A 286,472-nucleotide genomic window follows, 5' to 3' on the forward strand; every position below is an offset into this window, starting at 1 on the left:
AAAAACAGGAGCTGATGGAGCCGGGCATGGTGGCGCACACCTTTAATCCCAGCGCTCGTGAGGCAGAGGCAGGCAGATAGCTGTGAGTTCGAGGCCAGCCTGGTCTACAAAGGCAGTCCAGGACAGCCAAGGTTACACAGAGAAACCTTGTCTCGAAAAAAAAAAAAACAAATAAACAAAAGCAAAAATCGATATCTGTGTCACACAGCTGCCCTTAGAAATCAGGAGTGATGGCACAAGAGTGAAAATCCCAGGGAGCGGGCCTGGGGCAGACTGCTTGCCTGGCCCGGATGCCCCGCATTGTCACCCCAGCCCCAAGACCTCTGCCAGTCTGGAGAAGTGTCTAGTTTTGAATGCAGTGGAGGGACTTTTAATTCAGGAAAATGCCTGCTGCCCCCTTGGGCTACTGAAAGTGAGCACCGTTCAGCCCCAGGGCTACACAAAGAGAGTGTTTGGAGTTGAGCGCCTCTGGGAGATCTTGTATTGCACTGTCCAGAAATGCGGGAAGAATCTTCAGTTCACAGAGACGGACCTAGAGCATGTGGCTGAGGGGCATGGAAGAAAGGGGGAACAGTGGGAGGAAGGAACGGATCCAGCTGGGCTAGCCTGAGGTCAGTGAGCAGACCCAGCCAGAAGCTCTCCAAGGCAGGAAGTCCTGAACGGCTTCACTGAAGCCGGGGACGACTGCAAGCGACGTCTTCCGGGCTTTGTCAGTCCTGCCACTCACAGCTGCTCTGGGCACTGGCTTTGGGAAAGTACAGTGCTGGCCACAGGGTGAAAAGCCCAGGAAGACGCAAAGGGTAAAGAGCAACTCCCCACTGGGCGTGGCGGGGCAGGGTAGTGCACACAGGCTTTTAATCCCAGTGCTTGGGGGGTAGAGGGAGGTGGATGTCTGAGTTGGAGGCCAGCCTGATCTATAGAGTAAGTTCTAGGACAGCCAGGGCCACACAGAGAGACCCTGTCTCAAACAATCAAACAAAATCCCCCACGGCTAAGGATACACCAGTCACATCTGAGTCACATAGTGAGGAGGACATGACACAGGTTCTGGAAGAGACCAGGTCCCGTGTGAGAGGAAGAGGAAGTGGTGGAAGAGGTCATATCGTGAGTAGCCTGTCTTTGGAGGTGCCGGAGGGCCTGAAGTTGGCAGCTAAACAGGTATCACTGTCTCTAGAGATGGTGGAGAAGTAGGAAGGAAGCCCAGGAGGATCTCTGTGGCCTCAGCAGCAGGCTCTCACCCTTTGGAAACACTCTTCCTGTGTGTAGAAACCTCAAGCCTGGGACCTATAGGGGCTGTTTGTTTTGTTTTGAGGCAGGGTCTCTGTAGCTTTGGCTGGCCTTGAACTCACGGAGCTCCACCTGCCTCGGGCTCCCAGTATAGGGATCAGAGGTGTGCAGCACCACACCCAGCCAAGGTCCTGCTTTTATGGTTATGTTCCCTCAGCATGCCCACCTCTGTCGAACATAATATTCAAAAAGTTGAGGAATTGTTAAAGAAAAAAGTGGTATGCCGGGGGTGATGGTGCACGCCTTTAATCCCAGCACTAGGGAGGCAGAGGCAGGCGGATCGCTGTGAGTTCAAGGCCAGCCTGGTCTACAAAGCGAGTCCAGGACACCCAAGGCTAACACAGAGAGACCCTGTCTCCAAAAAACCAAAATTAAATTTAAAAATAAAAAAATAAAAATAAAGTGATAAATAAGTTTAGTTTCAAGGTCGGGATTGCTTTAATTTCTGATTCTAGAATCAGCAACACTCTGTTTAAGGTGAGCAAAGGCAGAATCACAGAACAAGTAGTTGATTGGTCAGTCCAAAGTCACTTTCCTCACAAAGCCAAAGTAGGGAGCCAGGGCAGGCAGAAGGACATCAGTATCGCACAGTTTGGGAAACATATATCTGCCATATGATTTCTTTGGAGGAGAGATAACAGTTTAGTGATGGTAACTTTAGCATGAGTGACTCCATTTTGATTTTTAAGTCTTGTCTGGTGGGGCAGGAGCTGACTCTAAAACAATGTCGTGCTGTAATCTGTGTTTACTATGACTGTCTTACAAACATACAGTGAGCCCTTGGAAACCAGGTTGATTGTAATGCCAACCCAGAGAACAGCCTGAAGGGGGAACAGTGCACAGAGGAATGCTGGGAGGGGGCTGACATAGAAAGAGAACAGGTCAGTGTATATCCATGGCAATCGAAATAACCTTACCAAACTTTTACAGGTTACACCCAGCTTTACAGAGCCCCCGCAGCTAACAGGGCAAATGCAGATATACTCCTTCAAATGCAGGCAGGGGTACCAGTGCAATGACTTCAGCCAGTGAAGGCCCTTGACCTTCTGAGTATACAACTGAGTTTCACTAGATGGCAAAGAACTGAATACATAGTGTTACCCTTTGACCTCTATGTGCACACGTGCCTGAGTGCATGTGCACAAACACACACACACACACACACACACACGCTAAACAAAGACATGTAAAATACACATATTTTTAATCCAAGGGTTGGAGAAATGGTTCAGTGGTTAGAGCACTGTTGCTCTTGCCGAAGCCGTAAGTTCAATTCCCAGCGCCCACGTGGTCATTTTGGAACCATTGGTAACTCCAGTTCCAGAGCCTCTCACGGCCTCTTCTGATCCTTGTGGGCAGGTACCAACCCCACACACGGTGTACACACATGCACGCAGGCAAAACACTCAAACACAAAATAAAATGAATGAATGCTTTTAAAAAAGAAAGAAAGAAAGAAAAGAAAAGCATGAGGGTGCGGGGTTTCCGTGAGGTGGCTCGTGGGTGACGGTGCCCGCATGAGGGTGCGGGGTTTCCGTGAGGTGGCTCGTGGGTAACGGTGCCCGCATGAGGGTGCGGGGTTTCAGTGAGGTGGCTCGGTGGGTGAAGAAGGCGCCTGCAGAACTTGAGTTCAACCCAAACTGACCCCGCATGATGGAAGCAGAGCACTGATTCCTGCAAAGTGTCCCCTAATCTCCAGATGCTGGCACAGACAAAGAAAATTAAAATGCAAAGAAATTAAAATGTAACAGAAACATGCTCTGGTTTTTGTTTTGTTTTAAAGCTGACAGGTTGTTACATACGATTGACTCAGGAAACTCTGAAAGGCCATATATAATCTTTTTGCTACATTGCTAATTTGGGTTTCTTGGTTTTTTGTTTTCGGTTTTCTCTCTTAAGCAGGGGTGAGGGGCTAGATTACTGTCTGGGAGAACTGAAAGAGCAAGTCTGGGAGCTTCTGAGACTGTCCTTACTGGTGGCTGTCTCCTCTGAACTTGTCCTTTCTGCTAGTGATCTTGCATCTAGCAATGTCCTGTGCGCCACCACCCAGGGACCCCTGAGCTAACACTAGATTCCAAACACCATGGGAGACCCAAACACAGACCCATCAGTGGGAATGAAAGGATTAAATGCTAAAGCCTTGTTGAGGAGGACAAACTGGAAATGTCTAACATTGTAGTAAAATACCACTTGGCCACATTTAAGCATCCAGCCGGCAGTACGAAGTGTGTCCCTGTCGTACGTCATCCCAGACGTCTGCCTCTACACTTTCGTCTCTCCAAACTTAAATGCGGACAGGAATTCCGTATTCCCCTTTCTCCCCGTCACCACTCTACCATGTCTTTGAAAGCTCACTCTCCTGGGGAGCTCAGATCAGTAAAGCTGCAAACCTGTCCCTTTGCATTTGGCTTACTTCATGTGGCGTGTCCCCCACATCCACTGCGGCATATGCCAGGAGCTCCCTTAATATCTGGTCCAGGTGTGTGCTCGCCTTGTTTATGCAGTCATCCGCCAATGTGGCTACCCATCTTTTTTGGGGTTTTTTTTTTTTTTTTTTTTTTTTTTTGGTCTTTCGAGACAGGGTTTCTCTGTGTTAGCCTTGGCTGTCCTAGACTCGCTTTGTAGACCAGGCTGGCCTTGAACTCACAGCGATCCACCTGGCCCCTGCCTCCTGAGTGCTGGGATTAAAGGCGTGCGCCACCACGCCCAGAGTGGCTTGCCATCTTGAGTGAACATGCTCTGTGACTTGTGCCTCCGGAGTCCATTTGGAAGACTTTGTGTCCACTTGCATAAACAGATATAATAGGGTATTTGCAGCCAGCAAGATGGCTGATCAGGTAAAGGTCCTGGCTGTTCTGCATGAGGACCTGAGTTCCATCCCTGAGACTTACTTGGTAGGAGGTGAGACCTCTGCTCTGACCTCTGCGTGTGCAGCATGGCCTGTGTGCTGCCCGCCTGCCACACAAATGAAATAGAGAAATAAAAGTATATAAATAAATGGTAAGTTTAAAGAAGGAGGGTATATGTGGAAGGACCCTCAGGGTCACTATCCTGGAGTTTTTTCTTTTTTCTTACTGATAGGACTTGGGTTACTTGACTAGAGGACAATTTGGCCAAATCTACATGAATATGTATATTATAAGATTTTTTAAGCTGGGACCATAGTTTATTTTGCATTTTGGCATGCTGGAGAGCCAGCTAGGCAAGTCCTCTTTCGCTGAACTCACTCCCAGCCCCATGGTCTATTTAGCTGAGCATCCCCCATCTGTCCCCACTTGCCGGCTACGATGAGATTGCTGTGCTCTTCTTGGCCCCACCCCCTTGCCATAGCTGTCCCGGCTAGGAAGAGCAGCACAGAGCATATCTGTGGCTGTTAATGAGGTCACATTTGGTTTGGGAAGCCACTTGCTCCCTTTTTCTTCTCTATACGGTCATGCCTCCTTAACTCCGCACGAAGGAACACACTCCCAGACTCCTTGGGCAGCTTGAAACCCATCACAAATGAAAACCGTGAATGTGGAAATACTCGTCTTAGAAACTCAGACATCGGCATTAGGGTGACTTTACCTTCCCGGAGCACCCCTTTCTCAGCCTGGCATGCCACAGGAGGACATGGAACTTTCTAACCCAACAGCACCAACTCCACCTATTGAACAAGGTCAGGCTCTTATGGTAAGAGTGAGGACCGTCTCGGGAGAGTGTTGCCTGTCCTTTCCTGTGCCATACGCTGGCTAAAGGGACATTGACACAGCGCAATCTGTGATGCTAAAATTCCTTCCCTGGAGGAGAACAGTGACAGCAAATCAAGGCATGATGTTACCAGCACCCACTCTGGGTAACCAGTGGGCTTTTTAGCCCTACTTACAGAGTGCAGAGGGTGAGGGCAGAGCTCTCGGAAGGCAACACACTCCCGAGCACGGGGTCGCTTCTCTCTGCACCTGCCAGCCCTCGAGTCTGCAGCATGTCAAAGATGGCCACAGCTGCTCCCATTTCAGCGCTAGGAGCTCAGAGCTCTTTTAAACAGACCTTGGTCTCAGGTTGTTCTGGAAAATGGCCAACTGCACCAGTAAAAAATAATCTGTTTTGGTAGTCTAGAGGAAAAGAAATGGCGGTCACAGTTAAAAGAAATGCCATTGTTTTTCTGAACATTCTGTTGTTTCCAGTTCCTGAGAGTCATGCTTTATTAAAACTGGTTTCTGGGGCTGGAGAGATGGCTTAGCAGTTAAGAGCACTGGCTGCTCTTCCAAAGGTCCTGAGTTCAATTCCCAGCAACCACATGGTGGCTCACAACCATCTATACCGAGATCTGGTGCCCTCTTCTAGTGTGTAGGAGTACATGCAGGCAGAATACAATATATGTAATAAATAAAGAAATCTTTAGGAAGAAAGAAAGAAAGGAAAGAAAAGAAACAGGTTTGCAACAAGAGTCACCCAGGTGGAGTTTTTGGGGGGTAGTGTGGGGGGGCCTCTTGCCTAGGCAGATACTTCAGGGCAGGAGGGTCTCAGTGGGTTTTGTTGTTGTTTTTGTTTTGTTGTTTGTGGCTTGTTTTCATTGGAGGTTGTTTTCAATTTTTTAAAAGTTTTAAATTTTATTTCACATATATGATTATTTTGCACGAATATCTGTCTGTACACCACGTGCATGCCTGGTGCCTGAGGAGGCTATCAAATCTTCCTGAAACTGGAGTGGCAGCCAGTTGTGAACCAACCACCATGTGGGTGTTGGGAGTTGAAACCAGGTCCTCTGCAAAAGCAGCCAGGGCTCTGATCTACCCACTGTGCCACCTCTCCAGCCTCTTGGTGTTCTCTTACATGTAGAGGATGCTTCTGCGAACTCAATTTTGGCCAGTTAAAAGGAGTGAGTTTCTGCGCGCTTGCTAGACAGAAGCATCTAACACGTGCACAGCTAATGCACCCTACGCAATAGAAGGGAGATTCTAAAAATCCCACAAGACAGGCATGGTCCCATTTCTTAAGAGTGGTGGTGGGGAGGGGGGTCAGTGTAAGACAACCATGGGTTTAAACCCTGCTGCTGCCAGCACAGCTTTAAAGACCTTGGAGACTCGGATTTTTTCATCCCTGAGCTCCCTCCCGGAACACTGTGAAGAGTACATCACAACACAATAAACAGATGTAACATCCTTTAAACAGCAAACGGCTCGGTACATAACAAAATAATTCCAACAGGTGACTGATAATGAACAGGTGCTAAGTGGTGGCAGAACGGGGGGGGGGGGGGGAAGACCCCTGTGGGGTGGAGAAGCAGGCGGGAGTGGGGGGGGGGGGCGCGCGAGAGGCTTGTAGAAAATGTAAAGTGGCTCATACGCCGTGAATAAAAAGGAGGACAGTAAAAAAAACATGCTCGGAAATCAGACGAGAATGTGGCACCACTTTCTGTCTACAGATAAGCTAAATTGTAAACTAGTAAGAATGCTGTACCAAGGGAGGTGTGGGGGCTGGGCTCCCCAATCCTCTGGTTGAGCAGGTAAACCGCAGGATCACTGGGGACAATGTGACAAATTTGTTATTTCTTGTAAGTTCAGAAGTCCTCCTTGCAAGTCCCCAGAGGGAAGGTAAGCAAGGGGGGATGGTCATGGGCATGTTTCTGAGAAGGGTAAACAGCCTGAGAAGCTTGCAGTTGTCAAGTGACTAATAGTTAAAATGGGCAGCAGTATGTGAGCAGCCGCAACACAGACAGACAGAGCCACGGTTATCTACATGGGATGATATTCTTACACTTTTGAAACAGAGGCCTAGAGAAAGGGTTTGGAGGTCAAGAGTACCGGCTGCTCTTCCAGAGGACTCACGTTTGGTTCCCAGCACCCACACGGGGCAGCTCACAACCATCTAGAACATCACCTCCATGGGATCTTTTTCTGGCCTCAAAGGGCACCCACCCACCCACACAGCTATGTTATTAAATGTATTAAGTTATTAAAGTTAAACACAGGCTAAAGAGATGGCTCTGAAGTTAAGAACATTCACTGCTCTTGCAGATGACCTGGGTTTGGTTTTTAGGACTTACATGGTGACAGACATCCATTTGTAACTGTGAAGGAATGCCTTGAGTGGATGTAACAACTATCAATAAAGCGCTTTAGCCAATCAGCTGGGCAGAAGGACAGGAAGTGGAAGGCAGGACTTCCTGGAGAAAGGGGAGGGCAAAGATTGACAGTTGAGGGGGGAAGACAGTGGAGGAGGATGGGGGAAAGAAACGACCCAAGGGTCATAATGGCAAGTGCTTGGGATATGTGTATGTTATGAAGTTTAGACTAGTTTGTTTAGTTTAGGAGTAGATTAGAATCTGTTTAGATTCCAACCTGTGGTAGTACTGGCAGCTTTGTAGGCCAAACGGATACTTTTTTTGGGGGAAGGGGGGTTCGAGACAGGGTTTCTCTATGTAGTCTTGGCTGTCTGAACTCCCTTTGTAGACCAGGCTGGCCTCGAACTCACAGCAATCCACCTGCCTCTGCCTCCTGAGTGCTGAGATTAAAGGCGTGCGCCACCACGCCCGGAGATACAAATTATTGTAACATGTAACTCCAGTTTCAGGGGACCAACACCTTTCCTGACTTCTGAGGGCACTACACAAATGCAGTGTACATACATACACTCAAGTCTTTAATCCCAGCACTCGGGAAGCAGAGGCAGGCAGATCTCTGTGAGTTCAAGGCCAGCCTGGTCTACAAAGTGAGTCTAGGAGAGCCAAAGCTACACAGGGAAGCCTTGTCCTGCAAAATCAAAATCAAAAAAAGAAAACAAGGGCACCTATTAATGTTATACAGACCTAGGAAGGAAGCTGTTGTGGTTTGACTATTTTCCCTAAAGTTCACTTTAGACACTTAATCCCCAATTCAAAAGTGCGAAGATCTTCTCCCATCAATGAGTTAAGTCATAAGTGGTTCTGTCAACTTTCTGTTGCCGTAGACAATACCTGGGAGAAATCAGCTTAACAGCAGGAAAGGTCTGTGTTGGCTCATAGCTTCAGAGGACTCAGTCCATGATCAGTGAGACCCTGTCTCAAGCAAGTAAGCAAACAAACAAACAAAAAACACCCCAAATCTGTAATGAAACAACTTAAATGCGAACCATCTGAAGGAGAAACAACCAAAGGCTGCGTATGCACGCATTGGGGTGCTGGATAAAAGTAAGGAAGGTCTGACGCTCACTACAATGAGAGGATCACTGTTGAATACGTGAAACCAAGCCAGCCAGACACAAGTGGTCACACACTGCGAAACTCTGTTTACCTCATGCCCAGAGCAGGCTAGTTTATAGAGAAAGGATGTAGGGTAATGAATGGTGACCAGGGACTAAGGAGAGATGCACCTGCTAATGGATATTCAGGCCCTTTCTTCTAGGATGAAAACACTCTGCAATAAGGTGTGTTGTGGTGACAGTGCGCAACTCTGAGTATCTGAACATCCTGCACTATACATTTTTTTAAGATTTATTTTTTTATTATTATTATGTATTTTGAGGTAGGGTTTCCTGTAGTTGAGACTGGCCTTGCACTCTGGCCTGCCTCTGCTGCCTCTGCCCTCCCAGGTGTTGAGATGGCAGGCTTGTTTGACATGAAGCATTCCCAGCTGTTCTCTATGGTTTTTTAAAATTATCTATATTACCTGTATTATTAGTATTATCAGTAGACCCAACTAGCGATCAATTAAGACATAGACACTTGAAAAAAAAAAAAAAGAGAGAGAGAGACATTTGTTATATTTTAAAATAGCCTTAGTTAACCTGGGGCAGGGCAGGTGTCAATCCTCTAAACTACCTCCTACAGTGAGGCAGGTGTGGGATCCCTGTCTCAATCCCATGCCATTTGTGTTTAATATCTTTTATCAAGCTACTTTCCATTTATAATCTTAAATACTTGCTCATGTTCTTCATCTGGGCTGGACTCTCCATCCACGCCGGCCATGTGCTTCTCCTCCAGCTAACCCGTGGCGGCCTTCCTCTCTTCCCTTCAGGTCTCTCTTTTTTTTTCTTCCCAGGATTCCTCTCTCCTAGCCCCACCTATCTCCTTTGCCCTGCCCAGGTGAGACGGTTTTTTATTAAACAAAAGTTAAGTCACAGAGACAACAAACAGTAATTAACATAAAAATACATCAGACCATCCCCCCCCCCCAACAGTTCTCCACAGCAGAGGCCTTCACCAGTGAAGTACACTCCTTATCTACCACCTCCTTACACTGGGGCTGGCTCCCCCTTTCCCCCTTTCCCCCCCACTTCCATCTATACACTGGATGTTGTTGTTGTTGTTGTTGATGTACATCCATGTTTTGCCTGCATGTATGTCTGGATGAGGGAGTCAGATTCCCTGGAGCAGGAGTTACAAGACAGTTGTGAGCTGACAAGCCGGTGCTCGGAGTTGGGTCTGGGTTCTCTGAAAGAGCAGCCAGTGCTCTTAACCACTGAGCCATATCTCCAGGCCCTGCACTGTGGTTTTGATCTGTATTTTCTTAAGTACTAATTATGCCAAGTACTTTTCATGAGCTCTCTGGTCATTTATTGACCTTTGGAATGTGTGTGTGTGTGTGTGTGTGTGTGTGTGTGTGTGTGTGTGTGTGTGTGTGTGTTGTGTGTGTGTGTGTGGTGTGTTTGGCTTGGTTTTATTTAACTACATTTAATTTTTTTTTTTTTTTAATTTGTGTGGGGACGGCTCATTTGTGCCACAGCATGAATGTAAAGGTCAGGGGACAACTTCTGGGAGACAGGTCTCTTCTTCCTCACTGAGCCCTACTCTAATTCTTTACCGGTCCATGGAGCTTTGTCTTTTTCTTGTTTTTCCACATTTCTGATATGAACACAAGAGATGCTTGCAAAACAACTTAGAAAAGACCAGAATAAGGTGGACATAGCAGTGCACACTTGTAATACCAGAACTTGGGAGGAGGAGGAAGCAGAAAGAGAAGTTCAAAGCCATCCTCAGCTTCATAGTGAATTTGAGGCCGGCCTGGGCTACACGAGACTGTCTCAATCCAACTCCACCGTCAACACCCACAAAAGATAAAAATAAAGAGCCAGATAGAGTTGGGTATGGCTTCTCAGTGGCCTCCCCTGGGGCCCTTCAACAGCAAATACATTAGCTCAGCCCCCCCCCCACCCCTCCCCCAGGAACGCACACAAGGCACACACCCATTCAGCTGCCGTTCCTTTCCTGGCAAAGTGTGGGCCCTTCCGGCTGTGACTCAGGAAGTGTTAGGAGAAGGAGGAACAAAACTATTAGAGGTGGATCCTGATTACAGTAAAAGTCTCTGACAGAGAGACCGAGAGCAGTGTTAGACCTAATCTAGTGTGTCAGTGGCTGGGTGGTAACCCAGGAGGAGGAGGAGGAGGAGGTTGCCTAAGGTACACAGTCCTGTCCCAGCCTGCAGAGTTTCCCCTCAGTGTCAGCCAGATTCAGGTCATAATCACCTAAACAGGGAAGGTGGGGTTTTTTTATTTTTTGTTTTTTTCTTTTTTCTTTAAGGCAACTCTGCAATATCTCTATTCATTTTTGCCTACGATAGTTTTCTTCCTTCCCTTTTGATGTGAGCTGACCTTAGCTCATTTGACTATTTGGCAACCCTGAGATGTGAAATCCACCAAGGGTCATGTTAACATCCTCCCAAGCTATTGCTCCACCGACAGCGAGTCTGAGGTCAAAGTCCATCAAACACACACAGCCGCTGTCCAGTAAACAGGCAAAAAGGGCCACAGCCTCTTTGTCTGACCCTCTGCCTGAAAACCTCAGCCAGGGACAGTGTCCCCTCTGAAGTGGCTGTCACACTCTCTTGACCTCTTGACCCCAGAGCCAGCTCACCTCATGGAGTAAGACCACAGGTTCCCTAGTGAAATAGTGAGTGCAGACCCAGCAAGGCTTAGTGCTCAGACAGAGCCAGGCATCACGGGCCCATGGAAGGTTTATGAGAGCTCTCTGTGTGGCCTGCGCTGCTTCTCAGCAGATATGAGGTCATTCTGAAGCAAACCCTACCTTCAAAATGAACAGTAATGACAAAAACTGTGTAAAAGCTTCATAGAAGACATGAGACTAGCCGGGCGGTGGTGGTGCACGCCTTTAATCCCAGCACTCGGGAGGCAGAGGCAGGCGGATCGCTGTGAGTTCGAGGCCAGCCTGGTCTACAAAGCGAGTCCAGGACAGCCAAGGCTAACACAGAGAGACTCTGTCTCGAAAAACCAAAAAAAAAAAAAAAGGAAGACACGAGACTGTCACATCAAAATAAGCATATTAAAAGGGGCTCACCAGCGATGATATGGATTATGATTAATAATTAAGACAGGAAGATATAAGGTAATAAATAAGGTATAATAAGGTAATAAGGTACCAGATGCCAGATATTATGTTATATGAGGTTTATTAAATGAGCATGGGGAGAGAAAGAAATGGGGGAAGAGTATCCCAGAAAAAGAGAGACAGACTGACAGAGAGACAGAAAGAAAGAGGAAGAGAAAGGGGGGGGATAAAGGGAGAGCAGAGAGAGGGAGTAGAGTAGAGAGGAAGTAGAGAGAGAGAGAGGGAGGGAGGAGAGAGAGAGAGAGAGAGGAAGTAGAGAGAAGGGGCCTCAGTTTGTCCTTTTATATGGCCCTGGGCAGGGCCACGCCCCTGTGGCAGGTAAACAATGACATCATAGGTAGGCGGACTAAAGCAGAATCCTAACAATAGGAGTTGAGTGTCCTACCAAGTTGACGAACAGAAATCCTTGGAGCTAAAACTGTGTATCAGTGGTTAAGAGCACTTGCTGTTCTTTCAGAGGACCCAAGTTCAGTTTCCAGCACCCACAGGGCTGCTTACAACATCTGTAACTCCACCACCCTCTTCTGGCTTCTGTTGGCCCTAGGCTTGATGTGGGGCACAAATTCAAGAGCCTAATACACATAAAATAAAAAAAAATAAAAAATAAAAAAAAAGAAAGAAAGAAAGAAAGAAAAGAAACAAAGCCATCTCTTTGGGCAAAGGAAACTCAAGCTCCCAGGACTTAGCTTTGATTTTCCATAAGGAGGACAGGTGCTTTCTGATGATTCAAATAAAAATGGCCCCTGTAGGCAGGTTCATAGGAAGTGGCCTTTTTGGAGGAAGTGTGTCATTGGGCGTGGGCTTTGAGGTTTCAGATGCTCAAGCCAGGCCCTGTGTCACTCTCTCTTCCTGTTGTCTGCCAATCCAGATATAGAACTCCAGCACCACGCCTGCCTGCTTCCTACCATGATGAAAGTGGACTAAACCTCTCGTCCTGTAAGCCAGCCCCAATTAAATGTTTTGTTTTGTTCTGTTTTTTTATAAGTGTTGTCATGGTCATGGCATCTATTCACAACAACAAAACCCTAACTAACACATGCTTTATTTTGTCATTATGAATACAACCCGGAAGACAAAGGTACAATTAGCTTCTTAGCCTGCTTACTGTATCAGACTGAGGAGACTAATAAGAAAGGCAGGGCACGCCCCCCCCAGGTGTGAGATGACCTCAAAGGGTTATTAATAGCTGTCAGTTCAGTGTAGTGGCCTCATAAGGGTAGGGCCAGTGGCAGGGAGCCGTCAGCTTCTTAAATAGATGACATGACTGTCACTCGATGTCCCGGTGTCCTGGGTGTGCCGAGCCTATCCGAAGCCAACTTGGGGTCAGCTAAAACAAGTGATTGCAGAAGACAGGACTGGATGACCCAGCTGGTGACTCAAGTGTGAGCTCAGAGAAACCCTGGCTTCGGGGCATCTGAGAAAAAGAAATGGCAGCCCAAGAATCAGAGAGTCAGCTCTTTCCCAAAAGCAACGAGGGCAGGAACTGAGAACCCAGCCTCTGAGGGCAGAGCGTGTGTCTCATGGGTAGCCACACCCCCACAGGAGTTCTCAGAAACACTTGGCCTGCATCTAGCGGTTCTCCTGGGGGCCGGATATAGAATAATCTAGGCACCTTAACTTGAAAATGCAAAAATCATCCTTCGCAGTTGCTTCCTGATTTTTTTTTTCTTTCTTCCTGGGCCAGAAGGATGTAGAGGGAGAGAGCAGTTCTGAAATCAAACGGAAAGTGCTGGTCTGTGGAGGCTGGGAGAGGGGGCGGAGGTCAAAGAGCCGAGCGTTGCCTTCCTAAGGAGCAGCCGTGCCATGAGCCGCTTCATAATTCAGAGCCCTGACTGAGCTGACAAGGAACAAAAGTGGAGGATCCATGCCCTTCTTTCTTAGCCAGTCTGAAAATGTCCTGATTGACCCCCCCCCCCCATGGGAAGAAATAGCCAGTGGCATGGAGCTCACTCCTTCATCACTCAATAAAGTCCCTGTGACTGCTTAACGCATGCCACGCAGGCAGCACCCAGTGCCCGGGTCGCACACGGGGATGAGGCCGTGGACCTCAGAGTCTGCTCCGGTTCTCAAAGGGTAAGAAGCCCAGCACCCTGTGTCCTGTGCCCCAGGACCACAGCTGGAGGACTGCGGGGGGGGGGGGGGGGAGGCAGGGGGGAGCTAAGTCTCGTCCTGACATAATGTGGTTTGCTGGAGGAAATGGAGCCTGGTGCGTGTTGCTGCCAGGCTGCACTGAGCCAGCCCGGCTCTACCCAGTGAAGGGAGTCAGCATCTTACTGCACAGACATTCCTAGGGAGACTTCACAGAGGGGGGTGGGGCGCATGTGAGGGCCAGTGGAGACCTGGCTCCATCCCATTAGGATAGGGAACCTCCCTCTGGGAACCCCTTGCGGTGTAGAGGAATTTTAATCCAGCAACACGTCAGCTCCGATCACATCCGAAGACCTTCTCGGTCTGTGTGATCCTGCTGGACTGCAGACAGGTCCTTAGTACACACCTTTAATCCCAAACAATGACGTCTAATTGAGGGGTAGACACAGTGAGAAGTCAGAGAAAAAATCTGACAGAATGAGTCAGAGATAGGGTTCACCCAACTCTCAGGAGAAAACTATTTAAGAGCAGTGGGGGGAGGGGCGGAGTCAGTCGAGTGAACAGTGAGTTGGGAGTTTGCGCAGTGAGTTCAGTTTGGAGAGCTGATTTTGGGGCAGTTCACTTGCGTTGAGTTTGTTCATGTGTTCATGCAGAGGCGGAGGATAAGGAGCCCAGAGGTTAGAACAAATGGCCAGAAGTCAGTTTGAGGCCAAGCAGAGCAATTCAGTGAGAAGCCTAAAGATGCCAGAGTGAATCCGTCAGCTTGGAGAGGAGTTTGAGCCAGAACAGCTTAGTTGAACCAGCCAGCCAGAGCTCAGAAAGAACTAGAAAGGGTGAACTTAATCAGCAGGAAGCCTCCGAGATGACAATTACTTGAGGCAAATAAAAGGTCCTTTTACAGTGAGGAACCTGCCTGACTCCATTTTGAATTAGCACTTCCCCCATCGTAGTAATCTCCTTAAGGGACCACAGGTACAATGAGGCCTTTTGAAAAGCTGGCCTAAGGTTGTTCAAAGGATGGAGTTCTGCCTGGGGGCGAAAGACAGCACAGCAATCCTCCAGGCTCGCTCGCTCGCTCTTTCTTCTTCTTCTTCTTCTTCTTCTTCTTCTTCTTCTTCTTCTTCTTCTTCTTCTTCTTCTCCTTTGAATTTTTCAAGACAGGGTTTCTCTGTGTAACAACCCTGACTGTCCTGGACTTGCTTTGTAGACCAGGCTGGCCTCGAACTCAGAGATCCGCCTTCCTCTGCCTCCCAAGTGCTGGGACTAAAGGCGTGCGCCACCACACCCGGCTTCCAGGCTCTTTCTTGCTGAAGAAGTTCAGGGATTTTTCAGCCATTTTGAGATGGCACCTGTCACCAGGAAATGGGGCTCTTCCTGAGACCTCTGTCTCCTCCTCAGCAGGCCCTGATCCTGCCTGGTGTGTCTCCAGATTTCTCAAAAGCCCTGCAGTTCCTTACCACCTGTACCTTGCTCTCACCTGCTGCAGTGACTCAGGAATACTGGGTATCTTTGTCAACTAAGCAGTTCTGACAGGGAGCTAGAGTCCCGGGGTCTATATGGCTACCAAATTTTCTCCAAAACCTACCCAGTGAAGTGTGAACCCAGCCTGGGGTGAGGAGTGGCTCCGGAGAACCAGAGCTGTGGGGACACGACCCACACCCACGTCAGATAAAGGCCGAAAGGTCTGTCAAGTGGGTAGGGGGAGAGGAGGCTGTCCTTAGCAGCACCCTTGAGCTCAGGGTGTGGGGAGAAAGCCTGGAAACAAGGCACAGTTCTCAGGCTTAGGAAGGCCCTGGGCCCAGTAGGCTGAGAGGCTTGAATTATTAAGCCTGTGAGAGAAACTGCCTTTTCGTGAACGCCAAGGAGGACAGATCTGCCCCTCCCTGCTCTGCTCACAGTCAGCCTGTAGGAGAAATTTCAGCTGCAACATTGTGACAGCCCGGTAAACAGGGAGGGTGCCGCCTCCCCCCCCCCATCCCCCCCCAGCAAGACTAGGACAGCCACATCTGGCCCCGCCCCTACCCTCACCCCCACCCCCACCCCCACCTGCCTCTTAGATTCTCAGGGCTTTTTACAAGCTCGGGCTCACTTCCATCTCCTTGGGCTGAGTTTTGTCACACATTTTTAGCATTCTCCTTCCAGTAAAGTAGCTCCGTATCTCATGTCTCTCATCTCGTGTCCGGTCATGTCGCCCCACCACTCCCCAAGGAAAACGTGCAGTACCCACCACCACCACCACCACCCTGCCCCCGTCCACAAGGAAACCTTTCAGTTGAGGACCAGCAGATTCTAGGGCCGGCTACAGAAGTCCCTCCTGCAAGCTGGAGATGCTCCATGGATGTCAACACACCGATTCTTCTCTGCACTTACTCCTTTGGCTCCTCTGCACACACAGGGTTAATGAGACTTTATAAAGGTCTCATTCCAATGTCTGGGAAAGGAGAACAGGAGAACCCACCTGAAACTCACAGCGATCCCCCTGCCTCTGCGTCCCGAGTGCTGAGATTAAAGGCGTGTGCCACCACCGCTCAGCCAGAGTGCTGGGTGTGTGTGTGTGTGTGTGTGTGTGTGTGTGTGTGTGTGTGTATGTGCACCACCACACCACGTTAGCAGTGTTGGTGTGGTGTGTGTGTACATGGGTGCACACACGTATGTGAGGACCAGAGGTCAGCCTTAACCTTCAGTGCCATTTTTCAGGTGCCACCCACATTGTCTTTGGCTGGAGCTCACCAAATAGGCTAGGTTAGCTACTGAGGCCCAGGGGTCCATCCTCAACACATGGGCTTTTAAACGAGTTCTGATGATTGTTAGGTTCCCATGTTTTCGAGCTCTGGACTTGTTATTTAATGTGCTAATTCTGGGTAGCTTTTCACAAGGCTTTGCACCTCACTCTCCACACTGATTTCCTGCCTCGCTGTTCTGAAGACAACACAGCTCCCTGGGGGGGCACAGCACAGCTCACTGGGGCACACAGCGCAGCTCACTGAGGCGCACAGCACAGCTCACTAGAGTGCACAGCACAGCACAGCTCACTGGGGTGCACACCACAGCACAGCTCACTGGGGCGCACAGCACAGCTCACTGGGACACACAACACAGCTCACTGGGGTGCACAGCACAGCACAGTTCACTGGGGCGCACAGAACAGCTCGCTGGGGCGCACAGCACAGCTCACTGGGGCGCACAGCACAGCTCACTGGGGCGCACAGCACAGCTCGCTGGGGCGCACAGCACAGCTCGCTGGGGCGCACAGCACAGCTCGCTGGGGCGCACAGCACAGCTCGCTGGGGCGCACAGCACAGCTCGCTGGGGCGCACAGCACAGCTCACTGGGGCGCACAGCACAGCTCACTGGGGCGCACAGCACAGTTCACTGGGGCGCACAGCACAGCTCACTGGGGCGCACAGCACAGCTCGCTGGGGCGCACAGCACAGCTCACTGGGGCACACAGCACAGCTCGCTGGGGCGCACAGCACAGTTCACTGGGGCGCACAGCACAGCTCACTGGGGCACACAGCACAGCTCACTGGGGTGCACAGCACAGCTCACTGGGGTGCACAGCACAGCTCACTGGGGTGCACAGCACAGCTCGCTGGGGTGCACAGCACAGCACAGCTCACTGGGGCGCACAGCACAGCTCACTGGGGTGCACAGCACAGCACAGTTCACTGGGGCGCACAGAACAGCTCGCTGGGGCGCACAGCACAGCTCACTGGGGCGCACAGCACAGCTCACTGGGGCGCACAGCACAGCTCACTGGGGCGCACAGCACAGCTCACTGGGGCGCACAGCACAGCTCACTGGGGCGCACAGCACAGCTCATGGGGGGTGCACAGCACAGCTCACTGGGGTGCACAGCACAGCACAGCTCGCTGGGGCGCACAGCACAGCTCGCTGGGGCGCACAGCCCAGGCCTTCTAGTTCTATGGTGTGGCTCACTTGTTTGCTCATGGGCACAGTTCAGACTCTATAATTCACATTTCCTTTGATCTGGACAGACAGGAAAAATTGCCCAAGACTTGAGAGTGGAACAGAGCTTTTAGAACACCCTTTGAGTCGCGCTGGGTTTGGGCACTGGCTCACAGGCCTGCACCAGGGAATCATCTAATTTTCCAAGGAGTGCAACTTCTTTTTAACTTGCTACCAATTATTAATCAGGGTATTTTGCTAACAATTATTAATCAGGGTATTTTACAAAATAAAAAAAATTTTTTATAGCTCAGGTAATCCTTGAACCCAGCACACTCCTGCCTCAGCCTCCAGTGGTAGAATTACAGACATGAACCAGTTTTCCCTCTTACTGGCTCTCATATTCATTAAATATGTTTCTGATGTATGTTCACTTGTATGAAATAAAAATGACACATCAAACCTGACTTTTTCACATAGTTGTATGACTTCTAACCCACCCATGCTCACATAACACTACCGTAGGAAGAACACAGAACAGGCCTACCAGCTACAACTCTCCCTGCTCTCTCGCCATCCATCCCTCCTAAACCATGCTTTTCACCTCTTGAAAACTATCCTGTGACAGGACGCAGATGGATGTGGATGACTGGGATGCTGTGGGTGTGCCTGCATTTGTGGACCTTCCAGCTAGGCCTGTGGAATTCCCAAGTTGTCCCTTCAGTCATCAGCCCAAGGTAAGAGACTGGGCTTTCAGAAATCAGCTCTGTCCTACTGTCCTGTGCCTTTCCCTCCCCGACAAAGGTTCCAGGAGCCACTGAACTAAACAAGAGAACACGCATAAAAAAAATCCTTAAACACGGTGTGATCCAGAGATATCTCTAGGTGGAGGTGACAGGTTAGCCACAGGAAGGCTAACTAGTAGTTGAACTGAACCTGTCTTAGTTAAGGTTTCTATTGGTGTGACGAGACACCATGACCACAGCAACTCTTATAAAGGAAAAGGCTTAACTGGGGCTGGTTTACAGTTTAGAGGCTTCATCCATTATCATCATGGTGGGAAGCATGGCATGGGGAAGGCAGGTATGGTGCGGGAGAGGGAGCTGAGATAGGCAGACAGCAGGAAGAGTGAGCCTCTAGGCCTGGCTAGAGCTTCTGAAACCTCAACGCTGCACCAGTGACACATCTCCTCCAGCAAGGCCACACCTCCTCCAGCGAGGCCACACCTCCTCCTGCAAGGCCACACCTCCTCCTGCAAGGCCACACCTCCTCCTGCAAGGCCCACTCCTCCTGCAAGGCCACACCTCCTCCTGCAAGGCCACACCTCCAATATGCCACTCCCTATGATCCTAGAGCAGGCATTTCCACTCAAACCACCACAATACCCAAGCTGGATGTCACATTGTTCTCTTCTAGCCCTTAAACCTCTGCCTCCCTCATCGAGATGGCATTTCAGATTGGTGCAAAGGAGAAAGGGATGGCAGAGGGACCTTGCTGGTAAGGCTTCTTGGGACCTACGGACAGTGATGCTGCTCTTGATGTGCTGCAGACAAAAGCAGTGACAAAAGAGCCTCAGCCATGAGGACCAGGAATGTGGCGCTGTGGTGGGGGTGGCCAGGGGGAGGCTGTGGCAGGAGGAATGCCTATATCTTCTAAACTGTGTGTGTGTGTGTACGCATGTGTATCACATTACTCCTCCTGAGGAAATGTGAAGGAATGTCTATTCACCGCTGCTAGGGCACCGATTAACCAAGAAACAATCATTGGTGAGCCAATGAGCTAATCAAGCTTACCGGAGCATGAGTGGAGATTCTCTAAAGGGAGTGTAAGTGACCCAAAGACAGTCATTGCAGTGGCCCACCCTGTCATGAGGTTGCCCCTTCAGCTAACCTTCAGCATCTTGCATACTCTACCAGGGGTATCCAACTGTTCAACATTGTCACATGATGCTGTTATCCACAAATGTGTTGGGCTGCGTTCAGGACCCAGGCTATAAGCTGGGCACACCTGCACTTTCCAAGCAGATAGGCGACAGTAATGGGGAGAACCCCAGCTGAGAGTTTCATCGCCAGCCTCTTCTACTACAGAGTGCTAATAGCCATTTGCCGGTACCACAGACCATGTATGGCATGAGACTTAGGGCCTATGGTCCCAACAAGCCAGGTGTGGTCACCTGTCCTCGGTTAGACAATGAAAGGAGCCAAATCATTAGTGAAAAGCAGAAGGAAAAAAAAAAGATTTACTCAATGTGGCCACACTGAAAAGAGAGTTAAAGATATACATTGACTCTCCCAAGTCTGTCTTTGGGGGGTCCTAACATGAGGTAGGATTTAAATAGAAAGAAAGCAAAGAGTTGGGGGTGGGGGGCTTATAGGCATGCTCATGGTGAGGGGGCACAGACACCCGGAAGAGGGATTCTTTCTTTCTACCATGAGGTAGCTGGGGTCAGACTCGGGTCATCAGGCCTACCCACAAGCACCTGCTCCACTGAGCCATATAGACAGCTGGGATCTTCTAAACTCATCTCTCGACTTCATGGGGGGAGGGGAGCGCTAACATCCTATGCTAGGATAGCCCCAGTTTCTCTTTCCTTGATACTTTCCCGCCTTATGCTTAAGGTTGTACTATTTTCTATGCTTTTGACTTTTTTAGACAAAAGAAAAAGTGAATTTTGGGGGCTAGGTGTGGTGGTACTTGGGAGGCAGGGATAGGTGGACCTCTTAGAGTTTGAGGCCAGCCTGGTCTACATAGTGAGTTCCAGGGTAGCTAGAGCTATGTAGAGACAAGAAAGAAAGAAAGAAAGAAAGAAAGAAAGAAAGAAAGAAAGAAAGAAAGAAAGAAAGAAAGAAGAGGGTGGGAGGGAGGGAAGAAGAGAGAGAGGGAGGGAGGAAGGAAAGAAGGACAGAATCAAAAGAAAAAGAAGAAAAAAAGAAAAGGTGAATTTTTGATAACTTTATGTTGTGCTGGGTAGAAGGTGTGACCTGGCCACTTGTCACAGACACTCCTCACCAGAGCCAAGGAACCAAAGGGCTCCTGCTGTGGCAGCCTGCTCTCAGACCACAGACTCCCTAGACTCAGGTCTGGTTCTCCATTTGTAAAATGATGCTTCGTACACCAGCGTCAAGACATACGCTAAAACCTCACACCTCTAGAGTGAAATTCCCCTTCCTTCCTTCCTTCCTTCCTTCCTTCCTTCCTTCCTGCCTGCAGGTTAGGTGGTGTTTCCTTTCCTAGAACTACTGAAAGTTCTGGCGGGGGAGGCAGCTTCATATCAACTCCAAAGAGCCCAGCGTGATTCTGTTTCTATAGTCCAAGGGGCTGAAGACTTACTTGCTCTCCTCCACCAGGCCTTAGACAGAGCGGGTTATCTTCCCACCTGGAGGGGTCACATCAGAGGGGCAGGTCTGCACACGTTGCCTCACACCATCCATGAGCCAAACAGCAGCCTAAACCCCAACCTGAGAAACATCTTAGAACACATGTCCTCCTTTTCGGTGGCAGCTCTGTTGGGACACTTGCTAATGTTTGTGACCGGCACCCACCCCTCTCTCCGGAACCACCCTTGGGGGGGGGCTTCCTTATGTACAGTGGTGTTTACACCTCATATCTGGCTTTGAGTTTCATCTGACACGCTCCAACACAAGCACATGAAGGATGGCACACAGGGAAGGGTTTCAAAGTCAGTGCCCACAATCCCAGCACTCAGGGAGGCAGAGGCAGGCGGATCTCTGTGAGTTCGAGGCCAGCCTGGTCTACAAGTTGAGTTCTGGACAGGCAAGGCTACACAGAGAAACCTTGTCTCAACAAAAAAAAAAAAAAACAAAGTCAGTGCCTGAGATAAGGCTGGGTCTGGGGGCTGCTCTGCAGAGAGGAACTCTCACTTCCACCCACCAGTTAACTGAGAAGCCTGGAGCACCAGGCCTCCCCTCCCTGGGGAGCTTTGGTGAGCTCTGCCTCAAACTGAAGCGCAGCCCTCCTAGTGAGCTGGCTCTTTGTGCTTATAGCCATTCTAATTACATAGAAAGGCAGCCGGCAAACAGGCGTCCCAGCCCGTGAGTCCAGCTGGGCTACAATAGGTGGGAGGGACCACAGCAAAGAGACTTTCTGTTCCTGCCTGGGAGAGGCTTTGCTGACCTCCATGCAGGGCTGAGATGGAGAGCAAAGCTGTGTTGAGTGCTGCGGGCCACCTCAGAAAAGCCTGAGAGAAAGTTGTGGTGTCCTCTGGGGAGACAGGATTGGAAACATCCTCATGTGGCCAGAAAAGCTGCCATTACAGAGAGGGACCTGAAACTGCCTTGGGGCCTAAAGCTTCTATGTTCTTTCCTTTCTTGTGCGGTTGGGGTGCTCTCTCTGAGGAAGGTGGCTGAGCTCATTAGCTCAGGCAGCAAAGGAAGGGGCAGACTTTCCAGATGCACTCGTTCAGCGAGGGGCCAGGGGTGGAGTGGGCTTCTGCAGAGCAGCCACCGGAGCCAACCACATCTCCAGCATAGCCTACGGAGCCCCGTCCCAGGAGCCAACCGCTGCGCACCCAATTCTCACAACCGCTGTGACCTTTACTTAACAGAACCCGGGGAAAGCCAGAGCTTACGTTCCCACTTTGAAATGTACATGACATGGCTAGCCCACTGCTACTTCAATCATTTTTTTCCAGATGTGGTGAGAGAGAAGGCAACCAGGAGTGTTGTGGGGGAAAGCCCTAGATTCGATTGTCAGTCAGAGGCAGGCTAGTCACACAGGCTGCAGTTGCTGGTGGTCCTGCCTGCTCATAGAGCCTTCTCCTCTGGGATGGACGCAATTGGCAGCAAGAAGGTAACAGTCCAGGCCTGGCAGTTTGCCCAGAAAATGCATGCATTCTTTTTTTTGTTTGTTTTTGTTTTTGTTTTGTTTTGTTTTTCGAGACAGGGTTTCTCTGTGTAGCCTTGGCTGTCCTAGACTCACTTTGTAGACCAGGCTGGCCTCGAACTCACAGCAATCCGCGTGCCTCTGCCTCCCAAGTGCTGGGGATGCATGCATTCTTAAGGCATGAGAGCACATAGGATTACAAACAAAACAAAACAAGGCTGGGTGTGGTGGCGCACTACTTTGATCCCAGCACTTGGGAGGCAGAGGCAGGCGGATCATTGAGTTCAAGGCCAGCCTGGTCTACAAAACAAGTACAGGATAGGCAAGATTAACACAGAGAAACCCTGTCTTGGAAAAAAAAAAAAGAAAATAAATAAATAAATAAACAAACAAGCCAGGCGGTGGTGGCACACGCCTTTAATCCCAGCACTTGGGAGGCAGAGGCAGGTGGGTCGCTGTGAGTTCAAGGCCAGCCTGATTACAGAGTGAGTCCAGGACAGTCAAGGATACACAGAGAAACCCTATCTCGATAAAAACCAAAAAACAAACAAACAAACAAACAATCAAAAACTTTTCAGAGCTAGAGTCTAACTGTATACCCCAGGCTGGACTCAAACTTGCAATCCTCCTGCCCTACCCTCCCAAGTGTTAAAATTACAGATAGAGACTACACATTGACTGTGAGAACACAGCCTATGTCATTGGTTTGGTGGCGAGCTGTAGAGGGAGTGTACAATCCTCTTCCTCCTCCCTTTTTCTTTCTTTCTTTTTTTTTTTTTTTTTTTTTTTTTTTAGTTTTTCGAGACAGTTTCTCTGTGTAGCCTTGGCTGTCCTGATCTTGCTTTGTAGACCAGGCTGGCCTTGAACTCACAGCAATCCACCTGCCTCTGCCTCCCAGAATGCCCACCATGTGCCCAGGCTGGTCATGAAATCACAGAGATCTGTTGGCCTCTACCCATGAACTGTGTCTTCGTCCTACGTCTGAGCAAGTTAGGTAATGATGCCTCTGGGCCTCAGGTCCCACACACATCAAACAAGCGTAACCACCAGTCTTAGCTACTTTTCCTGTTGGTATGATCAAATACTTGACAAAAGCAACTTGAAGGAAAGGCTGGGGAGATGGCTCAGCTTTGAGAGCATTGGCTGTTCTTCCAGAGGATGTGGGTTCAATTCCCAGCTCCTACATGGGGAAGTTCACAACTGTCTCTAATTCCAGTTCCAGAGATTGTCTCCTTGGGCACTGTATGCACAGGGCACAGCCCTACATAAAGGCAAACATTTGAACACATGAATTCATTTACAAAGAAAGGAAAGAGGGAAGAAAGTTTAAAAAAAAAAAAAAAAGAATGGGTGGAAAGGGTTTGGTTCACAGGCTGAGGGCTCATGGTCTGAAGGCTCACAGCCTGAGGGCTCACAGGCTGAGGGCTCATGGTCTGAAGGCTCTCAGCCTGAGGGTTCATGATCTGAATGCTCACAGCCTGAGGGTTCATGGCCTGAAGGCTCTCAGCCTGAGGGCTCACAGCCTGAAGGCTCACAGCCTAAGGGCTCATGGTCTGAAGGCTCACAGCTTGAGGGCTCATGGTCTGAAGGCTCACATCCTGAGGGCTCACTGTTTGAAGGCTCACAGTCTGAAGGCTCATGGTCTGAGGGCTCACAGGCTGAGGGCTCACTGTTTGAAGGCTCACAGTCTGAAGGCTCATGGTCTGAAGGCTCATGGTCTGAGGGCTCACAGCCTGAGGGCTCACAGTCTGAAGGCTCACGGTCTGAAGGTTCATGGTCTGAGGGCTCACGGCCTGAAGGCTCACAGCCCAAGGGCTCACAATCTGAGGGCTCATAGCCTGAGGGCTCACAGCCTGAGGGCTCATGGTCTGAGGGTACATCCCATCACTGTGGGAAGGCATGGCAAGCAGGAGCTTCAGGCAGCTGGTTATGAGGGTTCTGCCTGCATGTTCATCTGTGTACCACACTTGTGCATGGTACCTGAGGAAACCAGAAGAGGTCCTTGGATTCCCTATAACTGGAGTTACGCATGGACGTGTGGCACCATGTGGGTGCTGAGAACGGAACCCAGGTCCTCTTCAAGAGCAGCAAGCATTCTTAATCATCTTGGCCAACCCTTCAGTTTCTCCTTTTTATACAGTCCCGGGTCCCAATCCATGGAACAGTGGAACCCACATAAGTCTTTCCACCTCAACAAACCAGATCAAAGAACTCTTCCACAGGCATGCCTAGAGGCCCCTCTCGTGGATCATTCTAGATCTCATCAAGTTGACATCTGAAATCGAGCATCATTAGCCTCCTCTTTCCTACTGAGATGCAGAGTAAATGAGATGGGAGTCCATGAGAGTGCTGAGGGGACGCGTCATCACGTTTCCCGTGGGAGTGCTGAGGGGCTGTGCCATCACATGTTTTTTTTGGGTGCTTCTCTGAGCTGGCAGCCTCCAGGTCTGCCTGGTCTGCCCAAGGCCTAGCCTCCTTCAAGGAAAAAGCAGCTGGTTGTACTGGAAACCCGCTCTGAACAGTTCTTGCAGGGACCTGACTGCCCTGCACAGCTGTTTCCCTTCTCAGCCTGGCCAGATGTACAGTGGCCATACACAGTTTTCTGAGGCAGGGACACTCTGCAGCGCACCACGCCCACTGGCACCGCTGCCACGCCCCCTGCTTTGTGGTAGAGGGAAGAGACCATTAGTCATACATCACACTGGCTTTCTCCTTATGATTCACGTCTGTGAGTGTTTCAGGATAGCACACGACGGACACTTCTTGATTCAGTTTTCTTCTCTCTGCCAGGCTGACGGCTCTTCTTTCTATGCCAAGACTACTCTTCCCAGGATAGAAAGAACAAGGCCAGGTCACCTGAGATCACCAGATGGCTGTCCTGTCCCTTGGGGGTAGGTTTCAGCACCTCACTCACTGCTGTCCCCTAGGAGTAGCAGAAGCTGAATTTATCCTGCCCTTCAAAAGAGGGCCTCAGCTGAGATCACTCCCCTGGTGGCCCCAGCCTCGGTGGCCAACTTCAGCCACGTTCTAGGAGTTGCCCTAGTCTTTGAGAATAAGACTTGGGCTCCCAGAGGGTTAGGGCCAACCTGAGCAGTGTCTCATCTCTCACCACTCTGGCTACTCAGACCACTTCCTAATTCTTTTCCTAGGTATGAATTGTGGCACAACAGCAACAAACGGTCCATGTGCTTATCCGGGGGCTTTGAACCTGAGCTGAGCCACTTGGTTGGCGAAGGCTTCTGTGGGGTAGGGCAGTGGGGAAAGAAGGCAGACCTAGCCCTGCAAGGTGCCTTGAGGTCTGGACTGAAGGACTGGCCTGCACGGGGGTGGTCCTTGATCTGTGGCATCCAAGAAATGAGGGAGGGCGGAGGACAGTTGCCAAGGTACATAGTTCTAGAGGACGGACCTAAGATTAGTTTGAGAGGTCCTCAATCGAAGGGCTGGAGAGCCCAGGAATTAAAATGTGAAGGTGTGCAGCAGCCATGATGGCTCTCCTATCTGGCACGTCACATTGAGCCAGGCAGGGAGGTGGCACTGACATAGACCCCTCATTTTATAGGTCGGGGGACCAAGCAGTTTACAATGTGCATCAGACACCCCAGACTCAAGTGACTGCAAGTATGCTACAGGCCGGGCCCCCTGCTTGGCAGGCACTTTCCCAGGTACTGTCTATTTCCCATAGTCCTTAGGCTGTGCCCCCGCCTTGGACTGGTGAGGCCTGAGAAGGTGACCAAAGCTGTGAAGACAAAAGTCTAATCTCCGTGTACATTAAAAACCAAACAAAATCCCAGCACTCGGGTGGCAGAGGCAGGTGGATCCCTGGGAGTTCGAGGACACCCTGGTCTACAACGCGAGTCCAGGACAGCCAAGGCTACACAGAGAAAGCCTGTCTCAAAAAAAAAACCCAACCAACCAACCAACCAACAAACAAGCAAAAAACCACCATCTCTCTGATGCCGTAGCTCACTGGTTCGGTTAGGCCAACTGGCCCACAAGCCCCAGGCATCTCCCGGTTCCCACCCTCCGGCACTGGCATTACAGTTTCCATTCGCGCTCTGGGCATGTAAACTGGGGTGGCGATTCCTACACAGCCACAGCCACGCCCCTGTACCTTTCTACCTTGGCAGCAGAGCTGAGTCAGCCCTGCCCTTCAGCTGATCAGAACGGAAGTTAGCAATTCACCTTGTAGTCCCTAGGAGCATCCCAGATCCTGCTGGAGGGTTGGTGACCCCTCCTGGATGGCTCTGCCACCTTCTGACCCCTAAACAAAACTCAGCAACAGGAAGGAAGAGGGAACAGCCAGGCCTGGAAGGGACCTGGGCCCACTCTCTGTAGCAGTGTTCTCCCCTGCTGCGTTTATTGTGAGGGCGGGTAAGAGTGGCCGGGACAGACCAGAGGTGAACTCACCACCTGCTATGTTTTCTGCTCTGTTCTGTTTGTGGGGGTGGGATTGCTCAGTGCTCTGTTAACAGGCCAGAAGCTGAGTCTGGAGAGGTACTGATTGTGCTTGTCACACAGTGAGAGGTGACAGGGCAAGGATTCAAATCCCGACCGTGGGACTCCAATGCTCAGGAGATTTCCTCCCAGTCGTTTTTACCTGAGTCTGGCATTATGCCTCATGCCTGTAATCCCAGAGCATAGGGAGGCTGAGGCAGAGGGATCCACTGCAAGTTCAAGGTCAGCCTTGGCTCTATATTGAGTTCCAGGCCAAAATAGAGTGTCTCAACCCCAACTGAAAAAGGAAAGGGAAAGAAAAAAAAAAAGCTGGATGTAGCAGCCCATACAGTTTCTTTTCTGTTACTGTGATAAAACCTCTTTGAGGCAACTTACGAAAGAGAACGTTTAACTGAGCTTCCTGTTCCAGAAGGCAGCGGCTGAAACAGCAGCTGACAGCATAAATCTACATCCACAAATACAAAGTAGAGAGCACACTGGGAGCAGTGGGCGGCTTCTGAGGCCTCAAAGCCTGCCCCTGTGACACACCTCTTTCCACAAGGCCATTCTTCTTAATCCCTCCTAAACAGCTCCACCAACTAAGGCTCAAGTGTTCAAACGTTATGATCTATGGGTGACCGTTTACCCCAATCCCAGCACTGGGAGGCAGAGGCAGGTCATGGGCAGCCGCACTAAGCCTCTGAGACCAGCTTGGGCTACAGAGAGAAAGAAGCCAAAGGGTTCTCCTACAAAGGACTCAGCCCTCTTCCTCACAGGCTTGGAGGAAGTGTTTTTGAACAGTTTGGCACACAGGAAATGCTGAGTCCCAGGCCACCACTATTATGACTGTCTTGCTTACCTCTTTTATACTGAGAGAAAGGGAGCTTAGGTACAGTTGGGTGACAAAACAACAACAACAAAAAAAAAACAAAACAGAATAAAGAACATGTGGCAATGTGGAATTAAAATCAGGGCTGTATACCATGTCACTAAAATCATGTGCTAAACGAATTTATTTAAGATTTATTTTGTAGTAATTTGTGTGTGTGTGTGTGTATGTGTGTGTGTGTGTGTGTATGCACACATGTATGCAGTTGCCTGTAGGGGCCAGTAGAAGGCATCATCTCCCCTGGGGCTGGAGTAGGCAGCTGTGATGCTCCCCTCATGGGTGCTGAGAACCTGTCTTCTGCAAGCACAGAGAGTAATCTTAACTGAGGGGCCATCTCTCCAACCCCTGTTTTTATAAAAATAGCCTTTGAGTTATGAAAACAATACAAAGTGCCCACATAGCATACACAGTTTCCTCTTAGCAACATATTACAGCCGTAGGTTATCCTAACTAATCACCAGTGGTGTTACAGATGACCGAGAGTCTGAAGGCACCTGACAAGGTTTCTCTGTTCTTATGTCCTAGAAAGGGAGGTTGGGCGGGGACATGAAGTTTTATTCTGGCACCAAGCATCTCTATGATGCCCACGCTGGTCTCAGGTGACCTTCCCACCTTTTTTTTTTTAGATAGGGTCTCACTGTATGTCCCTGGGTAACCTGGAAATTATGATGTAGAGGGCATGAGAAGGAAAAGGAAACCTTCATCCGAGTCCAGATGAAGTCTTTCACCATGCAAACAGCAGGAGCTCTGGTACAGTTAGCATCGGTTAGCTAGGATAGTCCTTTCATATGTTAGGCCTAAGGTCTGAACGGATTTAACCTTAAGTAGTGACTCATTTTTCTACCAGACACTTCCTTGGAATATCAACCAAAAGTGTTGCGTTTGCTTACATACAGATCCCTAGCCTCTGGCATCCAGGGGACCTACAGTGTTGTCAATGGCTATCCTATGAGGTGGCGCTCAGGGACCCCCTGTCATCCTTAGACACCCTTTGAAGTGAACAGCTTCAAGCTCTCAAAAGTCCTACAGACACCAAGGTGCATGGCTGCTCTCTGAGTACCTCTTTCTATAGTGCAGTCTTTTTGTTAAACCCGCTCTCCTTCATGCTGGCTAGTCCTTTTCTGAGCCAAAGTCACAAATCTCCCCTGAGCTACCGTGTGACCTAAGGAAGGCCTCCTGGCACACCACCTGGGCAGCGACGTGTGTGCGCAGAGCAATGCAGCTGCCAGCCAGGTCTGTGGTAATGCGACTGTTAACACCCCTGGATAGAAAGGCCGATCCTGACTGGGGAATCCGGTCACATCCCTTCCCTGCCCTGCGTGCACGTGATCCTTGTGGGGCCTGAGCATGCAGGAGGCGGACAGTTGACAGCGAGTGGAGACAGTGGTACACAGCCACACTGGGACTGGGACGTGCTGATGGTGCAGCTGCCGGTGACGCACCTTTGCCCTGTAATTATTGCCAATAAACTCATTGGTGTGCCATGCTGGATTGAGCCCTCTGTTTGGCCTGTCAGTAGCCTTTTTATCTAGAACAAATAGATGTCTCTTCACAGGACAGGTTGCTTAATGGCAAACCTTACTTCACTTGCCAAGGTCTAAAAGCTTAAGTATTGCTAGGCATGGTGACACACACTTTAATTCCGGTGCTCAGGAGGGATCTGTGTGTTTGCAGCCGGCCTGATCTACACACTGAGTTCCAGGCCAGTCAGGGCTACATATGAGACCCAGTCTGGAAAACAGAACAAAACAGCTCAGACATTTTATAATTCAGTCAGAGCCGGGAGTCTTGGGGTGATGTGCGGTCCATGCATCCTAGAATAATGCCATTTTCTTTCCTTGAGTAGAGGGTGAGACATCCACACCAAGCACGAGTCCCTCACTTGAATGCAGAGCTCACCACCAATTCACTGCCAAGAGTGCTTGCACTCTTTCTTCTCGGATGTTTTAGAGAGGTCTTTCAGCTTAACAGCTTGGCGCTGGTAATGTTACGCCTGTTTGTTTTTTGTTTTTTGTTTTTGTTTTTGTTTTTCAAATCTGGAGACACTATCAATTTCCTCTGAACTAGGAGCCGTGCATCCTTTGGGCTTTTGAGCATCCAGTGGCTTGCCACTTTCACAGCATCCCGCTCATCCGCTTTGCTGTTAATAGTCCACTGTGGCTTTTATGTTAAGTTTTATGCCATGTCCATGTCGCCCAGAAAGACAGATATACCTTAGTGAGTATCTCTACAGATGTGGGAGAAGCCTTCCAGGTAAGGGAGAGGTAAACACAGTTCAGCCCCACAAAAGGCATAGACGTGATGGCGTGGTGACAAGCCTGAGCATCAGGCCAGGAGTGACAATAAGGGACAAGCTGTGGGGTGGTGGCCGAGGGCAGATATTCACACGGCTGTGTATAAAGGGGTGATCACTCCGACTACGGGAAGGTAACCTGGTCTACAGCTGGGTTACAGCTAGCACGGAGTGAACGTGTCAGGCACGAACCTGACAGAGAGTCTAACTCTGAGGAGCCTGGCAGCAGCCTCTTCACCTGGGTTTACCCAGCAGACCCTATTTGCATTTCTTGAGACCTCTGAAACTCCTAGAACTCTGCTGTAGGCTCTTAACCCTCTGCAGTCTGTCACCTACATATATACATGTACTGAGATATATGCACTGTGTGGTATGTGTTAATATCAGTAATTAAGATGGGGATAAGAAGGGGCCTTGTGCTCCTTGACCAGGGCTACTAAGACAAGCAGGACTCTCTGGAACACTGCTGCCCAAGAAGCTACCGTACTTTGTCTTGTGAACTTATTGTTAAATAACGTTTGATATTGTAGAAAGGCAACAGGGTTGGTCTATGTTTCTGAGAGAGCGCAGCCCCAGCGGGCTCCAGAAACAAGCTGGGCTGTACGCTTGTTTCAGTTCCCCTCATCTGGCAGAAGGACAAACGCCAGACCGGAATCCAGTGGCTCCTGGTGAGAGTCACAAAATACAGGGCGGGTTCCTAAGCAAAGAGTGGAGGCAGCTTGATGTTGGAATCCAGGAGAAAAAGTGCCTCGCAGAAGCGCCTGAGGGAAGGGACTGGTGTCCACAGCTAGTCAACCAGCACTCCTCTGTAAATGATGCTACGCTTGTTCAGTCTGCTGTGACTTCCAACTGAACCGATCATGGGTTGATCACTTGCAAGACACAGTTTCCTTGCCCCATGGAACTTTCTACCATCATCACATAAAAACTGGGGAGAATGGTCGGACGCCTGTAGTCCCAGCTACTCAGGAGGCTGAGACAGGAGGATCGCCAGAGTCCAGGAGTTCTGGGTTTTAGTGAGCTATACCAACCGGGTGTCCGCACTAAGTTGAGCACCAATATGGTAGCCTTCCGGGAGCGTGGGACCATCAGGTTGCCTAGGAAGGAGTGATCCAGCCCAGATCAGAAACGGAGCAGGTCAAAACTCCCATGCTGCGCAAAACCTGGGGAGAACAAACTAAACTCAAAATCAGTCCATCAGGTTCTTACATAATATTGTGAAAAACAGCTTGAGAACACTGGACTGTTGGACTAGGAAGCTACTATGCCCAGGAAATTACCATCTTTCATCCTAAACAGCATCCCTGGCTCCAAGCAACCATCTAATGAGCAGGCAGGGGGTCATGGTGTCCTGGAATCAGAATGCTGCCATTTTAGTATCAGAGGAGCTCTTGCCTACCCCACCCACCCCCACTTCTTCCTCTTTCTTCTTTTCCTTCCTTCCTTTCTCTCTTCCTTCCTTCCTTTCTAAGATTTTATTTATATGCATGTGTGGGGTTCCATGAGTTCATGTGCACCATGGGTGCAGTGCCCACAGAGACCAGAAGGTGGCATCAGACCTCCTGAAGGAAGACTTACAGGCAGTAGTGAAGTGCCATATGGGGTGCTAGGAACTGAACCCAGATCCCCTGAAAGAATGGTAAGTACTCTCAACCACCTTCCCAGCCCTATGAGCAGGTTTTCTCCTTTTTTTTTTTCCTTTTAGTTTATCTACAATCCCGACCTACAAAATAGTGCCACCCGCCACCCGCCGCCCCAAATGGTAACCTCTGGAAACACCTCATGGTCACGACCAGCACATCTGCTTTATGGACCTCCAAGGCCTTTCTCAACCCATTAATCACCCCAAGTCCTCTCCTCAAACTGTGACACCTGGCTCCAGTGCCCACACAGACCTGTCTTCACTTTTCATAGTTTAAAAAGGTCAAGCATCATTCAAAATCACAGTGTCCTCTGAGACTCAGGGCAAACTCTTACCTGAATGTCTGGAGAAATTAAAGGCCACTTAACATATTTTTCAAGATATACAACGTGAACTTTCCCACCCCAAAATGGAGAATAGAATTCCAAGGAAGGCTGAGACCAAAGCAAACTCAGATGGGACCTCAGTTATGCCCCATACCTGTATCCAGCCCCCAGGGTACATGGGCGACTCCAACTCTTACAGCCCTGCCATTTGTACCCTACATGGCTGCCCTCTTGAGCTGTGGCATCTACTTGATGCCTGTGGTGTTTTTCTCGGCCAGCTGTTCTACAATCCTGGCATCTAGGAGTTTCTTTGCTCTCACAGCTTTCCCACATCGTCCTCTCAGGGGATCCCCACAGGGATTCCGACCTGCTGCGCCCTCGCAGGCTTTCCCCTGACACCAGAAGCGAGGCCTCAGAGGCTCTGGAACTCTCCTGCATTCTGGCTGTAAAGCCACCACCGTGAGGAGGACACGTCATCGGGAACCCGGTGAGAAGCTGGCTCTTCTCACCCAGGAGTGTTCGAGCCTGCCCTGCGCAACCCTGACGACGGCAGAAGGCCATCCCCACGGCTTCCTACAGCCCGCCACTTAACGTTCTTTGCTTTAAGACAGGCGCGTCTGAGCCCCTTTCCCTACTGGGAGCAGGGACACGGAGCTGGCCTGACTGTGGGCGTCTTGGGGTAAGAATCTGAGACACCTGGGCTGGAGAGATGGCTCAGTGGTTAAGAGCACTGTCTGTTCTTCCAGAGGTCCTGAGTTCAATTCCCAGCACCCACATGGCAGCTCACAACTGTCTATAAATCCAATTCCAGGGGATACGAGCCCTCTCACAGACATACATGCAGGCAAAACACCAACACAAATAAAATACATAAATAAATAAGGAAGTCAAAAGTTCAAAGTCATTTTAAAGCTGGGCGTGGTGGCGCATGCCTATAATCCCAGCACTCGGGAGGCAGAGACAGGTGGATTGCTATGAGTTCCAGGCGGTCCAGGACAGCCAAGGCTACACAGAGAAACCCTGTCTCGGAAAAAAAAAAAAAAAAGAATCTGAGACACCTGCAACTGGATTCAACCTAGAACTCAGGGAAGGAATTGGGCCGGCACAGCACAGTAAAAAAGCATTCACTTCCAGCTACTCAAGCCAAAATAAGGAAAGGGAAACCGGCATGGCTGGAAGGCCAGGAGCGCAAAGGCTCCCCTGTGCCTTTCCGCCTCCCCACTACCCCTCCCCAGCCCCCCCCCCACCCCGCCGCCCCCAGTTGCACAGCCCTTAGTCTCACCTTCTTAAGCTTCCTTAAGGTCCTCAGAGAGATGCCAACAACTCCATTATCCCCGTTTCATCACGCCAAAGAAGAGCAGCTTTCCCATGGCAGGCCCTGGGCAAGTCAGGCAGGGGCACCTGTCCTTCCTCCCGTGGCCCCACCCCCACGGCTAGGCACATCTGTATCCAGGCGAAGGATGGAAGGCTGCTGCCTGGCGGGCCAAAGCAGCAGCCACAACAATCCTCTCCATGGCAGCTATTTTCAAACATGAGAAGCATTCCCATCTCTCGGTAAAAATAGAGCCAAACTCTCCAAAGTAGAAGAGTCTGGGATGTGGAGAAAGCTGCCAAGAACAGCCATCCTGTAAATAAAGTTGTGTGCTGGCACAGACAGTGCCTCCCTGGGAGCAGTCGTGGCTGCTGTTGTTGCTTGCTTGCCGGCTGGCTGAGACAGCAGATGGACTCAGCTCTGAGACTCACTGAGAGGAGGCCAGGACTGCCTTGCTGAGGAAGGGCCAGCTTCCCACAGGCTTTGGGGCTCTCGCCATCTAACCTGGCCCTCCTCCTAAGGGTTACTCTGGCAGCAACTCTGCCCTAGCTCATCGGGGGTTCACTCCTGCCTCAAGGGGTTCAACGATGTGGGTCGTCTCTCCATCTTGTCCAGCAGGGTCTTGTCCAGACCTCCAGCAAGAGAGATGTGGTCCAGCACCACACCCTACCCAGGAGGCAAGAGGTTGCTAAAGTGGACATACCCAGTGCAGAGGAATCATCTGCCACTCACGCTCTGCATTGAGCTCCTGTGTGTCTTGTTGTTGGTTGGTTGGTTGGTTGGTTGGTTGGTTGGTTTCAGTGATGGGGTCTTTCTATACAGTCTTGCCTAGCTGGTCCTGACCTGGCAAGCAGTCTTCCTGCCTCTGCCTCCTGAGTGCCATGATTACAGGCATCTGTCGCCACGCCCAGCCTTTCTGTGCCTTTCTCAAGGCTTTTACCCTTAATAGCCACAGATATTTGGAATGAGACAGCCAGTGGCTGTTGGGGTGGGTCAGTGTGAGGATAGGACAACAGGCAGCGACAGTATCAAACAGCAGAGAAGCAGAAGTGGTCAGAGGCGACGCTGAGCAGTCGCTGCACGCCAGGCTCTGGACACCACACACACTAATGCCTTTATCTGTACATTTCAAATGGACAAATGTCCCTCGTGATATTTCTTTCTTCCTTCCTTCCTTTCTTTTCTGAGACACGGTCTCTCTAAGTAGCTTTGGCTGTTCCTGCACTGGCTTTGTAAACCAGGCTGGCCTTGCACTCACAGAGATCCACCTGCCTCTGCCTCCTGAGTGCTGGGATTAAAGGCATGCACCACCACGCCCAGATCTCATAATATTTCTTTTTCTTTTTTCTTTTCTTTTTCTTTTCTTTCTTTTTCTTTTTTTCTTTCTTTCTTTTTTTTTTCTTTTTTTGAGACAGGGTTTCTCTATGTTATCTTAGCCATCCTGGACTCACTTTGTAGACCAGGCTGGCCTTGAACTCACAGAGATCCACCTGCCTCTGCCTCCCAAGTGCTGGGATTACAGGCATGCACTACCACGCCCAGCTCTCACAATACTTCTTAAAATACAAATAGAAAGACCATATCTAACTGTGGCAAAACTCAGCACGTACTGTCAGTAATGGGGACATATGACATCGTGAACCCCAATATGATGCATTGGCTCTGTGGTGTTCTTGTCCACAACACCCAAGCCACTCTAATCATAAGAAGACAACAGACAAGCCCACACTGAAGAACATTCTATGAATAACCAACACAGGCCAAAAACATCAGTCATGAAAGACAAGGAAAGATAGAGAAACGGATAGGAGCCCAAGGAAGAAACACAATTTAATGTGATGTGGGGCTTAAATAAGGTGCCAAGGCAACAAACAGCAAAAGGACCTTAGAGAGAAACAGTCAAAATCCAGCCACGCCTGTGGTCCAAGCAATGGAGCCATAGCCGCCGTGCTGATTTTGATAATTAGCACACAGCTAAAGTTAAGGAAAGCTGGACAAAGGTACACAGGTGCTCTGTACTATTTTGACAACTTCTCTGTGTCAAAAAAAAATAATAATTTAAAATAAAAAAGAATTAGGGGCAGCTGGAGAGATGGCTTGGTAGTTAAGAGCCTTAGTGCTCCTGCAGAGGTCAGAGGTCAGTTGGCTCCCAATTGTAACTCCAGCTCAGGGGATCTGGCTTCTTCTGACCTACTTGGGCTCATACACACTCAAGCAAGTGTGGGTGTGCATGTGTGTGTGTGCGCGCGCGCACGTGTGTGCATAGATAACTCAGCAATTATGAGCACCTGCTGCTCAGGCTAGAGAGAAAACTGACAGGTTAAGAATGTTTGCTGCTTTTGCAGAGGGCCTGACTTCAATCTCACATCCGAACGGTAGCTCACAACTAACTGACTCCAGTGCCAGGAGAGCCAACGCCCTCTTCTGACCTTTGTGGACTCCAGGCGTGCACGTGGTGTGAAAACATACATGAAAGCAAAACACTCATACACGCCAGATAATAAGATAAATATATATATATTTTAAAGAGCACTTGCACACTTGCAGAGGACCAGTTTGAGCCCCAGAACCCAGGTTGGGTTGCTCCTAACAGCCTTTAACTCCAGCTTTAGGTGTGTCACCCCCCTCTGGCCTCTCTGTAGGCACTTACACACACGACACATACACACAGAGTGACACACATGGGTATAAATGCAAATAAGATGAAATTTTACATTTTAAAAGGTTTTCTAAATGAAGTCACTCAACAAGTCACTCACTGAGGACATGAAAACGGGCCCTGGAGGAAAACAGAACATACTTTTAACTTTTATGACACATTACTTAAAATACGCCACTGGGAGTGGAGTTTTGTTATGCTGAAACAGGCTCACTCTGGGTAGCTCCGGCTGGTCTCACAACATCTGCCAAAACATCCACCTCGGCTGCTGTTGCCTGTTTTGTTTTCACCCATGATCATCCCTGTTAGCTAAGTTTGAACTCCGCTGCAGGGCAGGCAGCTTAAGCACTTATTTAAGTGCCTCCCCCCACCTCTGGGGTATGAGTTGTAGAGAGCCCCTCCCAGGCTGAAAGCCAACTGAGAGCCAGTGGGCTCCCCCAAGGGACTGCTTTGCATCCTGTTTATTTCGTGGGTCCAGCAGGTCTCTGTGAATTAAAAAAAAAAAAAGTTCTCTAGGCTTCTAGACAGCACAGCAGCCGCCATCCTCCCTTCATTCCTTCCATGGTGACTCACTCGAAGTTTTTGCAATCCGATAAATAAGGGCCTTTCCCACCCAATAATGTCCCCTCTACTGCCTACCACTCGCTTCTCATTTCCCACAAAAAAAAAAGCAAAAAAACAAAAAACAAAACAAAACAAAACAACAAGACCGTGAGACCGTTGCTATGTGAGCAGCTCACGTGTGCCCACATCTGATTACTGTCTTTGTTCCTGTGTGCCCGGGCTCCCCTAGCTCCCCAGCCAGGAGGAGGACACTGCCGCCAGAGAGTCTGAGCTCTGGCCTCCGCCGCAGCCTGGAATGCAGGCTGCCCGAGAGCCAAAACAAGGCAGGACTTGTGGCTTGTCCTGTGCCGGGGCGGGCGGGCGCTGTCCAGGTAGGAGGCTTCTTACAGTTTCCCGTTTGCTGGCTGGGTGCTCGGCGGCCAGCACGGCTCAACACGTTAAGCTTCCGTTTTCTCCCCAGTGGAGCGCAGACAGGTCTTCTACACGCCACGTTTTGCAGTGGGGACAAAGGCATTCTGACACTAGCTGCCTCGCGCTCTTGAATGAGAGGGAGAAATACAGAGGATCACTAAAGGGACACAAGATGTGGCGTTTCCTCTAGGGTCCCAGGAGCCATAGGGAGCCTAGCCACTCCTACCTGCCCCAGTAAGGAGCTGTTGACCGGGCTTGGGTAGCTGTGATTGACCCCTGGAGCCTCCTTCTCGGAGCCAGCCCCAGCTAGAGGGCTCTGTGCATGAGGCGGACACAGGAAGAAAGCTCTGCTGCTGGACCTTCCGGTCAACTCAGTGGCCATCAACGGGGTAACAGACAAACAGAAAGGCATCACTGCATGAGAGGCAGGGGGCAGGGGCGGGGCAACTTCCACTGTAGAGGAAGGCCCACCACGAACAGACAGGCACCAACATGTCAAGAAAGAAGTCTGATCAAGGGACACACGTGCTAACCTTAGAGAACAGTTTCTTGCCTTGATCTGAGGTGACAACCCACAGCTACAGAATAGAAAGCTACGGTATGCAGCGCGTTCCCTGCCTACCCACGAGGTAGGGACACTCAAGGTAAGGGCCGGGAGGGCTCAGAGCATGACTTCATTGTAGAATGCCTGCCATGGCATCCTCGAGGATCCGCAGGCTTGAAGGAAAATAAGGGGAAAGAGGAGGAGGAAATGATGGTGATGATGATGATGATGGAGAAGGAGGAGGAGGAGAAGAAAGACAAGTTATTTTAAATCAGAAAACAGATCCTTCCCTTTTCATACTAAGTGCTCCTTGTTTACAGAGAACTGGAAAGAGCTCGCTGGCCAGCACAGAGATGGGCCAGAGGCCACTGCTAGGCTCCATACCAGAAAGACCACATGGGAGACACGAGGGGCCCCCTCAGCCCCACTGCATTTCAGGAAGAAAACATTCTGCAGAGGTTCACCACCAAGGGGTACTGGGGACAAGAGGGGTCACTGCTGGGCAGGGATGTGGAGAGAAGTGCTTGCGGAAGGGTTCCCATTGGCTTAAAGGGCCAACAACAGCCCCTCAGAAAGGAAGCCTAACCAGTGAGACTGCCTCAGAAAGGTAACACACAATGTTTTTTAAAAACGATTTTCTAAACATTTTTACATGTAATGTGTCCAGACACAACCTCAAGGATCAAAGGGGACATGAGATATCTCAGGATGAGGCCGTCAGCCAGGATGAAGAAGCCAATGGCAGCAACAAAGATCCCAGATGTTGGGTGCTACGTCACCAAGTGGGCGTTTCCAGGTGGGGCAGTTCATGTTGTGAACCACCACAGAGGTCAGCAACAACAGGATGGCATGCAAGTGCTCTCAGCTGTGGAAGGTAGTTGGAGAGTTTGCCTCCCCTCAATAAAGTCACCATGGACAAAAGTAAAAAGATCCTAGGACCCGTGGTGCAGGCCAGCAATGGAGATGGTACCTGTTATTATTAAAAATGAGATGCCACATAACCAGTGTGATGTGCTTTATAGTAGAAGCATGTGGGAGAGAAAGTATGGGGGGGGGGGGGAATGACAGCCCAGAGGGCAGAAAGGACAGAGAAAGTGTGTGTGTGTGTGTGTGTGTGTGAGAGAGAGAGAGAGAGAGAGAGAGAGAGAGAGAGAGAGAGAGAGAGAGAGAGAAGGTAGCCGGTTGGCCCCTTTATAGCCTGGCAGACACTTGGTGGGGGCAGGCAATGACATCATAGGTTGCTAAAGCACCTATTTCTCACAATTTCTCAAAGTTGGAATTCTATCAGTAGACAAATGGAAGGGAGAACACTGGCCAGAAGATGTGGAGCCACCTTCCCAGGACTGGTGTGGAGGCAGCGGGGGTGACAAACTACAAGATCCCTGGAGCCACGTGTGCATACAGTAGCTGGGCCACGTTCAAGCTCAACTGCTTTCCTCGCTAAACTGAGCTCAGTCCCAGTCCGTAGGGCTGAAGGAAACACGGAGGTGTAGGGCCAAGAGTTACCACCCTGCTTAATCCATGAAAGTAAAGGGAAGCACACACACACACACACACACACACACACACACACACACACACACACACACTCACTGGGCCTCAATGACACATGTCTTTAACCCCAGCCCTTTGCAGGCAGAGGAAGGTGGATCTCTGAGTTCGAGGCCAGCCTGGTCTATAGAGCAAATCCCAGGACAGCCAGGACTACTCGAAAAGCAAAAGAGAGGAAGGCACACGGAATGAGCTCCACCTGCAGCCTCTGATCATGGAAGCTGAACTTGGGGTACACATCCCGAGGGGCTGACAGGACCACTTGGTGGATAAAGGGGCTTGCCTTGCAAGCCTGGAACCCCGAGTTCAATCCTGGAAGCCACATAGTGGTGAAAGGGAAAAAAAAAACCCACAAAGTTGTCTTCTGGCACCACAGCACATGTGTGCTCACATACACACCATACATAACATTTTTAAAACTTCTTATGCATTTTTACACAACTGAGTTCTTTGGGTTTTGTTTTTGTTTTTGTTTTTTGAGACAGGGTTTCTCTGTGTAGCGTTGGCTGTCCTGGACTTGCTTTGTAGACCAGGCTGGTCTTGAACTCACAGCGATCCGCCTGCCTCTGCCTCCCAGGTGCTGGGATTAAAGGCGTGCGCCACCACGCCCGGCCCTGAGTTCTTCATATAAAATGCAGAGCCCACTTAGTATTCTCTTTCATGAAAGTAAGAGCAACACAACTTGGCATGACTCTTAAATACCATCAAGTCTAACCCATGTTTGCATGAGCTCATAAACATCAGACTCCCGTGGAATGAGCAATCGGACGAGAAGCCGTCACTGTGGTTTTTTGTGGAGGTGAACAGGGCAGGCTCTCACGCAGCCTAGACTACCATCCAGCTTCCTATGTAACCCAAGAATGTGCTTGCAATGATATTCTTGTCTCTACCGCTGAGGATGCTGGGACACACAAGTCTGAGCTACCCCACCCCACCCCAAGTCTATGTGGTCCTAGGGTGTTTCCAGGGCTCTGTGCATGATGGGCAAGCTCTCTACCAAACCAACTACACCCCACTTCCTGGAAAGTTTGCTTTTGTTTTTGAGACAGGGTTTCTCTATGTAGCCCTGGCTGTCCTAGACTTGTTTCGTAGACTAGGGTGGCCTTGAACTCACAGAGATTCTCCTGCCTCTCCCCCTGAGTTCTGGGAGTAAAAGTGTGCGCCACCACATGTGGCCCCGAGAAGTGTTTTAAAAAGCAAAAACAGCAGAAGAAAAACGTCTACGGCCACACATGGTGCCACAAACTTGTAACCTGAGTATTTGAGAAACTGAGGCAGGCCATTAACAGCTTAAGGTTACCTTAAGCCACTTAGTAAGACCATCAGTTAAATAAAAGCCCTATAGGCAGCTACATTTGCCATGGTTCAGCCAAGTTTCCTTTGTAGTGGATTTGTAGTAAGAGTAGCTTCCTTAGGCTTTGGATACAGACCATGGGGTCCACTTGGCACCCCCTCCAGGGTTCTGAGATCTCCAGTCCCAGAAGGCAGCTGCCACCTTCCTACCCATCCATGCCCAAACAATACATGCACTAGAGGCCTCACCTTAAATCGTGCTTCTGAAAGAGCCCGAAGCAAGGACAGGGTCTGAAATTTTATTCTGTATACCTCTTGGGTGGTTTTTAAAGAGGTGACTGAAGTGGGTGCTCCGGAGCAGGGTTATTCATGTCAAGTCAGTAAAATGGCTCAGGGACCCTCAGAGAGGACTTAGGTGAGGGTGTGAAGTGCGCATCAGCGGACAGGTTGAGAAAGAAAGCGCGAGCACCGCGTGGGAATGCCTGGGTCCTTCTTAGAGACACTCAGGACACGAGGGCCTCGGATGTTTACAGCTGAAGTGCACGCCTCTAATCCCATCACTCTGGAGGCAGAGGGAGGAGGAAGTGGATGAGCTCCGGGCTAGCCTGGTCAACTCCAGGACAGCCAGGACTCTATAGAGACCCCCTCAAAAACAAACAGACAAAAGCGTGTCGGCCGGGACTGGACAGCTGCCAGGAAGACACAAACAGCGCGGGTCTATGTCTCAAGTAGGAAGCACTTTTGATGCAGTGATGGCCAGCCCGCAGAGACAGACTGGTAGTTAATTAACATAATGGTTACTGCAATGGTTTCTGGGAAAGACTGCCTAGCAAGGATGTAAGAAAAGACAGGAAACAAGACCAGAAAGATGATTACTTATTACACATGGTGATTAAAAAATACAGTCACTTTATTTCCACTTTTTCCCCCAGTCCCCAGTAGCACAGATGAGAACCATCTAAAACACAAAAATATTTCCAGAGAGCGTGGTACAGGACAGAGGCCATGAGTAGTAATTTGGCAGAACTTCATCCGTCCTAGCAGTTCACACACACCCCCATCCAGATTTTAAAATTAAAAAATAACAGTTAACTTTATTTAACGTATATTACAGCTGAACATTTAAAACATCATGCTGGGGGGGTGGGCTGGATCTGGGAGGAGGTGAACGTAATCAAAACACATTGTATGAAATTCTCAAAGAGCTAATTTAAAAAATGAGGAAAAAAAATAAAATAAAATCTCATGCTCTAGTTAAATATTTCACCAACAACACTGTATACAAATAAAATATTACACAAAATATTTTTTTAAGAAAATGTTTTGGTCTTTGATCTGAACAATAAATAAAAACACAGGCACTTCTACACAGAGACGGGGAAGCGTCAACTACCCAGAGGAACGTTATCTAAGCAACACGTGACAATATGGCAAGAACAGGATCCAGGAGTTCGAAACCGACAAGCCGCTTACGAAAATGCCTGCAAAGTCTATCTTCTCGTTTTAAGTTCAAAAGCCGCAAGTGATTCCCTGGCTGAATATCCACAAGCCATCCCGCTCATGGTTTCAAAATACTAAAATTAGGTTAACTACCATGATGCCACCCGGGAAGCCAAACACAAGGAAGAGAAAATCCAGATGGGATGAACTGTGCGTGCTGCATGGCTTTCCTTGTGTAAAGTAACGGGTCCTAGTAACAAGGCCAATACTGTTGGGGTGACAAGGGAGGTCTGACGTCAGTCCACTTTCTAGACAGCTTCTAAAAACCCATCAGAATCTTATGAAAATAAATATAATTCCATCTCGCAAAAAAGCCAGGTCATGTCCTACAAAAAAATCTTAAAAAGCCAATAGGTTTATAAACACCTGGTGTATGGGGGGGGCCATCATTGTAATGGGTACAGGAGTAGACCGAGTACAAAGAGGGGGGGGAAAAAAAAAGACCTTCAAGGTCACATGATTTTGGAGGAGCAGGAAAACAAATTGGAAACTGAGGACCGGCAGCCAGAGGAAGGACGGAAGGACAGAACCAGCCATCCTGCCACAGTGGTCTATGTTCAGCTATCCCTCCGCGCAAGCTGTGGGGCTGAGGGCTTGGAGGCCCCGGGGCGACCTACTCAGGAAGGCTGAGGGCCTTTTCACCTACCGTGAAAGCGCGACGTGGGAACTAGCCGGGCCAGGCCCTCTGTGAAATGTAGCGCACTATAGATTTCAGCATTTTAAATTAGGGCTTTGCAACTGAGACCAGATATCAATCATCTCCTGAGGTTTCCTGCTATGCACTAACATTAGGTCTACATATGAACAAATATTCTTTTTATTCTTCTCTTCGATATCGAATGTCCTGAAGCCTTTGTGTTTCTCTGGAACAAGGCCCAGTTTCTGAAGGCACATGCCAGTATAAACATCATCGATGGGGTAGAGGTGGACCCGGTCGGTCACGCCGTACAGCCGCAGGGCCAGGGGGCCGGAATACAGGAACCCCCCGCCCCCCGCATACGGCGGGTAGACCCCCGTGTAGAAGACTTCCGGGATGTAGTACTTGAGTTTCTTATCCCGATGGGGCCCGGCGTTGTGGATCACATCACCTATAAACAGATCTTTGGCTTTGCTCTTGGATAAGCTGTTCAAGTAATTCAGGATGTGATGGGTGTTCACAAACACATCGTCGTCGCCCTTGAAGACGAACTCCGCATCGGGACAGGAAGTGCTCACCCACCTGAGGAAGAGCACTTCCTTCAGAGACAGGTTGAAGAACGTGTCCCTGTAGTTCCACATGAGGATGTCCCGGTGCTTCTCGCTCTCAAACTTGAGCATGTCTGAAAGGTCAGGGTGGTTGTCCTCGGGGGGTGTCTTGCCCAACAGGAAGACTCTCACCACGGTCTGGTTCCCCACGTTGGTTTCTCTGCCCCAAGACTCCCGAATCGCTTGCCTCCTGGCGAAGTGAGGGATGAGGGATTTAATCGCCAGCAGCAGGAAGGGCTTCTTCGCGCATTTCTTCGGCTGATCTATAAGCAGCGAGTAGTTCCGGCATCTCAAATACAAGAGGAAGTCTTTAAATCTGTCCGGCAGACTATTAAAATCGGCCACGGCTGTCATGACCGCAGAGTCCGGTTCGCAGTAGTTGAGATGGCTCGCGTTGGGAGCGGCGTCCAGGTCGCCCGTCTGGTTGGCCAGCCTGTTGAGGATGGGGTTGTACCACCTGTTCAGCTTCCCCTGCTCCCTGTTCCAGTAGGCCCGCGGCGGGCTGGAGAGCTTCCAGAACTTCTCTTTGGGGATTATCACTCCCCCCTTGCCATTTTTTTCTTGACTACTGTTTTTGGAGACTTCCACAAGTAAATAAATGAAGACATTTACCATCATCAGGACCCCCAACAACTTTACTCTTCGACGTCCAACACTCATGTCTCATATCTGGAATGGAAGGGGGAGGAAAGCATATCAGTTAGCTATGGATTTCATTCCCACGTACACTTTAGGCCGTTTTTTATTTTTAATCTTTCCTGAGCGTGGTGAAGCATGCCTTTATTTCTAAAACTACGCGGCGAGACCCGTTCTTTATTATTTTTTTAATCTTCTTGTGAAGAATGTTTTAGAATAAGGACTACCGGCTCACCCATTCTGGCTCAAATTAAATCTCCAGTTCTCCATCTACAGAATAGTTGTACAAAATGTGGAATTTTTATATACAAAGCTTTTGAAATCGTGCCTGGCCCACTGCACTCACCATGTAAGCAATGGTTATTTTGGACACTGGGAGTGCAGAAGCAAGCATCACTAAATAAACAATCTTGTGATTGCACAACCGCTTTGCTGAAGATACATACAAATCAGTGCTGTGCAAACTACCTCGCCTATAACTCACAATGGATTTTAACCCTGTGATCCAATATGCACCCGTACATATAACATCGCTCTACATTACACATTACACTATGTACAGTGTCGTGTCGCTCTCTCTGAATTTGTCATTTCTCTAAAAATGCAGACTCAACTTTTCCTAACCTAACAATGTAAATAAAATAAAAACTAGTGGATTGTTTTAGGTTCATTAGCTTCTAGCAGAGTCCCAACGTGAAAAAGGGATCTGTCGTGCTGAGACCGCTGGAAAGCGTCCACTGTGGCCAGTTCAGGTCACAGGGACTCAAGGCCACTTTGCATCTCCGGTAACTATCTAGAAGTTTGTACTGACAACTGTCAGACACAGCGAAGTCCTCCATAACCACAGAGCCAAGACACAAGAGAGGCTAGAGACTGCTGGGCAGTTAACAGCCCTTGCTGCTCCTGAAGAGGCCCCAAGTTTAGCTCCTAGCCCCCACGTGTCAGCTCACAACCATCATAATTACAGGTCTGAGTGAGCTCAAGCCATTTTCGCACCTTCTCAGGCACTAAGCACCCACATGGTATGCATGCATGCAGATCAAGATGCACGTGTGCGTACACACACACACACACACCAAAAAATAAAAATAAAAATATAAAACAAGCCTGCCTGTACCAAGCAAACACTGCAGACTTGCTCCTCTGCCATACTTTCTTAATGCAGCACAACACAACTACTATTGCATAGTGTCTACAGCGACGGGCGCCTTGTAAGTAAAGGAGGGATATCAGCGCACACCAGCGGAAGCCTGGAGCAGTGGTGTGCACCTCTATTCCAGTACTTAGAGGGTAAGCAAGGAGCCTGGGAGTTCAAAGTCAGCCTTGGCTACCTGGTAAGTTAAAAGCCAGCCTGAGCTACAAAAGACTCTCAAACAACAAACCAACATGTACCTCTGAGGGAATGTGCTGGATTATATGCAAATGCATCATTTCAAAGGACTTGAGCATCTGTGACTTCTGGTATCAGTGGGGATCCTGGAACCCAAAACCTCCACAGACACCAAGGGGAACTCAATAAGCCACAGGGTTTTGTCTTGGGTAGTTTGTTTTTAGGAGGCAGGGTCTTGCCACACTGTTTGGGCCCCAATCCCAGAGCTCAAGGGCATGAGATCCTTGCTGAGTGTTTGGGCCTTTTCATTTTAAATCATTTTGTTTTAACCTCGCATTCCCCCTAAGCCACTGCACATCTAAGAGGGTGCTGCATGTGAGAAAGTGACATGCTTTAACTAGGCAGCCTGCCCTATCTCTGTACACATTTTCCAGATCCCAACCTGAGCCAGCAGGAAGGGACACTGCCCTGTCACAGCCTGAACACTAACTGCTCATAGCCTTCTCAGGCCAACTGCGTTGGTTAAGTAAATCTTACAAAATCTTGCCAGTATCTGATCCAGATGACAAATTAATCATTTAATTTAAAAAATTACAGGTACTTTAAAGTTTGACTGTTTTTTAGAAATAAGGTTATACGTATCTAAAACTGGCTTCAACCTTACTGTGTAACCAAATACAACCTTTAATTTCCAGTCTTGCTGTCTCCACCTCCCAAGGGCGGGGGTCACAGAGATGTGCCACCAAACCCAACTCAGTCCTTTCAAACGATACTTTTAAAAAGTAAATGGTTCCCATTCGTTTTGTAGGCATAAGGCTATTGTGTAATTTAAATTCTGAATTTCTGTCTAAATGTTGTGCAAACTCTGCTCCACAATTGTCTTTCTGTTATGTCAATAAAGCAGTTTACAGCCAAAGGGGGAAAGAATAGGGCTGGACTTCCTGCCAGGGGGCAGGGGGGCACTTAGGGAAGAATCAACAGAGAGAGGGAGAAGGTGAGGAAAGTTCAGGAGAGAGCTGGAGCCGGAGAAAAGCTACAAAGTGCAAATATGCCTGGGCTGTTTGCTGAGAGTAAGACAAAATAGCACAAAGGGTTAAGAACAGCCTGAAACTGCTCAGATTGTGCTGTGAAGCCTTGTATTAGAGTCTCAATCATTTGCGTGGTAGCCGCTGGGTTAAGAAATAAGCTAAGAGAAACAAACACAGTTATGTAAAAATTAAACTCAACATCCTTTACTCTTATTTTACATGTGTGAGTGCTTGCCTATGTGTATTCATGGTGCCCAGGGAGCTGTCATGTGGGTTACCCTACCCCCTGGCCAAGCTCACGGGATGCCATTTTAGGAGTGAAAAACTAGGTATGGGTGCTGAATATTCCCAAGAGTCCCGCGGAGCTACCCTAGAGTGGGGCTCTCTGAACGTATTCTTTTCTCAACTTGTACAGCCTCATCCCGACCCAGGTCCCTAGTGGCCTGGTTTTTGGGGGGCTGGCTCAAGAATGAAAAGGTTGGAGGCCTGGAGTCCAGTGTACACATATCTGTGGCCCAGAGCCTTCAAAGAAAGGGAAACAGGAGAGCTGAAAAAGCTCCTTTCCGGTCCCTTCAGGAAATGCCAGCCTTCCTCAGAAGACCCTAAGTCCCCAAAGGCTTGGAGGAACCCTTCCTAAGTCACCTGAGCAGAGCGATGAGAAACCCTGGACTCCCAGCTGCACTTCCCCCCCGGGGTCAGAGGTCATCTCTCACTCGTGACCTTGACACTGACTCTTGTATGAGAACTTTGCTTTGAGACCCTGACAGGAAGTGAAGCTCACAGAAGGGAATAAGGCAAAAATCCCATAAAAAAAACAAACAAACCAACAAAAAACAGTGGGGAAAGCTTCTTAAGCAGTTAAGTAATCCCCACTAAAGACATAAAGCCCTGTTTTTTTGTGGTTTCCTGCGCCCCCTCCCCGCCTTCAGGAAGTTACACTGCTTAAAAAGAATGTAAGAAATCCTTACACCAAGGCTAGAAAAGATGGCATAACCCCACACTACGAGGCCCAGAATTTTAAAGAAAACTCCTATATGCAAACACCAACTTCTTAATTTTTTTCATCTCTTCCCATAGGGACGGGCACTTTTCAGATTCCCACACAGGTTTCTCTGTGTAGTCTTGAAACTCTCCGTATAGACCAGGCTGGCCTTGAACTCTGCCTCCAAGTGCTCGGATTAAAGGTGTGCACCACCACCACCCTGCTAAGAAACAGACACTTTTCAGACTTCTACAACACTGCAGCTGACTTTAAAAAAACAAAACAACAACAACAACAACAACAACCCAAACAAAAACAAAAACAAAAAAAAATATCCTTATTTATTTTGCAACTAAAATATTTCGAAAGGCGATCCTGGGGCAAGAAAGCGATTACCAAACAATATTCGCTCTGCTTAAGCTATGTGAACACTCAAAAGATAATTACAAAACTCTAAAGCTAACGGCTTCTGGGACAGGAACACCCACCGCAAGACTGAGGAAGGTGCCTTACTGCCGCCCTTCTGCCATTCTTATCCGGTGACCACAGGGAGCCCCGAAGCTTGGCTCCCACCCACCCTAGAGCCCGTCCCCACCGCCTCCCAAGGCTCCGCCCACATCCCAACCAGGCTGGGACCCAGGTTGGTTACACCTAGCTCCAAGTGCCGTGCCGCTTTTTAGAAAGGCTCTCAAACACAGAAGTAAAGTATGACGACGGCCGTTGGCACCTGGAGCTGGCAATCCTACCCAGCTACGCTAAATGCTCTTCCCCTCGCCTGCCACGAGCACCCTGAGCACCGGAAGTGACTAGGCCCGCCCAAGATCACGCAGCTGCTGAATGGCTGAGCTGGGATTCCATGTAAGTGGGTGAAGGGTCACTGATGAAAGGACTTAAGGAGCACCGGTCTTGTTTTCAGTGGCCAATCTTCTTAGAATAACTTTCAACTATTTCACCTCATTATTAACATTAAGTATTTAATTATTTAAAAAATTAGACTTAAAACATTTTGACCCACAAAAGTTCCATAAGCTAAAAAAAAATCCGATGCAAGAGGCAGGTAGGAATAGTAACATTTATTGGATTATTCTGGTAAAATGTATCGTAGGCTGGCCATCTCTCATAAATGACAGAAGTTTCCCCAGTTCTTGGCTAAGGTTGAGTCAGGATTTGAGCAAGGGCAGACTTGCCCTGGAGATCCGGGGAGGGTTACCACATCATGAGGCCACTAGCATCGCCCTCAGCTTTCTCCGGGACCTCAGAGACCCAGCCACTGGGGCTCAGTTCCTCTGTTTCTTTCTTGACTTTGATTCTTAGTTTCTTTTTCCCACACACCACAAAACAGGGTTGTCAAAAGTCACCAGTTTTAGCCTTTTCCTGATGTACTTACTAACCAGCAGCTGTGCAATCCTGGCCTACAGCCTCCCCGCCTCACAGGAGACCTGCACACTACCACACCCAGTCAGTTTAATTGCAGCCAGGAGCAAAGAAAAGGCTCTGCAGCTACACACACACAGGCCACCCAGACCCCGTCCTTCAAGGCTGACAGGACACTGGAAGCCACTGAAGTGTGTTGCTGCTAAGAGGTCTCTTCCAGTTCTGAAAAGACTTAAGCAAGCTACTGGCCAGCAGACACTTGACAGCGACCAGGGGGACCATGAAACCTGCCCTCGCTGAGCCATGACCTTCTTTCAAGGATCTCAGCCATAGTAGGTAGATACCCAACAACAGCCAACCAGGGACAGCACTAGCAACACATCCAAGTCAAACCTGCCGGCATCAGGATGTGCTGCCCCTAGTACCAAGGTGCTATGGGGCTTGGGCCTTAAATGCCCGGCAAAGGCCTGGTCCCTGCCCCTGACACTCCCACAGAGATGCCCTAGTGGAAGGAAGCTGGGAAACTGAGGCCCAATCTATTCCTTTCTTCAACTCACTTCCTCACTGTCACTCGGTGACTAGTTCCCTCAGCTGCATGCCCCACCAGGAGGTGTTGGGCCACCACAGGCCCAAATGCAATGTGACAAAATGACCATGGACCAGAAGCATGGGACAAATAAATCTCTTCCACTTTCAAGTCCACTTAGCACACAATTTGCCACAGCAACAGAAACCTTGGCGACACACTTTAGAAGTAAAAGAAAGGTGTGACCTTTCTAATAAAATAAAGGTGACCAGACAACCCAACTCAATCTCACTAAGGCAAGGCTAGAAGCCAAGCTTACAGCTGTAAACGGGAGAGTGAGTTAGAGGCCTCTAAATGGAGCCTGGCTCACTGCTGCTCAAATCCAACCAATCTCAGAGAACAGGAGAGAAGCAAGGCCACCCCTGCTGCCCTAGCCTAACAGTAGGCACTGCATGCTCCTGTGCCCCACTGTGCTGGGAACCTGCTTTCCTAACACCTTCACCTCCCAAGCTCCCCTCTGCAGCCTGCTCCTTGCCCGCCTTTCCTAGGTCTTGTGTGTGTGTGTGTGCGCGCACACACACACACACACACACACACACACACACACACACACACACCCCTTGCAGCTAAGCGGTTCTATGAGGAGGAACAGCTTCCAGCAAAATAGCAGATGGCAGATTACCAGGGCGGGCGATCAGCGGGACCAGACGGTCTGGGCCATTCCTGGCTAGGTTCTTGCCAAGGCTGGGCAGGGGAACCCTAAGAGTCCCCTTGGCACCAGGTCAGGGAAGCGCGGCTGCCAGTGCTTTCTGTCGACCAGCCATGGAGCAACGACAGGCTGAGTCTAAGGAGCTGGGTCCCCTAGTTACTAGTTTTCCCCTCCTTGTCCAAACTTAAAAGGGAAGAGCGTTTCCAGTGAAGTCTGCCACATGTCCCCACAGGCAGAAGTACAGATCAAAGTGTCTGGCGGGCCATGTTCTGATCCTCACATACCCTCCTCTAGAGCCCATTATGGCTAATTGGCGCAAATGGAATTTATCATTGAAATAAAATTAGTCACAGGGCTAAGCTAGGATCTATCTTGTGCAGAGCATCTTGCCCAGCATTCGAGAGGCCCTGAGTTCCATCTTCAGCACCAGGAACAAAACATCAATCCACCTCTGTATGCATCCTTCAAATAAATGTATGCAGGCCATTCAGAAAAGGAGAAAAACAAACAGCAGAGGTCACCTGCCCAGGCTTTAATGAAGCTGGAGAAAATTGTACAGTCCTCAGTGGAAAGGTTATGTAATTTAAAAACGGGGCTCGTGCCAATAGGTTGTGGCGCACACCTTTAAACCCAGCACTCAGGAGGCAGATGCTGGCAGTTAGCTGAATTTGAGGTCAGCCTGGTCTACAGAATGAGTTTCAGGACAGCCAGGGCTACACTGAGAAACCTTGTCTCAAAAACAAAAATACTCCCATGCCCACCCCCCCTCCCAAAAAGGGAAAACAAAAACATAAAACCAGGGCTAACAGATAGAAACCGTCTAGACCTTCAATCAGGCCGAAAACCAGTCTGATGTCTTCCGTCGGATAATCAAAGCTAACCTACTATTTACTTGACCTCTCAAGCCCCGTTTCCTCATGTGCACATGGGACTGATACAATCTACCTGCCAGCTTACTCTCTGTCACGCATGTCATCCAACAGCCCTCCTCCATGGCTCCTGCTTCTGGCACCAAATTGTTCTTCACTGACTAATACATTTTCATCCACCCACTGAACCCTCCAAAAGGAGGACACATGGTTTATCACTTCTAACTCCTGAAACTAGCTTTGGATAGTTTCAAAATGTCTAACAGACAGTTTCTCTGGTTCTGGGCACCAGGGGAAAACCCCAGAATTATTTCTTTCTCTGCTTCTTTTCCCTCTCTCTCTCTCTCTCTCTCTGTGTGTGTGTGTGTGTGTGTGTGTGTGTGTGTGTGTGTGTCTCTATCTCTCTGTCTCTCTCTCTCCCTCTCTCTCTCTTTCCCTCTCCCTCTCTCTGTGTGTGTCTCTCTCTCTTTCCCTCTCTCTCTGTCTCTCTTTCTCTCTCTCTCTCTGTCTCTCTCTCTCTCTCTCTCTCTCTCTCTCTCTCTCTCTCTCTCTCTCTCTCCAAGCCCAAGTCACGTCCTGGGTTCCTCCCTCCATTTTGTCATTTGTTCTCGCTGTCATCTCATCTCCTTTCAGCTGAGCCCTGCACCCATACGCACCCCCAAGAACCCAAAGCTCACTACTTGCTCCAATGCCCAGCTCCCAAGCTGATGGGTCCCCTACAGGTGCCACAAGGTTAAGGCATGACTCCAGTCCCCGCCCTCCTGAGCTGGAGCTCAGGACTCCCACCTAAATAACACCAGCTCCCCTTCCTCTCCTGGTCAGGGTGGCCTACACACAGACAGACATCTGCTCCAGGCAAGGGCTCCGTTGCCATATTACACACCAAGACGCTGCCTCAGAGGCACCGTGGTTCAGCCTCCGACAAGGTCACAGAAACAGTGACTATAAAGTAGAAACTGGACCGATTCAATACATACGACCTTGTCTGAAGAAGGTACTGGAAAAGTCACTTACACATGGGCTGGTGAGTTCCACGAAGTCTGTACATTTCATAAATCTGCCTCTAGTATTATGCACTGAGGAGCAACAGGAAGCAAAGACTTACGGAGTTAGGGGATCTGGGCTTCAGAAATAGTGGTCAGTGTCAGGTTTGAGAGGAAATCTCACAGCGTTCCCCGAAGAGGCCTTTCTTCTTCCAGAGACTGCTAAGTCACTACAGGTGACCAGGCCAGCGCAGTATGGCTCTGGGCCAAGCTTTCCTGGCTATCTCACTAGACAGGCAGCCCCACAGGGCCCAGGTGTGTGCACATGCAGGCTGAGGGTTGGGTGCAGACTTGTAAGCTTCACTATGCTACCACAGTAAGAACAACCCACTGCCAGGTTCTGAGGGAAACGGTGCCCTGGCACCAGGGAAGGTGAGAGAAGCAACCCATATTCTAGAAAGAGAACCACACACTCGCCACTCACAGACAAGAGCCCAGGAAAGAAAACCTCTCCACCTTACCAGCCAACGAGAACCATCAACTAATAAACTTATAACTAACGGGCCCAGGTCCGTTTGCAGAGGTCAGACAACAGCAGGTTCATGTGCAGCAGAGAAGCAGTAAGTAACCAATGAACCAGTACTAGCTCACAGTCTCTGTACCATCAACCCAGAGGCATCGCTAACAATACCCTTCGTTCCTTGAACCTGCAGTTCGGGGGAGGCCACCGAACAAGAGTCCGGGCACAGTGAATTAGCAGAGTGGATAAATACCACAGCTTTAACTGGCAGCAGGGGGTTGTATAGCAAGGCTACTTTAGAAGCATTGGGGGGCGGGGCAGGGGGAAGGGTGGACAAGAACTGGGGTGGGAACACAAAGCACCTGGGGACAGCCGGACTCTGGAGCCACTAGGTCAGAGTGGGTAGGAGCTGGTGGCTCCATGCATAGGCTCTCCTCGTTAGACCTGCTGCTGCTGCTGCTGCTGGTTAACCTGACAGATGCTTCGGCTGGGCTGCCAGACAGATTACAGGACCATGTTTTCTTTCACACCTCTGCTTAAAAATGAAAGCTGATCGGCTGCATCACATACAACGTGAGGTAAAGAGAAAACAAAGGCCTCCAACTAGAAGGTCTATGGTGAATACAGACGCAGTTGGCTTTGGGGTTCGCTGAGGCACAGGTGGTTTAAAGTGTCCGCCCAGCTCCGCACACACCTGCCTAGAGACACAGTTCCTCTGTCTCACCAGCTGCTTACCAACAGCATGGCATGGGCTCTTCGGATGCCCCCCTAACTGGAAAAGTGACAACGAGCCACTTATCTTTTGCCATATTTCAGGAAAATGGCAAGAGGACACATACTTCTGAAGTCATTTAGCGAGGGAGGTAGTGTGGCCACACCCACCAGGGGGAGGTCACACTGACCTCGGTCACTGTACACCCAAGCACACAAGGTCACCCACTGATTTTGAACACTGTCCTTAATGTCACTAGACACGACCAGGTCTCTGTTTTTTTTTCACTTACCATCTTCTGGGGTGGGGCTGGTTTCTTTCCTAAGTTCCCTACTCTGTCCTTGGCCCATTGTTCTATCGGGATGTTCACGTGTGATTTCGTTTTCAAAGCCAGCTCCCAAATGTGAAGCAATCAGGTTGAGGACAGAGAGCTAGTCCCAGTGGAGTTGAACTTTGACCTTTGAACCCAACCCAGAGTCTGTGCTCCTGTACTGTCTACTACCGGCAACATCAAAGAGGGCAAGATTCTCTCATGAAAAGCAGCTTTTAATCACGGCATTTGTTGATATTTGAAAAGGATAAACAACTCTAAAAAAAAAAACAAAAAAAAAAAACAAAAAAAACAAAAAACAAAACCAATCCAAGGACTGAGACGTCTGTGTAAAAAAAAAAAAAAAAAATCAAGTTAAAAACAACATAACATCTAGCAAAAAGCCAACTGGGTATCAATCGCTGGACTGAGGTCAGGTAACAGGCATCACTCATGTCATGGTGGAATCCCCGTTGGTGTTTTATGACTCATGAGTTACTGTTGGTTAGTTACTTATTCACACTAAAGAATGAAAGATTGGCAAAGGCCTAAGCTAGCCCAGCCACGAACATGTTCCTGCAAACCTTCTGCAGAACGTTCAGCCTCCAGCTCCCTCCAGCAGCAGAGCCAGACATGAGGGAACCCGTGTGGCCACAACCCAGTCTCCCCTGCCCTGAGAGCAACCGGCCCGTGACAAAAGGCAACGAGAAACAGGACCGGGCACAACTGCATTCACTTGGTTTTCCAATAACACACAGAAGCGGGCATTCCCGCAGGTTCACAGCCCAGCTGCAAAGAGAAACGAATTTCTAGTCCAGGAAATCATACAGACTTCCTTACAGACCTTTATAGATTATCATCTCATTTATATAAGAGGACCAAAGTCCTGAGAGACAAAAGCCTCAGGGTGCTGACATCACCCACAGGAAGGACCAACACATCACTGTCAACCTGCAGTGAGATGAAGTCTTTTTCCAGTCTACAAGTTTTAGCTCATTAACAAAACTCTCAAAGATCCCTTGTCTTGAACCTCTCTCTCTCTCTCTCTCTCTCTCTCTCTCTCTCTCTCTCTCTCTCTCTCTCTCTCTCTCTCTCTCACACACACACACACACACACACACACACACAACTTTCAGATGGCTTTTTATTACTTCTTCCTCTGGCATCTCCTGCACATTTATCTGACTTATCACTCTGTGATAACAAGTCTGAATAGACACCAGGACTCTTATCTCTTGTCAGTCTGCACTCCACAGACAACAAATGTGAGGACGAGGACAAGAAACACATCAGGCTCTAGAGGTGGGGCGGGGCTGGAGCAGGGGGCGGGGCAGGGGGCGGGGCAGGGGGCGTAGCGTGGGGGAGGAGGCAATGGTAGGGCATAAAAGGAAAACTTTTCTGTTGTCACTCAGATTGGGTCGGAAACCAGGGTGGCCTTGAATTCCCTACACCTGGGGAATGACCTTGGGCTCCTTGTCCTCGGGGTTGCACCTCTCAGGTGTGCTGAGGTAACCAGCAGATACAGCCACCCTCTCACAGCTTTACGGGGAAGCGCACTCTTTCTGACCAAGTCTCTGACACAGCCTGAGCCAATCATCCTTGGATAGTTTCACACGGGCCACAATTTCCCTCCTAGTCCTTGGCTGGCTACTTGCCAGTCCCCCGTCACACTTCTCCAGTAAGGTCTAATGCCTTTTCCCCTTAACGCTTCACTTACTATTACTAGGACCACGTTACCCAGAGCCACCCTCAAAACAGTAGAGGTACCTGAAAACACCTCTCAGGACCCAGTCACAATTAAATTGGTCTATAAACAAACACAGGCCAGAGAGACGGGGGGGAATTAAAAATTAATTTTAAAATCGCACAAGCATAGATTACAGTACTGGACTAGAAACAGAATTCCATTATATAAAGTGAGTAATTGCTTCTGGCAATCAACAGCACACTGGTCTTGGCTTGGTAATCTTGGTAGCTGGTAACTGGGGGTTGGCAATCCCATTTCCATAGATTCATCCACTAAAAAGCAAGTAAAAGCAGCCAGGGTCAAAAGTGTAAGTAAACTGTTAGACCAGCTCCTAGGGGCAAATGTGCAGGCATGCACTTTTAAATAAATCTTCTAGACATTTTCCAAATCAGGGACAGAGAGGTGGCTCAGTGGTTATGAACACCCGCCGTTCTTCCAAGAACCCAGGTTCAGTTCCCAGCACCTACACAGAGAGGCTCGAACCACCTGTAACTCCGGCTCCAGGGAATCCAAAGCCTTCTGGCCTCAATGGGCACACGCATGGACGGACACACACACACACACACACACACACACACAGAGAGAGATTAAGTAAAAAATAAAAATAAAACTTTCAATTACGTAAGGCTAGACATGATGTCACACTCCTGCATGTCCGTCCATCACTTGGGGAGTTGGAAGGACAAGTGAAGACATGTGAGTCACCCAGTGAGACTCTGCCTCAGAACAACAAACAAACAACACAAATTTAACGTGTCCTCAGCAGATCCTCTACGGGCAAACTATCTTCCTCAATCCTGCCGAATTATATTTGGTAATTCCTGTGCTCTGTGAAATATAGTTTGAGAACATCTCCATAACTTTTCTACAAATACAAAGGCTTATTGCCTTCCCTTCCAAAATAAAAGCCATAACCTCTAAGTCAGAGGGCACTGTGAGCACACTGTAAGTTGGGACTGCACTGAGCACGTTAATAATTATCCTATTTTTTAAAAATATTTATTTATTTATTATTTATACAGTATTCTGCCAGCATGTAGGCCTGCAGGCCAGACGTGGGAACCAGATCTCACTATAGATGGTTGTGAGCCACCATGTGGTTGCTGGGAAATCGAACTCAGGACCTTTGGAAGAGCAGTCACTGCTCTTGACCACTGAGCCATCTCTCCAGTCCCATAATTATCCTCTTTTGTAACGTCAGTAAACATTTAAACTTAAACCAATGACATCCGTTGTGTATATGTTAAGTAACCTAATAAATTGCTTTGGGAAGTCTCAACTTCTCCGCTGTTAGGACGAAGGCTTGTAGTGACACATTTTCCCAAAAGAGAACGTGTCCTTGGTTACTGTGAAGAAGACACCAAGGGAAACAAGAGACCACAGTCTGAGACTCCAGGGCTCCTGCACTTACTGCGTCACGGTCTTTTAGAGGACAGCAACCGGACTCTTCTAAAACCATGTGCAAGAACTGCGGGTGTGGCTCGGCTTGATCGGAGCCTGTCTGGGCTGCCAGAAGCCCTGGATTTGATCCTCGGCAACACACACCCCAGCTGTCCGTGGTGCACACCTATGATCCCAGTAGGAACAGAAAGTGCATGGAAACCACAGCAGAGCCTGGGGATGCAGCGGAGAGGCAGAGCACTGGGCTAGCATGCCCCAGACCTTGGGTTTCATTCTTAGCCAGGCAAAACAAACAAACAAACAAACAAACAAACAGTGATGGTGGAACGCATTACTTGGTATATTATATATTAACTTTAGTCCTTGTTTGCTCTAAGTAGGGAAATTTAAACTAGTTGCACACTTGAGTCCTCAGGCGCTGTCAGAGTGATCCTCCTAGCCTGCAGTATACCAAGGGCCCACAGAACACATTAGCCAGGAGAACCATTACAATGCCTCCCTCCTCACTGTAGGGAGAAGCTGGCCCCTAAGATCTGAAACTTGGCTGAGGTTCCCCTGTGAGAAGCGGGAGGCATCAGGTACTAGATATCTAAATGCTGTCTGCCCTTTGCCCCTAGGTCGGAGCAGTATGGAGTAGCAGGGCTAAGGGGAGCTGACCCCCTAGCCACCCAGAAGTGTCGCTCTGAAAACCCTCGACAGAAGGCTCTCCTTTCCCAGTGTCACCCATCCTCTCTCCGAGGCCAGAGAGAGACAGGCTGTACACTCCACCTCAAGAGCCCCGAAAGATGGGTGCTCCCCCAGCACCCCTCCAGTAAGAGCCAGGCAGCTCTCTTCCCATGCATGCTGCAACCTCTGCAGCGCCCCCTTTTCTCTATGGTAAGGAACCTCCTAGTAACATACGACCCTGCACTGTGGGTCCCTTGGGCCCCATCTGTGATTTCTCCCCAACCTCTTGGATGCTGCCTCGATTTCCAACTCCTCGCTGAGAGGGATCTGCCACAGTCTCAGCTAAGTTGTTTAAATATTAAAATAAAGCATATAGATTTAAAACATAACCCTAAAAATAGTTGCCATTTTGGCCTTTCATCTCAATGTCCTGTTTAAAGGCGGGGTGGAGAAACCACTCAGTCATTCAACCAAGTCTAATGGCTCCATATTTAAAGAGGAGAGACTAAGTAGTGATGGATCTGCCTGCTTGGCAGGAAGAATTAGCGTTCATTCACTCTACTGGCACAGCATGCAACCGACAGGAAACCCAGCGTCTTTTAACAGGTGATTCCTAACACCTGGGTCCTCAATCCCAGCGCGGACTATAGGAACCACAGGGTTGCAGGGCTGCAGCCATCCATCCTCCACGGCTGGCCTGGCGCAGTTTACCTGCCTTACCCTACTCAGGGACACTTGCCTCTCTTTTCTGCTTAGGGCCTACTGCAGACAGGATACCAGCAGGGTGGGGCAAGGTCAGCAGGATTGCTCGAGGCTTCCCAAAACTAGATTTGAAATGTTCCATTATAAAGAGATGTTTGTTTTGTTCTGTTTTTTAAATAGAAGATCCAGTAGAACCTTGAGAACAAAAACTCAAAAGAAAACATTCAGTTAAAAATAGTACTCATGGGAGGTATTTTAAGTTCATTTGAAGAGAATTAATTCCTTATGTGGCAAGGAATAGTAAAATGGTGGCCTCTCATTTAAAACTACCAAGGCGAACAAGGCACAACTGGTGCCCATCAGGGAGCAACTCCAGGAGGCCAGGGTTCTCTAAGATGGTCAGTACCCAGCTTGTCCCACAGAGCCTGGTGCACCAACACAGTGCAGGAGCTACAGAAGTAGCTGTGATGGTGTTTCCGTAACTTGTGTTATTTTTATTGTTGAATCATTATTTTCTGTTCTTTTCTTTTTATCTTTAGTTGACTTCCCCACTGCAGAGCTCAAGGATTCAGAGGGTGGCATCTGTTTCTAAACGCGCTTTGATCCTTTTTAGTGTTAAGGCAAATAATTCAAATAATTTGATTTTTAAATATCATGGGCCTTGCTTGACAGACCTGTATATGCTCATAGGGTATCAAGTCTCTCAAAGGACAACTCTTAAAAGCCTGAACTTGAACTGTTAAGTGTGGAGTTAGTTCATGGCTCATAGGATCTTGCTAGAACGTGAGAACCTTCACAGCACAGACTTGGAACATTCACTTCACCCACCTGTGTGTGAATGTGGCTCCGGGGCATCTAAAGACAGGGTCTCACTATATATCCTTGGCTAGTCTGGAAAAAGTAGACCAGGCTGGGCTTCAAACTCAAGAGATCCACCAGCCTCTGCTTCCCAGCGCTGGGATTCAAATTGTGCTTACCTGACAGCCCTAAAACTGTATAGAAATTCAAGTTTGTGCAGAGGGGTAGGAACCACAGCCTTTAACCATTTCCCATGGTTACCAAGATGCTTCTCATCAGCCCCAGAGTCAAAACCACCTTCAATAAATCTCCACTGGGCTGGTCATGCGGCCTGGCCCAAGGCCACTGTCCCAGACTCCCACTCTTATAACAGCAGACACTGCTCCCCGAGGGTCTGGGCCAAACAGCAACCCCAATCTCTGCACTGTCTGTCTGGTGGTCACAGGCATGCTCTCCCGCCATGCTCCTAGCCCTGCTCGGCCCTTCCCAGTACATCTGCTGACTTACAGGCCCAACACTCTTGTCAAGGCCTCAGCCCCACTCTCCCCTAATACCTCCTCTTTCTCCTGACTTTGGCAGCCTTGGATGCTGGCCAGGGGCCTCAATATGGGGACAAATGGTAGTCCCCTTGCCCCTGGGCAGGCACTCTGGTCCCTGGGACCCTCCTAGACACCACTCCAAACTCTACTCAATCACATCTGCCTGGGCTTGGTTCACCTTCCTGCACATCTTCCTGAGGGTCTCCAGAGGCAACCCCCTACCACCCCACAATGAGTCAGGTTTTTTTTTCACCTCTCATCTCTGTCAAACCAGATGTACACTTTAACACTGGACCACCTCACACCCCACCCCCAAGACCAATGAGGTCAAATCAACAAATGACAACATGCAGTTCCTAAAACGGACAGAGGCTGTTAAACATGGTAAGCAGAGGGGAACGAAGCGAGAAGGGCAGAACTAACACCACTGGGAGGTGGGCGGGGAGGGGGAAGGGTGGGTACACAAGAGCTGAAGGCCAGGATAGTAATGGGAGGGGAGAAAGGAACAAGGTAAATGGTCCTAGCAGGAGGCACCTGAGCTTCCAGTAATATTGCAACAGAGACAGAAGTCAGAACAGAGAAGCGACCTCCGGCCGTTTCCGTTTTTAACAGCCCCCTCTAGCTTGTGAGGACGAACACACGTGCAGGATGGATAGCAGGAAGCAGACTGTCTATGGGGACACACATGATACCGGGCCTCTGAGCCACCTCTCTGCCTCAAGCTCATCTTCTTCAACAAGGGCAAGAGCATTCGGTGCCTCTCCACTCCCTCCACTGTCTCTGCACGGTCACTAAGGTTGTGCCACCTTCCCCTGTTCCCCAAAGCTGAGGTGTGGCGAGGGTGGTGTCCCCGGACCTTGGCTGCTGGAGCCTCTTACTGCACCCTCCAAAGCCCTCAGCCCTCGGGCTGCTTTCCCTGCTCTTGAAGTGCCTTTTGTTTATCCCGCGTAGTGACGTCTCAAGGACGCTTTCCCTCAGGAAGCCTTTCTTGTCTGCTCCCAATGTAGCCTTAAGGAAGCACCGCTGACCAGCCCTCTCCAGACCCAAAGGGGGCAGAGAGGACCCACACCATAACAATCTACCCGCAAACACAATGGTCTCCAGCAACCATCCCCTCTCAAGCACTGCCAGGAACAACATGGCAACTTCTCTGAGCAGAAGTCAGTCACAGGAGAGGCCACAGCGTCTCAGAGGGTCTCAAGCCTCTCAAAGACTTGATGTATCTGTCAGGCGCCCTCTAAGACAGACCCACAGGTGCCAATGGCGCCTAATCCATCAATACACTTTTCCTGGTCGTTCTAGAAGAGCTGAAAAGCAGAGATGAGCTCCTAGAAGGGGTACAAATGAAGTTGGCGACAGAAAGTTGTCCTTAACTTGCAGTGCTACCAAAGGCAACTTCCTTTAAGATATCTTGAATAAATGTAAGTAAAAAAAAGATCCTTTTAGGGGAAAAAAGTATGATCTAAGTCGCATTTAAAGACTGAGAAGTGCCCATTAACACGCAAGGGAATCATGTGAGCTGGTGCCCTGAGAGTGGTTTAAAGGGTCAGAAGGAAGCACCCAACTAAAACTGGCAATATGCTCTCGCTTTTGAAATAACTCGCTCACCACCCACAAAGGGGTAAGTGCTGTCTGAGCACTCGGGCGCTTAGTCAGGGCTCCTCAGGAGCTCCCACCACCTCACCTTCTACAAGCTAGCTCACGCGGAGCAGGTGCCAACAGTGAGGCGTCTAATGTAGCTCCTCAGTGATAAATCAATGAAAGACAAGAGGTCAGCTTTAAGCTGGGCGTGGTGGCCCACCACGCCTTTAATCCCAGCACTCGGGAGGCAGAGGCAGGCGGATTGCTGTGAGTTCGAGGCCAGCCTGGTCTACAAAGTGAGTCCAGGACAGCCAAGGATACACAGAGAAACCCTGTCTGGAACCCCCCGCCCCCCCCCAAAAAAACCCCACAAAGAGGTCAACTTTAAGAATGCATCTTATTTAAACTAAATGCCACTGAGGATCTGCCCGACCTACATGTTGAGTTCCAGGACATCCAGGGTAGAGACGGTATTTGAGACCCTGTCTCAAAACAAGACTAAATTAGCTTTGATGATGACATCGCTTAAACTGTGAATATGTAATTCCTTCAGCTATCACGTTCCTGGGTACAGTGTCACTGGTTTATTAAATTTGCTTGAATGAGATTATGCATGTGAGCGGCCGCTACGGCACAGAAGTCGAGATCAGAAGACAGCCTGTGTGAGATGTTTCTCTCCCTCCACCATGCTCATGAGGTCCAGGCACTGAACTCAGATGGCAGGCTTGATGGCAGGCACCCCCAAACCCACTGAGGTACTTCGCCTGCCCAGGTACCTTAGCTGTGTCACTTTTAATTTTCCTAGCATCTCATGCTGAGAAGAAACGGAGGTTCAGGGAGGCCAAGCAACTTGCCCATGATCACAGAGCTGGTGGCAAAACAGGATTTCAAACCCCACTGCTTATGAAACACTACAAATGCTGTGGCTGACTGCAATTAACTGGAGGCCAGGTAAGCTCGATCTACAACACAGCGCTGTGGATGACGTCTCCGATGACCTCACCCTTCAGCGGGAGCACCTTCTAAAAGGAGCACAGTAACCTTATGAAGAAGCTACAGTTCCTATTTCTTACCATAAACATAAACCTTCACACTATGTCTCATTAACAAAAACAAAACCTCAGCTAACTGACTACAACTTCATGTTCCTAACTATCAAACTACCTTATCCCAGCTCAGAGAGCCTTGCTATACTCTTAGAACCGATGACTTTGAATAATAAGGTTAAAAAAAAAAAAAAAAAAAAAGGAAAGAATGCCTACTAAAGCAATATGCATCCTAATCTCATCAGAGTGAAGAATCTAAGTACACCCAGTTGAAAATATCACAGAATGTGACAAGTATCACTTTTACTTATTTATTTTTGGTTTGATTGTTTGTTTGTTGAGACAGAGTTTTCCCTGGCTGTAGACCGGGCTGGCCTCGAAACTCAGAGATCCGCCTGCCTCTGCCTCCCCTAGTGCTGGGATTAAAGGCGTGTACCACCACACTAGTTGCAGTGTCAACTTCTTGACTACTGAAAATTTCCCCACAGAATTAAAGTAACTAAATAAATAAACTCTGCTGGAAAGACTATCTAAAAAGACACAGGAAATACTTTGTAATAATTTCCTACATTTATATAAGGAAATGTGGGCACCTAACCTTTCATAAATGTTAAAGTATGCATTATAATTTAATCAGATAAAAATGCTGGCTCTCAGAAAGTTTGGGTTTTGTTACAATAATTAAGCTATGCCAAGTAAACAAAGCTGGCAACAAAAGTGAAAACCTCACAGTAGGGGCAACATTTCCGGTAGTACCCGCACCAGGAACAAACCCTCTAATGAAACAGTAAAGGCTTCCTGCTTCACATCCAGGCTGTGTTCCGACTGGCAAAGCGGCTCTGCCAGCAAGTGATGATGAAACCATTACATCAATCCTCAAAAAACCTCGCCCCACACATGCACACACCTCTTATCCAAACAGTAATTGCCTCTCCAGAGAGGAATATATTCATCACGCCATTTGACTATATTCAGCAACTGCCCACTCCAGAAGGGAGAAAGAGACAGCTGGATGGAGCTACATCTGGGGTAGGGCAGACTAGGCTGGGCTGGGCTGGGCGGGGCTTATGTGCTGTCTCTTTTACTGGACGGTTTCCGTTAAGTAGTTAGGAAATACTTATTGCTTTCAAAAGAAGTAAGCCTCACTTAATTCCTGCTTTAATCCATACACACCAAAAAAAAAAAAAAAAAAAAAAAAAAAGCCACACAACTGACCACAGTGATTTTTTGACCCCAAAGCAGTTGCATAAGACCAAAAGACCTCTACGATAATTTCTGAGTTTTGGTAGTTTATGTACCATTATTTGCGTATTATAATAGGTTGTATTACTACTAAATACTGACCTGCTTATAAAACTCACATTTATGAATTGTACTTAGTAAGTTTTGAAGAATGAACAGACGTGTCCAATAAGGCTGTTTTAAAAATCCCCAAAGAGTCAAATATTATGCTCATTAAACTGGCTAGAATGAATTAACAGCAACCACCCAGTGTGTCAAGATAGGTCAGGCAGAGACCCTAAATTATGAGTTATTTTCTCTTTGTTTTTGAGATAAGGTCTCTGTATGTAGTCCTGGCTGTCCTAGAACTCAGAAATCTGCTTACCTTCCTCCCAAGTGCTGAGATTAGAGGTGTGGGCCCCATGCCTGGCCCTACATTGTGGTTTAAAAACAGGACAGTAGCCAAGTGCAGTTTCTTTCTCTTAATCCCTCATCGTCTGAAAAAAAGCCCCACGCATTCTAACATAGATTATCCCAGCTTTTAAACCAACCAGCGGAATTTTAAGGTGAGCAATGGTTGTTGGATCTTGTTTCCTAATATAAGCCTTAAAAAACATGCACACACATTTGGGCAAACAGTAGACTGGAACCTCAACAGTAAAATACCCGTCCCTCCTTTGCCTTTTTAGGATAACTGTAGTATGTTAGAATTAGGGAAATCTAAATGATTTTTTTTGAGGGGGGGGTATTCCAGGACAAGGTTTCTCTGTAGCCCAAGCTGGTCTTTTGACCTCGGTGATCCGCCAACCCTCAGCCTTCTGAATGCTGGGATTACAGGCATGCACCACAAGTCCAGCTTTGAATGATTTTTTTTTTAAACAAGTATATCTTCAAAACCATAAGCCATCTCGATGCCCAGGCCTTCAAAAGCAACGGGTTTAGGGAAAAGCAATTGATAAGCAAATTTTGCTTGTTTTTCCCAAAGACTACCTCTCCCTTAGGTCTTAAAAATCTGCTCTGTGGGTGACTTTAGGCTAGACAGATCTCAATGGTCCCAACTGATGGGTGGTTTTTGGCCAGGGAAAGCTGAGGCCAGCAGGAACTTCGTTGTGATCTCTTGGTTAAGCATCTTATTTGTCCTCAAAAAACAAAAACAAAAACAAAAACAAAAAAAGGGGTCTTACAAACCAAGTACCCCGTTTCCCGAAACTAAATAGGGGAAACAAAGCTCATAGAAAAAAAAAAACTAACATCATTTAACAGCACGTGGTAGAAACAAGACTAATGAAGAGACTCTTACATTTATTCTGCATTTCTTTATACTTGCCATCGACACAAAAACACTAAGTTAAGAGCTACAGGCTGAGTCCCGAGGGGAAAAGCAGTATTCCATCCGCGCTGAGAAAGGAGTTCGGAGCAGATCTGCTGATAAACACATCCGTCGGCTCTGGAAAGGGTGGAAATTACTCAGGCGAGTTCTACAGGGCTCCAGCACACCTCTTTGGTCTTAAAAACCTAACCAAGAATAAAGCTCTCGGACTGGGCGTAAAAACTTCCCGGTTCCACCAGGTTTCATAATCTCTATTCAAAAGAAACCGAAGTCGGCCTAGGACAGGGGATAAGTGATCTGCCTGCCCCCGCCCCCGCCCCCAGTGCGCATTCTGAACCCCCTTGAAGCACACTCTGGGCTGGGCCGCGGCCCCGCCTCTCTTGTTCCACCCCAGGGCCAGTGGCCTCCCCATTAACCATCCCATCACCTTCCGAGGCACATAGGCTAATAGAATCTGTTGTCACAAAATGCCCATCTTCACACACTGGCTTCGAAACCTGAAAAGCACGGCTTGCATCGGGGAGGGTTACAGCAAAACCGGTTTAATCGTTCCCAGCAGTCTACCAAGTTGGGGGTGTTGAGGTGACCAGCGCAGGCTGGGAAGCAAAGACCAGCCACCCTGTATTTGAGGCAGGAGCGAGCCTGCAAGCCAGCCCAGGTTACAAAACATGTACATAACTTTTCAAGATGACCTCGCACGTCGTGACACTAGGGAGGAGCCTCCCCTGGGCTTCCTTTCCACGCAAGACCCGGGAGCTCAGAGGACCCTCGGCGAGTGCTAGGTGTTACGCCCTCAGAAGGGTTCCCGCCCCGCAGGTGCGCCCACCTGCTAATCGCAGGGCCAGCACCCCAAGCTCTGTCCTGAGTCTGGTTAATCATTCAACGCGGGCGGCGTGGAATATTTTTTTAGAGGTCAAAGCGAAAGGCTTTCCCGAAGTTTCACAGAAACCAATCTTTGGGGACCCGGAGGTAACAGTGCCAGCGGTTGGCCGGGGGTGTGTGTTCGGGGGGGGGGGGGGCGGGATGGAAATCGGCGACCAGCTGCTCACAAACACCTGATCTGCCCCTGCGGCACGGGAGACCGGCGCAGTGCGCGGGCGGGCGGGGCAACACACCGTGCGCGAGGCTCCCCCGCCGCCCAGGCCCGCGTGTGCGGGGTGCAGTGCGGCCCAGGGTGCCGCTGCTCCCTCCTTGTGGGTGCAGGTAAAGAGGCCGGGAAGGAGGTGGAGGCCCGGAGACTGGGGAGATGAGGAGGCTGAGAAGGAGGGGGGAAGGACCCGGAGGAGAGGGAAGCCCAGCAGGAGGAGAGGAGGCCGGCGAGGAGATCCCGGAGGTGCAGAGGCCAGGGAAGTGATGTGCGGAGGCCAGAGAAGTGAGGGTGAGAAGACGGGGAAACCGGGGCGTCAGAGGGACCAGAAGGAGCAGAGGCGCAGACACCACTGGAGCCACAGAGGAGCAGCGGGAGCTCAGGGCGCCCGCGGCGACCGGGCGGGGACCCAGGGCCGGTACCCACACACCCGGCCCTACCTTGTTCAGGGGCAGCTCCAGCTCGGTGGGGCGGGGCGGGAGATCGCGGCCGCATCCACGTCCCAGCCGCGCCTGCGGCTCAGCCCCGCGACCGCCGCCGCTCTCGCTCCATGCGCAACGCGAGGACGGGCGGCCCGGCGAGGTCTGGGCGGCTCCGGCTAGCCTTCAGCTCCAGCACTTGTTGCCGCCGCGGCCGCTGCGCCTCACTCCCGGCCGCGGTTCCCTGCACCGCCGCCGCCCGCCGCGTCCCTCCGGCCCCGCCCCCGCTCGACGGGCCAATCAGATGCCGCCCCACCGAGCGCGTCACCGCCGGGACGGCTGCGCTCCCGCCCGGTGGCCCAAGTTTGGGAAAGGCTGAACTTGTACCCACCCTCCAGTCGGCGCCCTGGCCCCGCCGGAATCGCGTCCCAGGACCCTCCCAGGCTCTCCGCCCCTCACTGCACCTAGAAAACCCAAGGCTACTCTAGGGAGACCGGTCTCCAAAGGCGTACTCCACCTCCCACCCCGAGGAAGTAGCCTCCCCCAGAAAAACAGCAACTACCGAGTCCCCATCCCTGATGAGACCCAGAGTCTAGTCCAAACTCAGCTACGGGGGCCCCTCAGTGCCATCTACGCGGCGCTTGATGAGAATTTTGATTGTGATGAGTCTTTTCCGGCCAGGGCCGGCGTGTGGTTGGTGAAAGAGCTCCATCGTGGGAGGTGCGAAGAGGGAAACCTGGACCTAAGTGGGCCTGACCTTTAGTCTCTACGCACCCAACACCTGAAGCCATCCAGGTGCTCAAGGCGTGAGAGTGCTTGTTTGGCCCCTTCGGATCTTTGGGTTGCGAAGCCACCAAAGATAGGGGTTTCCACGTGGTTCCACTCGCGTCTCAGGAAGCCAGGAATGCAAAATGAAGGGCGCTCTGGGTGCGGAATCCGCAACTTCAGGAGCTAGGCGCAGCTAGCCGACATCCCCCCACACTCGCGCGCGCGCCCCTAACCCAGCGTCTCCGCATGCTCCCCTGAGCGCTGAATACCTAGGTGAGGCTTAGGGAAAAGCCGGCGAGACCGGACAGAGGAGTTGCTCGAGTTTGCAAGGCTGGGTGGGCCGTCCTGGCCGGCACGCCCTGAACACCGCACTCTGCCCCCTCCTCTCCTCCCCGCCCCCCCCCCCCGGGGGGCGTAGAGGAAGCTACCTCTGCTAGCCAGCCTTATCGCTGAGGCCTTTGATCGACCCTCTGGAGTGAATCACTCTGAGAAATGAACACTCCACACCTGTTTGCTTTTTTTTTTTTTCTCCTTCCAGAAGGCTATCAGATGGAGTTAGCCAAAAGGGAAGCCATTGAATTTCGAGCTCTGGACCACGGAGCGCTTACTCTTTAGCAGTTGAAAAAAGTAAGTGCAAGTTGGTTTTGGATGAACGGGACACGTGGGTGCGGCCATCCAGAAGGATTCTGAGTCGTTGACTCTGGGAATGTTCGTGTTAAGATTGCAATCTCCAGAGCGCTCTGTTTTTATGTTTGTCACATGATTCTCCGAAGAGTGCAACGTGAAATCCAGACAACTAGCTGGATTTGACTCTATTCACACAAACTGTTAACTGCTGTCAACCTGGGCAAGAAAGGAAAAGAAATGGTATACTTTTCTTGACTCTAACGGGTTCCCCCCCCCCACGATTATATTTATAATTCGGAAAGCTTATGAAACATGTTAAAAGAAGCAAATTAGAAGTATGTATATTTAATTAACTGCAGGTTACTGTTTTGATACGTAAATGTTTATGAGGAGACAAAACTGGATTCTCCCCTGCCCCTCAGATGGACATTTTGTTAATCTGTTTCCCCTTAAATGGCTCTTGGTAGCCACCGACATGCTTTCAAGGATTGCTAGCCAAGAAGTTTTGAGTAAAGTCAGCTGGCAAGCAGCAGGGAAATAAAGCGTGAGTCTTCCACGGCTGCCAAAAGCTGCCCAGGCCCTGACCGTTGAAAAAAAAAAGGGAAACACTCTCTCCGTGGTTCCATTGAGTGCAGCTGGAACTGCGCCAGCCAGCTTCCCCCGTGACTTTGGGGAAGTAACTGAAAGCTGGATTCCACACCCAGTTAGCTGTTGTGCTTATCTCTTAGGTTATGGGGGGTGTGGGGAGGGACAACATACATTCAACAAATCTGTTTTCCAACCTAGGCGCGGAGCGCAAGGCAGAGCAGAAAGCGTGACAGACACTTCACCTCCCTGAATATTAAATATACTAAAACGATTTCGTTACAATCATGATTTTCTGGGGGGGGGGGGGCATCCAAGAAAAGTGTCTTAGTTTTTCTATTGCTATGATAAGAAAGGGTTGATTTTGGTATCAAGGGAACCAACGGGAGGTAGGAGCTGACACAGCGACAATGGTGGAACTCTGCTTACTGGGTCAACAACCTGCTTTGGTTGGTTGGTTGGTTTGGGTTGGGTTGGGTTCTTTGAGACACGGTTTCTCTGTGTAGCCCTAGCTGTCCTAGTCTGGCTTTGTAGACCAGGCTGGCCTCTGCCTCCTCAAATGCTGGGATTACAGGTCTTCACTACTGCTCCTGGCTTCAGCCTGCCTTCTTATACCACTTAGGACTGCCCGCTTGGGGTGGCACAGTGCCAGGTGGGTGAGCCCTCTCCGGCATTAATCAAAAAATAAAAATAAAAATAAAAATGCACTATTGGGCCAGGCGGTGGTGGCTTACGCCTGTAATCCCAGCACTGGGGAGGCAGAGGCAGGTATTGATGTGAGTTCGAGGCCAGCCTGGTCTACAAAGTGAGTCCAGGACAGCCAAGGCTACACAGAGAGACCCTGTCTCAAAAAACAAACAAAACAACAACGGGGGGGGGGGGACCCACTATTGACTGCCTACAGACAATCTTCTGATGAAGGTGCTTCTCAGTTGAAGTTTCTCTTCCTAGATAACTCTAGCTTGTGTCAAGTTGACAAAAAATAAAAATAAAGGCAAGCAGGACTAGGAGTTTCTAGCTATTTCTGGCTATAAGAAGGAAGTTGTATAACTAAGCAGAGCCTGGATTCTATTCAATGAGACATTTGAAGGTGAAATTATATTCTAAAATTTGCAGTATAGGTAAGTCATTCTCTGCCTTATGAAGGGTGGGGGGGGGCACAGCCAGGAGGGCGTTGGTCTGGACAGAGCAGTAGAGAACAGACACCACCACAAAGACTTAGGCAACTGATTAGGAGGAATGGAGGAGAAGCTTCAACGGGGTGGGGTGGCCATTTCCTGTGTTGGAGAAAGAATCCTGACAAGATTCTAGCTTGGCCAGGGCAGGTGCAAGGTGCCTGTGAGACGCCCTGCTGGGCAGGCTGTGTGCTGGAGCAGCTGGGGTTGCTGTGGCCATGAAACACATAAGGTGATATAGTCTAGGAGAATGTGGAGGTGGACCAAGCTGGGTGGGGGAGGGGAGACCAGAAATGAGCAGGGAGGAAAGTAAGAGCTTGGGGAGCTTGGGGAGGTGGGAGTCGTTCGGTCAGGAGCCAGGGAAGTGGAAGGGGCAGGGGGCAGCAGCTCTTAAAATGGCAGAGCAGAGAAACCCGGGGGGGGGGGGGTGAAGATTGATACGTGCTTGGTTTAGTGATGGTTTTCGGGCTTTTGCAGGCCATGACTGCTGGACCAAAGAATGGCCCAAGGAGTCAATGAGAGGTGACGAAACACACAAATGGGACGGGGGATAACTTATGCAACTGTATTTTAATTTTTTTTTTTAATTGAAAAGAACAGGAGGAGTTGCACAAGAAGACCACCCAAGCCAACAAATCTGGCCCAGGGGCGGTCGGTGGAGACTGATGCACGGAACAAGGACCGTGCGTGGAGAGGGCCTGGGTCCCCCGACTCAGACGTAGACAATATGTATCTCCTTGTGGGTCCCTTGGTGAGGGGAACAGGGTCTGTCGCCTGCTCTTTGATCACTTCCCCCTGGCAGGGTGCCTTACCAGGCCGCAGAGGAAGCGGATGCAGGCAGCCCTGAGGAGACCTGATAGGCTGGACTCAGCTGGTATTGGGAGAAGGACTCCTGATCTCTGAGGCCTAGGGGGGGGTGGGACTGGGAGACGACAAGAGAGGGGACTCTGATTGGGATGTAAAGTGAATAAAATTTTAAAAATAAATTTAGAGCTGGGCATGGCGGCGCATGCCTTTAATCCCAGCACTTGGGAGGCAGAAGCAAATCTTTGTGAGTTCGAGGCCAGCCTGGTCTACACAGTGAGTCCAGGACAGCCAAGGCTACACAGAGAAAACCCTGTCTTGAAAAACCAAAAAATAAAAATACAAATAAATAAATAAATTTAACTCGGATGTGGTGGTGCATGTCTTCAATCCCAGCACTCGGGAGGCAGAGGCAGGCAAATCTCTGAGTTTGAGGCCAGCCTGGTCTACAGAGTGAGTTCCAGGACAGCTAAGGCCACACAGACAAACCCTGTCTTGAAAAAAAACAAAACAAAACAAAAAACAAAAAAACCCTTTAAACAAATTTAAAAATTGAAAAGAATCCACACAAATAAGAAAGAAAAAAATATATATGTTCTTTCTTTTATACACACACACACACACACACACGTATGCACTGAGTGTAGTCAACTCATTTTGACTATGAAAAGTCAAAATAAGTGGCCAGAGGCCGGGAGAGATAGCTCAGCTGTTGGGAGCCCTTGTTGCTCTTGAGGAGGACCAGGGTCAATTCCCAGCACCCACGTGGAGGTTCACAGTTACCCCGAACTCCAGCTCCAAGACATCCAAAACCCTTTTCTGACCTCGACAGACAGCAGGCACACATGCAGCACACAGACGTGCATCCAAGCAAAATACTCCTACACTAAATCTTAAAAAACAACAACGACAACAAAAATCATGCCAGAGAGGAGCGTGCTGTTATCAGCCTCGGGTTTTTGGTGTATATGCTTGTCCTTATTCACGAGGGTGAAATAACTTGAGAGTTTGTCACTGCAGATGGGAGGGAGACCATAGAGAAGAGGCGGGTACAACAAGGAAAAGGCAACAGGCAGCAAAGGCTCTGTACCCAGGGCAGAGGTCAGAACCCCAGCCTGGGCGGAAAGGCTAAGCTCAGGTGTGGTGGGGAGGGGGGGGATGAAGGATTTCATCTATTATAGCAGGAAGAGGCTTCAGGTGCAGGCTTGGTGTAGAGCCTTTGCACCCAGTGACGGGGGGGGGGGGGGGGATTGGGGGGGCACCTGGCAATGAGACAAGGACTGATGGGAGAGTTGAAGAGTGGGGGAAAAGTTTGGCTCAGTGATCACAGAGGCCTGGAAGAGTTTGTAAGAGTCAAACAGCCAGACAAGCAGGTCAGCGTTCCACTTGAGGTTAGTGCCTCTGGGCCTCCTTTGTGGGTTCCCCCCAACAGCTCGGGTTGCCCACTCTCGGACAGGTTCATGAGGGGACTGCTACGGCAGAAGAGCAAAGGACAGTCTGGTCCAAAGTGACACACTGTCAGAGGGAAGGGACGGAAGATCAAGTCAGCTGACTGCAATCACTTAAGGAGGAAAGGAGGTCAGATCGAGATCTGGGTGTGCAGGGGTGAACTTTCAATCACAGGGGAGCGGGGAGTGAAGACCAAGGCAGAGGAATTAGGTGGTGAGGTTATTGCCTGGGCCATTGGTGTGAGTATAGCATCCAGGATGTGGCCAGGAATTAGGAATGCATTGTGAAGACGCTCAGCCAGGAGCTATTGTCCTAAGAGTGTGGCCTGTGGGGTCACAAGAAAGGACAAGAGAATACAGCTAGATGTCTGTTTCCTCAGCCCAGTGTGTGCAGGAGGCAGAGGAACTTGGTGAGACTGCGGAGAAGGTTCGGTCCACCCCGGTGGGGGGTGGGGGGGTGGGGCTTGGAAAACAAGGTGAGAGCCAGCAACTACACCTCCAGCCCCTCAGGAGAAGCAAAGTGTTTGATTCTGAGTAGCAGCTGCCTTTGGGGATGGCCACGCAGTCCCAGAGACAGACCTGCACTTGGACTGGCGAGCCAGCCTTTGATTCACTTTGCTTGCTGGAGTCCGCAGTTTCCCAGGGACCACGTGGAAAGATTTGAGCACAGCTGCTGGGTCACAGGGATAAATCAGGTGTAGGAAGAGCAGAGAACCTAGTAGCCCCACTGGAGCGACAAACAATCCTTGAAGGAATAACGATGAAAAAGAGAAAGAGAGGCACCAGGCCTGGTGGTGCACGCCTTTAATCCCAGGACTCAGGAGGCAGAGGCAAGTGGATCACTGTGAGTTCGAGGCCAGCCTGGTTTACAGTGCAAGTCCAGGATAGCCAAGGATACACAGAGAAACTCTATCTCGAAAAACCAAAAAAAAAAAAAAAAAAAAAAAGGAAGAAAAGAGAGAACGAAAACACCGAGAGGCACAGTAGACTCTGCCGCAGTTGTTCCATCAGGGCAGGATGACATCTGTAAGCCTCCTCCTCCTCCTCCAAATAAGCCCCTGTGGGCCCTGTGTAGCTCCGACTCTCAGATAGTAAGATGGTCCTACCTCCGTCATCTCTCTTCTAGACATTTGCCAACTTCTTGGACTTAGTCTCACAGTCTATAAAATGGGGCTGTTAAAATGCACCTGTCTCTCGTTGCAAGGAAGAGACAGCTTACGCACAAGCACGGTCCTAAGTGTGAAACCTGGTAGGAACGCGCAGGAGGTCCTCCAAACACACCCACGGGTCTCTCATAGCCTTTAGAGGGCTGAGTCCCTGGCCCAGAAGAGGGTTATAATTTTGCTTCAGAGATAAACACATCCAAAACAATTAGAGAGGAATGCACAGCTGGGCCCCGACTGAGTGCTAAATTGTTAGGTGCCGACAATAGGAGCGCTGAGAGCAGAAAAGGAACAATTAGCCAGGGATGGGGAGCCTGGAAGGCTTCCGGGGCGACGGTAGTGTAGAAGATGGCCGGATTGCTTACTTAGCCTGAAGAGAGAACATCAGCAGGCGGGCCTGTTCCCTTGTGACCACAGTATGACACGGGACTGAGAGAACACCTTAGGTCACAGGTTTCACTCTTTATACTCTTTGCTCAGCCTATTGCGACTCTGTCGGTCCCCAACCCCTCACGGGACTTAACAGCCTGGGCCACAGCGTGAATCATCACGTTTTATTCCATGTCTCTCATATTTGGCTCTTGTGTCACTTTTTTGGTGAGGAAACCAAAAGATGCTTTTGTGCGCATTTCCCGAACACCCTAGTTGCCCATCTAGAGTTCTTCTTGCCCATACAGACCAAAACTTCTGAGCAAGCAGAGCCAGATGTGTCTCCCTGGGTTTTGAGCTCTGTGCCCCGGCTAGACTACGGCTCCCGCGTACCTACAGAACCAAAGCCCTGGGCCGCGTGTATGCCCTTTGTTCCTGACTACCTTTGCCTCACCAGGCAGGAACCCGACCAAACCTACCAGCCCAAAGCTGCCGTCTGCCGCTTCGGTGCTGTCGGGTCCAGCTCATGAGATCCTTGTGTAATGAAGACTTCCTTCCTTCCTCAGTGCCATGCCTGTAGCCTGGTTGGTACTTAGACCTCACTCCCTTTCACCTGCAGGCCTAGGGAAGGGCCGAGCATGGCTGAGGGACACATACAGCTGCCAGCCATAGCAAAAATCTCCAGACTCATATGTGCTATGAATTTAGATGGTTCTAGATCAGCGGTTCTCAACCTGTGGGTCATGACCTCTCTGGGGGCTAGGGCGGTTGAACAAACCTTTTCACGGTGTCTTCGGGTCACAAAGACCATCGGAAAAACACAGAGATTTACACTGCAATTCATAACACTGGCAAAATTACAGTTCTGAAGTAGCCACAAAAATACTTCTACAGTTGGGGTCGCCACAACATGAACAACATGAAGAACTGTATTAAAGGATGGCAGCATTAGGAAGGCTGCAAAACACTGCTGTAGATGGATATCAGGGTTCTGCTAGTGTGTTCATCAATCAGGGGGCCAGGAACGAACATAAACAATTCCTGTCACTGGGTGAAGTAGTAATTATTTATTGAACCTGTAGAATCTTGACAGTGGCATTCTTAGAATTCTATTTCAAGCCCTTTGAAACTAGCGAGGGTGAGGAAGACAAGGCCCTAACGTAGCAGTGACTTCTCAGAGGCCACATACATTAATTAGTACCAAGGGTGCTATCCCGAATGGTGTGGGGCAAGCAAGTCACAGGCTACAAATCACCTGGCTCTAATGCAAATGATTTGCTCCCTGGGGTGACTTGCAACAGAGGAAAATGGAAAGCCCCATCAGCAGGTGCAGATACTGGAAACAAATGGCATGATTCCCAGGGGACTCCATAGGACACAGCTCTGATGGTGTAAGAACTGAGAAGCCCCGGGTCTGTGAAGTCGAGGCTGTGCGTGACCTTGTGACAGTGCCCAAGTTCAGCCACGTGAAGGGGGCACGACCAATTGGCTGTCTCTATTAGGGTCCTGGCATTTGGGAACTGGAACACGCAGAAAGAAGAAATGCATAATCATACTCTTAAATTATCAAGCTGAAACGTTCTGTTCAAGGGGAGAGGCCTAAAATTGCAGTGTGGGGCACGAGACAGCACTGTTAATATGATTATCGGAGCACAAGCCTATTAGCGAGCTTAATGCCTGATTCTGGCACCATCCCTTGCAAAGCTCCCAGGATTTAGAAACCATCTCAATTGTAAACACAACTGTTACAAAACAGCCATTTCCGAGGGGGATAGCAAAACTCTGCTAAACCTTTACCGAAGGCCAAAGCTGCCTGGCTGAGAAGAGAGAGAACCCTTTTGGAAAATAGCAACTGGGCAACAACTCTCGTCGGCCTTTTTGGAGTGAGTGTGTCTGGCTGCAAGTCCTACAGAAAGGAGCACGGTGCATTCATTGAGGTCTAACCACCATATGTGGGAACCAACTCATAAGCCGAGGCCCCAGGTCTTGACTGCTGCTGGTGAAAAGTAGTGACTCCAGTGTGTTTGGGATGTTCAGTGTGTTTCTCATGGACGCCCATTTCAAAGAGTTGCCAGGAAAAAAGAGATGATGGTTATTTATGACTAAGCATCACTTGGAACTTAGTATTTCTCTCCGTCGCCTTGGCTGTGTCACCATTCTCACAGGATAAAATAGAGGCGGTATGCTCAAGTCAAATGCTAGGCAGTGCCAACATCTGTCCTGGACCTAGAGGGGGAAGTGCCATTCTGCCCTGGGTCCAGCATAACAGGAGCAAGGAAACTGACAGGCTAACCCTAAGAGGAACCACCTATCAGTCACTAGGATTCCGTGACTTCTGAAACTCACGTGGCAAGTCTGCTCACAGCAAAACCATCCTGGGGGGACAGGGCAGAGAGTCCTCAAACTTGACAGTAGGCAGGGGAAGGAGACAACAGTGGACCCTCAGACAGTCTTAGAGGAAGTAGGGATCGTCACAAAATGGTGAGTGACACAAAGGTCAAGTTCAAGAACAGGTATGGTCCTTCTGTGTTGGTAGAGGCTAGAACTTTGCTGCCTCTGGACTAAGGACAGAGTTAACTGGAGAGGAGCTGAAGGCAACTGTTTTCTCCACGGCAGTTGTCAGAGCATTTACACGTGAGCTTCCTAGGTGTGCTCTTTGTTTTCCCGTTAAGAACAACAGTCCTCGGGCTGGAGAGAGGGCTCAGTGGTTAGGAACACTGGCCGTTCTTGCAGAGGACCTGGATTCAGTTCCCAGCACCCACATGGCAGCTCACACTTCTCTGTAACTCCTTCCAGGGCATCCAACTCCCTCACACAAGCAGGCAAAACAACGATGTACATGAAATAGATTTGTTTTAATTATTAAAAAAAAAAAAAAACAATAGCTCTTTAAATTAGTTAGCTGTATGCATGACAAATATATTTTATTGTTTGTAAATTATACTTTGGAACAGGAAAATGGGGGGGGAGTAGTGTTTAGATGGGGGGGGGGTGTTACTCACCCAATGATCGCACCCACTATCAGTTTAGGCAGTAATCCAGGGCAGCCATGAACTGACATTTCAAGATCAACTCTGGGTAGGAGGGCATCGATTATATCCTATCTGGGCTAAACTTTTTTTTTTTTTTTTGAGACAGGGCTTCTCTGTGTAGCCTTGGCTGTCCTGGACTAGCTTTGTAGCCCAGGTTGGCCTTGACCTCACAGAGATCTGCCTGCCTCTGCCTCCCAAGTGCTGGGATTAAACATGTGCACCACTACAGCCAGTTGGGCTAAACATTTAAACTTGAGCCCCCATCCCTCTGTGTGCAGAAAGCCTTTCATCACTGTATTCCCTTCCTTTCTTGCCTGAGATCATCCTAGGAAAAGGGTTTTCAGGGTCAGTGTCCCTCCCAGCTAGCACAGGACACACGGGATTTGTGCAAGGCTGGGTCTCTAGACTCCATACCAAAATCTGACAGAGAAAAAAGGAAGTGCGGTTTAGCTAAGTTGCCAAAGACTTGTGGCTGATCATCAAAATCCAGGAAAGGAGAGTTTGAGTCCTTAGGAAACATAAAGCATGCTTTCCACAGGGAAGAAAACATGGCTGGATGCTGGAGTTGGATCACGCCCGGAAAATGAGGAAGCTCTCTTCAGGTATGTGCAGGGCAGATCCCTTCTGCGCTGTCTAGGGGAATTCTCCCACAGGACTGAAGCTGGTAAGCAGGGTAGGCCTGGCCTGGCATTCAGTGGCCCCAGTTCAGCTCCTTTGCAGCTGCTCTCTTGACTTTGTTTTCTTCCCACACTGCTTGCTCTCTATAGCTACCTCAGGCATCTCCCTCAGAGCCAAAGCCCAGCAGAACAGAGTAGCTTTCTTCCTGACCTCTTTTATAACCTAGGAAGCCTATCTACAGTTTCTCACCATTTCTTCCCGAGTCTTTGGCTGACGTGGCATCCTCTGGCTGACGTGGTGTCCTCTGGCTGATGTGGCATCCTCTGGCTGACGTGGCATCCTCTGGCTGATGTGGTGTCCTCTGGCTGATGTGGTGTCCTCTGGCTGATGTGGTGTCCTCTGGCTGATGTGGCGCCATCCTCTGGCTGACATGGCATCCTCTGGTTGACATGGCATCCTCTGACTGACATGGTGTCCTCTGACTGACATGGTGTCCTCTGGATGACGTGGCGCCATCCTCTGGCTGACGTGGCATCCTCTGACTCTCCTTTAGATCATCGGCAAAAATGATGAGCAGGAAGAGTCACCGGCGATGAAACACAGCCAGAGCTCAGCTGACCCAGAAAAATGGAGCCTTGCAGGTAGATTCTGGCACACGGGAGTTTATAGAGAGGAAGTTTGTTGGGGGCCATTCGACATAAGCCCCCAAGGGAGATGAAGTAAGCTGAAATAGGCGGGGAGAAACTGAACTTGAGTGCAATCGTGGTCATGGCCTTAGCTGGTCTTTCAGAGAGAGCTCTGGGACCGGTCCAAGTTGGATGTAGGCGTGAAGCCTTTTTAATCCTGCACCAGCAGCTGCCCTTGGTAATGGGAGCATGACCTTAGGCAAGGCAGCTCTCTGCAGCAAAGGATGTTTATCTCAGACAAGGGCTTAGTTGATACTTCTTGCCACCAACATTGAAGACTGATGGGGAAGTGGAACCCCATTTTCTCCTTACCTGCTCCCCCAACTTCCGTACAAGGCAGGTACCTCCAACTTTCAGCTATTACTCTGGCTTTTAAAGGGGAGAGGGAAGAAATGTCAATGGAGTTTGGAACAGGACCCAACCCCTCAGACATAGGGGCGTGATGCCCACAAGAAGGAAAAGCCACAGGGGTTGGTCTTGAGCAAGCAGAGAGCTTAGCTAAGCTCTAGCATCTGTTGTCCTTCCCAGATCACACCTATCGGGCTGCTCGGTTCTCCATCTCCAGGGTGTGCTTCCTACCAGGCTTCCTTGACACAGCTTGCCTAATAGGAGAACCAGAGTAGTTAGAGGAATGATAGAGATTCAGGTCAAAGAAACCTTGCTCAGCCAGGCATGGTGGTGGTGGTGATCTCTGTGAGTTCGAGGCCAGCCTGGTCTACAAAGCTAGTCCAGGACAGCCAAGGCTACACAGAGAAACCCTATCTTGGGGGGAAAAAGCCACAAAACAAAACAAAAAGCAAACAAACAAACCAAAAAAAAAAAAAAAACAGAAGAAGAAGAAGAAGAAGAAGAAGAAGAAGAAGAAGAAGAAGAAGAAGAAGCAGCAGAAGCAACAGCTGCCTTGCCTGGGGTTACTGACTTCTCCAACAAGAGTGTAATCCAAAACTTAACCTTGAGTAAAGATTTCGCAAAGCAAAAGGGACAATGTTTGCATTGACTTTTTTCTGTGTCACTGAAAGCACTAAAACAGCATGTTACGCAGCACCTCTAGGCTGCCCTGACTCCCACTGTCCCACATTCTACTATTTTGTATCCCTTGAGCAGTCCCTAGCTCTGTAACAATACTGGCTGAAGGGCCAGCTCACGCCAGGTGTTTCATTAGAGTGTGAAAGTAGTTGTGACTGAAAGGGGCTAGGGAAGTTACTTTGTACATTTTTTAAAAAATTTTATTTATTTACTATGCCTACAGTATTCTGACTACATGTAAGGCCTGCAGGCCAGAAGAGGGCACCAGATCTCATTATAGATCATTGTGAGCCACCATGTGGTTGCTGGGAATTGAACTCAGGACCTCTGGAAGAGCAGCCAGTGCTCTTAACCTCTAAGCCATCTCTCCAGCCCCTACTTTGTATGTTATTATTTACCCCATTGAATACACATGAATTAACGCCACACAGGAGTGCTTGTGTGTGTGTGGGGGGGGGGGGTAGGAGGGGGAGGGAAACACAGGTTATGTGTTGCTGAAACCTCACATATTTCTTTTTGGGGTGGGGGGTTTGTTTGACTTCTTTTCTTTTTACCCCAGATGACTCAACCATGTATTGTGCACGACTCCTCCAAGCCAAACAACTGCGATCCTTGGCAGGTCAACCGTGTCCACATGCAGAGAGTCATCCACATGTGCCGGGCTCCCTGTCTGTTGGCATCCCACCTCACAGAGGGAAAGGTGGGGGAGGGCTCCAGGAGCCTCCCCTGAGTAGCCAGTCACTCCAGAGTAGCTGGGTATGCAAATCTGCCCGGATTGCAGGTGGCCTGTGGGCGGGGCAAGAGTATATTGGCTATGGAAAAACAAGCTGGGGAGAGACTTTCCAGCATGCCTCTTGGGGTGGTAAACACACAAATTCCTGTAAGCGACCCCAACCTACTCTCTGCTATTAAGCCCAATACACTTACCGGTGCCCAGGGTGAACTTTGGTGGTTGTCTTGGCTTGCCATGGGACCTTAGGGAGGCAGGAACAGTGTTGTTCATGCCTTTCCAGGGAAGGGATCCTAGCAACAGTGTGACTAGGTAGCTAGGGCGGCTGCTGTGGAGCCAGAGGCTCTAGATCAGCGCTTCCCAACCCGAAGGTTGTGACCCTTTCACAGGGGCTGCCTAAGAGCATCAGAAAACACAGAGGTTTACATTATGACTCATAGCTGTAGAAAATTATGGTTATGGTGTGGCAATGGAAAAAATTTTATGGTTGGGGGTCACCACAGCATGAGGAACTGTGTGAAAGGGTCACAGCGTTAGGAAGGTGGAGAACCACTGTTCTGGATCTTTGTTCTTCTCTTTGTTTGCTTTCTTTCCGGTGTTGGGGATGGAATTTGGAGCTTTAGATGTATTTGGGCAAAGTGACCCACACTAAACCAACTGAACCCACGGAGTCCAACTCAGCCCAGCTGGGTCCAACTGAACCACACTGAGCCCAACTGAGTCCATCTGAACCACACTGAGCCCAACTCAGCTCAGCTGGGTCCAACTCAGCCCAACTGAACCACACTGAACCCTACTGGACCAACTCAGTCCAACTGAGTCCAACTGAGCCCACAGAACCAAAGTTCGAGTGCCAACTCTGTTTTATTAGGAAAATCTGCTTTTGACACCTTGGTCTACCAATAGTGACCTGAGATCCCCTCAGAAATAACATAGAAAGGCAAAGACCCTGGTGTGGAGGATATCAACTTGTTGCTCTGGAAAAAGGGAAACAAAGAGTGACCGTGCTTTCTCCCTTCCTTTTTTTCTTTCTCTTTTCCATCTCTGGCCTGACAGAGGTCAGGCCCTACTCCCTGCAGGCCCAAAGTCTTCTCTGTAATTTTTTGGTTGCTTGTTTTTGTTTTTGTCTTGCTATGAAGCCCAGGATGGCCTCAAGCTCATAATCCTCCTGCCTCAGTCTCCAGTGCTGGACTTACAGGCATATGCCACCGTATCTTGCCCGTCTATGCAATTCTTTTTTTTTTTTTTTTTTTTTTGAGACAGGGTTTCTCTGTGTAGCCTTGGCTGCCCTGGACTCACTTTGTAGACCAGGCTGGCCTCGAACTCACAGCGATCTGCCTGCCTCTGCCTCCCGAGTGCTGGGATTAAAGGCGTGCGCCACCACGCCCAGCTTCTATGCAATTCGTGATTCTAAAGCCCAACGGGAATATTAAAGTTTTTTTTCACAAGATGGTACCAAAGTCAGATTTGCTACAATATCAGACAGCAATCGATGGGATAGTAGCCATGGTTAATCAACCCCGTTTTATTCACACCACACTCCACTACATACATGCTATGTGTTTGATCAAAGGCACTGGCTGAAATACACTAATATAAGTGTCCTGAAACCTGAGGCCATTAGAGAGTTTACAGCATGATGACCTCTCTAAACTCCTCTTGAATGAGGATTATGGGCTGGTATTGGAATCTGACAAGAGGAAATAGCCCCAGCTGAGGTCAGAATAGCAGGGCTTCCATGGGCAAGGGTTAGTTTCCAGGCGTGTATTGGCAGGGAGGGAAAAGGTATAGCGTGCACTTCCGGCTCCATGTGGGTTCAGTGAGTACCTGGTGGGTAAATGCCTCACGTCCAGCCACCTGCGTATTGGTATAAAAACAAACAAACAAACAAAGAAAAAAGAAAAAAAGGCAGGGAGGAGGGGCTGGAGAGATGGCTCAGAGGTTAAGAGCACTGGCTGCTCTTCCAAAGGTCCTGAGTTCAAGTCCCAGCAACCACATGGTGGCTCACAGCCATCTGTAATGTGATCTGATGCCTTCTGGCCTGCCAGTATACATGCAGGCAAAAGACTATACATAATGAATAAATAAGTCTTTTTTTTTTTTTTAAATCAGGGCCCCCATAGGAAGTGTGAAAGAAAAGCACACTAGGCCTAGTATTCCTTCCTGGTTTTCGTTTTGGTTTTCCTATTAGATGGATTTTTGTTGGTTTCAAAGCTGCATACAAATGTGGTCAAAGGCATGTTTGAAGAGGACCATAAAATCAGAGCAATGCTAATGGAAGCTTGCTGTGCCCAGGAGTCTAGCAAGTTCAGGAGCCAAGGGGAAATGTCCTGAGATAACATTTGCATTGTCAACCTTATTGATTGTTTTTACAATAAAAACATTTTGCAGCTTAAAAAAAAAAATAATCAGAATCAGGCCCCCAACCTTTCATATCCTTTGGCAGCCAGAAGCACCTAGTCCTGTTGTCTGTATATATGTACATATATGTAACACATATGCATATGCTTGTGGACATATGTATTCATGATGAGAGAACAGAGCCTCTGGGAATCAAGCCTAGTTAGGGAATGGGGCAAGAGGGCAAATCTAGGAAAAGGAAGCCAGGAAGAAGTAGGAAGAAACGTCAGAGTGTGGTCCAGCAGCCGCAGGAGGGCTTCTTTTGGCTTAGAGCTGGCTCGCCTCATGGAGCGGGAAGCAGGGAGGGTCCAAGGCCCTAAGGCCTTGTCTCACAGAGGGCTGAAGACATGCCGAAGGCCGTTTTATCTTATTAAAACAACATTGAAAAGGGAGCATTCACGGTAGGTTCCCAATGAGGGCATTTTCCTTCACTAGATCCGTGGCAGCCATAGAGCATAGAGCAGGGCAGGTTGGCTTGTGGGAGGCCTCGATTTGGGACAAAAGGCTGGGAAAGCAACCGAGAGAGCCCAGAAATGAGAAGTGGGAGATTCGCTCGCTGCCGTGGCTAGTTGTAAAGGACGCGTTACTTCTTGCCCTATGGAAGAGTGAGGGCTCTAGGTAATGAGAGAAGGGGAGACCATTATGCTCTGCTGAAGAGAGGAAGAGCCATGGCGGATGGGAAATAGATTAATGCAACAACAGACACTTAGCTTTATAGGTTGGAGCTATGAGAGAAATGAAGTCCGTTGTGCTTTTTCAGAAGTAAAAGTAAGAAAGGGAAAACCAACAATGTCAAGAAAATCTCTTCAGAGAAGAGCTCAGTGTTGGCAATGCCGGGACTCACCCCGAGGGTCAGTCCCCAGGCTGATGCTGTTTCCACTGTAAGTGTAAAAGTTCGCTCCTGGCCTCTTCCTCACTTCCTGTCCATTTGCTTCATTTTATGGGAATGAGATTTATCAGCTGTCTTCACGTGTGTGAAACCATACACACTGAGACTGAAGCCCTCCCCATGGCCAATGGGGCCTGAAGGAGGTGGGGTCAAAGGTTGGGGCTTCCTCACACCCTGAGAAGAAAGAGCCAAGTCCAGCAGCACTTTTGTTGTTGTTGTTTTTTAATATAGTGGTAGAGAGGACAGCGTACTCTGTTTTCCAAATGGTAATTATTATGTTCACAATCAGCATTCACAGTTGTTTTCAAATGATGGCATGGGCAGTTGGAAATAATGTTTAAAGAGAAACAAGCTCCATTAATGTGACCAGAGATCAGCAGGATGTGCCACTGAAAAACTAGGCAAGGCACAGGCAGGGCATGGTAGCGCACGCCTTTAATCCCAGCATTCCGGAGGCAGAGGCAGGCAGATCTCTAAGTTCGAGGCCAGCCCGGTCTACAGAAAGAGTTCTAAGTCAGCCAGGGCTCCACAGAGAAACCCTGTCTCGAAAAAGAAAACAAACAAACAAAAAATTAGACACCAGAACATGGTATGCGGGTCCACATTGAGGATGGGGACTCTGGGGACACTTGAGCCACATGGTGAGGATGACCAGTTTACCACATGCATTGTCTGCTCACAGCCCTGCTCTTCCGCCGCAGGCGCACTGCCCCGTAAACAGTGACACGATGGGATGTCCGGTCTTCTGGGACACAGCACATCCTTTCCAGCTGGACAGTTTCCCACACAACCTTTCCTCAGACATTTTTAGATAAATCAGTTTCCATAGGTGCTCTGTGCTCCAAGATGTCACACAGCTCACGGTATGGAAAAGCCACTCTTTTCCCTTTCCTGTAGTCAATGCTGCGAGGCTGGCCGTTACAGAAATGATTGTCTTTCAGGTGGCCAGGCACTGCCAGAAGACCAGACCCTCATGGAACAAGCAATCCGTCTCAAGTCTGGGAAATCCTCGGGCCTAAAGTTAAACACGCTGCTCTTGACGGAAAGGGACCCCAAGCACAGTTCCTCCCTTATTTGGTAGGAAGAGCCTCCCTTGTGTGTTCTGTGGGAAGCAGAAAGCTAAAATAGTTTGTTCCCACTTTTAGGTCTCAAAAAAGGAGCTTATAATGTCTGCACCTTGGAGCACACTTCCCAGTAGCTAAAAAAAAAAGGGGTGGGGGGTGGGGGGAGCTTGGAGATGTCTCAGCTGTTAATTCAAACCCTCCCCTCCCACAAGGGTCGACGCCCACTGTTCCAGGAGAAACTTCTCCTGGTTGTCCCATTGTTCCCCTAGGTCTCAGCGCGTGAGTCTTCCAAGAACTTGAGATTTGGCTTGGAAAACTGTCACGTTGAAAGTGCTAGGTGTCACACAAGCGAAGCAGTCACTTTCTGTTTCAGAAACTGTAAGGCGCGAGTGTGGGGCACCCAGAGGCACTTCTGCCAGAAGCTTTTCCTACAGCCCACAACTCCAGTTCACCTCAAAGGAATTCTAAGTCCCCCCCCCCCTCCCCAGGAAGAACCTCTGCTGCACACAGCAGGGACGCATGCTGCGTCCCTCTGAGCTGACTCAGAGGTATACACTCCCTCTGTCCAGCATCCCTCTGTCCAGCATCAGGAAGCTCACGTCACTAAGTCTCCACAGCACTGTGACCGCACCCAGTTGCTCTCTTGCTATTGCAGGATATTTCTTAGTTTGTGGGTTTGAACCCAACCGTGGTCCAGCCACCAATTGCTGCAAGGCATTTCGGGAAAGCGGGAGCCATTGTGCCCCCACAGGATGCACACCTTGCTAGCCTGCCTCATCAGCCTACCTATGTGTGAATCAAGAGCACCCTCAACAAGTGTCAAAGCGCTTTATGTTTGGTTTTTCGAGACAGGGTTTCACTGTGTTAGCCTTGGCTGTCCCTGGACTCGCTTTGTAGACCAGGCTGGCCTCAAACTCACATCAACCGGCCAGCTTCTGCCTCCTACCTCCTGGGATTAAAGGTGTGCGCCACCTCGCCCGGCTGTGCTTTAAATTGTAAAAGATCCTCATGAAGAGTTGTGCCGAGGTATCTAATTGTAATTTAGGAAGCAGGTTCATCCAATCTATTCAGTAAGGAGTCCCTGAGTGGCTGGCTTGTATGCAATGGGGCTATCTACTATTAACTATAATCATGCTATCAGACCAGAGCCCAGGCAGCGTGGCTATGGGTCCTGCCGTGTCACTATCCTCATTGTCTAGACAGTGTCTGTCTGTTTTCCTCTATGTTCCAATCCCTTCTGCTCAACTTTATCGGCAAAATACTTGTCACTTCACAGAAGCAAGTTGGTAAGACTTTTTTTTTTTTCAAACTGGCCTAACAGAAGGAGTTGAGAGGATGGGGTGGCAGGAGGAAGGGAATCGTTTTTTCAAAGCCAGGAATAAAGCCAACACTGTTGTCCACACCCTGAACTCAGGAGTACAAGTTCAAGGCCAACTGGGGCTACCTAGCTGGTTCTGGTCTGCTCATGTTTGCATGCGTGTGGGTATATATACAGGCACACGCACACACAAATCACATGAACACACATGCACACGCACACATGCACACACAATCACATGCACACACACATGTACACACACATGTACACACATGCACATGAACATACATGCACACACACAATCACATAAATGCACATGCACACATGCACATGAACACACAGGCACACGCACACACACACAATCACATGAACACACATGCACATGCGCACACACACATGCACATGAACGCACACACACACACACACACACACACGCACACACACCCCCTTGAGTGTACGTGCTCGTATGTGTGCACACATGAACACACATGAAAGAGAGTGCGCGCGCACACACACACACACACCAAAAGCCAATACATGTGTTGCATAAGAGCTGAGTAAGGAAAGCTTAACTTGGGGACTCTCTTCCTCAGAATGAAGTCGGGTTCCAGCTGCTTTTTGGCAAGGAAGTTTCCCATCCGAAATAAAATTAGTTTCTTTGGATAAAAATGTGTCATTTTCAGTGTCTTATTACATGGTCACAAAATAATGATCTAAAAGTCTCTGTGGGCAGGGAGTCCTTGGCCTGGCGAGTGATGTGCTGGCCCTGATGTCGCCTCTGCAGGGTGGGACTAAGGCTCTTCTACTTCATCTTCTTTTCTTGCCACTGATGAGCTCTCAACCTCAGGGCTGCCGGGCAGAGCACGCTGTGCTCCTGCAGCCTCCATTTGAGATTAAGGAGTAAGTGGAAGCAGTGGGGTTATTTTTTTTTTACAGTAATTTGCACTCTCTGAACATACTAATGGGAAGAAGTACATTTTAGATCTGCTGGGAAGGGCAGGAAGTAGTCTCAAATGATCCCAGGCTGTCTCTTGCCTCTGGGGTAAAATCTTCTCTCATCATTTTGGGCAGTATTATCTCGTGTGCCTGAGAATCTGCCAGGCAGTAGCAGTCTTGAGATAGAGACGTCAGATTTCCTACCTAAGCTGCAAACGGGAAACCACAAGACCTGAGTTCACTTGTGCTCGCCTCTCTCCCCCTCCTGGATCTAAATAAAGCCTGTTTGTTTCTGTAGCCCCGGCTTCTGACGACAACCAGTTAAAAGAAAGAGTCATCCAGCAATTATTAATTTTGCATGGGATCAACTCAGCTTTCATTCGAGATGCAGTTACATGAAAACAGCCTGTGTTAATTTCATCCCTCTGGGGTTGCTTGGCAACAAGGCCTTGTTCCAGCCTTCCCTTCTTGGCCTAGAGTGAGCTCTTTAGGGTGTCACTCAAGCTAAGGCAATCACCACCCTGTTGCTGCTGCTTTTGACTGCGTCTCTGGTCGGGGTGGTTCAGGGTATTGGAAACTCTGCTTCCGCCATGCTGGCTGGGGTCTGCCGATATCCGGGCTGTCAGTACGGAGAATGGGCTGGGCTTGGAGAATTTGGAATTCGTGCAGTTCCCTGTTAAATAGGAGAGAGAGAGAGAGAGAGAGAGAGAGAGAGAGAGAGAGAGAGAGAGAGAGAGAGAGGGAGAGAGAGCCTGAGAAATGGCTAAGGGAAATTGGGCTTAGATGGGATAGAATGAAACTAAATATACTACTATAGTTTTATTTGAAAGTACTTTAAGCAAGTGTTGTACCATGGCGCTGTGCCCCCAGCAGGATTTACTTCTAAGTAATCAGGAGAACCAATACGCACAGGCTGCTGGCTGACGAATGTGTGCAGAAAGGGAATTAAAACTTTAGCGCCTTTAATCCCAGCACTCGGGAAGCAGAGGCAGGCAGCTCTCCATGAATTCGAGGCCAGCCTGGTCTACAAAGTGAGTTCCAGGACAGTCAGGGCTACACACAGAGAAACCTTGTCTTAAAAAAAAAAAACCAAAAAACTTCCTTTAATGATAGCACTCAGGAGTCAGAGGCAGGCAGACCCCTGGGAACTCAAGCCCAGTCCTGGCTATATAGTGAGGCCCTGAGGCTGGAGAGATCGGTTAAGAGGACTTGTTACTCTGGCTGAGGGCCCTGGTTCAATTCCCAGCACCCATGTGGTGGCTCACAACCATCTGTAACTCCAGTTCCAGGGGATCTGATGCCCTCTTCTGAACTTGATAAACACTGGGAATACACGTAGTATATATATACATACACACAGGCAGAACATTTCTATGAGCCTGGCGGTGGTGGCGCACGCCTTTAATCCCAGCACTCGGGAGGCGGAGGCAGGCGCCTCTGTGAGTTCGAGGCCAGCCTGGTCTACAAAGTGAGTCTAGGACAGCCAAGGCTACACAGAGAAACCCTGTTTCGAAAAACAAACAAAAAAACAAAAAAACCCCAAACCAAAAACAAACAAACGAAAACAAAAACCAACCAAACAAACAAAAACAAAAAAATTCCTATGAGTAAAAGTAAAACCTGTTTTAAAATATTTTTAAAAATAAGACAAAAGCATTTTGTTTGTGTTTGCATAAAGCACAGTACAGGTGGCACCACGCCTGTGAAGCTCAGTGACGGACAAAGGGCGGAGGCTTGAATGAGATTTGTCACCTGTTCTTCTTAATATTGTTTTGCTTTATACAGCAATAAAAAGTTACTTGATACGAAAACTTTGAAAATAAACATAAAAAAGTTTGCAAGCCAATGCAAGTTCTTAACATTTGGGGTTACAAAGATCACCTAAAGGGCACATGGGATTTCTTTGTACTAGTTCCACTGTTGTTGTTATTGTTGTTGGTGGTGGTGGTGTGTGTGTGTTTGTGTGTGTGTGTGTGTGAATTATTTCAAAACTGAAAGTTAAGAAAGATACTTTCAGTATTAACCCAGACAGATTTTGTACAGACTCCCTGTGCTGTTGAAACACTCTTGCTGTTGTTGGTGAGGGAAGTCAGTTTGGCTGTTTTGAAGACTTTGAGGGACGTGGTAGACGGACATTATGAGCTGCAGAAAAAACCTTGGGCTGAGGGTGTTAGCTTTACGGACCCAGAGTGTGGTCCCATCCCTGTCCCACGTGCCTTCAGCTGCGGTTCCTAAAGATAACAAGAATAAAGGAAAACCTCCCCAGGGAGCACTGGGGGTAGAGCGCTGGGAAAGCATCACTCTTCCACCCAGATAAGCCTGCCATGCCAGTCTGCTTGTCTCCCAGCGAGGCCTCCAGTCCTGGCAGCAGCAGCCACCTCCTCTTCTCATCTCTTTCCTTTAGTTTTAGCTCCTGGAGGCTCACCACCATCTATGTATGGCCCCTCTGGTGCTTACTTTTTTTTCCTCAGGTTTTATTAGAAAATAATTATGTACACACACCTAATTACAAACAAAAGTTCTCTGGTCACATTCCATCCTGGAGTTCTTCAGTTTCCTCCAAAGACTTTAAATTTGCATCTATTTTAATTTTTCTTGCAAAGTGTAGTGGTGGATGCCCTTAATTCCAGCACTCAGCAGGCAGTGTTAGAGACAGACGTCTGTGGTTCAAGGCCAGCCTGGTCTACATAATAGCTCAAGGACAGTCAGGACTCAATAGAGAGACCTTTGTTGTTTTTGTTTTGCTTTTCAAGACAGGGTTTCTCTTGTAGATCAGGCTGGCCTCGAACTGGCAGAGATCCGCCTGATCTCTGCCTCCTGAGTGCTGGGATTAAAGGTGTGCACCACCATGCCTAGCTAAGACATTGAGACATTGTTTCAAAAAACAAAAGAACAACTTTTCAGCCTGTCGGTGGTGGCACACGCCTTTAATCCCAGCACTCAGGAGGCAGAGACAGGAGGATTGCTGTGAGTTCGAGGCCAGCCTGGTCTACAAAGTGAGTCCAGGATAGCCAAGGCTACACAGAGGAACCCTGTCTCGAAAAAACAAAAAAACAAAAAAACAAAAAAACAAAAAACAAAACAAAAAAACAACTTTTCCTACTGAGGCCGGATGAAGCAGGGTGCTGTCTGTAACCCCAGCTTTTCTCCAGCAATATGTAAAGAAGAGACAGATACTCCCTAAAAGTGTATGGGCCGGCTAGCTTGATGGTTCGTGTATGCTATGGGGTGCAAGAAGAGACTGCCTCCAGCAACATGGAAAGTGAGACCAACACTTGAGGCTGACCTCTGACTTCCACTTATACACTATCATGAACACACACACACACTTACTTTAAAAAGTACTTTCAAAAAGAAGATTTTTTTTGCATGGGCAGTGATGGTGCACGCCTTTACTCCCAGCACTTGGGAGGCAGAGGCAGGTGGATCTCAGAGTTTGAGGCTAGCCTAGTCTGCAGAGGGAGTTCCAGGACAGCCAGAGCTACCCAGAGAAACCTTGTCTCAAAAGAAGAAGCAAAACCAAACAAACACAAATTTTTTTAATTTTTTGAAAAACAAAAAAGGAGTTTTTCCTTGTCCTCTGAAGTTCCCTGAGAATGTTTAATGTCTCATATCCACCATCACGGTGTCACACAGACTAGTTCCCTGCCCTGGAAACATGTGCCAGTCGATTTGCTCAAACCTACTGACCCCCAGCCTCTGGGAGCTACTACTGTGCTGTGTTTTTCTTTCTTTCTTTTTTTTCTATTTTTATTTAATTTTAATTTATGTGCATTGGTGTGAGGGTGTCAGATCTTGGAGTTACAGACAGTTGTGAGCTGCCATGTGGGTGCTAGGAATTGAACCCGGGACCTTTGGAAGAGCAGACAGTGCTCTTAACCACTGAGCCACCTCTTCAGCCCTGTGCTGTTTTTCAACAACTTCACCTTTGCAGATTTTTGTGGGGCTCGTGGACCGTACCTCCAGGGGAATTGGCATGGAACTGGCATGATGGAGCGTGTTCAGACCCCGGGAATCTCATCCTGGGAACGGAAGGTGTGGGACAAAGCTCTCTCCTTGTTTACCGGCCTCAGCAGCACGTGACACAGCCCCCAAGTGGCTACAGGTGGTCAGTCCCATGAGCTTGTCACCTGTCCTCTAACCCCCTGTAAAAAGAGCATCGCCAGCCTCCTACTCCCAGCCAATGAGAAGCATTCATCCTCAAAGACCCTCTCACTGCCCAAGGTTTGCAAGTCCCTCTTTGGCGTGAAATAAAGCAGTGAGCACCATCTGCTTCAGCAAAGGACTCAGAGACTGGCTTTTTATTCAGAGCTGTAGCACTAGGGAAAGAAGAGCCTTCCTTCTCTGGACCCTGTGTCTTGCACCACAGAACCACCCGGGCTTGCTACTGGAGTTCACCCAGCCGCCTGGGGCTCCCGCTGCAGGCTGATGTGCAGAGCCAGCGGCCAGCTGGTCCTGGAGCAGTTGCCCAGGCTGGACCTTTGTTGCCACTTGACTTGGTCTCAGAGCCCTGAGCTCCCCACCGCCACCTACCCTGGTGCCAGCAGCCCGGCTAAAAGAGCAGTAACACTTGTTTTAGGGGGGAAATCTCCTTTTCCTGCACCCCTGGCTGGACCAGAGATCTTGTGACCATGAACTTTGTTGGTGCTCACTCAGGCAGGACCTGCACTTCATCCTTTTCTGCCTGGAGACCGGAGATCTATGGCGCTGGGACCTGTCGGTTGAGAAGCGCGCACTCCTGGCTCAGTGGTGTCTGGCCTCGGGAAAGTACAGAATCACAGATTTTGCCCTTGTGCCTTATACAGAATTTGGCTTTTGCACACTTTCTTCCCTCACTAAGCTGTATGCATTTAACACTTATTTATCTGTTGAACAGTTCTCTCTCTTTAAAAAAAATTTTTTTTTTGCTATCAGTTTTTTGTTTTGTTTTGGTTTGGTTTTTTTGTTTGTTTGTTTGTTTGTTTTGAGATGGGGTTTCTCTGTGTAGCCTTGGCTGTCGTGGAACTCTCTTTGTAGACCAGACTGGCCTCAACTCATAGAGATCCACCTGCCTCTGCTTCCAGAGTGCTGGGATTACAGGCGTGCGCCGCCACCCCTGGTTTACTATCACACAAAAGAAGTTACCTGTTGAAGTTATTTTTATAAAACTGTGTTTGTTTCTCTTAGCTTATTTCTTAACCCTGCACAAGTAATTGAGACTCTTATATTTGTAATTATATTTATAATAAGCTCCACAACACAATCTCGAGCAGCTTGAGGCTATTCTTAACCCTCTGTGTTATCCTGACTCCGTCTCTGCCACAATCCCCAAGTTACGTGCTTGTTAGTTCTTTCTTTGCTTCAGCTGAATCTTCCAGATCTCTCTTGGACATCTCCCTGTGGCTGAATCCCCTGGCTGAATCTAATTCCTCCCTACCCCCCGCCCCACCCTGTCACTCTCCCCCATCCCATCACCCCCGCCCCCACCCCCTCACCCCCGCAGGAAGTCCAGCCCTCTTCTCTGTCCTGCTCATCCACTGGCTGTAAGCTGCTTTATTGACATATCAGGGGCACAATCAGGGAGCAGAGTTTACACACCATTTAGACAGGAAATCGGAATTTAAACTACGCAATAACCTGATGCCTACAGATGCCACCTCTTTATTAGCAGCCCATCTGATTTCTAATCAAGCAGAGCATGAAAACCCTCATCTCTTCATCGTCCTTGCCACTGTCAAGAGTATCTGGGTCTGAATAGGTTTTCCTAAACTACAGTAAAAGTGTACAGCTTAGTCATCCCCACTTACTTTCTAGGTAAACTAACATTAAAAAGGCAGTGATTTCTCTCAGAAACTTACAAAGTACAGTCTGCATATACATATGACTTTGAGAATGATTTAATATGTTAATCTCAAGTTAGAGCTATATTCTAAGATTATTGTTTTATTCTTTTAAGAAATTTTTTTGGTTTTTCTATTTTTTAAAAGATTTATTTATTTAGTGCATGAGGGTCCTATCTGCATGTACACCTGCAAGCCAGAAGGGGGCACCAGATCCAATTACAGATGGTTGTGAGCCACCACGTGGCTGCTGGGAATTGTGCTCAGATCCTCTGGAAGAGCAGACAGTGCTCTTAACTACTGAGCCATCTCTCCAACCCCATATTGTTTTAAATTCAAAGAAACAAATCCTTGTAAGGCCAAAAGACCCTACAAGTTATGAAGTTGGCATATCTCTTTTTTGTTTACACAAATCCACACTACAATGTTTCAGTAAGAAATGCAAACAGCAATGAATGTGAGAACTGACATTTGTACAGCACCATGTTACAACCCAGTGGACCAACTAGACAGAAGTGGCAGTCAGTCATTCTGGTTAAGTGGCCAGCCAGAATCTTCACAAATTGGTTTTCAGCCTCAAAAATGGTCTGTTGTTTTGTTTCTGTTTTCTTCCTTCCTTCCTTCCTTCCTTCCTTCCTTCCTTCCTTCCTTCAAGACAAGATTGTAGAGGAATGTCTTGAGTGGATGTAGCAGTTGTCAATAAAGTGCTGTTTAGCCAATCAGCTGAGCAGAAGGACAGGAAGTGGAAGGACCTCCACAGGAGGTGGGAGGAGCCTGGAGGAGCTGACAGTTAAGAGTGAGGGTAGAGAAGCAGCCCGAAGAGGATCAGATTGGCAAGTGCTTGGGATATGTGTAGGTTATGAGAATTAGAGTAGTTTATTTTAGCTTATTGTTAGTTTAGTAGCAGTTTAGATTTTGCCCAGCGTAGTGCTTGCAGCTTTAAAAATACAATTCTGTCTCTTTGTGCCAATTATTGGCTTCCTAGGCCAAACAGATACAATCTATACTGTAACACAAGTTTGTCTGTGTAGCCTTGGCTGTCTTGGAACTCAATCTGTAGACCAGGCTGCCCTTGAACCCAGATCTGCCTGCTTCTGCTTCCCGAGTGCTGGGATTAAAGGTGTGTGCCAGCACTGCCACCACTGCCACCACTGCCAACTTGCTGTAGGCTCTTCACTTGTGAGGCCTTGCCCTCACCAAGCACAAATAAGCACCCAAGAAAATGGGACTCACAGTAGGAGAAGCAGGCTTGGTCATTTATGGTAGTGAATGTTTTGATTTGTAAGAAGTTACAATTGTTCTTCAGAGCAGCCATAGCATCATGTGTTGACTCAGCTTAAATGATACAGTTTTTCTTTATCCTTGCTAGTACTTGGGATCACCACCAAGTCTGCTTTTACTTCAGTTTGGAAAGCTATACACGTTTAAAAAGCAATGGCGATCTGCTAAGACACTTTGAGTTTTGTTTTGTTTAAGTAAATCTGCTTCAACAAGCAAGGCAGATGGCCAGAATAAAGGTGCCTGAGACAACGTCTTAGAAAGTGCGGGCATCGGGTTGCCTCACCATTTTAGAGGGGTCACTCCACCACCTGGTGGCCCAGTGGCACTACCTCGGAGCAGAAGCCACTCACCTAGAGGCTGGAAACCAAAAGAGAGGGGCCACCCCCACCTAGAGATTCCCAATAGGCTCTGCTGCCTTCAACACCCTCCTCAGACCTTCTTGAGGTATGACCAGGCCTTCTCAGAGGTCAGAGGTCAGGAGAAGGAAACACATGTAAAGTCCAAATTACAAAAAAACAACAACTGCTGGCGTCTACTGTGCACCTGCTCTTAGGATGTGGAAGAGCTGTCTCCTGTTTGTGAAGGCCTGGGGAGGCCAGCAGGTGACAGGAAGCCACTTCCTCCGGTGTCAGCCCTGACCCCCTAACAGGTGCTTATCCTGGGCACAGTTTTGGCGTGGACCACCCCGCTCAGGGGGAGAGACCCAGCCCTCTGAAAGGGTAAGGGAAGGAAACTGTTGCCCAAATCAGCGGAGGCTCGGTTGGCTGTTTCGAGGGAAAACAACATTTATTTTCTGTTTGTGTCAACAGTAAATTCAGATTAGGCCGGTGGTTCACAAGGAAATAGGATGGCTGGCGGATTTCTGCCCATGGGGAGCAAAACCGGGCCAATGTTGAACCTTACAAAGCAGCCTCCCCTTTCCTGCTAGAGTCTTCTAAACGCAGACGCCTGAGTCACTGGCCACAACCAGCTATAGGCGCAAGTTTTCGTAATCTCGCTCTGTTTTTAGTTCAGGGTGGAAAGTTTCATTGGCCAACAGTTGTGACTATGGACAAAATTGTATTTCTGTGAAGTTAATGGGAACGGGTTTTCATCTCCAAGGAGCAGAAGGGCTTATGTCAAAAGAACTCAGCTTAGGGGCTGGAGAGAGGGCTCAGAGGTTACGAGCACTGGCTGCTCTTCCAGAGGTCCTGAGTTCAATTCCCAGCGACTACATGGTGGCTCACAACCATGTACAATGTGATCTGATGCCCTGTTCTGGCCTGCAGGGGTACATGCAGACAGAACATTATATACATAATAAAGAAATAAATCTGAAAAACAAAACAAAAAAAAAAACTCAGCTTAAAAAACAAAAGCCAAAGCCGGGCATGGTGGCTCACACCCTTAATCCCTGTACTGGGGAGGCAGAGGCAGGTGGATCTCTGTGAGTTCGAGGCCAGCCTGGTCAGTAAAGCAAGTCCAGAACAGCCAATGCTACACAGGGAAACCCTGTCCCACAAAACAAAACAAGCCAGCTCTTTCCACAAAGGCCAGATGTGTCTGGAACAGCACAGAATGCGGTGCTCAGGACTTCCGCAAAGGGTCACAGTCACGCTCTCAGGGAACTTTCCATCCTCCAAATCCCCTTCTCCGCCCAGCCCTTCCTGCCGCTCATCCCAGGGAAGAACTATTGTCCTCAGTCCAGCTGGACTTTTAAAAAGGATTTATTATACCACACCCTACTTCAGAAAAAGCTTTGAAGAAATTTTAAAACTGAAATATCTTCCTCATTAAGCAAGACAACAAAAACGAAAAGTAGCTAAAAGGAACAGAAAAATAAATGGGAGCAAATAAGCATTTGCTTTAAGGAGAACACTCAGCATCCAATACGGGAAGACCACAACAGTGTGTAGGCTGCATTTGACTGCTCCCGTGTGGTGCTGTCAGAGGTCAATGTGTACTCCCATGTTTCCATTTCGCTATGTTGCTTTCCAATTACCGAGCTCTGGCTGGCTTATCCACCTAATAAACATTTGAAAAGGTCTTTTCCAGGCACCTGGCTCCATGTGGGCTGGACTTTTATCAAGAATCTAAGGTGACGCTCTAATCTCCAGTGCCATGATGTTTGAAGGTGGGGCCCATGGCGGGTAAAGGTGAGACAGCTTACGTGAGGAGCCCCTCCTCCTCCTGAGTGAGGACCATGAGAGAAACAGCACCTGCCAACCAGGGAGAGAGAGCCTCTTCCCAGAATTGAGAAGCTGGTACCTTCTAGATATCAAAACTGTGGGAAATAAATATGTATTGTGCAAGCTACTTGGTTTATGGCGCGTTGTTCCAGCATCTGCAGCAAAGATAGCAGAACCAAGCAAGGAGTAAACATACCTTGGATCACTCTTGTTAACACATGCTATCCGAGGGGCTCGTCTCTCTCATGCACTGCCATGTGGGATGTAGTGGAGGCTGAAATATTGGCCTACATTTGTCACGCGCTGTGGTGGTTTGCCCCATAGGCTCATCTATCTGAATGCTTAGTCACCAGGGAGTGGTACTCTTTGATAGGATTTGAAGGATTAGGAGGTGTGGCCTTGCTAGAGGAAGTGTGTCAGTTAGCAGGGTGCTTTGAGGTTTCAAAAGCTCATGCCAGGCCCAGCCTCTGTTTCTACCTGCCTTCTCTCCCCCTCCCCTTTCTCTCTCTCTCTCTCTCTCTCTCTCTCTCTCTCTCTCTCTCTCTCTCCCCTTCCTCCTTCCCTCCCTCCCTCCCTCTAAAGGTCTCTGGATTGAACTCTCAGCTCCTGTTTCATCACCATGCATGCTACCATGTTCTTGTCCATAACTATAAATGGACTAAACTTCTGAAACTATATGCAAGTCCACAGTTTAGAAAAAAAATTAAATAAGAATTGCTAGGCACGGTACTACATGCCTTTAATCCCAGCACTTGGGAGACAGAGGCAGGAGGATCACTGTGACTTCAAGGCCAGCCTGGTCTACAAAGCAAGTCTAGGACAGCCAAGACTACATAGAGAAACCCTGTCTTGGAAAAAAACAAAACAAAACATTAAAATGCCTTAGCAGGGCATTTAATCCCAGTACTTGGGTGGCAGAGGCAGGTGGATCTCTATGAGTTCAAGGCCAGCCTGGTCTACAAAGCAAGTCCAGGACAGCCAAGGCTAACACAAAGAAACCCTGTCTTGAAAAACAAAAACAAAATAAAACAAAACAGGAACAAGAAAAAGAATTGCCTTGGTCATGGTGCCTCCCCATATAATAGAACAGGGACTAAGACAGAAGTTGGTACCAGGAGTGGGGTATTGCTGTGACAGGTCGGACCACGCTACTTGTTGGCAGAATGTAGATTTGGGGGCTTTGGACAAGAAAAGAGGTTCAGCTCCTTAAGTGGGGTGTAACAGGCTCTCCTGGCAGAACTGTGGAAGGCGTGGAAGGCAGTAGTGCTGAGAGTGATGCGGACCACAGCTGCCTGGCTTGAGAGTCTGATGCCGAATGGAATAAAGGGGGCAGTGACCTCAGGGAAAGACCCCACCAATCCAACCTGTGAAAAAGATTCAAAGAAAAGTTTAAGCTGTGAAGGAAACCATCAACAAAGAAAGATGATGCAAATGTAATTGAAAGAAGTCCCCCGCCCCCCCCCTCCCAGCCTGATAATTAGGAGACAGCAAATGTCTACTGTTTCAAGGTGCCAATTTGTGGTAGTTTGTTACGACAGCTTAAGTGAGCTAGAATATTAAATGAGAGATGCCAGACATAAAAGTCTGTAAGTCCCTCACAGGGTGGGAGGGCAACAGAAATGGAGAACAGCCAGTGGGGTGGGGGGCAGGAGGAGGGAACGACTGCAAGGAAAAAGGAGATTTGGGTCCTGATGGCACGACGTGCTGGGGCTGGGTGAGGCGATGCTGCTACATGCGATGACTGTGCATAAGACCAGCATGGGGCTGGCGCTCACACAAGCGAGGCCCTGGGTTCAATCCCTCATGCCAGCAAAAGTTAGCAAATGGGCCTCTAAACTGACCAGAGGTGGATTTTTATCCTATACAGCTTATGCTTCAATGAATCCGACCCTTCCTCCAAATACCAAAACCAAAACCAAAGAAATACTCTTGTGCTTTATACCCAGTTACAAAGGAGCTGACTTCTTCCTGTTTGCTTCATATACATTATACATAAGGGATTATGACTGAGTCCTTTGACATAAGTTACAGACAGCAGGGCAGTTTATGCCTATACATTTCAATATACATCTCTTAAGAATAATATTTTAGAGCCTGGCACAGTGGTGAAGCCTGTGATCCCAGCACTCAGGAAGGCAGAGGCAGGTGAGTTCAATGCCAGCCTGGTCTACAAAGTAAGTCCAGGACAGCCAAGGCTACACAGAGAAACCCTGTCTTGAAAAGCTAAAGAAGAAGAAGGAGGAGATGGAGATGGAGAAGGAGGAGGAGGAGGAGGAGGAGGAGGAGGAGGAGGAGGAGGAGGAGGAGGAAGAAGAAGAAGAAGAAGAAGAAGAAGAAGAAGAAGAAGAAGAGAAAAGCCAAAATGATGATGATGATAAAGTAAAATAAAATATTTTTCAGGATGAAGCGATGGCTTAGCAGTTGGAAGCACTGGCTGCTCTTCCAGAGGTCCTGGGTTTGGTTCCCAGCAACGACATGGTGGCCCACAACCATCTATAATGGTACTGATACCCTTTTTTGGCATGCAGGTGTACATGTGCAGACAGAACACTCATACACAAAATACATAAAACGTATTTTTCTTCATCTCTAAGAAAAGCAACAATAGCATCAATTACTAATCCCACTTTCTCAATTAAAATGTCTTGGTTTTGACTATTTTTTTTTCTTTCATAGTTGCCTCTTTCTAACCAGGTTTTAATCAAGGATCATAAGACGCATTTGAAGCAGGGGGTGATGCCTAACTGCAACCCCAGCACCTGAACAGCAATAATCATGCATTCAAGGCCAGTACGTCTGTGTAGGGAGACGTTACCTCAAAGCCCCCAAAGCAAGCAAACATATATTTGGCTGTTAGGTCTCGTCAGCCTCTTATTCTAGACACGGCTCTCAGCCGTCCTTTACTACAGTTCCTCGTGTTGTGGCAACCCCAGCCATAACATTATTTTTTCTGCTACCTCATAACTGTAAGGTTGCTGCTGTTATGAATCATAATGTAAGTATCTGTGGGTTTTGCTGGCCTCAGGCAAGCCCTGTGAAAGGGTGGCGGTGACCCACAGGTTGAGAACTGCTGCTGACCTAGGCTGACCTTTGTATCTTTTTCTTCCCATCATCGTTGGTCTAAATGCCCAGCAGTCTCCATTTGTCTGAGGTTCTCTGTGGTGTTAGCAGATGTTTTCCTCTACCCATGGCTTCCTATAAGATAGGAGTTAGGACTAAAGGCTTGATTACGTGCAAGGTAAACACTTTGGGCAAGAATCACTCGCAAGAACTAAAGACTTCTTTGTAGTCTAGTATCATCATCACCACCATCACCACCACCACCATCATCACCATCACCATCTTTTGCCCTCCTAAGAACCATTTTCCTACCCTTTCCCGTCTCGTTGCAGAAAGGCCTTGTTTATCTGTGCTGATAAACCTTGCAGACAGCCTGATGTGTCAGCTAGACACAGTGACCTCAAACATCAATAAGACAGTTCCTGCCCTGGAGAAGAGGGATGGATAAAATGGCGCCCTTTTATCACCCAATAAATACCTAGTAGCTTCTATAAGGAATCAATCAAGACCAACATGGTCCTTGCCTCCAGTGGATTTAGACAGACATTCATTAAACTAAGAGCAGACAGAAGTAGCCCGTGATACACTGCCCTGGCTAGTTTGATACCAACTTGACACAAGCTAACAGTCACCTGAGAGGAGGAAACCTCACTTGAGAAATTGCCTTAGTAAGACCCAGTAGAAACAAGCCTTAAGGACATTTTCTTAATTACTGATTAATGTGGGAAGGCCCAGCCCATTGTGGGTGGGGACACCTCTGGGCTCTGGTTTCTGTAAGAGGGTGGCTGAGCAAGTTATGGGAGCAAGTCAGTAAGCAGCACCCTTCCATGGCCGCTGCAGCCAGCTCCTGCCCTGGCTTTGTCCCTCAGTGCATGTGAGTCAAACAAATTCTTTCCTCCCCAAGTTGGTTTTGGTCATGGTGTTTCATGGCAGTGAAACAGTAACCTGAACTAAGACATACATCTTATTAAAAAAATAACTTAGCCGGGCGGTGGTGATGCACGACTTTAATCCCAGCACTGGGGAGGCAGAGGCAGGCAGATCGCTGTGAATTCGAGGCCAGCCTGGTCTACAAAGTGAGTCTAGGACAGCCAAGGCTACACAGAGAAACCCTGTCTCGAAACCACCACCCCCCCCCAAAAAAAAACAGAAAGAAAGAAAGAAAGAAAAGAAAAAAATAGCTGTCTGATTGCATCATAGGAATTGAACCAAAGGCTTTGTCATGAGGACTGAGGGGTGGGCAGGGGTCACGGAGGTGACAGGAAGTCGAGTGGAAGAGTAGTGGGAACCAGAGCAGCTGGAGGAGAGTTAAAGAAGCCCATGGAGGGCAGAGCCAGGAAGAAGCAGTCTACATGCTGGGCCAGGAGAGTGAGCGAGGCCGCTCCCCCCGGGAACCGTGGCTAAGCTCAAGCTTGAAGAGTGACTGAAGGAGAAAGAGGGGAGTCCTGGGAAGATGGGGACACCCACAGCCAGGGAGAGAGCTGCCAGAATTCAATCTGTGTAGGAGCTACGTCTGAGAAAATGATGGCATACTCTTGACAATTTTAATCGCACATCTTACTTCTGGTTTACTGAGGATCGAGGACTTTTAAATCATACTATTTGATGAAAAGTCACCGCCACCAGCTCCCAAGGGAGAGTCCTTCCTGGTATGCACAACGCCCTGGACTTGCTATCCATTTGCAAGCTCTAACTTAACTAGAGAATTTACTTAAAATTCTTTTTTGGACAAAACCAGTGACAGGCACTATAGATCCTGGCAGGTATGTTAATCCCAGCACTAGGCAGGCAGAGGTAGGGAGACCTCAGTGAGTTCGAGGCCAGCCAGGCCTACATAGTGAATTTCAGGACAGCCAAGAATACATACCTGTTTCGTACAGCCCCTGGCCCCGACCCATTCCACTTTCCTGAATATTCAGGTTAGACTGAGTGCTTCAAACCCATTCTCCACTAAAATAAATGGCCTTACTGTTGTTGCTTGGAAGAGTAATTATTAGAATTAAAAACAAACAAACAAACAAAAAACAGCAGCAACAGCAAAATCTTTCCATAAGCCTTAAGAGACAGAGTCAAAACCCAGTCCCAAGTTTCTGACTCTGTCAGCACCACTCTGGCAGTTGCAGAGGGGCAGTGCCGGTCAAAGGAAGAAACAGATACTCTTTTATCTCACTAAGGCCCAGGAGAGATGTCACCAGGAGGCTAACTGGCCCGTATGAATGCAATGGTTACTTTTAGATACGTCCAGGAGGCCTTAGTGGCAGAATGTCTCCTCTCCGTTTTTCTTACCTTCCACCAGGAAAACAACTGTGCTAGAGGCAGGGAACCAAACTGTCTAGGACCTCTGGGAGGAGAGGTGGGGGTGGGGGACAAAAGAGGCCAACAGGATACGGAACTTTGAGAGGACGCAGGAGAGGTTTGTGGGGTGTTGTTTGACAGAGGTCGGTGATAGTGCCGTGGCCCCCATCCTGGTTGCACGTGACCTTCATGCTGACGTGCCTAGAGGGCCCTCAAATCTCTGGGGTGCTCAGAATGAGATTAGGAAGTTTGAGTCATCCCCTTCCGAGGTTCTGATTTTCTTGGCAGTTGGAAGCTAGGGTGTTGAACATTGTTCCCTGGTCGGCTTCCAGCACCTTCTGCTAATGACAAGATGACAACACAGCGGCCCAGATATCTCTAATCCTGTCAACAACCCTGGAGCGAGGTCACTAAGGCCTAAGGAGGTGTCCACTGGGATCCCAGAGCTAACGAACCAAGGCTAAAAGATAAACTGTAGCATCCGGGCGGTGGTGGCGCACGCCTTTAATCCCAGTACTCGGGAGGCAGAGGCAGGTAGATTGATGTGAGTTCGAGGCCAGCCTGGTCTACAAAGTGAGTCCCGGACAGCCAGGACTATTACACAGAGAAACCCTGTCTTGAAAAACCTAAAAATAAAATAAAATAAACTGTAGGTACCCTGACATTTTAAAGGGTTCACACAAGCAGTGATTCTCAAAACACGGAGTGCCAGACTCACAGGGGGACAACTTCATAAAATGGCTGCAGAAGCAAGACAAAATGTTGGCTGGGTGGATGGAGCACCCTAGTTGATGGTTAACTGGCAGGGTCTGGCCATTGAGCCTCTAGGTAGGGCCAGCTACTGGGTTTGGTTTTTTCCTAGGCTATGAAGAGTGAGGTGTCTCCCTTCCGCCTCAGCCGACCTGCCTTTTGGTTATTTTAAAGATGGTTTTGAGTTGTGCCCTGATTCTGGTGCAGCGAAGTCAACAACAGTGCGTGTCAGGCTGTCTGTGTGGAGGGGTGCTTCTCTCTTTTCCACTTTATCCCAGATTGATAACTTTGGAAAGTACACATTGCAACAGAAGACACAGGAAATACAAGTTAACATTCTAAGTTATTCAACAGACTGTGTGGTGATGTTTCTAAACATGGCTGTTTGTACGAATCTTCTATGCAGAACTAGAACTGATGTGCCAGGAAGGAAGGCACATTTGACTCACTTCCAGAACTTTCCTCCAAGCATATGTACCTGCTTTCTACCCAGATGATTCAGCAGGATTAGCATGTCCAATAGACACTCCTCGGGGGATTCTGATATCCGCCCATGGTTAAGAACTGCTTACTGGGTGCTGAAGAGATGGGTCAGTGGTTAGGAACATGTGGGTCCCCTCACCCCTTCACCCCCCCAACCCCCACCCCTGCACCCCCCTCCACCCCGCCGCAACCACTTTGGGTGGCTCCCATCCACTTGTAACTCCAGCTCAGAGGGATCTGGCCCCTGTGGGTACTGCATTCACCTACATGTATGTAGGAGACTCCATAGAGACACACAGACACACGCACACATAATTAAAGTCTTTAAAAAGAACTATTCACAAGCCGGGCATGGTGGCGCACGCCTTTAATCCCAGCACTTGGGAGGCAGAGGCAGGCAGATCTCTGTGAGTTCAAGGCCAGCCTGGTCTACAAAGTGAGTCCAGGACAGCCAAGGCTACACAACTATTCAGTATCCTAACACGTTTCCAAAGCCACTGTTTCCATCTTGGTATCCTGACACCAGTCATGGACAAAGGATGGGAATTGGGGGCAGAAATACTTGGGAATTTAAGGATTTCCAAGCCACCCTCCCCAGCCTCCACAAAATCACCTGCTGCTATTTTGATATCTTTTTGGCTTAAAGTTTTTGATGTCTGGAGCCACAAGGTGACTCGGCGGGTAAAGGCGCCAGGTTTAATAGCCTGAGTCAGATCCCTAGGACTCACAGAGGAAGCCAAACCCAAACTCGTGCAAGCTTCCTCTGACTTCCACATATGCACATACGTGCACACACGAACACAACGGTGTCTGGGAAGGTTCTAGGAAGAGCCGAAGCCACAGGGGAAAAAAAAATTACCCATAACACATCCTAAAATGACAGGTGGACTGAGCCCTAGCTGTGTTCAGGAAGCAACAGCGTGGGGAGAGGAGGCAACCCAGCACTTGAGACCAGGGCCAGTGATGCAAGGGACACTTCCTGAAGCTCGCAGGGGTATTGAGCTGAGCCTACCGACCTGAGAGCCTGATGTGTTCCCCAAGAAAAAAATACCAGGTGACTTGATCACCCCAACAGATCAAAAGGGTACTACCGAGACAAAACAAAATAAATCAGACAAATAGACTGTCCCCTCACTGTGCCCAGTAATCACCTCCTCCCTGGCGTCGCTGGCACCTGTGTCCAACTCACTCTCTCAGGTTTTAGACAAGTGGTGTGCACACATTGGGTCATTTCTCTTTCTTTACCAGGGGTTTTGGTCTTTTAAAACTGTTCATTTTATTTTGAGATGGGGTCTTATGTGGCTCAGGCTACCTCAAACTCTGTAGCAAATGATGATCCTAAAGTTAGGATCCTCTAAAGATGACAGTCAGCCTGGGCCACCTGCCCCCTTCCTCTACTTCCTCTCTTCACTTTGTCAGACTAACGTTTTGGTTTGTTTGTTTGTTTGTTTGGGGGTGCAGGGGGAGAGAGGCAGATGGATTCTGTGAGTTCGAGACCAGCCTGGTCTACAAAGCAAATCCAGGCTAGCTAAGCCTACCTAAAGAAACCCTGTCTCAAAAAACCAACCAACGAACCAACCAACCAATCAATAAAACAAAATTACTTCTTTATTTATTATTTTATATATATATGGGTGTTTTGCCTGAATTTATGTTTATGCACCAGGAACATGCCTGATGTATGCAGAGGCAGAAGAGGGTTGTCAGATGCCCTGAAACTGGAGTTATTATATTGGTGTTACGAATTGAACCAGGGGCCCTAGACTAAAGACTTCTTGATGAACAGTTGTTTCCAGGCTACATCGAGGGCTCCTGCAAATTAATAAAAGACATTAAAAGAAGGAAGAGGAGGAGAAAAAGGCAACTCTGCAAAGAAAAAATAGTAATGCTATGAAAAGCTGTCAACATCAGTGACTGGAAAAACAAAAAGAAACTTTTGCCTCAAATTGGCAAAAATGCATATTATCGAACATTGTCAAGAGGAAAGAGGAAAGTCCCTGTAAACTATTTCTGAAAGTATAAATTGATTTGGATTATCTTCTAGTGCTTTCTGCTGGTGTCTGTCAGCATCCCAGGTTACAGCGCCCCTCTGTACTAGTTTCTGATTGCTGACTGTGCATTAATACCACACGTGTAGCTTGCCTTTGGCCGTGGTGGAAGAATTTCTCACCAAGGCAATCAGCCAGGACTACAGGCTTCCCCCACTGATTTTGAGAAGACAGTTGTTAACATGTATCAATATCCCAGCTCAAGAACTACACAACTGTACCATGTGTGTCTCTGAAATGTTCTCTAAAGTTCCATGTGTCAAACTTGGTCCACAGCTGGTGGGCACCACTAGAAGCGGGTAGCGCCTTTAAGGGGACATAGGCAAAGTGTTCTTAAAGGGGACCATGGAACCCCACTATATCGGTCAGCTTTCAGTCACTGTGACAAAATGCCCAAGGCAATCGACACACGAGGAAAGGCTTATCTTAGCTTATTGCTCCAGAAGTCAACGGCTCCTTGGTTCTGTTGCCTTTGGGCCTGTTGTGAGGAAAACAACTTGGATGGGATGATTCGCTTCATAGAAAGAGAGGGAGAGGACCTGGGGCCAGGCGCATGGTATGGTCTCACACCCCAGCTTTCTCTCACAATTAGCCTCCACAAGCAGCACTTTGAAACCATGCACCACACCGTTAATTGGCTAGACTTCCAGGTGCAAAGTAGGTGCGGCATCTGAGCCACAAAGAATGGCACGGCTGTAGTTTGCGTGGTAACCATGTCCTCTGAGGGCTTTCTCACGGCAACGGGGACCTGCTGGGTCTTGCCCATCCACAGGTTCTTATGCTTTGCCCAAAGGGGTTGAAAAGTTGATTCTCCAAAGATTTGGGGTGAGGCTTCTCCACCTCTTGAGGGAGCCTCAGAACCAAATCCCTTAGCTTTCAGTTCTTCTCAGCGTATACAGGGAAAGGGGGTGGGGCATTTGTTAAAGCTTGTGTTATCTCTCCTCATGTTTGAAATGATACCTATAGGCATCGCTGAAAGGGCAGCATCCCTGTGTCTCCGAGAGGCAGGGAGTGGCCCTAGGAACTCTCTTACTAGATCCCCCAGACTAGTTGACTGTTTTCAAACTCCTGATGCTGGAAAATGGTTTTGCCCTAAATTTCCTCTTCATCTCAGGAGGTGGCACATGTTCAGAGGATGGCTGTGTTTATGGTTTCAATTGATCATAGGTGAGCCTGCCAGATGCTTGGCTCCTAGGGGGTCACACACGCACCTTTCCCTCCACCCACTGAGTTAAAGCCACAGCCCCCCATAGGTACTTTTAGTCTGTGTAGGCCTCCGCTCTGGGAATATTTGGAGCCTCAGTTGGCCCAACGGCCTGGGTCAGCGGCTCTGGGGAAGGGGGGCAGTGTCACACAGCTGGGGGCCCTTTTTGTGCTATTACTGCTACTGTTGGTTAATATCAACGCGCTGAACAAAGTTCAGTTTTGCACAGAGTAGCTACCTCCAGCCCTAATTCCACAACTAAATTCTACTTTCAGGGGAGGAGCAGGGAGGAGTTTTGCCTTTGGAGACAGGGTCTCCCATGTGCCCAGGCTGGCCTGGAACTCAACCAAATAACTGAAGAAGACTTGAATTTCATACGCTCTCCCTCTCCCTCCCAGGTGCTGGGGTTACAGGTGTGGGCCACCATGACTCACTTAGTTTTGTTTTGTTTTGTTTTTTGTTTTAAGAACTCTTACTCCTTCCAGAGATCTGCTTGGGAGCCATAGACATGAATCTCTCAGCAGCTGGCAATGGTTCCATCTTGTAGGATCCCTTCTTTTGGGGATAAGCTTTGGCAGTTCTCGTCAAGGCAAGGGACTGCTGGAAGAACACGATCCTTGCCAGTCCTCCTGAGAAGGCCACACCCTGCCATGAAGGCTGCCACACAGTTGCTTCTGGTCTCCTCTCCAGGGAGGACACAAGCCCTGTGGGTTCACTTACCTGCGTAGCTCCACTGTTAGCAGCTGTGTGCTCTCTCAGCCAGGTATGTTTGGCTTTGTTTGGCTTCCATGGGAACTCAACTCTTCCTTTTCTCACGTCTCCGCTTATAACAGCTTATCATTGAGACCCTGAGCCTCACATCTTGAGCTGGATAGGATGGACGCACACAGATCTGTAAACATCCATCAGGAAAAATGAAGCCCCGTCCAAGAAGACAGTGACCCAACTCACTCCCAGGAGTGCACTCTTGCTCACCCGGAGACCCAAAGACGTTATTTCCACTTTACTGTTTTGTTTTGTTTTGTTTGAGACAGGGTTTCTCCGTGTAACAGCTCTGGCTGTCCTGGAACTCACTCTGTAACCCAGGCTGGCCTCGAACTCACGGAGATCCACCTGCCTCTGCCTCCCAAGTGTCGGGATTAAAGGCGTATGCCATCACCGCCTGGCTATTTCCACTTTAATTTGGCTTCTTTACCCCAGCTATCTTCAGATACGTCCTATTTTTAGACCTTTGGCTTAAAGCCTTGGCTGAAGGTCCACGCTCTCTCCTACAGCACCTAACTTAGGCTGTGCAAGGTCCTGGATTTGATTCCCAGAACAGAAACCCAATCAAACCATCAGGCAACCATCAAACAACAGGCCTACCTTCCTACCTTCTAAATCAAGCACGGCAGCAGGTGCTTGTTACCCAGACCTGGGAGGCAGGTTGCTAGCTCAAGACCTGGCTTTAAAGAGACCCTTTCAAAATCAGCTAGAGCCTCTTCCACCCTCCAAGGTCCCTGAAGCTCTCACAGCTGTAGTGTTCAGCGTGTCAGTGGCTCCGACTCCTGTTACCTGTGAGCACATCATGGCACTGCTTTGGCTGCCTGAAGATGACCCCTGCCTGACCTAGCAGCAGCAAACACTCAAATGCACTGACTCCAGAATGGAAGTATGTTCGCTCATGAAGACCCCAATATACATGAGGTGGGTACCACTGTATTATCACTTGGTTTGTTTGTTTGTTTTTTTAAACAAATGAAGAAAAGGAGTCACATAGCTGTTGAGCTGACCAAAGTCAGGTAATAGTAAGTAAAAAGGCCAGAATTTGACCCAATTAGTTAGCCTTAAAGTTTCTATGTGATGTGTCTTTTTAGTTGTTGCTGTTCTCCTTTTTGGGGGGATGGGGTCCCACAAGTCCCATTGTTGGCATAATGCTCTTGTGGACTGTTGTACAGTTTACCCTCGTTCATTCAAATGCCGATTTCTCTACCTCATTACCTGGTTTCAATCCAGACATTGCATTGTGATGTTTATTCTAAGTATCTCCTGTCTCAAGTTTGTGTAAACATGTTACCATTTGTTCCCTATATTGCCAATAAAAACCAACTAGGCAATGCTGAATAATAACAGTGAATGAACTGGACCCAGGATATGAGTAAAAAGCAAGTATAATGTGGGCAGTCTGAATGGGAGGAAGCTATACTAGCTTGGAGGTTTAGGATGCAGCAATTATTATACAGCATCGTGCTATAGGCTAATTAAGTAGATCCTAGTCTCTCTGTGTGGTTACTTGGGTTTATTCCTGGTCAAGGAGTAACCGCTGCTTATATTAAAATTATTATCAATATTAAACATTAATAATCATTCAGCACCCTACTCATACATAACATTGCCCAATCCTGTAAATCAGACTCATCAACTCTCTCCAGATGAACCAGGTGCACTTGCCTGAGGAGCCCTTGCGGTGCTGTGATGCAGAGCTAACTCTATTGGACTCTGGCGCTTTCTTTGCCTTTCCAAATGCTCAGCTCAATTCCCCTCTCTCCTGGTGTGTATCCTTACAGATCCTCCCAGGAACATGTGCATTTGTAAAGAGAGTTCCGGTGCTCAGTGCACAGGGAGAAGGTGTGGTAAGCGTTCCCTGCCTTTAGGAAGCTCACAGCATTAAGGAAGACACGTGACAAAAAAGATGCATTGCTGTTGGGCAAGGTTCAGCAAGCACAGAGATGAGATTGGTGTGTTTCAAAGTGCTTCACACCGTCTACATACAAACTTCACACAGAGACTCAAGTGTCAGTTATGGGCTGGGGAGCTGGCTCAGCGTGAGCACTGGCCTTCCAGAAGCAATCACATATAATCCAGCTCTAGAGGAATCCAATGCCCCTGGCCTCTTCAGGAGCCAGCACACACATACACATACCCACACATGGATACACACATAATTAAAAGTAATAAAGGTTTTATAAATTTAGATTGGGGAGGTGCACATGAACTGTATGACGGGGGGACTGGCCTAGAGCCAAGAGTGAGGTCAACATGCCCAAACTCCCAGAGTCTCATCTTGAGATTGGCAAGCAAGTGTAAGGACTGCTCCCTCCCTGTTCTGGGCCTGTTGTCCCGGCAAGAGCCCCACCTCTGCCATTCCTTGAGACAGTCACCAGCCTGGTGACCGGGTTTCAGGTTTCTTTATAAGGACATGTCCAGCTAGCACCTAGAATTCCTCTCCATGCAAATGAACCATTCCCAGCACCTCAGTCCCAGCCAATGATGTACACTCACCCCCCCCAACCCCCTACCACTCCCCCAAGGTTTATATAGTCCTTATTCCCCCCCCCCAATAAAAAGAACTGTAACACTGGAAGAGCTGTGTCAGAGAAGGCTCTCCACCCCTGCAGCCCCCAACCCCCACCCCTGCACTCACTGTTGCACTGAGATCCTGCTAACCCACTCGCCTGGCAAAGCTTTATTCCTTCAAGTCCAGCATGTGTAAGAATCAGTGCCTGAATTCCCTGAAGGGAAGATGCTGAACAAGAGCTTCTGAACTTTAATACCTGGGGGGGGGGGGCGGTTTCCAGAGAAGAGAATTTGTGGCTTTCATCAATTTTTCTTTTTAACTTTAAACTTATTTATTCAGTGTTTGTGTGTGGAGGCTGGAAGACAAGTGTTGGGAGTCGGTGCTCTCTCCTTCCATCCTGTGGGTCCTGCGGATGGAACTTAAGTCATCAGACTTGGCAGCAAGCACCCCCCCCCTTTTTTTTTAAATTTTATGTGCATGTATGTGCCTGTAGGTATGTATGTGTACCATGTACATGCCTGGTGCCGACTGAGGCCAGAAGAGGGCGTTAACAGTTGTGAGCTGCATGTGGGTGCTTGGAACTGAACCCAGGTCCTCTGGAAGAGCAGCCAGTGCTCTTAGCTGGTGGGCTATCTCTACAGCACCCACCGCACATGTTTCTGTTTGCTCCCTACAGTCCTGTGCTGACTTACATTGTAAAATCCTTGTTGTTTCATGAGGATGTGCACCTCGGTAACTAAAGATTCAGAAAGCTTGGTCACCTTTCTGCTGTGTCACAGATGCCACAGAGCTCACCATAATGCTGCTAGAACTCTTTAACAGCCAAGAGGTAAACTGTATCCAGGAAGCCTGGGACGGTAAGGACAATCCACCTCCCTGGGGACTGTGGACAGCCAGGAAGCCCCATTCATGTTGTACATTGCCCTCAGAGACGCACGACACTGAGTGGGAAAGCAAGACCAAGGCCATAAATAGAACCAGGCTGTATAAAAATCAATAGCAGCTTCAAGCACAGACACACGTGATACGGATACAGACTACAATTGACAATGGGCTCACATCAGGGCCACATGTGTCAATACACATCCTCACTGCAACGCAAATCTAGACACAATGAGTAAGGATTTGGGTTAGCTTGCTTGTCTTTTTTTTTTTTTTTTTTTTTTTTAATAATCACATGTTTTTGTGAAGGCATTGACAGGTAGAAAAGAAGTGGAGGACAGCAGTCCTGAAATGTCTTCCTGGCTGTCCTGATCGTGCCCTTGTATAAGTCTGCTGCCCTGCCATCCCTATCCAGATGTTTCCTCATTTTCGACAAGATGCTAAAATAGATTCTGTTAGTTTCAACATCACTCATTCTGAGATCTGTGCCAATTCATAGCCATGGTTCTAGATAGAATAAAAACGATATAAAACCTTCACAGTTCTTTAATATAAAAGCAGTTGCCAGGTGGTGGTGGTGCACACCTTTAGTCCTACCACTCAGGAGACAGAGGCAGGCAAATCTCTGGGTTTGAGGCTAGCCTGATCTACAGAGAGAGTTCCAGGATAGCCAGGCCCACACAGAGAAACCCTGTCTCAACAAACAAACAAACGAAAAAACAAGCCAAAACAACGACAAAACAGTGCAGTGGCATGAAAAAGAAGTTTACTTTTTAAACCTGCCCTCAGAATCCTTTAAACTAAGTTTGACCTCATTCTGCCTGAGCTGTCAGTGGGACTCCTGTCCCTCCCCCAGGCCTCCCCACCTACATCTTATAAGTCAGTAGGATTTGAGTCCATAATACTCACAGGAAGTAGGAAACCAGCTGAAGCAGGTGAAGAGAGCAGTTTCAGACTAGCCCCGGCTATATGAGTTCCAGGCCAGCAAGAGCAACCTGGCGAGGACCTGCCTCAAAAGAAGAGAAAAAGAAAAAGGCTGGTGGTAGCACACGCCTTGGATCCCAGCCCTTGGGACGCAGAGGCAAGAGGATTTCTGTGAGGCCAGCCTTGCCTACAGAGCTAGTTGCCGGACAGCCAAGGCTACATAAAGAAACCCTGTCTCAAAAAGTCAAAACAAATAAAGGAACAAAAACCAAAAAACCAAAAATGAGCTTTACAGGGTGAGCACCGGAGAAATAGCTCTGTGCGCAGAGCGCTTGCTGTGCAAGCACAAGGACCCGAGTTCGATTCCCAGCAACTGCATAAAAAGCTGAGTACGGCCACGAATGCCTGGAGGGTAGGTAGGGGCAAGAGTCAGTGGAGCTTGCTGGCTCCCAGCTTAGCTCCAGAGGCAGTGAGAAACCCCTACAGGAAAAAGTACGGCTAAGGGAGAAGAGTCATAGACCAGACCACCCTGAGTTTCTGGTCTTTGTATAAATGCAGAGCTGTGCACACCTACACACATGGACCCATACACCACACGCACACTAAATTCTGAAAGATTTATCATTTTAAAATATGTATAACTTTCCTACTTAATCATCTGGTCATCACTGCTTTGTAGTTTACTCCGATACTTCTACACCGAGCTTGTAAACGGTGACCACACGAGAGGAACCAATCACACTGTGATGAAACGTGCTGTTTCTCAAATTTGGGGGTCAACTAGAGTCTAACTTAAGCCAACCGTTGGTTCTGTTTAGAGTTACACTACTGGGTCAAGATCCCTTCTAAACCATCTTGTCTGGAGCGGCGGAAGCTAAGACTTCAGGCAGCACGCACCCTGCGGCGCTTAGGCACAGCACCCTCTGACGGAGATGTCCAGCCACTTCTCAGCTAACCCTAAGGTCCCTTCTGTGTCACTACCCCCTCACTGGTCTGGCTATTAACTGTGCACACTACAAGAAATTTTTCTGTCAACATTCATTTTCCTTTCACTTCTATTTATAGTCTGTTCCCCAAGCTTTTCCAGCCAGTTCTAAAGAAAGCACTTCAATCATGAATAGCTCGACACCATGGCAGCTATTTAAGATTTCAGGTGCTCACGTCAGCCTCTGCTCTCTTCCGCCTTCTTGCTGTAGTTTTTTTTTAAAAAAAATGCGGTGGTTCTTTAAAGAGATTACATAAAGGGAAGGTAACAGCGGTGGAATGCGGCCCTTAGCCCATAAAGCCGGGATGAGCCCGAGATTCCAGCAGACCTGAGAGTAAAGCCAGAGCCTTCAGTCATATTGATAAAGAAACCACCAAAGCCTGCATGGGGGCCTTCCGCCCTGACTCTGGAAGCTACCCTTTGGCTGGGATTCGAATAGATTGATCTTAGGATGACTATCGCCCAAGCAGGAGCAATTCCCATGAGGCCTGGCTCAGGCTAACAGCCATTTTTGTTTTATATCCTGGTTCCTAACCTCAAGAAGGTCCTAGTGGGCTGAGACCTTCCAGACAGTGTTCGTGGCCTGTCCCTTGTTGAGAACGAGAGTCCCTTACAAAACTTTACAAGAACAACCATTCTTGGAAACACACAAAAAGGATAACTATCCAGTCGCCCGGGGTGGGGGTGTTAGGGGGGAGGGGGAGGGGTCCCTTGGGCTGTGTGCGGGAGGGGCGGCAGACTGCACTTCAGAAAGCTTCTGGCAACACTTTCCAAGCCCTAAAACCACACACTCTGCTTCTGAACACACAACGAAGAATCACACTTCTCTGGTTTCTTCTTGCTGTCTTTGTATGTTTGGCTGATAGGTCATTCAACTGTTTTTCTTACTGTGTTTCTACATTTTTATAACGTACATTGTTCTTCCTTGAACTTAAGGCATGTTTTAAAAATCAGTAAATATAAAATATACCTTGTCCAAAACAACTTTTATTCAGAAATGTGTAATGTGAAAGGTGGAGACCATCTTCACAAAACAGTTTTGTTTCCTAAGCAGGGATTTTTAGAAAACTCAACATAAACGAACAGCAGTTTTTCTAATGGTGCAGGGTTACTTGGGTGGCTATTGTGATGACGTGACTCAGCCCAGCAGTGAGTGGGCATGTGAGGCCATTCGTGGGGCTGCTGGGATCCCACTGTCTGATGAAATGCTCTCTCCCTCCATTTTACAGCAGGACACACTATCTACAACCTAGTCCCTGTGGAGTCCCTGGGAGCAGAACAATGCTTGTACAGCTTTTTGTTCCAAACCACAACCTTTTTCTGGATCCACTCTAAGTACATTTCAAGATGTTTTCTGGGGGGTCTCAGGAGTTACATCCAAAGCCTTTTGGCTCGTGTTTCCTAAATTCTTCCCTTCAGTGATGGAAGGAGCCAGTGCTTTCAGCTGGGATGTCGGAGGCTGACTTAGAAGAAGTTACAGAAGACCTGGGGTAGACTCATTAGGGCTGAACCACTGTCACCACAGGCCAAGAGAACAGCTTTTTTGTTTGTTTGGGTTTTTGTTGTTGTTGTTTTGGTTTGGTTTGGCCAGGCTGGCCTCGAACTCAGCGATCTGCCTGCTTGTGCCTCTCAAGGGCTGGAGTTAAAGGCGTGCGCCACCACACGGTGAGAACAGCTTTGTTAAAAGAAGTATAACTCAAAGGTGACTAAGGCTTCCAAGTGTCAGTGTCAGATGACAAACATGTTCAATGAGGACTAAGCCTCCTTCCGTTGGAAAATTCTTGGTGTTTGGTAGCTGCTTGCTGTGGTAGTCCTGGAAATCTTCCAAAAGGCTGTGTGAGTTGAAGGTTTGGTCGTGTGCCTGTGGGCTATGGAGACAGAGCTGTTAGGAGGTGGGAGCCAGTGGAGGGAATTTGGAGCCATGCTTCTTTCCACTCTCTCTGAGCTTCCTGGCTGCATTCCGCCTCATTACGTGCTTTCTGCCATGGTGCTATGCCTCTCCTCAGACCCAAAGCAAGAAAGCCAAGTGACCATGGACTGAGACCCCCAAAACTGTGAGCCAAAATAAACTTTTCCCCTTCTGAACTGAGGATTGCCCCAAGCCTTTTGCCTCGGTAATGGAAAGTCCATAACATACTTCCTACCAGAACAGTTATCACTACAGCAGTTCCTTTCTTTTCTTCCTTTTCCTTTTTCTTTCTTTTTTTTTTTTTTTTGTTTTTTGGTTTTTCAAGACAGGGTTTCTCTGTGCAGCCTTGGCTGTCCTAGACTCGCTTTATAGAACAGGCTGGCCTCGAACTCACAGCAATCTTCCTGCCTCTGCCTCCCGAGGGCTGGGATTAAAGGCGTGCGCCATGACGCCCGGCTTAGCATTCCTTTCTTTCTCTGTGTACACGTGCATGTTTGCACGTCTGTGGGTGTACTGTAGTCCGGTGTGTGTGCACATGTATGCACACACATGTGGAGGCCAGATGTTGATGTTGGGTCTCTCTCTCTCCCTCCCTCCCTTTCTCGCTCTCTCTCATCCTGCCAGATGGGTGCATGCTGCCACACAGGACAGCCAGCGATCAAGCCCGAGAACCCACATTAAGGAAGGAGATAACGAAATCTCCTTGTCTTCTGCCCTCCACAGGAACTCTGTGGCACGTGTGCCCCACTGCACACACATACATACACACAATATAAATGTAATTTTGAAAAAGCTTCAATGTCCCGACTCAGATCAAACCCACTCTCTAGATTTACACAACACCAGTCGACTCACTAACGTCAGTCAGTCCCAGGAGACTCTTCCTAGGGTAGGCAGGGTGCACAGCTTAGAACACAGGGTGCTGGTGAGCACTGCCTGCGTGACTACAGAGCCTCCCTCATTTTCTGAGGAAGAAATAGCATGAACAGTATGTGATACATAGCACAGCATGTATGAGTTATTGACAGCTCTCCCAGGAAAAACAATAGTTGGGAAGAATTCCAAGGCGTCGGTTCTACTGAACCTGAGGCTCTGAGGATGGGACCCCAGAAACCTGGGCCCCCTCCACCATGCTGAATGAGGGCTTTACTCTGGCGCTGCATACCCAGCGGCCTCCTTTTTAATTTCCATGTTTTGTTTTGTTTTTTGAGACAGAGTTTCTTTGTGTATCCTGGCTGTCCTGGAACTAGCTCTGTAGACCAAACTGGCTTGGAACTTACAGAGATCTAGCTGCCTCTGTCTCCTGAGTGCTGGGATTAAAGGTGTGCGCCACCATGCCTGGCAAATTTCAGTATTTTTTTGGAAGCCTCTCTCATAATCTTTATGCATGCTAAAATATGGGAACCTCTCCAATGGAACAGACGTGAAAGTAAAACAACACAGCCAGCAGAGACAGGCAAGATTTGAATTTGAGGGTTTTTTTTGCCACATTTTAAAATATATTTTTATTTATTCTGTGACTTTCATACATGTATACAATATCTTTTGGTAACACTAATGGGGAAACAGGAGTTTTAAAAGGTCAGTGGAGAAAGTCCTTGAAAACCTTCATTTCTTTCTTTCTTTCTTTTTTTTTTTTTTGTCAAGACAGGGTCTCTCTGTGTATCTTTGACTGTCCTGGACTCGCTTTGTAGACCAGGCTGGCCTGGAACTCACAGCGATCCGCCTGCCTCTGCCTCCCGAGTGCTGGGATTAAAGGCGTGCGCCACCACCGCCGCTGAACACCTTCATCTCAGCTCTCCTTCCTACATCACCTTAGTCAGGCTGCCTGCATCAGCGTGTTGATGCTCTCTTCTACCTCCGACAGCTTCTTCAGGATTTGTTTGACCTTAACTTCATCAAATTCCAAACACAGAAATTCAGATTCCTGTAAAACACAAAAGGATGTGTCAGAAGAAACCTGCAAGACCGCTGTGGTGGTTTGAATGAGCACAGCCCACGGGCTCGTACGTCTGCGTGCTTCTGCTCCGGGTGAGGGAGGAACTGCTTGGGAGGGGTTCGGAGGTGTGGCCTCGTTGGAGGAGGCCATGTTGATCATGAACTGACCCTCTAAAACTGTAATTAAGCCCCAGAACTACACACTTTCTTCTATAAGTTGCCTTGTTCATGGTGCCCCCCCCCCCCCCCCCAGTGACAGAACAGTGACTAAGACTATAGCTAAGCGTCTTCCTCTGGCATGAGCAAGCTGCAGAGGCCCAGGGCACCAGTGCGGTAAAACCAGACTCTGGCCTTTAAACCTATATGTGATGTTTTACCATACAAAGCTAATCCACACAGTGTCCTCAACAGAACACAAGTGTAAACGGAGACAGATGTCTGTTGTTCTTGTTATGAAAGGCTCCTCTGTTTAGCAGCTCGATTGACACTGGTATAAATTTAAAGTAGGTACTTAGGTATTTCCATGTGGACAGGAACTGTGAGGAGAGGAAAGGCTAACCTCCATCTGAAAAATTTTTCAACGATACATCGATACTGAACTCCCATCTCTGGCTGACTTCATAGTCAGAGCCGTCTCCACCTCATATAACAAATAAAAGAATCACAGTTTGTCCTGAATTAGCCGACTGTGACTCCGTCTAAAAAGAAATTAGAATAGGTTCACTGGAAAGCCTTAGCTGGACAACTAAAAATGATGAGCAGACCTTGAAATAGTAACAGCTATTTCTCAGGTTCTCCTTGCGGTGAGACCTCCCTCACGAGATCTCCCTCACGAGATCTCCCTCACGAGATCTCCCTCACGAGATCTCCCTCACGAGATCTCCTCCCTCCAGTCGCTCAGGATTGCTGAGCGGTCTTTGAAGTGTGTGGCAGAAATCTTACATGCCCCAATAAACCCTAACTCTAAACTGTCTTGAAAGTGAAGGGCAATGGGCTGGAGAGATGGCTCAGTGGTTAAGAGTACCGCCTGCTCTTCCAAAGGACCCAGGTTCGATTCCCAGCAACCACATGGCAGCTCACTACTGTCTTGTACCTCCAAGATCTGACACCCTCACACCAATGCACATAAATTAAAATTAAATAAAATATTTAAAAAAAAAAAAAAAAGAAAGTGAAGGGCAAATTATAGGTACCCAAGAGTGTAGGTCCTTGCTGACTTTAGAACCGTTATCAAGTAACTTCGGATTAGTATAGATGCTTGGAGGCGCTACAATCTAACCGGCTTGCTTTCTAGAAAATGATATTAAGGCTCTAATTTTTCCAAGTGACATGTTTAATGGCCCTTTGTCTGTTAAGGGCAGAATCACAGGATTAATACTGTTATCTATGCATTTTCCTCTCTAAATATTGAAAGAGATCAAAACATCCTAGCCCAAGAGTCTACTCTGAGACTGCAATTGTTTTAAATTGAAGGCAACTGAGAGTCATCAGATGCCCTCTTGCAGTTTCTTCTAACTGATCAAAGCAAAAGCCTTCGGAGAAATGAGGATGGACAGAGTTTTGTGGTGGGGAAGATAAGAAGCTGGCATAACCTGTGTCTACCATAGCTTTTCTTCCTGTGACTCACTGCTCCTAGTGACATCATTTATTACCTTTCATTAAAAAGGAATATACATTTCCCGTAACTGTGAATCTCAGTTTCAGCTTACAAGTTTTTGTTCTTTTGTTTTTTGTTTGTTTGTTTGTGTGTGTGTGTGTGTGTGTGTGTGTGTGCCCTTCTCAACACAATATTTAAAATATCAATGTCAATGGATTTGTAAACATATTTCTCCTATTACTACTTTCTCAGTTTAAGCCACAGGAGTCCACCAAGAACATCCTGTCAGGACAGGCAACCGCTCTTACGGTGCTATGGCGGCCCGTTCCATCCCTGATCCAACGTGGCAGGAAAAGCAGTGTCAACAGCATCTTTACAGGGCATCACACTGCTGCCTGCCAGAAGAATGTTCAGGCCTTGATGCTGAAGACTGCCTCTGCCAATTCTAAACTAGCACACAAACTCAACACTGCTGGCACTGACCTGGAGAAAGAATCACAGGGCCAGAAGGGCCTCTTGGATGAAAAGTTTCCACCACAGAAAAGCAGTTTTCCTGACTATTAGAATCCTGTCCTTGAACATGTATTTAGACAGGAAAGGAGCTTAGGAATTCTGTCAAGTTTTCATTTAGTCTAAGAAAACAAAAACCAGTTTAGACAAGAAAAGAATACAGGGGCTGGTAACACTCAGTTGGTAGATGCTTGCTGAGCATGCACAAAGCCAGCAGGTCTATCCCCAGCAGGTATAAAGCTCAGGATGGTGGTGCGCGTCTATAGCCCCAGGGTTATAGGCTTACTATCAGCTACATAGCAAGCTCGAGGCCAGCCTATGCAAAGAAGATCCTTTCTCAAAACAAACAAATGAATGAATAATAAACAGAGGCCGAAGAGATGGCTTAAAGGTTAAGAGCTCTTGTTTAGCAACCATGAACACCAGGGTTTGGATCCCGCCACCTACCAAATGCTATGAGCTCTCTGTCTCTGGGCAAGCATATGGCCAGGGTCAGGGGAAGACAGGATCGCTAGGGCCTACTGGCCTCCAGCTTAGCTGAGAGAGCCTCAGACGCAGGGACAGTGACAGAGGACACTCATATGCTTACACTCATAAAAACACTTAAATAAACATACAAAATAAAGAGTATTAATAACGAAACTCTCCATGTTTCCAACTGAAGAAAGAATTACTCCTTTTTGTAATTTTATGGAAAACTGGGCAGTTGGCAGTTTAGTTGGCAAATTATGAATAGGTTTCAGATTTGCAAGCCTTTTATCAGCTTTACTGAGATCATTAGTTTAAAACATGTTTAATGTTTGGCCTTGGAAATAGCAGCCCAGAAACTAAAAATTACTAATGAATAAACATCTACTTAGGAAACAGGTAAAAGAGACGATGGCACACATTTTACCTCAGCGAAGGTCAGCTGCCAGGAAACATCACCACAGTCTGTGCTTACATGTGACGAGGTGAGGGCTTGGCTCCTAAGGGGTCATTAGCTGTAGCTTTAAGTGCTTGATCTTTGGAGATACATATATATCCTTTATATATTTTTATTTAATATGTGTGTATTTAGGGGTGTGTGCATGTGTACACATGCACATGCATGTGGAAGGCAGAACTCAGCCTCTGCTGCTGTTTCTCAATCATTTACCTTGTTTTGTGAGACAAATCTCTCAATGGCCTGGCGCTCCTGGAGTAGGCAAGGCTGGCCGGCCACCTCTCTCTCTCCTGCATGGTACCTCACTTGGCTTTCTTATGTGGGTTCTAGGAATTGAACTTGGCTCCTCCTGTGCCCTTTACTGACTAAACGATCTCCCAGTCCCATAACTGTGATTTCCTTTTTTTCCTGGAGGCAGGGTTTCTCCGTGTAGTCCTGGCTGACCTGGAACTCACTCTGTAGACCAGGCAGGCCTTGGACTCACAGATCCTCTGCCTCCCAGGTGCTGGGATTAAAGGCGTGCGCCACCACCGCCCAGCTGAGATGAATGTTTAATATGCTGTTCCCCCCACGCCTGACTTGGTTCACTTAACATTATGTACCCGCTCCCCACCCCCATCGCAGATGACAGCCATTTGCTCTTTTCTGACTTACACTGCATGACATGTACTTCCCTTATCCGTTCATCTGTCAACAGACACTTAGATTGTTTCCATTTTGGGGGCACTGAGAGTGATACTGCAACAAACACAGAAGTCTCTTTGACATAGTGATTTCATTTCCTTTGGACAGGAGCCGGACAGTGGCACTGCAGGATCACATGGTAGACCTACTCACTGTTTTTTTAAGATTCATTTTTCTTTTGTGTGCGTGCTTTGTGTGCATGGGTGTATGTGCACCCTGAGCATGCCTAGAGTCTCTGGAGGCCAGAGGAGGGCACTAGCTCCCCTGGAACTGAAGTCAGGACAGCTGTGAGCCACCGTGTGGGTGCTGGGAACTAAATCCCGCTCCTCCGGAAGAGCAGCCTCTGTTCCTAAGCGCCAAGCCACTGCCTCAGACATACTTTTTTGCTTTGTTTCTTTCTTGGTTTTTTGTTGTTGTTGTTGTTTCTTTCTTTTTAAATTTAAAGACAGGGGTTCTCTGTGTAGTCTTGGCTGTCCTCGACTCACTTTGTAGACCAAGCTGGCCTCAAACTCACAGAGATCCACCTGCCTCTGCCTCCCGAGTGCTGGGATTAAAGGCGTGCGCCACCGCTGCCCGGTTCCCTAAAGCCATTCTTGACAAGCATTTAGCGGTCTTCTGGCCTTTTCTCTGTGAGCAAGCATCTGTGATGTCTCTATACTCTCACATTGACACCAGGCACGCTGGCTTTTAGCCCTGCCTGTTAACTTTCTTTTAACATCTTTCTTCAAAATAGAGTTATTTTGGGGGGGCTGGAGAGATGGCTCAGAGGTTAAGAGTACTGGCTGCTCTTCCAGAGGTCCCAAGTTCAATTCCCAGCAACCACATGGTGGCTCATGACTATCTAATATTGAGATCTGGTGCCCTCTTCTGGTGTGCAGGCATACATGTACTCAGAGCACTGTATACATGTATAGTAAATAAATAAATCTTTAAAAAAGATAGTTATTCTTGAGGTGAAGAATGGCCTTAAATATAGACTTGGGGGGCACAAGTTAGTTAATAATAATCTGCAGTGCTATGAGGTATTGTGTTTCCTAGGAGTCTTTTATTTGTAGATGATATGATAAGGTCAATGATCTCATAGTTAATTCTTAGTTTCCTGAACATATACAAATAAGAATTTCTAGTAGCTAATCTAAAAGAAGAAAACAAACTCAAAACAAAGCAGCCCCCGCAAACCCTAAACACACACACACCCAACTACCACATTCTTACTGACTTTTATTTTGAAATGTTATTTTTTTCTGTGAGTGAGTATTGCCAGAATAAAAGCTGCCAGGAAGAAGATTAGAAAACAGCACAAAAAAGAAAAAAAAAAGAAAACAGCTCAAAAGCGGTCTCTATTCCCTACTCTTAGCTCTTGATAAATGCCTTGCATGCATGTTGTGTCTGTAAGTCCAGACTCTTGGTCTTGCATGCTGTTCTGTGAGAGAAAACGCGAGTCTGAGGGAAGGAGAGGGCAGGTGCCAGCCACGGCCTCTCTAGAGCAGGCAGCTTGTACAAGCTTTTGGAGCCAATGGGTAGAAGGTGGGCGGATAGGAAATTGTATCTCTGTTTGGAGGGTGTGTCCTGCCGTCAGTTGGTTCTGGGTTACAGGCTGGAAACCCTTTCACGCACATAATCTCACCTGGTAACCGGAAGAGACGAAGCAGAAGTAAGCTATTTGAACAAGTGTGGAGTTAGCGGAATTTGCCCATTTGACCCAAAGCAGGCTGTTTGAGCCAAATCTAGCAAGCTTTATCAGAAAATACAATGGATTTTATGAGCTTTGATCTATTCTAATTCCACTGGTAGAAAACTAAGACCTTGTTTACTTAAAATTGTCCACAATTCTACAAACTAGAGTTTCAAAGTTCAGATCTGTATGAAGGACAGAGGCAGCCAGCTCCTGCCTAGGCAAGAACTAAGACTCTTTTCTGGTCACCACCATTCGAGTAAGACTGTCTCAAAACCAACAACCAACCAACCAAGCGAACCCAGGTCTGTCTGGCTTCAGAACCCGAACCCCTGGTCATTTCACGATCTCAGCGTATGTTTATACAGTTATATATAATGTGAATTCCACCATTGATAGTTAATAATGTATCCACAGCTGGATGTTACTCTCTGAATTGGTGAACCTGAATAAAGCTGTTGTTAGTACGATGCTCCAGCTGGGTCATGCCCACCCTCCACCAGTCACTTAATAGGATTTAGCTCAGTGGTAGAGCAAGTACAAGGCCCTGGGCTAGGTTCCCAGCACAGAGGGAGGAGGAAGAAAGGGTAGGAGTTGAGAAAGGAAGGGAGAAGGGGAGGGAGGGAAGGAGCCTGGCAGGGAACCCGTGCTGGCTGTGTCTGTGCAACTCTGGGCATGACAGTAGTCCTTTGATGGGGAGAAAGCACAGCAGCCTCAGTATGGGCATGGGACCCAGGCTGCGAGTAAATAAACTCAGTTCCTACGGCTGTTATTCGGACTCCTTCTGTAGGTATGAGGGGTGGGAGGGCTGGGGAGGACTTGCTATACAGATGCCTGTTGTCCCCATCAGAAGGGCAAGAAGCAAGACTTCCTCTGTTGTTCTGTGAGCAATGTTTCAAACTTCCCAAGTGAGATCCCTTCTCGTCTCGTCCTAATCTTATGTCAGGAGAACCAAAGCACCAGCTTGACCCTGGGGTCTTTCCATCAGTGGTCACAAGGAATTACCAATTTTGTATTCAAGACTGTCTTTTAAAAAATATATTTATTTATTATGTATACAGTGCTCTGCCTGCATGTATACCTGCAGGCCAGAAGAGGGCACCAGATCTCACTATAGATGGTTGGGAGCCACCATGTGGCTGCTGGGAATTGAACTCAGGACCTTTGGAAGAACAGCCAGTCCTCTTAGCCTCTGAGCCATCTCTCCAGCCCCTCAATATTGTCTTTTATCTGAGGAAATCAACTAATTTCCCCCCCCAAAAAAATCAGATCAGGTACTTTTGGATTGTGAGAAGATAAATACATTAAATTCTGAACTTAAACTTTTAATAGCCTTCATCTTTGACCCACATCTATCCTCCAACTAAGCCAAGGGTAAAGATGATTGGGTAGGATAAAGGAGAAAGAGAGCCTTTGGTAATGTCTTGATCACAGAATCAAGGCTTGACTGACAACCACACGAAACATGGAATAGGCAGCAACGTACTATTATGAATAAAAATCAACAACTGTCACTATCTATCTATATATGCATCCATCTTTCTTTAATGCTATGTACCCACCCGCCCGCCCACCTTTCTTTAATGCTAGGGAGCAATCCTAGGTCCTTGTGCACGTGTGGTTAGGGCTCTAGCTCTGAACTCCATGCCCAGCCCAACTGTTACAACTTTCAGACGTTTCCTAATCCTTCCCGCCAAGCAAGCTGTCCCTCCTCTGAATGTCTAGAGAACTTAATAATCTTGTGAAGGAGACAACCGCCACACGCTCTGACAGTGTGTGGCTCTGTATTTGTGCACACCTACTTGCTAGCACTAGTGAGCACAGGCTCTGAAACCACATGTCTAAACCAAGATTCTACCATTTTTACAGCTGTCTTACGGTTAAATGGACTGTGGATTCTGAGTTTGTAAATTCATCGGGGTTTTTTTTTCTTTCTTTTTTTTTTTTCTTTTCTTTTTTTCGTTTTTTGAGACAGAGTCTCTCTGTGTTAGCCTTGGCTGTCCTGAACTCACTCTGTAGACCAGGCTGGCCTCGAACTCACAGCGATCCACCTGCCTCTGCCTCCCGAGTGCTGGGATTAAAGGTGTGTGCCACCACGCCTGGCTAAATTCATGGTTTTAAATAGGCTTAACTGCTAACGTTTCTGAGGATTTTACAACAATGCTCCTAAAGTGACTCAACATTCTTAAGAAGTAAGCCTATGCCCTACACCTGTTTTATTTACATAGTATCTCATACCCAACAATATAAAAATGATATCGGTTAGTTACACACTCTTTATGATTTTCCAAAGGAAACAGCTAAGCACTTCACGCTGACACACAGTAGGCCTCTATGGTATAGTCGGCCAAGGCACTTCAGTGGCAGCCCCAAGTCAGCCCTGTCTGGCTACCTCTGACACTGTACTCTGAAGAAGCACACATCTATCCATCGGCCAGTGGAAGAACACCAGAGGTGCAGCAGCTGGCCCAACAGTGGCCAGGGCAGCACAGGAGAGCCTTGAGAGGGCAGAAACAAGCAAGGCCCCAGGCTAGAGCTGCCGATGACCTCTGGTCCGTGTCTGCCCATCACTGCCAAGCCTCAGAAAGGGAAGAACATCCAGTGCATTTTTCTTACAATCAAATGGGGAAATAATTGTAATAGTCAACAATACACGGAGAGAACAGGACCATCAGTCTAGCCACCAGCCCACCTCTTCACTTGGGCTGGTACCCGCTGCTGGATGTGATAATCTCATCCTCTCCATCCTCAGAAAATACCAGGGCAGCTAAATCAGTCCTCTGTGTCATAGCCTCGAATGCACACAAAACAGGCGGGAGGGCAGCTGCAGGATTCCTCAGAAATACCACCCTTGAGGCACAGGATCAAACTTTATTTTTATGTTATTAACGCAAATATTCCGTCATTTGTCTCCCTGCCCGCGGCCCGCCCCCGCCCCCCCCCCCATCATCTAATGAAAGTCAAATACTGCCTGGGGGCCTAAAAAACAAAAAGAAACAAAAAAAAAAATCCTCTTGCATTGCTCAGTTCAAGCTGTGAGGAAAGCCTCCAGCAAAGCTATTTTAGGTAATCTACAGAGAGAAAAAATTCAAATGCAATGCCTTTCTTTTATCTTCATCAGTGAAGAGAAAATACTAAATACAAACTTTACAAGGGAATTTCTAGGGGTGGGAGGGGCAGCTCAGAGGTTAAGAGCACTGGCTGCTCTTCCAGAGGACCCGAGTTCAATTCCCAGCAACCACATGGCGGTTCACAATCGTCTCTAACTCTAGGTCAGAGGAGCCAGCACTCTCACACAGACACGCATGCATGTAAAGCACTAAAATAAAAACAAATAAATAAAAACTAAAGAAAAAAGAGCACTTGCTGTTCTTGCAGAAGACTCAGGTTCTGTCCCCTGGACCCACACCATGGCTCACAAGCATCCCTAAGTCCAGTTTCAGGGGGTCGGGTGCCCTCTTTTGAACTTTGCAGACACCAGGCACACACACGAGGTACACATACACACATGCAGACAAAACACTCAAACACACAAAAAATAAAATAGTAACCCTAACAAAGCATTTTTACAATATGTCTCTAATTCCGTCACTTAGAGGCAGGCAAGGACCAGGCTGAGACAGGTACTGATACTTTACGATAGTTGTAATATGTTGAATTTAACTTCTGCCAGAGGCTGCTGGGGTGTGTTCTGTGCTTTGTATTTGCTAATTGCTTGCCCCGCCCCCAGAGTCTCACAGTAGACTGTCATGTACCCCAACTATTGCCAGTCAACCTTGCCTTCCAGTTTGACTAATAAAGAAAGCTGATACCTGGGCAGGGCCGGAGGAGGGTAGGCGTGGCGAAGGTTCTCAGGCTTTGGGGGCAGAGAGGATCTTGGGAAGGAGCAGACATAAGAGAGAAGGAAGGAGGAGGAGAGTCCCCATGGGTAGGACAGGGCCAGGAGGCCCAGAGGAGGAACTCGGAAGCTCCACATAAAAGAAACGGCCCAGATGAACAACCTTAGCAAGTATATTGGGATTATGCATGGGAGGTAGCGTAACTAGAAATTATGGGATGGAGGCTGGGATGTAAGGGTAGGTAGCTTGGAAGGTAATATCTGCCCTGCCCCAGGTGAATTATCAGGTGTTTGTGTCTTTACTGATTGAAAGTGGGTCAATAATACCACCATAATAAGTATAGGCCTAATAATAAACATTTACAGGCCATAACATTAGCCTAACAGCAACAAGAGACTAAATCTAAGCATATAACAATGAAGATGCTATACACAAAGGTATTCCTACCCTCTGTTCCATAGACTGTAATAACTCAATGGAAATTACAAAAAATACATATATGCACAAAAATACATAACCTGGGGAGAACAGCTCTTCTCAGCTGTCTGTGCTGGGGTGGGGTTGCTGCAATCAGGATGTGAAGTGAATAAATAATTAAATTTATGTACCTGTTACTACGACTGCTGCCGTGTCTGTCCAGCTTTCGTGTGGGACAAGCAAATACCCAAGCCTCAGGGTTGTATCTTGTATGCAAGCGTCTCAATGTTTGTCTGCCACTGTGTCCTGCCCCGAGCGACACACTTCCTCAGGCTCTTCCCAGCAACAACAAACGCCACACAGCAAATCCCTCTTTGCTTGTTTTTGCTGATTTAATTCCCCAAAGCATTTTGAGCTTCTGAGAGTCTTTCTCCTTGCAAGGATCAAACACACTGTGTGCTCTCTTTTCCTTTCTTAATAGAGGTCTTTATTGAACAAGACCACCCACTGGATTAAAATATTACCAACTGGGAAAGGCCAGGCCTTTTCCATAAGGAAACCGGCGAGGTCTTAGGACTAAACAGTCAGGCTTCTCACCCTGGAGAGCCTGTACTGTCATGCTTTCTATTCTCAGAAGTAGCAAAATGTGGTAGTTTGAACAAAAATGGCCCCCACAGGTCTATAAGGAGAGGCAGTATTAGGAGGTGCGGCCTTGCTGCGGGGAGTGTGTTTCAGTTCTCTTCCTGCTACCCGGCCATGCGCACGCAGACCTCTCAGCTCCTTCCCCAGCCCCATGTCCACCTGCACGCTGCCGTGCTCCCTGCCATGATGACAAAGCACTAAACCTCTGAACTGTGACCCAAATGCTTTCCTTTATAAGAGCTGCCATGCTCACAGTGTCTCTTCACAGCAATGAAACTTTAACTAAGACGCAGAGTTTCTATTTACAACTTATTTCCCTCACACATCAAAGAACTCTTAGCATGTGGAAGAGGAGGCAGAAGTCTATAGTCTCAGACTGTAACTATAAGCTTAGAACGCAGTGCTAGCAATCACTCCCACATGTAGCATAGCCAGACCCCAGCACCTCTGTAAAGCTGAACTAAGGGAGTGGCAAGCAAAGGCACTAGTGCTGGTGGCGTGGATTATGCACCCCAAATCAGTGACAAGGCCCAGTGTATGCCATTCTAAAATATGCCTCTTTCACATTAGAATTATTTTGACAGACTCCAAACTCAGAAGCCCTGAAAAACCATATGTTGGGCTTCTAACTAAGCAATCTGCATGTATGTAGCCGTTCAGAAGGCACAGAGCAATCAGTGGACGGCAGGTCTCTCCCTCTGTGGGGGTCCTGGGACTCAAATGCAGGTTGTCAGGCACCTTTACCCCACCAGCCCTGGACAGATGATGCTTTTGTAAGAAAAGTTTACATTTACAAAGGAAATCTCTTTTTGTATGGTTAGATCAAATCACTAAAGATTTTTATTTAAATCTGCATAATAAATCTAACATTTATTTTATGTACTTTTTTCCCTTGGCTGTTTTACACAGACCTTTTCCTACTTCCTCCTTTGTTTCTGAGAATAAAGGCTTTTAGACCTTGTTGAGAGCAAGCTGTGCCCTGCCCTAAGTCACTGCATATTCTATAAAACTGAGAGGGGGTTGTTTTTGTTTTTTATATTGTGCCTTGCCCTGAGACTCCATTTTATAAGCAGCATTTGAATCTATTTGGGATGCTAAAGCCCCTTGATGAACAGGTGTCCAGGACCAGCCAAGAGGGCCTGACTGATAACTCACTCCTAACGGTAGCAGGGATGTGTCCCTCACTGACGGTGTGTCCCTCACTGATGATGGTGTGTCCCTCGTTGATGGTGTGTCCCTCGCTGATGATGGTGTGTCCCTCACTGATGATGGTGTGTCCCTCGATGATGATGGTGTGTCCCTCGCTGATGGTGTGTCCCTCGCTGATGGTGTGTCCCTCACTGATGGTGTGTCCCTCGCTGATGATTGGTGTGTCCCTCACTGATGGTGTGTCTCTCACTGATGGTGTGTCCCTCGCTGACGGTGTGTCCCTCACTGATGATGGTGTGTCCCTCGTTGATGGTGGGTCCCTCGCTGATGATGGTGTGTCCCTCACTGATGATGGTGTGTCCCTCGATGATGATGGTGTGTCCCTCGCTGATGGTGTGTCCCTCGCTGATGATTGGTGTGTCCCTCACTGATGGTGTGTCTCTCACTGATGGTGTGTCCCTCACTGACGGTGTGGCCTGCTTGAAAGCTGTTTATCCATCCACCCAGGTAACTGTTTGAACCTGGCCAGCCCTGCTTGCTGGGGCAAGCCCTCGGTTTATACATGCTAGCAAGCATTCTACCAGCTGAGCTACATTCCTAGCCCAAACATGAGTGGTTTATAGATTTAGTTTTTATAATATCTTTCTTTAATTCTTTAAAAATATTTTAAATGTTTTGCATGCATGTATACGTGTGCACCATGTGTGTGCTTTGTGGCCATGGAGGTCAGATCCCCGGAATTGGAGTTACAGAGGGTTCCATGCTGTCATACGTGTGCAGGCAACTGAATCCAGGCCCTCTGCTGGCACGAACACAGAACTTAGCTCCTAGCCCCCTCTTATTTCTTCTTAGTCCGTTCTGTTACATGATTTTATTTTATTTTTTTGGTTGAAATAATGACCGAAGTAATACTTCTGACCGTCGGTGGAGACATGGTATTCTAAACTGCCCCTAAGACAAATTACTACCCCTTCCTGTAAGTTAATCCAATGGGTCTGTCAATCACTTGCACGGGAAACCGATGCACAGAAAGCTGTCCCGGAAACTTGAAGAGGTATCATGCTTTAAAACAAAAACAAAACCCATACCCATGTAAATCAGGCCAGCATTCTCTTTGGCCATTGCTCACTCTCACCCTTAAGAGTGTCTCAGGTTTTACTCTGTCTTCTACACAGCACACTCTGTGTCTCCTTTGAATTCACTTCACAGAGATCACAAGGACTAGGGGGCCAAGAGGAGATCCTAGTACAGATCAGAAAGAAAAACAACCTTGTAGAAGGGCTGAGAGAGGGAGGCAGTGTGACTGGGCTGAGCCTCTCGCTCAGAAGAGCAGCCGCTGCTGCAGAAGTCCGAGCAGCACTGAGAGAGAAGGTCCACACAAGGCAAGCCCGCGTGCCAAACAACACAGGGACTTGCGTCCCATCAGCTCTTCCAACTCCAAACAGCTCAGGGTCACTGACCATAGGCCCTTGCAAGGCTGCTTACTCCTGCAGACCTCAGACAGGTCGTTAGCATGTAACCTGGGGTAGTCATTTTGAATATAAGGGTCACAAACCCCCAAGTCGCTAAAGGAGGTATAACACACCACCACTGGGGCTAGACACTGGGGGTTCAGTGTCACACAAGGCAGTCTCTGTCCTCTCCCCATTTTAATGGGGGGGGAGGGGAAAGACAACAAATTAAATGACTTAAGAAGCAATTTGAACGGATCATGGTCAAAAGTAGACATGTAGAACACTTGTTTACTTTGTGAGAAGACTGCTGGCCACCTCCCCAGTAGTTTATTAAGGCAGCAAAGGAGACGAACTGAAGTCCAGCTAGAAGCTGACCCAGATACAGAATTCATATTATTGCCTATCTTCCACTGTCAGGACACTGCTACCCTTTGATAACACACGAAAGCAAGATGACATCATTTGTTGGGAGATAAGGAAGACCTAGTATAAAATTACAGAACACAAGACGAGAAACCAGAGATGTGGGCCCTGCGTCCGCTTCTCTCACTTGACACTCATGGGACCTGCAATGGGTCACTTAGACTTGTTGGAGCCTGACACTCTTCATGTATCACATTTCAAAGATTTAGACGGTTTTAATGACACAATAAAAGGACATGAAAATATTTATAACACCAAACAAAGGTAACTCTATCTAACTCCGTAATCAAATGTTGGCAGGAGAACTCCAGCGAGCACAGGCACAGGCATAACCACATCTTTTTACCAGAATAAGTCACCACAATCACACCCATCTCCCAAGGCTTAACTTTTGGAGGAAATAAACCCTCCAAAGAGCCTTTTTAGTGATTACCCTCTACCTTGCTTGCTGGGCCCCAAACCCCACTTTTTTTTTATTTTGGTTTTTTGAGACAGGGTTTTTCTGTGTTAGTCTTGGCTGTCCTGGACTCGCTTTATAGACCAGGCTGGCCTCGAACTCGCAGCGATCCACCTGCCTCTGCCTCTCGAGTGCTGGGACTAAAGGCATGCACCCCACGCTCAGCTGCAAACCCCACTTTTTAACAAGTATATTTTTGGGGTTGGGGAGATTGCTCGGCCAGTAAAAGGGCTTGATGCTCAAGCATGAAGACCTTCGACCCCCAGCAGCCGTGTAAAAGCCAGGTGTGGGAGGGTGTGGTGGCAGAGGCAGGCAGATCTCTGAGAGTTCAAGGCTAGCTTGGTCTATAAAGTGAGTTCAAGGTCAGCCAGGACTACTGAGAAACCCTGTCTCGAAAAAACAAAAACAAACAAAAGTCAGGTTTGATGCCAGCCTCTCTATACACAAACATATACATCCCTATAACTTATAAAACAAAATGATTCCTAAGCACCTAGGCAGCCTCTTCTTAGAAGTCTATGCTTCTGTTTTCTTCTTCTTATTCTTTTTTAAGGTATTATGTATTTATTTTATGTATGAGTGCTCAATCTGCGTATACACCTATATGCCAGGAGAGGGCATCAGATTCCAGTATAGGCGGCTGTGAGCCACCATGTGGTTGCTGGGGATTGAACTCAGGACCTCTGAAGGCTATCTCTCTAGCCCCCCTGTTTTCTTCTTTAATTAAAGTGCTCGTGGGGCAGGAAGGCCTGGGGATGTCCAAGTTATGGGGACAGGGAGAGAGCAAGGAAGAGCTGGGGTAAGTAGTGAACAGATGGATCAAAAATGTCTCACTTTATCCAACTATTTATACAGACGCGAGCTTGATGGGGAACGTGAGGCAGGGAGGGTGAGTTGAAGCTAGCTGTTTCCCATGGCATTTAGGACATAGGAACACCATGATCCACGGCCAGTGACATCCCTTCTGAGTTAGACAGTGGGTGCCTCTTGTGTCACAGATCCCTTAGGGGTGTACGAACATGATACGGCGACATTCTCTGGCACAAGGTGTGTGGCTGATGGTCTTGATCACACTGCTTGCTCAGTGGCTGATAACATCCTTTGATGTAGACAGAAGGAGCTCATCTGGCACAGCTAAGTCCCAGGCCTTCCTGGGTTTTACAAACCCAGATCAGCCTGAAGCCAGAAGGAAGAAAGGAGCACACGCATGTCCTTGTAAAGAAAGACAGGTAAGAATGGGAGGGAGTCCCAGCCCTTGGCAGGCAGAAGCAGGCGATCACTGAGTTCAAGGTTAGCCCAGTCTATAGAGTGAGTTTCAGGACAGCCAGGGCTATACAGAGAAACCCTGTCTCAAAAAATAAAAAAAGAGGGGGAGGAAGAAATTACCCTTTAATGAGATAAGTACTCAAATGCTCCCTGAAAGGACTTCTCCTGCCAAGCTGTCAGAAGGCATAACTTCTCCCTCCATCCCCTACCCTTCTGCCTTTCTGGGAAGACACAGGCCAGACTCCTCAGCCCATTGGCCCTGACACTCCTGTGTTACAGTAAATTGTATCGGCTTGGCCTAAGAAGCCAATAACTGACACAGGGAGACTGAAACATACTTTAAAGCTTCCAGCACACTGGGCAGAATCTAAACTGATACAAACCTACACATAAACTAACACAAGCTACTCTAAACCTCATGACAACACATATCCCACGCACTTGCCACTGTGATCCTCAGAGACTTCTCCCTCCCTTCTCCGTCTAAACCGCACATGCTTCAACCTCAGAGTCATTTTCATTTTCTTCTGCGACACAGGATTCCAAAGCTATCAGACTAATTGATAAGAGAAAATTTCCTGGAGACAAACAGCATGAGAAATGGAGGTAGGGACTGCTCATGAAGGCCAGCCATACCTAATTACTAAATTAAATAGGTTTTGCTCTTCAGACAAAGTATCCTAGAGGACAAAGCTAATGAGCGATGCATGCATTGCTAAAAAAATGTACAGTTCCTTACAAGGTAATGAGGTCACCATTAAGTGGCTAAGTAAATAACACGACCACAGTAGACTTAAGGGAGCAATAACTTGATGGTTCAAAGTGAAGGGAAAACATCAGGGAGAGGATAACGGAAGCACACGCAGGGCTGGGATGAGCCTAAGTCTGCAGGCAAGAGCCCGGGGCTCCACAGCCCAGGAAGCCATCGGGAGCTGTCGCTATGCTTAGGCGCGTCTTTCTCACACACCAGCACGCGTGCTCCCCAGAGCATCTGCATCTGCTCGCTGCCCTTCAAAACATGTCTGTAACACACAAATGGCTCATAATTACTACCTGACCCGAACTCTGTGGAGCCTCTCAGTTACAATTCTCTTCACCGGCTTACAGCTTCTCTATACCAGTAGGTCAAAAATCTAAACCAGTTATTTCACTCAAAAACTGCAGCTGTGGGCTAGCGAGATGGCTTAGCGGTTAAGAGCGACTGGTTGTTCATCCAAAGGTCCTGAGTTCAATTTCCAGCAACCACATGGTGGCTCGCAGCCATCTGTAATGAGATCTGGCCTGCTAGCATATATGCAGGCAGGATATTGTAGACGTAATAAATAAGTAAATCTTTTTTAAAAAGGGGGATCATGCCTATGAAGCCAGCACTTGGGAGGCAGAGGCAGGAAGATCAAAAATCGAAGGCCAGTTTCAGCCACATAGTGAGTTTCAGGCCAGACAGGATTACATGGGACCCTGTCCAAAAACCAAACAACACAAAATTCAAAATACAAGTTATTATCTCTAAGCAGTGTTCACTATACCAAACTGTGTCATAAACACCTGTTTGGCCTGTGGCTAGGTTACCCTAATCCAAGTTTCTGTTCATCTTACAAGCAAGCAGAGTTGAAAAGATGGCACAGTTTGCTATTCACACAGCAGGAATGCAGGGGAAAATAGCTTCTTTTAGGTCAGAGAGAGTAGGTTTTAGGTTACTATAACAAAATACCATAGACTCAGTAATTTATACACAAGAGAAATTCACCTCTTACAGTTGTGCAGACTAGCAAGTGTGACACCGAGGGTCTACATCTGGTACCATCTCATGGCAGAAAGTGGGAAGGCAAGAGAGCATTTCTGTGGAGGCAAAGGGAGCTCAAATCCTTTTTAACAGTGCCTAATCTCTTCCGGAGAGCAGAGCTCTCGGGACCTATAACATCTTCAGATGATGTTACATTGGAGATGAAGTTTCCAATACATGACCTGCACTGCCGTTCACACTCAAAGCATAGCAGGAGGGCAGGCCACGCCTCGTCTGCAACAGCTGAGAGCAGAAAACAAAGCTACCTTGAGGGCTAGTAGAGATGGTGGCCATTCACAATTAACAAACACATAGGACTAATTGGTGCCAATCAAATTACAGTGAATATTTGCCAAAATGCTATACACCCCTTGATGTAGGAAAACTGCCTTGGTTTGATACTGGTGGGAAACTTGACTGTGTTTCTTCTAAGGGAGTTCATGTTCTTTTAAATACAATCTCATCAGAGTTGGTAGAATATTTGTGTAGCAGGCTGGGGCCTCTGTTTGATTCCTAGCACAAGAAAAGAGAAACTAAAATTTCAGAGGCTTGATGCTTGCTTTTCCTAGGAACTCGTGCTTTTAGAATAATGTTCATTCAATAAGTCATATTTAAATTGAATAAATTCTGTTTAGGTTTAATACTTTATATATAATATATGATATAAGACACACACACATATTTTTTTCTTTTTCTTTTAAACTGGAGCCTAATATAGGTGCTACTTTTTACTCTCTAGTTTATTTGGAGTTCCTTAATGTCTCTTACTTCCCTTCCAACCCACCGACCCTAGGTAGGAGAGAAAGAAGGTTAGAAGGGACAGGGGACATAGACTTCTTTAGATTTAGTTCTGGTTAGTTAGGGTCACTGGGGTTTTTTGAAATAATACCAATCTCAGTGGTCAGGACATCTAGCAGTCCAGCAATAGCAAATGGCAAACGTAGCAGGACAAACAAGCAGCTGCCTTCCTCTGCCATCAGTTTCCTTGAAGTCCCCCCTCTCTCTGGGGTCTCTTATTTATACTCTTCCAGAGTCCTCAGAATTCCACTAACTCGGGCTGGCCAAGTCCACACCCCTCTCTGAGCCGCACAAGGCTGTTGTCAGATGTGGACAAAGTAAAAGCAACTCCAGATCTCACACTTAGGATTAAAACAAAAACCTGTTTATATAATGTAACTGAGTATTTAAAGAAACCAAAACTTGCATTACAGTCTAAAACTGGCAAAAGGAAGGAAGGTGAAAGAGAGGCAAGGATTTCAGTTTTGACTTAAACTTGAGCGAACACTTGGGAGGCAGAGGCAGGTGGATCTTTGTGAGTTCAAGACCAGCCTGGTCTTGTAGACAGCTTAGGCTACACAGAGAAACCCTGTCTCAAACAGACAAACAAACAAAAAACCTTGAGTTAGCAATTCAGCCTAGACTGTGAGAATTAAGTGATTTCTTAGTGTTTTGTAAAAGTCATACTGCCCTATGGTCTGTAGGGCTGCTTTCTTCTCCTGACCTCCCTGCAGGACTTAGAGACAGATCAGTCTCTTGCAGGCAGTGTCTGACCTGTCCAGGTGGCAGTGGACTTTCTAGTGATGCAGCTGCCTTGGAGTCATCCAAGCTCCCGCGGGAAACCCCAATAAACACATCAGTTCACTGAATAGCACTTCACTGGTATTGTTACTTTGGTCTGCTGGTAGTTTCTTATTTGGGGTGAATAAAGTTTGCTAGTGTTTCCTAGGATTTTTTTTTTCATTTTTTTGGTTTTTTGAGACAGGGTTTCTCTGTGTAGCCTTGGCTCCCTGTCCTGGACTCCCTTTGTAGACCAGGCTGGCCTCGAACTCACAGCGATCTGCCTGCCTCTGCCTCCCGAGTGCTGGCATTATGGGTGTGTACCACCGAGTCTAGCATTTCCTAGGAAATTGGAACACAATTACCAAACTTTAATAAGATTGGGACTTGGAGGGTATGTTTTGCTATTTGTAGACCATGACTTAAGAAAACACTCCCATATTAGATTGTTGGTTTACATGCAGAAATAATTCTTTATCAAAAAGTCAGCACTATAAACAACCAGAATCTCAACATGTTTTGGCTCCTAGGTGCACTGTCTAGACCAGGGAATGTTTATGAAGAAGGTGCTATTTGCAGCGAGGGCACTTGGAAGACTATAAACAACAGGTGCCCCATGGTTCTGAAGTGCCACCGCTGATTAAACACCCACTGGAAATGATTAGTTGGGCATGAAGTGCACAGAATTCCACTTAGAACATTTCAGGCTCTGTGCAGCCACAGTGTCATAGCCAAAGAAGTTCACGCACGCACAGCAATTGCTAATTGAAAACTTTTCCCAACAGGAAAGAAAATGTTATGTTTTTAATCTTTTGACTTGAAAAAGGGTATGGCTACAGTATAATAAATTCATGGGTCTACTAAAAACACCTGGACCTGGAAAGATCTAAAAACGTACAGACATACTTTTCACAAATCCATCCCCACCTTGCTTTTAACGCTGTGTGAAGTTCATCTCTCCTCTCCTAAAGACCACAAGTGCTTCTGTAAATTGGGGTAATGGCATTTGCCTCATTACTTCAGAGGCAATTTGGGAATTGTGAAACAATATTCTCGAAACTCTTTTGAAAGGCACAGATGAAAGGTCTTAATTATCACTGATCGGTGTAATTATTCTGACATCGTTTTTTCCTACTTATAATTTTCTAAAGTTTATGCTTAGAAAAGGCAACCAAAACAAACAAAAATTAAAATACAAACCAGCTTATCTAACCTAGATACCAGCCAAATACAGCAATCTCCGAGCACTGGAAAAACACTAGTGAGATAAGAATTATGTAAAAAATAATGGTTCCCATGTAGGCAACAGGAACCACTGAAAATGGATCTCAAGACGGCATAATTTCATAAAATTATTTTTCAAAAATCAAGTGAATCGTTCTGTTTTGAGGCAAAGTCTCAAGCTTATAGTCATCCTTCTGCCTCAACCTCCTCAGCACCGGGCCTGTACATGTTGGAACGCGCCACCATGCCTGGAGAAAGAGTCAGTCTTTGGGGAGAAAACAGGGCGGTGGTTGAGACAGGATCTTTCTGTGTAACCCTGGCTGTCCTGAAACTCACTATGTAGGCCAGGCTGGCCTCGAACTCAGGAAGATCCCTCTGCCTCTGCCTCTCAAGGGCTGAGACTAAAGGCGTGCACCACCTCACCCAGCCAAGAGTCTTTTTTTTTTTCAGAAGTAAAAAAAAAAAAAAAAAAAGAAAAGTTTTTTTTTAATTATTTTAATTTTATGAATATGAGTATTTTGTCTGAATGCATGTCTGTGTACCACTAGTGTGGCCTGGTGCCCATGGAGGCCAGCAGAGGCCTTTGTATTCCCTGAGATTGAAAGTATATATGGTTGTGAGCCACCATGTGGGTGCTGGGAACTGAACTCAGGGCCTCTGGGAGAGCAGCTCTGCTCTTAACTGTTTAACCATCTCTCCAGCCCCTGAATATCTTTAAATAAATTGAGGCATCGCTGTGCAAGCCCTCTACTTTCCTAACTTATGACAATGGAAATGTGGTTATCAAGAAAAAAAAATCAAAATAACCTAGAAGCCAAAGTTTCATTTGTTTATTTGTTTACATTTACATTTTTATCTTTATTTATTTTTACTGTATGAATATTTTGCCTGAATGTATATCTGTTCACTATGTGTGACCTGGTCTCTTGGAGGTCAGAAGAGGGCCTCAGATCCCCTGGAACAGGAGTTACAGGCAGCTGGAAGCCACTATTTGGGTGCTGGGAAGTGAGCGTAGGTCAGCCAGTGCTCTTAACCTCTGAGCCATCCCTCCAGCCCAGAAGCCAAACTTTACATTTTGCTATACTCAGGAGAAAATAGAACATACTCCAGGAGCTAATCAGACTGTGCCATGAATTGGTTCTGAGAAAGACTCAAGGGTCTCAATCTCCTGCCTGGGAGTATTTCCTGCTACACTCCTGGTTTGGTTCCTTCCTCTCAGAGGCTACGCCCTTTAAAAGCCCACGTAGCTGTCAGACTGTACCCGTTCTTTTCCTCTCCTGAAGCAAACTTCTGTTTAAAACATTCATTTACAAAATGTTCTCGCCAAAACTGTTCAAAGTTATGTTTCACCTCATAGGACGTGGAGCAAAAGGAACACGCTCGATGGCTGTGCTGCTTTGCTGTACGTCGCTGTGATAAAACCCTAACCAAAAGCAACTTCGGAAACAAAGGACCTTTTAGTTTACAGGGAAGGAAGCCAGGGCTGGAGCGGAGACCATGGAGGAATGCTGTTTGCTGGCTTGCTACCTCAGGCTTGCTGAGCTAGCTTTTCCTTACAGCTCAGGCCCCGTTTGTAGGGATGGTACCTGATGAGTGAGTCCTCCTACATCAATTAGCAATCCAGAAAGTGTCCCACAGACATGCCCGTGGGCCAGTCGGATGCAGGTACTTCTTTGAAGTAGGTTAAATTATCCAAAACATAAGACAACTGTAAGAACACTGGCTTAGAGACAGAGACAGGAGGAAGCGAGGAAGGAAGAAGAGGACAGGGAAGGGAGCGGATGAGGTGGAGGAGGAAAAGGAAGAGGAGCAGGAAGAGAAGGAGGCGGTGGAGGAACGGGGAAGATGGAGGAGATGGAGGAGGAGGCAGCAAGGATGTCCTTCCCTACTGAAAAGAGAAAAGAAAGAAATTGGCAGCAAATTTCAACCCCTGGATCAAATTTGGCTTACGCCTGCTTTCTTTATCAAAGTTTGAGTGGAATGCAGTCAGACACATTCATTTATATATCGCTTATGACTACTATCAGTCTAAGGATATTGTGGCCCACTAAGCTTATACTTACAGCTCTTTATAGGACAACTCTATTATTCAAAACTGCCAACCCTTCCAGAAAATTGAGTTTTGTATTTCTCTGTGATGTGAAAAAAAATGAGACACAGATTTATTTGTTTGTTTTAGAGCACTGGCAGCTCTTGCAGAGGACCTGGGTTCGATTCCCAGCACCCACGTGGCAGCTCACAACTACCTGTAACTCCCGCTCCAGGGGCTCTGACAGCCTCTTCTGGATTCCACAGGCACCAGGCACAATGGACAAGCAGATATGCAGGCAAAACACCCATACATATAAAATTTTTAAAAACAAAATAAAATCCACACACACACACACAATTTTTCAAAGCATTAAAAGCTTTTTGTTTTCTTTTGTGGTTTTTCGAGACAAGGTTTCTCGGTGTAGCCTTGGATGTCCTGGACTCGCTTTGTAAACCAGGCTGGCCTGGAACTCACTGAGAGCCACCTGCCTCTGCCTCCTGAGTGTTGGGATTAAAGGCGTGAACCACCACATCTGGCTCAGTATAAAAGCTTTTGGTATTTTTTCTTCTGTGCAGGGAATCCTATATCCAATTCTCAACTTTCATCCTAGTGACAACTTACATGAAAGTGGTGAACACAAGATCCACTGATGACCAGTGGCTATAATGGAGTAAGCCTCTGAACTGTAAGGCCCCAATTAAGTGTTTCCTTCTAGGACTTGCTGTGGTATTCATTCAGTTCTGGACCTACGGGAGAAACTCTTGGTTACTTTACCTTGGTGCTTTGAGTCACCTCACAATCAGTCATTTCAGTAAAGTTAACTATGGAGTAAAAGATCTGCATTCCAAAAAGAAAAAAAAAAAAGGAAAATAATGCTGTGATCATGATGTCTCTTCACAACAACAGAAACCATAACTAAGACAGAACTTGGCAGCAGGGACGGGGTATTGCTATGACACGCCTGACCATGTTTTCGTTTGGAGGAATGTGGACTTTGGGACTTTGGATTGGGAAAGCAGTGACATGCTTTAAGTGAGGCTTAATGGGCCATCCTAGTAGGAACGTGGAGGACTGTGGTGCTGAGGAGGACTTACACTGTGGGGGCCTGGATCAACAGGTTTCAGAGGGGAGAATATTAGTAAGTGGCCTAGAGACCGTTCTTGTGATATTTTGGTGAAGAATGTGGCTGCTTTCTGCCCTTGTCCAAACATCTGCCTGAGGCTAGACTGAAGAGTGTTGTGGAGTGATTACTAGACTCTAGAGGGTTTCTCTACCCCAGCTAGTACCCAAATAATCGAGACAGAGACTTCTGAGGTCTATAAAAGCTGTAAGGCACCGTAACTGGGCAGGATCAACCCGCTAAGCTGTTCTGCTACTTCCCAGCTACACACCCCAAGCTACTCGCGATAACTGTTCCTGCCTGGGCTGCTTCTGTCCCATCAGGCCAGCCCTCATGACTTCTTCCTCTCTGGCTTTTCTCTTCACTTTACGGTCCTCATCCGGCCGGAAGCCTACTTCTCTTCTGCCCAGCTATCGGCTGTCAGCAACTTTATTGGCCACCAAGGTTACACAACATCGCTTGCTGAGGACGCTCTTCTGGGCTGTAACCAGATCTTGGGGGGCCAGTATTTAACAGCTGAATGCACAGCACCAGACCAGTCTCCAGCAGGGGAGCTTCCGATCAACAGTGTGGGCAGAGGACACTTCCAAGCAACCTAGCATTGACTGTGTGGTGTGACTATTTGTGGCCAGTCTTTCGCAGATCTATACGGAAAAGGAGCAAGTTGGGGAAGGAAAAATACAAAATGTACAGTTAGAGGAGAAAAGGAGCACCAGGAAGTTTAAACGGATGAAAAAAAAAAAAAGCCTGATGCTAAGTGAATAAAGGAAGTGGTGACGCCACCCAGCTAAGCTTCCAGCTCATGGAAAGAAATTAAAGAAAAGCTTAGGGGCAGCTGTGATGGCACATACCTTTAATCCCAGCACTCAGGAGGCAGAGGCAGGCAGATAATCAGAGCTTACAGCCAGCTTGTGCTACAGAGCACGTTCCAGGACAACTAAGCTTCGGCAGTGAAGGAAACCATCAACAACAGAAAGATGGTGAAGACATATATGAACAAGGGGACCACGTTCCAGGCCCAGCAAGCAGCACAACTTGGCAGCTTCAATCGCGTGGTTCTAAATTGACAGTCTACAATTACAGACACAAGAATGGGTTCTGGAATCTCCCTCTGCAACTAAGGAAACTGCGGAGGCATATGCCAAGGGTGGGCACTGTGTGGAGCTATAAAGATGAAGCCTGGGTTGCCTTGGAGACCCCAAGATGTTGGAGATGCCAGAGCCATGGGATGCCTGCCAAGGAAAAAGCTGCTAACAGGAAGTGGAACCAGCCCAGGAGAGGGAAGTGTGTTGCAGTCTACAATGCTGAGAGGATCTGAAGAGCGCTTTGACATCAGACATGGAGGTGCAGAGCTGGAGTTTGTCCAGCTGCTTTTTGGTCTTGCTTTGGTCCAGTATTTCCTCACTGTGCTCCCTTTCCACCCTTCTGAAATGGCACAATCCTGTGCCATTATATATTGGAAGTACGTGACCTGCCTTTTCATTTTGACTTTGCAGGAACTTACAGTTCAGAGATTGCATGAGTGAACGCTGGACACTTACGCAGTGCTGATACTGTGGTAAACTATGGGGATTCCTGAAGTTAGGCCGAGTGCGCTTTTGCATTATGATATAGTTATAAGCCTATGGGGGCCAGGGAGGGTGGACTGTTAGTTTAAATGAAAACGGCCCCATCGGTGTGGCCCTATTGGAGGGAGTGTGTCACTGGGGCACGGGGTTTGAAGTTTTAGAAGCTTAAGCCAGGCCTAGTGGCTCACTCTTTCTTCCTATTGCCTATGGGTCCAGATGTAAAACTTGGCTACCTCTCCAGCTGCACATCTGCCTGTGTGCCACCATGCTTCCCACCATGACCGTAATGGACGAAGCTTCTAAACTGTAAGCCAGCTGCATGCTCATGGTGTCTTTTCACAGCAGTAGAAACCCTAGCTGAAACAGTGTCCATCAAAGCAGGGAAGTTGGCCCACTATACCTTCCTACTGTGATAAGTACATGACCAAAAACAACAGGAAGAGAAGGAAAGGGGTTGTCTCAGCTTATAGCTTCAAGTTACCACCCATCAGCAAGGGAGGTCAGAGCAGGAACTCAGGGCAGGAGCTTGCAGCACAAGCCGCAGAGGAACACACTGCTTACCGGCTTGCTCCCTCTGGCTTATACTCAGCCAGTTTTCTTATACAGCCCAAGACTATCTGCCCAGGGCGGACTTAACCCACGTGGGTAGGCATTTACTAACATCAAGAGATGGCTCACAGGTTAAGAACACTGGCTGCTCTTCCAAAGGTCCTGAGTTCAATTCCCAGCAACCCACATGATGGCTCCCAACCATCTATAATGAGATCTGGTGCCCTCTTCTGGTGTGCAGGTGTTACATGTAGGCAGAACACTGTATACATAATAAATAAATAACTCTTGAAAAGAAAATGCCTCACAGACATGCCCACAAACCAATCTGAGAGATGCAACTCTTCTACTGATGTTTCCATTCTCAAGGAATGGCAACGTAGCAACCAGGAGCGACCATGACAGAAGTCAAGGGGGGCAAAAGTGAAGCAGCAGGGCGCAGCACGCCCACGATGAAGGAACAGAGAGAACGCTTGCTGCTCAGCTCCCTTCGTCCCTTATACAGTCCAGGACTGCAGCCAGGGAATGGTGTGACCCACAATGAGGGAACCTTCCCATCTCAATTAACTAAATCAAGATAACCCCAGAGGCCCACCTCCCAAGTGATTCTTGATTCTGCCAAGTCGACAATTAGCACCAACCATTACAGCTACCTCTGAACCCTTATCTTAGCATCCTTGTTGGACATTCTTTGGAAGTATATTATTATATCTAAGGATTAATTATTCAATTAACACATGAAACGCATTTGTAGTATGGTCCTTCTAAACACCATTTCAATTAAATACATTATTTTGCTATAATACATCCACTGAGGAAAAAGATACTGTTTATGTATTAAATCTGCTCTCCCTTGGTCTAAGTTTGAATACTGTTGGGTCCACAGCAGGCCCCCAAATGGCAGTGTTGCTGACAATATCCTGAATGACAGTCTGGCCTCTGCTAAGGCTGGACTCTGATGGGTAAACAGGATTGTTGTTGGGGGTAAACAAAGTCTAAACTCAGAATTCCTCACAGACCTTGTGAAGCAGGTTTCTGTTTGTCAGGAAAAGCCATTATTTTCCTTATCCAAGCCCTACAGTCAACTTCCTCCAGCAAACAAGGCTGTAACAGATAAAAGTCCCCATGCTGGTTCCCAGGCTATTTGCTGGTCTGGCTTACACCCCCCCCCCAGCTCCCCCACCACGACCGCTGCTGCCCTCCCTCTACAATGCTACCTGTCTCCTTTAAAGCTGCATGGTTTCTCCTGCTTTTTTGCTCTTCTCTGCCTGTGAGAAACAGCCTGGCAGTTTGAGTCCCCCATTAAATCTTTCTACCCTCAGAGTGGTCTAGTTTGGTGGTTTCCTTGGGCCCTTGCTTACAAATCTGAAATTCCAGGTAAATCAAGAAAGCCATGATAACAAACAACAAGTATAAACATTATTAAAATGTACTAACGACTCTTTTTTCCTAATTTGAATATGTTTTCTCTGACATTTTACAAAGAAATGAAAGCTAGGCACAATGGTGTGCCTGTACTACTAAATGGGAGGCCAGGACATAAGGACTGGCTGATCGTAAGGGGCGGGTGTAGTAGCGCACCCCTCTGATCCCAGTACTCAGAAGGCAGAGGCAGGCAGATCTCTGGGAGTTCAAAGCTAGCCTGGTCTACAGAGCAAGTTCTTGGTCACCAAAGGCTACAAAATGAGACACTTTCTTGAAGCAGATAAAACAACAACAGAAAGACAAAATCAAATGTTCAAAATTAGCCTAGGCTACAAAGTGAGACCCAGGCTTGAAAAATGATAGAGAGAAAGAATGAAAGAAAAGAAGAAAGGAAGGATGGAGGGCAGACAAACAGACTGATATTTTCACTAATTCATTTGTTTCCCTTATTGCTTTTCTTCTCTGAAATGACATCCTTGGCTTCTAGTCAAGCATGTACTATTTCATGGTCTTACAGAGCAGTAAGGTGACTCTTCACCCATGCCCATGACATACGTGCACATATAAACAAACATAAACGTAAGACAAGGCTAGATGCTCCCGCCCGGAGGCCTGAGCAGAAACTGCGTTGCTTCTCTTTCGCTGCCAGCTCTAGTTGCTTTCACCGCTCAGCAAACCCCGGTGTCTGAGCTTCCTGAAGCTGAAGGCGCTCTCCAACATCAAAGCCCGGGATCTCCTCCTGAGACTTGATTTTGTCATTAAAGAAACTGCCATTAAGCAAGAGCCTATAGGACTTTTGATTAAATGTTGTCAGTTATGACGATTCTAAAGAATCACTGTTCCTTAATGAGAGAGAGAAAAAAATCTCAGGTTTTGGTGTAGTGTTAAGAGGACTTGATGTATTGGATGCTCTAAGTTTTCACTCTTTGTCTATAGTGCCCTGGGTATGCTTCTGAGCTGGGGTGGGGGTGGGGGGGGCGGGGAGAGCATCCACAGCATTTCCTGTTGCATGGCTTATCTTCATATGAGTCATATGACACTGATAGGTACCTCAGCAGAGAACAGTTTTTTTTATTTTCTTCAAGACAAGGTTTCTCTGTGTAGCCTTGGCTGTCCTGGACTCCATTTGTAGACCAGGCTGGCCTTGAACTCACAGAGATCTGTCTGCCTCTGCCTCTTGAGTGCTGGGATTACAGGCTTGCGCCACCATGCCTGGCTAAGAAAGGAATTCTTGTTGTTGTTTTGTTGTTGTTGTTTTGTTTTGTTTTTGTTTTTCCGAGTCAGGGTTTCTCTGTGTAGCCTTGGCTGTCCTGGACTCCATTTGTAGACCAGGCTGGCCTCGAACTCACAGTGTCTGCCTGCCTCTGCCTCTTGAGTGCTGGGATTATAGGCGTGCACCACCACACCCGGTTCAGTATTTTGCACACATGTATGTATATAGGTTGTGAGCCACTATGTAGTTGCTGGGAGTTGAACTCGGGACCTTTGGATGAGCAGCCAGTTCCCTTATCCTCTGAGCCATCTCTCCAGCCCAAGAAAGGATTAAAGGCGTGCACCACCACCGCCCGGCCCATTTCTGCTCTTATAAGTAACTCCTCACCTAGATTTCTGTAAGTTACCCCAATAAAACTCATTAGTCAGCTGGGCATGGTAGTGCATGCCTGTAATCACAGTACTCTGGAGGCAGAGGCAGGTGGATCTCTGTGAGTTCGAGGCCACAAACTGGCCTACAAAGGGAGTCCAGGACAGCCAGGGATACACAGAGAAACCCTGTCTGGAAAAAACAAAACACAAACAGGCAAACAACCTCACTGGATGACTTTGATGGCATTCATGCTCCATGCTTTCTGCAGGGCCTCCTATCTGGGATATTTGTTTATGGCCCCCAGGAAAATCTGTCATACAGGTAGAAACTTATGCAACTGTTTAAAATGTTGGAAAAGGGCTGGGGATGTGGCTCAGTTTGTAGAGTTGTTGCAGGATATTTTATCACACTGTGAACCCTGAGATGTGTGTTTCTTCCTGGAAAAACCTGTTCCAGTTGTGGTGTGGCTCAGCCCTAGGATACACCTTTAATCCAAGAGCTTTCTGCTTGAGCACTGTAAACAGGATTAAATAAAGTCAGCTTTTATTGGTGCAGCAAGTAACCAGTTGACAGGGAGTGAACATAGGTTAAAAAAACAGAGAGCAAGAGGAAGTCAAGAGGATGGATAGAGAGATGCACAGGAAATAGAAGGGAGGGACATTCCCTTTGAGGGGTTCTGAGTTGGCGCTGGGAAGGAGGTTCACTTTGTTTTGGTACTTCGGCTGAGGAGGAAGGGCAGCTGGTGCTTTCTGTTTCTCTCTGAGCTAGCAGGTTTTGACTCCAGCATCTGGCTCCCAAGTCTTTATTGGTAAGATCAAATGATTGAGATTTTGTTAAAATAACGTAGAGTGCTTGCCCGGAGTGTCAGCACCACATAAACCATGTGAGTAGCTCATAACTGTCATCCTCCTCAGCTACATGGGAATTGGGACACCAGCCTGAGCCATAAGACACCCATTACCTCCTCTCCCGCCAAGAAAAAAATGGGGGAGGGAAGGGAAAAAAGCATAAAATGTTGGAACAAGTTTCCCACATTGGTAAGGCAATTTTGATGTCTTAAGATTCATAGTAGCGAATCTTTCTTGTTCAAAGCAAGAAGTTCCATTTGGGATTCAAAAGCCAATTTGTTCTCAGTGATTGTGCCCTTTGCTATAGTAAGAATGAGGCAGCGGGCAGGCGTGGTGGCGCACGCCTCTAAACTCGGAGGCAGAGGCAGGCAGATACACCCTTATGCTAAGAAACACTCATTCTCTCTGGACAGTTACATAACTCTGGCTCCTCTAACATGAGGGATGGAGGACAGATCCTCATCCATCACAGGCCACTGTCACTAACACCTACTGAGACACGTGGGGAGAAAGTGCGAGGACGAGGCAAAGGTCTAAATGAGGTTTTACTGTACCAATATACAAAATGAGCGGTTGGGGATTTAGCTCAGTGGTAGAGAGCTTGCCTAGCAAGTGCAAGGCCCTGGGTTCTGTCCTCAGCTCTGGGGGGAAAAAAGACAAAATAACAAAATGATACAATGAGCAAGAATGTGAATCCCTCACCCCATCTGCCCGTGCTGGCAGAGGTTTGTGTTGTACTGGTTTGGACCGGCAGGGGCAGGTTCAACGCGATACTGAAGTCACGTGCCAACCTCCCTGCATGCTTGACTGGAGGAAACCAAAGAAGTGAAAGGTGAGATGTGCTCTGTAAGTGATGACGGGGTGTGGGCTTTTGGCCTCACAGTGCTAACAACCTCACCTGCCACTTGGTTTCTTGTTTAGTAGGAATGTAAATAAAGTGCTGACCCTTTGAGGTGTAGGACTGTTTTCCACGTCTTTACTTAAAAGTCAAAGGGCATGGTGACTCACACCTTTAATCTCAGCACTCAGGAGGCAGAGGCAGGCGGATCTCTGTAAATTCGAGGAGGCCAGCCTGGTCTATACAGTGAGTCCAGGACAGGCAAGGCTACACAGAGAAACCCTGTCTCAAAAAACCAAAAAAATAAAATAAAAAATAAAAAAAGAACAGATCCTTGTTCAGCTTTGAAAAACAGCAATCAATTCTTGAACACACACACACACACACACACATACACACATACACACACACATACACACACACACACACACACACACACACACACACACAAGTGGAGCTGGGCATTAGGAAGCATAGTTACAACCCACAATGATAACTTTGGCTTAGGCTACAATGGGCTGGCTCCTTTGTCCTCTTCCAACAAAATTCATACATAGACTTATCAAGGATGAGGGAGATATTTAGAGAATAAGGAAGCACTTGTGCTATCAATTTAAGGGTTGCATAAAGGACGTAGACTCTTATCTCCAAATCAAACCCCTGAAGTCTATTCTAGACTCTGATGTAGAGAACACGCACTAAGGCTGGGGCAAAGCAGCAGCATCCAGGGTCACTGAGGATCACCACGGAAGCTCTGGGCATGACTGTGACCCAGTGTCTACATTGTGTTTATTGAGGAGGCAGGACCCACCCTAATGTGGCAGCACCATCTCTCGGGGAGTGGGAGGGCCAGGTCGAGTTGTAACGTGAGCTGATGGTGTGTGCTGGCTGGTTGTGAACTGAGCTGACAGTGTGCGTGTCTTATGTCACTTTACACAGCTCAAGTGGTTGAGAGAGGAACTCTCAGTTGAAGAAATGTCTCCCCCATGTAAACCACTGAGTATTTTTCTAAATCTTGTAGTTTCATAGTTTAATTCTTAGAGTTATATTTTTAATCCCCTGAGAGTGGAATGTTAATTAGGTGAAGGATATTATCTAATTTTATTTATATCCATGTGAATACTCAGTTTTTGCTTCACTATTTATTAAAAAGAACTCATTTAAAAAAAATAAAGGAGAAAGACGAAAGAAAGAAAGAAAGAAAGAAAGAAAGAGAAAAACCTGTCTCCATAAGGTTAGCTTGCGCTCATACCCACTGTGTCCTCACGTGGGACTCCCTTGTCCAGCCTCAACAGATGATGCACCTCGCCCTACTGCAACTAGACGTGCCAAGGCGGGTTGATATCCATGGACCACCTCCCCTTTTCTGAGGAGAAGGAGAAGAGGGGCGAATGGGGGGAGGAGAGGGAAGAGGGAGGGAAAGCTGGATCAGGATGTAAAGTAAATAACTTAATTAAGAACAAAAGATTGGCCGGTGATCTCAAAGCCATCTTTGAGATGAGATCCTGTCTTTTTAACAAGGAAAAGAAATACCTGGGGTGTCACTGAAACAGGCTTTCAAGTGCCTCTATGAGGATGCTTCAAGGGAGAAATAATTATGGAGAGTGCGGTAGAAATTGTGTGCCTGCCACAACACACCAGTAGAGAGTCACCATGTGACTGCTGGGGACCAAACTCAAGTCATCAGGCTTGGTGACAGGCATCCTGCCAGCTCCAGTAACACCTCCCAACAACTCCGCATTGCTGGTGTTAAAACTTGGGAATTATCTTTTTAAGCCCCCAGAAAGCTTAGTGTCATATGCGGTAGGCGAGGGATGCAATCAGCAAGGCTCCGTCCTCCAGGCCCAGGGGACGTATTGCTATCTACCTACACAGCTTTCACGCACGCAGAATTGCTGCTGCCGTCTGTGAACTTTGAGGCCCCGTTTCCTCAGCCTTTGAATGTGGACTCACACTAGCATCTCTCTAGGATGCTGCTAGGCCGTCAACCTCAGACTAGGGCTGCACTACGAGCTTTCAGCCTCGTTGACTAAGCAGCTATTGGTTCCTGCAGCTCTCTAACTTGTAGGTGTGCACTGTGGAACACAAGTATAAATCTCCTTTTATAATTATTCACACTGTTGGTTCTGTCCCTACAGAGGATCCTGGTGTCTACAGCAGGTTTGTAAGTGAAGATATCTTCATGTTCAATTGATAAATAAATATCTAGGAGTAGAACTATTGAGTCATAACTATTTATGTAGCTTCATGAGCTTATTGTCGCAGTCTGTAGGCTGACAAATAACAACCAAGGAGGCTTTGGCCTTCAGGTTTGGTGGTCCACACCTATAATTTCCATACTTGAGAGACTTGGGAGGTAGAGGCAGGAGGATTAGGAGTCCAAGGCCAGCCTGGACTACAAAAGATTGCCTAAAAAGAAGAGAGGAAGCGGCTCTAAGTCGTCTTTCTTCCTTCTTTCTTTCCTTCCTTCCTTCCTGGACTCACTTTGTAGACCAGGCTGGCCTTGAACTCACAGAGATCTGCCTGCCTCTGCCTCCTAAGTGCCAGGATTATACAAACACCTCCGCCCCTCCCCCCAGCTTCTAAATCATTTTTCAAACCACTATTATAGCATTTTCCAGTTGAACGAGCAATGCCTGAGAGTTCCCATGGCTCAGCATCTTCATCAGCACTGGTCATTAATAACAGTTCTAGCCATGCTGATGAGTAGACGTGTGTGTGTGTGTGTGTGTGTGTGTGTGTGTGTGTGTGTGTGTGTTTATCTTGATTTTCTTTGCCTAAGATATCACACACACACACACACACACACACACACACACACACACAACCGTCATGCCTATTTCTTCTTTTGCGCTGCCAAAGACACCATTAAGAGAGTGAAAGGACAAGGCGGGAACTGGGGTAAACACTCAGGAGAGGCGTCACAGCTTAGGACCCTTTCCAACTGGCTGTCTTACGTGGTTCAAGTTCGTTTTCTTGCCATCACAGAGACGGATGTCAAATTGTGTCACCTCCATTTCTTGAAAAGAATCACCATTTTCCACTGAATCATCGTTGTGAAAAGTCAACTGGCCATGCATTTGTGGAGCTCAACTTTGGGCTCTGGCTCCTCCTTCACTCTCTCCTCCTTTTCCTCTCCTTCCTCCTTTGGTTTTTACATTGCATTTATTTACTGACTTGTGTGTGGAGTGTGCACAGTGCACACATGAGGGTCAGAAGACAACTTGCAAGTGTCAGTTTCACCATGCAGGGCCCAGAGCATCCAGGGCCCCAGACCTGGCAGCAGGTGCCTTTATTTGCCAAGACATCTTGATGGCCCTCTGTTGGTTTTTTGAAACAGGATCCCAGGCTAGCCTTGAATTCACTATATAGTCTAGGCTTGCCCAAAACTCACAACAATTATTTTGTCTAAGCTTCAAGCACTGAGATTATAGCTATGGGCCACCAGGCTTGGCATGATATCCTATTAAACTGACCTATGTGTTTAGCCTGTCTCAATTAACTGGGTCATGATGACATACCATATATTGTATTTCTTCACTAACTAGGATTTGAAAAAATAACCAGCAATTTATTATTCTCTCTCTTCTCCCACATGATACATAGGCTCTATGTACGTGTATTATGTTATTATGTATATGATATATTATGGCTAGATCCCAGATCTTTCAGATGCTGCTCCAAAGGGCCTTGGAGACTTGACCACACTCTCTGGTGGCTCCTCTCCCCTCCAGGTATCAATGAAGAGCAAACAGGCCGCATCCCGATGCAGCCTTTGTCTTCTTACAGCTCTCCCAAGAGCCAAGTCCCCCCAGCAGCCACTATGAGCAGGTCCTTACAGACAGCAGACAAGTGCTACAGAGACCACAGTCTCCTGACAAATGCCACCTCAGCCCTGACCCAGGAACTGTTGTCCCCACAAAGGCAACCTTATTCCTGACTCGGGAACGTCCTGGGGCCTTTAAGCATCCACTGCAGTCAGAAATATAAATAAACATTATGTCCCTAAGTCTGCTTGGGTGATACCAGATGACACTGGCCCATCTGCTACTGGCATATACCACCATCTTACTCTCTCACTAGGGGCCTTCAAAGAACAAATCCTGCTCTTCCCGTGCAGGCTGAGCCTTCCTGGAGACCTTGCTGTTTGTTTTGCCAACTCTAATAAACCTTTTGTGTGACGGTCAGTCTAACTCCATGTCTCCCTCTCAGATGAGTCTGTCTCTCCAAGCCTAGCATCTAAGCACATGGTCTGTGACACTGCCGACCTAGTCTAGCTCAGAACTGGAACCCCAAAGTGTGGCACCTGCACATTATAAGACAGAAAAGTTGGACACCCTCGGCAGGTGTCCTGCCCTACAGCGTGGGGGAAGGAGGCCCCGAGGAGGCCAAGGCAGTCTGGAAGAAAGGCAGGCCTTGCCGAGTTCTCTTTTTACCTCCACTGTTGTCTAACCGTGCTTGTACAGATCCCTTCCTCACCAACTGTACATAAAAGCATACAGTCTTCTCTCGGTTTTAGGTCTTCCCTTCTGAAATATATTTTATTTTTATGGTTTTCTGTTGCTAATTTGTCTTCTTTTTATTGGAGTATCAGCTGTGAACTTTGCAAGGGGGGCGGTGAGGAAAACATTCTGCCTCCTCTACTCCGAAATCACATCTTTTCCAAGGTTCTTTGGGAAATAGAATGTCGCTAATTTTTAGTTCGGTTTAGAAATCAAGTAGTGTTATTTAGTTCACTAAGAGAGCAGTGGGCAGGGCAGGGGCAGATGTGCCCGCCCAGCAGACTGATGCTGAGCTCTCCTTTCTCTACACCTGATACTGCAGAAATAGACTGCAGCAATAACAACCCCTCGTCACACCTGTAGCGTCCACCTTGATTTGCATCCCTGATCAGTCATTACGTAAGCAAAGCAGCTGTAGTCAAACTGCTCCTCAGCATGGGGGTGGGGGGTCGTTAGGCATTTTCATAAATCACTTCCATGAAGGGATTTTGCCCTTTCCTTCTTCCTCAATGTCCTGCTTAGATATTTAAATGTAAACAAAGCTCTTAGTAAGTGCTAGAGCAAAGACAACTGGGCAGAGCGTGGGGCAGGGTTCTTACAAGTCACTTTAGGAAATAATTTGGGAGATCAGAAATGATAAATAATTCAAGAATCTGCTGTCTTCTCTCTAATTTTATCTTTCAGAAGAAATGAGGACAAGTGCCCTGAGTCAGTTCAAACTAAGCCTAAGTATGTCTGTTTCATCACCTATAATTAGGCACAGTGAGTGGGAAATTCTGCTGCGGCCCCCGAGTGGGTGGGAAGTGCATACACCTGGCCATGCCACGGGCTCCTTACGTCACAGCCAGCCACTCCTGTTCTTATCTCTCTTTCTCTTATTTTCTTTTGCAGCTTTTAAATTGTACACTAGTAATTAAAGTGCACAGCAGAATCCAAATCAGAGTTGTTTAGTTAAACGGCCGTGTTTCTCCTAAATCATTCTGCGACAGTGGGTTAATTGTTGCCTTGAGCTATTCTCTCTATCACAAGCTTTACCCAGAAGACTCTTATTTAAAAAAAAAAAAAAAGAACAATTATACTAAATATCATTCCATCATTTAAATATTGTTCCCCAAAGGACATCTGGAATAAAAAGTAATGGAACTCAGGCTCCCTTTCATGTGAATGCACTTAGAACGTCACTGCTGCACTTTTCTAGGGCGCAGTGACTGAGGGGTAATTAGTCCTAATTCATATATTTCAATCTTGGTGTTCTATTAATTAAATCAAGATTCATCATATACTTGCCAGGTAAAAACAGTAACTATGTTTCCGATGGTGAGCACTTCAAAAAGAAAGAAATAAAGAAGAAGCAGGAACGGGGCAGGCCTGTGACCGCAGCTGGCAAGCAGAGGTTCATCGGGAGCTACACTGGAAGGCCATCCTGGAATACACGGCCCCATCTTAAAGATAAAAGCATTCAGCCAGGCGTGGTGACCTACACCTGTAGTCCCAGCACTTGGGAGGCAGAGGCAGGTGGATCTCTGTGAGTTCGAGGCCAGCCTGGTCTACAAATACGAGCCCAGGACAGTCAAAACTACACAGAGAAACCTTGTCTTTAAAAAAAAAAAAAAAAGTATGCACTCTGTACTATACTCTGGGCAGACATATTTTTATCATCTGTCAATATTAAATTGAGTTGGTACTACTTGGTTGAAAGGAATAATTCAGTTTTTTGTGTCAAGCTTCAAATAGATCAAATGACCGAAAAAACATTTTTTAAAATGACAACTTTATTAGTTCTACAAAAAGCTAAGTGTAAATCAGAATATTTACTCGGCTAAGGAACTATGTCTCAATTCTCCTGTTAAATGATAACACACCTTTCTCTTTTCACTTCATATAAATTATAAGGGTAATACCAAGAAAACCAAACACTAAAACCCAACAACAACAAAACCACAAATTTAAATGTGGGAGATGTAAGAAACTAGCCAAGTAACATTTTTTTAAAGAAAACAACACAAATATAAACCAAAAAGAAAAAGATAAATTCATGTGATCTGTCTTGGGCCTGTTGGTTATGTAAAACTATGTTTTAAAAAAATCATACTGCAGCTGGGTGGGTGGCGTATGCCTTTAATCCCACAACAGAGGCAGGTAGATGTTTGTAAGTTTGAGGCCAACGTGGCTTACAAAGTGGGTCCAGGACAGCCAGGACTTTATTACACAGAGAAGCCCTGTCTCGAAAAACCAAACACCATACTGCACAGCAGCACAGAGAGCTAAGTCTGCCCGTGCACTGTCTTTTTGCAGTGCTGTGCACGGGCTACTTGGCTGCCATACCATCCTTTAGAGACGTTAGCACAGTGAACAGCTTTGGGAGACAGAGGGGTCAGCACTCAGGGCAGAGGCCAGTTCCCATTCTGTTTAGTGCAAAGCTGTCTGTGCTGGGGCTCGGAGCTCCTCCCCTGTAACGCCCCACTGTGGGCGGAACCTTTGTTCTATCACTCTAGCAGAAGTGGGCTTGGCCAAACCGCAGCTGCTGCTACCACCACTGATAAACTCATGTTGTTGTTATTGTTAACAACATCATCATCATCATCATCATCATCATCATCATCCTCATCCTCCTCCTCATCATCCTCATCATCCTCATCATCATCATCCTCATCATCCTCCTCCTCATCATCCTCATCATCCTCCTCCTCATCATCATCATCGTCATCATCATCGTCGTCGTCATCATCATCATCATCGCAACAGGATAGTTCTGGCTGTTCTGGAACTTGCTTTGTAGAGCAGGCTGGCCTTGAACTCACAGAGAGAGATCTGACCGCCTTTGCCTCTTGAGTGCTGGGGCTAAAGGTGTGTGCTGCCACCACCACCACTGGCTAAAGCCGCTCATTTTATTTTACTTCTAAATGGTCTCTACTGGCATCCCAACTCTATGTACCTGATGAGAGCCCATCAAGTTTAACTCTGCAGCCAACATAAAATCACAAAAATTACATCTCAGATTTAAGTTTATACAAGGTGATTTGCAATAACAGAGAAGAAAACCACCACACGATGCACATAAGATGTGCCAGATTCCGAGACATTTGGGTGTGTAGGTACATCCTCGCAAGGACATACTACAAGAGACTACAGTCTAGGCAAGTAGAGGGGTGTTTCCCATGTTGGAAAAACAAGTCAAAAGCGAGGTTCTCATGCAAATCAAAACGGCTCTGAGATTCCATCTTACACCCATCAGAATGCCACATGCTGGCGAGGATGTGGAGAAAGAAGAACACTCCTTCATTGCTGGTGGGAGTGCAAACTAGTGCAGCCACTTTGGAAATCTATCTGGCGCTATCTCAGAGAAGTGGGAATAGAGCTTCCTCAAGACCCAGCTATTCCACTCCTTGGAATATACCCAGAAGATGCTCCAGCACATAACAAGGACATTTGCTCAACCATGTTCATAGTGGCCTCATTCATAATAGCCAGAACCTAGAAACAGCCTAAGTGTCCCTCAGTAGAAGAATGGATAAAGAAACTGTGGTACATTTACACTATGGAATACTACTCAGCTATCAAAAACAAAGAATTCCCGAAATTTGTGGACAAATGGATTGAACTAGAAATGATCATGAGTGAGTTAACCCAGAAGCAGAAAGACCCAAATGGTATATACTCACTTATATCTGGACACTAGCCCAAGGGGCACGTCCCATGAAAGTCTTCACTTATCATCAAAGTGGGACAGAGGGGTGGACATGCTATTGGGACTCTTGGTGAGAGAAGCATGGGAGAATGGCGAAATAGAAGGATCCAGAGGGTCCTAGAAACCTACAAGAAGAACATTATGATGGGTGGATTTGGGCCCGGGGGTCCTGCTCAAACGATAGCACCAACCAGTGACAATATGTGCAGTAAACTTTGAAACCTTAACCAGATCTAACCAACGGACAGGACAGTCTCCACAGTTGAGTGGAGAGTGGAGAGTGGGGTCTGACTTTCACAGGAACTCTGGTGCACCATATTTGACCATGTCCCCTTGATGGGGAGACCTGGTGACACTCAGAGGAAGAATAGCAGGCTACCAAGAAGAGACTTGATACCCTATGAGCATATACAGGGGGAGGAGGTCCTCCCCCCCAGTCACAGTCATAGGGGAAGGGAGTAAGGGGTAAGTGGAAGGGAGGGAGGAATGGGAGGACACAAGGGATGGGATAACAATTGAGATGTAATATGAATGAATTGATTAAAAAATATTAATTAAAAAAAAAGCGAGGTTCTCATTTAGTGAGGCCTATACCTGGGGCAGTCCAGGTGGGATGTGCCTCACCTTGACTCAACAGCTGTCCAAACAGGTGTGCCTGCTACGGTCTGCTGCTTCCTTATATAGGAGTGTAGCTGGGGCCCAATGCTACACTATGGGACTAGTAGGTCAAAGGGGACACAACAGTACAAGAAGCAGCTGTCCACTGGCCAGAACAACGCTGGAGACCTTAACAAATCTCACAAACTCATGGGCTCAGCCACCTCTCCCGTCCTTGCCCTCCGAAACAAGCTCGAAGTTTTGGCTGTAGTTTACCTTTGAGGAAACCCAAGGGACTTAGGCCTAAAAGCTGAGTGCACTATGTAGAAACAAACTGTAGTGGCCTTAATATAAATGTGTTGTTTCTTCTGTCAGGGAGTGGGCACTGCTTCTCGTTTTTCACTGAGCTGTTTGGGTGTTTTTCCTATTATTATAACTAAAATTATATGGATTTATCAAAAGGGTGCTTCAACATTGACACCAAAGGCCACAAGAGGCTCACCAATACAGTTCCAGCACTATAAACCAAGTGAAAATTGATTAACATTGACGTAATCAACAGTTTGAAGAGACACTGCCACACTAGAAGGGATATAGGTAAACGCCATATGAGGAGACTGCCAAAACATACAGCTCAGGTGAACATGTACATTTGTGGGGGTTTGGATGAAAATAAAAAGTCAAATTGGCCTAGAAATTACGAAAAACATTTGGTAGGTGTAAGAACTGTTTACATCTCTGCAGGCTTATGCATGGGTTCCATGGAGTTCGCTGACATCTAACTCTTCTTTTTAATAGTGGATATAAACACCCATGTTATTTATGTGTAGATTTAACCAAAAGAAATGGTGACGTGGGGCTGGAGAGATGGCTCAGAGGTTAAGAGCACTGACTGCTCTGTACTTCCAAAGGTCCTGAGTTCAAGTCTCAGCAACCACATGGTGGCTCACACCCATCTATAATGTGATCTGATGCCCTCTTCTGGCATGTAGGTGTAGATGCAGGCAGAGCACTGTAACATAAATAAATAAATAAATCTTTTAAAAAAAAAAAGAAAGAAATGGTGACGTGGTATATATTTAACTTACCTCCCACAAAGGAAAGCTGTAAAGCTACAAATTCAGTATAGACTGCATCTGTTGTCCAACTTAATCTAACTGACAGTTGTTAAATATAAGCCCCACAAGGCCACAAAATGTATCAAAAGTTGTTCCTTACCATCTTTGGGAGATTGGTTCAGGGACCCAGACACCAACCCATAGATGTTCCAAGTCCCCATAAAATAGCACTGTACTTGCACAAACTCTGTGTACACCCTCTGGTATAGGATGTTTTAAATAATCTCCAGCTTTTAATAAGATTTATATATTTATGTATTTTTATATGGGTGTTTTCTATGCATGTACATTTGCACACCAGAAGAGGGTATTGGACTACAGTTGTAGATGATTGTGAGCCATCATGCGGTTGCTGGGAATTGAACTCAGGACCTCTGGAAGAGCAGCCAATGCTCTTAACCACGGAGCCATCTTTCTAGCCCTTAAAGATTTTTTTTTTCCACGACAGAGTTTCTCTGTGTAGCCTTGGCTGTCTTGGACTAACTAAAGATTTTTTTAAAGTCAGAAAAAGAGAGAAGGGAGGGGAGGGGAGGGGAGGAGGGAGAGGCAGAGAGAGAGAGAGAGAAAGAGAGAAAGAGAGAGAGAGAGAGAATACATGAGAATACACATGTGAGTGTAGATGCCCATGATACTTGAGTAGTGAGGTCACTGGAGCTGAAGCTACCGGCAGTTGAAAGCAGCCTGATGTGGGTGCTGGGTATCAAACTCCAGTCCTAGGCAATAGCAGGTACATGCTCTCAACCATTTTCCAGTCTCTCTTGAGATTTCGTACAAGACCTAAGATGATGCACATTATTTGTAAATAGTTGTTGCTTATTGCTTAGGGAGTAATAAGTGGGAAGGGAAAGCCTAGCTATATTTAACACTTTTTAAAAAAGATTTATTTTTATTTTATATATGTGAATGTTTTGCCTGAATGTGTGCATGTGCCTGGTGACCGCAGAGGTCAGAAGAGGGCATTGGATCCCCTGCAACCATATCTACAACCAGATGGTTGTGAGTTGCCACATGGGTGCTGGGACTCAAACCCAGACCCTCAGCAAGAGGAGCAGAGCTTTACTGCGTGAGGCATCTCTAGGCGCTGGTCTCAAGCTCTTGATGCTGCCTCTGCCCCCAGTTACGAGGTCTACAGGTGTACACCAACATGCCGGCACTCACGTACACTGAAGCTGGCTTTCTGAACTGCGCACTGACTGAAGAGTCTGGTCAGCCGTCCAGAGCGGCAGCAGCTCATGCAGTGGAGTCCCCAGCAACCTCACAACAGCGACTATGCCTGCTCCTTTATCCGGAATTGTCTCTGGAGTCTCAGCTACCTGCAGCCCCCAAACAGAGAAAACTCCAGGAGAGCATATGCTCTCTGGGCTTCTGATCAGTGTACGCACGCACGCACGCACGCACGCACGCACGCACGCACGCGCACACACACACAGAGGAATGAAATGTTAGCCACTTAGCCTTCTTGGGTGTCAAAATCAACCATTCGACACTGCAGCAGTTTTATTCAGTAACTTTTACTTTGCTTAACATTGGTCCAAAAGTGAGAAAACAGTGACATTGGCAATTCTAATACAGTAGGTTGTTTAATTGTTCTATAGTTATTGTTACAGTTCTTTTGATTGTTTGTTTGCTTTGTTTTTTGTTTTTTGAGACAGTGTGGCCTTGGCTTTGTAGACCAGGCTGGCCTCAAACTCAGAGAGATCTGCTGCCTCTGCCTCCTGAGTGCTGGGATTAAAAGAGTGAGCCCCCTTGCCGACCTGCTACTGATCTCTTACTGTCCCCTAATTTATTACACGTTTTTATGTATAGAAAAACATATTATACATATAGTATAGTATTAACTATAGTTTTAGGATGGGGTTCATGGAATATATTATTTTTTGGCTTTGTTGTTTTGTTTTTTCAGTTACAGGGTCTCTCTGTGTAGTTAGTCCTGGCTGTCCTAGACTCACTGTGTAGACCAGGCCTGCCTTGAACTCACAGATATACGCCTGCCTCTGCCTCCCAGAGAGCTGAGGATTCCAGGCATATGTCACCATGCCCACTTGGAATATACTCTTAATAGATAATACTGTACTGATAAATACAATGTGCTTGAACTTCAAAACATGCTGAGATAAACGTTTTGCAAAACAACAAATATTGTATAAATTTCCTAAGGTAATGAAATGTTCTATACCTTGTAAATGTAAAGGTATAACCAGTATATACATTTCCTAAAACTTTTGAAAAGCTACATCTAAGATTTGAGCCTTTAGCCGGGCATGGTGGTACACACCTTTAATCTCAGAACTTGGGAGGCAGAGGCAGGTGGATTGTTGTGAGTTCGAGGCCAGCCTGGTCTATAAAGTAAGTCCAGGACAGTCTAGGCTACACACAGAAACCCTGTCTCGAAAAACCAAAAAAAAACACAAGACAAGACAAAACAAACAAACAAGATTTGAGCTCTTTATTGCATACAAATTTTACCTTTCAAATCATAAAGAAATATGGCTCTAAAATATATGTCAGGCTGGCACACAGCTCTGCAGAGGTGTGCTTTCCTAGCGTGAGAAAGGCCTGTGTCTCCAGCACCACAAAAGAAAGGAAAACCAATCAATCAGTCAATAAATAAATAAACAATGAGATGGGGTCAGAGAGAGGAATAGGAGGGGAGGAGGAAAAATGTAATCATGTCTGAAAATTACTTTTAAAATATAAGAAAATAGTAATAAATGTTGTCAGATAAATAGACAGATGGGGAGACAGTGATAAAAATAACAAAATTGCGCAACTGGAGTCATATACATGCCAGGAATGTAGTAGTTACAGTGTAATACTTTCCTGTATTTGAAATTTTTCATAATAATATATAGTGTGGAGATTCCTGGTGTTGTTGTTGTTGCTGTTGTTGTTGTTGTTGTTGTTGTTGTTGATCAAGACAAGGAGCTGGAGAGACGGCTCAATGACTAGGAGCACTGGCTGCTCTTCCCAGGGACCTGGGTTCAATTCCCAGCCCCCACATGGCAGCTCGCACCCTTCTGTCACTCTAGTGCCTGGAGATCTGATGCCCCCTGCTGGCCTCTACAGGCGTCTGCAGGCACCAGCGCACACCCGGCATAGGCAAAAAGTCGTACACTCACTCACTCTTCAACCGTGGAAGTCCTTACAGGACTTTCAGTCAACGCAGGAGGCCTGGGAACTGTGTCTACACATTCAACAACAACAACAACAACAACAACAACAACAACAACAACAACAACAAGCCCTGCGCTCAATCCCCAACAACACAAAACTTAATTAATTAATGACTGGCTAACTCATCAGCAGCTGCTTGTGCCTACGAGAAGCTGGCTCTGGAAGCGAGGCTGTGCTACCCCCAGCCACCATTTCAAACCCAAATATGTGTGCCTCCTGGTCTTAAAGGCCTTTCTCTAGGATGGCTGCCCCTACAGCTCTGTGGCAGGGAGGATAAAACAGTTCAAGAATGAAAACACTGTGTCTTTGAAAACAGCTAGAAGTAAACCATTTCCATGATGCAGGGAAGCTGGCAGCTCAGCCGTGGAGAGCAGGGCACTCAGGTGCCGGCCTCAGCTCTGGGCAGCTCTGTGGGTGCTCGCAGGGCCTGCCTTCATGCTGTCATCTCTAGCTGGTACTATTTGGTCTCCTTGGAAGCCTGACCCGGGGAATATAACACACTGGTCTGCCTAGGACACTACTGGAAACTCCACCGGCCTGTCTCAACTGTGTTTCCTCATTTCAAAGCCAAATTTAAAATAATCACAGTCATAATCATAATATATTATTATACACATTATTATATACACATATGATGATGATGATGATGATGATGATGATGATGATGATGATGATGCAGGTGAGGAAAAGAAAATTTTCTTCCTTTTTTTCATCCCAACAAAAACAAATATAAAATTGTATAACATCTACCATGTTCTGAGAGGTTTATTTTCTGTGATAAAAATCACCAAAATGGCATACATAAAGCACTAGACTTCACTGGGTTGCCAGATGTTAGTAATACAGGTTTCTCTGTTACATCTTTTGATGTTTTCTCCAACATTAGGTTTTTTTTACTTTTACATTTTATAATTATTTTATCTCTTTTTTTTTTTTTTTTTTTTGTTGTTGTTGTTGTTGTTTCAAGATAGGGTTCTCTGTGTAGGCCTGGCTATCACATGCATGCTTGGTGCCCACAGAGGTCTGGGCGCTGGGTCCTCTGGAGCCGGAATGACAGGAGGTTATAAGCTGCCATGTGAGAACTGAACCCAGGCCATCTCTAAGAGCAGCCAGTGTCTTTAACCCCTGAGCTCCACACCCCAGTTTTATAATTTAGAGAATAAAGTTATAAGTAAGATGGTAGAAACTGGCTTAAAATTGTCTTTTGTTTAAATGGGAGCAACATTTAAATTATAACTATTTGTGCAATGATTTAATTTGTCATTTAGACTTGCTATTCTTTGTTTGTTTGTTTTTGTTTTGTTTCTTTTTTATTTTTCAAGACATGGTTTCCCTGTGTAGCCTTGGCTGTCCTGGAGCTTGCTTTGTAGACCAAGCTTGGCTTTGAACTCAGAGATCCTCCTGTCTCTGTTGCTTCCCAAATGCTGAGATTAGAGGTGTGCGCCACCACCCCTGCTTAGACTTGCTGTTCTTTTTTTTTTTTTTTTTTTTTTTTTTTTTGGTTTTTTTCGAGACAGGGTTTCTCTGTGTAGCCTTGGCCATCCTGGACTCACTTTGTAGACCAGGCTGGCCTCGAACTCACAGCGATCCACCTGCCTTTGCCTCCCGAGTGCTGGGATTAAAGGCGTGCGCCACCACACCCGGCTGACTTGCTGTTCTTAAATGTATTTAACTGTATTAAATACAGCCTTGGGCTTGAGTCTCTCCCCGGCATCACAAAACCTGACATTACTGTGCATTCCTGTGACCCAGCACTAGGATAGGGAGTGAAGGGAGGAGGTCAGACAGCCTTGATCATGACTGACTGTACAGTGAGTTCAAGGCCAGGCTGATATATGTGCGACTTTGTCTATACAAACACATTTTTGGTTTTTGTTGTTGTTGTTGTTGTTGTTGGTTTTTTGAGACAGGGTTTCTCTGTGTAGCCTTAGCTGTCCTGAACTCACTGTAGACCAGGCTGGCCTCGAACTCACAGCAATCCACCTGCTTCTGCCTCCTGAGTGCTGGCATTAAAGGCATGCGCCACCATGCCTGGCACTACAAACACATTTTTTTAATGGAGGGGAAAAAAAAATCTAATGAGAGCTTTAAATTTTCTTTCTAGAAAATAGCACATATTTGCCAAAGGGATCCCACAGGAACCCCCAAACAACCGGGATGTTGTCAAGAGCATAGGCTGCTCTCCACAGACTGACAGCACAGCCCCCACTGCTGAAGACAACATCCACACAGCACGTTGAACATGGAGATGTTGAGCTGGTGCCGCACAGAGCCTTCACCACTGTGGTCCAGCATCTTTGGAAGAGAAGATGCATGCTACCGAAAGGGGAGCACAAACACCACGTCAGACATAAAATCCTGTCTAGAGTTGTGTACTGTCTGGAAAATACGCCACGGCTATGGAGGAACTATAGAGTAAGCAACTAGGGGGCTGGAGAGATGGCTCAGTGGTTAAGAGCATTGTCTGCTCTTCCAAAGGACCTGGGTTCAATTCCCAGCACCCACATGGCAGCTCACAACTGTCTGTAACTCCAGTTCCAAGGGATTTGACACATTCACACTAACGCACATAAAATAAAATAAATTATTTTTTAAAAAAAGAGTAAGCAGCTAATAACTGCTTGGCTGAAGGCCCACTCCACAAGACGGAACTCATGCCCAACACTGCTTGAGTAACCAAGAGCCAGATCCTAGACAGCCCAGGGACACAGGGCAATACTGGTCATTAAAAAAAAAAGGGGGGGGGGAGATCTCACTACTGCACTTGACTAGTAAAAAAAAGGACCCCTCTCAAAAAAGGAGGGGGGATGTAGTGATAAAATGACTCCTAGTGATATTCTGCTGTTCTCACAGATCAGTGCCTTGTTCGGGCATCATCTGAGAAGGGAAAAGATAGAGACCCACAACCAGACATTACAGACAGACAAAATGAGATGTCTCCATCAAGTCCCTCTCCTCAGGGCTCAGGGAGCCCCACAGAGGGTCAGAGCCAGAGGGGATGGAGGACACTAAGGAAACAAGACATCTAAATCAACACAAGAGAAGCTCACATGAAGTCGCCCTGCCCCGGCTCCTCTTACGCACAGCCGCCAGGTCAGTGTTTTTATGGGATTCCTGAGTGTGTGGGCGAGTGGGTCTCTGATCCTTGTGCCTTCTCTTGGGCTCGGCCTTCTGTTGGTTTGTCTTGTCCAACGTTGATTGGTATTTTGTTTTATCTTATTTAAGAGAAGAGGAAGGGGAAACTGTGGTCAGGATGTAATATATGAGAAAAAAATTTTTTTTTCTTTAAGAATTAATTATTGGGCTGGAGAGATGGCTCAGTGGTTAAGAACACTGTCTGCTCTGGTCCTAAAATTCTCAGCAACCACATGGTGGCTCACAACCATCTATAATGTGATCTGATGCCCTCTTCTGGCCTGCAGGTGTAATGCAGGCAGAGTATTGTAGCATACATATTTATTATTATGTATTTCTCCAACTCTGAGAAAAAAAATTTAACGTTTAAAAAAACTGAATGGGGCTGGAGAGATGGCTCAGTGCTTAAGAGCGCTGACTGCTCTTCCAGAGGTCCAAGCAACTACATGGTGGCTCACAACCATCTATAATGTGATCTAATGTCCTCTTCTGGCATACAGGTGTACATGCAAATAGAGAATTCACAATAAATAAATAAATAAATAAATAAATAAATAAATAAATAAATACCTAGCCACGCGGGCAAAGGTTATGTTCGGGAGTAGTTGAGCAAAATATAATAGTCCCCACAGTTGTGTGCATATGTGTGTGTGTGTGTGTGTGTGTGTGTGTGTGTGTGTGTGTGTGTGTGTATTTACAGTTTGGTGGGTTTGGTTTTGATTTTCTGGGTAATGTTTTATTGGTTTGGGGAGGTTTTGTTGTTGTATTGGGCTTTTGTTTGTTTTTTTGAGAAAGAACTTAATGTTGGGGTTATAAAGAGGGGGACAGGATCTGGAAGGACTTGGGAGAAAAGAATATGGTCCAAGAATAATTAAACTTAAAAAATGTTTTAAATAATAAAAATATAGAATAATAAAGCACTTATATGTAATTTTACGGATTTTGTAAACCCTATAAAATGTACTAATGGATAATGGGCTTGCTCATTTTTGCATAATACTTTATATTTTATTATCTATAACATAAAATTCAGTAATTAATTTTTAGAATTTAGTTTCTCATTCAAATCAACTTAAAAATCATGTGGCTTTTTGTCTGTCAATTGGGCAACTTGTATGGTGATTCTAAGAGACCCTTGAAATATAGACTATTGTTTCTCTTCCGGTCCCAGGTGCTGTGGGAGCCGCCTATGCACTTTGCCAAGAAGCACAAGAAAGGCCTGAAGAAGATGCAGGCAAACAACGCACAGGCAATGGGTGCCGTGCCATGCAGAGGCCATAAAGCCCTTGTGAAGCCCAAGATGCCAAGGGGCCCAGCCGCAAACTCAGCCAGCTCGGTTTCATTGCTCATGCCAAGCTTGGGAAGAGGATTCTAAGCTACATGGCCAAGGGTTGTAGGCTCTGCCAACCACAGCCCAAGGTTCAAACCAAGACAGAGGCTGCAGCCCCAGCTCAGGCCCCAAAGGTGCCCAGGCCCCTGTGAAGGCCCCATAGAGAAGGCTTCTGCCTGTGTGAAGACAGATGGGCTGGTGTGACACACCTACTACACACTATTTACAGCTGACCAGTGTCCTATGCTGTTCTTACAAATAAACCCAAGGTAAGATCTGTTATACATATATAGAGGGGGGGAATATTTTACAAGTATTTATAAATTGTAAAGCACCAGCAATACAGACTTAAGTTACATTGAAATTTTATAGTATAAGTCTCCTAATATTTGTGGAGTCCAGCAAAGCTGAACAAATATTTCTTCACATCCATTTCAAAGAGGGAGCTGTGGCTTGTTTCTGCAGTTGAGGGCAGTAGTGGGGTAACACTTCTTATCTGTGTCCAAAGACAACACAGACTAAACTTCTTCCTTCCTAAGAATTCACTTGCTTCTATCGTTTTTCCCTTCTCACGCACGCAGCTCCTATGAAGAGCTAACCAGCTGAAATGGACTGCTCTGTAAATCATGAACTGGGGGAAGGGAAAAGAAAGCCACTGCTGTAGCAAGTTGAGAATCTGCTGGCTCTTTGAATTTTGTTGTCAAAATTTATTGTAAAGAAAAGAGTCAGCCGGGCGTGGTGGCTTTAATCCCAGCACTCGGGAGGCAGAGGCAGGCGGATCGCTGTGAGTTTGAGGCCAGCCTGGTCTACAAAGTGAGTCCAGGACAGCCAAGGATACACAGAGAAACCCTGTCTCGAAAAACAAAACACACACACACACACACACACACACACACACACACACACACACACAAGAAAAAAGAAAAAGGAAAAGAAAGAGTCAATAGATGAAGGATTGAGGCAATGACAAGCAAAGCTAAGGGGGGGAGGGGGAGGATGGGGGGGACGTGAGGGGGGCATGTGAACATGAATGTGAATGACGGAGGGGACACAGGTGTTAGGAGGCTGTCAGGCATGAAGTCCCATCCACCAAGGTGACACGCTGCCCTAGGACACTGACACAGAGACAAACCGAAAGGAGTTCTACTCCACAGTGCCGCCTGAGCCAGCTGTGGTGGCACTCACCTGTGAGCTGGCAGTGTGGCACTCACCTGTGAGCTGGCAGTGTGGCACTCACCTGTGAGCTGGCTGTGGTGGCACTCACCTGTGAGCTGGCAGTGGTGGCACTCACCTGTGACCCCAGCACCAAGGAGGCTGAGGCAGAAGACTACAAGTTTGAGGCCGATTGGGTACATGGTGAGACAGTTTCAAAGAACCAAGCCAAAACTAAAATCTAGTTTTGGATAATCAAAATCAAGGAAAAGAATATACAAACAGCCTTCAAATTTGCTGACAAATTTAAAGTTTCATCACTCGTGTACTTAACATAAGAAAGAGGCCAAAAGGCAAAGAAACACCTAGAGGAGAAAGGTCATAAAACAACAATAAAACAGGGTTTTCTTTTAGAAAATGTTTGGATTCCCCGATTGCTCGCTGAGTAACAAAAATATATTGGATGTAACAAGTATTTACAGGGCCGTTATTATAGTAATAGTTATCAGAGTATAAGCCATTACTTAAAGGCGCTATAGAGAGAAAAAGGACTTAAAAACTTCCCTCACCTATCGAGAGGGTCACGGCCAATGCAAAAGACAGAGAACATTGTAACATTTATTACATTAACTTTACACGACACAGAACCAAAGGCTCTAGAACGAAGGCGGGCAGGGAAGGGAAGAGCCTCGCCTGGGCTTCGTGGCTTGCTCTGAAGGAGAAGGGTGCTAGTTTCGATTATCCCCAACAATGAAAAGAAACTCTGAGAGGGGAAGATGGGGAAAGGCTAAGGCGGCCTTAGAAAACCAGACAAGGCGCTCTTGCCTCTGATTCAACACTTACGAGGCAAGAGCAGGAGGACCCTGAGTTCTGGGCCAGCCTGGGCTACACAGTGAGACCCTGCCACAGAAAGAACAGTGGAGAGACCTGGGTGCTGAGGCCTTCCCAATCTCCTTTCCTTCAGTGTGCTCTGAGCACAACAGGCTATCCATGTCCTCACCACGCTCTCTCTGCGTCTCAGGCTGCACCCACGCGCAGACACACACACTTGGCCCGGTCTTGAACCAAAACACATAAAATCCAAAAACCGAATTTTCAAAAATTAGAAAAAAAATACACATAACCAAGCCAAAACACAGCATAACTAATTTAGAAACAAGTTAACTTGGTGTTCCTGTGTTTATCAAAAGCAAATGGTCACCCATCTTATAAAAGCATATAAGGCCCGACTTTATGACTGGCACCTCTATGCCTGATACTGTCATTAGCATCCATGATTTAAAAAGGAATAAGATACTAAAAACAGCAAAGTTCCTGCTTTTACATCCTTTAATATCATGTAAGACAGATAACAAGTGGGGGTGGGCAGATGGCTCAGCAGCTAAAAGCAAACACTACTCTGCAGAGGACATGAATTGGCTCCCAGCACCCACAGCTAGCAGTGCACAACTGCCTATAATTTCAGCTCAGGGGATCTGATGACACCAGCGCCGTAGGCACCTGCACTCCTGTGCATACATCCACGAGTGTGCGCAGTTACACCAGCACTGTAGGCACCTGCACTCCTGTTCATACATCCATGAGTGTGCGCAGTTACAAATATCCTAGGAGATGCTATAGTTAACAGAATGACAAGGGGAAGTAACAAAGACAGACTAATCAAGAAAAAAGTTTCCACAGTGAGAGATTTGGCACGAGAAGGATAAAAAGAATTGGGCAGTTCTCCGTGAGCTCAAAGCCAGCCTAGTCTACACAGAGGCAGGACAGCCAGGGCAAAGAGAGAGAGACCCTGTCTCAAAATGAGAGAAGATGGGGGCGACACAGCTAACAAAGCAATATGACGTGTGGACATGAACTTGCAAACTACTTAAAAAGAGGCAGCCCCAGACCTTGCCATAAGAAAGTAGAAAGGCTTCTTCAGTGGATGGTAACTGCCACTCTTAATATCTAGCTGGCCAAAATATTAGCTTTTCTATTTGTCCAAGGCGCTCTCCACTATCAGCATCTTAGCCGCCATTTCCGAAGGCTCTGACTCACAGGCCAGCTGCAGCATGATGGTGAAGCATGGCATCCTTGAAAGGACACGGCACATTCAGCAGATGGAAGGCTGTAGCTCACTCCTTGCTCCAAAACCAAGGGTCCTGGACAATCTCCTCAGAAAAACAGGTTTGGAAAGCACCTGACCTTAGGAGGATTTCCACTTTGATACTCCCTTGGGTAAAAGAAATAGCACGATCCTGTGCTCTTTAAATCTTAAGTTACTTAGATTTTCTGAATAATACTTTTGTTGTTGAGTTTACAAGCTGTGCAATTTAAGTAAATACACAAGATAGGAATGGTTGCCTAAAGAAGAGCCATTGGTCCACGGTGTAAAAACATCATCATCATCATCATCATCATCATCATCAGAGGTTATCCTCCTGGCTTCTTTTCCCAAGGGAAATCCATAAAATTTCAACCCCAACAGAAATATGACTAAAAATCAAGAAAATTATTACTTCTACAGCTCCTGTATCTAAGGGTTTCTTGTTAATGTCTTATCCCACATGGGTCAGTTACTAACGGGCTCTTAGGGGTGGCAATGCTACCATCTCATACGAGTCTGGCCTTAAATTTCTAGCTAACCCATTGGTTTCCAAAATTTAATATAGATGCTAGCCTTCAAATAAAATCTTCTATGGAGGGCAGCTTATGAACTATTCTAATTAAATTAAATGGGCAAGAGAAGTCAGCCAAGCCTCTTACAGTGTTTTAAATAAGAGAAGCCCCCGTAGGCTCACATATTTGAATGATTAGTCATCAGGGAGTGGCACCACGCCAGAGGGATTAGGAGGTGTGGCCTTGCTGGAGGAAGTGTGTCATCAGGGGTGGGCTTTGAGCTTTCAAAGCCCAAGCCAGGCCCAGTGTCTCTCTTCCTGCTACCTGTGGTTCTGGTCCTTCGTAAGAGCTGTGTGTCTTGGGTGTCTTTACAGCCATAAAGCGGTGACTAGGACACTTGACGAAGCCTAATGCCTTGAAACATTAGATAGGGAACACAGCTGGCAAAAGGAAGTTTATTCTTGAAATGCAAATTGTGACTAGCACATGATGCTAATGGGCCAACATCTGAAACAGACACACAGGCAAATTCAGATTAATAGACACAAGCAAATGGACTCAAATGCAAAGCACAGAATATACTTCCTGTCCATACCACAAGAGCAAAGCATTTTACACCACCATTTCACACACAGCTCAGAAAAATAAAGCATTATTCTAAAAAAATCTTAGCACAGACTTCGCAGGAATTAAACAGCAACCACCAGAAGACTGAGTTTACTAATCCAAGTAACAAACAGAAGCAAATCTCAAATTTAAACTACTTTGCAAATAGACTTTAAATTCAAAAGTCTGGGGAGATAATTGACAGTCTGTGTTTAAAACCATATACAATGAGAAACTACATCTTCAAAGAGCATCAGGAAAAATTAGAATTGGTGTCAAAGTTTAACTCATAAAGGAAGAGGAAGCCTCTGACACAAAGACCTTACATAAGCTCCACTTTTAAAAAATGATTAGGCAAGGTGTGGTGGTGCACTCCTTTAACCCCAGCACTCAGAAAGCAGGGGCAGGCAGAGCTCTGAGTTCGAGGCCAGCCTGGTCTACAGCAGGAAGAGAAACCCTATCTCGAAACCACCACCACTCCAAATTTTTTTTTAATGTTTACACATGTGTCTGTGCTTGAGTAAGCACAGGTGTGTGCAGACAGCCACTGAAGGCACAGGTGTGTGCAGACAGCCACTGAAGGCACAGGTGTGTGCAGACAGCCCCCGGGACTGAACAGGGCCTGCACAAGAACGGCTCCCGCTCTCAGCCGTCTCCCCCCTCCCTCCACTCCTGCTTTCTCACTACCAAGCACGATCCATCCAGTAAATGAGCTTTTGAACCCAAACGTTTATCTTGAAATTGTAACACACAATACTGTAAGTCAGTGTGACCCTCAGAAAAGGGCAGTGAGCCGAAACATTTGTTTCCTGAACAAGGAATTGCTCCTGTGATCTAAGGACTAAATTTTTTATCTTCTTCATTTACTAAAGAGAAATTCTAATGCCCACCTTTCCCACAACACTGCTGTTGGGACAGGGTAAGATAATGCACAGAAAGTGGAGTTAAGGTACAGTACTAACTATCACACAGCTTACAACGCAACGCTCTACCAACCAACCACAGCAATTAGGTTTAATTTGTGCAGCTAACTGAACTTGAATATGAAAATGAAAAATTCCACACTTACCAATAGTGATACCGCCCCGTGATGCAGGAGCAAAGTCCCTACACCCTTATGCTAAGAAATATTCATTCTCTCTGGACAGTTACGTAACTCTGGCTCCTCTAACATGAGGGATGGAGGACAGATCCTCATCCATCACAGGCCACTGTCACTAAAACCTACTGAGACATGTGGGGAGAAAGTGCAAGGATGAGGCAAAGGTCTAAATGAGGTTTTACTGTATCAATATACAAAATGAGGGGTTGGGGATTTAGCTCAGTGGTAGAGAGCTTGCCTAGCAAGGCCCTGGGTTCTGTCCTCAGCTCTGGGGGGAAAAAAGACAAAATAACAAAATGATACAATGAGCAGGAATGTGAATCCCGCAGCCCACTCTGCCGGCGCTGGCAGAGGTTTGTGTTGTACTGGTTTGGACCGGCAGGCAGATCAACAGGATACTGAAGTCATGTGCCAACCTCCCTGCATGCTTGACTGGAGGAAACCAAAGAAGTGAAAAGATGAGATGTACTCTGTAAGTGATGACGGGGTGTGGGCTTTTGCCTCACAGTGCTAACAACCTCAACTGCCACTTGGTTTCTTGTTTAGTAGGAATGTAAATAAAGTGCTGACCCTTTGAGGTATAAGACTGTTTTCCACGTCTTTACTTAAAAATCAAAGGGCAAGCCAGGCATGGTGACTCACACCTTTAATCTCAGCACTCAGGAGGCAGAGGCAGGCGGATCTCTGTAAATTCGAGGAGGCCAGCCTCATCTACACAGTGAGTCTAGGACAGGCAAGGCTACACAGAGGAACCCTGTCTCAAAAAAACTTTAAAAACAAAACAAAAGATACCACCCCGTTATAAAATGAGTTGAGCCCTGAACACTAAGAAAGCAGCAGAGAACAGTGATGAATTTGTTAGTGGTCAGAAGTTAAGCTCCACCACTGTGACAGGGAAGGGTGGAGCCGACATCGCATACATGGGACTTGAGAGAGAAGAGAGGAAAGAAAGGGAAAGGAAAATCGGTCTGCAGAGATGCTCAAAGTGAGCAAAGGGGAAGGGAAGGACACGGAGAGACACAGGCCGAGGGCCTCAGGGAGGCTGGGGTGACAGACACAGGCTGAGGGCCTCAGGGAGGCTGGGGTGACAGACACAGGCTGAGGGCTGCAGAGAGGCCTCCATTCCTGGACATAATCAGAATGTGAGTATTAATGGAAATGAGCCTCCATCAGGTGTCTCTTCCACCCAACAGGCTAAATCTAACCTCACAGTTGCTTTGGATACATTTTTACATCAGTTTTCATCACAGGGTTCAAAGTGGGCAATCCCAGTGCGCTAACATTCACTAACTGAGAAGCTTTCAATGTAAACAGTGAGTCAGCAATTCAAGGCCACACTTCAACTCCTACCCTGTGGAAAACACTTGTTAGGAAATCATTTTAAGGGAGCTATCTGGTTTTCCCTCTCAAACTTGCCTATTAATTCAATGGTTTTCCAAAGTATGTCCCTTTGTCCATTAACTGAGGAGAAAGTAGGAGGGAGTGTAGAGGAATTTTAATTCAGAATATGACCGCTCTCACAAGAGATCACATCCAAAGATCTAGGCCTGTGTGATCCGGCTGGAATACAGACACACCTTTGATCCAGGAGACACAAACAGATCTGAGTTCAAGGCTAGCCTGGTATAGAGCAAGTTTCAAGTAAAAAAAAAAAAAAAAAAGGCGGCTGGGCAAACAAACAAACAAACAACAACAACAACAAAAACCCCACAAAAAACCTAAGGTCCAAGATTGGTGGTACACGCCTTTAATTCCAAACAATAAAGGTGTATTTAGTCTGTAGACGGAAGCACCCATGTTTAAAAGGATTGTCTAACTGAGTGACAGAAAAGGTAACAAATCAGAGAAGATTTGACAGAACAGGATCCGCTCAACTCTCACGGGGAGGAGAGGAGAGGAGGGAGTGAGTGAGCAGTTTTTTCAGGACAGTAACAGAGAGAGAGAGAGAGAGAGAGAGAGAGAGGCTGCAGAGAGAGAGACCTCAGGTAAAGACCAAATGAGCCAGAGAGTGAGAAGAAGCCAGGAGATTAGAGGAGACTGCTGGACTTAGTATGAGGCCAAGTAGAGCAATTCAGAGGTTGAGAGAGAAGCCAGATTGACTAAGTCAGCTGGGAGAAGAGTTTGACTCAGAACAGCTGAGTTGAAGCAGCCAGCCCAGAGCTCAGAAAGAACAAGTAAGGGTGAGCTTATTAAGCAGTAAGTCTCAGAGGCTGAAAACATCCAGGCCTAGGTTACATTGTGTGGAACCTAGAAGTTTCCAGGACTAGGAAGCAGGCTAGCAGAAGAAGGCAGCAGTCCTCCACAAGGCAGCGGGACTGCAGGAGCCTTACCAGCAGGGGTCACCTGGAACCTCTGTTTCCTCATCCCTCTGAATGGCATTATCCCTTAAACCAGGTGTTCTTGGGCTGGAGAGATGGCTCAGTGGTTAAGAGCACTGACTGCTCTTCCAGAGGTCCCGAGTTCAATTCCCAGCAACCACATGGTGGCTCACAACCAACTATAAAGTGATCTGATGCCCTCTTCTGGGCTGCACATGTACATGCAGGCAGAGCACTGTATACATAATGAATAAATAAATCTTTACAAAAACAAAAACAAAAACCCAGGTGCTCTTGTTTCAGAGACAAGAGGAGGCACAGCTCATCCTGTGTGTGACTGGAGATCAGGTGCAAAACTGTTTCCTATGAGAGCTTGAGTTCCTGAGTTCAGTACACAGAAACCACAGCAGACACACAGGGCACACTGGAGAGGCAGAGGCAGTGGGATCCCGGGTTGATGGACAGGCAGCCAGCCAGCCTACTTGGTGAGATCAGGCCAATGAGAGGTCCTGTTTAAAAAATCAAGGTGTCACCAGGCGTGGTGGCGCACTCCTTTAATCCCAGCACTCGGGAGGCAGAGGCAGGCAGATCACTGTGAGTTTGAGGCCAGCCAGGTCTACAAAGTGAGTCCAGGACAGCCAAGGCTGCACAGAGAGACCCTGTCTTGAAAAAAAAAAACCCAAAAAAGAAAAAACAAACAAACAAACAAACAAACAAACAAAAAGCCAAGGTGTCCAGAACCCAAGGAACAACACCCAAGGTAAGCCTTTGGTTTACACAGGCACGCACACACCCTTCCTTTAAGTTAGTAAAATATAGCACCTAAATACAGGAGCCATAAATGGCCAGGAACCTAAAAATAAGATTTAAGGCAACATATGTTTACTTACACCCTGTTTTAAAGAAGCTAAGTCAATACAAAAAGTTGCCAAGAAGGTGGTAAAATGGCTCAGCCAATAAAAGCAAGTGCCTGCAGGACTGGAGACATGAATTCCATCCCTGAGGCCCCACGTGGGAAGAGAGAGAGAGAGAACTGCCTCTCAGCAAGCTGTCCTCCGACCTCCATATTCCAGCCACGGTGCGCACCCTAACCCCAGACGAATCGATACATGTAATTTTAAAAATTAAAAAAAGTTTCAAAGAGCAGCTAGGGAAATATAGATGAGGACACTGGGTTTCACTGAAGAAAACAATCCTCCATTCCAACAAGCGCACTGGAGACTTTGAGCAGAGACACATGCTTTCACTCTGAACAAATTAGTAAGTGTGTACATTTTGGTCGATGTTACATGGAATGTTAGTTACATGGAAATCTAGTACAGGCATATTCCAGGCGTTCCAACTGTATGCTCAATGTAAAGTGTATCCCACATACTTCATGCACACACACACCCCCAAAAAGTTGAACTAGCAAAATCAGATCTAAGAAGGCAGCCGGGCGTGGTGGCGCACGCCTTTAGTCCCAGCACTCGGGAGGCAGAGGCAGGTGGATCACTGTGAGTTCAAGGCCAGCCTGGTCTACAAAGTGAGTCCAGGACAGCCAAGGCTACACAGAGAAACCTTGTCTCGAAAAACCAAAAAAAAAAAAAAAAAAAAAAAAAAAAATCTAAGAACCACAATGGGCTGTGAAGTGCTAGGTTGGTTGGGAAGACGAGGACGGGAGGAAGTCCACAGAAGCAGCCCACGTTGATGCGCTGGCCTAGATAATTTGGGGTGGGCACACAGTCTGTTTGCACTGATTACATAACCCACAGGAGCTTGTGAACACAGAGCTCTCTTCAGGAGACAGGACCGGACGGGGAAATGGCTCAGCTCTGAATTTACACAGGTCCCGGGAAGCAAGATCCTCAGAAGAACTCATTTAAAACACACACACACACATTAGTTCTTCCTAACTGAACCAATACAAAATACCTGTCTAAATTCCAAGGAACAGGACTGTGAGCTGCGGGGCTGGGACTGTCAGTCATTGGCTGAGAACTTGCACAGCACTTGGGACATTCCGGGCTTAACCCCAGTATTGCCAATGAAACACAACAAGAACCCAGCGAAGAGCGTTGTATAGTATGTTTAGCTGCAGCAATAATCACTTCTTTTATAAAAATTCACCAGGTTTTAAATTACTACTCTATCAATCTTGCAGGCATTTTGTTTAGTTGAAAAGATCTTAGGTCTAGCTTCACTTTTAGCAGAATACAATAAATTAAAACAGCGTCTCCAACAGGTATAAATTCAAATACAGTACAAAGTTTGTCACAGAGCAGTCAGATGGCTTAACGGGAAAAGGGGCTTGCTCCCAAGTCTGGTGACCTGAGTTGGATTCCCAAGACCCACGTGGTAGAGAAAAAACTGATTCCTGAAAGTGGTTCTCTAACCTCCAGCCGCATGCACACTGTGACACACGTGCCCTGCCACCCCACACGACACATGCACACTGTGACACACGTGCCCTGCCACCCCACACGACACATGCACAGTACACAAACGCCAGAAGGGTTCAAAGAGCATGTGCTACTCTTAGGGGCCTGAGCTGAACCCCCAGCATCCATGTCAGGCGGGACAACTGCCTATGGCTCCAGCTCCAGGGATCTGACACCTCGAGTCTCTGTGGCATCTTTACTCACATGTACAACTGTTTTTAAGATTTTAATTACTATTTTAGTAATTAAGGAAAACAAGACTTTTTTTTACTGTAGAATGTTTTTGAAAACCACAGAAAATAAGAACCAGAGATCTGTTGCCCAGAGACAAACACAATGAGCATCTCCCATGCTGCCGCCTCCTGTCCTGGTCCTCACACTTGGGCAAGGTTAGCCCCACTCACTGCGTCGTCAAGGGCGACAGGAACTCCATGCCCAGTGTCTAGGATGCTGAGAACCAGGGACTACCGGCCTGCACACCCATGCCCAGTGTATAGGGTGCTGAGAACCAGGGGCTACAGGCCTGCACACCCATGCCCAGTGTATAGGGTGCTGAGAGCCAGGGGCTACAGGCCTGCACACCCATGCCCAGTGTATAGGGTGCTGAGAGCCAGGGGCTACAGGCCTGCACACCCATGCCCAGTGTCTAGGATGCTGAGAACCAGGGACTACCGGCCTGCACACCCATGCCCAGTGTATAGGGTGCTGAGAGCCAGGGGCTACAGGCCTGCACACCCATGCCCAGTGTATAGGGTGCTGAGAGCCAGGGGCTACAGGCCTGCACACCCACGCCCAGTGTATAGGGTGCTGAGAACCAGGGACTACAGGCCTGCACACCCACGCCCAGTGTATAGGATGCTGAGAGCCAGGGGCTACAGGCCTGCACACCCATGCCCAGTGTATAGGGTGCTGAGAGCCAGGGACTACAGGCCTGCACACCCATGCCCAGTGTATAGGGTGCTGAGAGCCAGGGACTACAGGCCTGCACACCCATGCCCAGTGTATAGGGTGCTGAGAACCAGGGGCTACAGGCCTGCACACCCATGCCCAGTGTATAGGGTGCTGAGAACCAGGGACTACAGGCCTGCACACCAATGCCCAGTGTATAGGGTACTGAGAACCAGACCCAGGCTTCACATAGGCTCGGGAGCAGTCTACTGACTGAGCTCCCCTTTCATGTCTGGCTGTTTGTCTGTCTTGTTTCCTATGCAAGTACACATATATTTAGAAAACCTAAGTTATAACGTTTGAACATCATTTTGAATGTGGTAAAATGGCATTGGTGGTTTTAGGTTATGTGTCTTTTTAAAAGATCATACATATATGGTGCCTGCAGAGGCGGAGGAGGATGTCAGATCCTTTGGACCCAGAGTTACTGACAGCTGTGAGCCACTGAGAACTGTAACTGGGTCTTCCTGGCCTCTGAGTCACCTCTCCAGGCCCTGTGGACACATCTGTAAAGTGGTCTCTTCGCTTCACCCACTCTTCCTCCCACAGTAGCAATCAGTTTTAACTGGTTATGCTTGGGCCTACCAAACAAATGTTGGAAGACACTATAATAATTTTTTAAAGATTTTATTTATTTTATGTATATGAGCGCTCTATCTGCATGTACATCTGCAATCTGCACACCAGAAGAGGGCATTAGAGGGTATAGATGGTTGTGAGCCACCATGTGGGTGCTGGGAACTGAACTCAGGACCTCTGGAAGTGCAGACAGTGCTCTTAACCTCTGAGCCATCTCTCCAGTGTCAATAATTTCTTTTTAAGAGTTATCCTAAGCAAAAATGGAAATGTCATAAATCCATGCAATTCTTTTTCTTTTTAAAATAGAATATTAATATTGGGTTCCTCTATTTCTGGATACCCACATCTTATTACCAGCACAAAGAAGGTCTTCAGTGTTTTAGTTCTACCTTGAGACCCTGTGGTGGTTTAAATGGGAATTGACTCCCAAAGGCTGACATAGCTGAATGTTTAGCTCCCTAGTTGGTAGACCAGTTTGTGAAGGACGAGGAGGTGTGGCCTTTTGGAGGAGGCGTGTCATTGGGCTTTGAGAATTTAAAAGCCCATGGCACTCTTGGTTAGTTCCCTCTGCCCCCTGCTTATATAAGGGCGTGAGCTCAGCTGGGCAGTGGTGGCGCACACCTTTAATCCTAGGCAGATGCAGGCAGATTTCTGTGAGTTCAAAGCCAGCTTGGTCTACAAATTCCAGGACAGTCAAGGCTATACAGAGAAACCCTGTTTTGAAAAACAAACCAAAACAGAAGGATGTGGGCTCTCAGCTACTGCTCTGGAGCCGTGACCCCAGGCCTTCTGCCAGGCTCCATCCACATCACGACAGTTAGGGACGCCAACCCTCTAGAGCTGTAAACCCCCAAACAGTCTTTCTATGACTTGCTTTGGTCATTGTGTGTTTTCACAGCAACAGAAAAGTAACCAAAACAGATCCCATCGTATGACAGATCCTATCATAGGACAGCTTGGGTGCAAATGAGAATGCTTTTAATGTGAAAAGAAACAACTGCCACCTTCGTGGGCCCCTCTGCCCGCCTTGCCCTCCAAACCTCAGCGCCTGAGTCACTCTTATGCAACCCACTCTGTACAACGGAGTCAAAATGATCCTATCACACCATTCCCTGTGCGAAGCTTCCTGGCAGATTCCAGTTATACACTCTAAATAAAATTCAGATTTTTTTTTTTAAGTTTTTTGAGACAGAGTTTCTCTGTCTTGGACTCGCTTTGCAAACCAGGCCTGCCTCTGCCTCCCCGACTGCTGGGATTACAGATGTGCACCACCACACCCGGTTAAAACTCAGATTTCTTTCTTTTTTTTTTTTTTTTTAATATTTATTTATTATGTATACAGTATTCTGCCTGCATGTACACCTGCATGCCAGAAGAGGGCACCAGCTCTCATTGTGGATGGTTGTGAGCCACCATGTGGTTGCTGGGAATTGAACTCAGGACCTCTGGAAGAGCAGCAGTCAGTGCTCTTAACCGCCGAGCCATCTCTCCAGCCCCAAAACTCAGATTTCTTACCAAGGCTAACTTCTGAGCCCAACTGTCCCTCTAGCTGTAAGTTTTGTCCCCAAGATCTTCCTGAGGTTGTCTCCTTTCTGCTACTCAACACCCAGCTCCGTCCGCAGAGAAGCCTCTCCTACTCAGCCTGAAGCAACAGCCTTCGTCTGGGGCAGCTGTGAGCCTCAGCGCCCTCAGGTGAGCCTCACAGGCTGAGGTGCCAGGGAATCACAGCACCTTGTTTTTGCCTGTGTTGGCCCTTCTGCCAACTTCCTACTTCTTACAGCCTGGGGGTTGACAGTGGGAGAAGTAACATGCAAAAAGTGACAATCACCAGGACCCTTTACTAAGTCACTGCCAAAAGGGACAACCACATCAAATGCAAGGTCTATTCACGTGCTCCGAGAACTGGTGCTGCCCGTGGTGACTCCTCATCTCCTAAGTCTCAGCTTGAACCAGGAAGCTGAAGTTATCAGGAAAAAACAAACAAACAAACAAAAACAAAACCAGAGGCAAATGTTAGTTAGCTCCTAGAGCTTTGAAGCCGGTTTTCCCCACAGCATAGTGTGCAAATCGTTTACTCAGCAGGTAACCAAGTGGGAGGGGTCAGGAGACCTAGTCCTACCTCTCCAAGGGTGGGACTTTGTGGGATAAAGAAGCGGCCATGCCACCCGATGGGGAAAGGTGATGAGAAGAGAAATGAGCAGTGGTCTGTGTGTGTGTACACCATCTCCCCGGCTCCTCACGAGGCCAGTGCTCAGAAGGCGGCAGTGTTCCACCATCTCGGGGAGAGATTTTGGCCTCATGACTGAAAAACAAAAAAAACCAAAAAGCAAAAAACCTGCACAGGCCAAAGTGAGAAGTCTGTGGTTTAGACAAAACAGTCACTGAAAAATCATCTAGGCAACACTCCCATCCTGCCTCATCCGTCAGAAGTACAGGAAAAGGCAAAGCTAGTCAGAGACCAACAATCCGCTGCTGTCCACAACCTTCCAGATGAGCAATGGCGGAGGGGGAGGTTTTAGACAGAGTCTCTCTATGTAGGCCCTGCTGTTCTGGGATTCTCTATGTAAACCAGACTGACTTGGACATCAGAGAGCTGCCAGTCTCTGCCTCCCAAGTACCAGGATAGCAGGTGTGCGCCACCACACCCAGCTAGACGACTGATTTTTAAAGTAACCAAAACCAAGTGAAACTAGAAGGTTCAGTAAGGTTGTACTCAGTCTCACTCATAACTGCTCTCCTCAACTTCCTGAGTAAAGACAGCCACTTCCTCAACCTGGCTTCAAACTTGTGATCATCGCCTGCTTCAGCTACTGAAATGCTGGGGCCAGCGGCATGTACAGCTAAGCCGTCACAGCAAGCCTAGTGCTGAGGCCAGAAGAGGGCACTGCATCCCCTAAAACTGCAGTTACCAACAGTTATCTGGGTGTTGGAAATGAAACCTGGGTCCTCTGACCCATCTCCCCAACCCTAAGCAGCTATTCTTAAAAGACCCCTGCTCAGTCAGCAGCCGTGACATCTCCAGGCAAGCATCCTTCCCTGCACAGTTCAGTCTGGAAATCCACAGCAAGTGTCACAGGCCCTGGGGACTGCACAGAGACAAGCCTAACACCTGTATCCAAAAGAGGGATGACATGTACGCACCTACTGCCTTGGTTTCTTTGCTCCTTCAAAAATTATCCTAATGGAAGAGGTGACTGTTTTTAATTGGCTTATATTGTATCCAATGAGCCTGGGACACCAGCTGTTTGGGAAGCAGAGGTGGGGATAGCAAGTTCAGGGCCTATCTGAGCTTACAGAAGCTTAACGCAAGCCTAGGCATCTTTCTGAAAGTATAGCTCAAAAACAGCAAGCACAAAAGAGGAGAAGGCTGGGAAATGGCTGAGTGGCTGAACTATTCTTCACAACTGGAGAGGGGGAAAAAGTTTCCATGATAGACACAGAGTAAAGGACTTCATCACCATCAATCCAAAAAGGAAAAAGAGAGAGAGACAGGGACAGAGACAGAGACAGAGAGACAGACGGAGTCAGAGAAGAGGCGAAGAGGGAAGGAGAGAGAGAGAGAAAAAAATAGATGCTGTTGAGTAAAGCAGATGATTTTTGTTCAGAAGTGTGCCCAGGGCCACACTGTGGGAAAGGGTGGCAAGCAAACACAAGACTAGACCAATTCTCCACGGTCTGTTGGGGCAGAAGGCTCTCAAGCCAATGCTTTCTTTTACATAGTTGCCAACAAAAACAAAAGTGACATCTGTTGTTCCATAGGGAACTGGTTATTCAGAAACAAGAAAAGTGCTGTGCTTGAGAAATTTATTATTTTCTAAAATACAATGCGTTATAGTACAATCAAATTGTTCACATTACCAAACAACATTTCCCTGGAATTTAAGTTTGATTATTTATCAGAAAATAAACACGATTTACTTAGTAGTCTGGGTAGTCTCTAATTACCAGTTTCTTTCCCGCCAGGTCATTTACAGTCTAACTTGACAAGCCTCTGAGGCAGAAGGGAATGGCTTTCGGAGAAACCCACACCCTAAGCCCACTGTGGTAATGACTGGACACGCCAAGGGAAAGCCATAAATAGTCAAGATCAAATTATCTGTGAGCTTAAGGTCAGAGATGACACGCCTGGTCCTTAGGAACAACACACTAATATGAATAAGATGCTAAGACCCATCACCTCCCGTAGCGGAGCAATTACACAGACACGGGATCAGACACGGGCGTGGGAGGCAGCGTCTACACAATCACAACTGTCCCACTCTGCCCTTCGGAGACAACCGCGGGGCCCTGGAGCTTCTTTTTTTTTTTTTTTTTTTTTAAGAATAATCTGTCTATAAAAGAGAATATCAAAATTTTCACACGATTCTATCTTTAAAAATGATTCCAGGACTATCTCTGCAAACCCTGTTGAATAAAAGTAAAATAAACATATGGACTAATAAGTAATGAAAACACAGTTTACAAAGGGAAATCGAAGTTGAACTCACCTGTCCACTTTTCCCAAACTCCAGCTCGATTATGGCCACAGGGGTGTGTATCTGAGCTGACTGCCTTGACTGAGACTTGCCGTCCACTCTCCAACTCAGGCCCCGAAGCCCGTTGTCCCAGCGGCTCTGGGTCATGAGGCTCTCCCGGATTTTCGTCTTATGGCTCTTCCAAAACTTGGAAATGACCGCTGCTTGTTCACTGGTGATGCCACCTTGCTTTTTGGTTTGAGCAGTCAGAAATGCCTCTAACTGGTTGAAATCCATGTCTGCAGATGCAATAGACTACAAAGATAACAGAAAAAGCAACATATTTGAACATGGTAGATAACCAGACAAAGCTGCCTGGCTACGGAACACATTTTGATTAAACTTAATCATTGACTGTGCTTTCAAAAAGGGTCATCAAGTGGTGGTTTGAATAGGAATGACCCCCAGAGGCATGTGTTTGAGTGCTTGACCCACAGGGAGTGCACTAAGGAGGTGTGGGCTTGTTGGAGTAGATGTGGCCTTGTTGGAGGAAGTGCGTCACTGTAGGGGTGGACTTTGAAGTCTCCGATGCTCAAGCTCTGCCCAGCCTGGCACAGTCTCCTTCTGTTGCCTATGGATGGATCGAGATGTTGACCTCTGGGCTTCGGCACCGTGTCCGCCTGCACACTGCCATGCTTCCCACCATGATGACAATGCACTAACCCTCTAAAACTGCAAGCCAGTCCTAATTAAATGCTTTTCTTTCTTTTCTTTTTTGTTTGTTTTGTTTTTCAAGACAAGGTTTCTCTGTGTAGCCCTGGCTGCCCTTGGACTCACTTTGCAGACTCACAGAGATCCGCCTGTCTCTGCCTCCCAAGTAAATGCTTTTCTTTATAAGAGCTGCCATGGTCGTGGTGACTCTTCGTGACAATGAAACAAGTGACAAGAATGAGGAGGAGTGGTGACTATAGCACAAATGCAAAAATATCCCCCTTTCAAATACCAAAAACTCTCTATCAGTAGTGTGAACGTAACTGTAAATATCTAGTTTCAGGGGGCTGGAGAGACGGCTCAACGGTTAAGAGCAATGGCTGCTCTTGTTCGGGTCCCCTGTTCACTCAGCAAGGCAACTCACAGCTGCCCATAGCTCCGGCTGCAGGGCTTTCCTGCCTCTTCTGACATCCACAGGCACCAAGCATGCACATGACGCACAGACATGCACTCGAGCTAAATACTCACACACAGAAAATAAGTATATTTTTTAAAAATATCCAGCTTCATATGGGGAAATAAATATTACTCTAAACCATGAAACAAACAAACAAAAAATGGCTCTCTGATAAAATCCGACATAGCTCACTGTCCCGTCACTGGCCTGACGTGCTACAGTGGTACCCTGAGTAAGCGTTGTTAAGTGAATACATGAACTTTGCAGCCTACCTCAGTCAAGCAGCTCAATGACACTACTACTTTGACACTGTATGCTACCTTACACTTATATTTTCAATGTTAATTGCCGCTGAAGCTAGGTTCTCCACGCTAGCATTCAAGGAAATGCAGTAACTGATTGTGTTGGTCTGATGTTTTGCCAACCTTGGATATGGGCGTGGTGGGGAGCTCAGTCCCTGAGGGGCTGTCCTGGGTTGTCTAAGGAAGTAAGCTAGGCAAGCCAGGAGGAGAAGCCAGAACGCGGCACGCCCTGGCCCCCTTCAGCTCACTGGTGGACTGAGGCCTGTGAGCCACATAAACCCTTCCTCCTCACGTTAGTTATGGCCGTGGTGTTTTACCACAGCAAGAGGAGCCAAGCGAACACACTAAATAGACTACCTGCAGAATCGGGTGTCTGAAGTTTGCACAAAACTCTACAGTCAAAGATTTTTACATCTATTACCTTTTTCATAATTTTTGGTTGATTCTTCGTGACTTTCACACCATGCACCCCAATCCCAGTCCTTCTGTATCCTCCCTCCACTACTGTACCCTCTCCCACAAAAGAAAACACGTCGCCATGGAAGCTGCAGTATGCCGCGGTGTGTCACACAGTGCACCCTTTTGTCCAAACAGTTTTACTTGCAAATGTTCACTGCAGTGAGACCTGGTCTGGTTCAGGGCCTCCGGCTTCTGCTCCACTGTCAGCACTGGACTTTGGTTCTCGTGCTCCGGCAGCTCATAGATAAGGCAGACAGATGCTGGGGTGCGCCAGCTCAAAGCCCTGTATCCGGGCTTGGGTGGTAGCTGAGGTGGTCAACTCTCCCATGGCCACCACACCAGAGCAGGCTCTCCTGCTGGTCAGGCAGGGCTCAGGCCAGCTCTTGTGCTCTCAGGGGGCCAGCTCTCCCATGCTGCCCGGGCAAGGGTTGGGCAGGCTCTCTGGGAATGCCAAAGTCAGTGAGGGGCAGGATCAGTCTACTGCGCCCACACTATCAGGACCATCACTCTCCTGTGTGCAGGGCAGCACTGTGTGGCAGAAGAACAATATGGCCTGAGGTGGCAGCCCAGACCAGAGATGCCCATGTGGCCTTTACTGTTATATGGCCTTTGGTGCTAACATGGGCCACAGACCGACACAGAGGCCTGCTGTGGCAGGACCACAGACTCAGGCACAGCCTGCAGCAGCAGCAGCACGGACTCAGACATCACCATGGCCTCGGGTGGCAGCACAGGCCTCTCTCAAACCTGTCCTCATGGCTATCATGTCTCCCCCATCTCTCCGCTTGCCCATCATAGTGGTGCCTGCTGCGCCCACGCCGCCCAGCGCCTGGACATTTGTTACTTCTATTGAAACTCATCCATTTTCCACTTCATAGACGACATGACAGACAAAAGCATTGGCAAGTGTTGATCATAGAGAGCCCACTGGCTTTCCAGACAGCACAATGAACCAGGGTCCTAACTGGGTGGTTGTCGGAAGTGACTGTAGAGGTGCAGATACTGGCGTCACCAGCAATAATGAGGTGGTGAAGGACGACACTTTCTACTAACGATGATGCAAAACTGCCACCCCCTGAGGATTAGCTGCGGTGCTTTGTTGTTCACAGCCTTCAGAGACTCATTATCACTAGCATCTTTTTTTTTTTTAAAGATTTAGCTGTTTCAAGTGAGAAATATCCGTTGTTAGAACTTAGCCAACTAGTTCAGTTTAACAGCACACAAAAAGTTGAGGCAGTGGTGTATAGTCAAACCACAGTGTGCCAAAACTCACAACACTGCCATAGGTACATAGGCAACAAGGAGCCACCAAAGGCTGGACGCGTGATGACTACAATGCAGAGCTAAGTCTGAACCCTGGAAAGCTAAATCAGAAAGCATACACAGCTGAGGTAAAGTGGGAACCACTGAAGCCTCTGTCCGTAAGTCACTAGGCTCCCTTGGCCACAGGGTCTGCTTGCTGGCAGGGGCGGCAAGCAAATTAGAGGACCCTCTTGTCTGTGAGCTGGGAGGAGTCAACGTTCCACCACGGCAGGAGGAGAAATGGCCTTTGGAGACCACAGTGCCAGAACCATGTGAGGCTGGGTTTGGCCAGCCCCGTTCTTCAACATTTTGGCACCAAGTTAAAAGGGGGGGGGCAGGGAGAGACAGGGGCAGAGATGCGTGGAAAACAGAGAAGGGGTGCAGAGAGATCCATGAAGGGCAGCAGAGATGACAGGGAGCGCTCGGTGCTCACAGCTCGGCTCTCTGATAGTCCCTAGGGTCCTTCAATTGTGTATGCCAGCTCAGAAGCCTTCCAACGACACACCCCGAAAAGCTCCGTTACTTTTCTGTTGCTTTGATAAAACACCAATAGCAAAAGCAACTTATAGAAGGAAAAGTTTGTTTCGGCTAATGGTTGTAGAGGGCAAACGGTCTGTCACGACAGGGAGACATCAGCAGGGCCAGGAGGCTGGAAGACAATTGACTCATCTGTAAGTACAAGGCAGAGAGAGTGAACCGGAAGTGGGGCAAAGCTACCCGCTCTCATGGTCCGCCTCCTGCAATATGCTCCCTCCAGGAACCTTGCCCAGTAGCACCATCAACTGGGGCTCAAACACCTGAGTCTAGCGGAGGACACTTCTCATTCAAACCACAGCTACTCAGATAGTTCACACCATCATCCTGTCAGCTGGACTCACACCAGCAGTGAGAGCAGCGAGAGCAGAGGCAGGCAACGTGCAGGCAGCTAAGGACACGCTGCTTTTGACGTCTCTGCTAATACAAAAATCATGTGGCGAACATCAAAACTTTCTGGTAGGTTATGTTTCACATTACAGTTCAACACACTCACTGCCTCTTTACCAGTCTCCAGCTGTGACTCCCAACAGAAATATTATTCTAACGCCTCGCCTGGTGGCTCACATAACGCCTCACCTAGTGGCTCACAGCCACAATCCTAGCACTCAGGAGGTAGAAGGCAGGAGAATAACCGAGAGTAAATCCGGCCTGTGTGTACAACGCGTTCTAGGGCAGCTAGATCTCCCTGGCAAGTCCCCAGAGGAAGGGAGAATTACTGTGCACACTGCACTACAGCTAATTAAATATTTCTATTAGCATCTTGCTTTACAACACAGAAGCGCTGTTATCATTTTCCTCATCGTTCCAAGAGAGGTCTACTTTGAGACGTCTGTGGGGATGCGCACCTGTAAAAATAGCTCCTGTGAGCAGCAGCAGGACCGCCATTCTCAGCTGCACCCTGAGTTCCAAGACAGCATGCCCTTTAAAAACAAACAAATGGGGCTGGAGGGATGGCTCAGTGGTTAAAGAGCACTGGCTGCTCTCCCGGAAGGTCTGAGTTCAATTTCCAGGAACCACATGGTGGCTCCCAACCATCTATAATGAGATCTGGTGCCCTCTTCTGACATGCAGGCATACAAAACAAATGGACCTTCTTCTTCCTCCTCTTCCTCCTCCTCCTCTTCTTCTTCTTTTGGTTTTTCGAGACAGAGTTTCTCTGTGTAGCCTTGGCTGTCCTGGACTCATTTTTGTAGACCAGGCTGGCCTGGAACTCACAGTGATCCACCTGCCTCTGCCTCCTGAGTGTTGGGATTACAGATATGCACCACCACACCCAGCTCTGAGCCATCTTCTTATGTAAACCATATACTTAGATAAGAATCTGTTGGGGCTGGAGAGATGGCTCAGTGGTTAAGAGCGCCGCCTGCTCTTCCAGAGGTAGTGAGTTCAATTCCCAGCAACCACATGGTGGCTCACAACCATCTATAATGTGATCTGATGCCCTCTTCTGGCCTGCAGGTGTACATGCAGGCAGAATACTGTATACATAATAATAAATAAATCTTAAAAAAAAATATCAAGTCTAGATAAGAATCTGTTGTAGGGGTTGGGGATTTAGCTCAGTGGTAGAGCGCTAGCAAGCACAAGGCCCTGGGTTCGGTCCTCAGCTCTGGGAAAAAAAAAAGACAAATAACAAAAAGAATCTGTTGTAAGGGTATGAATGGACTTAGAAAAATGTCTAGTATAAAAAGTAAACAGATCCAGGACTACAAGAGAAACTCTGTCTCAAAACGCACACACATACACACACACACACACACACACACACACACACACACACACAAGAAAAAGAAGACAAAAGGGAAACTGAGTTCAAGGCCAGCCTGGCCTACAAAGAGAGTTCAGGTCAGCCAAGGTTATACAGAGAAACCTTCTCTCAGGAAAAAAAAAAAAAAGTACACAGGGGCCTGGAGAAATAGCTCAGAGGACCAAGGGTTCGATTCCTAGCACCCACATGGCAGCTCACATCTGTCTGTGACTCCAGTCTCAGGGCACGCAATGTCTTCTTCTGGCCTCCCAGGGCACGAGGCACGCAAGTGCTGCACAGACATTACACACAGACAAAACCCTCACACACATAACAGGAATAATAATAATAATAATAATAATAATAATAATAATAATAATAATAATAATAATAATAATAATAATAATACACTTCAATAGTTATTATTATTGTTGTTGTTATTTACTACTACTACTACTACTACTACTACTACTATTATTATTATTATTATTATTATTATTATTATTATTATTATTATTTGAAATGAACACAGACATGGGCTCAGAGCTACTGAGCACCACGCGGCTCACCCAGCCAGGCCCTGGCAGACCTTCAGTTCTTATACCTGACAGCTTTCTGCCTCCCACACTGAACCCGCACAGCACTAACCTGTTTACGAGCCCATAGCTGCATCCCCAAGGCAGCTTCTTCCCATGTGCCTCTGTGCTACTGCGCCTGCTGGAGATGTCCTTCCATCACCGCCTCCGCTCATTAGCGTCTTCCTGTTCATTCAGGACTCTGTTCAAACATGTCTTCCCTGGGGTCTTCCTCCCTAATAAGGTAATTGCCCATTCAACTCTCCAAATGCCTTACTCTCCCTTTCGCTGCACTTACCTCAGTAGAATGAAACGATCTGTTTACACGATCTTTTCCCCAGCAAGCTCTTTTCCCCACCCAAAGATTCTAATCTTTGAGACTGTTTACATATATACAGCATCTAACACAGTTCTCTGATATAAGTTCCCAATTCTAACAGGCACCCATGTCTGAATGAAAGGTACAGAATCCCTCAAGCTGTAAATCTCACAGATATATTAAATTTAAAAATAAAACACAAAGGCCGGGCAGTGGTGGAGCATGTCTTTAATCCCAGCACTCAGGAGGCCGAGGCAGGAGGATTGCTGTGAGTTCGAGGCCAGCCCAGTTTACAAAGTGAGTCTAGGACAGCCAAGGCTACACAGAGAAACCTTGTCTCAAAAAACCAAAACGAAATAAAATAAAATAAAACACAAACTCGTATAAAAATGTGTAACTGTGCCTCTGAGACATATATGCACAGATAAGAAAACCTTTGGGGTCTAAGACTATGCAAAGTGTCCTTTAACAAGACAACAAAGGCACAATTCAAAAAGAAAAACTGATATATTTGCACTCATCAGAATAAACTTTTTCTCTGAGGAAGGACCGCATTTGCTTTAGCAGCACATATACAAAAACTGGAAGAAAATAATAAATAAATACATCTTTAAAAAAAAAACTGGAAGAAAGGATGAGTGAGCTGTTAAGACACAACAAAGGCCTAGTGTCCAGCGTGTAAAAGCTAAAGCTTTCCACCGGGCGTGGTGGCGCACGCCTTTAATCCCAGCACTCAGGAGGCAGAGGCAGGCGGATTGCTGTGAGTTCGAGGCCAGCCTGGTCTACAAAGTGAGTCCAGGACAGCCAAGGCTACACAGAGAAACCCTGTCTCGAAAAACCAAAAAAAAAAAAAAAAAGCTAAAGCTTTCCAAATTCAGGAGGGGCAGGCAAGATGGTTCAGTGGGTAAGGGTACTTTTGGCACACGCCTGATCACCTGAGTTTCATCCCCAGAAACCACACAAAAGAGAGAACAAACTCCACAAAGCTGCTTTCTGACCTCTACAGGCATGCTGTGACATGCACGTACATCATGCACACATAATTTATGGATAGATAGATAGATAGATAAATTTTCAACTGTATTTTGTGTTTTGTTGGCATGTGTCTCTGCACCACATGCATGCTGTACCCACCAGATGCCAGAAGAGGGCAGCACATTGCCTGGAGCTACCATTACAGCTAGTTTGTACATCTCGGGGTGGGAACGCTAGGGCTCCAACTTGAGTTCTCTGGAACGCTGCTCCTAACTGCTGAGCCATCACTCCAACCCAACTTTATAATTATAAAAAATACATATAGTCCTATTAGAAAACGAACAAAAGACATAAGAGAGATTTCACTACAAGAACATATATAAATGGTAAATAATACATGAAAAATGTTTTCCATCATTAGCTATTAGAGAAACGTGTATTAAAACTACTATGGGCTATCACTGCTTACCTATAAAATAGCCAAAATTAAAGGACAATGACAAGACTAAATGCTGGCAAGAAACTGAATCCCTCACACACTGCTGGTGGGGATGGAGAATGGTACATCCACACAGGGCAGCTTGACAATTCATTTAGAAACAAAAATTATAATTACCAGATGACTCAGCAATTGTACTCTTGTGACATTTAGTCCACAGAAATGAGGACTCACAACAACATGTAGCTTATACGTAAATATTTTTGGTAGTTTTTCTTATACTAACCCCAAACTAGAAACAAACCAGAGTACTGTTCGAATGAATGGCTAATAAGTTACATATGTATTTTACTGGCTAGTTTTATGCCAACTTGACACAAGCTAGGGGCATTTCGAGAAAGGGAACCTCAATTTAAAAAATGCCCCTGTGTGCCGGGCGTGGTGGCGCACGCCTTGAATGATGATTGATGGGCCCCGCCCACTGCTAGGGCCACTCCTAGGCTGTCCTGGGACGTATTAAAAAGCATCTAAGCCAGCAATAAGGAAAACTAGTAATGAGCATTCCTTACTGGCTTCTTTGTCACTTCCTGCCCTGACTCCCTGCCCTGAGTCCCCTGCAATGTGGACCATAAAGTGAGTTGAAAGAAACCCTTCCTCCCTGCGTTGGTTTTAGTCTCGGTGTTTCTCACAGCAATAGTAACCGTAACTAAGGTAATGAGCATTAATGATCTGTCAAACACTCATAACTTTGCACAATTACTATATACTACTAATAAAGAAATGTTTCACAAGTGTGGTGTTTGCCTAACATGCACATAAGCCTGGATTCAAGACTCAGCCCCAGCCGGGTATGGTGGCGCACACCTTTAATCCCAGCATTTGGGAGGCAGAGGCAGACGGATCGATGTGAGTTCAAGGCCAGCCTGCTCTACAGAGTGCAGGACAGTCAAGGCTACACAGAGAAACCCTGTCTCAAAAAAAAAAAAAAAAAAAAAAACCAAGACTCAGCCCCAGGTTAAGGCAGGGTGGGGTGGTGACAGTGCCTGCCTGTGACCACAGTCCTCAGAGGCAGAGGCAGAAGGTTCGGAAGCTCGGGTTCCCCTTCAGCCACATTAGTGATCTCACGACCAGCAAGGGATATCTAAGACCCCGTCTCAAAAGGAAAGAAACCAAAAAGAGCCAAGAGTGCGGCTCTGTGGCCGAGCACAGGCTTAGCACTGTGAGGCCTGGGTTCAAATCCCTAGGAGGGAATAAGAGAGGGGAGGGCGTGGAGCCCTGTCAGGTCTTTTTGGACTTGCAGATTTAGGTTCTAATTCTTCAGTATGGTGTACAAGGTCTGTAAGATGGAGGCCTCGTCTTTTCTGCTTCTCCGCGCGCTCCACACTGTCTCCGTCGCCTGCTCACTCCTCTTCCTTCCTGTACTGAAGGCTTTTTGTCTCTGGATGGAACTAGCTGCTCTATACGGAGCCTATGAGCCTCTGCCTAGAAAAGCCTTGCTCCTCTTCCTTCGTCCCCACACGGTGCTGATGCCACTTAGTCCATGCCTTTACACAGATCTTATTTTAGCTTGGTATAGAATCCCAAATCCTATCATCCCAGCACCCGAGACATTGAGGCGGGAGGGTTGGGAGTTCAAGGCCAGCCTGGGCTGTATAAAACTCTGTCTTACTAAAGCAAAACAGATGTAAATCTTACTTTACATAGGATACCTTCCCTGAACCTTCACACCTGGGTCAGGGGTTTCTTTCCAGATTTTACAGTAAATTAGTACAGGATAACTGCCAGGCCTACCCAGACCTTGCTACAAAACGCGGATGTTTTAGAAGTGTAAGGACCCAGTGTCAGATGTAGTGAGTGGTGCACACCTTTGGCCCCAGAACTCAGGAGGCAGAGGCAGGTCTTGGAGTTCGATGCCAGCCTGGTCTACTGTTGGGGTGACCTTCCTTACATTTAGAAGCTGTGCCCCTGTATTTTTTGTTCGGTTGGTTTTTGTTTTTGTTTTTTGGGGGTATTTTGTTGTTGCTGGTGATTTGGTTTGGTTTGGTTTTTGGTTTTTCAAGACAGGGTTTCTCTGTGTGACAGCTCTGGCTGTCCTAGACTCACTTTGTAGACCAGGCTGGCCTCGAACTCACAGCGATCCACCTGCCTCTACCTCCTGAGTGCTGGGATTAAAGGCGTGCACCACCATACCTAGCTCACCCTGTGTTTTTAATTACTGATTCTGTGCCAGCAGAGAGCTAAGTGCTGGCAGGATTTTGGTACTGTAATTTCTACGGCCCATCACCAGGGCTGTAGAAATTTGTGTTTGTCCCAGAAGATGAAGGTCTGGCAGCCCTCATTTCCTAAAAGTAACACTAGGAGCTCTCACTATGTACCTCAGACTGCCTTAAACTTTTTTATTCATGTTTAAATGTCTGTGCGGGTGGAGGTTCTATGGATTAGCTCAGGCCTCAGGTCAGCAAGCTTTGTAGCAAATACCTTTCTTGCTTTGCCATCTTGCTGGTCCTGGTGTTTGTTTTTGTTTTGTTTTGTTTTCGCTTGAGACAGGGTTTCTCTGTGCAGCCTTTGCTGTCCTTGACTGGTCTAGGCTGGCCTCGAACTCACAGAGATCCACCCGCCTCTGCCTCCCAAGTGCTGGGATTACAGGCAAGTGCCACCATGCCTGGCTCCTGATAGTGTTCTTTGAAACTCCGAGTTTCATGTATCACAGGATGCCTTTGAACTTACTATGAAGCCAAACATGACCTTGAAACAAGAGCTTCTAACCACTGAATTAAGAGTTAACAACAACAACAAAAGCTCAAATTAAAAAAAAAAAAAAAGAGTTAACCACCTCTCCAGTCTCACTGAAACAAATTATTTAAAAAATATTTTTTTCATTTCAAAATGCCAAGCCAAATGTTTAGATTTCTTGTTGTACAAAAAATTATTATTAAAATAGCCAGCAAAAGCATTTTTTCAACTAGAACATTCCAGAAAAAGAATTTAAACATGTTTGTGGATTCCTGCACCATGTTAGCAAACCAATATTCTACTGCCACCTACAGTCGAAAAATAAAATTACAGCTTATAGATAAAACCGAAAAGAATGCCCTCTTGTATTTATCAGCCCATTTTTGGGGGCCACAGTTCAAGACGTTGTGTCATGCCAACTCTCAAGAGACACATGATAGAGAGTCACTGAAAATTCAAATCCTGCCTGAGCTACCCAGTGAGCCCAGGGCCACCCTGCGAGCCCAGGGCCACCCTGCATCAAAGAGTGATGCCCCCCGGCGGTGGTGGCGCACGCCTTTAATCCCAGCACTCGGGAGGCAGAGGCAGGCATATCACTGTGAGTTCAAGGTCAGCCTGGTCTACAAAGTGAGTCCAGGACAGTCAAGGATAAACAGAGAGACCCTGCCTCTAAAAAAAACAAAAAACACATTTCAGATTTTTCACAAGCGGGATGAGCTGGGACCCAAAAGATGGCTTTGCTTGTAAAGCCTCTGCCGAACAAGCATTAGCATGTTCTATCCCCGGCACCCACATGCAAGAGCCCGGGAGGCTCCGTGGCACCAGCTTGTGTTCTCACCACTGGGGGGCGACAAAGCTCAGGCAATGCGCAAGCCTGTCTATTGCAGATAACCGAAAGCCGCGGATAAAATGACTCAGGCAACACGCAAGCCTGCCCCTACTGCCGGTAACCCAGAAAAACGCGGGTAAATTGGCTCAGGCAATGCGCTAGCCTGTCCTTACTGCCGATAGCCCGGGAAAACGCGGCTAAATTGGCTCAGGCAATGCGCTAGCCTGTCCCTACTGCCGATAACCCAGAAAACCGCGGATAAACGGGTAACAGCGCAGACCTGCCAGACAAGTTTGTTCCAACGCAAAAACTGGCCTTTAGCCTCAGCATCAGGAAGGCAGAGGCAGGAGGATCGCTGCGAGTTCGAGGCCAGGCTGGTCTACAAAGTGAGTCCAGGACAGTCAAGGATAAACAGAGAGACCCTGCCTCTAAAAAAAAACAAAAAACACATTTAAGACTTTTCACAAGTGGGACGAGCTAGGGCCCAAAAGATGGCTTTGCTTGTAAAGCCTCTGCCGAACAAGCATTAGCATGTTCTATCCCCGGCACCCACATGCAAGAGCCCGGGAGGCTCCGTGGCACCAGCTTGTGTTCTCACCACTGGGGGGCGACAAAGCTCAAGCAATGCGCAAGCCTGTCTACTGCAGATAACCGAAAGCCGCGGATAAGATGACTCAGGCAACACGCAAGCCTGCCCCTACTGCCGGTAACCCAGAAAAACGCGGGTAAATTGGCTCAGGCAATGCGCTAGCCTGTCCTTACTGCCGATAGCCCGGGAAAACGCGGCTAAATTGGCTCAGGCAATGCGCTAGCCTGTCCCTACTGCCGATAACCCGGAAAACCGCGGATAAACGGGTAACAGCGCAGACCTGCCAGACAAGTTTGTTCCAACGCAAAAACTGGCCTTTAGCCTCAGCATCGGGAAGGCAGAGGCAGGAGGATCGCTACGAGTTCGAGGCCAGGCTGGTCTACAAAGTGAGTCTAAGACAGAGAAACCCTGTCTCGGTCCGGGGGCGGGAGCGGTGCGCCCCCCTCCCTTTGACTTCGCGAATGCGCACGCACGACTGCTGGTTGGCGCCCTGCGTTGGCCGCCACCATCGTGACTTAGCTGGTTCAACTTTTCTAGGCTGGTGGGGAAAGAAACCCAGCTAAGATGCATGGTGCCCGCTTGTAATTGTTGTTTACCATTAAACAGGAGAATTTGGTAGTGGGCGAGATTTTCAATCCACATTGCGAGAAAGAGAAGATATCGCGATACCTAGGAAGGGGCTCGTGCTCTGCAGGGAGATGGCGACCCAGGAGCCGGTGTCTCCCAAGAAACTCAGCCACAAGAAATACAGGGCCGCCCTGAGGAAAGAGAAACGCAAGAAACGGCGCCAGAATATGGCTCGGATGAGAGACCTCGAAGCCCCACCGGAGGAGGACGACAACGACGTTTCTAGTAATGAACTTACAGAGACGTTAATGGAGATGGAGCGGCAAAAATTACATGAGGAGTGGCTGCTGAGGGAGGAGAAGGCACAGGAAGAATTCAGAATAAAGAAGGAAAAGGAGGAGGCCGCTAGAAAACAGAAGGAAGAGCAGGAGAGACAGATAAAGTGTGAATGGGAAGAGGAACAGAAAAAAAGGAGAGACGAGGAGGCGCAAAAGCTACAGGAGAAGAGGGAAAGAGAGCAGGCGCTGCACAAGATGCTGGACCAGGCTGAGAATGATGATGGCTCGTGGCAAAACCCAGAACCACCCGAGGATTTAAGACTGGAGAAGTACCGAGCCACTTGCCCGTTCTACATTAAAACGGGAGCCTGCAGGTTCGGTAACAGATGCTCACGGAGACACAACTTCCCGACATCAAGTCGCACCCTTCTCGTGAAAAGCATGTTCACCACCTTCGGAATGGAACAGTGCAGGAGAGATGATTATGACTCCGACGCAAACCTGGAGTACAGCGAGGAGGAGACCTACCAGCAGTTCCTGGATTTCTATCTCGATGTGCTGCCCGAGTTCAAGAGCGTGGGCAAAGTGGTCCAGTTTAAGGTGAGCTGCAACCTGGAGCCTCACCTGCGGGGCAATGTGTATGTGCAGTACCAGTCGGAAGAGGAGTGCCAAGCGGCCCTCTCGCTCTTTAACGGAAGATGGTACGCAGGCCGGCAGCTCCAGTGTGAGCTCTGCCCAGTGACCCGGTGGAAACTTGCAATTTGTGGCTTATTCGAAACGCAGAAGTGTCCGAAAGGAAAGCACTGCAACTTCCTTCATGTGTTCAGAGACCCCGACAATGAATTTAGAGACGCTAACAGAGACATCCACCTCCCTCCGCCTTGGACTGGCTCCTCGGCTAAAACCTCAGACAGGAGGGACAGGAGGGACCACCACGAAGAGCACTACGGCAAGCCAAGAAGCTGCCGCCCTGGTCCCTACCACTCCTCCAAAAGGAACAGGGAGGCTGAGAGGAGGAGTCCGCACAGGTGGAAGAAATCTCACAAACAGGGAGCAAAGGGTCACGAGAGGCACAGTTCAAGGCGAGGAAGGGAAGATGGCGGCAGTCCGGGCGCACAGAGCCAGGGCCACAGGACCTGAGCCAGGCCGAGGGAGCATCACTTGGGTCCAAGGCTCTGAGACCGGGCTTGGCAATAACCAAATACCACTACAGAATAAAAACCTTAACGCAGTGTCCTTCAGATACCCCGAGAGACTCAAAAGGAAACTGGTGACAAAGGAAAGGCATGGCGACTCAATCTAATTCCCAAACAAGCTACAAAAGCCGGTGGCTTTAACAAAGACAGAGGCAGGTAGCCAGTATTTTGTTGTCTTGTACTGTTATAATTCTTGGCATTGTGTTATTGGTGTTATTTTCCATACTGTTTAAACTAGCTTTCATTATGTTGAGTTTCAATGTGATAACTAAACCTACCTTAAACTGTGATGTTTTATTATACTTACTAATATAGTCACGTCATTTTTATATCTTGAATCTGAACATTTCCAAATATAAATTATATCTATGTTTTACTAAGAAAGAACACAGTACAGAGTTCAAAAAACACTAATGGCCCTTGTTTTATAGACAGGTTCTCACTATATAGCCCTGGCTGGCCTAGAACTTGCTATGTAGACTAGTCTGGCCTTGAACTCACAGAGATCTGCCTGTCAGCTGCTAAGGTTAAAAAGAATGTACCAGGGCTGGAGAGATGGCTCAGAGGTTAAGAGCACTGACTGCTCTTCCAAAGGTCATGAGTTCAATTCCCAGCAACCACATGTTGGCTCACAACCATCTATAACAAGATCTGTATTCATAATAAATAAATAAATCTTAAAAAAAAAAAAAAAAAAAAGAATGTACCAGCCAGGCATGGTGGTGCACGCCTTTAATCCCAGCATTGGGGAGGCAGAAGCAGATGGGTCGTTGTGAGTTCAAGGCCAGCCTGGTCTACAAAGCAAGTCCAGGACAGCCAAGGCTAAACAGAGAAACCCTGTCTCAGAAAAACCAAAACCAAAACAAAAAAACAAAAAAGTACCACCAGCCCAACCTATTGATAATTTTTTTAAGGTGTGTGCCTGTGCATGTGTGCATGTGTGTCTGTATCTACAAGCATACATAGGAGAGAGTGTCCTAACCGCTAAGCCATCTTTCCAGCTCATAACTGTTTTTTAATCATAGATTTCATAAATCTTGAGAACAAGTTAGTGAAAATTTTAGCTAGCTACCAAGTAACCAACTTAATTTATACATGTTATTTTCAGATATTAACATTGTAAATTTAAGAGTAGATGTTTGAGGTGAGGTTATCTTTATGTAAATGTTCAAATGTGAAACACTTCAGGCTCTTAAAACCAATTAATACCTGTCACATCCATGGTTATACTGCCAACAGCTGCTAAAAAGAAGCAAATGACCGAGATGTTACCGTGGCAACTAAAGCATCAAAGCTTTATCTCTCAGTGCAAGCAGGATGGGGAATGTGATGAGGCGCAGAACTGGCCTGCCAGGGCCATGGCTGTGGGTTTAGTGACCCCGGTGATATCAGCACAGCGGTAAAGACAGTAGGAACAGTGGGAATGCAGGAGCAGCAGCATGGAGCACCGGCAGAGGCGCCCTCTGCCACACCCCATTCCTGACTTGGAGTACCGTATTTCCTGTTCTCTCCGCACAGGAATTCCACTGCACATGCCCAAGCTAGTTCTAGACTCCTAAGCTCAAAAGATTCTCCTGCCTCAGCTTCCTGATACCTAGGACGACAGGCATGTGCCACTGTGCCCAGTTACGCTTACCTTCCCAATGCGACGGGCACATTTAGGCACTACCCACTCACTCAAATGTTCTTAAATATTTACTGAAGCCCGGGAGTGGTGGCGCACGCCTTTAATCCCAGCACTTGGGAGGCAGAGGCAGGCGGATCGCTGTGAGTTCAAGGCCAGCCTGGTCTACAAAGCGAGTCCAGGACAGCCAAGGTTACACAGAGAGACCCTGTCTCGAAACCCGCCCCCAAAAAAAGAGCTTTACTGAGTGCCTATCACATGCCAGAAATAAGTACTAAGGATAGGGAAAATAATAAAGTTCTGCCTCTTTTACAAATGAACAAGCTAGTAAGTACAGTATAAAAGCTCTGGTAGTATTCTTAATTCTTCATACCAAATTATAAATGCGAGCTGAAAGAATTATACAAAAATTAGACAGCGTGCTGTGACAGGTGGTGCGCACCTTTAAGCCCAGGATCTGTGTAAGTTTGAGGCCAGTTTGATCTATATAATGAGTTCCAAGCACATACTGACACCCTGTTTCAAAAAAAAAAAAAATCAACAGAGGCTGGAGAGATGGCTCAGGGTTGAGAGTGCTAGCCACACATACCATGCCTCCTTTATTACTTTCACAACTCCTTGAACACTACCCAGAAACCAAAGCTAGCGTGATAGGGCAGCAAGACAGTTCCCTGGGTAAAGGTGAGCGCTGCCAAGCCTGAAGATGGGTGAATTTACAACCTACAGGGTGGAGCAGAAAACTGACTCCTATAATTCTGACCTGCACATGTGCACCATAGCACACGAGCATGCGTGTGTGTGTGTGTGTGTGTGTGTGTGTGTGTGTGTGTATGAACAGGCTGCTTCAGATATCCAAAAGCAGATGAAATGTTTATGCTTTTGTGTTTAACTGGTAAACCTAGTGTGCTAATGTCCCAAACAAGGAAAGGGAAGGACTCCATTCCACATAGAAAGGAGTATCCAGTACAAAGGTCAGGAAAACAGTACATAACATTTGGAAACGATGTGCAAGTTAGGAACCTGAAACAGGGTGCACGTCACACTGCCAGGCAGTAAGGAACCTGTCCCCTGGGCTCCGGCTTAGATTCAGCTCAGCATTACAAGCTTACCTAGCAAACACAGGATCCTGGGTGTGATCCTCGGCACAACAACAAAGGAGACTGTTAATGAGTGCCCGCTGTACTCTGCAGGAGTTGCACAGCTCCTCCTCAGGCTGTCCTCTGTCCTCCTCTATGCAGAACATGACTATCTAGGTAAAAGACGTGAAGTCTACTACCATCTACAGGTAAGTGTATAGCCTGCTTCAAAACAGGAATGCCGGGCTGGAGAGATGGCTCAGTGGTTAAGAGCACTGTCTGCTCTTCCAAAGGTCCCGGGTTCAATTCCCAGCACCTACATGGCAGCTCACAACTGTCTGTAACTCCAAGATCTGACACCCTCACACCAATGCACATAAATTAAATAAAAATATTTTTTTAAAAAACCAGGAATGCCAGCAGGATTAAAGGAGTAAATGTTTCACTTCCTGCCTGATGCGCAAGCACTCCTTACTATATACTGTCATAGCGTGGTCAAATTGTACTGTTCAACATTTCTTGTATGGATGTGTGATGTATGTGTGCATGCACACATTCATGTATGTGTATGACATATGTGCATGTGTGTGACTGCAGGACTGAGTATATCACAGTGTATACAGAAGCCAGAGGACAATCTCAGGTGTTTGTAGCTGGCCCTGAGCTTCTGGAATTTTCCTGTTTCCACCTCTTATCTCCTCATAGGAGTGTGTGCAAATTGCAGACACACTACATGACAGTTGTTTTTGTTTGTTTTGTTTTTAAGACTTTTTTGTTTGTTTGTTTGTTTTGAGTCAGGATTTCTCTGTGTAGCTTTAGCTATCCTAGACTTGCTTTGTAGACAAGACTGGCCTCGAACTCACAGCAATCCACCTGCCTCTGCCTCCCATACTGGGATTAAAGGCATGTATACCCGGCTTGTTTTAAGACTTTTTAAAAAAGAATTTCTGTGTATGCGTATTATGCCTGCATGTATGTCTTGTGTACCTGGTGCCCAAGGATGCCAGAAGAGGTTGCTGGATTCCCTGCAGTTGGGGTGACGGATAGTTGTGAGCCACCATCGGGTGCTTCGAGCCAAACCCAGATCCTCTGCAAGAAGAAGTGCTCTTAACTGCTGAGCCATCTCTCCGGCCCAGACTCATCCAGTTTTTATGTGGGTTTTAGGGATTCGAACTCAGGCTCTTTTTTCCTACCCCACCTCTGCTACCCCATAAACCTGCCCTTAGCGAAGTCTAAAATAATCACTTTGTTCAAAAGCAGCAAAATAGCATCTTCAAGAAGCCTGCCGGAAGCTGGGGGCCATGGTGCACACGCCTTTAATCCCAGCACGCAGGAGGCAGAAACAAGCAGAGCTCTGTAAGTTCAAGGCCAGCCTGGTCTACACAGTGAGACCCTGTCTAAAAAAGGGAGGGGGGCCTGGCAAGGGCAGGGCAGCAGTAGCTTTATTGTTACTACCACAACACATATCTTACCGGGGACTCCTAAGGTCTGTGAGGAAGACAGTGGAAACAAAAGGAACATGAAAGATGACTTCCAGAAATGGATGGAAGAGCATGCCCAGAGCCTGCCTGACGAAACAGTGGCTGCATGTCAACAAGGAAAGAGACCTCCAGCTCCATTCTCTGTTCCTTCTGAAGGGGCCAAGATCCCACTCGCCCCCAGGTCCTCCTCGCAAGTGCCCAACATGGGAGACCCTCCTTGTGAGATGATGCCTGTGGGACCTACAAATAAGGCCACCCACAGGAGACCACCACGCCAGCTCCCTCCACTTTTGGGCAGGGGGGCGAGGGGACACTACAAAACAGGGTTTCTCTGTGTAGCCCTGGCTGTCCTGGAACTCACTTTGTAGACCAGGCTGGTCTTGAACTCACAGAGATCCGCCTGCCTCTGCCTCCCGAGTGCTGGGTTTGAAGGTGTGCGCCACCACGCCTGGCTTCCTCCCCTTTCTCAGTGAGTCTCCACTGACCCTGGAGTGAACAAACGTGGGTTAGAATGGCTAGCCAGCAAGTTCCAGAATCTTCTGTCTCTGATTCCCCAAGGTTGGGATTACAGGCCCCAGGCTCTTTATGTGGGCTCCAAGGGATTGGATCGCAGGCCTTCACACACGCATGGCAAGCACTCTGCCAACTGAGCCATCTCAGCCCAATGCTCTACTCTTCAGAATGGGTTTTTTTTTGTTTGTTTGGTTTGGTTTGGTTTTTTGTTTTTTGAACACGGTTTCTCTTGTAGTCCTTGCTGTACTGAACTCACTTTGTAGACCAGGCTGGCCTGGAATTCCTGAAACTCACAGAGATCCTCTTGCCTCTGTCTCCCAGTGCTGGGATTAAAGGCCTGCACCACCACGCTGGGCTCACCATGTATACATTATTTTTACAGTTTTTCTTTTTTTTTTTTTTACACTTTGGCTCTAGATGCAGTCCTATGGTTAATTCTGGTCTAAATCACAATTATTATAGTGGCCATCAGCCACATATGACCACTTTAACCATCTGACATGTGGCTACTTGGAACTAAATGCTTTAAATATAAAACGCACGTCATATTTTAAAGGCTGTAAAGGGGCTGGAGAGATGACTCAGTGGTTAAGAGCACTGGCTGCTCTTCCAGACCCGGGTTCAATCCCCAGCACCCTTGTGGTAGCTCGCCACTAACTGTAATTTCAGCTCCAGGAATTCCAACACCTTCACACAGACACACATGCAGGCAAAACACCAGTGCTCAGCAAATAAAAATAAAGTCTCTGTGAAAGCAAAACCTTGTATAGTGCTTACATAAATAATACTTTGAATATAGTTTAATAGTAACATCTTACTAAAAAAAAAAAATCACAGGAACCAGCTTGGCAGATAGCTCAATCAAGCCCTGGTTCTGATTCTCTGACCCATGAAAAGGCTGGGCACGGCCCTCTGTTCTTGTAACCCAAGCACCAGCAGAGCAAATACGAGCAGATCTCTGGAGTTCCTGGCTGGTCTAGCCAGTTCAGGTTCAGTGAGAGCCCCTGTCTGGAAAGACAGGCAGAGAGTGACAGTGCAAGGCACCAGGGTAGACCCTTAGCCTTCATACGCATCATACACACACACAGAGTCCACATAATACGGTGTGGTGGTAGATGCTTGTAGTTCTATCACTTGGGAAGTGGAAGGATCAGGAACTCAGCAATACACTGAGTTCAAGGCCAGTCTGGGCTACAAGACTTCCTATGTGAAAAGGGGGATTGGGAGGACAGTGGGGGGTGGGGCATGGAGAGATGCCTCAGAGATTAAAAGCACTTAAATGCTCTTGCAGAGGACCTGGGTTCTGGGCCACCCACAAGATGGCCTATAACCGTTTCAAGCACTAGGCAAGTATGCAGTGCACTTACATGCAGGCAGCACCATAGTTATATACATAAAGGGAAAATAAAATTGTTTTAGTTAATATCACCTGTTATGTTTCCCTCTCGTAGTTTTCATGACACAGTCCCATTTGGTAAACACACTCTTAACCACATTAAACCACTGCTTTAATGGTGTTTACTCCGGGTAATCAATCTTTTATCTCACCAGCCACCTCTATTTTTTTTTTTTTTTTTTTTTTTTTTTTTTTTTTTGGTTTTTCGAGACAGGGTTTCTCTGTGTAGCCTTGGCTGTCCTGAACTCACTTTGTAGACCAGGTTGGCCTCGAACTCACAGCGATCCACCTGCCTCTGCCTCCCGAGTGCTGGGATGAAAGGCGTGCGCCACCACGCCCGGCTTCCAACCACCTCTTTCTAACGCTCTTCTACACCCCAGGCAAGCTGGCAAGCACACTCTTCGTTTTCTCTTTAAACAAGGGTCTCACCAGTTGCTCTGGCTGGCTTGGTTGTACCGGAACCTGCTATGTAGAACAGCCTGGCCTCGAACTCACACAGCCCTCTGCGAGCCTCTGCCTCCCCAGTGCGGAGATGAGGGGCGTGCACCGCCCCCCCCCCCCCAGGCTGCAACCATCATCTTACAAAAGTCCAGGACGGAGAAAACTCGAAGCTTTCCTATACTACCGACACACAGAAGACTTAAGGGGGGAAAAAAACCAAGATTTTTCACAGGTGTGTGTCCCTAAAGCAAAGGGCGCAGCAGCTCCCCAGCTGGGGAGGCGCCCGAGGCTGGGGGCGGGTCTGGGGCTGCAAGAAAGGCAGGAGGCGCTGGGCGGAACAACCGTACCTTAAGTATCCCCCTCATCTTCGCCAGGAAGGGGCGGAACTCCTCCGGGGGCACTTCCGGATAGAGTTGGCTGTGTAGCAGCTCCTCGGTGATACCCGCGTGTCCGTGGAAAGCGCTCTGCGCCAGGCCGCTCAGCAGCCCGCTCAGGGACTTGCAGCCCTCCAGCTCGCCCGCCATGGTTAGGGAGGGTCCGCGCCCAGGGGCTGAACTCGGCTCCGCTACGGAGGCCGGGGTGGGCCGGAAAAGCTATCAAAGACGCCCACGGAGCGCGAAGTCAGCTTCCTCCACTCGGCGATAAATGCAGTTCTCGCTTTTTCTCTGCCACACGCATCCACGACTTCCACCACAGCTAACTCCATTCAGTTTCATTTAGGGTCGCTGTGCTTTCGCTGTTTCCTTTTTCACTCCGAAGCACATTCAAAGAAAAGGTCGCTTGGTAGAGATATCTAGGGCAAGCTGTAACTCAGTAAGAGCGCCACTGCTGATCTCATTCCAGAGCTTGCAGTTTAAAAACAGTGCCTACCACTCAGATCTACGCTCTCTAGGCTTTACCCGTAGTTTTTGCCGCCCCCAACCCCAACCCCAACCCCCACCCCATGTAGCTATGTTCTGAGGACATGATCCCCTTGCTTGCGTTAATACCTTTCCGTATCTGCGCATGTTGTCTATCTAGCCATATCAGTAACTGGTCCAAAGTTCCTTCCTTCTTTTTTTTTTTTTTTTTTTTTTTGAGAGGGGGTGTTGGGGGGGGGGGGTCGGGACAGGGTTTCTCTGTGTTAGTCTTGACTGTCCTGGACTCGTTTTGTAGACCAGGCTGGCCTTGAACTCAGAGCGATCCACCTGCCTCTGCCTCCTGAGTGCTGGGATGAAAGGCGTGCACCACCACCGCCGCCTGGGTTTAAATTAATGCCTTCTTTTTATTCTTCAAGTGGAATTGCATTCTTAAGTACCTATGTACATGGTTACAAAAAAAAATCTACTTACGTTCAGCTATAAGAAGTGAAGAAGCCCTGTACATACTACAGTATAGGTGAACCTTTCGTGTGTGCTGCCCGAGGGCTGAAGTAGCGTTAAGAGTGCATACTGCAGCCGGGCGGTGGTGGCGCACGCCTTTAATCCCAACACTCGGGAGGCAGAGGCAGGCGGATCTCTGTGAGTTCGAGGCCAGCCTGCTCTACAAAACGAGTCCAGGACAGCCAAGGCTACACAGAGAAACCCTGTCTTCAAAAACAAAAACAAAAAAAAGGAATGCATACTGCTCTTGCAAAGGACCAGGGTTCAGTTCCCAGCACTCACTGTAGGCGGCTTACTACCCCCTGTAACTCCAAGCCCTAGTAATTTAGAGCTCCCACCAGCAATGCACTCATGCGCATATATAATTAAAAAATAAACCTTCCAAAAAACACGCTAAATGAATGACACCAGACACAGAAGACAGTTGGATGATCTAATTTACACACAATGTCTAAATTAAGCAAATCTATACAAAAAGCCAGTTGCCAGGGACTGAAGGAGGGGGACTAGGAAGTGACTTAATGGTACAGGGTATATTTTCAGGTGATTAAAACACCCAAGAGCAGACGCTAGTCACCATTGCACAGCTTTGTCGTTCACTAGAGCCCGATGAGTTGTATACTTTAAGAGACAGGATTTCGCAATATGTATTAGATCCCGATTTTAAAAATCAATATAAGCTAATTGTAATTTAACATCAAAGGAAATAGCATGCTAGCTTTTAATCTCAGCACTGGGGAGGCAGAGGCAGGGGGATCTCTGACGTCGAAGCCAGCCTGGTCTACAGAGCAAGTTCCAGGACAGCCAGGGCAACACGGAGAAACCATGTTGGCATAATGTCCTTGTGGACTGTGTACGGTTTACCCTTCCTCATTCACATGCGGATTCCTCTACCCCATGATCCGGTTTCAATCTGGACATTGCATTGTGATGTTTATTCTGAGTATCTCCTGTCTCAAGTTTATGTAAACATGTCACCATTTGTTCTCTGTATTGATAATAAAAGCCAAGTAGGCAATGCTGAGCAATAACAGAGAATGGGGGGTGGGAAGGAACCATCCTGGTCCAGTGAGGGGAGGAGATGAGCAGGAAGGACAGGAGGGATGCACATGGAGAGGACCAGGAAGCACCAGAAGGAATGAACCGGACCCAGGATGTGAGTAGAAAGCAAGTATAATGTGGGCAATCTGAATGGGAGGAAGTTACACTAGCTTGGAGGTTTAGGATGCAGCAATTATGATACAGCATTGTATGGTACAGCATCTGCAGGCCCAGGAGATCTTCATATATTAAATATATAAATACTGCTCATCTATATTAACATATATCCAAGGGTCTGCACTTGAATCTATTAACATATATAGAAAACCTGATAGATTCTACCAACATGATTATTGTGTATATTTCTTAGGAACTGAGAATGATTTTTATTTTTTCCTTTCAGAAGAATGTCCAATGTACAAATAATACTGCTTTAATAAAACATTACTTTGGGGGTTGGAGATATGGCTCAGAGGTTAAGAGCACTGTCTGCTCTTCCAGAGGTCCTGAGTTCAATTCCCAGCAACCACATGGTGGCTCACAACCATCTATAATGAGATCTGGTGCCCTCCTCTGGCCAGCAGGTGTACATGCAGGCACAACATGGTATACATAGCAATAAATAAACACATCTTTTTAAAAAAACAAACAAATATTACTTTGGGAGCTGGAGAGATGATAGTTCTGCAGTTAATAGCACTTGTACACCATCATGAGAACAAGAGTTCACATCCCGACATCCACATAACAAGCCAGGCACCTGCCCATGCCTGTAACCCAGCTCTGATTAGGGGAAAGCCAGGAAAATAGTTGGAGCTAGCTGGCTTCCAGCCTCGGGGTGGTGAGCGGTGCAGGGGGGGAATGCAAAGTCTGGGTCAAGGAAGAGACTGCCTCAAAAAGAAGGGGCAGACAATGAAAGAGGACACTGGAAACCCTCTTCTGGCCTCTGCACACAGACACATATGAACATTCATAAATCAATCAATTAATCTTTTTTATTGTTGTACTATAGTATGTCTTAAAATCAAAATTAAAATCAAAATTATTTTTCTTTCTTCCTTTTGATTGCTTGGGACTGAACTTTTGCACAGGCTAAGCCCTTTGTTTGGTTTATAGTTTTGGTTATCTGGGTTTTTGCTTTTTTTTTTTTTTTTTTTTTTTTTTTTGGTTTTTTGAGTCAGGGTTTCTCTGTGTAGCCTTGGCTGTCCTAGACTCGCTTTGTAGTCCAGGCTGGCCTCGAACTCACAGCGATCCACCTGCCTCTGCCTCCCGAGTGCTGGGATTAAAGGCGTGCGCCACCACGCCCGGCTTTTTTTTAAATAATTATTTATTATTTATACACATTCTACTTGCGTGTGTGCCTGCCCACCAGAAGAGGGAACCAGATCTCATTGTAGATGGTTGTGAGCCACCAGGTGGTTGCTGGGAATTGAACTCAGGGCCTTTGGAAGAACAGACAGTGCTCTTAACCTCTGAGCCATCTCTCCAGCCCACTTTTAAAGATTTGTTTATTATTATGTATACAGTGCTCTTGGCTGCACATACAACTGCATACCAGAAGAGGGCATCAGATCACATTCTAGATGGTTGTGAGCCACCATGTGCTTGCTGGGAATTGAACTCAGGAGGTAGTCAGTGCCCTTAACCTCTGAGCCGTCTCTCCAGACCCACATGGTTGTCTGTTTTTGAGAGGGAGACTTGCTACATGGTCAGTCCTGCCACCCGGAGGAGCCATAGGAGGTCCCCACCTGAGCTGCCACTAAGGGCCATGCCTGAGTATGTGGCTTCACAGTGGTGGGGTTGGTGTAGCTACTTTTACCAGTAGAAAACATGGGGGGTATTCCTGAATGCAGTATCCACCAGGATGTCCAGGGGCTGTGCAGAACAGGCCCCGCCCCTCACTGGATACAGTGCTCTGGAGAGTTGGTGCCATCTCTCACTGCTGGTAACACTTGAGAGAGGAGGCCTGGCGCCTTGCCAGGCAGCACAGTGGAGCTGCCCCTGATGATGGAGGTTGTGGGTGTGCTGACCTGGGTTGTGAGAGCTGACCTGGCCACTCCTGCCATGGAGTGTCATCGACACAGAGGTGATGCACCACCTCCCTCACCTCTAGCAGCCGGGAAAGCTCAGGAGAGCCATCCCTGGCCCTCACCAGCGGCAGCAGGCCCTGAAACTCCCCTGGACAGCAGAGCAGAGCCAACCCTGGTGGTGGGGTTGGGGGGTGCGGGGGGGGGGGTGTGCAGGTGAGCCAGCCCTGAGGGCAAGAGCAAGAGTGGGAAAGAACTGGGCCCGCCACTCCTCTGTTGTGAGATGGCATGGGTGTGGGGGTGATGCCCCCCCACCATCACCTGTGTCAGTCAAGAGAACTGGTGCTGTCCCTTGCCAGTTGCAGCACTCCAGAGAGCAGGCCCTGCACCTCTCCTGAGCAGCACCGGAGGCTGGCCCTGATGGTGAAGTCATGGATGAAGCCAGCCCCAAGGGTGTGAGAGTGGAAAAGCTGGCCCAAGCCCTAACACAGGCTATAGCATTTGGGAGGGTGGGCCCTGGGCCTCCACACCTTAACTGGACAGCACAGTGGAGCTGGCTCTGGAGTGGCTTCTATCACCTTATTGGTTGACCTTGGACTTCAGCTTCATCGTCTACCAAGTAAAGACTATGGCAATTATTTCCTGGGATCATGATGAGGATTGGATAAATTAAAGGATGTAGGGACTTCACACTTTGTTCGGCCGATACCTTCTAATCTGCTATTAGGATGTTCACGTTACCTAAAAATCAGTGCCTATGTTTACGGAAGAGGTGGTCTGAACTAGAAGGCCGACCAGATCCGGCAGGCAGTCGCCGTTACAACTATTAAGAATCTGTGCCATTTAACTAGTGTGTTTAAATCCCCTAGGCAGCCAAAATGAACGCAAAGGGGTGAATCCACCCATGGCAAATCTCTCCTCCGACACCTTTACAAAGCGAATGAATCAGGAGCAGAATTTAGATCTAGAAGTCGAGAAAAGGTCGGCTGCGCCACACCCACTCCGGAACAAAGCCCCATCTCGGCTTCTTCGACATGACCAGCATGAGCTAACGACTCCGATCCACGGAGGGTGGACGGCAATTCCCGAACCACACCTATACAACCTCCCGCTCCACCGCAGCGCCCAGACACATGGCCAGGCTGACACAGGGCGGGCCTGATCTCCGCGCGCGCGAGCCCCGCACCCGGCGCGCGGCGGACAGCCTCTGACGTCACGCGCGCGCCGCGTCTCCCGCAGGCCCCCTGCCCGGCTTCCGCCTTCTCGGCCGGCGTCGCCTTCTGGAAGGTTCGCGGAGGAGGAGGCGGCGGGAGACCGTTACGCCGCGGCAGGCCGGAATCCGAGTCCATCGGTGCCCCCGGAACGCGCGCCGACATCGCCAAGGACGCCATGCCGGAGAACGTAGCTCCCCGGAGCGGGGCGCCCGCCGCGGGGCCGGGCGGCCGCGGGAAAGGCGCCTACCAGGACCGCGACAAGCCGGCCCAGATCCGCTTCAGCAACATCTCCGCGGCCAAAGGTATCGGCCCCGTGGGTCTCGGCCTTCACTGTCGGTGTTCCGTCCCCGGGAGCGCCGCTTCCTCGGCGTGCTGCGACGCGGGCGCGGAGGCCCGTGGACACGCCCCGTCGTGGGTTTTTGTTTTTTGTTTTTACCTCTGAACCAGAGTTCCCTTACTGTAAATTCGGGGAGGACTTAGAGAAACCGAGCCAAGAAAGAAGAAAAAAAAAATATATATATGTGTGTGTGTATGGATATATATATTATATATTTTATATATATATATATATATTAAGAACAAAGCCTTAGAGATCCTTGCCTGGGTGTGTCTGGAATATAGTTCTTTATTTGGGTTGGAGGAGGAAGAAATGCATGATGTGAGACGTGAATTTGGGAAGGCTTGTCTTTTAAGGGCCCGAGATCCTGGAAACCATTTGGCGTTATTTTCATTACAGCCTTACTTGGCATCGGGGAAACCGTTGTTGGCATGGCTGCTGACAGGAGTCATTGTAAAAGTGTATGAAGGAAGTCAGGGCGGGAGCTCAAACACAGCAGGAACCTGAAGGCGGGTGCTGGTCCAGAGGCCATGGACGAGTGCGACTCACTGGCTTGCTTAGTCGACTTTCTCTAGAACCCAGGTCCGCTGGCCCAGGTGGCATCATCACCCAGGATGGCCCGGACCCTCGCCCATCAGTTGCTAAGAGTGTGCCCTTCAGCTTGCCCAGTCTTAATTGGCGTTTCTTTAATTGCCCTTCCCACCTCTGAGATGACTTTAGCTTGTGTCAGGTTGACAAACAGTTCAGCAGTCACATTTCAAAGGCAGTGTGCCCTAAAACAGAACCAGGCGGTGGTGGCGGCGGCGCAGGCCTTTAATCCCAGCACTCGGGAGGCAGAGGCAGGTGGTCTCTGAGTTCGAGGCCAGCCTGGTCTACAAAGTGAGTCCAGGACAGCCAGGGCTACACAGAGAAACCCTGTCTCAAAAAACAAAACAAAACAAAAAAGTTAAAGTAGGACTTAGGGAGCTGTGCACATAGGAAGGAGCAGTCACCCAGATTGCAAAGGACAAACTAGTTTTTCCAAGTCAAGACAAAACCCCAGGAACTGAGAACGATTTCTGCCACATACAGCTTGAGTTGAGATCTGGGAACTAACTCATCTTGGGTTACCCAGTTATCCATCCTCTTCTCCCCAGATAGGAAGATTGCACAGACACAAAATACAGTGTGAGTCATTTAACGAAAAAATGCAGAGCCTAAGATGCTGTATCTTGTTGCGTAGTGAATATCTTGAAGTAGGTCCACTAAAATCACCTGAAACTTTGAGAGTAACTGCTAGACTAAAGTCATGAAATACATTAAGGCTATAAGAGATGTTTCCTATAAAAATCTTTTAACCTGATATGGGCTAAAGCAAACTAGTTATGGAATGCAGAAAAATGATTAGACTATGGGTCCTGCATAAGTGTTTGTGGAGAGCATGTTCTGTGGGGAGAGAAAAGGCAAATGAGTGAGCTGTGCACTGTTAGGATGTTTAGCTGTCTCATTGCTGCTTGCTTTATGAAATAGAGGAAATAAAATTCTAAGAACTTGAGATTAGATTGTATGAGTTTGATTCTCACAGGAATCTTCAAAATGCGCTCTGTATAGGCACAGCGCTATTACAGTATCAATTAGGGTTATACTTAAAGTCTTGGTTTAATATGTGTCCTTTTTTTTTTCCTTCTATTTTGACAGCGGTTGCTGATGCCATTAGAACAAGCCTTGGACCTAAGGGAATGGACAAAATGGTAAATTTTTTTTTAAGTTAATTACTTGTTGAGAGCTCCTGTTCATATTCTAAGGTCTAATGAGTGGTTGTGCTGTTTGAGGGCTGGCATGGAGTTCCGTGGTAGAACTTGCCTAGGAGGGGCAGGGCCTAAATTGGGGGGTCTTTGTGTATACTACCCTTTCCTCTCCTGAATCCCTCCACAAGTCTTAAAATTCATCAAAATGAAAGATTACTTCAGATGGTATTTAACTATTTATTTTAACTGCCTTTTGGGTTGTGTGTGTTATTTGAGTCAGTCGAGTTAGCTGAGACTGTCCCTTCGCCTTCCTGCCTCTGCTTCAGGTGCTGAGACCACAGGCTTGTGCCAATGTGTGTGGTTGTCCATTTACTCATTTTGAAGCCTGCACTCGCTCCTTTTGTCCCAGCCTCTGGGGTGCTAGGATTAGCACCCCAGGTGTGAGCTGCTGGGCCCAGTTCAGCTTTTCAAACTTTCTTGTTATTTTAGAGACAGGTTTTTTTCTGTAGCCCTGGCAGCCCTGGACTCACTTTGTGGACCAGGCTGGCCTGGAACTCAGTGATCTGCCTGCCTGTGCCTCCTGAGTTCAAACTTTTTTTTTTCTTAATTAAGTGGCAGCATAAAACATATAGTCAACTTTGGGTTGATGTGTTCTCATATTGAGAGCTAGTTAGCAACCAAAAATGAGACAGACCAGTATGGCCCAGGAATTGGGGGTCTGAGCTGATGTGCTGCTCATGGCTGAGCAGCAGGTCCTGACTGAGTGATCTCGTTCTCTAAATAACTTAAGTACCCCGAGCAGGGGCTGGAGAGAGGGTTCAGTGGTTAAGGTTTAATCTCTTACAGAGGACCCAGTCTGCTTCCATCACTAGATCCAGGGGGTCTGACACCCCTGGTCTCTGAGCACTGTGCTCAGATGCACAAACACACAGGCCCTAAATGTAATAATAAAGTAACTGGGACAGAGACAGTTATTTCTTTTGTAAAGTTGAGTTCTGAATATTCTTACATTGTTACAGTAATGAAAGGGAAGAATTAAAATCAAGCAATATGCATATATAAGTTGTAGTGTGGAATAGTAAATGGAGTAGACTAATAGCACTGCATTAAAATTTTAAAAAACACATTTTTCAGATTCAAGATGGAAAAGGCGATGTGACCATTACAAATGATGGTGCCACTATTCTGAAACAGATGCAAGTGTTGCATCCCGCAGCCAGAATGGTAAGTGTAAATAGGTGGTTTGGTTTTGAGACAGGACCTTGTTCTGTAGCTTTAGGGACCTGGTATACACTGTACAGCCCAGGCTAGCTGTGAACTTGCCAGCAATCCAGCTGCGTCCTCCTGAGTGCTGGGATTATAGCCATAGGCATGTGCTGTATGGTCCATTGTTCCTTAAAGTTTCTCTGTGTAGCCTTGGCTGTCCTGGAACTCACTCTGTAAACCAGGCTTGCCTCAAACTCATACAGAGCTGGGATTATAGGCTAGCACCATCCACTACCCCACCCTCAGCCATAGAGGCTTTTTTGTTTTGTTTTTTTTTGAGACAGAGTTCTCTGTGTAGCCTTGGCTACCGTGGACTTACCTTATAGACCAAGCTGGCCTCAGACTCAGATCCACCTGCCTCTGCTTTCCTCGCCAGGTAAGGTTTTTTTAAATTTAAATCTTATTTTTATTTATTTTTTTATTTTGGTTTATCAAGACAGGGTTTCTCTGTGTAACCCTGGCTATCTTAGACTCACTTTGTAGACCAGGCTGGCCTAAAACTCACAGCGATCCACCTACCTCTGCCTCCCAAGTGCTGGGATTAAAGGTGTGCGCCACCACTGTCCAGCCACTAGAATTTTTTATCATTAGCTAAAATGTACATTTTTTGAGTGTAAGGTGTTCTATAAGAGAACTAATTTTATTTGCTTATTTTGTGCTGTGCTGTGGATTGAACCCGTAATGTTGATGCTCAGCAAGCACTGTACTACTGAGCTACAAGCACAGTTCTTAGAAAACAAAATGATTTCAATCATATATCAAATCCTGTTAGATTTTCACTGGTGTTTATTAAAAATAATAATCTAAGAGTCACAATTAGTCTTATGGCAAGTGAGAAATTGTATTTGTAACATCTGGTATAGGAGCCCATTGTGGTGCCGCATGCCTTTAATCCCAGCACTCAGCAGGCAGAGGCAGGTGGATTGCTGTGAGTTTGAGGCCAGCCTGGTCTTCAAAGCGAGTCCAGTCTGCCAAGATGTACTGTTGGGCACAGCAAGGACTTCCTGTGATCTTAAGTACTCTGGCTGTAAGGCCAGAGGGTCATTTGAGCCTATCAGACAGCATAGAACCTTTCACTACTTAAGGTGATGTGTAAATAAATGAGATTATGCTTCTGTGTGGTCACTTCAGAAAAACCTAACAAAGGTGTTCATGAGGGAACTCATAGGTTCTCTATCCACCTATAAGGCACCTATAAGACCTTAGGCATGTTTTTGGCCTAGTCTAGCCTAGAGCTGGCTGTGTAGCAGAGTTCCTAGAACTTCTGACCCTCCTGTCTTCACCTTCTGGAAACTGGGGTTAAGTGTGCGTCAGCACACGCTCTTTATGCTGTTTGGGGCTCAGACCCAGGCAGGGCTCCCTGTGTGCTAGGCAAGCAGTGTTCCAGCTGAGCCTCATCCCAGCCCTGAGTGTTCTTTTTGATAGGACTTTGAGAGAATTTTCTGAGAACTTCTCTTTACAATATACAATCTCAACTAAAAATCATTATAAGAATATTTTTGTGTGCCACAAATACATTAATTTTCATCTTTAAATGAAACACAAAGTAAACTAAAAATGTCAAGATGTCAAGAAAGTATTGTGTTTTCTTATTCTGTGTTGGTGACATTGGTGTCATTTCTTAGCATCTTGTCATGTTCCGTTCTCATAGCTGGTGGAGCTGTCTAAAGCTCAAGACATAGAAGCAGGGGATGGGACCACATCTGTTGTCATCATTGCTGGCTCTCTCTTAGACTCCTGTACCAAGCTTCTGCAGAAAGGTAATGTGCTGCTTGTTATTCCTGAAGAGTGGCAGGTTTTGTTTTCGCTTTGTTTGTTTTGTTTTTTTGAGACAGGGTTTCTCTGTGTAGCCTTGGCTGTCCTGGACTTGCTCTGTAGACCAAGCTGGCCTCAAACTCACAACGATCCACCTACTTTTCCCTCCCTGAGTGCTGGGATTAAAGGCCTGCGCCACCATGCCCAGCTTGTTTTTGTTTTTTAAGGCAAACTTATAAAAAGCCAAGTTATTGCTGGGCATGGTGGCGCACATCTTTAGTCCCAGCGCTCTGGAGCCAGAGGCAGGCAGATTGATGTGAGTGTGAGGCCAGCCTGGTCTACGAAGTGAGTCTAGGACAGCCAAGCCTACACAGAAAAAAAAAATTTTTTAAGCCAAGTTATTAAGTAATGTGAGATTTAATTTGAAGCAACTAAATTTTAACCAAGAATTAATATTTTAGTTTTGCTTTTTGTAAGGTTTCTCTTTGTAGAAATAAGTGAAATTCTACTTTTCAAAAATAAGTGATGGTAATAGTACTAATCTTGGGCTTGGGAAGATGTTTTAGATGATAAAATAAGAGCTCTTGATTTGATAAGTAGTGGCTTGTTTTGTTTAGATTTATTTTATTACTATGTATACAGTATTCTGCCTGCATGTACACCTGCAGGGCTGAAGAGGGCATCAGATCTCATTATAGATGGTTGTGAGTCACCATGTGGTTGGTGGAAATTGAACTCATGACCTCTAGAAGAGCAGATAGTGCTCTTAACTGCTGAGCCATCTCTCCAGTAGTGTTTAGCACTGTAGCAACTCTCTAGTTGCCCTGTTTTAAAGTCAGTGTATGTGAGGTGTTTTAGAAAGCATAAAATTGGCTTGAAATGTACTTCATCTTCTTCAGATTGAGTAGAAGTTGATCGTTAACCATAGACAGTTATTTAAGTGTTTCTATTTACAACTGAATTACAAGCTTGGAGTATAGCTTAGTAGTTTTGTTTGCCTACCATGGAAGCCTTTCGGTTAACCTCTGGACCACAATAGAAAAAGGAAGGAAGGAAAGTATTAGATTATTTTGACATTGTAAAATATGACAAGTAGTTTGTCTTAACCAACTTGTTCATAAATGACAGGTATACATCCAACCATCATTTCGGAGTCGTTCCAAAAAGCTTTGGAAAAGGGTCTTGAAATCCTTACTGACATGTCTCGTCCTGTGAAACTGAGCGACAGAGAAACTCTGTTAAATAGCGCAACCACTTCATTAAATTCGAAGGTGAGAGTACCACTCCAGGACAAGTAAATTACACTTACAGCTGTGTGGCATGCTGAGCTTGTTGGCTGCTGTGCCGTGTGGTGGTGATTTCTGTAAGATTGAAGCACAAGGATCTATGAGGCTAACAGAAGACTTGGGAGTGTTTTGCCAGGCTTGGTGGTGTCCAGACAGGTGTTGGCAACTTTCGATCCCAGCACTTGGGAGACAGAAGCAGAGGCAGGCAGCTCTCTGAGTTTGAGGCCAGCCTGGTCTACAGAGTGAGTTCCAGGACATCTACACAGAGAAAACCTGTCTCAAAAAAACAAAACAAAGAATTAGGAGTTTCTTATAGGTGCAGCGTCCCAGTTTTTAGTTTTTCATTTACTGCATTTTAACACTTTTTGGTAAAGCTAAGTCCTAGGCTTGTAAGATAACTATTGAAAACCTCATCCCCAGAACTCAAGGCTGCCATAAAATAGAGTTAGCTTTTATTTAATATTCTGTAAGTATTGTCTTATGTTTCCCACATTTGCTCTCTTCCAGATTTTATATAGTCATTCCCATTTTACAGGTGGGAAAATAAAAGTAGAAAGTTAAAAGACTTAGCTGTGGCACGGTAGGAAGAGGTGGAAGTGGTATTAGAACGCAGTGTGGATGGCCCATTCGCTGCCCAGCTCTCAGTGTATGTGCTGCTTTTCTTATTTCCAAGAAAGTTGGGGCTGAAGAAATTTAACAGTGGAGAATATTCGCTGCTTTTTCGTAAGACCTGGGTTCAACTCCCAGCATCTACATGGCAACTCACAACCATCTGTAACTTCAGTTCCAAGAGACCTAATGCTCTCCTCAGACCTCCCTAGGCACAGGCACACACATGATGCACTGACATACATGCAGGCAAAATATCCATACACATAAATTTTGTAAACAAGTTTCATGTTACCATGATTTCACCCAGTACACTTCCTTTCCCTTGCATTTATCTCCTCTAATTACAGATCTAAGTGATAGAGGGTAGGGTGTGTTAGCGCTGTACACCTTTAATCTCAGTAGAGGCGAGTAGATTTCTGAGGCCAGCAAGTTCCAGGACAGCCAGGGCTACACGATGAGGCCCTGTCTCAAAAACAAAAATACCTAGATAGTGTTGGAAACTGTAATTTTTAGTTTTCCAACACTAGTCAAATTGTATGATGAGGCACATGACCTGATTTTTCGGTGTCAGTCTACCAAAGACATGAGGAAATTTGATGAATACTAACCATTTGCTCTTTTGTTAGCCCTTTGCCTTTAGGTACATAAATGATCTGATCTGAGTTTGATTACACGTTCAGTTTAGGTAGGAACTCTCCACATAAAAGTAGATGCCTTTGTTTTCTATAAAACTGCTGGCAATCTAAATAGTGCCAAATTTAATATATATTTTTTTAAGTATACATGTTTTAATTAACTGGCAAAGTGGGTACGGAAAGCAGCTTTAACTGTAGTGTCTCCTCTGGGTGTTCTCTACCATATTCAAATAGGTGGTAACGAGTTCTTGTAAATCCAGAATTGTGTTTATTTTTATATCACTGCTTCTGTGGAAGTAACTTTCTGTTTTAAATCTAGGTTGTCTCTCAGTATTCAAGTCTTCTCTCTCCGATGAGTGTTAATGCGGTGATGAAAGTGATTGACCCAGCCACAGCTACCAGTGTAGACCTTAGAGATATTAAAATAGTTAAGAAGCTTGGGTAAGCGTCTCTAATTTCATTTTCAGTTTTACTCAAACCAGATAACTTTGAAGAAAGGGCTGGGTGTGGTGGTTTATGCATTCAATCCCAGCACTTGGGAGGCTGTCGATGAGGTCAAGGCCTGGACTATATCGTGAGTTCTGCATCACTCTGAGCTAGAGTGAGGTCCTCTCTACAAATCCCTTAAAAGCAAGTACACCCTTAGGATGATCACCTTCCTGGGCCAGTGGGTGTAACTAAGTGAAAGGTAACTCTCTGAAAGTGAACGTTAGGAAACGCTGTTGCCTTGAGCTTTCTTGGATGGCAATCTGGAGGGTTTGCTTATGTTTCCTTACGTTAGGATGGAAGTGCGTCCATGGGGCTGGGTGGTCCTGAGGATGATGAGACCAGAGCACTTTTCATTGTTGTGATTGTTCTTCCTAGTGGGACAATAGACGACTGCGAGCTGGTGGAAGGGCTTGTTCTCACCCAGAAAGTGGCAAACTCTGGCATAACAAGAGTTGAAAAGGCTAAGATTGGCCTGATTCAGTTTTGCTTGTCTGCTCCTAAAACAGATGTAAGTAAAATCCAAGGTGGTTTCCTATTTATTAACTTTCTGATATGTTCTTTAGGTTAAAAAATTAAACTGCTGGTACTGGTGATGTCTTTAAAATGTAGATCTCAAAAGGATTAATAAAAGGAGACAAAAATAGAGAATGTTGCAGCTATATGTATATCACAGCGAAGACAGTGACTATAGCAGAGTGCATGAAATCAAAAGCATTCATTCCTTGAATCTGCAGATTGTGTCTAGCTCTCTGAAAGCAGAGATGTCACCTACTGGAGCCCACAGAAAATTTGTTATTTGTACAAGTGAGCCTTACAGTAACTTGATAGCTGAACTATAAAAATTACATTGTTCTTAACATATTACTGTATTTGTATAATTTTCTTTTTTGTTTTTCTTGTTTGCTTTGATTTGGTTTTGGTTTTTTGTTTTGTTTTGTCTTTTGGGTTTTTTTGGTTTTTTGTTTTGTTTCGTTTTGCTTTTTTAGACAGTGTTTCTCTATAGCCTTGGCTGTCCTGGACTCACTTTGTAGACCAGGCTGGCCTTGAACTCACAGAGATCCGCCTGCCTCTGCCTCCCGAGTGCGAGGATTAAAGGTGTGTGCCACCACGCCCAGCTTGTGTAATTTTCTAAAAGGAGTGGCTCGCACCTCAGCTTGGTTTTTACTATATTCTGCCAACATATAGCTGTGTTGGTCAGTATTTTGTTTCTCAAAAGAAAAAAGATGGAGCCATACAAGAGTTAATGATTAATTTCTTGACATCATTTGTCATTTTGTTTTTTTTGTTGGTCAGTTGTTTTGAGACTGTCTGTCTCCTCTCCCTCACTCTTTGGAACCCATAGAGACCCACATGCCTCTGCTTTCTGCCTGCTAATATTAGAGGTATTCACCGCTGTGCCCAGTTCTGTCCCAGGCCACAGAATAAAAGGATACAGTTGAAATTTTTTTGTTTGTTTGTTTGTTTGTTTTTTGACAGGGTCTCTCTGTGTTAGCCTTGCCGCCTGAATTATTTTTTTATAATATATATGATACTGACAAACCACAGAGTAAAAATTTCTATAAGATCTAGTATGTTAAAAAACTTCTTTTGGAAAAACCATAACCAATTTTGCATTTTTCCATTATCAAAAATGTACTTGAAAAATTTCAGACAGTGGTAGAGCCTGTGTAACTGTGCATACCTGTAACCTAGCACTCAAAGGTGGCATGAGGGTGAACTCAAGGCCAGTCTGGACTCATACTGAGGCCTTACCTTTCAAACACAAAAACCCAGTAATAGGTACAATTACAAAGAACCAGCTTTAGGCAGGCAGTAGCAGTGCACACCTTTAATCATCACCTGACAGGTAGAAGTAGGCAGATCTCTTGAGTTTAAGGCCAGCCTGGTCTACAAAGTGAGTTCCAGGACAGCTTTAACTAAACTGAGAAGCCCCGTACGTACGTACATACAAACATGCATGCATGTACTTAACGTGCTTACATATATACTTAGATAAATAGAACCAGCTGTTTATATATATCATCTTAGACCTTTTTCTGTGCATATCTTTATAGCTCATTGATATGGGCTTGTCTTTGTGCATTACAATCTCTTGCTGTAAATAACTGCTGTATTGTTGTTCCAATCAGATGGATAATCAGATCATAGTGTCTGACTATGCACAGATGGACCGAGTGCTTCGAGAGGAGAGAGCCTACATTTTAAATCTGGTGAAGCAGATTAAGAAGACGGGATGTAATGTCCTTCTCATACAGAAGTCTATCCTCAGGTCTGGGACTGTTTATTTTCTTATTCCTGAATTTATAATTGACTTGGGGTTCCCATTAGTAGTTTTTAAAAAAAACAATATTTATGTATATATGTGTGCTTAGGGATGTATACCACATGTGTACCAGAGTCCTTAGAAGTCAGAAGAAGCTGTTGGGTGCTCTGGAACTGGACTTTCATAAAAACAGGGCTGTTGTTCTCTCTCTCTCTCTTTGCGTGTTTCTTTGTTTTGTTTTTGTTTTTTGGGACAGGGGTTTTCTGCATATCCCTGGATGACCTGGACTCACTTTGTAGACCAGGCTAGCCTCGATCCGCCTGCCTCTGCTTCCCTGAGTGTTGGGATTATAGGCATTTGCCGCCACATGTAGCGATTATTTACTCTTCATTTAAACATGGGGCAATAGTTTTTTAATATAGGTTTTAAGAAAATTAAGGGTAAGCATGGTTGTTCAACTTATAACCCCAGTACTCAGAAGGCTGAGTCTGAAGGAATGCTGTGAGTCAGGCCAGTCTGGGATAGAGTGAGGCCTTTTTAAAATAGGTAGGTAGGTAGGAAGGAAGGAAAGTGGCATTGTTGCTCTGGGACCTGGGTTTGGTGGCTCACAAACATATAACTCCAGGTATACACATGATGTATGTAAATGCATACAAGCAAAACAATTTTTTTTAAAGAAAAAACATGACATTTTTAAAAAGCTATTCTAAAACTAGTTATTTGAGGCTAGGGATGTAGCAGAATTGCTGCTGTCTACATGCACGAAGCTCTGGGTTAGATCTCTAGCATGGCTTCACTGGGGTGTGCTGTCGCTGTAATCCTAGCGCTTGAGGCGTGGGGTCAGGAGGATGGAGAGTTAAGGGTTAGCTTTAGCTGGTACCTGGTAAGTTCCAGGTTAGCCTGGGATATGTGAAATTCTGTCTCAAAAACAAAACTTTGAAAAACCCCACTGAATTAACTAAAAATGGTATTTATTTAGAGTGCTTTGGGCAGTCCATAGATAAAGAGAGCTCTCAATTTTGAGCTCCTCTCTCTTTAAAGTATTTATTATTATGTATACAGTGCTCTGCCTAAATGTACACTTGCACACCAGAAGGCGGCATTAAATCACATATACATGGTTGGGAGCCACCATGTGGTTGCTGGGAATTGAACTCAGGTCCTCTGATAGAGCAGTCAGTGCTCTTAACCTCTGAGCCATCTCTCCAGCCCTCATCTCTCTCTTTAAAATTTAATTTCTCAGGTTTTTGTTTTGTTTTGTTTGTGTTAATAAACACATTCCCCTTTATTCCACTGATAAACTATGCCCAAAGGTACCATGGGTGCTCATTTTATATGGAAGCCTTCATGAGCAAGTGAAAGACTGACTGTTCTAATTACCTCAGGCATTTGGTGCTCTGACCTTGAGTAAATGGTCCCCAAAACTTGGTTTTTGCTTAACTTTCATCAGTGATACCTGTCTTGCTAGCATCATTGGATTACTGTTGCTAAGATTGCTTCTGATACTTTGTGGGAATTAATCATGCTTCTAAATACATATAATTTTTAAACCTAGTATCATAACACTTTATATTTCAGAGATGCGCTTAGTGACCTTGCTTTGCATTTTCTGAATAAGATGAAGATTATGGTGGTTAAGGATATTGAAAGAGAAGACATTGAGTTCATCTGTAAGGTAACTATTAATGTATGCAGAAATGTATTGGCGTGTTTTGTGGGTCATATAAGTGTTTGCCTGCATGTATCTGCACTACGTGGTCCTCTCGGACCCTGAAATGGCCTTCAGGTCCCCCAGAACTGAAGTTAACATGGGGCTGTGAACTGCCATGGGGTGCTCTGTTAAACCCATGCGCCGCGCGGTCTTTGCTCTGCAGGGCTGGGTATTGGGCCAGCACTTTGATCACTAGACCAGACAAGTTCTTGTTCTACCATTGCGTTTTGTCTCCAGCACAAGTTATCTTGATTTATGGACTCATTTATCTTTTCCCAGACGATTGGAACCAAACCAGTTGCTCATATTGACCAGTTCACTCCTGACATGCTGGGCTCTGCTGAGTTAGCAGAGGAAGTCAGTTTAAATGGTTCTGGAAAACTATTCAAGGTAACAGTGTTGCAGTCTAGCTCCATTTTTCTTACTCTTTGGGGGGTTGTTTGTTTTGGTGTTTGGTTGTTTGTTTGTTTTGGGTCCCCCCCCCCTTTTAGCTCATTACTTAATTTGAAATTTGTTCCCTAAAGATTACAGGTTGTACAAGCCCAGGCAAAACAGTTACAATAGTTGTCCGTGGTTCTAACAAACTGGTGATTGAAGAAGCTGAGCGTTCCATTCATGATGCTCTCTGTGTTATCCGCTGCTTAGTGAAGAAGAGGTAATATGAACATCACTGAGTAATAATTTATTTTATTACATTTATTTTCTGTGTGTATGTGTGTGTGAATACGCACACAACATGCCATGTATGTGGAAGTAAAAAAAAAAAAGCTGGGGTAATCTCTTTTTTTCCTTCCATAAACTTGGGTTGGTATCAGGCATTTTGCCTGCTGAGCCATCTTGCTGCCCCAGTACTCTAAAGACTTGAGTTTGAGGGTCTGGGATGTAGTAGAATTGACTCCATGCTTGGGTGGGTCACCCGCTGCCCAGCACTGCATAGACTAATGTGGTGAGACACACTAGCACTTAGCTAGCACTTAGCAGGTAAAGGAAGGAGAATCAGAAGTTCTGGTCCTCCTGCCTTTACAAAACCAACCAAGCTGTGGGGCCATGGGCTGCGGGTAGAAACTGGCTTGGAGCAAGAGTGGGGTTGAGGCATGTCCACAGCCCAGAAGTCTTATCCTAGGATGGGTGTGGCATTAGCCCTTGTCCTTCTGAGGAGGACATGCAGCTTGGCAGCTAGTTTAAACTTCCTTTCCCTTTACAAGGTCATGTCCAGCAGCACCTGGAATTCCTCCTTATGTAGTGAGGCATCCTCAGCACCCTGACCAGGCCGATGATGCGCACTTGCCCCATAGCCCCTACTCACATCCCCCCAGGTTTAAATAGCCTTTGTTCCCCTGGTTAACTGAGCGGTCTCACTGAAGCTGTCTGAAGTCTGTTTCTCAAGCGCCTGCTTGAGGTCTTCATCCCTGCTGTTCCTGCCTCGCTCCCCTCCCATGATCCAACTGTTGCCATTAAGGATGGGGAAGTTATTGTTTAAAATAACTTCCTTTCGATAAAATAACCTAAAAAAAAAAATTGTGAATTTCAGAGCTCTTATCGCAGGAGGTGGTGCTCCAGAAATAGAGTTGGCGCTGAGACTGACTGAGTACTCTCGGACACTGAGTGGTATGGAGTCCTACTGTGTTCGTGCTTTCGCGGATGCTATGGAAGTCATTCCGTCTACACTAGCTGAAAATGCTGGTCTGAATCCCATTTCTACAGTAACAGAATTAAGGAACCGGCATGCCCAAGGAGAAAAAACTACAGGCATTAATGTCCGAAAGGTGACTAAGCTGATGCTATGGTTATTGAAGAAAAGGTTGATGGAAGGAAACATTGTTTACAGTTTGTCAGTGTGGAATGGTTAAAAGGCTTTGTAGTTAAAAGTAGTGACCTAAACCTGGAAATAACGCTTCAGAATAAAGAGGATACCATGGGAAATCGCATTCATTAACTGTTATTTACTAACTTCTAGGAAGTTTAGTCTGGTCTCTCATTCCCTGGGTCTTTTGGAAGGCACTAGTTAAGCAGGTGTAAGTGTAGCCTGGTTGTTGTGAGCGTCAGCTGTTGGCATGCCGGGTGAGCACAGGAAAGGGATAGGTGTCCCCCTTACTATGCGTTTTATTGAGGAGACAGTACATAGTCGGGGAAGTGATAATAAGCCCAGATCCTAGTTCTTGAGGGGTTAGGTGTGTATCAAATACTGACGGCATCTGTCCTCCGCAGGGTGGAATTTCTAACATTTTGGAGGAAATGGTTGTCCAGCCTCTGTTGGTTTCAGTCAGTGCTTTGACCCTAGCAACTGAAACTGTGCGGAGCATCCTGAAAATCGACGATGTGGTGAGTAGAGTTGAGAGTCCTTGAAGGCCAAAAAGGCATACTTAGAAGTTGTACTTTGTGCTTAAACTCTTGCTACCCACCAAGAAGTAACAGCTCATAGCTTCTTTCTCCTGTGAAAATGAGGCAAGATTTAGATGAATGCCTTGAATATGATCTAACATTTTATGTCATTACAGTTTTTAAAAGTTTTTTCTCTTATCAGGTAAATACTCGATAATCTGGATATGGCTGGCCAGCTGGCACCATTGTGGACAGGCGTACCGGCGTTCCTTCCTGTCTGCAGCTTGCTTCTTCAGAGTTTTTGGACACTGTCTACCAGTTGGCATTTGTTTAAAATCGTGTTGAAACAATATAATGAAAATTAAATATTTGGTTTCAAACTGCATATTGCCACTCAGATTACATTGTTTTTGGTACTTAGTTGGGAAAACCTGTAGTCAAAGTATACCCCTCAGATTTTAACCTTTTCCTGTTGGTGGTCTTATGTTCATTTGTGTTTGTGTTTGTTTTGTTTTGTTTTGAGACAGGATGTTACAACCTGGATGTCCTTGAACATTTGATGCCTCTACCTTCCAAGTGCTAGAATTAACAGGTGTGCGCTGTGGTGCCCAGTTTGTACAATGCTGGGGTGAAAGCAGGGCTCTGTGCACACTAGGCACGCATTCTACCATCTGAGCTGCCTCCCCTCCCCTGGCTTGGTTTGATTTGTGAGACTGTGCTAGGCAGCCAGACCTGGAATTCCCTGTGTCACTGAGAATTACATCAGCTCCTTATCCTCCAGCCTCAAGCTCTCAGGTGAATGCTGGGATGACACGTATGAGCCAGTACTCTCAGCCAGATGGGAGCCTTACAGTTCCCTTTGTGTGCTTATTTTGTTTATATAGAGTGTGCATGAGAGGGTGCTTGGAAATAAGACAACTTGGGAACAAATCAAATGAGGTCTCCATGTGGGTTTCCGAGATCAAAGTAATAAGTTGTCAGGCTATCTTGTAAATTTTTTTATTTTGGTTTTAATAGCAGGGTATGGTGGTGCACACCTTTAATCTCAGCACTCAGGAGGCAGAGGCAGGCCTGGTCCACAAAGAGTCCATAACAACAGCAACCATGTCTCAAACAAAAAGGTTGAAGGGTCAATCAGACTATCCTCCAGCACCAATAGCAATCAGTCAGGTTGGTGTAGCTATAAGGAAATGGGGGGGGGGGCTCGCCTTAGGAGACCATAAGAGGGTCCATAGCCTCAGATCCATTTTGAGACTTCACTAGTGTGCTAGGACTCCCTGGTAGATGAACACTGTGCAGTGGATCAGGACCCTTTGCGCAGTCTTAGGAGCCGCTGACGCGTCACTCACTGTTCTCTGCGACCCCCAAAAGGTTCATCCTGACACTCCCCACGGTGGTTCCCTGTTTTAATTTCAAGGTTAAAAATCTCCAGTAGCAGAGCCTTGATGCGCTGATTTTGGAGGCCTATGCTATTTTAAGCCATATCAGGGAAAGTACAATAAGTAAAACTATAATTGCCATGGCATGAACAAATGACTGGGTGAAAATAAAGTAGTGAATTTGGAAGCCATTTCCTGGAAGAAATGTCCCAGGTCAGATCGCATAACTACATCCACTCTGGTAGTATTTATAGCCACTATCTCCTGATGGAGCTTACGGAGGAGAGAGAAGAAGGGTGTGTTCCAGGCGCCTTCTGTATATTGGCGCTAGAGCTGTATGGCACTACTACTGTTGGATAAAAGTTCCTCCTGATGGACTCATGTCTGGAACCGTGGGCTGGTGGCCGCCGTTCTCTCCTTCACTCAGGAATAGATTCTGCAGAGCCGTTGGAGCGGTTCCATCGAGTCCCGCAGAGCAGGTGTACTGCTTTATGCTCGACCAGGAGCCCAAACTGGCTTGTCTGTTCCTTCCAGAAAAACAAATGCAAACCCTTACCCCGTGGTTAAGAGGGGGCAGGACCCTTCCATGTACTGTCCATAGGATCCTATCAGTAGACTAACAGTAAAGGAGTGATCCTGGGAAGCATCATACCCTAATGTATATAGACGAGGGACAGACCATTTTTGTCACAATTTTAAAGCTTAATGGTAAGCGGTGGTGGGGGCGGGGCGCGGCTCAGTTTAATTTATCCTGTGGTTGTAGCCCTGACTCCTCCTAAGGGAAGTTTGCTCTGTTACTGCTGAAAGAAGTTACCCTGTTAAACTTAAAAGGATGCTCTTAGTTACTAAGGCAAAGGGCTAGAACAGAGTTTTCTGTTAAAGGGGCAAAGAGTTTGTGCTTACATTAAATTCTTACTATTCCTTATCTCTCACATTATTATAAAAGTTTTCAAGTGTTGAGGAAAGTGTAAGGAATGGAGTGAAGACTAAATTCTCCACATAGATGTAGCATTTTTTCACTCAGTCAATTCTGAAACATTTGATTTGAAGTGGCCGCAGTATGCAAAATTGGGCAAAAGAAATCTCAGATGGTGTTGCTCAGGAGGGCAAGTGTCAAGCAAGCTTGTGTAAGGAACCCATCACCAGCAAAAAAAGTGATGATGTGGTGAGGGGCCTAACAAAAACTGAGTCAGTGATACACAAGGAACCAAGCAAAACTGAAAAGTTGTACAGGTGTTAAAATGGCTAAATAATGCTATGTAAAATATGGCACTTATATGCAAAAAAAAAAAAACACCTAAAGCTGTGGAAGAGCTGCCGTTAGATTTATGAAGAGGGAAGGATTATTAGTGGCAGAGTGGAGCCAGGTGCCTTGGTGCACGCCTGTAATCCCCTGCACTCAGGAAAGCAGAGGCAGGCAGATGAATGTGAGTTTGAGGCCAGCCTAGTCTACAAAAGGAATCCAGGACAGCCAAGGCCACACAGAGAAACCCTGTCTTGGGAAAAGAAAGAGGCAGACTAATCCATGTGGGAAGTAGAGGGGTCCTTGTGCTCATAGAGACACACTAGGGAAACCAGGAATGTTAAACTCACGGTTGTCCCTTCAAAGGGAGAGGTGTGTAACCCAGAAGAGAGAGATGGAACTTCTACCCAGAAGGCTGGGAGCAGACGTGGGTCATAGCCTGGTGACTTCTGCACTGTGTGGCCAGGGCCACGCTGGATCCTTACCCAGGGGATCAACCTTTAGAACCTGCCTTCCTGGTCTGTGCCAAGACAGTCAATCTACAGAACTCATCTTTTTTTTTTTTTCTTAAAGATTTATTGGATTTATTGATTATTTATACAGTGGTCTACATGTACACCTCAGGCCAGAAGAGGGCATCAGGTTACATCATGGCTGTGAGCCACCATGTAGTTGCTGGGAATTGAACATAGGACCTCTGGAAGAGCAGTCAGTGCTCTTAACTTCTGAGCCATCCTCTCCAGCCCCATTTTTTTTTTTTTTTTAAACTTTTGTTTTTATCAAGACAGGGTTTCTCTGTGTACCGTGTCCTGGAGTTGCTTTGTAGATCAGGCTGGCCTCGAACTCACAAAGATCCACCTGCCTCTGCTCCCGAGTGCTGGGATTAAAGGTATGAGCCACCATGCCTGGCCCAGAACTGATCTTTATGGAAGATGTCACATGAACTTTACAGGGTTTCAATGTAGCCATGTCTTAAATTTTATTAGGCACATGGGATTGAGTTAACTATCTCTAGGGGAAATTTCACTAAATTGTGCTGCGCTTAAATATACCTAAAATAAACTACATGGTGTCAGACTCCCAAAGTTTGAACCAACACTGGCTACTGAGTCATGTTAAACTGAATTACTTTCTTGTCCTCAGAGGTTGCTCTCCTGGCCATGGAGGTTGCAGAGATCTCTGCAATACCATATGTACACTGATATATTCATTAGATCTAACTTTTTTTTACCGTATGAGATTTGTATTTTAGTTTTGTTGAACTACATGCAGTATTCTGAGGAACTGATGGGAAATTAACATTTTTCACACATTAACTAAAACTTGTCAAATTGTTTGGTTTGGAAAAAAAATAAATTTAATAAAATATGCCAGGCCCTCAATTTCTTTCAAATACTCACAATAAAGTCTGTAAGTGGGGCTGGAGAGATGGCTCAGAGGTTAAGAGCACTGTCTGCTCTTCTGAAGGTCCCGAGTTCAGTTCCCAGCAACCACATGGTGGCTCACAACCATCTGTAATGAGATCCGGTGCCTTCTTGTGGTGGGCAGGCACACGTGTGGGCAGAATACTGTATAAATAATAAATACATCTTTAAAAAAAAATAAAGTCTGTAAGCTCCTGGAAAATCTACTCTGCATCACCAAAGAGAACCAAGGCCACTGACCCCTTTTACAGAGCAGAGCTCCATGGCTCTGCTTCCTGATGGCTCTGCCTCTTAGCAACATCACCCGGGGTATTTTGGTCCAACACGTGGACTTATGGGAACATCAGCATTCAGACTAAAGGGAGTGCAAGGTCTTGGATGACACAACTCTTCGTTCTCCTTTATCATAGCTGCCAAGTTTTCTTGTTCAGTTTTCTTCTTCTTCTTCTTCTTCTTCTTCTTCTTCTTCTTCTTCTTCTTCTTCTTCTTCTTCTTCAACACTAGGAATCAAACCTTGAAATGGCTACAATGGAAAAGTACTGAAATCAGCTGATGAAAATGGTGAAGATTTGATATTTAAGCCTAAGAGAATACTGCTGGATAAACAGTAAGCCTGAGAGTGTGTGTCCTGTGCACTCTTTACATTGTAACAGGAAGTTAAAGCTTTAGAGAAATATCTATGTTAGCAAAATTCTCTCCCAATATTGGCAAGCAAGTGAAAGTCTAACATCTTGGGTGTTTTGCTCTCTTACTCAAGTATAAACCCAAATACCAACTGGCATGTACATTTTGGTTTTGAGACAAGATTTCTCTGTGTAGCTGTCCTGTGGTCTCATGTGTGCTCACTCTCGTTAGCTTTCATGTAACTATACATACAAAGTTACTCATTTCAATATCCTGTATAGTTACATTTCAGCATAAAAGTGCAAAATCAGTTCTTATGCGATGATGCCATTTTCTTTCAGATCTTCCCATTTCTGCTATGGTCAGTGAGCCAAACTTTCCTGTTCAGTAATGTCCTTTAAACCTTTTTTTTTTTTTTTTTTTTTTTTTTTTTTTTTTTTTACTATTTCCTTTTCCTCAAGCCATCCACTCACAGGGCTCCAGTCTGTAGATCAGACTTCTTTGTTTTTGAGTTGCCTCACACCACGGCCCATCACACGTGGCTGACAGGAAGTCACTATCCTGTCAGTGGGACGGCTATGGATTCCTCCCACCTTCTAGCTTTTCAGAACCAACCAGTACCCACCAGTTACCTTGGGAGAAGCAAGCTGAAACCCAGGGGAGCCAAGGAAGGTGAGGTGATGGGAGATTTCGCAAGGGCGAACAGGGAAAGCCTAGTAACAAGTGCGTCAGAGGCAGGTTCTGTGGAAGGTGTGCCGCATAATGCGGAAACTACTGGAACCTTATGGCGGGGACAGGGGCACCAGCTGGGCTTCTAAGTAGAGTGTTAGGTCGCAGGTGGCTTAGACGTGGGGACTTGGGAGGGCGTAGTCCCAATATATTAATGCCGCCGCAGGTTAGCTGCAGAACCCAGGGCAAACCACCCCCATCACTCACTGGTTGCAGCGGCAGCCACTGGCCACGTCTGGACTCTTACTGGTCATCGCAGAGAAGAGAGGGCGGGACAACTAAGTATTCTCCTTCTGATTGGGCAGCTCGTGCTGCTGCTTGTCAATTCGAGATGAACCTTGTTCTCAGCCATGTTGGATAGTGTATACTGCAAAGCTTATCCCTTTTGGGGGCCGTCATACAGCTTCGGGTGCTTTCCTGTTCCGCCGTGCCCTAATACGTTGATCCAGTTTGCAAAAACACGCTCTCTCTGCTCAAAGTTCGTATACCGTGATAAGTCCTCGGTTAGGGAGTTAGACCGAAATAAAGCAAGTAACCAGTCCTAGCTAGGAGCCTGGGTGTAATTCACGTGAATCAGTCGTTGTCCCGGCGCCGAGACTACCACTGAGCAACTCGCTTGAAAATTACGTTTTTCTTTGGCTTGCTGTGGTAGTCTGTGTGTAGCTTCGGATAGCTATGCTTCTAGAATGCCCCTTAAACCCCAGGCTTGTATCAGAAACCATCGTTGGACTGAGCGCCCGGGTTTGTGACTATGAGAAAGGCCCCTTGCCTGCCTTTTTGTCCCTGGCACCTCCTGTAGCGTCCCTAGCAACCGAGCCCCTAGTAACCGCTAGCCCCAAGCCAGATCTACCAGGTCGCCGGCGGCGCCTGCTCACCCGCCCCGGGCCGGCGCGGGCGCTCGGGCTCGGAGGCGGGGCGATGTCTTCCCCCAACCGGGCTGCCAAGCAGGCGGCTGCCAGTCTCCACCTGCCGGTAAATCCCACCACCGGAGAAAGGGTCGCCCAGTACGAACGCGAAGACTCCTCCTTAGAGTCGATCGTGGCGGCGGCGTTGGCGGCGGCCGTGGAGGAGGAAGTGAAGAGTAGGATGCGGCCGGCGCAGGCGTCGGTACTGTGGAAGCCCGGCGGGGCTGAGGGCTGGTCCCCGGTCCTCACCGGCGGGGGTGGGGATGGGATGGGGCGACGCTGCGGCGCCCTCTGCAGACCCTCTCTCCGCTCTGCCCCAACTAAAGATTACTGCAACACTTTCTCGGAGAGCTTTTTAAAAGCTATTTCTAGAGTGTGCAAAGAATAGGACTTTACTTCCTATTCATCAGCATGTTTTAGGAATAGATCTTTTTGGTTTTTCGAGACAGGCTTTCTCTGTGTAGCCTAGGCTGTCCTGGAACTCACTCTGTAGACCAGGCTGGCCTCAGAACTCGTAGAGATCTGCTTGCCTCTGCTTCCCAAGTGCTGGGATTAAAGGCGCGTGTCACCACTGCCCCCACAAGTAATTCTTTAGTTCTTTGACTTTTATTTTTAAAAAAGGTTGTGTTTTGCCTTGAGGAAAACTCATGTGCCCACAATTTTCATAAGACCTCAGATGATAAGTTGTGCACACAAGTCAGTTTTAGAACTTTAAGGTTTTGGTTAGTGGATTTTAGTACAGTCCATTAGGTGAGTGTGTTTGAAGTTCAGCGGACAGATGCACCGCAGATAGAAACACCCAGAAAAACAAATTGCTGAAACCTCAGAGTTTCCTAAAGGGGCCATAAGCACGCTCAAGGTCTTTTCACAAACTATTTTCAGCACTATACCCTGCATGTGTTTTCAGCAGGAGGGCTCAGCGTGCCGTCTGGTTTCTCCACTTCTTTTCCGTCAATATATGTTTATTCTCTGAGAGTTTCAAACAATGTATTTTGAGCATAATCAGCGTCTCTTCTCCATCTGCTCTACTCATTTTGTTTGATTGTTTTTAGAGTTATGTGTATGAATGTTTGCCACATGAGTTCCTGGGAGGTGCAAACAGTGTGAGCCAAAAGGCAGGTGCTGGGAATCCAGCCCAGGTCCTCTGCAAGATCACCAAGTGCTCTTAACAGCACAACCGCCTCAGCATCCTTCTTTTTGTTTTTGTTGTTGTTCTTGTTTTGTTTGTTTTGTTTTGCTTTTGCTTTTGAGACAGAATCTCTCCATTAGCCATGGTTATTCTACAACTTGCTCTGTAGTCCAGACCAAACTCACAGAGCCCTGCCTGCCTCTGCCTCCTGGGTGCTGGGTCTAAAGTTGTGTGGCAATGCCGAGCTTTCATTCACTTTTAAAGTCTGGAACTTTGAGTTTAAGCTAGCACCCTGCAGATGTGAGGCATGTGCCCCCAACTTGGTTTTTTAGAAGCAATGGGATGGGGTGAAGGGTTTGTGCTTCCTTGGCAAGAGCTGTACCAACTGAGCCAGACAGGTCCAGGATTGCCTCAAACTCGCGGAGAGTGACCCTAAACTTCTGATCCTCCTGCCTCCATGTTCCAAATACTGGGACCAAGAGTATGAGGCACCATGCCTGGCTTATAGCAAAACTCTCAGGGTTATAACACCATCACGGCTCAGGATCCTAGGACCAGTTCCTAGTTGACAGAGTTACCATTCTGCATAGTCTGTAATAGGTCACAAAATGCCAAATATTCGTGTGGTGGGAAGTATGTGGTCCTGGACCAGAATCCATTCTCTGTGACTTGCTAGGCGGTTTTGGGACATGATTTCTGTTTCCTTATCTGTAAAAGGACTATAGTTGCCTCCATTTTCCACCTCATTCAGTAGTTAAGAAGGACCGAAGGAGAGAAAAAGTGCCATTTCTAGGGCGATTTACATAAATTGGTAGCAAATATAACAACTGCCAGTGTGAGTAATTCACTTAGAAATTAATTCTTACTTTGCTTGCTGTGACAGAAATGGCCATTCTTGTGTGGTTGACATTCCAGAGTGCCCTGTTAGCTGAAGGCTCATATTTTAAGCTGAGTTTGGGTTTTCAGCACCCACACAAAAACCTGGTGTGTTGGCGTTTGTCTGTAATCCCAGTGTTGGGGGAGGAAGAAACAGGTAGCTTCCTGGAACTCGCTGAAAGCGCTGTCTCAAAAAGTGTGGTGGAGAGTGGCTAGGGAAGCCTGATAATTGACCTCTGGTCTACAGACAGACAGACAGACAGACAGACACACACACACACACACACACACACACACACACACGCCCCTCAGCATTTGGTAGAGACATAACAGACAAAAGCGATTAATCATCAGCCCCTATAGTGGGAAGGCTGGGAGAAGGGCCCAGAGGCACCCACATTCACTGAGAGAAACAGTAAGGTAAAATGCCAAATGCTGCGTTAGATCCCTAAAAGTGAACAGAGAGCAGTGTCCCCAGAAGGGAGCTCTGTAGGAGGAAAGATGAGCGAATGTTCCTCTGGTGGTTTCTATTTTCCTAAAGAAATAAAAGGCTTATGAGCGCAATTGGTGGGCAGGAGTGAGAGCAAGGGACAGGCAAGTGTGGTTGTGGGGCAATGGGAGCCATTTTCCAAAGGAACACTAGGTGTCGGGCAGGCCAGGTATGCACAAGACAGTGCTCAGTGTCTAAGTTAGTATTAATATTGACAAAATGTGGCCTGTTTGGAAAGCCACACATCAGTTATGGTGATAACCACTAAACATTGTCTCCTTTTCAAAAATCTAATGTTAGAACTGTGAATTTGAGGCCAGCCTAAGCTACATGGAAAGTACCAGACCAGCCTAGACAACATAGCAAGACCTTGTCCCCAAATAAATGAACAAATCTTAAGTATTAGCATTAGCAGGGCTCAAGGGCTCACAGCTGTCTCAGTACTTGGGAGGCTGAGGTACACATATCTCATTTAGCATTGTGTAACTCTGTCCCTCCCTCCCTCCCTCCCTCCCTCCCTCCCTTCTTTCTCTTCTTCCTCATCCTTCTTTTCTTCTTTTTTGGAGTCAGGGTCTCACTGTGTTCCCAGCCTCACATAGATGAGGCTGGCTTCGTAGAGACCCGCCTACCTCTGCCTCCCGAATGTTGAGATTAAAGGTGTGAGCCATCATGCCTGGCCCAGAGGATCTCAAGCAGCATAAGCCAGCCTCACACTTGCTATGTAGCTCAGGCTGACCTTGAACCCGGGCTCTGTCTCTGTCTTCTGCATGCTGGGATTATAGACAGGGGCTGCCAGGTTCAGCATTTAAAAGAAGGCAAATCAGTAAAAGTTCCAGAACTTAAGATAAACTCTGTAGACTCCCTATGGGGCTGGCACGGTAAAGCCTCAGGTGCTGCTTGGAGGCGGATTCCTCTCTAAGTGGGTCAAGCCACTCTCAGGGAGATGAGCTTCTTACATAGTGGCACTTACAACACACAGAGCTTAACCATCAGAGGAGGAGGACGATTACAAGCATATGGTGTTGGGCACACCAGAGGATCCTGGGGCTCAGGGCGACGATGAGACTAGAAGTGGGAGTCATTTCCTAGCCATTCATCTGTGTTAGGTTAAAAGGAATAAAAAAAAAAAAAAACCTAGGAAGGTCTGTTTGAAAATTGTCACGGTGCTAGCAGTGGCTTGGGCACCCACTGTGCAGACCTCAGTGTGTGAGTCTAGCCCACCAGGCCTGCTTCCACTTCACACACTGCCCCTTTCTCCTTTAATTTTTTGCTTGTTTCGTTTGGTTTTGGTTTTTGTGTTCTTGAGACAGGGTTTCTCTGGGGAGCCCTTGCTGTCCTGGACTTGCTTGTAGACCAGGCTGGCCTCGAACTCCCAGAGACCCGCCTGCCTCTGCCTCCCTGAGTGCTGGGATCGCAGGTGTGTGCCACCGCGTGCAAGATCTATTTATCTTTATGTGTGTGGGGGAGGGGGTTGCCTATGTAGGTCTGTGTGAGTGTATGCCATGTGTGTGCAGTGCCCACGGAGGCCAGAAGAGGGCGCTGGATCCTCTGGAACTGGAGTTTTGGATGGAGAGCCACTGAATGTATGCGGTTTCTACATATCAGTCCTATTGAAGAAAAATTGTTTTCTTTCATTTGTTTTCTTGAGGTTATCCTAAGTGGGACACCACCAGCCTCTTGAACACTACTACCTCTTTAAAAAACAAAAAACAACAACAACAACAACAAAAAAAAAACAAAATAAGCAGTAGCAGCCAAAACCTTGGTGGGCTAGATAGGCAGGTCAGTGGTTCAGAGCAGAGGACGGAAATTTGGCTGCCAGCACCCACACTGAGCAACTTAACACCACCTGTCACTCCAGCTCCATGTGATTGAACATGCACCTCTGGACTCCATGGGTGCCTTCACTCACTCATTTACACGTGCATGCACATAATTTTAAAAATATACATCCAGCAGGACGAGGTGGCACATTCCTATAATCCCAGCACTCGGGAGGCAGAGGCAGGTGGGTCGCTGTGAGTTCGAGGCCAGCCTGGTCTACAAAGCGAGTCCAGGACAGCCAAGGCTACACAGAGAGACCCTGTCTCAAAATAAATAAATAAATAAATAAATAAATAAATAAATAAATAAATAAATAAATTTATCTGTCTGTCTATCCATCTTTCTGTCCTTCCCTTCCTTCCCCGTTTTATGACCCCACCACCTGGTACATGCTAAGCACATACTTTACAATTGAGATTCTTCTCCAGCCTAAACTAGAATAAATAAAAACAAGTCCATCATTACTTATAATGGGTTCTTCTGAATTTTCCCTCTGGAAAGGCTAAGCTGGTTTTCTGAAATGATATCATTATGAATCTAACTTGGGAATATACTCTTTTGATTTCAGTCTGTTCCAGGTGGTAGGCTAAATGGTAGGCTAAATTTTAAACCATGGTTGGTGGGCCTTTTATACATAGTATCATATATAACCTCAAAGTTCTTAACTGAGAACAACATTAAAATTTATATTTATAAAGAAAGTGAAGGGCTCTTAGGTATGGTGTGTGTGTGTGTGTGTGTGTGTGTGTGTGTGTGTGTGTGTGTGTGTTTGGGTGCACTTACATGTGTGTGCATAGAGACTAGAGAAGGCCTCTGTGGTATTCTTCACTGTCGTTGTTATCTGAGGGCGGGCTCACTGGGGCCTTCGGCTCAGTGATTAGGCCTCAGGGACCCTCCTGTCTCTGCCTCCGCAGCGCTGGAATTGAACTCAGTTTCTTTCTTTCTTTTTAATATTGTATTTAATTTTTAATTTATGTACATTGGTGTGAGGGTGTCAGATCTTGGAGTTATAGACAGTTGTGAGCTGCCATGTGGGTGCTGGGAATTGAACCCGGGTCCTTTGGAAGAGCAGGCAGTGCTCTTAACCACTGAGCCATCTCTCCAGCCCCTAAACTCAGTTTCTTATGCTTACATGGCAAGGACTTGACCAACTAAGCAATTTCTCCAGCGCTAGGGCAGTTGAATTGCTTAAAAGACCTGAAAAGGCAGGGCTTGGTGGTGCATGCCTTTAATCCCAGCACTCGGGAGGCAGAGGCAGAGGCAGAGGCAGGCAGATCGCTGTGAGTTCGAGGCTAGCCTGGTCTACAAAGTGAGTCCTGGACAGCCAAGGCTACACCGAGAGACCCTGTCTTGAAAAAACAAAACAAACAAACAAACAAAAAGACCTGAAAGATGGGCAGAGATTAAGAGAGAGGTCAGTAAGAGCCTCCAGTCCCGTGTGTGTGTGTGTGTGTGTGTGTGTGTGTGTGTGTGTAGCATCTCCAGCCCGTGTTCCTCCCTGCTCTCTCCTCATGCCCAAAGTGTCGGCCACCCCTGGGCATCACTCTCCTCACTGCCTGCAGTAGCCCCCCTCCTGAAAGGCTCTTCTGCCTGCCCCCCGTCCTTTTCCTGCTCTGAGATCATCCCAACATGGCTTCTTGGAGGGCCCCTGAGAACTTTGTCCCTGGGCCCCATCCCTGTCCTCTGTCCACTGCACACCCTTGGAGCCCTGAGGCAGGGGCCCCTCAGGAGCCGGCTCTGGGCACAGGAGTGGCTGCCGCTCTTTTCCCAGCAAAAATGCACAACTCAGAAGAGGCTGCCTTTTAGCCCTGGTTCCATCTTGTCTTCTGCAGTGGTAAGTGTCTTCATTTGAACATTTTTCTGGCAGTTGCCAGAATATAAAGTGGGTTGAAGCCAGGCGTGGCAGCGTGTGCCTTTGGCCCCAGAAATCAGGAGGCAGAGGCTAGCTTGGTCTACGTAGGGAGTTTGAGGCCAGCCTAGGCTACATAGTGAGCCTGCTGTAAGAATCAGCATTTGGATCAGTGTCCCTTAGTTTGTTATTTAATTTCAAATACCGCATAGCAAGTCCTGTCTTCCTATCAGGCAGGTTCTAACAACGTTCCTGGGGAGGACAAAAGGGTGGCCCTAGAAGACATTATGAACCTGGCTGATATTTACCACTCGGACAAAGAGTATTTCAGGAAGCTAAAAAAGCTGAAGGCTGCCCATGCAGAATCCATGGCCAAACTAGCGAAAATGTACAAGGACAAGCTAAATGTAAGAGAACTTCACCCAGTGACCACCCGGGAAGAGTCCTCTAGCGCCTCCTATAGGTAAGTGTGTGTTCTGTGTCACTCACTGCCTGGACTGAGAGAATATCGCAGGATATTTGCTTCCAAATAGTCCTTCCTGCTTTCAATGGTGTAGAAAAGTGGGATTTTATTCAAAATGTTTACTAGATTCCCCCTTGCTTTTAAGGGTCATTTGGTGGCCATCTATTTGTTTTTTTTTTTTAATTGTCATTTAATTTAATGTGTTTTGCCCGCATCTACATACAGGCCACATGTGTGCCTAGTGCCCAGAGAGACTTGTATGTCGTTGCTGGGAATCAAGCCTGGGTCCTCTGGGAGAGCGGCCAGTGCTCTCAGCTGCTGAAGCGTCTCCTTCACCTGTGTTCTCCTGCTTTACTTAATGCTTGCAGATACGGATCAAAATATTTAGGCTAGCCCACTTTTGGAACATGATCTTATACTGTATATAGTCCAGACTGGCCTCAAACTCTGAGCAATCCTCCTGCCTCAGCCTCACCAATGCTGAGATTACAAGCATGAGCCATCATGCCCCACTCTTTCTCTTTTTTTAAAAATGTATTTATTTTTATGTACATCGGTGTTTTGCCTGCATGTGTGTTGGGGGGAGAGGGGTGGCAGAATCAGATCCCCCGGAACAAGAGTTAGAGCCAGTTGTGAGCCGCCGTGTGGGTGCTGGGAATTGAACCCACGTTCTCCGGAAGAGTAGCCAGTGCTCTTCCCCCGCCCCCCCTTTGGTTTTTTGAGACAGGGTTTCTCTGTGTAGCCTTGGCTGTCCTGGACTCACTTTGTAGACCAGGCTGTCCTTAAACTCACAGAGATCTGCCTGCCTCTGCCATCCTGAGTGCTGGGATTACAGACGTGCACCACCGCACCTGGCCTGGTTTCTTATTTTTAAAAGCAATATAGTCTCAAGGCTTACTTCTACTGTGAACTTGCTTATTTTGAAACTGTAAACTAGCTGGGTGGTAGTGGCGGTGGCGCACACCTTTAATCCCAGCACTCAGGAGGCAGAGGCAGGTGGATCGCTGTGAGTTTGAGGCCAGCCTGTTCTACAAAGGGAGTCCAGGACAGCCACGGCTACACAGAGAGACCCTGTCTCAGGAAAAACAAAAACAAAAACAAACCAACATTTTTTTTCCCCAAACAGTGCTGGGAACCAAACTCTCAATGCATGAGAGACAGGCCGTCACTACTGTGCTGAGGCCGGCCTTGGCCTCCGTCTCCTTCCGGCCTTGGCCTCCGTCTCCTTCCGGCCTTGGCCTCCGTCTCCTTCCGGCCTTGGCCTCCATCAGCATGCACAAGCGTGCCCAACTGAGTTCACACTTGGAGGAGGAATAAGAGGCATAGCAGATACAGGAAGCAAGGGCAGCAGCAACTATGTGTACCCACCCAGGCATGGTGGGACAAGGCGGGGGAGGGGTGAGGCCGCAGGGTGAGCTGGAACAGTCCGGATTGATTGGCAGGTTCTCCTTCTATAGCAAAGAGGAAGGGTTCAGGCAGGAGAGGCATGGTCAGACACGTCCAAGATGGTGACTCTGGGACGCATAGACGGAAGTGACTAGAAGTGAGGCAGGAGGAGCCGCTGAGGCCTCAGGTTCTGTCATCTCTATTCTAAATAAAAGTGACACATCACGATCCTTGTTCAGCTAGCTAGCTGGCCGTGCCTTCCATCTTAGAAAATCTATAGTTACATTAACTCTAACCCTTGGCCACATAAAATTGAAACTGTACCCTATTTATTATTCTTTCTTAGTTCTGCATCGGAAAAGAACCGCCCACCTCCTTTCGTGCTGGTGACATTTTCAGAGCCTGACCTAGGCCGGCCACCCTCCTTGTCCACGACTTCTGACGAGGAGCCGCCCAGCCTAGACAAAGAGACTCCTCGGGAAAGCAGGATGCGGGCCTACGCCAGGGAGCTCATCAACAACATGTGGAACGACTTCTCCGTTCGAGACTACATTCAGAATGACGCTGACTTCAAAACACCTAAGAAAACAAGGAAGAAGCCCAAATCCTGGGTGCCCAGGATTACAGTGCCCGTGCCCTTTCAAATGATGCTTAGAGACCAGAAGAGGAGAGAGGAAGCCTCCAAAGCAAGATCCGACCTGGAAATGAGGCAGAAGCTGCCCAAGAGGGATGAGGATGCTGCAGAGTGTAAGAAGAAGTTCCGAGCCAATCCTGTTCCCTCCCGCATCCTCCTTCCGCTGTATGAGGAGCTACTGCGCGAGGAGGAGGAGCGGAGGAGGACCGCCAAGGAGAGGAGCAAGGCGGCGCTCCTGGCCTCCCAGAAGCCCTTTAAGTTCATGGATCGGGAGGAGCAGAAGCAAGCTGCCCGCGAAAAGCTGCTGAGAGACCTTTTTAAGGCTAAAAGGAAAACCAAGCGGTTTAAAGCCAGACCTGTGCCACATTTTATTTACAGGTCAGCTTCGTGCGGCAGGTCGGCGGAAGAGCTCTCTAGGAACACCAGGATGCAGCCGAAGGCCCGAGAACAGCCGCAGGGTTGGTGTAGGTCCTATCGGCCAGCTTACAGACAGTTCAGGGACCCCAGAAGTCCTGGAAGGCCCAGACACAGGTGTCGGTGCTGGAGCCCGGATGAAGACTACACTGGCGACGACTCTGAGAAAGGGCGGGGACCTTCCTCTGCACCCAGCTTCCTGAGCGGCTCAATGCTTTGTAAACATTGCAGTCTTCTCAAACCCCGGAGGAGTGACTCTGACAAGAGACAGAAAGTCCTGGCCGACAAAAGAGCCAAGGAGGAAACGCTGAAAGAACCACGCTGGCCTTATCTGTCGCCGAGACGTGAGTCACCGGTGCGAAGTGTGGGTGCCAATCCCAGGCCTTTGCAGCGCAACCCTTCGATGCCCACCGCGTCCTCCCGGGGCCGGGAACAAGCCATCAGGTAAGGCGCTGGCACGCGCTTGCCGAATTGATACATTGCAACCCTGTGCGGTTCAGCCTGGTACATCGGAAAGCGTTCAATTATCTGTAAGGTATTGTATTCCATGGTAGAGAATTTATTTGCTAAAGATGTTCTTCTAAGTAACAGGTGTGACTTCCTTGTTTCCTTGCACCATCAGCTTACACTATCAGCCTTACTCGGAGTTCCAGTTTCACAATTCAGATTTTGATCAAAAGGTTACCTTTTTTTCAGCCTTTGAATTATCCTGGGTTGAATCTTTGCTGGACAACTTTCTCCTTGGCTTAAAGTGAATTAAGCCTTAGTTTGTTGCCCTCAGGAAATCACTTGAGGAAAAGAAAATGTTGGAAGAAGAGCGAAACCGGATCCTAACTAAACAGAAGCAAAGAATGAAAGAACTGCAGAAACTCCTGGCCACCCGGGTTAAGGCTTATGACTCACACGAGAGCTTAGCTCAGACGCTTAAGTCCAGAGTAACCAACCTCAGGTATCATGGAAGCACGCGGAGTGGCTGCCAACACGGTTCTCTTTCCTGTCCGCTCCTTTCCTGTCCGCTCCTTTCCTTTCCTTCCCGTTCCTTTCCTTTCCGTACCTTTTCCTTTTCTGTTCCTTTCCTTTCCTTTCTTTTCTTCCTAACCAGTGGATACCTAGATATGACGTGGTATGGCATCTTAATTTATGGATTTAAATAATCATCTTGTTTTGTTTTGTTTTGTTTGAGACAGGGTTTCTCCGTGTGGCCCTGGCTGTCCTGGACTCACTTTGTAGACCAGGCTGGCCTCGAACTCACAGAGATCCACCTGCCTCTGCCTCCCAAGTGCTGGGATTAAAGGCGTGCGCCACCACTTCCCTGCTAAATAATCTTTAGCTGTTTATATTCAACGTTTCAATACATATATGCACACATACACATATGATGAGAAGCAATGTACACATCTCCATAGCAAGAACAGAAACAGAGACCATGTGGAACAGAAACATTTTCTATTATGGCCATAGTTAACAGCTCTGCTTTATTACAGGCACAAAGCTTTATCTGTATATGTCTGTTCTTATTTATAAGTTATATAAATATTTCATATACACCCATATGTATATGTGTATACACACACATTATATATATACGGTGCGGAGGATGTGTGAATCAAAGTCAGGACCTTGTACATAGACTCTGGCTGAGCTGGTCTTACTTGTGTCACTTGTGGCTGTGCAGTACACCACTGGGAAAAGCCTGTAGCACTGAGCTCCATCCCAAGCCCAAAATATTTCTTTCAATTAACAAATAAGTGACAGAGTTCTGTTTTAAGTTTGTACCAAATACAACGGCTCAAGTGAATGCATCACGGGTACATACTGCCCCTTGTGACTGTTGCCCCGTGAAAGCTAACAGCAGCCACGGAACACCTAGGGCCCTTTGCAGAACACCCGAATCCTGCAGATCAAGAGTTTGAAAACCAGCCAGGCGTGGTGATGCATGCCTTTAATCCCGAGGCAGGCGGATTGCTGTGAGGTCGAGGCCAGCCTGGGCTACAAAGTGAGTCCAGGACAGCCAAGGCTACACAGAGAGACCCTGTCTCGAAAAAAAAAGTTTGAAAACCAATGTCACAAACTTTGCACATAAAAGTGGCCACGATTAAACAAGAAAAGCTTTCCTCCAAAGCTGGGTAAGTAGTATGATTTGTTAACTTTTAATCTGATTCATAAGATCCAAATACACATATTTGCTTTTAATTACATTGCCTATCCTTTATTGTATAGCATTAGCCCACTAATAGAGCCTAGTTTGATGAACTTGAGCAAAAAATTCATTAGGAATACAGTATTTACCCTATAGGAAGTTAATACCAACTTCCTATGAGAAAGTGTGACTATTTTGAAGTCTGAATATTTTCTATACCCACAAACCTCTCTTGTCTTGGTTGCTTTTAGTATATCTTTTTTTTTTTTTTTTTTTTTTTTTTTGCGAGACAGGGTCTCTCTGTGTAGCCTTGGCTGTCCTGGACTCTCTTTGTAGACCAGGCTGGCCTCGAACTCACAGTGATCCGCCAGCTTCTGCCTCCCGAGTGCTGGGATTAAAGGCGTGTGCCACCACGCCCGGCTCCGCTTTTAGTATATCTTACATAGAGAAAAACATCGAAGTTTAATTCATTGTGGGATCTAATCCAGAGAATAGGTACTATGGCCAGGTGTGGTGGCGCACGCCTTTAATTCCAGCACTCAGGAGGCAGAGGCAGGTGGATCTTTGTGAGTTTGAGGCCAGCCTGGTCTACAAGTGAGTCCAGGACAGCCAAGGCGACACAGAGAAGCCCTGTCTCAAAAAACAAACAAACAAACAAACAAACAAAAGATTAGGTACAATGATGTGATCTCATTTGGGGGAAAAGAAAAGCACGCTTTGCTTCTTTGCTTGTTTGTTTCGGGACTGTAGCCTTGGCTGTCCTGGACTCACTTTGTAGACCAAGCTAGCCTCAAACTCACAGAGATCCGCCTGCCTCTGCCTTCCAGTGCTGGGATTAAACGCATGCACTACCACCACCCGGCTTCAGAGCCTTTTGTTTTGTTTTTGTTTTTTGAGACAGGGTTTCTCTGTGTAGCCTTGGCTGTCCTGGACTCGATTTGTAGACCAGGTTGGCCTCGAACTCACAGCAATGCACCTGCTTCTGCCTCTCAAGTGGCTGGGATTAAAGGCGTGCGCCACCACGCCCGGCTGAAAGAATTTTTTTTTTAAGACATCTGATTTGGACCAGATTTTCTTGGTTTTGTGCATTTATAAATAAGGTACTTTTCAGGCCAGTTTGAACTCTTTTTGCCTTGAAGACTTTTGAAATCAAAATGCCCAGACCATGTTCCCTGCGCTGTGCAGTGTGTGCTTTCAGAACCAGGGATTTTTATTCTGGATTTACAGAGAATCTGACCAGTCTAGAAAAGGAACCGAACTGAACTGTGCTCTCAATTTCTGATTTGTCTTCTGAAGTAAATGTCCGAAATATAACTTTCAGAGCAGACCTCTTAAAATGCCCGTTCTCTTTATCTGGTTCTAGAAAGAGTGAAAAGGCAAGGATGAACGAATATCGGCAAGAACTGGAAGAACAAGATGAAAAATTACAAAACAGGCTGATGCTGTTTGAAAGAGTTGCCCAGGTTGTGTTTGTTGGGATTTAGGTCCGTCCCTAGCTCCCTCGGTGCCGCTAGCTCCCACGGGTGTGCTTTGTCTTCCCCACGCGCCCTGTGATTGCTGGGACATGCTGTTTCTACAGCAGCTTCACCTAGTCCAGCAAGGAAGGAATCTGGCTAAAGATCTGATGAGGCTCGAAGCTCAATAAAGAACATGCCGCTAAGCCGGCGCGTCTCACGACACCACTGCCGCAGCCTGCTTTCTGTGCCTGGTCTTTTCAGTCGGCCTGGTTCTGATTGTGGTGAGGTTTCGGGGTATGAACTGAACCCTTTGGTGTGAGGCCAGGGTATGTAATGTAGTGAGACCCTGTCTCTTAAAAGCATTATTTATTTATTTATTTATTTATTTGGTTTTTGGAGACAGGGTCTCTCTGTGTAGCCTTGGCTGTCTTGGACTCGCTTTGTAGACCAGGCTGGCCTCAAACTCACAACGATCCACCTGCCTCTGCCTCCCAAAGTGCTGGGATTAAAGGCGTGCGCCACCACGCCCGGCTAAAAGCATTTTTTAATTGACTGTTTACGTATCGAAAAATTGTTTTAACTTTTATGTTTATGCGCGCCGCGTGCATTTATTGCCCACAGAGATCAGAGAGCATTGGGTACGGTGGAACTGTAGTTGTGAGCCACCATGTGGCCGCTGGGGCCTGGATTCAGGCCCTCTGTAGGACTAAGTGCTCTTGACCACCGAGCCATCTCTCCAGACCTAAAAGCACCGAAAACCAAAGGGCAGATCTTTCTGCTTCACCATTGCCCTGGCAAGTGGGTGCGAGTTAGTACACCCCGTCACCAGTGCAGCCATCCGCTTGCACGGAGTCCAGCCGTTCCCACTTTCAGTGCAGGTCTCAAGGGGGTCTTACGATTAACCTCCCAGTCGGATTAGCTCAGGAAGGGAGGTGTACGGTAGACGAGAAACTCAAGCTCAGAGGAGGGCAGGCGTGCGTGAGTTAGTAAACGGTGACACAAGATCAGAGCCCAAGTCCGTCTGCTACCCTCAGCCCTTCCCCCCCACCCCCCAAAGACAAGCTTCCAAGCCCGAGAGGAGTGCGCAAAGTCTCTCTCTGCCTCTTGTCAACCTGTGTGACTCCTGCATACAGCCAGGGTGAACTCGAACCTCTCACTGCTGCCTCTACCTCCGAGTGCTGGGGTTACGGGCGTGTGCCACCACAGCTGATTTTCCTGGTGCTAAGGAGCTTCTCGCCAGCTGGCCAGACACGGCACCCACCAAGCTCCAGCCACAGCCCTCTGGGTAGCTGCTTTAGCCTGCCTCCCCCGCAGCTTCCTAGCCCTCCACTTGGCCCTTGTAGGCTCTGCCAGACTCAGGTCTACCTTTGCCTTTAAAAAAAAATTTTTTTCCCCGAGACGGGGTTTCTCTGGGTAGCCTTGGCTGTCCTGGACTCATTTTGTAGAACAGGCTGGTCTCGAACTCACAGAGATCCGCCTGCCTCTGCCTGCCCAAGCACTGGGAAGCCCACAGTCGTGGTTTTGTGGTGTTCCTGGGTTCTTTCATGAGCCTTATGCATATATCTGCCTTTATCCCTCTCACCGCCATGTGGGGATTATCTGCAGCGTCTCTTCCCCGCCAGCTAATCCACGATGGGTGATGGCTGAGTCTTTGTATCTGCAGCACCTAGCACCTACAGTGATGTCTGGCTGTGGGAGAGGGAGACTAATGGTTGTGGTGAAATTGGCCAGACAGGACTGTACACTTTCTCTTCTGGGTTGGCCCCAGCTAAGGACAACATCCTAACATACTAGTTATGTGTCCCAGCATAGCTCTGAACCCGCCATTCCTAAGCACCAGAGGAAATGTGGTAAGATCAGTGGGGAGAACAGTGAAAGCAAATTAACGCCATAGCTAACAATCTCCTCCCATTTTCGGCCCTTGGGTTTTCTGTTCCCTCAGAGCATTTCCTCTCCCCAGCGTTTCCATATCTCCACTAAGCCTGGTTAAAAACAGGCATTCAGCAACTGATAAATAAATGAAAGACAGACAACAAGCATACTTTCGTGAGACAGTGTGTTTTACAGCCAAGGATACACAGAGAAACTCTGTCTCAGAAAACCAACCAACCAAACAAACAAACAAAAACCTGTTGTTATTGACTGTGGAGCAGTTTAAGAGCAGTTTTAAGTTGTGTGCCTTTTCCAGGCTCCCCGGCTCCAGCAGGGCATGGTAACAGCCCTCAGAGTTGAGCTCTGCTGTTTTGGCCTCTCCTGTACAACTCTAGATCCAGCAACTGTGGTTTCCTGTTTTATTAACTGGGCGTCGACGGGGCTCACACTCTGTATACGGGGTGGCGTTGGTCCACCAGAACTGGGCTGTGAACCTTGCTTTAGGTGGAGTTTCAGAGAGAATTCTTGGCCCCAGATCTCCTGGAAGAGCTAAGAGTGGGCCAGAGCCAAGACAACGAGCTGAGCACCTTGTCACAGCGTAGTTGCCTGAAGCCCATGGACTCCAGGCTGACCTGTGGCAACTGCACTTTGTTTCTCCCCTCAACAGCATCTTGCTATGCAGTCCCTTCCTGGTGTTGAGGAATAGGCTGTCTGCCTCACCTCCCGAGTGCTGGGATTGAAACTTTTATTTTTAAGGTTTGGGGTTTTTTTGTTTGTTTGTTTGTTTTTTGTTGTTGTTCATTGGTTTGGTTTTACTGTGGTGTTAGAGATTTAAACCAGAGTCCCAAGGGTGACCATGTATACGCTCCACCAATGAGCTGCATCTGGAGCCCTCAGTTAGGTACAATATGAAAAGACCACTAGAAGTCCGACAGACAACCGGGCACAGTGCTCAAGGAGGCAAAGGCAGGAGGATCTCTGTGAGTTCAAGGCCAGCCTGATCTATGAAGCGAGTATAGGACACAGAAAATCCCTGTCTCAAAAAATCAACCAAACAAAAAACAAAAACAAAAAAAGAAAAAAATTGCCACGCACCACCCAAGGAGCAACATTCAAGAGATTTGACCTCTGCTCTAAATATCCCTTTTTTCTTCCATAAAGTAAAATAATGTTGATGGTTTTACCTTTGATGAGCTGATGTCTTAGGATATAAAGACTGAGAACTACATCAGTTGCATAAAAGAGCCGTCCAGCAACTTTAATGTGGTCCAGCCCTCTGAACCACAGTTAGACACATGACCTTTGGTTGGGTGGTTGGTTGGTTGGTTGATTGGTTGGTTAGTTGGTTTATTGGTTAGTTGGTTGGTTGGTTGGGTTGGTTGGTTAGTTAGTTGGTTGATTGGTTAGTTGGTTGGTGGGTTGGTTGGTTAGTTGGTTAATTGGTTGGTGGGTTGGTTAGTTGGTTGGTTAGTTAGTTGGTTGATTGGTTGGTTGGTTGCTTGGTTGGTTGGTTAGTTGGTTGGTTGACTGGTTGGTTCATTGGTTCATTGGTTGGTTGGTTTTGATTTTGGTCTTGGTTTTTATTTGCTCCTTTGTTTCTTTTGTTGTTAGACAAGCCTTGCCATATATCCCTGGTGGCTGGTCTGGAACTCATGCAGGCCAGGATAGTCTTACAATTGTGTTAACCCTCCTCTAGTCCCCCGCCCCTTGAGAACTGGGATTGCATCACACGTGGCTCCTTATTCTCTTTCCTTGTTGATCTCTTCTGGAGCGTTCTTTATGCAGTCTTAAAAGCATCATTACAGCTCAGCACTCAGTCGCCTCCTCTAGAGGTCAACGCTTCCAACTTGGGATCTACATCACCTTGTTTTCAGCTTTTCCCGTTTCTGAACTTGAGGTTACTGAGCCGGCTAGATGTATTCTTTCATATTCTCTTGAGTGTGCCTTTTGCTCAGTGTTAGGTTGGCCAGGTTTTGGCAGATAACTGTAGTTTATTTATTTTTCTGTTGCTCGACTGCAGCATAGCTTACTTACCCACCCAAATGTTGGCTGGCTTTGGTTGCTCGTGCACAGCGTGAGTTATTAAAGACAATCTTCCTTGTGCATTCTTGTACCTGTCCTCTGGGCACATGAGTCCCTCTTGGTCCGTGTCTAAACATGTCACTGTCAGTCACAGAAGCATATTTCGATCTCTGGGGCTGTTCTTCCTTTTCACTGGTGCTTTTAAATTCATACATCTTAATAGAAGTTTATTCCTTTTGCTCTCACCTAAAAAGGCTTGTCTCTCCTATAGAGAAATGCAAGGATGGCAGCAGAAAAGCATTATTCTAACACCCTAAGAGCACTAGGACTCTCTGAGGAGTTTGTTTCAGAGAAAGGCCAAAGCGGAAAAGTGTCTGGAACCGTCACCAGGCGAGAGCTGAGCAGCTGCACCGCGGACAAACAAAGGTATTGTGCCTACCGGTCCGGAAACAAACTCCGGGCTTTCTGATTGTTAAAAATCTTTTATTTAAGGGAATGCATGTGAACTGCTGTGAAATATACTCATATTTTACCATGTTTGACACAATATAAATATTACACAGCAATAAAGCATTTTCTTACAGCAAGCATACATTTTTGACTTTCATTAAAATATGGCCTGCTTTCGGCTGAAATATAAGGAGTCAAGTTTCAAAATCGTTATCAGGGACATTTGATTTCCGCATTGGTCCTGCCGTAGTTCTCCTGGCTAGGTGTGGAGCCTATAGACCGTGATGGCATGAAAACCCAGGGCTGCCTGCCTTTGAAACCAACACATTTTTCCTTTGATAGAATGATACATTTCTTTCTTTAGCTCTCCTGAAGAAGAAAGCAAGAACGAGGAAGAAAACTGTCTTACTGACACCAACAGCCAGGACTCTTGCAGGGAAAGCAAGGAAGATGTTAAAGAAAGCGGAGACGAAAATTCTCAAGAATGAGCCTGAATCCCAAGATGGCCCCTTCTGGGTGCAGCCTCGGGACCTCTGCACCTGCATGTGGGGGTGCTGCGCACACATGTAGGAACAGCTCTCGCACATGCAGGGATGCTGAACCAAGACTTCATGCCTGGACAGGCTGAGTCCACCCGACGCGCGACTTGACTGTTACATTGCAGCTTTGCCTGCTGCAGTTTTGAAATGGCTATGTATGCTATTTATGATTATGATTATATTTGTATTTTCGAAGTGTGTGAGGGTTGGAGACCCACTGCTGTCATAAGTGAGTTAGTTATGGAGATGTGTGTTTTATCTGGTAGGGAGAAAAGGTTGATATTGAGAGAACTGTTAGCTTTTGAAGATCTAGTTTTAAATTTACTAGGTATTTTCAGTTTTTTCCCTCTGAGCCATTTCTTTTTTTTACTTTTTATTGATTCCCTGTGAGTTTCCCATCATGCACCCCAGTCCTCCTCATCTCCCTGTCTTGTCATATCTGACCTGAACCCTTGCAAAGTCCCCCCAATAAAACACACACACACACACACACACAACAATAACAGCAGCAAATAAAGCATAGAAAATATCTCATCGTGGAAGTTGCAGTATGTCACAGTGTATCCCACAATTTATCCCTTATCCACACATCTTTACTTGCAAATGTTCATTGCAGTGAGTCACTGGTTTGGTTTGAGATCTATGGGTTCATGTGTAGAAGAATGTTAATTCAGAACGTGGCTGCTCTGGCAAGAGACCACATCCAAAGACCTTCTAGGTCTGTGTGATCCAACTGGAATACAAACACGCCTTTAATCCAGGAGACAGAGGCAAGCAGATCTGAGTTCAAAGCCAGCCTGGTATAGAACAAGTATCGGGCAAAGAAAAGCTTAGACCCAGGTGTGGTGACACATGGCTTTGTTTGTAGAAGGAAGCACCCATGTTTGAAAATGTCTAATTGAGTGGCAGAAAGGGTGACAAATCGGGCTGGAGGGATGGCTCAAAGGTTAAGAGCACTGGCAGCTTTTCCAGAGGTCCTGAGTTCAATTCCCAGCAAGCACATGGTGGATCACAACCATCTGTAACATGATCTGATGCTCTCTTCTGGCCTGCAGGTGTACATGCAGGCAGAGCACTATATAAAATAATAAATACAAATACATAAATCTTTTTTTTAAAGGTGACAATTCATAGAAGAGTTGACAGAATAGGATACTCCCAAGTCTCATGAGGAAGAGAGAGGAAAGGGAAGCTACTTAAGAGGCAGTTTTACCGGGATAGTAATAGAGAGATGGGTTGCAGAGAGAGAACTCGGGTAAAGATGGAATGAGTCAGAAAAGAAAGAGCCAGATTAGAGCAGACTGCTGAGCTAGTCTGAGGCCAAGCAGAGCAATTCTGGGGCAAGAGAGAAGCCAGATTGTTTAAGTCAGCTGGGGGATGAGTTTGAGCCAGGACAGCTGAGTTGAACCATCCAGCCCAGAGCTCAGAAAGAACTAGAAAGGGTGAGCTTATTCAACAGTAAGTTTCAGAGGCTGAAAATATTCTAGGCCTAGGTTAGATTGTTTGGAGGCTAGAAGCTTCCAGGACTAGGCCTAGGTTAGCAGAAGGAGGCAGTTGGCCTCCCAGATAATGATTGGGCTAGGAGAATAAAATTACTTTTACATTCCTGTGACGCTGTCAATCCTCACTGGGACTCCTCCATGTTATCCTGTTGTGTCACGGAGATTCTGCAGCTTTGGATCAGCAGGACTGGCCCTTTCTCCAGTCTCAACCACTTGCAGATGATAGAGATCTGGGGGTGGGTGGTAGCTGAGCTGGTCAGCCCACTGACCCTCCCTTATCTGTACCATAGGGGCCAGCTCTCCAGCACTGCCCTGACTAGGCCACGCAACGCTGCCAATGGGCAGGAGGCAGGGTCAGCTCTCCTGCTCTCATGCCCTCAGGACGGGCGCTTACCCACTCCCATGACCCCAGAGCCAGCTCCACTGTGCTGCTCAGGCGAGGTGCAGGGCCCACTCTCCTGAGTGCTGCAGCCAGTGAGGGGCAGAGCCAGCTCATCTGCTCTTGTGACTTAAGAGTCAGTTCTCACAACTGTCTCTGAACCATCTTTAAATAAGTAATACACTACAGGAAAAAATAAGTACATGGAAATTTACAGTAATTTTGGCACTGGAAATTTACTCTTAAATTATCCGTACCACAGGTACGATTTCTTTTTTACCTTTTTTCTGGTGGAGATTAAATTCAGGGCTCCCACATACTTAACATGAATTCTACAATTGAGCTATACCCTTTAACTCCCCAAATTATTTTTGATAGTAAAGTATTAAAATAACTTATGCTATTTTTTAAATCCTATGTGCACATGGAATAATAATTGCATTTGTGAGTGGTAATCTTAATTAAGAGATAAAGGTTCCTGTCCTATGTATGCTGAAATTATAATCCTAACTTGACAAATGAAAATCCTAAAAGTAATTAAGATTTATTTTATTTTGTTTATTTTATTTTATTTTGAGCCAGGGTCTCTCTGTGTAGCCCTGGCTGCCCTGGACTCGCTCTGGAGACCAGGCTGGCCTCAAGTACAGAGATCCACCTGCCTCAGAGATCCAAGTGCTCCACCACCACTGGGCAATTTTTTTCTTAGTTACTTATCTTTGTGTCTACCTGTGTGTGGGGATGTGCGTGTGGATTCAGGTGCCTATGGAGGCCAGACAAGTGTGTCAGCCTCCCTGGGACTGGAGTTCCAAGTGGCTGGGAGCCAGCTGGTGTCGGTCCTGGGAACCGAACCCGCACCCTTTGCAAGAGTGGTACATGCTCTTAACCATGCAGCCAGCTCGCCAAGTCCACCCCGCTTGGAATTGTGATTCAAAGATAAGCAAGAAGAGTAGATGGCTCATGGTCTGGTTGGTAACTATTTTCCTTTTCCTTAGTTTATGTCCCCCTCTCCCTCGGACAGGGTTTCTCTGGACTCACTTTGTACACCAGAATGGCCTCGAACTCACAGCAATCCACCTGCCTCTGCCTCCCAGAGTGGTAGGTGCCCGCCAGTAATCTGCCTGGCACTCTTATTTTTTTTTTTAAGATTTATTTATTTATTGTGTATACAACATCCTGCCTGCATATGTGCCTGCCCACCAGAATAGGGCATCAGATATCATTATAGATGGCTGTGAGCCACCATGTGGTTGCTGGGAATTGAACTCAGGACCTCTGGAAGAGCAGACAGCGCTCTTAACCTCTGAGCCATCTCTCCAGTCCCGGCACTCTATTTTTTAAAGAAGACTTTATTTTATGCCATGGCTTTCTACCTGCATGTATGTCTTGTGCAGTTTAGCGGCAGGTTTCCCGGAACTACAGTTACAGATGGTTGTGAGCCTCCAAGCGGGCGTTTGGAATTGAATCTGGGTCCTCTGGAAGAGCAGCCAGTGCTCTTAATGGCTGAGTCCTCTTCGGATACTGTCATGTGCTCAGTGAAAAAGAAGAAGAAAGCCTCCTCATTCCTCCTTTCCTTGCAGCTTGGTGGGCATATTATACTGATTTAGCCGGAAAGAAGTGGGTTTTGGGAAATCCTTCGAAAGGATGATAGCAGCCCTTTCTCTCTCTCCTTCCTGAGCCAGTGAGTTTTTCACTAAGCAGCGGAGTAGGATCCTTAATGCAAGAGACGCAGGCAGCTCCCCGTTTTACGTTCTGACGGAGGCATCATTTCTAAGTTCCCATGTGTCTGCCGTGTTAAACGAGCACAGTCAGAGTGACCGTTTCTTTTCTTTGAAGAACGCTTACTTTTCCAAGAAGAAAAATGTCTGCACTAGCCTATATAAGGATGGAACCGCAAAAGAGGGTACTAACGTGAGAAACAGCGCTGGAGCCTCACTTAAATACTTCTGTTCCCTTTGGGTTATTAATAAAGAGCGTGCCTGCCTCTTCCTCGGGGACTGTCTGGCTGTGGGAGGGGTGTCATTGCCACTGGGGGCTGGCTGGGAAGAAGACATCCCGAGAAAAAGGAAGGACCATCATATCAGAAGGTAAAGGGGCGAAGGGAGACAGTACGCTATAGGTGTGTGCAACCCAACAGAGAGGAGAAAGAGTGTGGTATTAGTTTACTACAAAAATGAGCCATCACCTTGTGATATAGGATGGAAGAAACTACGGCGCCCATTTGCCACCTCTAAAAGCAATGTCCCAAAAGCCGTGTGTGCCAAACCGTGTGGCCAAGGAACGGAAGTGGCTCAAAGGAAACAGTAGGGCAGGACATGACGGCTCAGCTCTCTCAAAATCCCAGTACTTAAGAGACTGGGGCACGACCAGGCATGGTGGTGGCGCACGCCTTCAATGCCAGCACTTGGGAGGCAGAGGCAGGTGGATCACTGTGAGTTCGAGTCCAGCCTGATCTACAAAGCGAGTCCAGGACAGCCAGGGCGGTTACACAGAGAAACCATGTCTCGAAACAAAACAAAGAGAGACTAGGGCAGGAGAGTTGCTGTGAGTTCAAGGCACCCTTGGGTTTAGTTGAGTTTAGTCTTGTTTCTACCTGATCTTAAGAAAGTTCAAGATAAGACAGTTCATTAACAATATCACTATGGACACATTTAATACTGTGAAATCAATTTTCTTTTTACTCTTTACATATCAAATGTTTGGGGCTTTGTTCTTCCACAGTTTGGTGAGATGTTACACCTTGATTACTGTCAGGACGTCTGAGATGAACTGAGCCTCAGATTTCCTCACACAAGGATGCTACAGGCTAGTATTTCTGTTGCTGCCTGGGCTAGCTTTTCCTGTCACTAAGCCCTCAGGTTCCCGATCTCCAACAGAGGATGTGTGACTGTCTGAGAGGGACGGTTGAACCTACTTTACTTTCAGAGTCACCAGGGGAGTGAGTTTTAAGAAAGGATTATAGTGAGAGTTTACCGTGCACATGAGAGGAACAGCTTATCTGATCCCCGTGTAAGGACCTGTTCCATCTGTGTGTGTGCATGCATGCGTGTGTGTGTGTGTGTGTGTGTGTGTGTGTGTGTGTGCGCGCGCGCACGCGCGCGCGTGCGTGCTTACAGTAGCTCACATTGTGTCACATGGGTCTCATTTCCAGCCTGCAGCCAGGCAGAACGGACACAGGCCGGGGAGATAGCCCAGCATTAGCCCTCAGTTACTACGCTGTGCACGTTTGTTTATAATTTTTTTTTTTAGACTTTAACAATATTTTTATTATTTACTTAGCCCTTCACAGCTCACCCAACACAGAGAAAAAGGTTATTTGTAGTGGGTCACTCATTTTGTAGCTTATGTGGGGAATATGGTTCAAGCAGAACTCATGTCAGCTGCTGCTACTGCAGAGCAAAGGGGGGGGGCCTAAGTACCCCCATAAAGGTGACCACACCCAGGAAGGTTGATTGGCAGGCTGGAAGATAAAGCTTCCCAAAAAGGCACTTTTACAGGAATATATAGCTCAGTGGAGAGTGCTTGCCTAGGGTCAATTTCTTGTACCCTAAGCACTTTCAACGAGGCCAGAGAATTGGCTAGGAGTGTTGTAGAAACAGGAAGAGGGTTTTGTTTTGTTTTTTGTTTTGTTTTTTGAGACAGGATCTCACTGTGTAGCCCTGGCCTCGAACTCACACAGATCCACCTGCCTCTGCCTCTTGTGTGCTTGGATTGAAGGCGAGCGCCACCACACCAGGCAGGAGGAAGTTTTTGATGGAGGAGCTGTTTTGGCAGGTAGCGGAGACAGAGGATCACGGTCCATCTGTGGGGTCAGTGGGGGCCGCCGTATGTCTTTGCTGCTTTAGAGGGAAGGTGAAATACGCATCATAGCCAAAGAGCACTGTAGCAAGTAGGCCCAGCACCCCAGCGACGATTCTGGAGCCGCCTCTTCCTTCTACGAGGACAGCAATGGGGGTGACCAGATACAGGATGGATGCTATGAGGAACCGGAAGAAGTTAGTCCAAGGTCAGTTGATGAACGATATCTTGGAGTGCAGGTCATACATGTAGAAGACAAATAGGACAGCAGCGAAAATCATCTCAGTCACCGACAGGGTTGAGTACGCTGAAGCAGGCACACTGAAGCCGATTAAAATCACGAGGCACAGGATAGTCTCAGCAAACTGGAGCATTCCCTTTCCGGTGCGCGAAAAGCGGGCGCAGGCTGACCAGCAGCCAGGGTGCTGAGAGGCGCTCAGAGTCCGCCATGGTGTGTGCTGGAGTCCCCGGAACGCAAAAGCAGCTCTGCTCTCTGGCTCACGGGTTCGAGGTTGCTGCACACCCAGTCGTCTGTCTCGCAGTCTGGCCGGGAAGGGAGCCCCCGGGGCCTTGTTTATAATCCTGAGTAGAAGTACTTCGCATTAAAACGTTCAGTGCTGGAGGTCAAGGTCCTGTGTTTCATCTCTATCACAAGACAGAATAAAAAAAGAAAACCAGGGCTGGAGAGATGGCTCAGAGGTTAAGGACACTGTTTGCTCTTCCAAAGGTTCTGAGTTCGATCCCCAGCAACCACATAGTGGTTCACAGCCATCTATAATGAGATCTGGTGCCACTTCTGTATTAATAATAAATAAATACATCTTAAAAAAAAAAGAAACCCAAAGGTTTATAGAATCCGATGGTGATAAGCAATACTCAAGAAGGAATGCACTACGCACGTGGTTTATCTGGTTTCTGTCATGTCCGAATACATGTGTTTTGTTCTGGAAGATCATATGTAAATTCGTCTCACTGGAACCACTGTAACAGCTAAGCCACCATAAACAACGTAAAATTTTCTTTTTTGATTTTGAGAATTTTCAAACCTACACATTTGAAAGAGCCTATTCATGAACCTGCACCCAGAGTTGTTGGTGATTGGCCAGTTATTCGTCATTTTGCCAAGTTTGCACTCTGCCTACACATACACACACACACACACACACACACACACGTCTCAGCTTGAGCAAGGGCTTTCTTTACGCTAGGTAAATGTTGCTCTGCCGCTGAGCTTACATCCTCAGCCCCCACACCCAGACTTTCGTTCCCTGAATCAATGACAGTAATTTGTTTAATCATAACATTTCACACCTAAATACTTTAGCTGTCTTCTATATAACCACGTTGCCCTTATAATGCCTAAAAAAAGAAATCTTACATACATGTGTGTGTGTGTGTGTGCGTGGTGTGTAAATATATATACTTTCCTTGGTACTGGAAGTTGGGTCCCTACCCCTGAGCTACACCGGTGGCCAAACCCCTGAATACTGATGCTGTACTCCCGAGTCGCAGACAACCCATCTTCAGTTTACCCAGTTGTCTCATACAGTGTCTTCCTTGACTTCCTCCCAGCTCCGGATTCAGCGTGGGCAACAACAGGGTACGGGTAATGTGCGTGCTCTGTGATGACAGTCTGCGAGGAGAGCCGCGGGTGGTCTGTTTGCACCATTTTCATTGATGCTCAATTTGATCACTTAAAGTGCTATTGTCACATATTTGTGTTGTAAAGTCATTGGTATCCCTTTATGACAATACCACAGGGTGGGTGTATGTCATGCTTTAATAAGTATCTGCCTTCCAAAAGATCTTTCATCCAGTAGGTTTTGTTTTGTTTTTTTAGTTCCATGACCAACTCTGGGACTGTTTAATATATTGAGTTTTAAATGGTGGTATTTTATGCTTGCCTATCAGCTGGTTCAGTTTACAGGTTAACACGTACTCATTTAACACATACTCACTTCTGCAAGGACATCATGTGCACAAAGATCCACATTCCATAGCTGGGAACCTATGAGAGCTCAGAACTCTACTCGCAGGTTTGTGCGATCACAGTACATCTGGTGTGGATCACCGTACCAGCAGCGCCTCTTTCAGAAAGATGTCATTTTATCTAGTTTACTTTGGGTCTTGTTGCAAAACACTAATTCCCTCGAGCGCTTCTTTCTTGCAGTTGACTTTTTCCTTAATTTTTTTTTTCTTATAGCCAGCCCTTCTCCTTAGCCAAAGGCCAGAATGAAGTCGAAGCGATGCACAGCCGGTTTTACTGTCTTTCTTTTTTCGAGACAGGGTTTCTCTGTGTAGCCTTGGTTGTCCTGGACTCACTTTGTAGACCAGGCTGGCCTCGAACTCACAGCGATCCGCCTGCCTCTGCCTTCCGAGTGCTGGGATTAAAGGTGTGTGCCACCACGCCCAGCAGTTTACTGTCTTTCTTTTGCCTTTCTGCACGCTGCAGTGTGTTAGAGTTCTGACCGGCGCCTTCGGGACACTGGGAACCAATTCGGCCACTCTGTGAAGGACGGTTGCAGTACGCCCATAGGCCAGGTGTCTGACAAATGTGACAAATCTGGGAGCAGAGGACACAACTCATGTCTGAGTATGTCTGAAATGATCACCGCACAGTGCAGAGTTAAGACAGGTATTCTTGGCACAGTTCCCAGAGGTTGAAGATGCCAAAAACATTCAGGGGACGTAACATTCCCGCGGCGCCAATGAAGATGGAGGCTGCCATCTTGCATGCTCATCGACCGGTAGTTTTTGTTTTGTTGTTTTTGTTGTTTTTTGAGACAGGGTTTCTCTGTGTAGCCTTGGAGGTCCTGGACTCACTTTGTAGACCAGGCTGGCCTCGAACTCACAGCGATCCGCCTCCCTCTGCCTCCCGAGTGCTGGGATTAAAGGCGTGCGCCACCACGGCCCCGCATCCAGTAGTTTTAGTAACCCTGGGTAGTCTTCCTTCAGTGAGCTGTGAGACTGGGGTTTGTAAAACGGCCAGTATCTAATTGTCTCTCTGCTTGGTGTTAGAAGCAGCCTCTAAATGGCTTCCTGCTTCTTCCATGTGATGCTTCACTATGACTGATGGATTCATTTATTCGGTGTGCTATAATTACTACCATCATTAAAATTTCAGTTATGTTCAAATTAAATTTGGCCAGTGTGAGGCCCCATACGCTGGCACCCCGCCGGTTGGCCTGCTTCCTTATCATCAGCACCACAACACTTCCAAGGATCAACTGAAGATTTCTCTGCCCAGATCTGGAATCGCTCATTTCTTTAAGAAATCCAAAAGCCTTTTTATGGAGAATGGGGTTTCTCCATAATGATGTGAGACTACTGCCCCCGTGCCCAGCTTACAAATGCTCTCATCAACAGACCTAATAACTTCAAGTAAAATACAGAAGTTGAGACTTCAGAGTAAATCCTACTACATGTGTGTAATATCTTTCATATTTAAAATTATTAACATCTGTATGCTTTAAAAAAAAAAACAACAGCTGGGTGGTGGCGGCATACACCTTCAATCCCAGTACCCTTAGGAGGCAGAGGCAGATGGATCTCTGAGTTTGAGGCCTACAGACTAAGCTCCAGAACAGCCAGGACTACACAGAGAAACATGGTCTCAAAAAATGAAAAAGAAAATATCATACTTTAATATAATTGTATTACATATTATAACATATAACATATATTTATATGCTTATATATAACATGTATTATATATAACATTTATTATATGTTATAATATGTAATATGTTATAATACATGATGTATAATATATTAATATAATAAAATAAAAATTTCAGACCACCACTGGCTATGGTAGCCCACACCTATAATTTTAGTTCATGGGAGGCAGAACAGGAGGATGGGAGTTCAGACCAGCTTTGGCTATGTAGCAATTTTGAGGACAGCCTAGGTTAATAAGCCTCTAAGTATATATGGGCTGGGATGTGGCTTGTGTGAGAGAGGTGGCCATGATGCTCTGGGGTTGGTCTGTAGCACTGCATAAGATTGGGCATGGTGGCATATCCTGGCACGTAGACATTCAAGGTCACCAGCTCTGCTGGGAGTTCAAGGACAGACTGGGTTATGTCAGACCTTTGTCTTGAAAGAAAAGAAAAAAAGACCTATGTAATGTATAGTTAAGAAAAATGCCACAGCCCTGATATGAAAGCAATCATGAGAGATTAGTTAAAAAAAAATTCGTATTTTACAAGCATCATGTATGCTTGTTTAGAACTCCGAATAATATAGAAAGGCCTAACTATTATTTTATTTTATTTTATGTATGGGTGTTGGGTGCTTTGCCAGTGTCTGTTTGCGAGCCTGCTGCCTGTAAAAGCCAGAAGAGGGCGTCAAATCATCCGGAGCGGGAGTTACAGGTGGTTGTGAGCCACTGGGTGGTTGCTGGGAATTGAACCCTGGTCCTCTGGAAGAGCAGCCAGTGCTCTTAACCTCTGAGCCATCTCGGCAGCTCCAGCATTTTAAAGGATGTGAGTGTGCAGTCTTCTCCAGTGGGAGAAATATCGAGATGTAGCCCAGACGTAAACCACTTGCCCAGTACACACAAGTCCCAGCACTGCCGGGAATGAAAGGCAGTTACATATGTAACACGGGCATCGTCATCAAATGTGTAAAACCTATTTTACATAATCTATGGGTCTACACTCACATCCCACAGGTTGCACCATGTAGTCCATGTGTGCCTGCCACCATTTACTCCGTTCTCTGAGTCGTTACCTCTTTTCAGACAACCTTTGACTTCTAGACTTTGGCCCTTGACTTCCTCAGCCATAAATACTTCCTTTCTACCACAGCTGGATAGTCCCCAAATCACTGAAAACTGGGGAGGGGTTGGGGGGGGAGGCGGAAGTGCGTGCCTCTGTGCCTGTGCCTGCAGGTGCCCATGGAGCCCAGAAGAGGACAGCAGATCCCTGGAACTGGACTTGCTCGTGACTATGAGCCACTCTGCATGGTGCTGGGAAGCCAACACTGGTTTTCTGCAAGAGCATCAAGCGCTTTTAACCACGGTCATCACTCCAGCCCCTCACTCATTAAAAGCATTGCATTGACTTGCTTATTTGTATATGTATCTTTGCGAGGGCATGCCTGTGGTGCTAACGGAGGCCAGAGGAAACCTCAGAGAGCTGGTTTCCTCCTTCCAGGAGGATGAAGCTTGGGTTGTCAGACTTGGCCGCAATCACCTTTACTCACTGAGTCATCTTGCTGCCCTTAAACCTCTCATTTTAAATCCTGCGACCGCTGCTACTGGTTTTGGTTGCTGCTGCTGTTTCCCACTTGGATCTAATCCTTGTGGATTTATTGCCATTTTCGGTAGATCTTTATATAGCCAGAGTAACCTTGCCATAGTGTTTTCTCTCTTCTTGGGTATCTTCGTAACTTTCTGCCTTTGCCAGTGGCTCCCGGTTCCTTAGTGTTAGCCCTGCTCTTCTCTCTGTAGGAGACGCGATTCTTCACTCAGAGGCGCTCAGTCTCCGACTTCCTCAGGTCTTCACTGTTTAAGCACAAACACATCTCACTTGCAACACATCCGAACCAGTTTCCACTCCTCCTGCCTCCTGCCTCCTCCTAAGCGGTGCCGCTGTCTCTCAAGCTGCTCAAGGCGGATGCCTGCGGGTGCTGGATTTGGTTCCTGCTTCTCTCTCCCCTCCTGGATCCAAGTTCCAGCAAGTCCTCCTGTAAATCCCTGGACAATGCATCCGAGACCGGCTTCTGCTTCCCCTTTCCACAGCTCCACTCCAGGGCAGTCATTGTCACCTTTCTCAGAGCAGCGCTATCTGATTTTTGTTTTGTTTTTGTTTCAAGACAGGGTTTCTCTGTGTAGCCTTGGTTGTCCTGGACTTACTTTGTAGACCAGGCTGGCCTTGACCTCACAGCAATCAGCCTGCCTCTGTCTCTTTAGTGCTGGGATTAAAGGTGTGCGCCACCACCACCCGTTAGGATTTGAGCATTTCCAATATTGTTTTTCTATTATCATTTGTCTTATTTATTTAGAGACAGAATCTCACTTTGTAGCCCAGGTTAGCCTAGAACTCACTATGTGGAGCAGGCTGGCCTTGAACTCACAGATATCCATTTACCTCGGCTTCCTCAGTGCTGATACCAAATGCATGCACTCCACACCTGCCACTTCAACCTTGCTTTTGAGGCACGGTTTCTCTTGTTACTTCTGCCTGAGCTGCATACACCAGCTTCCGGACCATTCTCCTGCCTCGGTTTCCATCTCCATGTGGTGGTGCTGAAGCTGGGATCACAGATACACAGCACATCTGGCTTTTCCCCGTGAGTTTGAGTCTTGAACTCAAGACTACTAGAGTTGTGTAGCAAATGCTTACCCGGTAAGCCAGGCCCTCAACTTGTTCTATGCCATTCCCAGTGACTGCGTAGGACAGGCAGCCTCGCAGGTGAAAACTGAAGAGATGGAAGGAATTTCAGTGGTCACTCTGGCTGTTGCCTAGGAGACCATGGAAGAGGTAGATATTATTATGCAGGTAAGAGGCGATGGTGGTTTGGGAGTTGTAGTGGGGAAAGAGCAAGACATGTCTGGATTCTGGTACATTTCGAAGGTTAACACTAAAGGCTTTAAACGTAGACTGAGGATGCATCCAAGGAGACGTGGTGGTGTAAACAAACTGGAAGATGGGGAAGATTTGGAAAGCAATGGGTCTGGGGGCATGGACAACAGAGGCTGAAGCTGGCCTTGGCCTACTCCTGGGCTGACTTGCTGCCAACGCGAACAGTCCCACACACCCATGGCACCACGGCCAAGCCTGCTTGCCTCCTCTAAAGCCGCTGCCTGGGGTTTCTCTGTAGGCCACAGACTCGTTCAGCAGGGTTTGGACAGGGATCTAGGTCCCCTGGGAAGCCCTCCACCCATGTGAGAAATGGTACAGGAGCTACTGGGGTAAGCGGCCAATGCTTTTAGGGGCGATTCTGAGAGGCCTTCTGCAAGATTCCTCAGAGGATATTGGGCAGATTCCGCTGCGGCTCCCCCAGCGGTGACCTGTTTTCTCCCTTTGCGCTTTATTTCCTTATGTCTTCATCTGTGCATGAAGAACATGCCAGCCTCCCCAAGGAGTCAGGCTGGTGGGGGGTGCTTTTGTTTTGTATTTATTTATTTATTTATTTATTTATTTATTTATTTGACAAGGTCTCTTGTGACCTAGACTAGCCTTAAACTTGCTATGTAACTGAACTGGCCTTGACTCTTGAGCCTCCTCCTGTCTCTACTTCCTAAGTGCTGAGGTACTTTGTTGTTTGTTTGTTTGTTTGTTTGTTCGAAGCCTTATTTTAAATGGTGTGTGTGCGTACGAGTGTGTTTGTGAACATGAGTGCAATTGCTCATTGATGCTGTAAACAGTAGTCGGGTTCCCTAACCCTGGATAGTCACGGGCAGCTGTGAGCTGCCTGACGTGAGTGCTGAGAACTGAACTTGCGTCCTCTGGAAGACCAGCACACGCTCTTAACCTCTCCTCAAGCTCTCCAACCCCTTGTTTTGTTTTTTGAGACAGAGATTGACTCTATAGCCCAGGCTGTCCTAGAACTCACAAAGCAGCTCACGCTGACCGTGAACTCACTCTTTCCACCTCAGCCCCTTAGGTGCTAGGACTTAAGTCAGTGACTCTGAGTCACTGAGCCTGGTTACCAAACCAGCTTTTGTTGCATAACAAATTTAGCATCTTAAACATTGTTTTTCTTAATTCTTAGTGCTGTGATAATATACCATGACCAAGACAATGTCTAGAAAAAAAGAGTATTGGAGGCCTGTGGTTCCAGAGGATGAGTCCACAACCACCATGGGAAGGAACATGGCAGCAGGCAGGCAGCAGGCAGGCAGGCAGCAGGCAGGCAGCAGGCAGGCAGCAGGCAGGCAGCAGGCAGGCAGGCAGGCAGCAGGCAGGCAGGCAGGCAGCAGGCAGGCAGCAGGCAGGCAGGCAGCAGGCAGGCAGCAGGCAGGCAGGCAGCAGGCAGGCAGGCAGCAGGCAGGCAGGCAGCAGGCAGGCAGCAGGCAGGCAGGCAGCAGGCAGGCAGGCAGCAGGCAGGCAGGCAGCAGGCAGGCAGGCAGGCAGGCAGCAGGCAGCAGGCAGCAGGCAGCAGGCAGGCAGGTATGCAGCAGGCAGGCAGCAAGAAGACAGGCAGCATGGCAGCAGGAAGGCAACAGGCAGCATGGGATCAGGCAGGCAGGCAAGCAGCAAGCAGGCAGGCAGCATGGCAGCAGGCAGGAAGGCAACAGGAAGACAGGCAGGCAGCAGGAAGGCAACAGGCAGCATGGCAGCAGGCAAGCAGCAGGCAGGATGGCGGCACACAGGCAGACAGGCATGGCACTAAAGCGGAAGCTGAGAGCTCACATCTTCATCCACAGGCTCCAAGCAGAGAAAGCTAGCTGGGAATCCATCCCCAGTGGCACACCTCCAGCAAGGCCACACCTCCTAATCCTTCCCAAACAATTCCATCAATTGGGGACCAAGTATTCAAACATATGGTCTATTAGGGTCATTCTCATCCAAAGCACCACAGTAGGTAAGGAATTTAGGCTGGACTCAGTTGGAGGGTTTTTCTGTAGTCTTGCCTGGGCCAACTCAGTGGCTCTAAGAACCTGGACACTTGGTTGTAGGTAGACGGTTTAAGGTGACCCCTGATAACAGATAACAAAATATGATCTCTGTAGGCTGCTTTAGGAGACGTCAGGTGGGATGGCTCATCCACCTTCCTCTTCCAGTAGCCTAGACTGGGATTCTGCATGTGCATCAGGGTGGCAATCCAAGGGGACAAAAGCAGAAGCAGCTCCGAAGTTTGGCAAGGCCTAGCGTCACAAGTTCCACAGAACCACTTTTCATCAGAGCAAGTCACAGGTGCCACACCAGATCCAATGGGTGCCACCACTCAGCAGAGGGAAGGCCAGCATCTCCTTGCCAAGGAGCAGGCACGCAGGAAGGGGAGACTGCTCAGACCATCTCTTCCATGTCCCCTGAGCGCCACTGCTCTCCTCGTTTGAGTCTGTTTTGGGTGAAGCTCAGGCCGGCCGTGAGTTGTGGATTCCCCTGATTCTGCCTCCCGGGTGCTCGAGTTGCAGGCATGCGCCGCTGTCGCCGTCCCTGGTGTGGCTGAGATTTTGGCTTGGGAGGTAGATGTACTGCTCTGAGACAAAGAACGGTGATCTGGGCTACATAGCCACTAGATGCGTGGGTCTGCTTAGACAGGGGTGTGTAGTGAGAGATGCTGAAAGACCCGGCACCGAGCCACCGTGCCAATGCTGAGAAGCCGGGAAATACACCAGAACGGGACACAGAGAAGAGGCAACCAATAAGGCCCTAAAGTGACAGTGACATCCTGGAGGCTGAAGACTGTTTCCAAGAAGGGTGACAAGCTGTTGACAGGAAGGAGCACTCGCATTCTTTTCATGTAAAATGACCAAGGTCACTGCTGCCAGGATGCAATTTTCTTTCTTTTTCGTTTGTTTGTTTCTGAGACAGGGTTTCCCTGTGTAGCCCTGGCTGTCTAGAACTCACTCCGTAGACCAGGCTGACCTCAAACTTAAGAGATCTTCCAATCTCAAGTCAGCTTTTAGAGAGTGCAAGTCAAGATAAGTTCTTCCCAGCTCAGCTGTACAGGGCTGACTTTTTATTTTATTTTTTAATTTTATTTTAGTTTTAGGAACAGGTCTTCCCTGGTTATCCTCCCCCTACTCTGCACAGAGCAGGCATCTGAGTTTGCCATCCGGCCCACATAAGATGCAGGCAGATCTCATTTCTTGTTCTCGTTTTCAAGTAGTGAGAGACGAGGCACACAGCAAACAGACGCGTCCCACAACCTCCAGGTCTCGTGTGTTGTATGCAATGCACATGACTGACAACATGAAACACGCAAGTCAACAGACTCCCCTTTCTTTTTCTGGCTTTTCCTTTGCCTCCTTATATTTTCGAGCTGAGACTCCAGTGGTTTCAAGAACGGGCTTGCTTAGCTTTTGTCTCTCTGGACCTGGGTTGCCTCAGTAGCTTGCACACTTTCAGGTGAGCTGCTAATGCTTCAGCTGCACTGAGCAAGCACATCTGAAGAGCAAACTCACCGGTACCTCATTTAGACCGATTCTACAGCTTTACACAATTTGACTTCCACAAAAGAATGAGACAATCATCTGAGGTAAGTTACAGCGGCAATTACATCTGACAAGTGGGAAATTCGATTCTTTCAAATAGTCATGAAAAGCAAAACTTGCTTTCATGTGAAAAAAAGGGACACACACAGCTTGAACGCTTAGCATCAATTACTCACGGCATCTTCCGTCCCTAGACTCATTTCTAAGTAAGAAAGGTCACTCTGCATGAGGGCTGATCGCTCAGAATTAGTACACAAGTTTCAAGAACATGAATTCCTTATTTGATTTGGAAGCACCGCTAATTCCCTCTTCCTGTGTTGTTTAATGTGAACACTTCACAGTGACAGTGACAGATAATAGAGGCCACCTAGGGTGCGGCCACATGTGATGGCTGTTCATTTGTGAAGTAATTCCAGATTCTTAAGCTCAAGCTAAAAATATTACCTGATTTTAAAAAATTTTAAAAAAGCGACTTCAGTCTGAGGTGATTAAAGAACAGCTGCAACATCTGTGCCCTGAGGAAGGCTTCATACCTATGATTTCTCACTCCCGGGCCTGTGCTGGTTTTCCTTGAGCACCTGCCCAGTGCTAAATACTTTGTTTTGTTTTGTTTTGTTTTTAAGGCAGTGTTTTTCTGTTTGTTTCTCAGGGGTTTCCTTCCCTGCTGTCCTGGAACTCGCTCTGTACACCAGGCAGGCCTCGAATTCAGAGACCTGCCCACCTCTGCCTCCTGAGAGGCAGGAAGAGACTGCTGAGGTTACAGGTGTGCACCAGGACAGCCCTGCCTGGCCCAAATGCTTCTTTCTTGGGAACATATCAATGTTAAAAAGCTGACTAACCTAGTTTGAGAATGAGACTGTAATAATAATATAAATAAACTAGTGGTGTTGGTTTGGAAGTGAAGCCAGGCGATACGACAGTGAGACTGGGGTCTGGCTTTTCTCAGAAGCTGCTTCCCCGGCGAGTCAATAAGCATCCAAAGTCTTCATGGATGCAGCAGCATCCCTGGCAGCTTCAACACCACAGGCACGAACCGCTACACAGCTCACTGATGATGTACAATCAATAAACGTGTGCATTCGTAATGCAACTAATCCAGAGTGTCTGCCGCTCAGCTGAGCCTTACTTTTGAAACTCATTATTTTTCAAAAGTCCCCATAATTTGCAAATCTGGCAATAATCCAAAAGTTCACCAGAAACGTTCCGAATCCTTCCAACTTGCTCTTTCCATTTTTTCCCTCTCTTCTTTCATCCTTCCTTCTCTCTGGCTGGGTCTTACTCAAGAGCAGGCTGACCTGGAACTCACCCCACAGTCCAGGCTGACCCTGAACTCCTTCACTGCTATGTCTTTTTTTTTTTTTTTTTAAGATTTACTTAAAGTATACAATGTTCTTTCTGCTTGTATGTGTGCCTGCCCACCAGAAGAGGGCACCAGATCTCACTATAGGTGGTTGTGAGCCACCATGTGGTTGTGGGAATTGAACTCAGGACCTTTGGAAGAGCAGCCAGTGCTCTTAACCTCTGAGCCATCTCTCCAGCCCCTCACTGCTATGTCTTTTGACATGATGCCATCTTCTGAATATACTCTGCAAAACATGAAAGCACATTTATAGCAGTCCAGTTGGACACACAGGCCAGTATCACCCCTATCCTGCAGATGAGCATTCTGGGATGTGGGACAGTTACGAAGTCTTTTCAACATTAGTGTTTACTTAGAGTCTTCACTTCCTCACTCTAGCACTCACCCATCTCTGATGATTGGGAGAGTGGTGGAGACCGACAGCCCTGGGGCAGAGGCCATATGGGCCACACAGATACCTGAAAAGGTTTTATGTGTTTTGGATTAGTTTATTTCAAAATGAAGAATTGTGAGAAAGGCATAGGTTTGTTATCTTGTTTTAAACTGTAAAGATGGGGCCTGGAGAGGTTCAGATCATCGGCTGCTCTTGCAGAGGACCTGGGTTTGATTCCCAGCACCCACGTGGAGGCTCACTGTCATCCGGTCCCAGGGAACCCAATGCCATCCTCACCTGGCCTCTGTGGGCACCAGGCACATAGGTGGTACATGTACATACATGCAGGAAACACATACACATACATATAAAGTACAAATAAATCTAAAACACAAAGATGTCTTCTATTCCTGGGGTCCTTTCCCTGTCCCTCTCCTAACTTTCCTATTAACACTACTGAGGTTCCTTAGAATGTAGTCTACTTGTTTCTCTGTGTGCATGGTGTGTGTGTGTCTGTGTGTGTGTATGTGTGTGTGCATGGTATGTTTGTGTGCGTGGTGTTTGTGTGTGTGTGTGTACATGGTGTGTATGTGTGTGTGCATGATGCATGGTGCATGTGTACATGGTATGTGTGTGCATAGTGTGTGTATATGCACCTGTGTGCTGTGGTGCTCATGTGGAGTCAGCTCTCTCCTTCCTCCTTTATGTGGGTTCCAGGGACTGAACTCGGGTTGCTAGGTTTGCATGAATGTCAAAATCTCCTTGGGCCCCGTTGTAATAGATTTACCCTAGTGACTTCCCAAAGTCCCAAAGCTGAAGGGCTCTCTAGCAGGCCCAAGCCCTGCAGACAGGTTTTGCCTTTTCCCTCACTAAACCCTTAGCTTATGTTCCTTAAGCTAGCCCCCAAGGTCTGTTCCCTTATTTGGCCACTGACTCATTCCTGAGACAAAACACCCAGGGCCAGCAATCAAATTTGGTTACAGTGGCTAACCTGCCTAATCAGGATTTTGTGGAGAGCTGCGAGGTGCCACACCTTAACATGGTGCAGACTTCCACCTTCCGCCATCCCGACGGCGAGCGCTCTCTAAGATAAACAAGTCCTTATATGGCAAAAGGCTGTGCAAGGGTAACTGGTGATCTGATGACGCGCAGTCCTGCTCTGACATGGACCTATGAGGAGGTGACACCTGGCATGAGCTGATTGGCCCTTGAGTTGTACTTAAGCTTGGCCCTTCCTTTCTTCGGGGCCATTCCCACTGAGCTTAATCCTGAGTAAAGACCTCGAGAAGAAGTCTGGTTGTTGGTGTCTTATTTCCGCTGGACGGTGCGGCGCCGACAAGTGGTGGCCCGTACGGGGATCCTGTTCAGTCTCCGGTACGTGAGGTTCCAGAACTTTTGGCGGTCAGGGTGAGCTCGGTAAAGTGCCCGGTAAGTATTGGGGCCTAGAAGCAAACAAGGTTCTCGGAGTGAGACCACTGAAAATCTGCGGTACAGCAGAGACTAAAGTGAAAGTAAATCACGGGGAGTTCCTCGTCTCGCCCGATCCTGACAGCTTTACAAAGCCTGCTCAGGGCGAAAGGTTTAGAGTTAAAGAGGGAAAACCTTGAGACTTTTTTGAATGAAGTAGATCTAGTAGCTCCCTGGTTGGACGTCTGAATAAGGCAAGCTGGGACAAACTAGGCAAGGATTTGGATTTTGCATGGGAACAAGGTAGCCTTAAAGGAGGGGTACGGTCAATTTGGAGGCTAGTCCGCAGTTGCTTGAAGGATGAAAGATGTCAAGTCTTGGAAGAAACAGCGACAGCCTTAGAACAGTTGAAAGAGAGTCGATCTGATGAAGCGAAAAGTGAACGGGGTAGCAAAAAAGACAGTGAGACAGGAGGATATAAGAGCAAGCGCCTCTACCCTGATCTGAGGGATCTAGAGGACCCTACGTCCTCGTCCTTGGATGAGAGATGTGACTCCACATCAGAAGACAGTGAAGGGGAACAGGAACGGCTAGAGGACGCATTAGAGGAGCTTCTACACAAAATGGAGTCTCCGGCGTGTAAGAGGAAGGAGAAAAAGAGGAAGAAGAAGGCGGAAGTTGGCACTCCCGCGCCTCTTCCTCCGCCATCTTGGCCAGATTCGCAGCCACCGCCCTACGCAGATACTTCCCCCCCCCCCCAGGGCGGCAAAGTAATACAATGTCTTTGTGCCCTGAGGTGTGGAAGGAGGCACGCATGGCCTTTCCTGTGTTTCAGGATGCGAATCAGCAGAGATTCCATGGGCCCTTAGACTTTAAACAGCTGAAAAACCTTGCTGAATCAGTGAAAGCATATGGTATTAATGCCTCTTTCACACAGGCTCAGCTAGAGCGCTTGAGTGCACTTGCTACGACTCCAAGTGACTGGTTTAGTACAGTCAAAGCTTGCCTCTCTCTGGGCCAATATCTGGAATGGAAAGCATGTTACCAGGAGTTCGCACAACAGCAGGCCGAACGCCCAGGGAACGTCTTTCTTTAGTCTTATTTACTTTAAATTTTTTGACATTGGATGTTCAAGGCCACTCTGCAGCCGACCGCCATACTCATTGGCAACCTCCCATGAAGGGCCGAGTAAAATGGAAGGATATTTTATCGGGCATTTGGCATGGCCCTGATCCAGTGTTGGCCTGGGCCAGAGGATCTGTCTGTGTCTTTCCACAGGATTGCCATGATCCCATCTGGGTCCCGGAACGGCTGGTTCGAAAATGTAATTATGAAGATCCTCCTGCTCCTCCTCCTGATGACAACTCCTGCACTGATGATAACGAGATGGGGAATTCTCTCGGTGTTCCCGAAGCCGATGCCGGTGCAGCATGATGCACAAGTATATCCTAGATTCTTCTCTTGCAACCAGAGTCTAGACCTCCCTTACTTACCTTTCGATCCAGAGATCGCCAGGGTTGGGGAGAATTTTACCTTGCCCTTTGGGGAAGCTTATGTTTTCATAAATTTTTTAATTTGTCTGAGCGCAGAGATTGCATTCGGCTTTATAATCAAACAGCAGCTTGGTTTGACAAGAGGCCTTTTCTGACTGTCCATAACCGAACTAATGCCACCTGGATTACAGGCTGGTGGCCCGCAGCTGAGGCTAAAGGCAATAGCTCTATTCCTCCCCAACCTCGTTGGGTCCCCCTTTTTGCAGAGGACAGTCAAGAGGGGATTCTACCTTCCCCTGGACAGGTTGCCAATCCCACAAGGTGAATTGGGCTAAAGTAGGGGTTTTTACATTTTCTCCGTACATTTTTGCATTTCCTAATGCAACCTCCTCTGGTTATAATTTTACTTATCAAAATCCCAGACTTTGCGTGACTTCTGTACCATATTATAATTTTTCCCGTGCTGCCAATTACTTTAGAGAACTGTCTAATTATCTTAAAGGCAACTGGTCCAAGAAGTTTGAACACCTGATGACTAATCTTTGTTTGGCCATAGTGACTGTCAATTCGACACGTGTTGACCTTGCTATGGCAGAAGGACTTTCAAATTGGATTCATCAGGCAATGAGCCATCTTAAGGAATGGGCAAGTATTGGGGCTTTGGCTGGTGTCCTGGTGATTGTCTCAGGGGCGTGTCTGCTGTGTCTTTGCCGTATGGTCTAAGCTCGAAAGAGAGACTTGGCTTTAGTTGCCCAAGCCTTTTATGCCATTGAAGCTGGACAGTCTCCCCAAGTATGGCTTGCTAGCCTAAGAAATTGAGCCTTCCCTTACCCTTCCCTTGCGTGGCCTTTGCACTTGGCTGGCCTTGTTGCCATTGCACGCCAAAAGGCACGCAAAACCCTCTCAACTCAATGGCCATTGCACTCCGCAGGGAATTAGCCCATTGCACACGGAATGGCATTGAGCTTCTCTCCCAAGTCAGTCCTCGATCGGGTGGGCCATAGGAATGGTCTAACCCTGATCGGGCTTTATCCCTCGGCTCATTTAATGAAAAAGGGGGAACTGTCGAGAGCTGCGATGTTGCCACGCCTAAAGATGGCGCTGGCTTCCGCCTTCCACCCTCACGACGGTGAGTGCTCTCCCTGGTAAACAAGTCCTTATACGGCTATCAGCACGGGCATCAAGCCTTATGGTCTCCGTGACTCATTTCGGACCTATGGAGAGGCTACACGTGGCTCTCCCTGATTGGCTCTTGCTGAGGATATAAGCCTTTGCCCGCCTGGGGATGGGGCCATTCTCTGCCAAGCGATACTGCTGTGACTTCATTCCTGAGTAAACCGCCTTGAGAAGAAACCTGGTTGTCTTGAGTCTTATTCCTGCTGGTCAGGAAGGGCACGGACAAGCTTGTCGGCGCCGCACCGTCCAGCGGAAATAAGATACCAACAACCAGACTTCTTCTCGAGATCTTTACTCAGGATTAAGCTCAGTGGGAATGGCCCCGAAGAAAGGAAGGGCCAAGCTTACTTACAACTCAAGGGCCAATCAGCTCATGCCAGGCGCCACCTCCTCATAGGTCTGCGTCAGAGCAGGACTGCTCGTCAGCAGATCACCAGTTACCCTTGCAGAGCCTTTTGCCATATAAGGACTTGTTTATCTTAGAGAGCGCTCGCCGTCGGGATGGCGGAAGGCGGAAGCCTGCGCCATGTTAAGGCGTGGCACCTCGCAGCTCTCCACAGTTCCCCGTTTTATTTTGTAAGAGCAGGATGAAACGGGTGAGAGTAGAGGTCTGATCTCCAGAGGGCACTGATGTATGACCACCCATAACCCAGGTTATCCACCTTGATCATGTACGGAACCCGCCCTGAAGTTTGGCCACTGATGTACAACAGAACTCAGCAAGGGGCTCGGCCCCAGCCTAGCTCTGGACCCGACCGACACCTTTTTCTGGAGGTGGGATTTTGGGTGTCAGCCCACATGCAATCAGACGTGCTCTCCAGGAAGCCATTAACTACAAACAATGTACCTCCTGTGTAGTGCTTTGCCTTGCACCCCGAACGTGACGAGGATCAGGACTTAAAGGCCGCCAGCCAAGCCTGAGGGGACTGTCCAGCCTCAATAGCATAGAAGGCTTGTGCAATTAGGGCACGGTCTCTGTTTCAATATATGACCAAGCGCCGAAGAAACACAAGGCAGAGGAAGCTGATAATCAGAAGGGCCATAGCTAAAGCCCTGATACCTGCCCACTCCTTAAGATGATGCATAGCTTGTTGAATCCAAGAGGCGAGGCCTTCAGCAGTGGTAATGTCCACTCGAGTAGAATTCACAGTGACGATAGCAGTACGCAGCTCTGTCATTAAGGAGTCAAAGTTTTTGGACCAATTTCCTGTAAGATAACTTGACATTTGTAAGCAGGACTGATTGGTACAGGATAATGAGGAGAGACTATTGAGAGAGCCATTAAACACAAGCCAAGTAAAGGGTGGCCACGTACACACAGGTGTGGGGGAGAAACCAATATTCCTGCCTCCGGCAGAGAGCCTTGTGGAGTTTTCAAATACTTCTATATTGCTCCAAGTAAAGGAGGCATTGCCCGCTATTGAGCATATTCCTGGAAGAAAGATTTCCAATCTAAATATTGTCCCATGGACAGGCAAGCCTTGGCAGTGCTGAACCAGTCCGACGGTGTCATAGCCTTATTTGCTAGTCTCTCTAACTGAGCCTGTGTAAAGGATGATGCTCGAACCGATTCCGCCAGGCTTTTAAGCTCCTTAAAATCCAAGGGCTCATGGTATTTTTGATTATTGGCATCCTCAAACACTGGGAAGGCGGCACGAGCCTGCTTCCAAACCTCTAGGCACAGAGAATGAGAGTTCCCCTGTGGTGCTGACAAGGGGGAAGTGTCCGCATAAGGCGGCGGTGCCAGTTCCGAGATGCGCCAAGATGGCGGATTATCTTGTTTGGGCGCGGCCTCTTCCGCCTTCTTCTTCCTCCTACCCTCCTTGTGCTGTTTCTGTGCAAGCGACTCCATTTTTAGCAGGAGTCTCTCAAGCCTTTTCTCCATTTCCTCCATATTTTCACCATCCTCTGAGCTAGTCTCCCTATCAGAATCCCCGTCCGTCAATAAATCATTTAAGTCAGGATACAGACGTCCCTCTTTCTTTTCTCCTCTTTCACTGGAGGCCTTTTCGGACCTGCTCTCTTTTAATTGCTCTAATGCCTCAGACGATTCCTCCACAGCCTGACAACACCTTTCATCTTCCAAACAGCTGCGAATGAGTTTCCAAAGGGGGCATACTCCTCCTTTAAGACTCCCCTGTTCCCAAGCGAAGTCTAGGTCTCTCCCTAACTTGTCCCAGCAACTTATATTCAAGTGCCCAGAGATTGCAAACCATGGTGCAATTACATCTACCTCCTCAAGAAAGGTCCCTATAACTTCCTCTTTCATTTCCAAGCCTTTAGTTTTCAGCAGCCCTTCCAGAGCCGCCTTGATCGGACATGGCGAAGAATTTCCCATTTTTAAAGGGTCTCCGAACATCCCTCGCTTTACTGCGGACTGAAAAACTTGTCTCAACCTGAGAACCTTCCCCCGCTTTACCGCGGACTGAAAAACTTGTCTCAACAACCTGAGAACCTTTACACTCGGGTCCCAATTTACCGGACACTTACCAATCGATCGCCCTGTAGATCAGAAGTTCTGAAGTCTGACGTACCGAGGACTTTAAGCTCCCCGTACGGGCCACCACTTGTCCATGCCCTTCCTGACCAGCAGGAATAAGACTCAAGACAACCAGGTTCCTTCTCGAGGCGGTCTACTCAGGAATGAAGTTACAGCAGTATCGCTTGGGAGAGGATGGCCCCGCCCCCAGGCGGGCAAAGGCTTATACCCTCAGCAAGAGCCAATCAGGGAGAGCCACGTGTAGCCTCTCCATAGGTCCGAAATGAGTCACGGAGACCTTAAGGCTTGATGCCCGTGCTGATAGCCGTATAAGGACTTGTTTACCAGGGAGAGCACTCACCGTCGGGAGGGTGGAAGGCGGAAGCCAGCGCCATCTTTAGGCGTGGCAACATCGCAGCTCTCGACAGGCTTTACCAACTCTAACACAGCCATGCCCCCTTTTCTCCTTAAAAACCCACTTCTGCAGAAACACCTGCTGCCTGCTGTCTTTACAGCCCCCTCCCCCATACCCCTTTACTACCCCGCCAGGGAAAGAAATCTCCTTTGAATTGAGGATTTGGTGTCTGGGTGTGTTCCGAGCTGAATCTGAGAGCCTTCCATCAGATCCCATCATTTGAGGCTATAGAACTCCACACATGACATGGAGGAGTGGGTGATACAAACCTTTCGTGTGTTGCAGGCAACGACTATTTTCATACGGAATAAAAACTGTTCCCTCCCTCCTCCTCCCCTCTTTCTCTTTCTCTTCCCTTGGGACAGAGACTCGTGTATCTCAGGCTGTCCTTAAACTCACTACAAGCCAAAGATGGCCTTGAACTTCGGATACTCCGGCCTATTTTGAGGCCTGCTTTAACTTTTTGCATAGCTATAATGCCTCTGTTGACGCCTGCTTTTGTCTTTAGCGTAACTGAAGCCATTTTGTCTTTGTGCCTCCATTTTGATCATAAAATGAAACTGAGTTCTTCTCAGGCTCTGCCTGCTGGACGTAAGAATGAAGGATAGCCTTTTACTTAAAATTCAATACTTATTAGATGTTTTGCTTGAGCTAAAGATAAGTGTACGTTCTGTGGAGTTAGACCACAAGAACCTGCTATGTTCCTTTCTCACAGAAAAGGTGGGGAACTGGGAAGCCCCCAAGCTCCCTTACCCTATACCCCAGCCACCCATCTCACAATGCACCCGGAATAGAATGACTCTTCCTGCTCGGCTCAGGGTCGCAGTCTTGGCTCCCGAATCCAGACCGTGTCCCTGACTGGTCAGACTTTGCTCAGCCTTCAACAAACTTCCATCTATCTGAGTCTGGTGTCCGAGTGGTTAATGTGCGGCTGTTCCTGAACCCCAACACCTCCGCCTCGTCACGTTCTGGGATTGTAGGTGTGCAGCACCACACGTGCCTCATGCAGTGCTGGGAATCAAACCCAGAGCTCCGTGCATACCACACAAGCTAGCAACTGATGGAGCCATGCCTCCAACTCAGGAACTGTATTTTCTATGACTGGGGATGAAGACTGTCATCGAGCACATCACCTGCTCACACACGGCCCTGTGTTCAGTTCTTATTACCAGTAAAACGAAGAGCATTACATATGCTTGTAAGTCCAGAACTTGCAAGGCCAAGGGAGAAGGCTCTTTTTTTTTTTTTTTAAAGATTTATTTAAGCCCGGTGGTGGTGGCGCACACCTTTAATCCCAGCACTCGGGAGGCAGAGACAGGCAGATCACTGTGAGCTTGAGGCCAGCCTGGTCTACAAAGTGACTCCAGGACAGTCAAGGCTACACAGAGAAACCTTGTCTCGAGAAAAAAAAAAAGAATTTATTTATTATGTGTACAGTGCTCTAGCTGCATGTACACCTGCAGGCCAGGAGAGGGCATCAGATCACATTATAGATGGTTGTGAGCCACCATGTGGCTGCTGGGAATTGAACTCAGGACCTCTGGAAAAGCAGTTAGTGCTCTTAACCTCTGAGCCGTCTCTCTAGCCCCAGGAGAAGGATCTTGAATTAAGGCCAGCCTAGGCTACACAGAGACTATTATTCCAAAGTGTTTTGGTATTTGTGACTCATAAGTATGTTTGATTGCCTTCCATTAAAACACTCCTACAAAGCCAGGCATAGTGGCACACACCTTTAATTTCAGCACTTGGGAGGCAGAGGCAGGCTGATCTCTGTGAGTTTGAGGCCAGCCTGGTCTATAGAGTGAGTTCAAGACAGGCAGGATTACAGAGGGAGTCGAGTGGGGGAGACACACTCCTACAAAACAAGGTTAATAGGGGGGGGGGGAGGTTGTGGCAGAGCAGTATTTGACAATGGTTTATTTCTGACCCTGTACTATCAGACTCCATTGTGATTTGCAGACAGGATGTAAAATGTTAATATTCACCAACCAGAGGCACTACTACTAGTAATATGATACCACAGGATCATTCTATGGCCTGAGTCCTGGCCAAGTGTGTATGAGCAGAGCAGTGTCTGGCTTCCCGGGGAGTCACAGCAGCCTTTGGTGCCTGAGACATCCCAGAAGGAAGGGAAAACACATTGCCGACAATAAGGTCATTTGGGCACTAATAAGTCTGTCTGGAATTTAGTTTGTAGGCCGAGAATTTAAATGTTGCCTTTACCAGAAGAGGATGAGGAGGAGGAAGAGGAAAACATGGTATAACTTTACTCAAATAAAGCATTTCTAACCAGTCAGTGGTGGCACACGCCTTTAATCCCAGCACTCAGGAGGCTGAGGCTAGCAGATGACTGTGAGTTTGAGGCCAGCCTGGTCTACAAAGCAAGAGTCCAGGACAGCCAAGGAGAAACAGAGAAACCCTGTCTCAGAAAAAAAAAATAATAATAAAAAGCATTTCTACAACTTCTTCCAGGGGAACGAATGAATATAGAATATTTAAATTGGGGCACAATGAATCATTGTATAATCACATTTATTTTTTAATAGCGCTTTTTCCTATGGTACTGGGGATTGAAACAATCTTCCGATATAAAAGTTTTTTGTTTTGTTTTGTTTTAAAATAACTGCATAGGTATATTTTCTTGGAAATTAAAAATATTTCAAATGTAGCAGGGCGTGGTGGTGCACACCTTTAATCCCAGCACTCGGGAGGCAGAGGCAGGTGGATCGCTGTGAGTTCGGGGCCAGCCTGGTCTACAAAGCAAGTCTAGGACAGCCAAGGCTACACAGAGAAACCCTGTCTTCAAAAAACAAAAAAGAAACAAAAAACAAAAACAAAAAAACCCAAAACACGTTGAACGTAGTATTTTATTTGTTTTTGCAACTTTGTGTTGAGATTGTCTTGCCCTGTGGCCAGGCTAGCCCAAGCCCTGTCCTGCCTCTAGCACTGAGATCAGTTCTGTGAGTTTGTCCCAGCTTAGCACCACTACAGAACCTGGATTTGATCGCCCAGCAAGTCCTAAACACTGAGCTGTCATCCCAGCAGGGGGATCAGGAGGTCTCCCTGCCTGTAACAGCTACAGGAGACCCTGTCCCAAATCCACAGCAGCAACAGAAAAGCTAGACCTTTGCTGAGAGACATGTGCCACTCTGCCTGGCACATTCACTCTGAAGACGAAGCATATGCCAGGCACAGGGGGTGATGAAAGAAACAAGACCCTGGTCCTCCCCTCAGGGAGCCTGCAGTGCAATGCGCCCTGCCCACCAACACACACCATGTCCTTGCAGATAGGGAAATGGACCCAGGGTGGCACTGGCAGGGCTGTGATGCCCACCACACACCATGTCCTTGCAGATAGGGAAATGGACCCAGGGTGGCACTGGCAGGGCTGTGATGAAGGAGGAACGGAGCTTCAGCAGCCTGAGGCAGGCCAGGGGCCTGTTCTGAAGTAAGGTGGAAGCCTGAAAAATGACCAAAAATCTGCCAGAAGGGAGACAGATGACACCCACCAAGATGGATTAAAAGAAAATGCTCCGTGAACGTTTGGAGTTCAAAGACAACTGAAGGAGCCGGGCATGGAGGCTCTCACGCCTTTAATCCCAGCACTCGGGAGGCAGGGGCAGGCAGATCGCTGTGAGTTCAAGGCCAGCCTGGTCTACACAGTGAGTCCAGGACAGCCAAGGCTACACAGAGAAACCCTGTCTCAAAAAACCAAACAAAAACAAAAACAAACAAACAGAACAAAGACAGCTGCAGGATTTCTGAGCAAGGTCACTGCTGCTGTGAACGCACGAGAATGGAGAGGAAGTTAGCAAAATTGGCGATGGAGACCCTTGAGGTGAGGTACGCTCACCTGAACTAGAGTTTAGGGGCGCAGAATCTGACAAGGTAATGAATCCCACCATTAACGTTCTCCAAATACAGATGGGCACTTCCTTGGAGCCATGGCAGTGGCTGCTTACATCACCTCACCTAAAGGCGTAAGCCTAAGCCATCCACACAGTGTATATAACCTTGTCGAAGGTCTGGCCTACGGCCTCACCTGGAGCTGGCTCGCTGGGCTCCCCTATCTTCCTGTGTTAATAATAGGTGCAGACTGCAGGACAAACTGCAAGACAGACTGCAGCATGCAGCACAGCCACCTAAGAGTCAGAAAAACACACTTTTCTACAGTCCACATCGCCCACCAGGCTTCGGGAGCAGGGGTCGCCTCATCCCTAAAAGTGCGATTTCCACCCTGGCAGAACAGGTTTGACCCTCCTCCCTGACTTTTCATCCGCACTTGTTTTTATCTCCAGCAGGTGGCGGTAAGTAAGTACCAAAATTATCAGGGAGATCACATGACACCAGAGGCTTCAGAGGGAAAGAGTATTAAACAATTTTAATTAAATGCCAACCTTTAAGAGTATTTATGTTTTGTTTAAGTCATCATAAAATGAAATGCCTAAAAAGGCTCCCCAAACTGCAAACAATTATAACAGAAGCAGATATCCTAATTTTAAAAATACAATCCATAACTTAACAGTGTTTAATATAATGTTTCTCTATTGGAAGTTGATGCCATTGATTTGGACCAATGGTGAGGCAGACCAAATAGTCTTCAAAGGATCCCACTAGACAACCCTAGGGTGCCAGGACTTCATCGGAAGTCTTCCTAGTCCTCCCTAATGCAGCTTGTCATGGCAGAGGTGGTTTCCCCGCTCCCAGCAGGAGAGGCTATGGCACACAAGCAGGCCAGCCACAGGCAGCCGGCTTTCTTAAGTCACCTCAGTCAAGTGGCACCTAAGCACAGACAACCTGACACAGTGGTGTGTGTGGACACGGTGGAACAGGGATGTTTCGGCTTGGTCCCGAGGTGCTGTTTTCTAATAAACACCGGAGGGATAATCCTCTGCTCTCTTACGATGTGTCTACCAAAGCCAACATGTCTCCTGGGCCTTCTCTTACAGACCCTTGGCTTGTGTGTGCTTGAGCAAAGTCTACCCTTCATGTGACACTGGCATTTGCTTGAGCCCCAACAACAAATGGGTTTAGGGTGCCATGTACACTGCAATCTCGCTTGGGGTGAAAACTGTACAGGATGAAATAAACAGCCTTTAGTAGCAAGAGGACAAAGAAAAGCTCCGTCCGTCTTCTTCAAGGACGTCTTTAAAGCACCTAAGTATCATTGGGTTTAGTCCAAGAGTTGAGACATACGTAACTTTCACTGTGCTGGTTTTGTTTTAGAGTGATTGTTACTGTTAGCTGAGCTGGCCTTGAACCTCTGGCTCAAGCAATCCTGCCTAAATCTGAGTAGCTAAGGCTACAGGCGTTAGCTACTGTCCCTGGACTGATTTGTTTTCGTCTATGGCACTATCTGTAGTTTAGCTGATTCATAAAACGGATTGCAACATTTTCTTCCCCACACATGCATGGAAAATGCAGGTTTGCTTAATACTCCTAGCTTTCTATACGTGTGTGTGTGTGTGTGTGTGTGTGTGTGTGTGTGTGTGTAGGTATTGAAGAAAAGAGGCACTCCATCCTGTGACATTCATGCAGTCTTCCATGTTTCAAAATCAATGATGAATACCTTCCATTGTTACACGCACGTGGACATGTGGGGCAGAGCAGAGACGGTGGCTGTCTCTCTACTTCTGGCCACCTGAGAGAGGCTTTCTCACGGAACTGGGAGCTCATTGCTCTGGCTAGGCTGGCTAGTGAGCTCTTTAGAGCTGGGGTCAGGCACACGCGTCTGTGCTGCCTTCTTGGGTGGGTGCCAGGGATTTAAATCCCAGGTCCTCTCGCTTGCACAAAAGCTATCTTACTGACTCACCAAGCCCCTCCCCGACCCCAGGTGCATACAACAATGCACCCTGGTTTCCTAATACCTTATGTTTGTACAAGCAAAATCTTTTCATTTTGGTTTACCTAACTTATAATTGAAAATTTGAGAAAAAAAATCAGTCTCTTCCCCCCCTCTCCTTCCCCCCACTTACCCCCCTCCAGTCTCTTTGTTGTTTTTATCAATATTGAAGAGGGTGAGGATGTAGTTCAGTATGCCTAGCCTTTCTGCCATGTCCAACTATGGCTTTAAGCCCCTAGCACCACAGAGGATAATAAGGATGACGGTGATGATAGTGGTGGTGGTGATGCTGCTGCTGCTGCTGATACTGTTAAAAGTCAACAAAATAAATAGTAAGGCCATTTTACTGATTTACAGTGTGCTTGTACCTAGATGGCCTTACAGTTTGTGTAACTAACTAGAAAAGACACAGAACGTAGAGGAAAGGATTAGCACTTGCTATGGCCTTTATCACGGGGAAGCTCTGCAGATGCTGGAACAAATTTCCTGACAGTCTGCTCTGGATGCACAGCAGGGCCTCCTGCGACCAGCCCTCGCCTCAGTGACAGAGCAGTGCCGGAGCAATCACCCCGAGTGAGTGGGGTTTGTTAGGAACTTTGAGGACTCAGCTCGTCTTTTAGTCACCCATGTGACTAAATTTCATAAATTTTCACTGGTAATCTTAGCATCTGAAAATTACACAAGGCAGAGAGGCAGGTGGATCGCTGTGTGTTCGAGGCCAGCCTGGTCTACAAAGTGAGTCCAGGACAGCCAAGGCTACACAGAGAAACCCTGTCTCAAAAAACCAGAGAGAGAGAGAGAGAGAGGCAGACAGACAAGGATGGCGTACAGACGACGACCTAAAACATCATCTTTGGCTTCAATCAGACACTTACTGTGACAGAAGAAAAAATTGGAATGGAAAAACACACACAAAAAAAAGGCTACCATGTTTTCGTACACTGATCCAACAAGTACACAAGCCCCACCCCCCACCCCACCCCACGGAGACCGGTGCTCGTTGCTACAGGTGTAAGAGTGTACAAGCCATCACAGGTACCGAGTTCATCAGCTCACTGGGGCAGCAAGGCCCACCCACCGAAGGTTTCCTCGACCATGATGTGGCACGTGTTACCCAGATGACAACTGCTTCGGAAGTTCAATTCTTGGCTCAACCAGTCTGGGGCCTTACTGTAGGCTCAATTTTCTTAACAGTTATACTTTTGTTATTAAGTTATTAAACGAGCGAGCGTACCTCCCTTATAACCCAACTAGCCTAAATAAGAGGAAAAGGAGATTAAGGAAAACAAGAATGAAACCTGGGTGTCAGTTCCTATTGCTGCTGGAACCTGGAGCAACCGGAACCAGGAGCCTCAGCCAGAGCCGGAGTCCCAACAAGATACCAAGCCTTCTGTATATATACACTCTCAGTCTGTTCAAGGATGTTTTTCACCAAGCTCCCCCATGAAGTAGTTCGACTTCTAAGTGGAAAAACATCCTGCTCTCTCACATCTCAGTGGTAAACATCCTGCTCTCTCCCCCATCCCACAGTTGGGATCAAAACAAAAACAAGTTTATCTCCCCTACACCTTCCTATTCCTTCTTCCCAGCCAGTCACATGCCCTGAGGTCTAAGGTGGGTCGGCCACGCCCACAGCCACGCCCACGCTAACATCTCAGAATCCTAAAGGAAAGCTCCTACTAGTGGTTGGCAAGTTCCGTGGATGCTTTCTCAGCTTCTCCTCAGGTGCTAAGAACTGGGGAGACAGGTGCGATTTCCTGACTTGACTTTGCCAGACAAATAGTTGGCAGTAGCTCTTCCACTTTTCCTACTTTTCTGGAGTCTTTGGTCTCAGTGGAGCCTTCATGGCCAGCTTTGGAGTACACTGTCACCGTTGCCCGTTTTCCTCCATCGCTGAAGGAAGTGAGACCATCTGACCACTTCCATTTCTACGTTCCCCTGAAACACTCTGCTTGCCGCCGTCCCTTTCCCGGAGGATCCTGTCCCTTCTTATTTGACCTCATCTATGTGAGAGATCCAACCTAACTCTGTTTTAAAGCAAAAAAAGGAGAGGCCCTGAGAAATTCCACCCTGCAATTCGGTTGCTTCCGGAGAGACTCTGCCGATCAGAGAGTCTTACATATGTATCTCTGTACAGCAAACATCACAAGGCTGGTTAGTGTGAAACACCGTCATTGCCTCAGGGTTCCTCACAGTCTGGCGTGAGATAGTTTAGACGGAGGAGGTGCTGACTTCACTACTCTGGAGAGATCGCAATGGTGATACAGCCATCACTGTAGTGACCAGGAGGCCTAACAGGGCCAGAGAACCGGTGTCCACAGTTGAATATCCTTACAAGATGGCAGCTGATGGTCCCCAGAGGAAGAGCACTGAGAATACAAACAGGAAGGAAGCCTACGCCTCTTAAGACCCTCTCTCAGAGGGTCTCACCATCACCATGGTCTTGTTCTATTTTCTAGAAGGAATTGAGCACACCCACACTGAGAGGAGTACAATTAATGTTTATCTCTTTTTTTAAAAAAAGAACCTTACGGGGCTGGAGAGATGGCTCAGTGGTTAGGAGCACTGTCTGCTTTTTCATAGGGGCCGGATTCAATTCTGAGCATCCACATGGCGGCTCACAACTGTCGGTAACTTCAGTTCCAGGGGTTCTGATACTTTCAAACCAGTGCACATAGAATAAAAAAATTTTTAAATAAAATAAAAAAGAACCTTAAATTTGTGTGGTTATATTTTAAAGCTACCACATCTCTCAAACCATTTTTTTTTTCTTTTTTCTTGTTTTGTTTTCGAGACAGGGTTTCTCTGTGTAGCCTTGGCTGTCCTGGACTCGCTTTGTAGACCAGGCTGGCCTCGAACTCACAGAGATCCGCCTGCCTCTGCCTCCCAAGTGCTGAGATTAAAGACGTGCACCACCACTGCCCGGCTTCAAACCATTTTTTTCAAGGCTACTGATCTTTCAAGCTACATCTCTGCTCTTTCTGCTTTCAGGACCATGTTTCTCAGAACAGTGGTCTAGTGCCTTCCTTACGTTCTTACCGCTCAGCTGCTGAGAGCCCTGACGGAACACTGCTGCGGTTGAGAAGGCATCCAAGTGGATGCGGTGTTCACTGCGCCACAGCCCTAGTCACAGTGGGTCATTTCCCATAGTTCCCTTCACCTCAGCCAACAGAACTGAGCATTCTGCAAGCGTGGCTTCGGCTTTCCTGCCTTTGCTGAGCCGTCTGCTCTCAGGAGGCCAAGACCTTCCAAGGCCTGTTCAAACCCGGAAGCGCTTGGCTTTCTCCTCTCTCTCTCTCTCTCTCTCTCTCTCTCTCTCTCTCTCTCTCTCTCTCTCGTTCCCGAGCTCACAGCCTGTCAGCTTTGCCGTTGCAGACATTTTTCATCATGGGTGCTGACATACATCTCTGTACTCCTTTCCACACCCCAACAGACTAAGTCCTTAATCTTTTTTGACTGAATAAATTTACCTAAATGATTAAAATTTAATTTTGCTTTCATCAAAAGGCAAATTAAAGTCCCTGTAAATCTCCAATTCTATTAAATTAATACATTGAGCTAAGGGACACTGCAGAATTGGCCTCTGCTTTAGAAGAATACAGACTTCTTTTCTATTATTTGAACAATTTTAATGAAATGATTAAATTAAATCATGGTTATTCACCAAAGGGTTTGCTTCTGAGCTACGTGTGCATATAGTAAGTACTCTTGCAATTCCTGGTCCACATGAAATTTCCATGGAAACAGCTTTCACTCGAGGGAGAAGAAAGGAATTGGGTTGGGTTTAAACTGCATTCTGTCATCTCCATGGAGCTGCTGTGCTAAGCGTCTCCGAGTTCAGGGAAACTGTAATCTAATACCACCTAAGTAAAGACATAGTACCTAATGCTTTTTTAAATGGCAGAATCCGCTATTAATTTAAAATGTTTGTAACGTGCAGAGGTTAATAATTAAAAGGACCATTGAATATTTCTTGGCTCGCAGTCTGATTTCAGCAAGTACAATGCCTTTTGTCTCTTTGCCATGCAGAAAAAGAACAGAAATTTAAAGTTTGCCTTGGGAAGGACAGCACTGCTATATTTAGCTACAGATAAAATAATTTGTTCTGGATGCCAACCAACATGTTTTTAAATGTTTAATTTTAGCTAATTAATTTATTTAGATGAAGTCTCACTATCTGGCCCTGGCTAGTCTGGAACTTATTATGTTCATGGTTGGCCAGGAACTCACAGCAATCCTCCAGCCTCTGCCTCCAGAGTGCTAGCATGAAAGGAGTGCACCGTCATGCCTGGCTAATGTTTGTTTTTTAAAAATATTTACAGTCTACCTGCATTTGTCTTGCAATAAGGTCTAATTTTTTATTCCTGATATTATTAACCAAATAAAGATCATTTAAAAAGAGTATCTAGAAAATCTTTTTCACTGACTAATGGTAAAGTGAATCTTTTTGTAAGCACTGCAAAACATACTCAAGTACTCAGAGTCATTAGAAAGTCTGCATCTTTTTTCTTCTTCCTTGAGACAGGGTTTCTCTGTGCAGCCTTGTCTGTTCTGGACTCACTTTGTAGACCAGGCTGGCCTCAAACTCACAGCAATCTGCCTGCCTCTGCCTGCCTGAGTGCTGGGATTACAGGAGTGTGCCGCCACTCCCAGCAGAAAGTCTGTATCTTGGAAATTATTCTTCCCTATGTGTTTTTGGAATATTAATCTACCTTTGTAGAGCAAACCTCAAGAGCCATCATTAGTACCACTGGATTTTCTTTCTTTCTTTCCTCCTTCTCCTCCTCCTCCTCCTTCTTCTTCTTTGGTTTTTTGAGACAGGGTTTCTCGGTGTTATCTTGCCTGTCCTGAACTCACTTTGTAGACCAGGCTGGCTTCGAACTCACAATGATCCACCTGGCTCTGCCTCCTAAGTGTTGGGATTACAGGTGTGTGCCACCACGCCCGGCCAGTACTACTGGATTTTCTTAAGACTTTTGTGTATTGCACATCACATAAGCTTTCATATTTACATTTCAATAAATATATGAAAGCCAGCATGCCAAGGCTGGACATGATGGCACATGACTTTAATCTCAGCGCTCAGAAAGAAGAGATAGGCATATCTCTGTGAGTTCCAGACCAGCCAGGGCTACATAGTAAGAATACCCAAATCCCGTCTCAAAACAACAGAAACCCAAACAAATAAAAAAACAAGCCAGGATATCAGAGAAAAGGAAAATAATTACGAGATCCACACATACTTTTCCCTGAAAGGTGCACATAGACTGCTAAATATGGCAAAGGCACAGCTCACTCTGCTTGCTTCCCACCCATAACCAACATAAGCTAAGAAAAGGACAGAGCGGTGCCTTGAATGTGCCCCTGAAACACTCGGGGCTGGGACCTGGGGACCTGACTGCCTGCTCCCGGTGCTGCTGCTGTCGAGCGTGGGTCCTCCAGAAGGGGCTGGCGTTGCTTGACATCATGAAGCTGGGCCCTTTGTGCTGCTGTTAGGGCCTCAGAGGCCTGCTCCCCGCCGTGCCCTCTGCCCTCTCCCCGTGGAACAGCTCCTTGTACGCCGTGTGCAGCAGGAAGGCCCCACCAGACACCGGAACCTTCACGTTGGACTGCTCAGACCTTTCCTCTATACGAAACAAATCTCCGAACTTCTTATGTTCCCTGGTGTGCGGTTTTCTTTTATAGCAACAAAAAAACAGACTAAGAAACATCCATTAGCAGAAAAGAAATTAATCAGGAGGCCACTCTTCTGTACCAAAACCCACGTTGCACCAAAGAAACCACATCCTTTGCTCTGCCAGTGGCAAAAATGGTAGAAGTGGCCAATGGACTGCCTCTTCCATGTGGACAAATTTAATCATTTTCCGGAAGGTCCACGCCAATGGGAATTTGAATAAGGCTTTCCCTAGCTGGGCAGAATACAGTCAGGTGATAGCTCCCTCTGATGTGTCCTAGTTCATCAGAGTACCACAGAGTGGTTCATTTCTAGTATCCAGAGAACCTTCCTAAGGCTGCGGCCCTCTGACACAGCTCCTCATGTTGTAGGCACCCCAACCATAAGATGATGTCATTGCTACACCATAACTGTAATTTTGCTGCTGTTATGAATTATAATATGAATACCTGATATGCAGGATATCTGATAGGTGACCCATGTGGGGGTCATGACCCCCAGGTTGAGAACTGGGCACTTCTAGCGCATAGCATCAGCTTCTGGCAAGGAGGTTCTTGATCCGTCATACCTGCCCAAGGACATCCCATCAGAGAGCTGGAAGAAACTGGACTCTTATGACAAACTCACTGTCTTGATCCTGAGCCCATCTCCCAAATAACTAATCTACAATCTAAGTTCTTTCGTTCTTGCGTGGATGCTGCGCCTAGCACGTGTGCATGTGCCACCATTGAGCTACACCCCTGACCTCCAGTCACCTGTGCAGCTGTCATCTCTCGGGTTTTGGGCACTGATCCCTAACAGGCGAGGTGCTAGGGACATGTTCAGACCCCTGGGGAGGGGGGGTCGGTTGGCTTCATGCTCAGCACTTTCTCCGCCGAGGGGAGAGCTGCCTCCCAGGACTATGATTCTGTTTGCTCTTAGGGTGTTCTGGGCTCTCTACGCATTCAACTAAACCCCTGGCACCTAACCCTACAGGAATAAGAGCTCCATATGTGGGCTCCTCTGTCCCAGCTGCCCTTGTCCGGCTTTGCTTGGAACAGCAAGCACCTCAAAGCTTGAGAAGATTAAGCCCTGACCTTCCCGTAAGGCTGTGTGATTTAGTGGGGGAGTGGGGGTGCGCCAGGAGCTAGGGACCAGCCAGAGATCTGCACCTCTTCACCCGCCCTGTGTCACTCAGACGATCAGATGTACACAGATTCTCCTAGAATTTCTATGTGGGTAACTAGCCCCTCCTTGAAGGCTCTGCCCAGTGAACACCAGAGTTTGCACATGCGCAGTACACCCTCTGAGCAATACCCAAGACCTGCGTGTGATTCTGTACACAGCAGACTGCAGGTCCAAAATGTGACAGAGGCAAGATGAGCAAAGCGTGCTTAGGCCTGCGAGTGCTCTTTAAGGACACCAGTGAGCCTCAACACACCACAAACCATCCGTCACCTTCAGATTCACCTCCGGCCTCCTTGTCCTAAAGCCGTCCTCAGGGACTGCATCCCTGTGCTCGCCTCCACCACTGTTTTTTTGTTTTTGTTTCTTTCTTACAAGTGCAGCAAATGTGGAGGGCCCAGGCCTGGAAAGGACCTGGGAGGAAGTGAGGAAGGGCATTTATCTCCCTGGCTCCCTCCTTCCGCGGCGTCAACGAGCTGGCTCTTCCCTGACAGAAGTTATGTAGGCCCCGTGGTGGCTTCCTGAACACAGCCCTCTCTCCGGTGTTTAGCTGCCATCCCTTTCCTATGCCCTGTTTAGTTTAAGGTTAGAGAAGACCCCCTCGAGGGGTGGATGGCCTCCTTTTCATTTTACATCAACCACTTATTTAAGCAAATAGCCCTTCATTGAGTTTTCCTTATGTACCCACTTTGAAGGTATTTATTTCCTGGGCGCTGGCTGACACAGACTGATTTTCCACATGAAATCGTGCGTTCGTGCATGTGTGTGTGTGTGGGGGGGTGTCACAGTTCAGCTATATAATAGAATTCGTACAATGGAGGCAGGGTTTTGGGTTCAGCACATTTTACAATCAACTTTCTCAATCTCCCACCTCCCCTACACCCCAAACTCATCATGGGGGCACACTACTTTCTCCCTGCCCTTCTTTCATCCTGGAGATGACGGGAGACCCTGGGCATATTCAGCAGCAGTCTGTCTAACTAACTCTGTTTCTGGGTACTGGGTTTTCAAGCCCAGCCCCTGAGTTCCATGGCTCTTGGGCTCTTGGCAGTGGAATTCTGGAGAACTTTATAGCCAAGGTTACACTCATGCTCAACACAGATGGGAAGGGCAGGGCAGTGGAGAGTTTAACATACACTATGCATTCTAAATAATCTGGACAATGATGCTTCCATTTATTAATAAGTCAACTTTTTGGTTTACAAATTAGACCTTGACGTCAGCCTGCCAAGTCTTTTAACCACCGCAATACACTGGAAAACAGTGTTTCTGAACTAAAAGTCTAAGGGTTGCCATCCTGAAAACAAGAAGACTATCATTCAGACTCCAGCATAAATATTCTGGGTTATCTTTATTGTTCAAAGTTAAAAATTAAAAACAGAATTAACAAGTGCACCTACCATACACCAGTCACTTGACTCTGAATATTTGGTATTTTACTGGTGGCTGGGGCTGAGCAAAACCAACTGCCTTAGGACAGGGGGAACTGGAATTTGAATCCAGGATTGTTTTCAAAGCTCACATTATACTGATCCAACAATATGATGAAAAATTGGGCAGCTCTTCAGACAACAGATTTGATGAGTATAAATGTAGAGTAACATGTTCACTAAAATGTAAATGCAGTATAATGTCAAACACACACTGCTGAAGTTATTTTTATAAAACAGTGTTTGTTTCTCTTAGTTTATTTCTTAACCCAGCTATCACAGAAATAATCGAGACTCTTCTATAAAACAAGGCTTCACAACACAATCTTGAGCAGTTTTAGTCTGTTCTTAACCCTCTGTGCTGTTTTGTCCCAGCAAACAGCCCAGTGATACTTGCACTCCGCAGCTTTCCTTGGCTCCATCTCCTTCCTCCTGATCTTCCTTGGACCTCTCTACCCATGGCTGAATCCCCTGCTTCCTCCTCTAACTCCTCCCCTGGCTGGCAGAAGTCCAGCCCTGTTCTCTCCCCTGCTCATTGACTGGGTGTTAGCTGCTTTATTGACATAAAGGGAACAATTGGAGAGCAGAGTTTACACAACATTTAGACAGTAAATTCTCAGAACAAAGCTTGGACCCGGGACATGGAGAGGGTACAGAAATGAGCATTTAAACTACACAATAACTTTATGCCTACAACACACATTGGATAAGAAAACATGGAGAAAAAGTAGCTGACACTTTAGAGTGATGAGCTCTTTTAGATAAATTTTTGCCTAAATAGTTTGCTTTTGTGGGGAGCTATTATGTTTTACATTTTGGTTTTCAGTTCACTATTAGTATGTAAAATATTTTTGTATGTGTGTTCATATGGTATTCGTGTTCATGTGTCTTCATGTGACTGTGTATGCATGTGCACGGAGACCAGAGGTCTTCCTCTATCATTTTCCACTTTATTATACATGTTATACACACACACACACACACACACACACACACACACACACACACACACTGAGCTAGGATCTTATGTAGCCCTGGCTGGCCTGGAACTCTCTATGTAGACCAAGTTGGCCTTGAGCTCACAAAGACCTGCTTGCCTCTGTCTCTTATATGCTTGGATTAAAGGTATGTTCCACCACACTGGACTACACCTTTTACTAGAAAAGAATTCTTTGGGCGTATTTGTTTTGTGTGTTGTGCACCATGAGTGTGCCTGGTTCCCACTGAGGTCAGAGGAGAGCATCAGATCCCTTGGAACCAGAATCAGATGGTTGGGAGCTGCCGTGTGGGCACGGGGAATTGAACTCAGGTCCTCTGCAAGAGCAACAAGTGCTCTTAACTGTTGAGCCAACTCTCACCCACCTTATTTTTGAGCTATGGTCTGTCACTGAATCTGGGGCCCATCGACTCAGTAAGACTACCTGGCTGCTGAGCTCTGGGGCTGCTTTTTCCTTCTCCCTAGCACTCGGGTGCATGCCGCCATGTTTGGCCTTTTAAATGGGTGCTGACAATCAAACACAGGTGCCCATGTCTGCATGGTGGTAACTTCCAGAACTGCAGTTGATACTTTGTGTTGGAGTTATGTTAACACACTGAAATCACCAGTTCAAGGTTAAAGACAAATTCCTTGGATTATTTCCATATATGCCAGAGTTTTGTCTGAATGGGTTTTGTTGTTATTTCTTCTTCCTTTCCAATCTGTATTACTTTTTGTTTGTTTGTTTGTTTGTTTGTTTTTTGAGACAGGGTTTCTCTATGTACATAGCTCTGGCTGTCCTGGAACTCTCTTTGTAGACCAGGCTGGCCTTGAACTCACAGAGATCCTCTTGCCTCTGCCTCTGCCTCCTGAGTGCTGTGATTAAAGGTGTGTGCCACCACACCTGGCTCTGTTCAACTTATTGCTTTTGTTTCTTGGGACAAGGTCTCTCTGTGTTCGCCTTGCCTGTCCTGGACTTGCTTTGTAGACCAGGCTGGCCTCGAACTCGACGAGACAGCGATCCGTCTGTCTCTGTCTCCTCAGTGCTGGGATTAAAGGCGTGCGCCACCACGCCCAGCTTCTGTTCAACTTTGTAGTAGTATGTTGGAGGTTTTGCTTGTGCTATGAAGGACAACAGGATGTAGGGTCTTGTAATGGCTTTGCTTTGGGTATCAGGGTAACAATGTCTTCCTAAAATAAATTCACTGTTCCTTCTCCATCCCTCTTTATTTTAGTTTGGAATTCGCAAGGAACAGGTCCCTTCCATCTAAGTTGTTGACTTTATTATTATCTAATAGAATTATACAATTGTAAAACTTACATATTCTCATATTCTTTTATTGTCTGTGGAATATGTGAGAGTAGAGTAATATTCCACTCTCCAGTCTGGATGCTGGTAACTTGCGTCATCTCTTCTGTTTTTCCAGTCTTGCTAAAATTTACCAATTTGACTGTTACAAAAAGGTACCTCTGGATGATTTTCTCCATCCTATTTTTTACTTTATTGACTTTTGTACTCCTTACTATTTCCCCCTTTTTCTTTCTTTGAGTTATTTTGCCAGTGTACCCTAGATCTCACATAACCTGGGCTGGCCTCCACCACACCCAGCTACGGCTCTCGGTTTCTTAAGGTGGAAACTGAGGTCTCTGAAGAGGTTTTTCGTTTCCAACATTGTTGATGTTGATGTTGATGTTATAACACTGCTTTAGCCAGGCAGTGGTGGCGCACACCTTTAATCCCAGCACTTGGGAGGCAGAGGCAGGTGGATCACTGTGAGTTCCAGGCCAGCCTGGGCTATCACACAGAGAAACCCTGTCTCAAAAAAACAAAAAACAAAAAAACAAAATAACACTGCTTTAGTTGTATCTCACAATTTGAGTATGGTGTATTTTCTTTTTTTTCCAATTTCCTTTGAGACTTCCTCTTTGCCCCATGGATTACATAGAATAGTTTTCCAGTGTTTGGAGATTCTGCTCATTGCTTTCTTTCACTAATTTCCAATGTAATTCCAATATGGTAATGAAACATAATTTGTGTTTTTTCAACTGTTCTAGCTTGTTTTGTTTTGTTGTTTATAATCTAGGAAGCAGCCTGCCTTAAAACTCTGCAGAATACACGTGAAAGGAGTGACTGTTCTGCTATTGTTGGATAGGTAATACATCTATTTGATGGTTGAGTTCTTCAGTGCCTGTATAGCCGAGACGTGGTGGTTAGCTCTGTCTACTGTGTTATTACCAAGAACGACATATGGATGTCTTCAGCTGAAGTCCCAGCTGAAGTTAGACATTTCTGTAGCCCAAAATAAGTAATCAGAAATTCTAGGGCTGGGCATAGGATCAGCAGCAGAGCATTTATCCAGTGTGTGTAAGGCCCTGTATTCAACCTCTAGCACCACCACTCCTCCACACAAATAAATAAAATACAGAAAAGTTCTATTAAGAGTAAACTGTCGGCCAGGCGGTGGTGGCGCACGCCATTAATCCCAGCACTCGGGAGGCAGAGGCAGGTGGATCACTATGAGTTCGAGGCCAGCCTGGTCTACAAAGTGAGTCCAGGACAGCCAAGGCTACACAGAGAAACCTTGTCTCGAAAAACCAAAAAAAAAAAAAAATTTAATAAATAAATAAAATAAAATAAAATAAGAGTAAACTGTCAGCTGGGCATGGTGGCACATGCCTTTAATCCCAGCACTCAGGAGGCAGAGGCAAGAGGATCGCTGTGAGTTTGAGGCCAGCCTAAACTATACAGTAAGTCCAGGACAGCCACGGTTACACAGAGAAACCCTGTCATGAAAAACCAAAGGAACAAGAGTAAACTGTCCTAGCTATTATAAAGTGTGTTCATAGACATTTTTGCTAGATATGTTTACTGATGACCATAAGCCACCAACGGCTTGTGCCAAACACTTCCCTTTACTACCCTAATATGACCAGTGAGATATGAGAATAAGCTTGCACAAAGCCACACTCTTTACTCACACAGGGATGTTCGCAGCACCACTTACTAGTACTTTGTTTTGTTTGGTCACTATGCTGAAGGTGGGCAGTAAATAATTTAATCAAAGTAATGTAAAATACTCCCCTCTGAGGCTATGGTCTTTACGTGCTGCCCTGTAGACGGCTGACTCACGGTTGGTGCTGTCTCTTTGTGTCGCCTACATATTCCCTCTGCCATGGTTTTTGTTTTGTTTTGTTTCCCCAAAGACAGGGTTTCTCTGTGTAGCCCTGGCTGGCCTGGAACTCACTCTGCAGACCAAGCTGGCCTTGAACTCAGAGATCCACCTGCCTCTGCCTCCTGAGTGCTGGGATTAAAGGCGCGCGCTGCTACCGCCGCTGCCCAGCTCCTGTTATGGTTGGTTTTAAATGACAGATGACTTACCTGAGTGGGAAGCCTCCCCTGAACAGTTGTCCTAGCTGGTAGAGCAAAGGGATTTCAGAAGGACGCTGACTCTTCTGCTGGCTTGGCCTGTCTCTTGCCACAGCTGGTGCACCCTGTCGCTGTGGCTGCTGACATTAGAACCACTACTTCCACGCTTTCACTGTGGAACAGGGAGTAGTGACTGTCCACGAACCACCCGTGCTCCTGGCACCGGACTGGGATCACTGAGGCTGACGTCACTGACTAAGTGAGCATCGGGCATCCCTCTGTGCCCGGCCCCTCTGGTGCGAGACAGCTGTTCTGGGACTATCCCAACTGTCGAGGCACGTGTAGCATAAATGAGCAAGGAGTCTGCGGTGTTAAGCCTCTTGGACTTGGCCGGCTTCCTTACTACAGAATCAGCACCCTCTCCTGACGGATGCCTTACTACAATCCTGCCCTCAGTTAACTCAGATCAAGAGCAGGAGGAGGAGGAAGCCACTGTGCCACACACTCCTTACTCTCAGCATTCGGGAGGCTGCGGTGCAAGGACTCTGACTTGAAGACCAGCCTTGGCTATGCAGCAAGCCCTTGACTCAAAGAGGAGAAAAAGATGATGATCACAGTTTAATCGGCATGGAGACTCCAAGATGCTCCTGTTGTCTTAAACACCCAGACACATTCTAAAAGAGGTTCTGGGCTGGAGAAATGGCTCAACAGTTACAAATACTTGTGGCACAAGTAAGAAAACCACTCTGAAGGGGCACTCGTGTCCCCAACCCCCAACCCCGCAAAAACAAAACAAAACAAAACAAAACAAACAAACAAACAAAAAACAGCTAACTTTAGGTGTGGACAGAACCAGCTCCCAGATAGAACGCCAAAAACTTGAGCATAAGTGCTTAGACCTGGTGTACATTACAGATGCTCACATCTAGGTTCATTTGCTCAGCTTGTTGGATTTCTTTGACAGGGTCTTGTTATGGAGCCTTGGCAGCCTGGATCTTGCATATAGTGTTTTGACTTTGGGGAGGTGCTCCTGCCTCTGCCTCCTGAGCACTGGGTTACAGGCATAACCATCATGCTTGGCAAAACAATAGGACTCTTTCTGATTTTGGAAATATAGAAAAATGTGAAGAAAATGTAGTTGCTGGTGAGAGAACTAAGAGAAAATGCCCCATAGACAAGTCAAGACCACAGTGGTCTTGTGTTAACAGTGAAATGTCACCAGTGTTTCCCAATTTTGTGGCTGAATCATTTAAGACAATCTAGTTTTAGAGCTGGAGCCTGTGATTTTTTATTTCCCTCCATGAGACATGGCAGTGATCTGGTCCTCACCCTAGGATTTATGTGGGAACCTTACCTCTCTTACTGATCCGTGTTCCCTATAATAGAGCATCATTTCTAGGGAGAGCCCAGACAAGTCTCCATGGCTAACACCCACAGTAGTCTCCACCTATCTGGGGAGCGGATATGCTCAAGACTCCTTCACTAAGCCGGGTGTGGTGGCGCATGTCTTTGATCCCAGCACTTGGGAAGCAGA

General features: G+C 47.2%; 5 protein-coding genes, 2 long non-coding RNA genes and 2 pseudogenes across 20 annotated transcripts; 4 read left to right on the forward strand and 5 right to left on the reverse strand.

Moving 5' to 3' along the window:
- Positions 1 to 41,233: 41,233 nt before the first annotated feature.
- Positions 41,234 to 65,879, reverse strand: B3GNT2 (UDP-GlcNAc:betaGal beta-1,3-N-acetylglucosaminyltransferase 2). 3 transcript variants are annotated; one of them, XM_084798392.1, is made up of 2 exons: positions 65,627 to 65,879; positions 41,234 to 43,758 (listed from the first exon to the last, which is right to left on the reverse strand). In XM_084798392.1, the coding sequence occupies exon 2, from the start codon at positions 43,747 to 43,749 to the stop codon at positions 42,556 to 42,558; it is 1,194 nt and encodes a 397-aa protein (XP_084654518.1). In that variant the 5' UTR covers positions 43,750 to 43,758; positions 65,627 to 65,879; the 3' UTR covers positions 41,234 to 42,555. The 3 variants fall into 3 exon arrangements, with proteins under 3 accessions (XP_084654518.1, XP_084654519.1, XP_084654520.1); XM_084798393.1 differs by lacking the exon at positions 65,627 to 65,879 and adding an exon at positions 51,649 to 51,737; XM_084798394.1 differs by lacking the exon at positions 65,627 to 65,879 and adding an exon at positions 47,554 to 47,572.
- LOC311606955 lies at positions 65,168 to 67,859 on the forward strand. The gene is made up of 2 exons (XR_014782474.1): positions 65,168 to 65,302; positions 66,287 to 67,859. It is a non-coding gene; the product is annotated as an uncharacterized lncRNA (long non-coding RNA).
- A 9,474-nt stretch (positions 67,860 to 77,333) lies between these two features.
- Positions 77,334 to 198,779, reverse strand: COMMD1 (copper metabolism domain containing 1). Of its 4 annotated transcripts, none has more exons than XM_084798406.1 (3): positions 198,448 to 198,774; positions 177,588 to 177,869; positions 77,334 to 77,482 (listed from the first exon to the last, which is right to left on the reverse strand). In XM_084798406.1, exons 1-3 carry the CDS (start codon positions 198,622 to 198,624, stop codon positions 77,456 to 77,458), a joined length of 486 nt encoding a protein of 161 aa, XP_084654532.1. In that variant the 5' UTR covers positions 198,625 to 198,774; the 3' UTR covers positions 77,334 to 77,455. The 4 variants fall into 4 exon arrangements, with proteins under 4 accessions (XP_084654532.1, XP_084654531.1, XP_084654530.1 ...); XM_084798405.1 differs by lacking the exon at positions 77,334 to 77,482 and adding an exon at positions 84,792 to 85,916 and having other exon boundaries at positions 198,448 to 198,779; XM_084798404.1 differs by lacking the exon at positions 77,334 to 77,482 and adding an exon at positions 113,805 to 114,255 and having other exon boundaries at positions 198,448 to 198,673.
- LOC311606946 (U2 small nuclear ribonucleoprotein auxiliary factor 35 kDa subunit-related protein 2-like) lies at positions 188,731 to 191,857 on the forward strand. 2 transcript variants are annotated; one of them, XM_084798391.1, is made up of 2 exons: positions 188,731 to 189,325; positions 190,135 to 191,857. In XM_084798391.1, the coding sequence occupies exon 2, from the start codon at positions 190,227 to 190,229 to the stop codon at positions 191,511 to 191,513; it is 1,287 nt and encodes a 428-aa protein (XP_084654517.1). In that variant the 5' UTR covers positions 188,731 to 189,325; positions 190,135 to 190,226; the 3' UTR covers positions 191,514 to 191,857. The 2 variants fall into 2 exon arrangements, with proteins under 2 accessions (XP_084654517.1, XP_084654516.1); XM_084798390.1 differs by lacking the exon at positions 188,731 to 189,325 and adding an exon at positions 189,585 to 189,914.
- Positions 198,780 to 203,768: 4,989 nt separating the features above from the next.
- Positions 203,769 to 218,531, forward strand: CCT4 (chaperonin containing TCP1 subunit 4). The gene is made up of 14 exons (XM_084798389.1): positions 203,769 to 204,045; positions 205,758 to 205,810; positions 206,942 to 207,031; positions 208,725 to 208,833; positions 209,957 to 210,099; positions 211,681 to 211,802; positions 212,226 to 212,358; positions 213,980 to 214,119; positions 215,692 to 215,788; positions 216,104 to 216,214; positions 216,349 to 216,479; positions 217,356 to 217,590; positions 218,033 to 218,146; positions 218,349 to 218,531. The coding sequence occupies exons 1-14, from the start codon at positions 203,919 to 203,921 to the stop codon at positions 218,361 to 218,363; spliced, it is 1,620 nt and encodes a 539-aa protein (XP_084654515.1). The 5' UTR covers positions 203,769 to 203,918; the 3' UTR covers positions 218,364 to 218,531.
- A 5,249-nt stretch (positions 218,532 to 223,780) lies between these two features.
- On the forward strand, positions 223,781 to 242,439 carry FAM161A (FAM161 centrosomal protein A). Of its 6 annotated transcripts, none has more exons than XM_084798383.1 (7): positions 223,781 to 224,652; positions 230,852 to 231,081; positions 232,814 to 233,959; positions 234,297 to 234,464; positions 237,019 to 237,118; positions 241,278 to 241,432; positions 241,821 to 242,438. In XM_084798383.1, the coding sequence occupies exons 1-7, from the start codon at positions 224,221 to 224,223 to the stop codon at positions 241,942 to 241,944; spliced, it is 2,355 nt and encodes a 784-aa protein (XP_084654509.1). In that variant the 5' UTR covers positions 223,781 to 224,220; the 3' UTR covers positions 241,945 to 242,438. The 6 variants fall into 6 exon arrangements, with proteins under 6 accessions (XP_084654509.1, XP_084654510.1, XP_084654511.1 ...); XM_084798384.1 differs by having other exon boundaries at positions 223,781 to 224,517; XM_084798388.1 differs by having other exon boundaries at positions 224,386 to 224,517; positions 230,856 to 231,081; positions 241,821 to 242,439.
- Positions 242,440 to 247,109: 4,670 nt separating this feature from the next.
- LOC311606953 (proteolipid protein 2-like) lies at positions 247,110 to 248,349 on the reverse strand (annotated as a pseudogene). The gene has a single exon. The product of its transcript is annotated as a proteolipid protein 2-like (transcript).
- A 1,340-nt stretch (positions 248,350 to 249,689) lies between these two features.
- Positions 249,690 to 250,399, reverse strand: LOC311607266 (large ribosomal subunit protein bL35m-like; annotated as a pseudogene). Its single transcript has 2 exons — positions 250,076 to 250,399; positions 249,690 to 249,934 (listed from the first exon to the last, which is right to left on the reverse strand). The product of its transcript is annotated as a large ribosomal subunit protein bL35m-like (transcript).
- A 13,670-nt stretch (positions 250,400 to 264,069) lies between these two features.
- Positions 264,070 to 266,135, reverse strand: LOC311606958. The gene is made up of 3 exons (XR_014782477.1): positions 266,082 to 266,135; positions 264,584 to 264,798; positions 264,070 to 264,134 (listed from the first exon to the last, which is right to left on the reverse strand). It is a non-coding gene; the product is annotated as an uncharacterized lncRNA (long non-coding RNA).
- Between the last annotated feature and the right edge of the window lie 20,337 nt (positions 266,136 to 286,472).

The sequence above is a fragment of the Acomys minous genome (assembly GCF_964271855.1).
Source record: "Acomys minous genome assembly, chromosome: 10".
In the NCBI taxonomy this organism is placed as follows: Eukaryota; Metazoa; Chordata; class Mammalia; order Rodentia; family Muridae; genus Acomys; species Acomys minous.

Excerpts from the sequence above, each read along its gene's own strand:
- B3GNT2 (XM_084798392.1), bottom strand. The coding sequence starts at position 43,749 with ATGAGTGTTGGACGTCGAAGAGTAAAGTTGTTGGGGGTCCTGATGATG.
- CCT4 (XM_084798389.1), top strand. The coding sequence starts at position 203,919 with ATGCCGGAGAACGTAGCTCCCCGGAGCGGGGCGCCCGCCGCGGGGCCG. Across the intron at positions 208,834-209,956 it reads TACCAAGCTTCTGCAGAAAG|GTATACATCCAACCATCATT; the intron begins GTAATGTGCTGC and ends CATAAATGACAG. Across the intron at positions 212,359-213,979 it reads TGTCTGCTCCTAAAACAGAT|ATGGATAATCAGATCATAGT; the intron begins GTAAGTAAAATC and ends TGTTCCAATCAG.
- COMMD1 (XM_084798404.1), bottom strand. The coding sequence starts at position 198,624 with ATGGCGGGCGAGCTGGAGGGCTGCAAGTCCCTGAGCGGGCTGCTGAGC. Across the intron at positions 177,870-198,447 it reads AGATGAGGGGGATACTTAAG|TCTATTGCATCTGCAGACAT; the intron begins GTACGGTTGTTC and ends TTATCTTTGTAG. Across the intron at positions 114,256-177,587 it reads AGTTTGGGAAAAGTGGACAG|GAATCTGAATTTCTGTGTTT; the intron begins GTGAGTTCAACT and ends TGTGTTTTACAG.
- LOC311606946 (XM_084798391.1), top strand. The coding sequence starts at position 190,227 with ATGGCGACCCAGGAGCCGGTGTCTCCCAAGAAACTCAGCCACAAGAAA.
- FAM161A (XM_084798383.1), top strand. The coding sequence starts at position 224,221 with ATGCTTCTAGAATGCCCCTTAAACCCCAGGCTTGTATCAGAAACCATC. Across the intron at positions 224,653-230,851 it reads TGCGGCCGGCGCAGGCGTCG|GCAGGTTCTAACAACGTTCC; the intron begins GTACTGTGGAAG and ends TCTTCCTATCAG. Across the intron at positions 237,119-241,277 it reads TGTTTGAAAGAGTTGCCCAG|AGAAATGCAAGGATGGCAGC; the intron begins GTTGTGTTTGTT and ends TCTCTCCTATAG.